This window comes from Papio anubis, chromosome 9 (genome assembly GCF_008728515.1).
Source record: "Papio anubis isolate 15944 chromosome 9, Panubis1.0, whole genome shotgun sequence".
In the NCBI taxonomy this organism is placed as follows: domain Eukaryota; kingdom Metazoa; phylum Chordata; class Mammalia; order Primates; family Cercopithecidae; genus Papio; species Papio anubis.
In genome coordinates this window covers 46,460,810-46,744,666 of record NC_044984.1, presented here as the reverse complement: position 1 = coordinate 46,744,666, position 283,857 = coordinate 46,460,810, and the positions used below count along the sequence as shown (strand labels likewise).

Genomic DNA, 283,857 nt, shown 5'->3' with positions numbered 1-283,857 from the left:
TTCTTGGAACAGGTCCAGGGATTTATTTATGAAATTCCCAGGGGGTGAGAGAGACAGAAGTCTGGACTTTGCAGACTGAGTGGTGTGCCGTCATCTTATCAACATAACCACCAGCTCTAGTGTGCACTTACTAAATGCCCACTGCGTGCCCAGGCCAGGTGGAGGGGGCTTGTGGGGAGCACAGGTGCTCAGTACTGCAGGCAGCAGGGATGTCTCCTCTCCCCAGGGTAAAAAATCCAGACATGGTATTGACATATTTTGGGCATGGTCCCCAACTCTGACCTCCCTGCTCTCTCTCCCAGCAGCCCCATCTCCTCACTTCCTTGCTCTCCTTCTCTCTGAGTCTGCAGCCTCTCTCTCTTACCCACCCCACGTTGGAGTCCATGCTGTCCTGTGGATGGATGTGTGGGTCTTCCAAAGAAGGGTTTCAAGGGTAACATCTACACCAGGGAGAAACTGTAGTGTGCTCAGTATGCTACTCCAATTCTTTGCAGTCTGGCATGGAGAAGAAATGGGGTTTATGTGCAGGCGTGGCAGGGTCTGCAGAGGCTGGAGAAAGCTGGGGTGTCCAAGCCTCTTAAGATAATTTCCATTTCCTCCCCCAAGGACTTTAGGTGGATGCTTCACTGGAAACTAGATGGTCCCCAGTCTGGTCAGACTGATGATGTTGGGGATAGAACCTTTGCTCTGCTTCCAGGAATCAAATGTGTAGAGCTTTCTGCAGCAAGACAGGTCAACAGGTCTCTTCCCCTTATCTAACCCACCATCTCCAGGAGAACCTGGCAGAACCTGAGGCTTCTGTTGCCTCTCTTTAATTCAGTAGGGGTGGGAAGGGGTGGGTCTGAATGTGTCTTTAGTTTCCCATGTACATCCTGCCTTTGAGGGGAAGCCATATGATCAATATCTGTGGAATGACTGATCTTATGCAAATGTGATTTTAGAGGTAAGCTCCCAGTGGAAAATATGGACTAGTCTATCAGAGATAAGATAGAAAGACATAGACAGAGGGCCACTGCACTTACCACAGGAAATGGGGAACTTTTAAAAATCAAAGGTGGCTGGGCACAGTGGCTCACATCTGTAATCCCAACACTTTGGGAGGCCGAGGTGGGCAGATCACTTGAGGTCAGGGGTTTGAGACCAGCCTGGCCAACATGGTGAAACCCCATCTGTACTAAAACAAAAATTAGCCGGGCATGGTGGCGGGCACCTGTAATCCCAGCTACTTGGGAGGCTGAGGCAGGAGAATCACTGGAACCTCAGGAGGCAGAGGTGGCAGTGGGCCGAGATCGCTCCACTGCACTCCAGCCTAGGCGACAGAGCAAGACTCCGTCTCAAAAAAAAAAAAACAAAAACAAAAACAAAGGCCACCGTCTAGAAAATAATCAAGTCAGGAGAAAGGTAATGCAATACATTAAGTAAAAAATTAACACTGGAGCCTGAGCAACATAGTGAGACCCTGACCCTACCAAAAAGCATTGAAAACTTAGCCGGGCATGGTGCTGTGTGCCTGTAGTCCCAGCTACTTGGGAGGCTGAGGCAGGAGAATCACTTGAGCCAAGGAATTTGAGGCTGCAGTGAGCTGTGATCACGTCACTGCACTCCAGCCTGGGTGACAGAGCGGGATTCTCTCAAAAAAAAAAAAAAAAAAAACACAACACTGGAAGAACAATAGGAAGAGTCCTCCAGGCTCTGAAGTTTAGGCTCCCACTTGGTTTAGAAATAAAAAACCCAAAACATCCCAGGGGTCTCACAGACTTCAGGAATTCTCTCACTTCCTTGGGAAGCCCCAGCCTGGTTACACAGAATGAGTTGAGGTGGGGAGATACGCCTTCCATGCCTTCTAGCAGCCTCTCCCAGGTGAGGCAATCAGGTGTGGGCAGGCTCACCAGCCTGGGAAGCCTGTTGTGAGTAGGCGGGCCCATTCCTGGCTGAGAGGAGGGCAGCGTCTGCCTGCCAGGGCCTGTGTTCACGCCCATGCGTGCGTGCATGTGTGTGTGCATGTGTGAGTGTGTATGTGTTGGGAGAGGGTTGGCACGGCACTGAGGACACAGAAATGTACCCCACTCATATCTCTAAAGCTAGCCTACGCTACGTGACCCTTTTCCCAGGCTTATGGGAGGATAGGAAGGCTCAGATCTATTTCCTGGCATCTTAGTAGCAACCATGGGCTTTGGGTTCAGACACATCTGAGTTCAAATCCCAGCTCTATTACTTGCTAGCTGTGTGATTTGGGACACATTGCTTAACCTCTCTGACAGATGGGTTCCTCATGGGAATAATAATCTTTAATCTTGGAAAAATGTTGTGAGGATAGAATGAAACTGTCATTTATCAATTGCTGGAGGCTGCAGAGATGAGAGTTGATTTCCAAGGGGTCCATATGCAGGCACTGATGTCAGACTGCCAGGTTTGAACCTCACCATACCTCTATCACCTCACCTGTAAAACAGGGATAACACCTATGGTGCCTACTTCATTGTCATGAGGATCAAATAAGTCAATACATACACAGCACATTTAATAGTATCTGGCTATTGTAAGTGCTCAAAAAGTGTCAGCTCCTAGCACAGAGCTGGTGCTCACTCCTCTCTCTGGTTCGTGTCCCAGGACCCAGCCCCACTGCAGAGCCCGTGTCCCAGCCTGCCCGGCCTGTGGCTTCTGGCCAGTTTTTTCTTACAGTAAAATCTGGTTTTTCCTCAAGCTGGTCCTTCCCAGGCATGCTGTTGTCATGGGAACCTACAGAGGCCGCCTGGGTTTAGGGGAGAAAGGGGTTGTGGATTAAAGCCAAAGAATCCTGCCACTGCTATTGCAGCCACTGCAATAGTGGGATAGCCACCATTCTAGCCCTCCAGAATAGAGCCAGATGGTGGGGGGCCAGAAGGGGATTTTATCTGGAGGCTCACTCCTGCCTTGGCCTCATCTGCTGTTGAGTGGGTCCCTAATCACTTAGCACCGGCTGAGTGGGTAAGACCCTATGATTCAACACTCTCCGCCACCATTCCTCTAGCTCCTTTGCAAAAATGGAGCCGGTACTGAGCACTATTGTTTCCTTATAGGGCTAAACAGAATCATGGCTTAGAATAGAGCTTTAGAATTGATTTACTGCTCCTCTTCACCTTCAAGACAAATGTGCATCTCCAGAGCAGAGACAATTCACTTCATTAACAGATGGGGACACTGAGGTCTCAGGTACCTAAGTAACCACCTGAGTCATTTAGCTGGTGAAATGTGGAACCAAGACCTGGAACCCAAGTGTTTGGATCTTTATCATTACCCCCAAATGCCTGGGATCTCCACCTCAAAAAAAAAAAAAAAAAGTGACCTATCCACAGAGATGTACATTGCAGCATGATTTATAATAGAAAAAACCAGAAATCACATCTATACAGGGGATGGCTTAATAAATTAGATAATACACTATTAAATATTATACAGTCATTAAAATGATTGCAAAGTCTGTGTAGAGATATTAAAATGTTTATACATTAAGTTAAAAAATACTAGACACAAAATGGAATGTGCACCATGATTATAAGTATGCAAAGTATGTATGCAATAAAAATATCTGCTTCAATTTGATGGGGTGAGATTATGTGTAATTTTTTCCTCTTTTCAAAGTTACCAAAATATAATAAAGTAAAACAAAACAAAACAAAAATCTCATGGGATGATATGGGATGATAAGCACTGGCCCCTGCCCCTGTTTCTGGAACTATTGTAAAGAAATGGGTGCAGAGAGTTCCAACATCCCTCCCTCAGTCCTTGCCTCATTCATGCATTGAGTACATATTAAGACTAATATTTTTATTGAAATCTACTATATGTGTATGTATCTCATTTCTAATTTTCACAATAATTGTTTCACAAAATAGGTAAATTAGGACTTTGTTGGTTTCATGTAATAAAAATCCATGCTAGTTATTTTAAGGGTTTTTTTTTTTGTTTTTTTGTTTTTGATACAGGGTCTTACTCTGTTACCCATGCTGGATGCAGAGTGCAGTGGTGCGATCTTGGCTCGCTGCAACCTCTGCCTCCTGGGCTCCCACTTCAGTTCCAGAGTATCTGGAACTATAGCCACGCTCCACCACACCCTCCTAATTATTTTTATTTTTATTTTAGTATTATTATTATTTGAGATGGAGTCTCACTCTGTCGCCCAGGCTGGAGTGCAGTGGCACCATCTGGGCTCACTGCAACCTCTGTCTCCTGGGTTCAAGAGATTCTCCTGTCTCAGCCTCCTGAGTAGCTGGGATTACAGGCGCCCACCACCACACCTGGCTAATTTTTGTATTTTTAGTAGATATGGGGTTTCACCATGTTGATCAGGCTGGTCTCGAACTCCTGACCTCGTGATCCACCCACCTGAACCTCCCAAAGTGCTGGGATTATAGGCATCAGCCACTGCGCCTGGCTACTTTTTTGTATTTTTTGTAGAGACAGGGTTTCCCATGTTGCCCAGGCTGGTCTTGAACTGCTGGGCTCAAGTGATTAGCCAGCCTCTGAACTCCCAAAGTGCTGGGATTACAGGAGTGAGCCACCACACCTGGCCTTAAGGAGATTTTTTTTTTTTGGTTTAAGGGTGCGAATTTCTTACAGGCTCAGGGCAGCTGGCCTCAATCGGTCAATGAAACCAGGACATTAAATGTACAAGACCCTTTCTCTGTTTCCACCCTCTCTTCCTCTCTGGGCCTTTGCTTCCTTTGTGCATTGGCTTCCATAGACTCTTATGCAGACCAGCTTTTTCTGCTTCCCAGCCACACGGGAACATATGGCTACTGATATAGAGCCATTGGGTCTACAGACAGTCTAGCCGTATGAGAAAAGAGTCCAGTGTGACTCTCTCTGGGTTCCAATTCCTAATTGGGAATGTAGCAGCTAATGGTGCCAACCTCTGGCCCAATCATCTGTGGGGAGTGGGCTGCGTCCTTTTGGACTAACATGGCAGCCAGGAACCACCATGGTCTCTGTGTGCATAGGGAAGAAGGGTCAGTTCCCAGAAAAAGCAGGTGAGAGTGGGTGGGTGGAGATGGGTCAGATAATTGAAAAGAGAAATCAACATATGGAGACGTGGTGAATATTATGATGCCTCTGTCTGCAGATGAGGACTCTGAGGCTCAGAGAGGTTGGTTGACATCCTTCAGTTTTTACAGCTTGAAAAGAACAGAGCTGGAATTCAAACCCATGCCTGCCTCTCTCCACAGTCCACTCCATCACACCGCCCACACGTGCTGATAAATGCAAGTTGGCCAGGCTAAGAATGTCCAGTAGGGGATAGTATGTGTAGAGGCCTGATAGCAAAAAGGAACTGTAGGTCTAAGGAACTGAAAGGGACATGAAGAGAGAGGAGGACTATGCAGGGAGATGTGGCCAGAGCTGTAGGCCAGGTCAGATCGAGCAATAAGGGCCTATTAATAAGGAGTTTGCACTTTAACCCGAAGGCAGTGACACTCAGCAGAGAGCATTATGGAATAACATTTTGCATTTTATTTTATTTTATTTTGGAGACAGAGTCTCACTCTGTTGTCCAGGCTGGAGTGCAGTGGCACGATCTTGTCTCACTTCAACCTCTGCCTCCCTGGTTCAAGCAATTCTCATGCCTCAGCCTCCTGAGTAGCTGGGACCTCAGGCATGCACCACCATGCCCATCTAATTTTTTGTATTTTAGTAGAGATGGGGTTTCACCATGTTGCTCAGGCTGGTCTCAAACTCCCGAGCTCAGGCAATCCACCTGCCTCAGGCTCCCAAAATTCTGGGATTGCAGGTGTGAGCCACCATGCCTGGCCAACAATGTGTATTTTAGAGGAACTTCTCCAGCTACAGTGTGAAAGATGGACTGGAGGGGTCAGGATGGATGCAGGAAACCAGAAGGAGGTCCCCCCACCCTAGGTGAGAATGATGGTAGCTAGGACCAGGATAAGGATGAAGAGAGGTGGACAGAGTTAAGATATAACAGAAGGTAGGATGGACAAGACTTTGTGTTCATTGATTGACTGGGGATGGGGCCTTTGGTGATAAGAGAGAAGGAAGCCCTAACAAATCTCATGTGTTTATTGGCTAGTTATACGAGTCTCGGAATATTGAGGACAGAGCAGGTTTGGGGAGTTCTGTTTCAGACATGATGAGTTTGAGAGGCCTGGGAGCCATCCAAGGAGCCATCCAGAAGGAGCTGGGCCTTGAGGTCTGGAGCTCAGGAGGGAGGCATGAGCTGCAGACACAGATCTCAAAGTGATCAATGAGCACTAAAGGTAAGGCATGATGTGCTCACCCAGGAGATGTAAGCAGAGGGAGCAGAGGACCTGGGCCCTAGGAACACCAGCATTTAAAGGAGAAGCAAAGAGAAACCTACAAAGAAATCTGAGGAATCCTGCAGAGAGGTAGGAGGGAGATGAGCTGAGTAGGGTAGGAAAACCAAGAGGCAGAGTGGTCACTGGAATAAGGAATGACTGGGAGGGTCCACTGGATTTAGCAACAAGACCAGTGGTGACCTCCAAATGATCCGTTTCCATGGCAAAGTCAGGGGGCGTGGGCTAAGGAGTGAGTGGGAGATGAGAAGCTGGCTTTTCCAATAAATGTGAGCAAGAAGGGGAGGAGGAGGGAGTCTAGAGTGGCTGGAGGGGTGTGGACTTGAGGGTTTCTCTTGGCAGCCAATTGATGCCGTGTGGGAAGGACCTGATGGAGAAGAGTAAGTTGAGAATTCATTCAGAAGAGTGAAAGGTCATTAAGAGTGAAGAAACTGAGGCTGGGCATGGTGGCTCACGCCTGTAATCCCAGCACTTTGGGAGGCCAACGTGGGTGGATCACCTGAGGTCAGGAGTTCAAGACCAGCCTGACCAACATGGAGAAACGCCAGCTCTACTAAAAAAATACAAAATTAGCCAGGTGTGGTGGCACATGCCTGTAATCCCAGCTACTCGGGAGGCTGAGGTAGGAGAATTGCTTGAACCCGGGGGGCGGAGGTTGCAGTGAGCTGAGATTGCACCATTGCACTCTAGCCTGGGCAATAAGAGCGAAACTCCATCTCAAAAAAAAAAAAAAAAAAAAAGGGTGAGGAACTTGAAAGGGAGGCTGGAAAGGTAGGGGGCTGGAAAGGTAGAAGGAGGAAGCAGTAGAGACGCAGATGAGTTCATAAGTTTGGTGTCTGCCATTGAGGGCATCTTAGGGCTTCTCTTCTCTTTTCTTTTTTTCTTTTCTGGTGGAGTCTTGCTCTGTCACCCAGGCTGGAGTGCAATGGCACAATCTCGGCTCACTGCAGCCTCCACCTCCCGGGTTCAAGCGATTCTCATGCCTCAGCCTCCCAAGTAGCTAGGATTATAGGCACCCGCCACCACACCTGGCTAATTTTTCTATTTTTAGTAGAGACAGGGTTTCACAATGTTGTCCAGGCTGGTCTCGAACTCCTGGCCTCAGGTGACCCGCCTGCCTCAGCCTCCCAAAGTGCTGGGATTACAGGTGTGAGCTACCGCGCCCAGCCTAGGGCTTCCATTTTCTTCATAAAGAAGCAAAGTCAGCATGGGGAGTTTCAGTTGTTGGAGAAGTATAGAATGTTTGAAAGAGACTTATTGGAGGATCTGAGAGCCACAAAGAGGGTTGAGACTCTCTGATTCTCCAATAAGTCTCTTTTTAGAGGAGTGATTGTGATAAATCTGTTTTTGTGGTTTTACCTCAATACTATGGGGATTAGATTCTCAAATTCACACCTGAAATACAATAAAAGTGCAAATCTGGAAGAATTGTGGAAATACCAGTTTGAATAATGAATATTGATCAAAAAAATAAAAGAACAAGAAAGAGAAGTAATATTATTCGTTTCAGGTACATACAGTAACACCAAATATTACCTAGTGGTTGGGAAAGAATCATTTGTAATTAGCATAGAAATTGTTTGCAATGTAAATGAGTGTTTCTGAAGTACTTGACTATGCTTAAAAACAGTACTTTAGTATTTTAAGAATTCCCCTTGTGGGGTGAAACCACTTTATATCTATTTTAAGACCTTGTTAAGTCTGCTTAAATGTAGTTAATTTTTTTTTTCTGGAAAAGATACTGGCTACATCAGAAAACAGTTTCTGGCAAAGGTAAGATTGTGCAACTGCACACTGCATAAGCGCTTTCCAAAGGCCATTTCCACCAGAGAGCAGATCTGATTGCCGGAGATTGTTACTAAGGGAACAGCGGGGCATGAATATAAATTTCATTTCTCTAAAGACCTAACTAAAGTATTGATCCAAAGGGAGCAGCCAGTGAATGCAGGATGAAGAGCCTTTTTCTAATTGAAATAAATAAATATAAACATAGAAATATACATATATGTAATCACAGGTTTTCACCTTTTCACCTTGCCTTGCAAATCTCTCCTATTTAGCTGCAGCCCAGATGAGGAGGCCAGGGAGATAAGAGAGCCAGGAGCTGGGGAGCAAACCAAGAGGTGTTGACACCAAGCTGGTCTGCAGCTCTGCAGAACTGAACCTGCGAACACTATCGGCAAGGATAGCGTACTATCATCAGCATTATTTTTATTATTGAACAACAATTCTGGCCAGGCCTCTTGCCCAACATGATCACAGTCCTCACAACCACCTTACATATTATCCCCATTCTGAATAGGAGGAAACTGAGTCCCTGGAGGTTCTGTTATGTTTCATGCCCAGGATCTCGGGCTCTGCAGTTGTTAATTCTTTTTTTTTTTCCTTCTCCCTCTATGGTCTTCAGGTTAATCGTGGGGTAACATGTTATCATCCTTATCCTGTGCAAGGTAGCAAGGCCTCTCTTAGATTTTATTTTCCAGCTCCTTCTCCAATCCCCCTTTCCATCTCCATCTACTTGCTCCCCTCATCCCCAGGCACTTTAGTGAGCTTGCTCCATGTCCTAAAATGTATGCATATCCTTGCTAAGGATATAATGTTGTTTTGAATATGTATGCATCCTAAACTTATATAAAAGGCATTGTGTTATAACCCTCATTCTCTTTATTTGCCAATCAGTTCCATGTTTTTAAGGTCTATCTATGTTGCTCATATATGTCTGGTTAATTGTTTCCAGTGGATGACATCGTATTCTGAACATTTTGCTTCTCTGTTCCCCTGGGGATGGACACCAAGGTTGATTCCAGTTCCCTGCTACCACAAGCAACAGTGTGTTGAACTTCCTCATGTGTCTCTACTTGTGGACTTGTATGAGAATTTCTAGAAGATATATGGTTGACCCTTGAAAAAGGTGAGGTTTGGGGTGCTGATCTCCCATGCGATCAAAAATCTGTGTATGACTTTTGACTCCCCCACAATTTAACTAATAATAGTCTATTGTTGGCTGGAAGTCTTACTGATAACGAACAGTCAATTAACACATATGTATGTTATATACATTATGTACTGTATTCTTAAACTGGAGAAAACAAAATGTTAAGAAAATCATAAGGAAGAGAATATATATATATATATATATTTTTTTTTGAGATGGAGTCTCGCTCTGTCACCCAGGCTGGAGTGCAGTGGCACAATCTCAGCTAATTGCAACCTCCACTTCCCTGGTTCAAGCAATTCCCCTGCCTCAGCTTCCCAAGTAGCCAGGATTACAGGCACATGCCACCACGCCTGGCTAATTTTTTTTGTATTTTTAGTAGAGACGGGTTTTCACCATGTTGGCCAGACTGGTCTCGAACTCCTGACCTCAAGCAATCCACCCGCCTCAGCCTCCCAAAGCACTGGGATTACAGTCATGAGCCACCACGCCTGGCCAGAAGAGAAAATATATTTACTATCCAGTAAGTGGAAGTGGATTATAATAATCTTCATCCTTGTCTTCATGTTGAGTAAGCTGAGAAGAAAGAAGAGGAGAAGGGGTTAGTCTTGCTGTCTCAGTAGTGGCAAAGGAGGATGGAAATCTGCATGTAAGTGGATGCATGTAGTTCAAACTTGTGTTGTTCAAGGGTCTACTGTATACCCAGGAATGGTATCATGAGGTCAAATGGCATAGGAATACCCATTTTTACTAAGTAATGCTAAAAAGTCTATGCCAGTTTATACTTCTACAAGAACTGCACAAGAGTTCTTATTTCCCGACACCCTTGACAACTCTTAGCGTTATCCACTTTTCTCATTTTGCCATTTTGATGGATGTTAGTTGGTATGTCATTTATATGTACATTTCTCTGATTACTAGCAAGTTTGAACATTCCTTTCTATACTAGTTAGCCATTTGGGCTTCCTCTTTTGTAAATTAACCCTGCATGTCTTTCGCCCGTTTTTCTCTTGGGTCTTACTGATTTGCAGGAGTTTTTTTATATATTGTAGATATTAATGCCTCAACAGTTTTAAGGACTGTAAATATCTCCTTCCAGTCTACCATCTATCTATGAGTTTTATTAATTTTTCAATGTTAAATATATCTATAGTGTATAATTGAAGAGTAAACTGATATAGTAATATTCATATTTTGTTTTACAGTTTGCACTTCAAGGGTCTTTTTTTTTTTTGAGACAGAGTCCCGCTGTGTCTCCCAGGCTGGAGTGCAGTGGCGCGATCTCAGCTCACTGCAACCTCTGCCTCCCGGGTTCAAGCCAATCTCCTGCCTCAGCCTCCCGAGTAGCTGGGACTACAGGCGCCCGCCACCACACCCAGTTAATTTTTTGTATTTTTAGTAGAGACGAGGTTTCACTGTGTTAGCCAGGATGGTCTCCATCTCCTGACCTCATGATCCACCCGCCTTGGCCTCCCAAAGTGTTGGGATTACAGGCGTGAGCCACCGCGCCCAGCCAAGGGTCTTCTTTAAGTCTTTCCCCAACCCTAGGTCACATGGGTGTTCTCTTACATTTTCTTTTACTAGCCTTACAGTATGGCCTTTTACACTTCGGTCCTTAATCCATGTGGAGTCCATCTTTGTAGACGATGTAAGGGAGAGTCCCAACTGCATTTTCTATGTGAACAGTGATCCAGTATTTCCAACACTATCTAAACAATCTAGCCTTTCTTCACTCATATTTTAACAGCTTTATTGAGATATAATGTACATACCATACAATTCATCCATTTAAAGCACATAATTCAATGATTTTCAGTATATTAACAGAACTGTAAAACCATTATCACAGTCCATTTTAGAACATTTTCATCACCCCTCACAAAACCCTGTATTTTTTAGCCATCATCTTCACTTTTTTTTTTTTGAGACAGGGTCTCACTCCATAGCCCAGGCTGGAGTACAATGGTGTGATCTCAGCTCTCTGCAACCTCTGTCTCCCAGGTTCAGGCAATTCTTGTGCCTGAGCCTCCTGAGTAGCTAGGATTACAGGTGTGTGCCACCACGCCTGGCTAATTTTTAAATTTTCAGTAGAGACGGGGTTTCACCATGTTGACCAGGCTGGTCTCAAACTCCTGACCTCAGGTGATCTGCCTGCCTTGGCCTCCCAAAGTGCTGGGATTACAGGTGTGAGCCACCGTGCCTCTTAAAGTGCTAGGATTACAGGCGTGAGCCACCGTGCCTGGCCTGTTCCTGGGTTCTTTATTATGTTCTACTTGTCTATTTGTCTACTTGTCTGGTACTATTCTATGTTTCTGTGACTTGTCTTATTGTCTTCTGGGGTAAGTCTCCCCCTTTGCACTTCTTTACAACTGACTTGGCCAAATTCACATATACTTTAACCCAGGAATTCCACTTTTTAGAATGTATCTTATAGAAATACTTGAATAAAGAAAAGTGATATATACACAAGTTTATTCACTGCAGCCTTGGTTGTAATGGCCCCAAACTGGAAAAAAACAAAACTTCCAAAAATAGGGGACTGGTACATTCAAAGAGTGGAATACTACACTGTTTTAATTTTCTTTTCTTTTTTTTTTTTTTTTTTTTTTTGAGACGGAGTCTTGCTCTGTCGCCCAGGCTGGAGTGCCGTGGCCGGATCTCAGCTCACTGCAAGCTCCGCCTCCCAGGTTCACGCCATTCTCCCGCCTCAGCCTCCCGAGTAGCTGGGACTACAGGCGCCGCCACTTCGCCCGGCTAGTTTTTTGTATTTTTTTAGTGGAGACAGGGTTTCACCGTGTTAGCCAGGATGGTCTCGATCTCCTGACCTCGTGATCCACCCGTCTCGGCCTCCCAAAGTGCTGGGATTACAGGCTTGAGCCACCGCGCCCGGCCTGTTTTAATTTTCTGTAGAGACTAATTCTTTCTTTGTTGCCCAGGTTGGACTCAAACACCTCGGCCTCCCAATCCCAAAGGGCTGGGATTATAGGCGTGAGCTACCACACCTGGCCTTTAGTTCTTTATTTTATTTTTTTTGTTCCCACACTACTCCAATGTAGATGCATTGGCTTTTGAATCATGTGAATGAATAACATAGTCAGAAAATAACTTAAAATAAAGAAAATTGACTTAGCTATTCATGAACTTATACTCTTCCATATAAATTTAGAATAAATTTGTTGAATTACTAAAACAACAGGTGGGCTAGGTGTGGTAGCTTGCACCTGTAATCCCAGCTACTCGGGAGGCCCAAGTGGGAGGATGAGTTGAGGCTGGGAGTTTGAGGCCAGTCTGAGCAACATCTGAGTAAGACTTCTATCTCTAAAAAAAATTAAAAGTAAAAATAATTAGCCAGGATGGTGACATGCACCTGTAGTCTCAGCTACCCAGGAGGCTGTCTGAGGAGGATTGCTTGAGCCTAGGAGTCTGTGACCAGCCTAGGTGATATAGCAGGACCCACCTCAAAATAAATAAGTAAGTAAAATCCAACAAAACAGCTGGAATTTTGTTTTTGTTTTGTTTTGTTTTTTTGAGACAGCATCTCACCCTGTCTCCCAGGCTAGAGTACAGTGGCATGATCTCAGCTCACTGCAACCTCCGCCTCCCGGGTTCAAGCGATTCTCCCGCCCCAGCCTCCAGAGTAGCTGGGATGACAAGTGCCCACCACCACACCCAGCTAATTTTTTATATCTTTAGTAGACATGAGGTTTCACCATGTTGGCCAGGCTGGTCTCAAACTCCTGGCCTCGAGTGACCTGCCCGCCTTAGCCTCCCAAAGTGCTGGGATTACAGGAGTGAGCCGCTGGGCCTGGCTACAACAGCTAGAATTTTGACTTGGATAAAACTCTTTGCTCTTTACTCCTCTGCTCCTTCCATCAAGTGTCAAAAATGAAATAGAGATATGAGGGCCTGAAGCCAGGATAAGGCCCTATTTGGGTGGCAACCAGGACTGGAAAACAGTTAAATCAAGAAAATCTCCAAGTTGTATATGCTGGCTGTTGGTTTTCTTTTAAACACTGGCCACTTAGAACCATCTATGCCACTTTTTTCTATGTTTGCCTTACTGTATTCTTAAGGAGTTGCATCTCTGGAGAAGAGGGGGAAAGAATCATTGAATATAAAATCTTTAAAACATCTGTCCGTGAGCAATGACTACTTAAAACACCAGTGGCAGGCAAAGTCTCATCACCCACCTGGTGGCAGGTTATCTCAACTGCAGGCCCAGTGCTTTAGGACAACTACCTTTGTCAAGCTGAACTTACAAATCAGAACCCAAGAAGGGTGGTAGGGCCTGCCTCAAAAACTTGTTTGCGTTCTTTATTTTTCTAAACATCAGTTCAGCCTCTTGGCCTGAAGGATCATAGATTCCAAATTAGTAGACTCAAAATTAATGAGATTTTCCAGTAACAAGCTTGAGACTAAAATTATGGAAAACACACTAATTATAGACTATCTAGCCACCTAACCACCACTTGGATCCAAGCCTCTGGGAGGAGAGGAGGAGGGAAGAGGACGGTCCTCGATGAGACCTGTGCTGGACTGTCCTTCCTCTAGGTGCTGCTGCCCATTTCCCTGGCCTGAGGCCTCCCAGCACCCAGTGCTTCCTGCCTCAGGGCTCCCATCCCGACCCAGGCCAAGCTGGGCCCCCCTTCTGAGACCTGTGTAAGCCTTCAGGCCAGATTCCCGGAGACTATAAAATAGGGCCCACGTGGAGGTAGGGGAATGCTTTCTCTTCAGTTCTGGGAAGCAGTATGAGGTGGGGGTGTGGAGTGGGCAGTGCTGGGAGAAGGAAGAGGGGTAGAAAAGGCAGACAAAATGCCCATTATACCCAAGCCTGTCGATTTCCTTTTTTCATGTCTTTATCAGTGTTTGTGACTAAGCTTCTTATCAACAGGAAACGCCTGCCTGAGGGGATGAGGCAGGTCCTGGGGGCTGGACATAGGACAGGGAATTCTGGGTAGTGCGTGGTGGCTAGGCAGCCAGACTGTGGTCTCTCCTTTCCCAGGACCCAATAAGGTTCTCAGGCTCCTTGCCTTGGCATCTGGTGGATCCTTTGATATACACAGGAAGACAGCACACCAGACATGCCCCAAAGCCAGAGGGTCTACAGGAGGGAGCCCTGGGTGGGGCTCCAGCCCCGACCCTCTGTGATCAAGGAAGGTCACCAAACAGCTCAAGCTATAATATGGGAATTGTCTTTGTCCCTCGTCTCCACCAATCACCAGTCCCCCTCCTTTCCAGATGAAGAGGCCAAGCAACTGGCCAAGGTCGCAGATAACTTAGTGACAGTTACATCAACTGGCTCTTGTAAGTCTGTTTCTGCATCTGAGCCTTCAGAGGCTGGTGTGTGTGTCGAGCATCCAGGTGTGGGACAATGAGGTACTTGGTACAGACCTCTAGATGAAGAAGAGGAGGGGACTGCAGCACTGACTGACCTCCTACTGTATGCCAGGTGCTCCAAAAATATTGATCATGAGACTAGGATCCTTACCTTTCAGATAAGGCTCCCAGGAGAGGAACAGACTGCAGGTCAGATTTCCCAAGAGGTGAAGATCTAATCTTAGCATTGAAAATAAATGCCCATGAGGGATGTCTGGGCCAAGCAAGGCTTTATGGGTGGCTGAAAGAAACAGGTTTATCTATCTAGACATCTTTCTTCAAACCAGCAGAAGACTGAATAGAGAAACAGGAACTGGCTGTTCTCCTGGTAGGAGAGGTGGGAAGGGTTTGTGCAGAACAGAAGATGGGTTACCTGGCTTCCTGTTCCTTACCCTCTGCCTATTAGTTGCCCTTGAGCAACCAGATTCTGTTTCTGGTGATGCTGGTAATAAGGAAATTCCCTTTATTTCCCTGCCCATGTGTCTCCCTGGACAACCCCACTCTCCCCCTGCCTCACCATTCGCTCCTGCAGCTGGGGATGTAGGTCAGTAAGAGTGGGTGGGTGAGAAAGAACAGAGAAGAGACTCATCCAGACATGACACCCTGCAGGGCAGCAGTGACAACACTTTAACCTGAAAACTGCCTGAAAATAGACTGTGTGTCTATGACATTATGCAAATCATATGCAAAGTCAAGAAGCCCTCTGTCTCTATTTCGAGCAAACTGAATGTGGCCCTGGTGGAAGCAGCTCATTCCAAGAGTCGCCCACCCAGAGTGACGATTGCACAGCTAGCATCAGTCCCAGCCCTGGGAGACTGGACACAGGACGTGCACCCCCCACTCCACCCCCAGGACAGGGACTTCTAGGTGTGAGGACTTTGCCATCTCTTGGGCTGTTGATCATAATGTTGGTGAGGATATGGAGGAAACAGCACCCTTCTTGGAGGCTGGTGCAAGGCAGGACTGAGGGAGGATGGTGCCTTGGAGGGTGGAGAGGAGAACTGTTGGTGAGGCCTTGGCAGGGGAAGGGGTGGCCCTCCACATCAAGGCTCATGCTCCAGGAGCTACCCTCAGCCCCACTGTGGCATGCTATGGCACCTATCACCCCTCAGGGTGATACCACACAGATGGTCCTCTCCCTCTTTGTCTAGATAGGGAAACTGGGGCCTGGGGTCCCCGAGGAAGTCAGGGCAAAGCTGCAGAGAAGCAAAGTGAGCAGTGGGTTTTTTTCCTCCAAAGGCAGGCAGGTTCCCTGAGGTCTACTTGTAGGCAGGGGCTTGGACGGGGTGACTTCCCAAGGGCTCTTCGCAAGAACCGGAGAGCAGTGAGCCAGTATTGCCACGGATCCTGCTCAGCGTTCACGTACCCCCTTCTCTGCAATTTCCCCACTGCCCTTTTCCCAACTCTCCAACCATAGTCTGGACAGCATGGGGAGGACATAAGGACAGAGTCTGGCAGGCACAGGGGGAGGGGAAAGGCTGCCTTTGCCGGATGCTAGCAACGCTCCTATTTCCTCAAAGCTGGTCTGAGGCCGGGTGCCCCAATCCTTGGGGAAGACACTGTGTTGTGTGGGTATCCATGAACCCAGGGTAGGAGGTTCCAGGCATGAGGCTGCCTTGGGGGTGCAAGGGGCCACAAAGTCATCTGTGGTGTCAGGTGTACCCTCCCCATGTTTCCCGAAGAGGGCATCCAGCACAAAGGCACAGATTTTCTAGGCTGGGCAGTCCCACAGGCCAGGACTTTCTCAGCTTCTTTTAGTACCTGCCTCCCCCATGGCATGTCCCCGCCCCGAATTTCCGGGGGTGAGAATGGGATGTGTGTGTGAAGTGCTTTCTGATTCCAGGACAAGGTAGGTCCCCAGGGAAGGGGATCTTCCCATGCTGAGAATGGGGACTGACTCCTGGCAAGATGGGAACCCCATTTGAGAAGGGAAGTGAGAACAAGGAATTGAGGGGGCGTCCAAATTGCCAGTTTGGAAGCAGAAAGCTCTTTGCTAGGTGTGGTGTTCGGGGGACAGTCCCTGCAGAACAGCAGGTCAGCGAGCACACGGACGCTGGCGCCCGGGGGCGGGGAAGGCTGTCCCACCTGGCCCGGAAAGGCCCGCGGTCCCTGTGTGGGGACGGGCGGCGGCCGCTGGGCAGCCCTCCGCCAGCAGAGGGCGACGTGGCAGGTGCGACGACCAGGCTGCTCCCAATCTGGGGTAGGAACTGAGATTTGGGCCCCCGCGGGGGTCTGAGCAGGGGCGTGAGGAAACTGTGACCTGTGTAAGGGCAAAGCTGGGCGTGTATCCTGGGCCCCTCTCCTCCCCCGATCCCTCTGGTTCTATCTGGACCTCTGGGACGGGCCACTGCAGAGGCGTCGGCCTGGGAAGACTCTGGAGCTCAGGATTTAACCATGGTTTATTGCAGACCTATTGTGTGCCAGGCACGAGCCCAGTGCTCCCACAAACAGTGTCTCCAGGTAGGAGAAGTGTAATTTCGACCCTGCCACACCTTCCTGCACTCAGACAGAAGCATGTGCAGACTGCTCTCAGCAAGGCCACCTCCTTCGCTCCCTGGCCATTGGGCCCCTTCTCTCTACCTGTCTCCTGTCACTCCACTTCCTGCCCCAGGCCTTCTCTTAGGGATTTTCCAGCCTTTGGGGAGCTACTGCTTTCAGGTTCTGGCTGTGGGGTCTCGGCAGGATTTTGTCCCAAAACCCAGTAGAAATAAAATCCTTCAAGAGGGAGATGATTCGTGGGCTGGGTGGATTCCAGTGACCAGAGGACATGCAAACTCTGCCCTAATGATCTGGGAACCTAGCCCATCCATTTAGCTTTCTGTTTTCACCCAGTTTCACTTCCTGGTTCTCCTCTGAGCCTTGCACAATGCTGGGAGACAGGCCTAGAAAAGTGCCACCGTGAGGATGGTGGAAGACATACATAAGATGCCAGACTGGGGAGGCTACTCTGGGTCATTACAGCAGGAGCGGGGAGAGCTTTCTTCACTTCCCTATCCCTGGTTTGAAGACTACTAGGCCAGATCTTCCCAATCTTAGGGCTGTCCTTGTCCGTAGCCTGAGTCCCCACCCCTGCTCCTTATATTCCTCAAGCTCCCCTCCAACCCACTTCCCTGCACCCAGGGGCCAGGGCAACCTGCTCCATACGTGAGCATACATACATCCTTGACATTTCCAAATGCCAGACTCTCTGTGTGATTCTCTAGAGCTATTGAATTCACCTGAGACACACTCTCTGGGCCTGGCCAGGGGTGTGGGCCTGAGCCAGGGGCCAGTAGGGGAGCTGGAGGCTTCTTGGATGGAGCCAAATTTCTTTTGACCTTGGAAGACTTAGAGGAAACCGCCCTGCAGTCCTAGGGCACAGTAGACTATGCCACAGAGAGGACCGAGGGGCTGGCTTGTGGTCAAAAGGCCCAGAGCTGTCTGAGCCCAAGGGTGGCCACTGGCATGGTTTTAGGTAAGAATTGGAGCTTGGAGACTTAGACTAGGAGGTGCTCCAGACACTCCTTGAGTCAGGTAAAGTGATTTTCAAACCCCCATCTTGAGGCAAATTGGCAGGGGCTGGAGCATAAGTAATAGATGAGACTGAGGAAGTTAGCTCTGATATAGGCTGAAACATCAGAGAACTAGAGCTAAAGAAGCCTCAAAGGACATCAGGACCAAATCTTCCAATATGTAGATAAGAAACAAAGGTCCTGGCCGGGCACGATGGCTCACACCTGTAACCCCAACACTTTGGGAGGCTGAACACCTGAGGTCAGGAGTTCACGACCAGCATGGCCAACATGGTGAAATCCCATCTCTACTAAATATACAAAATTAGCCAGGCGTGGTGGCACGTGCCTGTAATCCCAGCTACTTGGGAGTCTGAGGCAGGAGAATCATTTGAACCTGGGAGGTAGAGGTTGCAGTGAGCTGGGATCATGCCACTGCACTCTAGCCTGGGCAACAAGAGCGAAACTCTGTGTCAAAAAAAAAAAAAAAAAGAAAAGAAAAAGAAAAAAAAGAAACGAAAAGGTCCTGATACAGGCCTGCTTTTGTCACATGGAACAAATACCTGGGGTCAGACCTGGGTCTCCTGACACCCACTGACCTTCTCCCTGCCACGATTGGCCTCGACATCCTCTCAGTTAATCTGAAAGTCCTGGGCCTTACCCATCTGACCTGCCCCTTCTCCACTGGCCTGTGATCCTGCCACATCCTCAGTAGGACCTCTTAGGTTTTAATGCCCTAGTAACTCAGGCCCCAGCTCTCCCAGGCAGCTGACATTCAGCAAGCTGTGCTCTTGTTGAGGAGACAGAAAGCCCAAGGCATCATGGAACTGAGATACAAACCCACAGAGAGAAACTGATGGGCCCTGGCTCTCTGGAGCTTGTGCCAGAGGCTGAGGCCTGGCAGGGAAGTGTGTGCCGAGGGCTGGACAGGGCCCTGTGCCACCCTGGCAGCTCTGGTGGAGCAGTGGGGTTGATCAAGGGCAGGGGGCAAAGTGCAGGCCCAGGCTCTGAGTCTGGGACTGGGATTCCCTGGCTTGGCACTCTGACTCTGGAGCCTCTTTTGCATCCTGTCCTGGGAGTGGTAGGGGTGCACCCTGCTGGCCATAGCGGGTGGGGAGAGAGCCAGGCGTCAGGGAGCCTGCCGCTTTGAGCAGGCTAGACGGCAGGGGATCAGATTTCCGCCCAGCTGTATTTTTGGCTGGGTGGGCTGGGGGCCGAGCAGGCGGGTGCAGCTGCCCGTCCCCAGCACACACCACACTCACACTACCTCTACCCAGATAGGGCACCATCCACTACCCCCCACCCCCACCCCCCTGCAGGCAGAGAGGAGTCAGGTGCTCCTGGGCTACTGAATCACTTTGGGCTTCTCTGGACTGTTGCTAATTTTCTGTAGTGTCTTCTTGATCCGCAGCGCGGTGAGTCGGGCAGAGGGGTTTGGGTACCAGCACTCCCGCATCATCTGAGCTAGGCCTGAGAGGACCTGGGGGTTGGGAGAGAGGTGCAGAGGAGAGGAGGGGGTTGGGAGAGAGATGCAGAGGGAGGTGGGTCAGAGAAGATGGAAAGAAGGAGATGAGGAGGATAGCCAGTAATGGGGAGACATAAGCCAGAGAGAAAGGATGAGAGGAGGGAAATGAGAGCATTGGACAGGAGAGCGAGAGGAAAGACAAGCAGTGAAAGGGAGAACAGAGGATGACAAAAAATAAAAAATGGAAGAGGAAGAGAGTAGAGTGAGAAAGGGATGGAGAAAGACAGGCAGGACAGAAAGAGAGAACTCAGATCTTCAGGAGCACTCAAGCCCCCTTGTCTGTGAAACACCTTACCCCCATCCCCACCTTTGCCAAGATCCACAGGAAGGGGCAGATTCTTCAAGCCTGGGGGCTTCCACATCCCCATCCACAGGCTAAGACCCCGGTGCAGAGGGCAGTGTCTCCCAGCCCCTCCATCAGCCATGGCTGGGCCCAGGGGACTGTGGAAGTTTGAGAAGTGGGAACTACCCTAAAAATGCAAGTGTCCAGGGAGCAACCCATCCCAACAAGCTCACCAACCCATCCCAGGGAGCTCATCAACCCATCCCAGGGCGTGGAATGAGCTGGCCCCACTTCTGGCTCCTGAAAGTGAGAGTGTGTGTGTGTGTGTGTGTGTGTGTACAGGAATGCATACATGTGACTTTTTGTGGATATGTATGTATGTTGTACAGAAATGTATGTCTATGTATACATACATGTATACATGTATAGAATATATTCATTATTTCAATAAATATTTATTAGCACCTGTTGTGAGCCAAATATTATGATAGGTAACAGGGATATAAGGGTGAGCAAAAGACATGTTCTTTGTCCTCACGGGGCCAACAGTCTGGCATATATGTGCATGTATATATATCTGTGAGTGTATGTTCAGAAGGATATTCATGCTTGTATGTGTTGATATATGTGTGTGTGTCTTTGTATAAGTGAAGTGTTTTGAGAAAAAACAAGGACAAACAACAGCAGAACAGCAACAAACAAAGACAAACAGCAACAAAAATGCCACAGTGGTCAGGTGTGGAGGCTCACACCAGCACTTTGGGAGGCTGAGGCAGGAGGATCACTTGAGCCCAAGAGTTTGAGATAAGCCTGAGCAACATAAAAGACCTTGTATCTACAAAAAAATTTTTTAAATTAGCCGGGTGTGGTGGTGTGCACTACAGCTAGCTACTGGGGAGGCTGAGGCAGGAGGATCAGTTCAGCCCAGGAGTTTGAGGGTACAGTGAGCTATGATTGGGTCACTGTACCCCAGCCTGGGTGACAAGAGCAAACAAAACCCTGTCTCTCAAACACACACACACACACACACACACACAGAGCCACAGAGAGCCTCTGACTTTTCACAAGGAAGGTGAAGGTTCTTAAATTCTCAGAATGACCAGATGGCCCTGGGGGCAGGGAGCATGGGCCAGGGTTGAAAGAGGGAGTACCTAGAGAGGTGCCCTAACCAGGACACCCACTATCTACCTGAGATGAAGCAGAGGCCTCAGACACAAGTTCTTGGGCCCAGAAATCCCAGCCGTGAGCCACCACCCCATGCCATCCTAGTCCCAGTAGAAGCCTCACCGGGTCTGCAGCCAGCCGGTTAGGGATGGTGGGGGTCTGCTGATCCACACACACCACCTTCTTCATGTCCTCAAAGCTGGGGTCATTGGGCACCACATCATAGAAGGGTGGTCTATAGTCCTCCACGATGCCTGCAAATGGACAATGGAGGGGACAATCACTTGGGACCCCAAGGAGGCCCAATACCACCCAGAGGAGAGCCTTTCCTACCCTCCATCCCAACAGCCAGAAACCAGTGGCCTGGACATGTCCCTGAGAGGGACAGTATAATGCAATAAATGTGTTTCTAACTAATACTAATGACTGCCGTTTGTTTTGCACTTGGCATGTGCCAGGTATTCTGCTGTAAATACTTTACGTGTTTTATCCTATTTGTCCTCACAATAGCCCTATGGGGTGGCTACTAGTATTACATCCATTTTACAGATGAAGAAACTGATGCTCAGAAAAGTGGGGCCCAACGTTCCACAGCTAGTAATGGCAGAGGCAAGACTCAAATCCATCTCGGATTCCTAGGCCAGCCTTGTCCCCAGTCTTTCCTCAGTTGCCTTCCACCCAGTGCCTGGGACTGCTCGCAGGCCCCAACTATCACACATGCCTGATAATAATAACACCAAATGTTTACTGAGCACTGTGTGCCAGGTGCTATCCTAAGAGCTCTGCATGAAATCCTCACAGCGGCCCTATGAGGTAGGTAATACTATTAGCTCCACTTCATAAGCCAAGAAATGAAGGCCAGAGAGTTTAAGAAACTTGTCTAAGATCAACAGATAGTAAGTGACAGGGCTAGGATTTAAGCCCACAAAGTCTAACAGCAAAGCATGTGCTCTTGACCTCCGAGCTGCACTTATTTTTATCCAGGTCCACATAACATCACCCAGTGTCAGGGATGGCACAGGCCTCTGCTGACTCCTGCAGCCAGCACTGACCCCCTCCTCTTGGTATCCCAAGTTCACAGTTTTTAGTAGGAGCTTTCTGAAAACAATGCCTGTGGAGTTGCAGACAGCCCTGTGCCCCATCCTGTTTCCCAGCCTGAGGCTGGGGGCCATGGCCACACAGGCCGCAACCTCGATAGAGCCTTCGCCAGCTGTTCTCCCCATGGCCAGCTTCCAGGCCGGCCCCTGTGCCGCTCACGCCCTAATCAGCGCTGCACAGAGGCCTGAGTGTGTCTAATGGACCTTTAATCAGTGCCGGGGCTGACACCAGATTACAGTGTTTATAATGTGCCGCGAGTCCGTGTGGGGCTGATGGAGCTTCCCCCTCCACCCCAGGCAGCCTCTCCCAGCCTTTCCTTTCTGCCCTGCAGCTTGGTCCAAAGAGCCTTGACTTCTTCCAGGTTCCCCTTTCCCCCGATCCCAGTCTCCGTAGAGCCCACTCTGGCAGTTCATCCCCAGAGTCTTAAGGAATCTAAGCGCCTCGTGAGTCTCCCCAAGGGACTGGTGACACCACAGCCTCCGTTTTCAGTCGATGACCACTGAGGACAAATGAAGTCTGGCATGGGGCTGGCTCCTAGTAGATACTCAGGAAATGAAGACATCCTTGTCCCCAAGAGGCAGGGCTCCAGCCATATCCTGAGGATTGTCCCCAACCTGTCAAGATTCCTGGAAGTCCCTCACCATGGACAGCCTCCTCAAAGGTTGACAATGTTCCCACCAGTGTAGAAGACCCACCCATCCTCCGTCCACCCCAGGGCTGAGAGAGCATCACCCACAGGGCTGCCCGGGGCAGGTCCCTCTACCTGCCGCAGTCCCTCTAAATCAGAGTCCCCTGTGGCAACCCACAGTAACCACGAGGCAGCAATAAGCAGGCAGTGCAGGCACTCACATGCATTGTGTGCATGAAGAAATCAAAGGCCAGAGAGGTTTAAGTGCACACAGTGATGATGAGCACTGGCCCCGGAGCAGACTGGCCGGTTTCAGACCCTGATGCTGCCTCAAGCCCGCTGTCATTCTGTGCCCCCATCTCCTCAACTGTACAATGGGGACAATACGAGGTCAGGCACTCATTCTATCTACAGCAATAACGGCCACTAATATTTAGCTCTAGATATTGTTCTAAATACTTAGATTATCTCAACAACTGGAAGCTATTTCTATTCTTTATTTATTCATTTTTTTTTTTGAGAGAGGGTCTCACTCTGTCACCCAGACTGGAGTGCAGTGGTGCGATCTCGGCTCACCGCAACCTCTGCCTCCCAGGTTCAAGCAATTCTCCTGCTTCAGCCTCCCGAGTAGCTGGGATTACAGGCGTGTGCCACCAGAGCCGGCTAATTTTTGTATTTTTAGTAGAGACAGGGTTTCGCCATGTTGGCCAGGCTGGTCTTGAATTCCTGACCTCAGGTGATCTGCCCGCCTCGGCCTCCCAAAGTGCTGGGATTACAGGCATAAGCCACCGCCCCCATTTTACAAATGAGGAAACTGAGGCACAGAGAGGCCAAATAACCTACCCATGGTCATGGCAAAATCAGCAATAGAACCCAGGAAGTCTGATTCCAAGCCTATGGTCTTAGCCACTAAGCAATACCACTGCCTTGCCCATATCAAAGAATCAAATAAGATAATACATGTAAAGTATATAGCATGGCATCTGGCACATATTTAAGCTCAATCAATGTTAGCTGCTATTAATATTTCTGTTATTATCACGTACCCAAGATTTCACAGCCAGACTCACAGACCCCGTTATCTGTTTTTAAGGTTTATACCTTAAAAGGTCACTCAGCTGAATCAGCTGGTGGGCAGCATGGAAAGGGTGCCAGGAGGTCTGGCTGCAAACCTCCCAGGCCATGGGCACTGGCCATGGCAGGAAGCCCCTGGCTCCATGGGCCAATTGCCCTTTCCCTACCCTGTGTAGGGTGGACACTCACCGTTCACGATGGTCCGGCGGGCGATCTCCCACAGCACCAGGCCAAAGGCCCAGATGTCAGTCCACTTATAGGACTCAAAGCAGTCCGTGCGGATCTGCTCATCCAGCACCTCGGGTGCCATGTACCTCTTGGTGCCTACTCTCGGGTTGTTGCCGATGTCCAGGTAATCGCTGCCCTGTGAGTGCATCACAGCCAGGCCTGTGGGGGTGAGGCCTGTCACTCCTGTCCCTCTCCCTGACCTGGGGTCCAGGGGGCAGGCAAGGTGGGGACTGAGAGAAGCAGTGGGACAGAGAGGGGGAGGCAGATGGAGACCTGCATGGAGATGGGCTGGAAGACAGTGACCACAGAGAGAACCACCGCCCCAGGTACTCTTTGCTTATGTAGTGCTCTTTAGGTTCTCAAGAACCCAGCGAGATGTGAGTGGGCAAGGCAGGCATTATGATGCCCACTTCACGGAGCAGAGCCGGAGGCTGGTGCCAGGGAGGGATATAGTTAGCGAAGCCAGGAATGAGAATCCAGGTTTCTGGCTCCTGCCTCCTTTCTCCCAACTCCTGGAGCCAGGATGGTATGGTGGAAGGAGTCTGGTTTGAAAAGGGTGTTCAGACAACTCATGCGGTCTTGCAGAGAACTGAGACAACATGCACCTCTGTTTTCAAGTGCCAATCATGGTCACCGCCCATAGGCAAAGGAGAGGAGAGAGCACGGCAAAGGCCCACCTGTGAAGGGCCTGCCCCTGCCCTGCCCAGCTCACCCAGGTCAGCAATGCAACACTGCAGGTTGCTCTTGACCAGCACGTTGCGGCTCTTGAAGTCACGGTGGGCAATGGCCGGTTTGCCCTGTGTACCGAAGATCTCCACGTGCAGGTGTGCCAGGCCACAGGCTGCGGACACAGCTAGCCTCAGAGCCAAATGCGGCTCCAGCGTCTGTCTCTGCAGAAAGTCGTAGAGGGAGCCGTGCTCGTGGTAATGCGTGATGAGCCACAGCTGTGTGCTCGAGTTGCGGGAGGTCATGTCTGAGGCGATGAAGCCTGTGCACAGAAGGGTCGGGTGACTCAGCCAAGGGGCTGGGGCTAAGGGAGGCTGGAGTGGTCAGGGTCAGGGTGGGGTCGGGGGAGAGGGAATGGGCTGGGTCACTGCTAAGCAAGGTCTGGGGTGGGGGTTGATGTGGCTTAGGTCAGAGACAGAGCTGGAGTCAGAGGTTGGGTCTGGGCCTGGCTTAGTGGCTTGCACCTGTAATCCCAACACTTTGGGAGGCCAAGGCAGGAGGATTGCTTGAGCCCAGGAATTTGAGACCAGTCTGGGCAACATAGGGAGACCTCGTCTCTACAAAAAATAAAAAAGTTAGCTGGGCATGGTGGCACATGCCTGTGGTCCCAGCTACTCAAGAGGCTGAAGTGGGAGGATCGCTTGAGCTCAAGAGATTGAGGTTCCAGTGAGATTGCACAACTGCATCCCAGCCTGGGTGACAGAGCGAGGCCCTGTCTCAAAAAAAAAAAAAAAAAAAGAGGTTGGTGCTGCAGGTGGGCTGGGAGTCCTTCAGGGTTCTGTTAATGTCTGGAGGTCTGTGAATTCGAGCCCTGAGTGCAGGAGGGCAAAGCCCCAGGCCTGGCACAGCTGGCCCCTCCCCTTGCCTAGGATGTTGTCGTGTCTGAGCAACACTGTGTTGTAGATCTCAGTCTCCCGGAACCAGGACTGTTCGTCCCTCGAGGAGAAGATCTTGACGGCCACACTCTCACCGTGCCACAAGCCCCGCCACACTTCGCCATAGCGGCCTTTTCCTGATGGCCAGAGGGGAAGGTGAGGGTTACACACTGGGCACACAGAGCCCTGGAGGAGCCCCTCATCTTGATGCTGTGCTGCCTCCCTCGCCCACCCCACCCACAGAACCCCTGACCCTTAGGTTTAAGTTAATCCAGACCCAAACCCAGCGGCAGGCCACCCCCAGCTGCCTCTCGTTCCACCCCGGTCCTGCAGAAAGAACCTAGCCCTGGCCCGTCTCCAGCCCACTCCCTGCCCAGCAGAATTCCAGTTCTGACCCAGGCCTGGCACTGCCTGTGATTCCGGAAGCCAAGAACTCCCTCACCCCTCCAGGCTCATGAGAGCCCTTGGTCCTCATCCACTGGGCTCACCCACTGCTCACCCACACACTCCACCAAGGCAACCTGCCGTGCCACTGTCCTCTGCACCAGGAAGGGGAGCCCCGAGCCACTCCCTGTGGTGCAGTCACTGTCCAGGAGGTCCTGGGGGTATGGAGAGGCCACTCAAAAGCTGCCCTAACCAGCCGCAGCCCCATTCTCCATCCTCAACCTGGGACCTGCTGGGTCACTGCAAGCTCCTCACTCGCCCAGCTCCCCACCGGCTCTACTCTCTGGATGACCCCTCTGATTCCGCAGTTGCTATCTGCCCCACTCCACCCTGTGTCCCAGGTCCCCAGGCCCATACCCCCAACATGCTGTCGCCCTGCTCAGATGCTTTCAGGATGAGACTGGACTCTCCCAGCTGGCTGTGCAGGCCCCGCTGCTTCTCCTGCCTCCGTCGGACATGCCACAGGCCCACGACACCCAGGGCCACCAGGGCCAGCAAGGCCAGCACGGGGCCCAGGATCAGGGCCAGCTGGCTGTCTGTTCCCGGCTGCTCCGAAGGAGTTTGGGTGGCTGGGGGAGGGGACATTGAGGCTCAGCTTGCACTAGGTCAACTTCCCCCACCTCGGGCAGACCATTCTGCCAGTTAAATCCCAGAGTCTTGCCCGCCCCCCCCCCCCCCCGCCCCTTTATTGGCCAGAGCATGAGAGGAAAGGAGGGAAGGGAGGGCAGGGGCCGAGAAGATGGGGAGGGAGTGCTGGGGCAGCTGGACGTACCCTCCAGCACCAGGGACACGTTGCGGTTGCAGAGGTGGCTGTCACAGCAGTAGTGGTTGACGAACTCGGTGGGGCGCCCCCTGCAGAGCTCCCTGTGCAAGTTCCCGCAGCCCCGATGTTCCTGGGGGTGCCTCCCCTCCTCCCGCACCAGCACTACTGTGCACCAGGCCCCCTGGCAGGTAGGCCCCCTGCAATGTGGGCTCTCACATATGCAGGTCACCAGCGGGCCCCGAGAGGGCTTCACGGGGTCACCTGGGAGACACACCGGAAGCTCAGCCACTCTGGGCCCAGCTCCCCCAGGCTGAGCCTGACACCCATTTCTGTCCCATTGTCCCTCTCGTCTGACCCCCCAGACAAACACCTTGAAGCTTTGGTCCCTTACTTCCATCCTCAGTCATCCTTCCCTCAGAGCCCTCCCCTCAGGGCAGCTGACACTGAGAAGCAGGCTTCTGTCCCCTCCTGGCTCCTAGGTTCTCCCCTCCCAGTTCTAGGCTGGGCTGCGCCCCCAGCCCCAGTCCTGAGAGCGCTCCCAGGCTTGGCCTGCCAACACCTGCTCTCCCTCCGCCCCACATATAGGCTTCCAGCCTAGCCTGACAGAGCTCCAGCCTGCAGGTCTGGACCCAGAGGAGAGCAAAGGAGAGAGAGCTGGGGTAACTGGGGGCTGAGTTTAATGGAGCCTCACTCTCCTCTATTCTCCAGTCAAGCTCCTAAATTCTCCCCAGTTTCTCAAGTTCAGCCCCAGGCAGAGCTGATCTGGGCCCAAATAGCCCTTTCTCTATCCAGGTTCCTGTTTCCTAACTGCTCCCCCAGTACTCACCCTGGGTCACCAAGGCCATCAGCAGCATCAGAAGGCCTCTCCTTGGGGAGCCCAAGGTCATGGTCCCTGCAGAGAGGAGCAAGAGAGGTGGAGTAAGAGCTGCAAAATGTGACAGCCGCCAGCTGTGGCTCCCTCCCGCCCAGAGGAAATCACAGAGAGTTTTTTTTGGAGGGGAGGCAGGGAGGCCGCCTCCCTACTCCCTGCCGCCTGGCTTTGGGGCGGGGCCTGCAAGGGAAGTCCTGGTTCACTTCCCCATGGAAACCATCCTGTTAGAGGTGAAGGGTGGAGAGCCATGTTTAAGTGACCGAGAGCTTGGGGAAACCCTAGCTCTGCACCCCTGCTGCTGAGCTCAGACTGGAGGCAGGTTGGGAGAGCCGCAGGGAGCACCTAGTTGGGGTAGAAGGAGCATCTCTCCAGCAGCTCCCCTTCTGTTCTGTGTCTCTTTCCCACACCCTCACAGCCTTCACCCCTGCCTACCCTTTCCCAGTGCCCCCCCAGCCCTGGCTGCCTCAAACATAAACAGGCTCCTGTCTTCACTTCCTGCCATTCAGGGTCCTGCCAAGCCAGGAACAGGAATCAAGATTGTTTAGATTGGGGTCTGGATAGAACAGGCAGGAGTCACGCACAGCAGGGATCTAAGGGCATATTTTCAGGGTGGGCTGCAGCAGCCATAGGGTCTGGAGAGGCTATTTAAATATGCCCTTAGTTCCTTGCTACCCTTAGTTCCTTGTGCCTGGGACACCCACATGACAGAATTCTAGGTGGATCACAAAATCCAGCTCCTTGTTTTACAGAAGAAAGGATTAAGGCTTATACAGGGAAGAAGACTTGTCCCGGGTCAGACAGGACTCACTGGCACCAGCAGGAGTACAACCCAGGCTTCCAGACTCCTAGTCAAGTGCTCTCTCCACACCGTCCCTATCCAGTGGTGGCAGCCCATGTCTGAGCCCTCAGGCTGTAACAACCACGCAAAGCTTGGATGGCGCCGGGTCATGCCAGGTGTAGAGGAACCTCTCTGCAAGCTCACCAGAGTATAAGCTGCCCTCTCAGAGTCATTCCCTGGCCCCCTTCTCTCCCCTTGCCATCTAGGAAAGGGTGGGTGGAGGGCCAGTGATGTGGCAGGGGAAGTGAAACACACTTAGACACTGAACGTTTGACCTTCCATGGCTGACTAGGGTTGAACTTTTTCAGAAGTTTGTTGAAGAGTGTCAGGGGGAGTAATTCTGGTCTGTGATAGTCCCCAATCCAGGTCCCACACCAACTAGTGCTTCTGAAGCCACCCAGTCTTCATTTCTCAGAGGTTTAGAACCAGAAGATATGGGCTAAAGCTGCAGCTAGAAGGACTCTAGTCAGACAGCAACAGGACTTTCTGAATGGTGGAGTGTGTGCAGGTGTGTGTCTGGGGACTGGATCCTCAGGCAGCACACAAGGCAGGGAGACTGTCCTTTGGCATGACATGGTGATCCTCACAGGGCTGGGCATATGGCCACAGAGGCTTCAGAAGGCCCATAGTTTAAGAATGGTGCCAAATGAAGACCCGAGATCCTGAGGCTCTGAGGGCAGTATGGCCAGGGATGGGGTGGGGGGCTTCATAGGCCTCTCTGGCTGGTGGCACGCCTGGCCTTCCTGCCTGGGCTTCCTCTGCCCCAGAGGCCCAGGCTGGGGGAGGAAACAGAGCCCTGGGCTGCTGCAGCTGTGTCCCCAGCCTCTGCCTGACCTCCTGCCTCTTGCCCCTCCCGCAGCCAGTGAGGACTCTGGCCAGCACTGTGTGGCGGGGCCCGTGGTGGGATGGGATGGAGAGAGCACCCCAGAGGGGCTGAATCTGCCCACTGGGGTACTAGCAGGAAGCCATCCTTGGCGGCCTTTGCTAGCCCAGCAAGCTGCAAAAAAGAGGGTTTAAGGTGGGAAGAAAAAAGTGGCTAACACTAAGGCTAAAATTCGGCATTCCTCTAGGACCCTCTGTCCGTACCTCTAGTTCTCTGGCCGTGCCCCAGTCCACCCTCCTTCTACTTTATCACGCATCGGAATCACCTGAAGTGCTCAATTAGTAAAGCATATTCACTGGTTTCACCCTCACTCCAGACTCTGATTCAGTCCTGGAATCAGCAAGAAACATGCATTTTTTAAAAGTTTCCCGGCCGGGCGCAGTGGCTCAAGCCTGTAATCCCAGCACTTTGGGAGGCCGAGACGGGCGGATCACGAGGTCAGGAGATCAAGACCATCCTGGCTAACATGGTGAAACCCTGTCTCTACTAAAAAATACAAAAAACTAGCCGGGCGAGGTGGCGGGCGTCTGTGGTCCCAGCTACTCGGGAGGCTGAGGCAGGAGAATGGCGTAAACCCGGGAGGCGGAGCTTGCAGTGAGCTGAGATCCGGCCACTGCACTCCAGCCTGGGCGACAGAGCGAGACTCCGTCTCAAAAAAAAAAAAAAAAAAAAAAAAGTTTCCCAGGGAGTTCTGATCAGTTTGTGTGGGCACCACTCTTTGAGAAATGGGTCCTGCACAATGCTAAGTCTGGTTCCTCTGCTTTCATTTTGCTGTACAGGGCCCTGCTGGGTGAGTGGGAGTGGGACGCAGAGGGAGGGGACACTCACTCCCACCCAGGACCCTCCCCATCTACTAGAGAAGGCACATCCAAGGGTAAACACCAAAGCCGGGACTTGGTGACACTGTGGAGCGAGGCCTGTCTGCATCTGCAGAACCCATCTTTGGTCTAATCCTGGGAATGTGATGGAGTAAAATTGGGACTGTCCAATTTTTAACTGGACCCAGTGTGAGGTCAAGAACAGAAGGGTGCTGAGTCCTGACCAGTTCAAACTCAGAGCTGACTCTTTACGATTTGCCCTAAAATCTGACTGTAGCACAAACAGACTCCTGGGGCCTGGCAGGATCCTTTCACTTCTAAGCAAAACTTTGTGAAAGATCTCCTGCTGACAAAAGCATCACTATTGTTGGCCAGAAATTACAAACGTGAAACTAAATTCAAACGTTAGCTAGACACTATGAAATACTTAATAATACCAGTTAACCTTCTCTGAGTACTAATTATGTGCTAAGTACTGAACTTGAATGGTTTATCTGATTTAATCATCACAACAGTACAATGGGGGAAAGTGAGGTTCAGAGATGTTAGGTTTCCTGTCCATAGTCACTGAGTGTGTCTTAATAAACTTAAATTGCTGATAATAAATCCTTCCTTGGTCGTTGTTATTCCTCCAATTGTTTGGGGTTAGATGAGTTCCTCAAAGGAAGAAAAAGACATGGGTCTTGGTGGACATGAACAAATTGCCCACTGCTGTTGTTATTAACGGGTGCCCTACTCAGATTTGTTTAAATGCAGACAGCGTTTTTGTTTGTTTTTAATTTTTTTTGAGACAGGGTCTTGCTCAGTTGCCCAGGCTGGAGTGCGGTGGTGCAATCATAGCTCACTGTAACCTTGAACTCCTGAGCTCAAGTGATCCTCCCACCTCAGCCTCCCAAGTGGCTGGGACTACAGGGGGGTGCAGCACCATGCCCAGTTTTATTTTTAGTAGAGATAGGGTCTCACTATATTGCCCCAGGCAACAGTGTTGCTGCCCAGAAATCATCAGTTTGCCATAGGCGTAGTCAAAGTCTGAGCCTCCCATGGGGAGATCCAGAGTAGTGGTATGCCCCAAAGGTGCTTATCAATCTTTTTCTCCCCAGCACACCTGAAGGATTGATAAAACCCACTCCCATCAACGGCAGTGGCTCAGCACAGCCGTGATTGTCACAAGGCTGGAGAAGCACCATCTCAAGCACAACCTTCTGGACTCACTCTGCACTTCAGTAGGCCTTACCCCAACAGCAGAGGACCAGACCCAGCTGTTCATATTGGGTTGCCCCTACGATTCATCCACGTGATTTATTAGCCCCTCACAGCGGGGTGATGCAGCGGAACAAGCCTGGATTTTCAGGTCTCAGGCAGACCATGGAGGCAGCACAGAGTAGCACAGAGGTTAGGGTGTGGGCTCAGTAGCATGGAGACCTGGGTTCAAATCCTGCCTTTGCCTCTTAGAGGCATGAGATTTGAAACAAGTTACTTAAACTTTCTGAGGCTTAGGCTTCCCATCATATGTAAAGTGGGAATAATAGTGTTATCTCATAGGTAAAATGTAGCAAAATTATTTAGCAGAGTATAAGTAGTATACAGTAAGCACTTAAATGTTATCAAGACCCCAACCATGCCATTTACCCCACCATGCAAGGAGTTTTGGACAAGTTATTCATGTCTGTTTCCTTTTCTGTAGGATGGACATAGTAACCCCTCTTCCACTAGGTTGTGACCAGGATTACATGAGAAAAAAATGTATCTAAGTGTCTACATAGTTAGTACTCAATAAATGGTAGCAATTTCTAACAAACCAATGAAATAGGAGGACAGGTGAGAGAACAGGTATTAGGACCGACCCTGACTCAGCCAGAAGCTGGTAGAGAGGGTGAGAGCAACTGTCCATTATACCCCTGTCCTTGGAGAAGGAAAGAGGAGCTGGGGCAGCCAGCCCAGCCGTGGGTTTCACAGCACTGGCCTCCAGGGCAGATGGAAAATTTGGGGTCCCAGCCTGGAGGGAGACTGGGATCCCCTTTGGCCTGGGTCCTGAAGGAAGGTCGCGGAACGGAGATGACTGACCATGCGAGGCTGGGGGTGAGGCTCCTTGGTTGGAATGATAGTGTCAGATTCCTCAAGCAACAACTGGAAGGACTGGTGTGGGAAAGGTGAACTCTGCGGGGAGTCTCAACAGCTGTGGAAGTGGACATTCACTCCAGGTCCACACAGCGGCCTGGAGGACGTGTGATCCCTTCTATGTGAGTAGAGCAAGACAAGAATCCCACTGCCCATTTTATGAAGAGGGTAGAACAGAGAAGTGAAGTCACTGACTTAGAGCCAAGTTTCTGATTTCCAGTCGGGTCTCGTCCACTCCCCTCCAAGTCTCAGGTAGGGTCATGGGTAAGCTGTGCGGAGTCAGCCAGGGGCAGCTTGCGTTTCTAATGAGCTGGGATTGAGCCCACCGCGACCACTCTGCGGTGACTCTGGGGTCCGCCCGAAGGAACGGCCCACTGATGCGGGGGTCAGGCCGCCCGCCACCCGGTCCCGTCCGCGGACGTCGACTCACCTCTGGGCCCGCTCTGCGGGTGGCGGGGCGCAAGCCTTCGGTGGGCCGGGGCCACCTCCCCTCCACCGCGCGGCCGCGGTTGCACCGCGAGCGCTGGACGGCGGGCTGGGGTCCGGACGCGGCCTCGGACCGGGCTGGAGCCGGGGAGGGGCTCGCTCGGCGCGGTTGGCGCAGCGGCCTCCCGGGACTGGGATGGGGGCTGGAGCAAAAATGTTTCTTATTCCAGCGTCTTCCTGCCTGGCCCAGCTCCACCACTCCCTCCTAATAAACCGTTTCCTTATTGCCCAGCTCGCCGACTGGCCGCCGCTCGCCCCTCGCTGGGGCTGCAGGACCGGGACCCTCCCCCGCGCCGCTCCCAGCCCCTCAGGGCGCCTCCCCTACCAGCAGCCCGCAGCTCCCGGATCGCTGGCCCGCACCCGGGCCGGACCTCCCACATCCGCCTCCCCGAGGGGGCGGGCCTTTGACTCGGGCTGTGGGGGTCCTGTGGGGGTCCCATAGGGGTCCCGTGGGGTCTGGACCCATAGCCGTGGGAGACAGAGGCGAAACTGTAGGCAATGTCTGGCGGCCGGAGCAGTGGGTGGGGGTAGAGGGGGATGGCTGGCAGCATCGGAGGGGCCGCCTGGAATCTGGGCGCTGGGAAGGGGCCACCAAGGAAGGGACAGGCGGGGGTGAGACGGGGAGGGACACTACCTATCCTTACCCCACCCTCAGCCCGGGGTCCTCGGTCTAGGAGGCTCGGAGCAGTGAGGGCAGAGTTTGGGGCTAGCAAAAGTCCAGATGCGTTTTGGCTCCGCCCTCGGGAACTCCCGACTTGGCCCAAATCCTTCAGTCCCCTCCCTCGGGCCCCTTCATCCCTCATTTGTCCCCCCCTCTCTTCAGCAGCCTCTCCCCATCCGCACTCAGCACAGGGGTACACAGGCCCAGAGGGACAGCCTTGGGTTAGCCCTGAGGATGGTTTGAGCCCTTCCTGGCCGCTGTGCAGCTGGGTGACAAAGACACCCGCGCCCCTCCAGGGACGGTCAGAATGGAGGGACACGATGGGAGCTGCCTTGGACCTTCCCCTTCCAGGCAGGGCCCCCACCCCAGCAAATGGAACTTTAAATAGAGGTGGGGAAGGGAGCCTCCCTGGAACACTGCTGACACAAGGCAGCTGGGGAGGGAAGCAGAATGGCTTCACATAGGCAGCGGAGGGGGACACAGACTCTTCCTGGTGCGCCTGCACAGGCTGGGAGCACTGACCTCACTGCCCTGCTTTGCTCCAACCACCTGACTACCTGCAGGACTCTGGTCTTAGTCCTAGCCTCCTGGTTATCCACAGAGACTCTGAAGTCAAACTACCTACTAGGAAGGCAGGCTGGTTGTGTTACCGTAGGCTAGTGACACCTCTCCATGCTTCAGTCCCCCATCTGCTAAATAGGCATAGTAAACGGTGCCAGCCTCATAGGGTGGTTGTGAGAATAGAAGGAAATGATGCTTATCTCAGCTCATAGCAAAGATGCTGGCTGGCTGAGCCTGACTCAGAGGAGGCCCTCAATGAAGGCGTTTGTTAATTAAATGAATAAATGAAAAGGCTGGGGAGGGGGTGGCCTCAGAGACACTTGGAAAGACGTGGGTATTAGAAGCAGGAGTAGACCTGTAAGGTGTCTTACTCTAATATGGGGATTCTACAAGATGAGCCAGGGACCCCTCCCCCCGCCCCGCCCCGCCTTTTGACAGGAATAGAGGCTGGGGGAGATAATGGCTAAAAGCTCAGACAGGCATCAATTATTGACTGACCTCACTTCCTCTGCTGAAACCCTCCCCATCCCCCACCCTGCAGCTGCTTCACAAGTTGTGAGCGTCGTGAATTCCCAGAACCCTGACACACCCAAATTTCAGTGTCAGGACAGAACTGTGTCCTGCAGCCAATAGGAAGTACTATGGGATTACGATATCTGCTCTTTCAGATTATAGCGGCCACTTGGGCTCTCTATGAGCTGGAGAACTGGGAGCCTGGCCGCAGGTCTGTCTTTCACACAGTCTCTCCCTGCTCTGCTATGGCTTCTGGTCAACCTTTTCCTCCCCCAACCCCCAGATCTCTGTCTTGAGAAGTGAGAGTGGGGGCTTCCCAAGGGAAGCCTTCGGTCTGAGAGGCACACTGAGCACAGAGACTTCAAGATGGACGAGAGCTGAGAGTCACTTCTGACAGTCAGCGAGGGATGGAAGACTATGCAGAGTTTGTGAAACGGATAAAAATAGAGTACATTTTGGGAGTTGGAAGAGAAGACCCAGGGGGGCTGGGGTCTGTTCATCAGTGCTGGAGTCTTCCCCATGTCCCCGGAGCACTGAGCCCTCTGGCCCCTGACTAGTGCTCTTTGGGGCTCTTGTGAACCCCATGCCTTCCAAAGCACACAGAGAACCTGGGGGAGGTGTCAGAGTTGGAGATCCAGAGTTGGAGAAAGCCCTAGAGAGTCATCCCAATGAGAAAAGGGAAAAGGAATTACAGACTGTGTCCAAGTCTACAAGAATTAATTACTCAGAGGGACCAGCTGTTCCCCATATTCAGTGAGGACAGAACAAGAGGAAACAGGCCCAAAGGACAATTTAGATAGTCAGAAGGATTTCCCAACAGTGCAGGAAGCAGAGGCCTGAAGATTCTGTGTGGGGTGAAACCTCGAGGAGATTCTCATCTGTGAAGGCGGGTGACATGGAGTCTGTCAGGAAGGCAGGGCAATGGACACCTTCACCTTGCAGGACCTGCTATGAGTATTAAGTTCAAGCATCATTCTTTTTCTTTTCTTTTTTTTTGAGAGGGAGTCTCGCAGTGTCGCCCAGGCTGGAGTGCAGTGGCATGATCTCAGGTCTGCCTCCCAGGTTCAAGCGATTCTCCTGCCTCAGTCTCTCAAGTAGCTGGGATTATAGACGCACGCCTCCACGCCCGGCTAATTTTTGTATTTTTAGTAGAGACAGGGTTTCACCATGTTGTACAGGCTGGTCTCGAACTCCTTACCTCAGGTGATCCACCCACCTCGGCCTCCCAAAGTGCTGGAATTACAGGCATAAACCACCCCGCCCAGCCTCAAACATCACTCTTGATACTAGGGAGGGGCTGGCTTCATGGGAATGTGACCTGTGCAGATGCACAGGGACACATGCCTGGTTTAATGTGCTGTCGCCGCCATCTTAAAATTCTTAACGATATTCTTTTTTTCTTTTTTCCATTTATTTAGGTCTCTTTTATTTATCAGTGTTTTTGTAGTTTTCAGCATTTAAGTCCTGTATGTGTTTTATTACATTTACACTTTTTTAAAACAATTATAAACAGGATATGCTATTTTAAATTTTTGTATCCATTTGTTCATTAAATTATATAGAAATATAATCGATTTTTACATATTGATCTTGTATACTGTGACTTTGCTGAAACTCACTTATTTAAGGGGGTGGGGCATTTGGGTTTTCTCCCCCTCATGGATTCTTCGGGATTTTCTACATTGACAGTCATCTGCATCTGCAAATAGAGACAGTATTATTTCTTACTTTCCAATATGCCTATCTTTTATTTCCTTTTCTTACCTGACTGCACTGGCTAAAACTTCTAGCATTATGTTGAATAAGAGTGATCAGAACAGCCATCGTTGCTTTGTTTCTCTTAGGAGAACACACTCAGTCTATTAATCATAATGGCTACTACAAGCTGTAGATTTCTTGTAGTAGCCACTCTATATCAGATTGAGAAGGTACCCCCATTCTTCTTTTTTTTTTTTTTTTTGCGTTCTTATCATGGATGGCTATTGAATTTTGTCAAATGCCTTTTCTGTATCCATTGATACGAATTGTGTAATTTCTCTTTGTTAGTCTGTTAATATGGTAGATTATGTTGACTGATTTTCTTTTTTGCTTTCTTTTTTTTTTTTTTGAGACAGAGTCTTACTCTTGTTGCCCAGGCTGGAGTGCAATGGCGTGATCTTGGCTCACTGCAACCTCCACCTCCGGAGTTCAAGCAATTCTCCTGCCTCAGCCTCCCTAGTAGCTGGGATTACAGGTGCCTGCCACCACACTCAGCTAATTTTGTATTTTTAGTAGAGAAGGGGTTCTCCATGTTGGTCAGTCTGGTCTTGAACTCCTGACCTCAGGTGATCTGCCCACCTCGGCCTCCCAAAGTGCTGGGATTGCAGGTGTGAGCCACAGTACCCAGTCTATGTTGACTGATTTTCTAATAGTGAACCAGGCCTTGCATCCCTGGAATAAACCCACTTGGTTATGATGTGTACTTCTTCATTATATATAGCTCAATTTTATTTGCTAACATAGTAATTTGCTGCCTAATGAAGTTTCAGTCAAAAATAATCTGCACATACGATGATGGTCCCATAAGATTATAAATGGAGCCAAAAAATTCCTGTTGCCTACTGACGTCATAGTAATGGATCGCATTACTCATGTGTTTGTGGTGATGCTGGTATAAACAAACCCACTGCGCTGCCAGCCATAGAAACGTATATAGCACGTACAACTATGTTCAATAAACAATACTTGATGATAAATGACAATGCTACTGGTTTATCTACTTAATATCCTATACTTTTTATTATTATATTTTAGAGTGTGTATCTTCTATTAAAAAAAAAAGTGAACTGTGAAGCAGCCTCAAGCAAGTCCTTCAGGAAGTATTCCAGAAGAAGGCATTGTTATTACAGGAGATGGCAGTTCCACACGTTACTGCTCCTGAAGACCTACCAGTGGGACAGGATGTGGAGGTGGAAGACAGGGATAATGATGATTATGATCCTGTGTAAGCCTAGGCTAATGTGTGTGTTGAATTAAAAAAAATTTTTTAAGTACAAAAATGAATTAAAAGTTTTAAACATAGAAAAAAACTTATAGAGGCCTGGTGTGGTGGCTCGTGCCTGTAATCCCAGCACTTTGGGAGGCTGAGGTGAGCAGATCACCTAAGGTCAGGAGCCTGAGACCAGCCACGCCAACATGGTGGAACCCTGTCTCTACCAAAAACACAAAAAATAGCCAGGCATGGTAGCGGGCACCTGCAAGCCCAGCTACTAGGGAGGCTGAGACAGGAGAATCGCCCCAAACCGGGAGGCAGAGACCACAGTGAGCCAAGATCACGCCATTGCACTCTAGCCTGGGTGACAAGAGCAAAACTGCATCTCAAAACAAAACAACCAGTTGTTGTCCAGTTCAAGGATTCTTTTATCTATCTTTCCACCCTGCTGTTGTGCTCATCCAATGAGTTTTTATTTCAGTTAATGCAATTTCCAGTTCTAAAATGTCCATTTGGTTCTTTATATCTCCTAAATTTTTATTATTATTTTGCTGGGACATTCTATTTCTTCGTTGAGATTTTTTATTTTTTTCATTTGTTTCATGATTGTTCTTAATTGCTTACTGAAGCCTTCTTTTTTTTTTTTTTTTTTTTTTTTGAGATGGAGTCTCACTCTTCCTGCCCAGGCTGGAGCGCAATGGTGTGACCTTGGCCTACTACAACCTCTGCCTCCCGGGTTCAAGTGATTCTTCTGCCTCAGCCTCCCAAGCAGCCAGGATTACAGGCACCCACCACCATGCCCGGCTAATTTTTTGCATTTTTTACTAGAGATGGGGTTTCATCATGTCAGCCAGGTCGGTCTCAAACTCCTTTCCTCAGGTGATCCACCTGCCCCAGCCTCCCAAAGTGCTGGAATCACAAGCGTGAGCCACCACGCCCAGCTACTGAAACCTTTGTTTAATGACCACTTTAAAATTTTTGTCATATGATTCTAACATCTCTATCATCTCAGTGTTGGCATCAACTGTCTTTTTCATTCAGTTTGAGATCTTTCTGGTTCTTGGTATGACAAGTGATTTTTTTTTTGAAACTGGATATTTGGGGTATCATGTAATGAAACTCTGAGTCTTCTGTAAATGTTCTGGTATAGCTGGCGTTTTATGATACCATGCTGGTAGGGGAGGAGAGGGTACACATCTCGTTACAGTGGGGGAAGAAGCCTAGGTTCTCCTTTCAACCTCTACTGATGCTCATTACTGGCATGTGGGAGTGGGAGTTCTGCTGGAGGGAGTAGGAGTGCCTCATTACTGCTCCCCCATGGCCTCTACTGACACCTTCCCGGGGAGTGGCTTCCTTATTGCTAGGCTGTGGTCAAAGTCTAGGCTCGCCTTTCACCTTTGCGGGTGTAAGTGCGGGACTGCACAGTTTTTTCTGTGGTGTGGCGCTGGAGTAGAGCAGCGATTGTTTAAAAGTTTTCTGCCTCATTGGGCTGCTCTTTCCTGGTCTTCTGGCTGGAGAGGGCAGCTTTTGTTGGCACTTTCTATGTTTGTGCCCACTGGCATTTTCAGCTTGTCTGCTTCTTTGGCTCCAATTCTCTGCCATAGGCCCTGGCTTTCTTCGGGTTAAGTTTGGGTTTGAGAGGAGCCCCTGGCTTGAGCTTGGCTTTGGGGAACTGGGGCAGGTAAGTCATAACTGAGTGTTCGTCCACATCCGGGTGAATGATTTCTTCAGGAGTGGTGACCTGTGGGACACCCAGCCATCGTCTGCCTGCTGCATGGTTTCTCCTGATTTACCCACAGGCTTCTGTGGGTCTCAGGATTTCCATTCTGGGCACAGACCTGGAGCACAGCTGTCTACCAGGGCTCTCAGGACTTTGCTGTCTTGCCAGTTCTGGTTAAAGTTGGTGATGGGCAAGTAGGGGATCTTGTTCTGAATCCACCCCAGCAGCCTCTGCTTTGGCATCTGCTTCTTGGCATCATCATCCCTTTCATCCTTGCACACAGGCATGGAGATGGAGTAGTGGAGGATCAGTGTCCACACCGGACCCAAGATGAGCTTCAGGTTCCCATCCACAATGGCTTTGCTGTCGATGGACGCGAGCTTGATGCTCTCCTGGTCCAGGAACTCGAGCGCCATGGACAGGTTCTCCAGCTGCATCTGGCGAAAGGTGGACCACTGATGGTACTTGAGGTACATGTGCTTTGGCTGAGCACCTCAAGCAGCGCGATGGGCCACAGCCCGTCGCTCAGGTCAGTGCCAAAGCATTTGTTCACACATTTGAGGTGCTCCTTGCACCAGCGTGTGAAAGTGTTCTGCTGGATCTTCTTCCACGGCGCGTCCTCTGCCAGATCCTTCGCGGTCACCTGCATCCTGGTGGTAGGGAGAGCGCAATGCACAACAAACTGCCGGGGACTGGTATTTCGAGGCCCAAGGGCCGGAGGAGCGAGAACCAAAGTGGAGCAGGGGTGGGGTTCCAACTTGCTGCCACTGGAGCCTGCGTGCTGAGCCGCCTCTTAATGCTATTCTTAATGATGTTTGAATAAAGGATTCAGCATTTTCATTCAGCGTTGGGCCTCACAAATTATATAGCTGGTTCTGCACCAGGAAGGGTAAGGAGAAACAACAAGGGAGGAAAACTAGCAGGGCATGAGATGGGCTTTGTTCCACTGAAATTTCAGGGTGGGAGAATTCTATCAGACAAGCTAGGGATTTTTTCTTTTTTTTTCTTTTTTGGTTTTTGAGACAGAGTCTTGCTGTGTTGCCCAGGCTGGAGGCTGGAGTGCAGTGGCACGCTCACCGCTCAATGCAACCTCGGCCTCCCAGGTTCAAGCAATTTTCCTGCCTTAGCCTCCCAAATAGCTGGGATCACAGGCATGAGCCACCAGGCCTGGCTAATTTTTTGGTATTTTTAGTAGAGACGGGGTTTCACCATGTTGGCCAGACTGGTCTCAAACTCCTGACCTCAAGTGATCCACCCGCCTTGGCCTCCCACAGTGCTGCGATTAGAGGTGTAAGCCACCACACCCAGCCAACCTAGGGATTTTTTTTTTTTTTTTTTTTTTTTGAGACAGAGTCTCGCTCTCTAGCCCGGGCTGGAGTGCAGTGGCCGGATCTCAGCTCACTGCAAGCTCTGCCTCTCGGATTCATGCCATTCTCCTGCCTCAGCCTCCCGAGTAGCTGGGACTACAGGCGCCCGCCACCATGCCCGGCTAATTTTTTGTATTTTTAGTAGAGACGGGGTTTCACCGTGTTAGCCAGGATGGTCTCGATCTCCTGACCTCGTGATCTGCCCGTCTCGGCCTCCCAAAGTGCTGGGATTACAGGCTTGTGCCACCGCGCCCGGCCCAACCTAGGGATTTTTTAAACAAAAGAAACATGTAAACAGTAGAGCAGGGTACCCAAGGAGGAAGAACTGTGGGTCTCCTTTAGGGGAGAAGTGGGACAGATGTCTGTAAATTCCATTTATCCATCTGTTCAACACATAGGGGAGATGATCAATTTTGTGGGCAAATGGAGTCTGGGTTTTGCCTGGAGGAAAAGGGAGAAGAAATGACCTCTCTAGGTCTTCAGCTCAGGGCAGAAAGCATGATTGTGTCCTGAAAGAGCATAAACCGTGAGACATGGGGCCTGGGTTCCAAGCCTGAATCATTTATCTGGGCCTCAGTTTCCTCTTCTGTACACTGAGGGGTTTCGACCGGACAATCCTGAAGGTCCTTGCCTGCCTTACATGCTCTCTTTTGGCTCTAAGATTCGGGAATACTAGCTGGTCCCAGAACTGGTCACTAGAACTCAGGTAAAAAAGACAGTTTGGCTGGTGCCTAGGTTTGGGGAAGATGGGGGTAGCCAGAGCTCTGCCCGGCGACTCAGGAAGAGGCTGGCAGATTCCCAGACTTTGAGCCGCCAAGTCATCTTCCTCTTCCTCTCCAGCTCTTCCAGATCTCCCCATGGGCTTGTCCACTCCCCTCCCACCCCCGCCCTTACGATGACTCTTCTCAGGATGGAACCTCTTGAGGAAGGGATGCCACGTCATGGTAGGAGAGTCTTAAGGTTGGACGGTGCCCACACGATGGCATGGAGGTGGGTGGGCCTGAAGCCTGGTCTCTGTGGAGAAGCTGTTTCAGCGCTGCCTGCCCGGCAGTTCAGTGAGCTCCGTGTTGCCCTTCCCTGCAGGCTTCCTATAGGCTTTAACTGTCACCCTCCAAATTGGCCTCAGCACTGAGGAAGAGGAGAGTTAGTGGAAAGAGCTCAGACTTGGAGTTGGAACACCTGTGTGTGAGCCTGTTTTCATTCCTGTAGGAAAAGATTGATAATTCCTTCTCTACCACATTCTCAAACTAGGCAAACTATGAGCAAAAGCCCTCAACCAGCCGACTATAAAACCCACAGGGACACTGGTTTCTGTGGAGGGAGGGGGCAGAGGTGTGGGCTAGGAGGAAGGGCGCTGAACCAGGAGTCAAGAGACCTGAGGCTTGGCCGTACACAGTGGAGGAGCCTCTATTTCCTTGTCTGCTCAACGACGAATAATACATATTGCCCTTTCTACTACTGGCTACATGAGAGGTTATGACACAGATGAATATAGCCCCCGAAGAGGCTGCAAAGGAGGGGACAGACATTTTGAAAAAAATTGAAAGAATCCCAGATAAGTTTAGAGTAAAATAAATACAACTTTGCAGAAGACTTTATAATGAGAAGCAACCATACCCATTCCCAGACCGCGTTGCTAGGGCCAATCCTTGTCTCAAATTTCCAGATACTAGTTTTTTTGACATTTACCTGAACAAACCCTCAGTAATATGTGTACACTGCTGTCTCTAGATTTAAAAGGTTCAGGATTTAGGCCATTTAGGTTCTCTCTAATATATATATATATATATATTTTTTTTTGAGACGGGGTCTCACTGTGTACTCTGTCATCCAGGATGGAGTGCAGTGGCGAGGTCATGGCTCACTGCAGCCTCAAACTCCCCGGCTCAAGTGATCCTCCCACCTCAGCCTCCCAAGTAGCTGGGACTACGGGCATGCACCACCATGCCCAGCTAATTTTTTAATTATTTGTGGAGATGAGGTGTTGCTATGTTGCCCAGCTGGTCTTGAACTCCTGGGCTTAAGTGATCCTCCCACCTTGGTCTCCTCTCCCTCTAATTATTGATCATTATATTTTATTTATTTATTTATTTATTTATTTATTTATTTATTTTGAGACAGAGTCTCACTCTGTCGCCCAGGCTGGATTGCAGTGGCGCGATCTTGGCTCACTGCAAGCTGTGCCTCCCGGGTTCATGCCATTCTCCTGCCTCAGCCTCCCAAGTAGCTGGTACTATAGGTGCACGCCACCACGCCCAGCTAATTTTTTGTATTTTTAGTAGAGACGGGGTTTCACTGTGTTAGCCAGGATGGTCTCGATCTCCTGACCTCGTGATCCGCCCACCTCGGCCTCCCAAAGTGCAGGGATTACAGGTGTGAGCCACCATGCCCAGCCTATATTATAATTTTATAAATTTAAGTAATATACCCCAACCTCTAGTTCCTATTTACGGCATTAGAAAGTATCTCTTGACTGTACTGATTGAGGATAGTGGCACCTTGCGCTTCCCTGAGCTGCAATGAGGGAAGACATATCAATCACCTAAGATGAACCATCTTGTTATGGGGGGCGTTCAGCTGAAACTCCTGAAGGTAGAGATCCTCTGACAGCTGTGCTGAGCATTCCAGATGGCATAGGAGTTCCTGGAGGCATCAAGACTTCCCCACTCCAATGAACAGCAAGGCCTGAGTTTGCTTGGGTGAGGAAGGGCAGAGTTGACTGGCAAGGGGGTGGGAGCCTGGCAGGCTCTTGGATGGTGTTGAGAGAACCCTTACTGCCTGGGGAGAGAGTTTGAGGTATTAAGGTGACCATCCCCAGTGTGGACCAGAAAAGGTCCCCAGCATCTAAGAGTAGGTAATGGCCCCGGCTGGGAGAGAATGTTTGGAAGAGGGGCTGCACGTCTGGGAGAGGTCAGAGCCAGCGGGATTTCCTTCAACTCCAGCCACTCCGGCGGGTGGGACCGGATTGCTCATGCTGGACACAGGAATCTGCCTTTGTTTCCAGCTGGAGGGGAAATGCCATAAATCCTGCCCCGTTCCCACCCCTCCAGCATCCGTGCTCAGGCTCTGCCCTTCCCAGGACCAGAGGGCCTGGGACTGAGGGCCCTCAGGTGAGTGCTTATTTCCAGGACCCCCAAATCCACAGGCCTCTGCCCCTTTTCCCCCAAAAGCAGGGCACTGGCATGGATGTAGGAAATAGGGGTCAGGGGTATCCAAGGTGGGTCTGGAGTAAATAGGAACAAAGAAGGAGTGAGGTTTAGACCTGCTCACAGCTCTCCTTTCCTTTGGAGGCATCATGGCCCTTCACAGTTAAGGAGGACGCCAAATTCTGAAGGGAGGACTTAAGGGCAGGGCCTGGGCCCCCCTAGCACCCCAACTCCTGCTCCGATAGCTGGACCATGAAACTCCAACCCGTCACACAGGCAATTTTCGGTGCTGAATGGCTGGGGCAATGGATGCAGTGTTGTGGGGCAGACAGGGCAGAGCAGGGCATGGGCCAGGAATCTAGGGAAAAGGGGGCTGTTTTTATTTTTTCCTGGTCAATGAGGGTCTGTGCACCTGTGTGACCAAGTGTGTATATGTGTGCCTGCATGCGAGGCCCCGCTACGTGCAGCTGGGTGTTTGCGGACCAATGGTCTGTGCAGATGTCCGAGCCTGTAAGCCCCTCGCTGACGGCTTGTCTGCATGTGTCTGTCTAACCTTCTGGAGTAGACGTTGGCAGGAGCGGGGGTGTTGAGGAGGGCCTAAACCTTGTCCTCAAGCCCTCTCCTTCAGATCTGGGTATTTTCCTCAGCAATGAAAAGGTCTCCCTGAAGGAAAGGTGAGAGAAGAGCAGGTGTAAACTTCTGTGTGAGCTGTGGCCAGTTAGGTCTCTCTCAGTGTGACCAGCTGAGATCTGATACGGGGAAGGTCCAGACAGGCCAGGGTCCAGGGAAAGGGTGTGGCTGGCTTGGTAGTTGATGTGGTGGGAGATCCATGTGTGGCCCCAACCATTTGGAAAGTGTGACTGCTGGAGAGGGGGCATCCTGTCCAGGTTCCCCAGTATGGAGAAAAGAGGACACAGACCAGTGAGTCCCCACCTGTCCTCTGTCCTCCCTACATATATGTACTCCCTTGCCTTTTTCTGGCAAGGGGCTTCCTGGGGCATGCCCTGGAATGCCCACTGCCGGTCCATGGATAAGAGCGGCCCCTGAGAGAAGGAGGGAGATGATAAAGGCCCCTCTGAGGATCCAGAACCTTAGAGGAGCCTGAACAAGGTTCTTCCCTATGCACATGTTTTGAGCCTGGGATGGGTCCCATGCTGAGCCAGGGGCTAGGGACACAGACATGGTCCCTGCCCACACGGGAGTGGGTAGGGTTCCCCAGCAGTCTCCACAAGCCTGGCTGACATCCCAGTGTGTGTCGGGAAAGCCAACTCTGCAGTCCCACATATAGGAGCCCTCTGCCTGCCAGGTGGAGGGCGGACATGTACACACTCCGGGAGCAGCTCCTCCAGCCGCCAGCATGTGGTGACGAGGTGGGCTGGGAGTGGGCCTAGGGTGGGGGATGCAGAGACGTGTATTTTCATTTCCTGGGCCACCAGAATAGTATCCTAGAATCACAGGGCAGGCCATGAGGCCCCAAGGGCACATCCACCAGCCTCCTCCACGGAGCTGCACCCTGGGCTGTTCCCTCCCCACCTGCTGCTCAGGTACAATCCCAGGCTGCTGTTGACCCACCATGCCCTGACCATGTGCCAGGCGGTGCCTCTCATACCCCTCACTGCTTGGGCTACAGACAGCCCTGGGCGGCAGCGATTATGGTCTCATCATCTGATGCTACACACGAGGTGACTCAGGTTGGGAGAGGCAGAGCCAGGACTGAAACCCAGGTCTGTCTGACTCCAAAGGCTTTGCGGTGCCTGCATTCTGCATAGCCGGGGACCTCACCGTGGATTTCTTGGCCTCTGCTGACAGGAACTGAGTTCGAAAGCCTCAGGAGCTGTGACGAGGGACGGGGAGGCAGGGATGTTAGAGGAGAGGTTGACTTTGGGAGGCACAGGCCAGAGCAACTCCAGGCCTCGAGGCTTCTCTCCCTCTGATCAGCCTGAAGGGATGGAGGAGAGAAGGCTATTGTTAGGAGCTATTAGAGGATTAGAGAGGAATGGCTTGGCCTGAGAGGGGGAGTTGCTAGAGTGAAGTCTGGGGACTCTAACTGCCCTGGAGATGGCCAGGGATTGGAGGGGTGGGTCTTCTCCAAGGCAGAGAGGCTCCCTCTGCTGGAAAACATGCTCCAACCTGGAACCCAGGCATTACTGTGGGTTCCACCAGATGCACCCCGGCCAGAACAGAGGGGCCAAGAGAACCACAGAGGGCTAGTTCCCTGCCCTTGAAGGTAGAGTAGTCGCCCCTGAGCAGGTTGGAGGTGGAGGGAGAGGCTCAAAGAATCAGAGGGTCAAAGTTTAATCCTCCCTGGCTGTAAGCAGATGCCACCCGCTGCAGTGGAATGAGCGCAGGCTTTGGAATCTCACAGACTTGAGCTCCAAGCACAGCTTTGCCACTTACCAACTGGTGACATTGAGCAAGTTGCCTAACCTTTATAGCCTCAATTTCCTCCGCTGCAAAATAGGAAGGCTGTGCAGATTAAATAAGAACATGGAGGCCGGGCGTGGTGGCTCACGCCTGTAATCCCAGCACTTTGGGAGGTTGAGGCGGGTGGATCACCTGAGGTCAGGAGTTCAAGACCAGCCAGGCCAACATGGTGAAACCCTGTCTCTACTACAAATACAAAAATTAGCCAGGTGCGATGGCGCATGCCTATAATCCCAGCTACCCGGGAGGTGGAGGTTGCAGTGAGCTGAGATCAAGCCACTGTACTCCAGCCTGGGTGATAGAGATGAGACTCCATCTCAAAAACAAAAACAAAAACAAAAAAAGAAAGAAGGAAGGAAGGCAGGAAGGAAGGGAAAATGGGCTAGGCGTGGTGGCTCACAACTATAATCCCAGCACTTTGGAAGGCTGAGGTGGGAGGATCGCTTGAGCCCAGGAGTTCAAAACCAGCCTTGGCAACATAGTGAGACTTTATCTCTACAAAAAAAAAAATTAAAAAGCTATCCAGGTATGGTGGTACACGCTTATAGTCCCAGCTACTCGGGAGGCTGAGGCAGGCGGATCCTTTGAGCTCAGGAGTTCAAGGCTTCAGTGAGCCATGATCACAACTTTGCACTCCAGCCTGAGCAGCAGAACAAGACCCTGTCTCATAAAAAAAATAGATACAGATATAGATATAGATAAGGCCAGGTATATATATCTAGATATAGATATAGATAAGGCCAAGTGCTGCGTCATCTCATTCAATTCTTACAACAGCCCTATGATGAACATGTTACTCTTACCTCTATTCTGCACGTGACACCTGTGAGGCTCAGAAAGTGTAAGTAACTTGTCCAAGGTCACAGGCCAACTCCCAGGGAGGCATTTTGCCACGATGCTGTTCCACGACTATCGATGTAGCTTCTTTCTCTGTCTATGATGTCCAATGCCAAGGCTGGCTTCCTATGTCATGATTTCAGCAGTGGGTGGGGAGGAAAGAATTCTAGCTCCATCCTGGAGGCCCTGAAGCAGTTTAATCCAACTCACTTCCCTGGGGTTCTTCCTTAATACCTCACCTCTTAATAGTACTTTACAGTTTATGGACCTGTTTCACCCATACTAGCTAGTGGATCCTTCCCATAGTGGATCTTTCCATTTTCTCCATTTAACAAACGTGAAAGCCGAGTCAAGAGAAATTTAAGTGCCTTATTCAGGATCAAACAGGTGGCAGGTAGCAAAGTTACCCTTGAAACCCTTCCAGTCCACCAGAGTGGCCTTCAGAGCTCTTCTGGGAGAAATCATGTATCATCTGACCCTATTAGTCATTTTCATCTCAGTGTGTGTGTGTGTGTGTGTGTCGGGGGTGGGGGGGTTGTGTATTTTGCCTATTCAAAGAGTGGATTTATTTTTTAATGTTTCAAAATTTGGTAGACATAATTAGAAAGTCAAAACGCACTGTGCAGAATTCCACGTAATTTATCTAGATACTCTACCCTCAAGGAGATGGTGTATAACTCCCTACTCCGTTAGTGTGGACCTTGTATAAGACTTCCTTCCAAAGACGACAGTGCAGAGAGGGGGGAAAAAGGAACTTTACAGTGGAGAAAACCGACAAACTACATGAGCCAGGTGATTGAGGTCGATATCAAGTGGTAAGTCATGTTCACAGTATATGCCTCCCTTGACATCATGTGAGAAAAACATTACCTCTGTTTGGAATCTTCCCTTCTGAAAACCCAAAGACCCAGTCTTATGTTAATCATAGGAAAAACATGCGACAGGCCAGGCGTGGTGGCTTACACCTGTAATCCCAGCACTTTGAGAGGCCAAGGCAGGCGGATCACTTGAGCTCAGGAGATCGAGACTAGCCTGGGCAACGTGGTAAAACCCCATCTCCGCCGGGCGCGGTGACCCAAGCCTGTAATCCCAGCACTTTGGGAGGAGGCGAGACAGGCGGATCACAGAGGTCAGGAAGTCCGAGACCATCTGGCTAACGGTGAAACCCCGTCTCTACTAAAATACAAAAACTAGCGAGGCCGGTGGGCGCCATAGTCCCAGCTACTCGGGAGGCTGAGGCAGAAGAATGCGTAAACCGGGAGAAGCGGAGCTTGCAGTGGTATGAGATCGGCCACTGCACTCCAGTCCGGGCGACAGAGTGAGACTCTGTCTCAAAAAAAAAACAAAAAACAAAAAACAAAAAGCCCATCTCTATCAAACATACACAAACACACACACACACACCCCCCAACAAAAAATCAGACAAACCTCAATGGAGAGACATGCAGAAAATACATGACCAAAACGACTCAAAACTGTCAAGATCATGAGAAACAAGGGAAGTCTGAGAAACTGTCACAGTCAAGAGGATTCTGGAGAATGTGATGACGAAATGTAACAGGGGATCGTGGATAGAATCATGGGATAGAAAAGGGATATTAGGGCTAGGCGCGGTGGCTCACCCCTGTAATTCCAGCATTTTGGGAGGTCAAGGCAGGCAGATCGCTTGAGGTCAGGAGTTCGAGGCCAGCCTGATCAACATGGTGAAACCCTGTCTCTACTAAAAACACACAAATTAGCTGGGCATGGTGGTGCACGGCTGTAATCCCAGCTACACAAGAGGCTGAGGCAGGAGAATCGTTTGAATCCAGAAGGTGGAGGTTACAGTGAGCCGAGATCACACCACTGCACTCCAGCCTGGGCAACAAGAGTAAAACTCTGTCTCAAAAAAAAAAAAAAAAGTAAAGAAAGGTGAATAAATCTGTTTAGTCCTTTTCTGGAGAACACTACTGTGTTCTTTCCAGGGATGCTCCAGTACCGCATTGGGGGTTAGCGTTAAAAGCCTGGAGGCCACACTGGATGGCTAGATCTCAATCTTGAGTTCTGCCAGTGTCTAGCTGTGGGACTAGGCAGTTCCTTAGCTTCTCTGTGCCTCATGTCCTCAAAAATAAAATCCTCAGGATTACTGGGAGTGTTAAATGTGTTACTATAAATAGTAAGCACCTTCTAAGTAGTTGCTATCATTATTATAAACATATAAGCAAATATATTTACACAACAAAAGTGCTGAGAAAAATATCCAAAACCTGTAAATAAGGCCAAAAAAAAAAAAAAAAAAAAAAGCTAGTGCCCTTTCAAAGATATTTTAGATCATTGGCTAATAACCCCACCTATGGGTCAGCTAGGGGAAGTTAACTTTGTTTGACACGCTATTAATATTTACTATTGATAAGGACCCCGGCTCTCTAGAAGGACAGATTAACCTGTTAAAGATTGATAAGTGGCAAATTATTGTGGTCTAGTAGAAAAAAATAAAAATGGTTATGGCTTTATTGCCAGGTGTGAATTAACTTTTTGCAATCTTATTCCAGCATTCATTTTTTCACTGATTGTCAATAATGGCTTTTCATTTCTTTTTTTGATCCATCCTGCTGATTCACTCATTAAGTAGTTAAATAAATCTTGGTACTCACTATATATTTGTCTTAGTCATGTTTATCTTCGTGAAAATTTTACTTTGACAAATAATAATATGCCGTATACACTGTTCCACTCCTTAGTTATTTTTACTTTATATATCTTGATGGTAGTTTCGTATCAGAATATAAACAGCCTCCTTAGTCTTATTTTGGAAACACTGTAGCGTATGCACTGTAAGGGTAGACAGCAATTACATCCATAACCAATCTAGCCAGTCCCTTACTGATGGACACTTCGGGTGTTTCCACTCTTTCACTCTCGCAAACAATGCTGGAATGAATGACCTTGTATGTATATAGGCTGAGAGCAGATTTACTTAGGCAGAGGTGGATGGGGAGGCCGGAGGCACTCTGGAGGGGAAAGAAGCCTGGGGAGGGGCCTGATTACCTGTTCCCAGCCTGTCCTATCCCATCTTCCCCTACTTCTGTGCCATTCTGGCCTCTTCCTCCTGTTTCCTCTTCTCTATCCTGAGCTCCTGGTATCGCCAGAGAGGAAGGGCCAGACTTTGATGTCCCGCAGGACTGGGCTTTGGCCAGCACCGGTGGGGTGATGAGGATGCCTTGGAGAGGAGGATCTTGGGGACTTGGGGCCTGGGGCTGGTGCTATCCCTGGGCTGTAGCCACTGAAGGCACTTGCTCAATATGCCCTGAGGGCTCTGGTAGGGGACAAAGACCCACGGGGAACTCTGGGGACTCTCTGGTGGGGACTGGGGAACCAGAGGAGGGGGCGGGGCAGTGCCTAGCAACTCTGGCACGGACTTGCTTCGGGTGCCCAGGGAAGGTGGGTGGTCAGGGCACAGAGTGTGGCAGGCAGTGGTGACGAAGGGACTGGCCAGGCTGGTTGTGGCAGTCACAAAGTGGTCCAGAACACCTCCCTCCTGAGGAGACAGGGCAAAGGGGAGACTCAAGGTAGCCCGCAGCCGCTCTAGGAGTGAAGGGGCAACCTGGGCCTGGGCCTGGGCCTGAGCCACGAGCCCGGACAAGGCCGGCCACTCGGGCTGGTAGTGCTGGCTAAGCTGCTCCACTTGGGGCCTTCTCAGCAGCTGCCGAATCCTCCACACGGTGTCGAAACTGTCAGTCAGCACTGCCCATTCCAGGGCCGTCTTGCCCCGAACTGGGTCCACTGCTGTCAGGTCAGCACCTGGGAAGGGGCACAGGGGGTGACATGGGGCAGGATAGGGGTTGGTGATTTGCGGAAGGGCAGATTCTTTAGGAGCAAGACTGATGTGGGTTACGTTCAAAGCCATGGAGTCCCATCCCATTGAAGGTGGAATCGGGAGGCCAGTGTTGCAACCTGCTGTTTAAGATTAAGACACTTAGGTCCAGAGAGGGGAAAAGACTTCAGAGAGACCTATTGTGGGGCTCCACCTGGGGCAGAATAGGGATCTCCTCAGTCCAAGGAGCTGGGCAGAGCAGGAGTACAAGCTGCCCAGGACAGGCAGAGGCCTCAGCGGCACCCTCTGGGGCAGGTGGGTGGGGATGGTCAGCTGGTTCCCTCTCCTGGTTCTTCTTTTCTCACCATTTCCCTCTCCTATCTTGGGGTTGTGGGGGAGCAGTCACTCTGAGGTGAAGGAAAGGGTGTAGAGCGCCCTCCTTTTTCCTGTACTTCTTTTCCATTCCAAACCCATTGAGGTGGGTGGGGAAGGGAAAAGTGGAGGCAGGGATCCCCCAGAGTGACCAACAGAGGGAAGCCCCACTGCGGGGAAGAAGGGCTCCTAAACAACTCCATGGACAATGTGGACTTCACCACACCTCCCCCTGAACGACCCCACAGAGCCACAGGCCTCGACGACTCTTGCCTGGGTCCCCTGGAAGCCTGGCTTGTCAGAGTTGGAGGTCATCCCAGGGAAAGCTAACACCCTCACAATACTGGTGAGGCCCAGAGAGAGGGAAGCCACTCAGCTAGGAACAGGGGCTGGTTCCAGATGCCAGCCTTTTTTCATGTTAAGTTTTCCAGCTGAGCTAGTTTCCCCTCCCACACTTTCCTTCCTGGGACCTCCGCACGCAATGTCTGAGCTATCAATAACAGGACTTGGTTGATTGTATGAAGCCCAAAGCATGCTCCCCACCTCTAGGAAGATGAACTAGATTGATCCCCCATCTCCACCTCTCTCCTCTCTGCAAAGAATCACAGCTGACTTAGTGTCTGGTGGGCAGGCTTGGAGGAGGGACTGGAGGCCACACACCCCGGTCTGGGTCCCACACACCTGCCATGAGGAGGGTGGCCACGCACTCACAGCGGTTCCGCATGGCAGCCTTCATTAACGCCGTGAGCCCCCGCTGGTCCCGGCGTTCCAGGTCCAGGCCGGCGTAGTAGTTGAGCAGGAGACTCACCAGAGGCACGTGGCCTGCAGGGCAGCAAGGGTAAGCTTGGTCCCCAGGAAAGGGGGTGATGAAGCTGCCAACCCACCCTCCACCCAGCACGACAGAGCCTGGTGGAGAACACCGTGCAACAAGGGTGGGACTGAGGCCCTGTCTGCATCAAAAGGGGGGCTGTCGGAAGTGGGGTATAGCAGCCTCACACCTGCTTGGGCAGCCAACATGAGGGCCGTGTCTCCTCCTTTGTCCTGCTGGTTCACATCAAGGAAAGGACATTGACTGAGCAGGGCCACAATACTCTGGAAGCCGCGGTAGCACGCGACCATGAGGCCTGTCTGAGGGAGGGGCAGCTCAGATCCCCTGCTTTCCCCCTGAGCCTCCCCAGGGCCCCTTGTGCCCTCTAAACCCACATCTGTCCCAGAGTCTTCCCCAACCCCTGTAAAGACCCACCCTCAACCATTCCCTTCCTCCTAAGGACTGCGGGGGGTATTGCCCCTGAACCCCTCTCAGGGAGCCAGCCAGGACGGTGTGGTGGGGATGCAGAGATGCCCCCAGCTGTCCTGGAAAGCCAGGACATCTCACCCTCCCATTGTTGTCCACCTGGGTGGCCTCCTCTGGGGAGACCCCGCCATCCAGTATGGCTTGGAGTTGAGTAGGATCATTGTGGACACAGGCCCAATACAGGGCCCCCAGCCTGCAGCCTGGGGTGGAGGTGTCCTTGCCCGGGCAGGGCAGTGCCTCAGACATGTCCAGCCCTCTCTTGTGCAATGTCAGCTCTTTCTCTTCCAGGCAGGGGACAAGAAGGTGGGTCCCCCCTCTCACGCAGCTGGCATCTAAAACGCAGAATGGAGAGGAGTAGTGAGTGTCTCCCTGGATCCTAGGGAGGGGACTCAGCAGCTGTGAAGTGCACAGCCCTCTCCCAGGGAAAACATTCACCCCAGCAGGGATCTCGCCCCATCCACCCTGAAAAAGGACAAGCGCTGGGCCAGGAGCCCTAAGCAGGCAGGGTTTACTCTAGGTCAGCACCCCAGTGAGACTCACGGAAAGAGGGGTCGTCGTGTTTTCTTACTTGGGATTCGGAGGGTATCTATGAGGCAGTCAACGCGGGGCACAGCCCAGGCTCCGCGGAGCACAATCACCGGGTCTCCGAATGCCCCGAGGTGGACTATCCCTCCCCAGGAAGCAACGCAGGTAACAGATGGCTGGACTTTCAGAAAGAGCTGCTGTAAACACCACCTGGCTGAGCCGGATCAAGCAGTGGTAGGAAGGGATTGGAGGGCCTGGCGGGGTGGGTGGTCACATCTCAGGAGCTGACCCAGACCAGCCCCAAGATCCTCCGGGTGGGCGAGGCCTGAGCCAGGCAGCTCCTCCCCGCCGGGGCGGGCTCACAAAGACCACGCCTCCTGACCGACACACCCACCCTCAGCCTTGGGGACATCGGCGGAGATGTAACCTCGTGGGGTCTCGGCCCAGCTCTTCAGGCCCAGCCTAAAGCCCCTCCTCACTGGGTGAAGTGCGACTTGCTGAAGGGGTGGTTGTGGGAGAGGGTGTAAGTTGAATGCAGGTATCTCATTAAATAGAGTTGGTACTCTCAGAATGACTCTGGGGTGGGGTCTCCAGGGGTCACCTGAACTTATTTTTTGAGGTTCTGGGAAAATAAAAACATAATTGTCACATTATGAGTATAGAGCTGGGCCCAGTGGCCCACGCTTGTTATCCCAGCAACTAGGAGGCTGAGGTGGGAGGATTGCTTGAGCCTGGGAGGTCGAGGCTGCAGTGAACTGAGGTCGCGCCACTGCACTCCAGCCTGGGCAACAGAGCAAGACCCCCTTTAAAAAAAAAATTGTGGCCAGGCGGGGTGGCTCACACCTGTAATCCCAGCACTTTGAGATTACAAGACGGGTGGATCACCTGAGGTCAGGAGTTCAAGACCAGCCTGGCTAACATGGCCAAACCCAGTCTCTACTAAAAATACAAAAATTAGCTAGGTGTGGTGGCGGGCACTTGTAATCCCAGCTACTCGGGAGGCTAAGGCAGGAGAATCGCTTGAACCCGGGAGGCAGAGGTTGCAGTGAGCCGAGATTGCATCATTGCACTCCAGCCTGGGCAACAAGAGCGAAACTCTTTCTCAAAAAACGAAACAAACAAACAAAATTGTGAGTACAGACATTATGTGTCTAGTGCAGGTGGGCAGTCAGGGCACAAAGTGCGGCAGGCAGTAGTGAGGGAGGGATTGGCCAGAAATTATGATGTATTAAACTTAATAGTTTCAGTGTGATAAATTAAATATGAAATATTTAAATTAAATGATTTGTTAATACAATGATAAAGTGCTATCAAAATATTCTTTAATATTTATATCACATATTAAACTTGATGGATTGGTTTTGGTCCACAGATGTAGAAAATTGAGCCAATGATATTCCCCCATTGGTATCCCTCCTATCATCAGACTGTACAAGACCTCTCTCTTATTTTGTTTTACTTTCTTTCTCTTTCTCTCTTTCATCTCTTTCTCTCTTTCATCTCTTTCTCTCTTTCTCTCTTTACTAACTGGCACTTGTCTCTCTTTCAAAATCTACATTTCTTTCTAAAATATCAGTATTCATTTCTTTCCCTTTCTCTCTCTCTCTCTCTTTTGAGATGGAGTTTCACTCTTGTTGCCCAGGCTGGAATGCAATGGTGGGATCTCGGCTCACCACAACCTTCGCCTCCCAGGTTCAAGCAATTCTCCTGCCTCAGTCTCCCCAGTAGCTGCGAGCTTCTCGGATGCACACAGGTATGCACCACCACACCAGGCTAACTTTTGTATTTTTAGTAGAGACGGGGTTTCTCCATGTTGGTCAGGCTGGTCTTGAACTCCCGACCTCAGTTGATCTGCCCGTCTCGGCCTCCCAAAGTGCTGGGATTACAGGCGTGAGCCACCATGCCCGGCCCAGTATGTGTATTTAACTAACATTGTCTGCAAATTGAACTCTAGGACGTATTCATGTTAGTTTTTTCTTAAACAAAGAGGAGTTTGTTTTTTATATATGATGAAAAAGTTCAGGAATAGGAAACTGTTGATGTTGGTTAAGAAACTTGATGATGTCAGGGCCTTCTCTGGGATTCTCTTGACTTTTCCTCCTAGGCACAAGATGGCTGCTAAACCTCTAGCCATCACAGCAAAATGGGATAGATGTACACTATGGAATTCTATGCAGCAGTTAGGAAAAAATCTATCAGATGATAAACTGGACCTCTCTGATTACTCTAAGCAAAGACTCTCTGGTTCATAAGCTCCCCTCTCTCTGCTAGATATACCTTTCTGTTCAGGTGCTACATAGCATGTGACATGCAATTTTGCTGCCACATGAAATGGCAACAGCAGCAAGTCTGATGGGTAAGGATTCTAGGAAAAAAGTTCATGCTGTTGTAAATAAAATTTTCGATGCAATGCACAGGCAGAGATCATGCGACTCTCAAACATAAATTTAATTTTCTCAGCAAGGCAATTTTTACTTCTATAGAAGGGTGCGACTCATGAATGCAGCAATGGCAAGAGCACACCTGGACAGGGGAGGGGAAGGAGTTCTTATTCCTGACACAGGGCCCTACTGCTGTGGCGTTCCCCTATTGGCTAGGATTGGGCCACACAGTCTAAGCTAATTCGGACTGGCTATTTTAAATAGAGCAGGGGTATGAGCCAGAGTGGCAGGGTGGGTAGTTTGGTGGGAAGGATGGTTAGGAACAGGTAACTAAAGGTGACTCAGGTCAAAGCAGGTGACTGGGATGACTCAGGACAAAGCAGATAAACGGGATGAGTCAGGATAGAGCAGGTGACCAGAGAACAGATGTGAACTACTGATTAGGACTGGCAGGAAAGTTGTTTACTGAAACTAGGAGCAAGGAGACCAAAGAGAACCAGGAAGCTAAAATTTAAAATGGAGAATTAAAGAATAAGAGAGCTGAACATACTGACACACTGATGCTTTGAAGAGAAACTTGGGGTTCACTATATTTAACACTGTCTTGATGAAAGACATGGGGTGCACCACTTTCTTCTTTCTTTCTTCCCTTTTTCTTCCTGCTTATAGAATTCCATAGTGTGCATCTACCTCATTTAAACTATCACATCTTCCTGCGATAGATGCTTAGGTTGCCTCCAACTTCCTGTCACTATAAATAATGCTGAAGTGAACAACCTCATACGTATCTAGTTGTGAACCCATCGGGGTCTCTGAGATCACTAGATCACAGGGCACATACACACTTACTGAGTGGATACTGTCAGGTTGCGCTCTGTTTTGCCATATGTGCCTACCAGCAGTGCATAAGAGTCTCCCTACATCTTAGACAACACATGTCATTATTCAGTCTTCTAATGTTTGTCAATCTGATAGAACTATAAAGTGATATTGCCATTTTACATTGAATTTTTCTGATTATCAACAAGGTGAGCATCTCTCCACATGCCCTGCTGGCTACTCTTGTTTTCCCTCCTGTGAATTGACTGTTCATGGCCTTTGCTCAGTATTCTATTGAATTTTCCCATCCTTTCCTTATTGATTTTTCAGGAATTCTTTTAATATTCTACATAATAAACCCATTGTCAGATGGGTTATAGATGAGACAACTGTATTATGTAGATCTTTCTGTTAGCTTTATCTATGGTGACCTTCACTGAAATAACTCCTGAATTTTGATATGGTTAAATTCATCAGAATTTCTCCTTATACTTTGCGCTTTAGGGTCTTATTTAATAAGAGTTTTCTACTCCAAGATCACAAAGATCTTCATTTCTTTTGTTAATCTTGCAGTTTTATTTTTGATATTTAGTCTTTAATTCATCTGGAATTCACTTTTATAATATTGAAGAAATAATCTGTTATAGACTAAATTGTGTCTCCCTCAACCAACCTCAATTCATATATTGAAGCCCTGACACCAAAAATGACTGTGTTTGGAGATAGGGCCTTTAAGGAGGTAATTAAGGTTCAATGAGATTATTAGGGCAGGGTAGGGCCCTAACCCAACAGAACTGTTGTCCTTATAAGAAAAGGAAGAGACAACCAGAACTCTTTCTCTCTCTGTGCCTTCACAAGAAAAGGCCATGTGAGGACACAGTCAGAAGGTACCATCTACAAGCCAAAAAGAGAGGCCTCTCTGGATACCAACCCTGCTGACACATTGATTTTGGATTTCTAGCTTTCAGAACTGTGAGAAAATACATTTCTGTTGTGTAACCCATCCAGCCTGTGTATTTTGTTAAGGCAACCTGAGCAGACTAATAAAGAATCCAACCTTATTTTTTTTCTCCATTTAGCAAGATAACTCCATCTGTTAAAAATTCTCTCTCCCTTGATTTGTGGTGTCGTTTTTATCACATGTAAACGTTGAGTTCTCTTTTATGTTTTATGCCATGCTTCATTTATCTTATAGCATCTTATTAGGGCATTCGTGTGCCAATGCTATGCTGATTTTATTACTCTAACCTTGTAGTCTCTCTGACTACCTGATAGAGTGAGTTCTCCATACTTGATTTTCTTTTTTGAAATTGATTTTTATTCTCTCATATAAAATTGCAAATAAGATTATTGGGTTCTTTTAAAATTTTTGCTAGAGCTTCAATAGGAATTTATTTGAATTTATAGAGTAATTTGGAGAAAATTTATTGCCTCGTAATGTTAGATCGTCTCTCCTCCTTGAACATGGGATATGCTATGATCTGAGTGTTTGTCTCCCTCAGAATTCATATGTTGAAATCCTAACCCCCCAAGGTGATGGTATTACAAGGTGGGACTTTTTAGGGGGTAATTAGTGCCTTTATAAAAAAAGACCCCAGAGAGCTGCCTCACCCCTTCCACCATATGAGGACTGACATGGTTAGGCTGTGTCCCCACCCAAATCTCATCTTGAATTACAGTTCCCATAATTCCCACCTGTCATGGGAAGAACCCAGTGGGAGGTAATTGAATCATAGGGGTGGTTATTCTCATGCTGTTCTTGTGATAGTGAGTTCTTACAAGATCTGATGGGATTTTTGTTGTTGTTGTTGTTGTTTGCAATGTAGTTTCACTCCTATCGCCCAGGCAGGAGTGCAATGGCGCAATCTTGTCTCACTGCAACCTCCACCTCCTGGGTTCAAGTGATTCTCCTACCTCAGCCTCCCAAGTAGCTAGCTGGGATTACAAGTATGCGCCACCACGCCCGGCTAATTTTTTTGTATTACTAGTAGAGATGGGATTTCACCATGTTGGGCAGGCTGGTGCTGAATTCCTGACCTCAGGTGATCTGCCCACTTTGGCCTCCCAAAGTGCCAGGATTACAGGCATGAGCCACCACGCCCAGCGATTTTATAAGTTTTATAAGGGGCTTTTCCCCTTTTGAATGGCACTTCTCCTTCCTGCTGCCCTGTGGAAAAGGTTGTGATTGCTTCCCCTTCTGCCATGATTGTAAGTTTCCTGAGACCTCCCCAACCCTGCGGAACTGTGAGTCAGTCCCACCAAAGTCCTGGGAATACAGGCGTGAGCCACTGCACCTGGCCCCAATCTTGATAATACTTTACAGTTTAACATGATTTCCCTGATATAGCCCCGGCCTCTCCTCATCCAAGGCAGCTATAATCCTAGTCTCCTGTCCATTATTCTTTTGTTCTCCTTTATACATTGTTTTACTGCCTCTTCATGTATTTCTTCAGAGTATTTATATTATGTATATATGCATATACAATTTTAGCTAATTTATTTAGAAGCATATAATGCTTTATGTAGTCATTTGCTGTCTACTTTTATCCCTTAATATCATATTGCTAAGATTCATTCACATTGTTGTGTTACTATGGTCTATTCATTTTGATTGCTGTATAATACTGTATTATGTTGATGTACCACAATTATTAGGCACTGTCTTTTTTTTTTTTTTGAGACGGAGTTCTGCTCTTATTGTCCAGGCTGGAGTGCAATGAACCACAACCTCTGCCTCCCGCGTTCAAGCGATTCTCCTGCCTCAGCCTCCCGAGTAGCTGGGATTACAGACGCCCACCACCACGCCTGGCTAATTTTTTGTATTTTTAGTAGAGACGGAGTTTCACCATGTTGGCCAGGCTGGTGTCAAACTCCTGGCCTCAGGTGATCTGCCTGCCTCGGCCTCCCAAAGTGTTGGGATTACAGGCGTGGGCCACTGCTCCCAGCCTTCTTTTCTTAAGTCTTTAAGGTCTTCTTCTTGTCTTTGATGTTCTTAAGTTTTACTTCAATGCTTAGGTATGGATTTCTTATGATTTATCTTTTTTTTTTTTTGATACAGGGTCTCACTCTATCCTCGGGCTGGAGTGCAGTGAGTGGTGCAATCACGGCTCACTGCAGCCTCAACCACCTGGGCTCAGGTGATCCTTTCACCTCAGCCTCTCAAATAGCTGAGACTACCGGCACCTGCCACTATGCCCAGCTAATTTTTTTTTTCTGTTTTGTAGAGAGGTCTCACTATGTTGCCCAGGCTAGTCTTGAACTCCTGGGCTCCAGTGATCCTCTTGCCTTGGCCTCCCAAAGTGCTGGGATTACAGGTATGAGCCACCACGCCCAGTATAGAGATTTTTTTTTTCCCCTCTGAGCTATTTATTATTTTCCCTAGAAAATGATGTTGGAAATTTCTTGAGGCTGAGGACTAAGGTATCTTCCCTCAGAGAATATGAGCTTTTTTTTTTTTTTTTTTTTTTTCCTTCCAGGCATGTAGAGGTACTAACCAGTCCTGAACCACTTTAAACTAAACACCTAACTTGGATAGTTTTGGGTCATCCAGGGCTGCAAATAAGCGCAAAGATCTGTTGGTGGTTACAACTCAGAGATACAGCCTTGCTATCAGCTCAGCACTGAGGCAGCTTTCATTAAAGTCCTCTGGATGTGACAGTGGAATAGATTTATTTCAGGTTCAATCTTACATGAAGGATGAATCCTTTGGAGTCACAGCTTTTTAGAGAATTTTCTATTATATTCCTTACCTTGGTTCTATAAAAAATAGAGACTGTGAAAGTTGAAGTTCAAGTTTGCTTTATTCGACAAATATCCTCACACTAAAGAAGGATTCCTTTGTCTGTTTCCCTGAGTTCCTGCCTTCCTTAGACTTTAGCCTAATACTTTCTTGCTATCTGGCTAGCTCATCTACACTTTTAAAATAATTTGCATATTTCAACCAGCATTTTAACATGATTTATACTGAAAAATCAGTCCAGAATCCAGCAAGTCATATTATTGGAAATAGAATTTCCTCTATTCCTAATTAATTGCAAAAAAGCCCAATAGGAGACAGATGTGGTGGCTCACTGCTGTAATCCCAACACTCTGGGAGGCCGAGGCAGGCAGATCACCTGAGGCCAGGAATTAGAGACCAGCCTGGGAAACATGGCAAAACCCCGTCTCTATTAAAAACACACACACACACACACACAAATTAGCCAGGCATGGTGGCCTGTGCCTATAGTCCCAGCTACTCAGGAGGCTGAGAGGTTGGCTTGAGCCTGGAAGATGGAGGTTGTAGTGAGCTGAGATTACACCACTGCGCTCCAGACTGGGCAACACAGCAAGACCCCATCTCAAAAAAAAAAAAAAAAGCCCAATAGGAAATGGGCAAATAGCATGGTCAATTAATTCATAAAAGAAATACAAATGGCCAGGCCAGGCGCGGTGGCTCACACCTGTAATCCCAGCACTTTGGGAGGCCGAGGTGGGCGGCCACCTGAGGCCAGGAGTTTGAGACCAGCCTGACCAACATGGAGAAACCCTGTCCCTACTAAAAATACAAAATTAGCCGGGCGTGTTGGCACATGCCTCTAATCCCAGCTACTCAGGAAGCTGAGGCAGGAGAATCACTTGAACCCGGGAGGCGGAGGTTGCGGTGAGCTGAGATCGTGCCATTGCACTCCAGCCTGGGCAACAAGAGTGAAACTCTGTCTCAAAAAACGAAAAAAAAAAGAAAAGAAAAGAAATACAAATGTCCAATAAATATATGAAACGATGCTTAAACTCACAAATAGGCAGGAAAAGGCAAATTAAAATAACAATGAAATATTGCTTTTGGCCCATCGGTTTGGTAAAAATTAAACATTAATAATATTAAGTGCTTACACTGTGGGGGGAATGTAAATTAGTGAAGTATTTTTGGAAAACATTTTGACAGTATCTATCAAAATAACAAATGTACATACACATTGACCCAGAAATTCTGCTTTTAGAAATATTTTTCAAAACAGAGCTTGCATATGTGAGCAAAGATAGTCTGAGTAGGCCTGGCATAGTGGTTCATGCCTGTAATCCAAGCACTTTGGGAGGCTGAGGCAGGAGGATTGCTTGAGGCCAGGAGTTCAAGACCAGCCTGGGCAACACAGGGAGACCCTGTCTCTAAAAAATAAATAAATACAAATAAATAATGAAATAATATTTACAAAGATATACTGAAGATACCTTGAAGCATTGTTTGTAACAGTAAAAAAAAAATTAGAAACAATTTAAATGTTCATCAATAGAGGAAGGGTTAGAGGAAGTACCACACGTGTAGTTTATGCTACATTCAAGGAGAAGAAGATAAATCTCTACATGGGTTGCCCTGAAAATCTCTCTGAGCCACATTGTTCATGGTTGGAAAAAAAGCCAAATGTAATGACACATACACATACAAAACACACAGTCACACATATACTGTATACATATATATACACACACATACACACACACACTTGAGGCCAGGGGTTCAAGACCGACCAACCTGGGCAACATAGACTCCATCTCTACTATATATGTGTGTGTGTGTGTGTGTGTGTGTGTCTGTGTGTGTGAGAGTGAGTGAAAGACAGAAAGAGAGACTGGCTATTTACATGTTTTTGTAAATGCATAGAAAGAGCTGGAGTGGTTATTCTTTTCTCTTTTTTTGAGACAGGGTCTTGCTGTGTCATCCAGGCTGGAGTGCAGTGGTACAATCATGGCTCACTGCAGCCTTGACCTCCCCAGGATCAAGCAATCCTCTCACTTCAGCCTCCTGAGTAGCTGGGACTACAGGCATGTGCCAGCACGCCCAGCTAATTTTTGCATTTTTTTGTAGAGACAGAGTCTTACTATGTTGCCCAGGCTGGTAACTCCTGGGCTTAAGCAATCTACCCGCCTTGGCCTCCTAAAGTGCTGAGATTACAGGCATGAGCCTCTGCGCCCAGCCAGAATGGTCATTCTTAACATTGGCTGCACAATGTAACCACTTAAGGACTTTTTAGAAATAGTGATGCCTGGAACCCACTCTGGAGATGCTGAGGCAATTGGTCTGGGGCACAACCTGGGCAACAGGATTTTAAAAACATCTCCATGTGATTCTAGTGTACAGCCCAGATGGGTAATCACTAGACAAAATGATGCTCTTTATAACGTGGTTAACTTAAAGAGGAGGAATAAGAGAAGGGTGAAGAAAAGTTTTGCTTTGTTTTGTTTTTTTGGGATGGAGTCTCGTTCTGTCGCCCAGACTGGAGTGCAGTGGCGCGATCTAGGCTCACTGCAAGCTCTGCCTCCCTGGTTCACGCCATTCTCCTGCCTCAGCCTCCTGAGTAGCTGGGACTACAGGCGCCCGCCACCATGCCTGGCTAATTTTTGGTGGGTCTTTTTTTTTTTTGTATTTTTAGTAGAGATGGGGTTTCACCGTGTTAGCCAAGATGGTCTCGATCTCCTGACCTCGTGATTTGCCCGCCTTGGCCTCCCAAAGTGCTGGGATTACAGGCGTGAGCCACCGCGCCCAGCTGGGTTTGTTTTTTAAACTTGTATAATGTTTGAATCTTCCACCTAGATAATTACTACTTGGTAATGATGGAAAAAAAAAAAAAAGAATCAGAAATATTTCCCTGTCTGTTTCCTTCTTTTCCTCTGCACACAGAGTTCATCATCCTTTGGTGGTAGTTCTAATTCATTCATTCAATCGCTATTAATTGAAAACTACTCTGCGTCAGGCACACAGATCAACGCTTGTGTTTTTCATGCTAGTTATCATGAATCTCATTCTTGGCCAGGCGCCTTGGCTCACACCTGTAATCCCAGCACTTTGGTTATCTCTGTGTCTCCTGCATCTAGTACCTTGTCAGACATTCAGTAAATGTGAGTTTCCTGCCAGATTCTCCTCTGGCCTGAAGATCATCCCCAGCATCATGCAGGAGTGATGGTCAGGGACAAGGAGTCTTGTTTTTGTTTGTTTGTTTGTTTGTTTTGAGAGGGAGTCTCACTCTGTCGCCCAGGCTGGAATGCAGTGGCCCAATCTCGGTTCTCTGCAACCTCCACCTCCCGGTTCAAGTGAGTCTCCTGTCTCAGTCTCCTAAGTAGCTGGGACTACAGGCGCGCAAACATGCCCAGCTAATTTTTGTATTTTTAGTAGAGATGGAGTTTCACCAGCTGGCCAGGCTGGTCTTGAACTCCTGACCTCGTGATCCGCCTGCCTCGGACTCTCAAAGTGCTGGGATTACAAGGGTGAAGCTACCTCTAGCATCAATCACCCCAGCCTCAGCAAGGGTCTTGTTACTGCGAGGCCACTGTCAGCCAGCAGGTGGCAGGCCTGGGCAGGAATTGGAAGAGCATCCCCACCCCACAGGCTTGAGGCTATAGCTGAGGGTTCTAGGGTCAGGTGCAGTGTCTGGGTTTTGGCAGGGCAGATGCTCAGCAGGAGTGTGGTGGGGTTCTGTTTCTGGTCCAAAGGAAAGGGAGTTATTTCTGTAGTTATTTCTGTAGATCAGCTTTATCCAACCTGGATGGGCACCCCAAGTGTGAGGATTTTTTTTTTTCAGGAGTTGTGCTCTATTGCCCAGGCTGCAGTGCAGTGGTGCAATCTCGGCTCACTTCAACCTCTGCCTCCCAGGTTCAAGCGATTCTCCTGCCTCAGCCACCCGAGTACCCAGGATTACAGGCGTGAGCCACCACACCCGGCTTACTTTTGTATTTATTTATTTATTTTTTTTTTTTGAGACAGAGTTTCACTCTTGTAGCCGGGGCTGGAGTACAGTGACACCATCTTGGCTCACTGCAACCTCTGCCTCCAAGGTTCAAGCAATTCTTCTGTCTCAGCCTCCCGAGCAGCTGGGACTATAGGCATGTGCCACCAAACCTGGCTAATTTTTGTATTTTTAGTAGAGATGGGGTTTCACCATGTTGGCTAGGCTGGTCTTGAACTCCTGATCTCAGGTGATCTGCCCATCCAGCCTCCCAAAGTGCTGGGATTACAGGTGTGAGCCCCGGCGCCTGGCCAAGTGTGAGGATTCTTTTACCTTCTACCTGCACTGATGCCCTGTCTTGAAGTGCCCTGTCCAGGCCTCCCTCCTCAAGAGGACTCCATAGGGATCCCTTCCCAGCCCCTGCCAAGTTCCCCAGGCCTGGTCTTGATCCTCTCTGTGTATGCCTTTGTCGATAGAAAGGACTGTGGTAGTGGGGTGTGCAGTTGTTGGTTAATGTGTAAAATAATGGATAGCTCCTGGATGATACAGGCACACTTTAGCCAGGGCCTTCCGCAGTCTCAGGCTGCTGGTCTTAAGGATTAAAAGCAAAGGCACTTTATGGATTACCCTCCTTTGGGCCTCTCAGCCTCTGGGGTCTGACAGGAGTTCACAAGGATGTTCCTTTGCCTGCCGCTCCTATTTCTCAATAGCTGTCTTCAGTGTCTTCTGCTGGTACTCCTCTTTCTGTTTTCCTGTCCCCTTTTCTTCAGCTTGATCTTTCTCATCTCGCCGTCTGGCTCTTTCCATCTCTCTCTCCCTCTGATGCTCTCTCTTAAGCCCTGATAACATACACTGTTTGGAGCATGGCTTGGTTCTCCCTAACTTGCTCTTTGACTGCCATGCCTAATCTCCAGCCATCTAATCCTTTGGGCTGGATTTTTGCCCAGAGTCTTGACTTTTGGAATTCAATCAGAAGAGAAGGTTGTGGTGGGGTGGGGGAAGGGGAGGGTGCAGGGGCAAATTTACAGAGAAGGAACTCAGGAGACTTTTGAGGCTGGTTTGGAGCATGGACCAGCCACCTTTAGGGAACCAAATATTGTGTCATCTCATCCCTTTCCTTTCTTCTGGGATGTTTTTCCAGCAGAAGCCCCTCTCCTCCCAGCCTCCAGGCTTGGTGGCAGTTACAGCTGGAGCCGGCAGTCAGTGGGGAAATGGTCCAGCCCAGCTGAAGGACTAGATGCAGGATGGGACCCAGTAGAGCAGGACAGAGAATGAAGGAGGTGGCCTCTGACCCCAGCTCTGGCCCCTTCTAGGGGTCCTGTGTGACCTGCCATAGGTCATGCCCCCTACTCCCCAACCATGATCTACATCACAAAGCCCACAGCTCATAACTCAGAGCCGGCCGGGAAGGTCTGGGATTGATTTAGGGTCCACTCTGACCAACTCACCCTCACTGGACTATGACCCCTGGGGTGGGGGTGAGGACAAGGGTCATGGGTGAAGTTCAGGCAGGGGTGTCCTGACCACCACTACAGCATACCTGTTGCAGATCCTTCTGCACTCCTAGTAGATTGGAGGGAGATCTGGGCACATAAGTTCAAGGTTCTCACTGAATAACCCATTCTCTCTGGCACAGCTCAGGGCCATGGAGAGGGAGCCATGGTCATTGTGTAGTGGGAGTTCAGAGACAGCATTCTCAGGAATCACGCTTAAGGCATCTTACAAAGCAGAGAGAGCTTCATTACCCACCAAGAGGGCAGACAGTTAAGTCCTAAGTAAGCCCTTCCACCTATCACTACCAACCTCAGTTACACTGAGCTGCACAGTGTACATTTTTGTTTACAAAAGTTTTTGCATTTATGTTTAGCCTAGTATATATTTCATGTTGTCAGCTTCCATTCATCCACCATTCCCTTCTGGAGATCATCACTGAAAAATATTCTCTACTCTGAGTATTTCACTTTTTTGACCATCATCCACAGTAAATACATTTACTTCTGGATCCAGGACACATGAATGCACATGCAACTAAAAGCAGTGTTTCCTAAAACTCTGTAAGGCACTGTGATGTTTTCTACTCTATTCTATTTTGTTATAAGGAAAAAAAGAGTTTTTAAAAATGATTCCATCAACAACTACTAGGCTGGTACTTAGAGTTTCCAGTAAATAACCTCTTACATCTTTACAGCTTCACAAGTCTTTAAAGCCCATTTTTCAAGCACAGGATCCATATAATCTTCACAAAAGCCTGTGAAGAAGATAAGGCAGGGTTTTTCTTTTTTTTTTTTTTTTTTTTTTTTTGAGACGGAGTCTCGCTGTGTCTCCCAGGCTGGAGTGCAGTGGCGTGATCTTGGCTCACTGCAAGCTCCGCCTCCCGGGTTCACGCCATTCTCCCGCCTCAGCCTCCCAAGTAGCTGAGACTACAGGCGCCCACCACCACGCCCGGCTAGTTTTTTGTATTTTTAGTAGAGACGGGGTTTCACCATGTTAGCCAGGATAGTCTCGATCTCCTGACCTCGTGATCCACCCGCCTCGGCCTCCCCAAGTGCTGGGATTACAGGCTTGAGCCACCGCGCCCGGCCAAGGCAGGGTTTTTCATTGACCCATCTTACAGATGAGAAAACAGAGACTCTGTGAGATCTGCTCGAGATCACCTAGCTGGTGTGTGGCAGGGATGGGAGTCTGAGTCAGGTCTTTCGTACATCTATTCATGGTGCCCTAATGCCCCGTCGCTTCTCTCTTTCCCTGTCCTCTGACACCCTCCTGATTGAGGTCATTGTCTGTTTCCAGTCCAAAGGCCATCCCCTTCCATGGGGAAGACAGAGAGACATGGCAGCTGAGTAATTTTGTTTCCCGTCATCTGTTAACACCGCACCATCTGTCAATTGCACCCTCAGCCTCCCATCCACTACCCAGAGGCCATTTTCTTAGAGTCTGAGCCTCCAGACCCCTCCCACAAAGAGACTCAGAATACCCACAGAAATCTCCTTTTTCAGCTCAGAACCAACAGCAGTGGACTAGAATTACAGGGGGCAGCACAGGAATAAGATTAAGGACTTTCTGAGGTCAGGGGGATAAAGCAAGGTGAGTCGCCCCTCCCTGACCACTGGGTCTTGTCTTCATGCCCCCGCAGCTCCACCCCCATCTTGCTGAGGATCCAGGGCTGTGAAGAAGGTGAGCTGATCCCAGCAGCAGGAGCCCTGCAAGCCGCTTCAAGTGCGGCAAAGCCAGTCCATCCAACAGGGGCCTGGGCGGATTCATGGGCCTTGGGTGTGGCCGGCTGTCGCTCAGTTTCTGCCTTTCCAATTCTCCCGTCTCTTCACTCACCCCACCCCCTTCTCAAGAAGGCCTTTGTGCAGGACAATGAGGAATCTATAAATTCCGGGGGACAGGGACTGGGGGAGGGGAACACTGGTCAGTTCAGCTCCCCCGTCCACCCTGGAGGCCCTGCATAGATAGCAAGGAGGGGCTTCCATGGAGTGGCCCCATCTCATCTGATTCACACTGGAGCCCAGAGACAGAAGTGGGCCAAGCCCCACCACTGGCTTTCACAGATGAAGAAACTGAGGCTCAGAGGCAGAGGGCATCTCCAGTCCCTGTTTCATTCACTCTGCCTCTCGCTCATGTATTCATTCTCCTCCTCTTACCTATGCCCTGGTCACTCCCTCACTGAGACATTCACTCCACAAATACCTACGGAGTTCTAGCTGAGCACCAGGCCAGGTACAGAAGGGGTAATCATTGGTGAGACCCAGCCCCTCCACCAGCCCCCACCCTGGAGGGTCATACAGCAGTGAGCTGGGGTTCCAGAAGAGCCAAAGTGTAGCCCCAGCCCCAGTTTTCCCAGCTGGCAACCTGTACTTTTTCATCAGCAAGCCCTACACGGCTTTCATGAGCATGTTGGAGTTTGAGCCTGGTGAGGGCCCTGGGAGATAGGTATTATGTATGCCTGCCCCACCACTTTGCTCATGTGGTCTCAAGAGGGTAAATGGTTGCCCTCTGGTGGGCAAGATCACCCCTCCGGTGGGTGGCAGAACTGAACCAGAAACCAACCTCTGCACCACTCCAAGTGCTGTGGGGACCCAGAATATGGGCGTGGGCTGAGGTTCACCTTCCTCTTCTACCACTTGCCCAACTGGCTCTGTGCCTGACCCCCATGCTGAGCTTTCCCTGGTGTTCTTCCCATCTTCCCGCAGTAGTTATTAAATGTCCCAGGCTCACCCTGATTTCTTTACCCCACTCATCTATCTGTTGGATAGTGATAATGAATTCAATGCTTATGCTGCCTGTGTGTTGTGGTGTGGATCTGTGTGTGTGGTATATCTGCTTGTAAACTGAGGCTATCAGTGTCTACTTCACAAGAGGATGGAATGAATTAAACTATGTAAAGCACTTAGAATGATGTCTGGCACACAGTAAGCCCTCAAGTGTCAGCTGATTCGCTGTTAGCCAAGATTATTGTTGTAGCAAGCCATGGGTCTGCCCGTGTGTGCAAGGCATCTAGGTGTGTACCAGGTGAGTACAGGTATTTGTAGCTGGCCCCACCCAGAGAGAAGCCCTCTCAGAGGTGACCAGATGAACTAGTTTGGTCCCAGGGACTCCTTTCCTGAAATGTATGGAGCATGTATTGAGTGCTTCTTGGTTTGTACCTGGCATTGTGCTAGAGAACAAGAAAGACAAGGTCCCTGCATTCATGAAGCTGACATTCTGGTAAGTGAAACAGACCACAAACCAAGTGAATAAGACAGATGACTACAGAATGCGGTGAGTCCTGTGGAAGAAATAGATAAGGTTAAGTGACAGACTGGATCGGGCAGATGCGGCTGCTTTATTATTGTGGTCAGGGATGATGGGAAGGTGAGGTTCCTGGGAAGGATCTGGGTAGAGCGATCCAGGAAAAGCACCAGCAAAGCCAAGGCCAGAGGTGAGGGAAATCTTGTCAAGTTCAAGGAACAGAAAGGCAGCCAGTGTAAGCAGTGTCTGGGCAGTGGGGAGAAGGATAGGAAGAGAGGTCTGTGTAGGTAGGGGCTGGGGGAAAAGGTTGGGGCTTCCTTTGCAGGGAAGCCCTGGGTGGCTGTGAAGCGAGGAGTCGCACGCCCTGGTGTTTTCCTGATCTGTGTTTTTGAAGGTCTCTTTGCCTGCAGTGTGAACAGATTGTTGGAGAGCGGACAGGAGTCTTTTCGATTGTGCAGGGAAGTAACAGGAGCTTGGGCAGTTGAGTGGGGGCAGGGGCAGGGGCTGTTTTAAGAACTATGTTAGAGACAGAGGAACAAGATTCAGGGTGAGGGTGGGAGAGGAATTCAAGAAGAAAGAAAGGCCCAGGGAGCCCAGTTGATCCAGTTGTTTCTACCTTGGGCCAGGAGAGTCCCCCTGTCCTCTTTGGCCCTGGCCCTGACCCACAGGGGCCAACCCTAGCCATTTGCTCTCCCACTGTGTCTACCCTCAGCAGCCCTAAATCAAGGGCAGGCCAGGCTGGCTCATCTGAGACCTTTGTGAGAAATGGTGCCCCCTGCCCTCCTTCAGAACGAGTCAGCACCTGCCAAGGCCCAGCTTGGAATCCCATTCACCCACAACCACGCCTCCCACCTTGTATAGGTCACAACCTGCACAACCGTACAGCTCCCCTCTCCCTAGCCTGAGCCACTGGCTCGACCTGAAAATCTTCGGAACTTTGAGGACCTGCAGGCCCAGAGCTGGCTGCGGCCGGCCCTGACCTGAAACAACTCTAGGGGTGGGGGCGGCCGGAGACTCGGCCTTTCCAAAGGGAATCTCCTAGCTCCCGGGAGAAGGAGGTGACTCCACCCGGCCCTCACATCACTCTTCCATAGAAGCTGGGATGCCGGCTCCCCAGCGGCCAGTATCGCCTCTCCCGGACCCCAGCTCCGCCGGTTCCTGGCCGGGGAGGCCGCCGCCCCTCCTGCCTGAGCGAGCTGCCGAGCCGATCCTCCGGCCCCGGGCTACGGCGAGGGAGGGTCCCAGTCTTAATTGCTGCCATCTGCTCCCTCCTCCCTCCTCTTCCCCCACAGCCTGGGGGAGGCTCCGAGGCTCGTGCGCTGGCCCCGCGCCCTCGCGTCCGAACGTCCCCCTTTTACGCGCAGCCCTGGCCACCGAGGGGCGGGAGCTCCAGGTGGCCCGCGAGCCCCGCTGGGGCGAGTGCAGGGGTGAACCGAAAGCACCCACCAGCATCTCTTTGGTGGGGGGCGGGCCCTAGTCGGAGCCACACAGCATTGCGAGACAGAATCCCACCGTTAGGGTTCTGCTCCTCGTGGAGTCAGGCCTTGGGAAGCATGGGGGCTGTCCCTCGGCCACTCGCTCGGCCGACGTGCACACGGGTGGGTAGTTCACGCCCGCCTCGGGATACGGACGCGCGGATCTGGATCTCGGACCTGGACAGATGAGTCCGGGGTGTGTGTAGGAGGGACGCGCAGAGCCGAGGCCCGAGCCTGAAGCCGGTGGGGAGGGGGCAGGACTCAGCTCTTCAGGCCCGGCGGTCTGGAGTTATGGTAATCTTGGGCAGTGCTCAGAGCCGTGTCCTCATCTGTAAAATGGGGACCCAGTACCTACTTCTTGGGTGTGTCCAGAGGATTTGATTCCACAGTCTGGGAAGCAACACCCGCGCGTGGGAGAATGGTTAGGCCTGGGGAGACCAGGGGCATCAGGCCTGACCCTGGCCTTGGGAAGGTGCTGTGACAGAGCTGGGAACCTGGAGGTGGCAGGGACTGTGGGAGAAGAGGGAGTGTGGGCTGGGGATGGGAGGCTGGTATCAACGCCGTTTCCTGGGGTCTCCAGCAGCACGGGCTTCACCGGGTGAAGATGTCTGATGACAGTGCTGGGGGCACTGGAGGAGTTCGGGAGTGTTTGTGGATCATCCCCAGAGCTATCAGAGTCTCAAATAATCTGCCGCATTTTTCTCATGAGAACACTTTTGCCTAGCACCCTGAGTTCTGATGTTTTGCTCCACTTTTTTTCTTCTGGATTTCTGCTCACTAGAATACTCACAGGGTAGCGGAAAGCACCTGACTGCCCTGGTACAGAAAGCCACTCATCCCAGTCCCCCGGTGACACAGACAGCCATGCTGCCCAGGACCCAGAAAACCTCACCTTGTGGCACAGAAGGTGCCTGCTGCCTCCCTCTCCTGTAGCCTTGCTGACTCCAACAAACCTGTGTTTGTCCCAGAGGCCAGCTCCCGCAGGACTGAACTACACCTCCTTCCCCTAACCATTACTGCCACCAGTCTGATGGCCTGACTTCTCAGCACAGGGAACCTGGGGATGCCGGGAGCAGGCCTCCTCAAAACCCTGCAAGGGTTATCACTATAGGAAGGGGATACATGGTGAGAATTCTGAAATCACAGGGACCATTGGACAACCTGAGGGTAACTGACTTCTGCAGGGGTCAAGAGGAAGCCCCAGAGTCAGCGGCTTCTGGGCTGGGGTTGGAAGGAGGAATAAAAGTTCACCAGGGCTGGGAGGCTCTGCCCCAGGGAGGACTGTTTGAGGCCTGAAGTTCTGGACCAGCCCGGGCAACAGAGTGAGATACTATCTCTAAAAAAAAAAAAAAAAGAAAGAAAGAAAAAAAGAAAAAAAAATTAAAAAATTGGCCAGCTGTGGTGGCACCTGTCTGTAGTCCCACCTACTCTGGAGGCTGAGGCAGGAAGATTGCTTGAGCCCAGGAGTTGGAAGCTGCAGTGAGCTAGGATTGTGCCACTGCACTCCAGCCTGGGTGACAGATTGAGATGCCATCTCTATAAAAGTTTAAAAGTTCACCAGAGAAGGAAGAGAAGTGGTGCTCCAGGAAGAAGGAGCAGTGTGTGCAAAGATGGGAGTGTGAAAGTCCAGCTGCAGCCTGGGGAAGCATGGCAAGAGTGTTGGAGGGAAGGAGTTGACTGGGATAAGGAGGGGACCCGTATGTAAAGGGAGTTTGAAGGGACACATACCAGGTCAAGGAATTTCGACTTGAGTTTGTTATAACAAATTGAAGTATCTGTAGGAAGGGGCAGACAGGAACATAAATGGCCAAAGACATGAAGCTGACAAGAAGTAAAATAAAAAGGCAAGGGCCAGCCTAGTGATAAAGAGGCTATTCACTCATCTGGGCCTCAGACCTGGGAGACAATAGGGATTGGTGAGGTTTCCAGAATTCCCTCAATGGTGCATAGGAAAGCCCCAGGGATCCCTTCTAAAAGCCACAGTTGTTACTTAACCCCAGCCAGTTGTTGCCATCCAGGAATGCAAACAAGTTGCCAATGTTTTCAAGAAAATGTAAAAATAGAGCCATGTGCAGTGGCTAGAGCCTGTAACATCAGCTACTTAGGAGGCTGAAGCGGGAGGATCACTTGGGCCCAGGAATTAAGGCTGCAGTGAGCTATGATTGCACCACTGCACTCCAACCTGGGGGACAAAGCAAGACTCCGCCTTAAATTTTTTTTTTTGAAACAGGGTTTCACTCTGTCACCCAGGCTGGAGTACAATGGCACCACGCCACTAGGCTTACTGCAGCCTCTGCCTACTGGGCTCAAGCAATCCTCCCACCTCAGTCTCCTGTACTGGGACTACAAGCACACACCACCACACCTGGCTAATTTTTGTTTTTTTTTTTTTGATAGAGACGCGGTTTCACCACGTTGCCCAGGCTGGTCTCAAATTCCTGCGCTCAAGTGATCTGCCCACCTCGGCCTCCCAAAGTGCTCTGATTACAGGCGTGAGTCACTACGCCCAGCCAAAAAAATTGTTTTTTAATAAATGTAGATTTTTGTGCTGCCTCCTGGCTTTTAAATGTTTACAACTATTTAAAAAATTTAATTCTGTTAGAGCCCTAACTACACAGGACACAGACATAATGTGACCAGATTTGGCCCACTGGCCACCAGTCTTCAATGGCTTCGGAGTTGCTGAAAAGCTATTGGAAGTTTTGCGAGGAGAGAAATAATCTGAATAACAGGCCTGAGTTTTAGGACACTCGCTCAGGGACAGTGTGGAGGAATGGACTGGTAGCAGAAGGTCAATGGGGGCAGTTGCAGTTGTCCAGGCCAGAGGGGCTGAGGCCTGAACAAAAGTGACTGGCCAGGAGATGGGGAAGACTTCCCAGGCACACTGTAGGGATCTTCAGGGATTAGCCCACCCTGGGAAGTTAAAGGTTTAAAGTCTCCTATCCCTTTGTCCCCTCTGAGGGATTGCAAAACATCATCATCTAGTGGGTAGAGAGGCCTATTTAGGGTTGGATACCCCTGGAAATCCCCAAGGGTGGGTGCTGGCAGGTCACCCCATAGGGCTAGTAAGACATTCCAGACTGCCTGGAGAGGGAGGGGTTGTCCTGGGGGAGGGGCTCAGGAATCTGGCCTGGCCTTCAGGAAGACCCTAGCCAGCCCTAATGGGAACCACACGTGGGGTGAGTTTGGAATCCCAGATTGCCTGTGACGTTTGGCTTTGGAATCGGACACTTGACTGGGGTCACTCCTGACCTGCTGAAGTCTGAGGCCTCCCAGCCCCAGCTCCCCTCCTAATCGCTGCCAGACGCATTCAGCCCTGCACCCAGCCCTGGGGCCTGCCTGGTTTCTGAAGAGAGGGTGCTTCGTGGACCCCACTTGCTGTAAGAAGATCATCATCTAAGCCCTGGGGGAGTAGGGGTCCTCAGGCAGGAATTCCAGGCTTCCTGCAGGGCCAAGGGTTGATGCCCTCAGAGATAGCTGACCAAGAAGTTCTTTCTAGTGTCCATCAAAACAGTGTTCCCTGAATTTACAACCCTCTTGGAGTCCTGATGGCTTCTGGCCTTGTAGAGACCGGTACCCTCAGCCTCCACCCCTCCCCTGCAGCGACTGCGGGTGCTCTGTGGCTCTGGCAGTCGGAGCCTCCCCCCATGCCCCACAGGGTTAATTCCTTGCACCATCCTCAGGCGCTCGGAGCAGGGAGCAGTCCAAAGGGCAGGAGACAAGCCCTGTGAGCAGGTGGTTTGCTCCTGAGGAGTCCCTGAAAAACCAGAGGAGGGAAACGAGTCTCTCCTAGCACACTTCCCAAGACTTTCTCTTCCTCCTAACCCAAACACTTCCTTGTCTCAGGACTAGAGCTGCCGCGGGAAGAGATGTGTCAAAATATCATAGAGGGTCTAGAAAAACTCCTGGTCTTTGAGTGGCTCACCCAGTCCTTGGGCCATGGCTGTCATCACATCTGCTAAGCCCTCTTCATAACCCTCTAACTATTGTGTGTGTGGGTGGAGGACGCACTTTCTGCTTAAGTCTCTGACACTACCGAGGGCCCCCTCAGGCCCAGCCCCCTCCCCCTGGGTACCCTCTTTGAGAACTTCCAGGCAGCCTGCTCAGCATCAGGCCAGGGGCCCAGGAGCTTGGACAGGCTGCATTCCTGAGGGCAGGGAAGAGGAGGGGAGGACTGTACAAAGCCCACTCCTCCCTTCCAGCACAGACCCGGTGCTGCCCAGACTGATGCTCTCTCTAGCCACGCTGAGGATGGCCAGCGTAGCTCCATAAAGCCCCGGCAGCAGTGCCAGGGAAGTCGGGGCTTTCCTAAAGATTAAGCCTTCTGTGCCCTGGATGTCTTCCACTCCCGGTGGGACCTAAGGTTCCAGCATGAATAGGAGCTCATGGTGGGCACTGGGGAAAGGGCAGTGCGGCGAGGTGACCAGGCGTGGAGGAGACACAGCGTTCTTAGCATGACTTAACATTCCTTCTGCAGGGCAGCTCAGTCTCCCAAAAGTCTCTAGAGAGGGCGCAGGGACTTCCAGAGACAAATGAGGCCCAGCCGAATGGAAGCCCGGCAGCCGGGGCAGAAGCTGAGAGCGCACTGGGGAGGAGCGGCACCTCCTCTAGAGCTGGGGATTCGGGTAGTCCCTCTAACCCCGTCCGTCCCCATCCCCCAGCCCGATTTCGGGAAGCTCTCCCAATGAATATTTAATAGCTCAGCGCTAGGCCTGATTGAATTTTAATGCTGGCGACCCGAGCCCGGAGCCCAAGTCCAAGCAATTAGTCAGGAGCCATTAACGCTGACGGAGCTGATTTACGGGCGGGACCGGGCCCCGGACCGGGGGCGCCTTGGCTGGCGGGAGGCCCGGGATTGGGCGGACTGAGCCTCCGCGGCAGCCAATCCTCGCGGCTGCCTCGGCCTACTTTGCATCTCATTTGCATAGCGCTCCCAGAGGCAGCCCCGGGCGCGGCTTGGGGAGGCCTTGGGCCGGGGGTCGGGGAGGCGGGCGGGGGGCGGGGAGTGGGGCCCAGGCGTGGCCCTATTCCCGGGGCCGGACTAGAATTTATGGCAAAACCTCTCTCGGTTTGCAAGTGGAATTCCATCAGACAATCCCGCTGTTCCCTGGTAGGGTCCAGGTCTGAGGGCAAATTCCAAAGGCAAAGGAGAGTAGAGATCAGGGGCGATCTGGAAGCTGGGCAGCTCCGCTGGGTCTCGGGACCTAACAAAGGGCTTCGCGGTTAGCAGAGGGAGGAGCCTTTCCTGCCCTTGCTGTGTGCCAGGCGCTGTGCCTGCCTAGATGTCCACCTTCCTGCCCTGCTGCCCTCCCCTCTCCCCGCACCGCCCTCCTCCCTCGGCCTCTCCGAGGGGGCATCTACGCTGATGGGAATGGAACTGGTAGTTTTCAGGCTGGATTATGCCCCAGAAGGCTAGGGAGGAAGCCATCTCGGAGGAGATGGCCCTCCTCCCCGCCTTGCCCCTCATCCCTCTGACCTGTGTGAATGAGCTGGGACTCAGCCTGGAGTGCTCTATTGAACTGTGCCCGACCCCTTAAATCATAGGTCAAGGATTTAGCTGGCCTGTCTGCTGCCACTCTGGCAGGTGGCCTCCTCCTCGCCAGCCCCACCCCTTTCCCAGCGGGTCCACGCAGCTGTGGTGGAGCTGCGGTGGAAGGCGGCATCTTCCCTTTGCAGGCAGGCATCCCCATGGGTTCAGGCCTCCCTTAAGCTGGCACAGAGAAAGCCCACGGTTTGTACTGGGGGCCTGGGCAATGGAGTGGTGTGGATAGAGCTCTGGGCTGGGAGGCCAGAACCTACACGGAGGCAGTGGGGAGGTTGGCAGAAAATGGAGAGACAGTCAAAGAAAGCTTCCTGTTAGGGGCAGGACAGAGTAGAGACTGGAAGGAAGGGAGGAAAGAGGGGTTAAGGAAAAAGGAAAGGAGAAGAAATCTTCCGCAGGGGATCATCCTGTTTGAGGCAAGAGAGGGTAAGCTGAAAGCGGAAAAAGCCCCACGCTGAGTTTGGTATTCCAGTGCAGAGGCTCAGCAGGAGACTGTCCTCCTAGGCCGATGAGGACGCAAGCTGTGAAGGGATGAAGGGATGATGACCTTATTATCACCGTTTAAAGAATACCTGCTATGTGCCAGGCATTATGCCAAGCACTGCCAATATATTATATTGTTTCAGCTAATCTTGCTTTTTCTTTTCGTTTCATCTAAAGTTTTGTTTTGTTTTGTTTTTGAGATGGAATCTTGCTCTGTTGCCCAGGCTGGAGTGCAGTGGCCCGATCTTAGCTCACTGCAACCTCTGCCTCCCCAGTTCAAGCGATTCTCCTGCCTCAGCCTCCTGAGTAGCTGAGACTAAAGATGTGCACAACCACACCTGGCTAATTTTTGTATTTTTAGTAGAGACATGGTTTCACCATGTTGGTCAGGCTGGTCTCAGATTCCTGACCTTGTGATCCACCGGCCTCAGCCTCCCAAAGTGCTGGGATTACAGGCCTGAGCCACTGTGCCCGGCCTCATCTAATCTTTATAGCAACCCAATGAGCTAAGTATTTTTAGAATTCCCATTTTACAGATGAGGATACTGAGGCTCTGAGAAAGGTGGTAGCTTGACCCAGATCACATAGCTAGTGGGTGGCAGAACACTTGCTCTTGCCCACCACTCTGTACTGCTCACAGATACCTCAAACTTACACTTTTTTTCACCCCTCAAACCTGTTTCTCCTACTGCGTCTCTTCTCTCCTTTTACCGGCACCTACCTGGTGATCAAAACAGATACTGCATGTAATCTTTGCCAAAAGCCTGAGAAGTGATCCCATCCACATTGTCACCCATGCCCAAGTGCTTGGCATTATCAATCATTTACAGTCCTAAAGGTTTCTAAGTTCTGTGCCCTCCTCTCTGCCTGCCCCTGCTTGGTTCAGGCTCAGGTCATCCTTGCCAGGGCCAGGGGAGGTACACCACATTGAACCCTTCGTCTGTGCCAGGCTCTGTGCTAAGAGCTTTCAGGCATTGTCTCTGCATCAGTCCTCTCCAGAAGCCTGAGACTAGGTCCTCTGATTACCAGGATCTCCGTTTCACAGATGGGCTGGAGAAGGTTGGGGAACTGTGGGAAGAAATCCCCAGCTATACTGGGCCTGACGGTGGAGCAGTGAGCAGACCTCACCAGATCAAGCAGCGCTCCAGAGTCTCTTGCTTTCTCACCTGCTCCTCAAAACCCACTTCCCCAGGCTAGGTCTGGATGCCGCTCCTCCCTCTTGACATAAAGATGTTTTGGGCTTCCAACTATGACAGACCCAACTTAAAAATGGCTTATACAGTATTTATGATGTCACAAAACAAGAAGTCCCAAGGCTGTTGGTGAAGTCAGTGGCTCAACAGTGTTATCAAGGACTTAAGTTACTTCTGTACTTCTTTGTTTCTTGCTTTTTTTTTTTCTTTTTCTTTTCTTCTTTCGTCAACTTTATTGAAATACAATTTATATGCAGTAGGATGCACAGATTTTACTATATTTTATTATTGATTTATTTATTAAGACAGTGTCTCCCTCTGTCACCCAGGCTGGAGTGCAGTAGCATGATCACAACTTACAGCAGAATTGACCTCCTTGGGCTGAGGTGATCCTCCCACCTCAGCCTCCTGAGTAGCTGGGACTACAGGCATGCACCATCATGTCTAGCTAATTTTTGTGTTTTTTGTAGAGATGGGGTGTCACTGTGTTGTCCAGGTTGGTCTCGAACTCTTGGACTCAAGAGATCTGCCTGCCTCGGCCTCCCAAAGTGCTGGGATTATGGGGCATGAGCCACTGCACCTGGCCAGGATGCACAGATTTTAAAACTACAGTTCGATGAATTTGGACAAGTGTTTAACTGGTCACCACCATTCCAATCAAGATGTGGAATGGAATATTGACATCACGCAGCAAGTTCCCTCCTGTCCAGAGGCAGTCAGTCCCCCCACCCCCGGCCACCTCCTGCTACAGATAATCTGTTGTTTATCTTTAGATCAGTTTTGCATATTCTAGGCCTTCCTATGAATGGAATTATATTGTATGTACTCTTCTGGGTCTGGCCCTTTGGCTTCCCACGATGGTTTTGAGATTCACACATTTTGTTGTATCAATAGTTTCTTTCTTTCTCTTTTCTTTTCTTTTCTTTTCTTTTCTTTTCTTTTCTTTTCTTTTCTTTCTTTTAGATACAGAGTCACACTATGTTGCCCAGGCTAGTCTCAAACTCTTGGGCTCAAGCTATCCACCCACCTCAGCCTCTCAAAGCATTAGATTACAGGCGTGAGCTCATGCCCGGCTCATTTTTATTGCTGAATAGGTTTCCACTCTAAATATTCTACCACATTTCTTTCTCTTTTTTTCTGCCATCCTTATCCTCTGGATTTTTGTCTTTGTATCCTGACTTCCCTCAAAGTCACAAGATAGATGTTGCAGTTTCAGACACCACAGGCAGACAATGACATTCAGAGGCCAAGAAAAACTGTTTCTCTTTCAGCCTCTGTGAAATCTTTTTAGAAGCCCCTCACAAAACATCCCCTTATGTCTCACAGGGCAAATCATGCCACGTGTCCACTCTTTTTTTTTTTGAGACGGAGTCTCGCTCTGTCGCCCAAGTTGGAGTGCAGTGGCGCGATCTCGGCTCACTGCAAGCTCCGCCTCCCGGGTTCACGCCATTCCCTCTGCCTCAGCCTCCCGAGTAGCTGGGACTACAGGCGCCCGCCGCCACGCCCGGCTAATTTTTTGCATTTTTTAGTAGAGACGGGGTTTCACCGTGTTAGCCAGGATGGTTTCGATCTCCTGCGTGTCCACTCTTAAAAAGAATTTGAGACCAGCCTGGGCAACACAGGGAGACCTCATCTCTACAAAAAACAAAAAAAATTGACCGGCATGGTGGCACACACCTGTAGTCCCAGCTACTCAGGAATCTGAGGAAGGAGAATCACTAGAGCCCAGGAGGTCAAGCCTGCAGTGAGCCGAGATCGTGCCACTGCACTTCAGCCTGGGCAACAGAGTAAGACCCTGTCTGAAAAAAATAAATAAATAATTCTGTGATGTCACTTCTGCTATTAGGTTATAAAAAGACTATGGCTGCCGGGCACGGTGGCTCACGCTTGTAATCCCAGCACTTTGGGAGGCCAAGACAAGTGGATCTCCAGAGGTCAGGAGTTCAAGACCAGCCTAGCCAACATGGTGAAACCCTGTCTCTACTAAAAATACAAAATTAACCAGGCATGGTAGGGCATGCCTGTAATCCCAGCACTTTGGGAGGCCAAGGCAGACAGATCACCTGAGGTCAGGAGTTCAAGACCAGCCTGGCCAAATGGTGAAACCCCGTCTTTCCAAAGATACAAAATTTAGACAGATTACATGGGCATGATGGTGGGTGCCTGTAATCCCAGCTACTTGGGAGGCTGAGGTGGGAGAATCGCTTGAACCTGGGAGGCGGAGGTTGCAGTGAGCTGAGATTGAGCTGTTGCACTCTAGATTGGACGACAGAGCAAGACTCCATCCAAAAAATAAATAAATAAATAAAAATAAATAAATAAAAAAACTGTGGCTTCTATCTTGAATGCTTACTTGTGCTTTCTCTTGGATCATTTGCTGTGGGGGTGGGAAGCCAGGGCCATGTCATAAAGACAGTTAGGAGGCCTATAGGGAGGCCCATGTGGTGAGGCCCTGAGGTGGTCTCCAGCCAGTAGTCAGCTAGGAACTGAGGTCTGTGCACAGCCATGTGAGTGAACTTGGAAATAGGCTCTCCAGTCCCACATGCCTGCAGTCCCCAGAAGACAGCTTGAGTGCAGCCTCATAAGAGACCAGGAGCCAGAACCACCCAGTTAAGCCATATCCAGAGTCCTGACCCATAGAAAGTAGAATATAAAATGTTGATTGCTTAAAGCGCTAAGATTTGGGGTAATCTTTTATGCAGCAATAGATGATTTGGTAGAGCACTTTTTTTTTTTTTGAGACAAAGTCTTGCTCTGTCACCCAGGCTGGAGTGCAGTGGCACGATCTCGGCTCACTGCAGTCTCTGCCTCCTGAGTTCCAACGACTCTCCTGCCTCAGCCTCCTGAGAGGCGCCCACCACCACACCTGGCTAATTTTTGTACTTTTAGTAGAGACGGGGGTTTCACCATGTTGACCAGGCTGGTCTCGAACTCCTGACCTCAGATGATCGGCCCACCTCAGCATCCCAAAATGCTGGGATTATAGGTGTGAGCCACCACGCCCGGCCCATTTTTTTTTTTTTTTTTGAGACAGGATATCACTCTCTCAGGCTGGAGTGCAGTGGTGCAATCTCAGCTCACTGCAACCTCTGCGTCCTGGGTTCAAGCAACTCTTGTTCCTCAGCCTCCCGAGTAACTGGTATTGCAGGTGTGCGCCACTATGCCAGGCTAATTTTTTTGCTTTTTTTTTTTTTTTTTTGAGGCGGAATCTTGCTTTGTCACCCACATTGGAGTGCAGTGGCACAATCTTGGCTCACTGAGAGCTCCACCTCCCGGGTTCACGCCATTCTCCTGCCTCAGCCTCCCGAGTAGCTGGGACTACAGGCACCCGCCACCATGCCTGGCTAATTTTTTGTATTTTTAGTAGAGACGGGGGATTCACCGTGTTAGCCAGGATGGTCTCAATCTCCTGACCTCGGGATTCACCCGCCTCGGCCTCCCAAAGTGCTGGGATTACAGGCGTGAGCCACCACCCCCGGCTATTTTTTGTATTTTTAATAGAAACGGGGTTTCACCATGTTGGCCAGGTTGGTCTCGAACTCCTGACCTCAAGTGATCTGCCCACCTCGGTCTCCCAAAGTGCTGGAATTACAGTTGTGAGCCACCACGCCCAGCCTGGCAGAGCACTTTTAAGAAATGCTCTGTATCACCAGTACTTGTCAGATGGCCCAGATGCTGATTCTGTGTGGAAAAACAGATATTGACAGTTGGGAGTTGAAAAGTGATCCAAGAATCAGACTCTGAATGGGGTAAAGTTTTAGGAAAACCTTAACCAATTTATTTCACCCATGTTTTCCTTGTTATGTAAGTACAAAAGTAGTAAGTCTAAGAGAGCCTTTTCAGTAAGTGTAAAATTAAAATTCTAAGTGATAAGAAGTCATCATCACTTTAATCAGGAGTTTTAGTGTTTTTTCTTTCTAAAGTATATGAAGTGTGGTGGTTCATGCCTGTAATCCCAGCACTTTGGGAGGCCGAGGTGGGAGGATGGCTTGAGCCCAGGAGTTCAAGACCAGCTTGGGCAACATAGCAAGACCCTATCTCTGAAAATCAATCAATCAATCACATGAAGCAGCAGTGCTTCTTAATATCAATGGTGTCTAAATTGGATGAAATATGACCATGTATTTTCCTTATGGTAGAAGCCATTATGAGGGGAGTTTTTTGGCACCTGCAGCAGAGGATCTGAATTCAGGGGAGTATAGGAATAGGGCTGAGGAGGAGGTAAGTAAGGGGAAGCAGGGAACAAGTCTATGAGGGAGAGTGGGCAGGGATTTGTGGCAAAAAGCTCAGAAATATTTCCAGGGGTAGCTTTGGGAATGGATCCCTGTTGAAGTGTGTTTGTTCTAACCCTCCAATGGGTTAGTAAGATCCTGGAGTCTATGCCAACCATGATGCCTGGCAATTGCTAGTGGCATTGGAAATGCCTGCATTTCCCAAACAAAAATAAGGACATATGACCTAACATAAGAGTTTTCTGGCCAGTGCAGTGGTTCATGCCCATCATCCCAGCACTTCGGGAGGTGGATCACTTGAGGTCAGGAGTTCGAGACCAGCCTGGCCAATGTGGCGAAAATTCGTCTCTATTCAAACGAACAAGCAAACAAAACCCACAAAAATTAGTTGAGCAAGGTGGCACATGCCTGTAATCCCAGCTGTTCAGGAGGCTGAGGCAGGAGAATCACTTGAACCCGGGAGGCGGAGGTTGTAGTGGGCCAAGATCACGCCACTGCACTCCAGCCTGGGCGACAGGGTGAGATTCTGTCTCTAAATAAATAAATAAATAAGAGTTATCCTATATTTAAAGTTTTTTTGTGCCCCAGTAAGCCTTTACCATTTACAGCTTTATGGCCTTATGACTGATGCAAGGGAAGATGGAAACACGCTGGGGAGGGATGCTTCCTCAGGGGCATCAGGTGCCCATCGCAGCTCCCAGAAGTGTGGCCAATTGTTGGGCAAATGTCCAGGGGTCAAAATCCGCACAGGGCATGAGGGGGTCTGGGGTTGGAGATCTGGCTAGTATTTTGAGCAGAGTTACACATGGATCGGGATTCATAGACTTTGAGGAGTTTGCCTTCCCATTGGGAGGGAGTGGAGCTGTATCAACAAACATACTTTGCAGAGAGAGAAGCGGGCAACCCAGGGGCTTATGTTCCCAGGGTAAAGGGCAGCCCAGGATTTGAACTCGGGCAACCTGGCTCCAAAGCCTGTGCATGTCTTAGTCACTACATTTTGGTCTTTGAGATCTGTGGGGAGTTTTGCAACCACTGAATCCAAGCTCCTGATTTTACAGTTGAGGGAGCAGGACTCGCCCAAGGTCCATGGGGATGAGGTGGCGGGGCGTTGTGGATTAGTGTTGGTAAAAGGAGGGGCGGGGGCTGTAGACATGGATGCTAGCTGGCCTCCCCACCCTGCCACAATGTAAAGTGCCCCTGCTTTCCATCTGGGGAAAGGGCACAACCTGATGGGGGTGGAGGGCGCAGGTTCGGGGAAGCTGCCCGCCTCCTTCATTCCCGGGATTCCCAAGGCAGCCATTGTCCAGGAGGAATGTTGGGCCAGCAGCATGGAGGGCGGGGCCTCTTCCCATGCCCCAGACAAGCCTGCTTTGTGTTCTCCACCCTGGCCCCTCCTGGCTGTCACCAGCAAGACCTTCTCAGCATTTTTCAGGGGTCTCAGGGCAGGTCTTTAAGAGATGAAGCTACTTGGAGAGGAAAGGACCATGGGAGATGTACTCAACCCTGGAGGTCTGGGAGGGCTGCCTGGAGGAGAGGTGAGAACACTGCCCAGAGGCCTGGGCTCCTGGCTCCTCAGAGATAAAAATATGCATTCCTAACCTCTGGTTACTAGAACTTTATCCTAAGGCAATGATTAGACACGTGCACAAAGGTGGAAGTTACAAGTTTGTTCATGAAGCTTCTATTTCCAGAAAAAAATCAACAACAAAAGAAACTTTTTTTTTTTTGAGAGGAGTCTTTCTGTTGCCCAGGCTTGAGTGCAGTGGTGAGATCTTGGCTCACTGCTACCTCTGCCTCCCAGGTTCAAGCTATTCTCCTGCCTCAGCCTCCCTAGTAGCTGGGACTACAGGAGTGTGCCACCATGCCCAGCTAACTTTTGTATTTTGAGTAGAGACAGGGTTTCACCATGTTGGCCAGGCTGGTCTCAAACTCCTGACCTCATGGTCCGCCCACCTTGGCCTCCCAGGTGCTGGGATTACAGGCGAGGGCCACCCATGCCCGGCCAGGAAACTTCTTAAATTCGTTCAGACATGTCCACTTGATGGAATATTAAGCTGTCATTAACAATTGTGTGGTATAAACATATTATAGACAGGAAAAGATGTTCAAAATATATGTCCATTGGCCGGGTGCGGTGGCTCACTCCTGTAATCCCAGCACTTTGGGAGGTCGCGGCGGGTGGGTCACTTGAGGTCAGGAGTTTGAGACCAGCCTGGCCAACATGGTGAAACCCCATCTCGACTAAAAATGCCAAAATCAGCCAGCTGTGGTGGCACATGCCTGTAATCCCAGCTAGGAGGCTGAGGCAGGAGAATTGCTTGAACCTGGAAGGTGGAGGTTGCAGTGAGCCGTGATCACACCACTGCACTCCAGCCTGGGCAACAGAGCAAGGATCCCTCCCCCGCCAAAAAAAAATTGTCTATTAAGAAAACTATATTATAAAACACTGTGGAGATCTCTCTCTCTCTCTCCCTGTCTCTCTCTCTCTCTCTAGAGAGAGAGAGAGAGATAAAATAATATCTAACTGATTCCAAAATGGTTTTTGTTTGCTTGTTTGTTTGTTTGTTTTGAAATGGGCTCTTGCTCTGTTGCCCAGGCTGGAGTGCTTGGCGTGATCACGGCTCACTGCAGCCTCAATCTCCCCGGCTCAAGCAATCCTCCCACCTTAGTCTCCCAAGTAGCTGGGACCACAGGTCCCCCACCACTGTGTCTGGCTAATTGACTCCAAAATATTACTGGTGGTTATCTCTGGGTGGTGGGATTAAAGGTGTTGGATTTTTAATTTTTTTGTTTCCTGCTTATCTATGTTTTCTTTTTGGTGTTTTTCAAATAATAGAAATGGGTTTCGCTATGTTGCCCAGGACTCATGCAATCCTCTTGCCTCAGCCTCCTAAGTAACTGGGGTTGTAGGCACATGATGCCATTCGAATTTTTGTAAAAAGGTGTTCTGCTTGTGTAACCAAAGAGTGTGTGTGTGTGTTTGTGCGGGCAGCTTAACTGCCCACTGCTCTAGGGTGGGTGTCCTTCACCCTCAGAAGTTTCTTCAACGTGGCACCTGCCCTGGGAGGGTAAGAGAGACAGCTGTTGAGGCATTAGAAAAATGAGTGTCAGATAGGCAGCCCCTGAGCCTAATCATGATAGCAACAACTCACTTAGCACTTTGCAAGGTGTTTTCACACACATTATCTCATTTGAATCCCACCACGACCCTGTGAGGTCACATCATCATCCTTTTCCAGGTGAGGAGACAGGCTCCCCAAGGTTCAGTGGCTCCCCAGAGACAGTGCAGGAAAGTGACAAAGGTTGGATTCAGCCCAGGGTCTCTGACCTTCAACCTCGGCACCCAGGTACCTCCCTGACTCATGTCCATTACAGCATGCAGCATGTGTTCATCCACCTTTCCCTGTCCGCCACTGACCCTGGGATCTTACTTGAGTCACTATTCCTAGAACTTAGTACACTCAGGCATCAGTACATGCTATTGAATAAAAGAATGAATGAGCATTCAAACCTGGAGCCCTGGTGGAGCAGGTCATGGTAGGTTACAAACTTGTTCTTTAGAGTCTATGCATTCTTTTTTTTTTTTTTTTTTTGTGCGACAGAATCTTGCTCTGTCACCCAGGCTGGAGTGCAGTGGCGTCATCTTGGCTTACTGCAACCTCCACTTCCAGGGTTCAAGTGATTCTCCTGCCTTAGCCTCCCAAATAGCTGGGGCTACAAGTGCCTGCCACCACACCCGGCTAATTTTTGTATTTTTGGTAGAGAAGGAGTTTCACCATCTTGGCCAGGCTATTTTCAAATTCCTGACCTCCGGTGATCCACCCGCCTCAGCCTCTTAAAGTGCTAGGATTATAGGCGTGAGCCACCGTGCCCGGCCTAGACTGTGCATTCTTCTACTTGCTATATTCTCTGTATTTATTTCTCTTTTGGTCTTTAACATTTTGCAAAGCTCTTTGGAAGATGGCTGACAGCAAGAGTTGCCACAGGAATGGCTCTGCCTGGATCTGAACTTGTTCCTCCCCACTACACACACCCATAACTGGAGACAGCCACCCCTGAGGCCAAGGGAGCAGAGGGGAGGCTCTTGGCTGGCTCCCTTCCTTACTGAAGGGAGGGTTTCTATCTAGGACCAATGCTCGGGAAGGATGAGATTCTACACTGAGTCTTGCTATGCACACACCCTCCCTTCCACACCCTGGCAGACTGGCAGACTCCAGGCCCAAAGAGGTGGAGATTCAAGGGTGGGCTGCAGATACCAAGGATGGGCGAGTCAGGGAAGGCATCCTGGAGGAGAGACCTGGAAGGCTGGTTTAGGAAGGGGAGGAGGCCGGGGCTGAAGGGAGAGAAGCAGGGAACCTGCTCCAGTAGTGCTGGATGATTTAAGTACAACCAGATGTGCTGGGAATCTCCTGTCAGGCTCAGGCCCAGAGAGGGCAGAGTGGGGGTGGAGAGACCTCTGGGCCACTTGGATTTGCAGTTCCTTATTTTGCCCTGGGTCTGTAAGCTTTAGGGAGGGAAGAAGCCCAGTGGGATTCCGGAGGTTCCAGATGGGCTAGCATGTTAGAGGGTAGATCATGTAGGACTTAGGGGAGGCTTCTGCCTTTGGAGAGGGTGGAGTGGGCTCAACCCCTAGAAACTAGGGGGAAAAAAAGGATTGGAAGTGCTCTGGGAGTGAAGCTACTAGCTCTGCTAGGATGCGGGACAGATAGGGAAGACTTTACAGAGAAGGGCATACCTGAGTTGGGTTCTGAAGGATGAATAGGAGCTCACCAGGCAGAGTAGGGAAATGAGATTCCAGGCAGAAAGATTCTGAGGTATTAAAAAGGTATGAGTGTTTAGTGAGTTTCTGTGTTACTATAAGGTACATGGTGGGATTAATTTGGGGTGCTGGCTGAAAAGCTATGCTGCAGGATGGTGGGGGGTAGATGTGCTTCTGCTCACAGAACAAACAGCAGGGCCACGTGTGGGATAAGGATTTTGGAAGTAAGGTATGAGGATCCCCAAGTGTCAGGCCCCAGGGAGTGAGTGGAGACTGATAGCCACCCAGCTCCTCCTCCCAAGTCTGAGCTGCATCTGCCCAGAGGGAGGAACATGTTTTCTAGTTTGCCTAGAGGCTCTTGAGGGCTCCTAGGCTGGATGTGGGGTGGGGATAGGATCCAGACCAGACACAGCTTTTAGCACAGTGGGAAGGCAAAGCTGGTATATGTTCATGAAGAGTTTTGGGGGTGGTTTGATCAGGATTGGGGAGGCACTGGGAACTGGGCTTTGATGGGCAAACAGCAAGAATGAGAAGGGCTAGAGCTTCCATTTGTGGGGACAGCAGCCTGAGTCCCGGGCAAGTGTGATGGGGGGGGAGCCCAGCTGGGTGTGGTGCCCTCTGGGCACGCACCCCAATCCCCAAGCCAGGACACATTTCCTTCCTTTCCTGCTCGTAATGACTCCTGAGTGGCCAGTCCAGAGGACCACAAAGAGGCCTCCCCGCCCTTTCCTCTTCCTCTCTTCCGTTTCTTTCTCCCTTCCTCCCCCCACCCCATCCTTCCCCCCACCCAGGGCCCTTTTCTTTCCTTCCTCCTCACCCTACTTGCTCCTCCCACCCTCTCTCTCTAGCTTTTACTTCTCCCTCTAACTCTCCCCTCTCCCTCCAAAATCCTTAGTGCTGATTCTCCCCAGACCCACAGAGTTATTTTTCTTCTTAATGTTTTTAGAAAGCCCTTGTTGCAGGTCTCTGGACCAAGAAGGTCACACACTCCCACACTTCTGCTGCACACCCACAGGCATGCGCCCGCAGCAGGTGCCTGCACTCAGCCACACAGCCAAGCATAGCACCTGTCTCCCCTGGGGGCGGGATGGGGGTGGGATTCTCCACCTTGGATACCAGCAAAAGGGCTGGGAAAGAATGGAGGGCCCTCTGCAGAAGCCACACATTACCGCCATCATTACCACTATTATTATCCAATCCATTGCCAGGCACTTGACCTGCCTGCGGATGATCACAACCACCTCAGCAGGGGCTTTCAGGGCACAGATCCCTTGACTGGGGACAGCCAGGAGCAGGGTCAGCCCAGAGTCCTCAGAGATCAGTCTCTCAGAGCCCCACCCAAGAGGGCAGGAGGTAGAGATGTGATGAACAGCCTTCTGCCAGGACTGAGGATTTGTCAGCCCAGGAGGCTGGATGATATATTAACAGGACTTTAATGAGCTCTGGGAGGGGGAACCACACACCTCATCGCCTGAGCACTGGTGCGGGGTGGGAGGTGGAGGGGTGACGTGATCAGCCTCACCCCCACCTGCTAACTAAACCTCTTAATGTGACCCACAGCAGTCTGCCCATTGGAAAAAACTCAGTACTGCCAAGCTGCTGGCCTTGCCCCTGGAGTCCAGTGAAGGCCTTCTTCAGTGGGCCGATGTCTTTCACCATCTCACCAGCAAGGCCTTCATTAGCTTTAAGCTTGTCCTTCCTTTACTCCCAGACTCCTAGAAGATGAAGGAGAACTGGATCCCCACTCCAGGGGAGCGCATGATCAATTCCTTCCTTCAGGCTGAGCCCCTCAGTCCAACCCCACTCCTGTCATCCCCCCTTCCCTGGAGCATGGTAGAGCAGGATCCCCACTGGCAATGCCAGACTTGGCTTCCTGGCACTAATCCTGCTGGCTGAGGCACCCAGCTCATGAGGACGTTAGTCTTTCCCTTAGTTCCTGTCTCTGGCTCTTGGGGAACCTGACAGGTAGGGGTGGAAAAAGTGCAGTGGATTCTATATCCAGCTTTGCCGTGTGACCCCAAGTGTGTCACTGCTCTCTGGGCCTCCAATGCTCCAACAATAAGGAAATATTCAAGGAGTTCCTTCCAGCTGGTATCCTGGGATTATCCTTCCAGCAAGGGTTCCAGTCTCCTAGCATGGTGGCTGTGGCTCCCTTCATCCTGCCTGATTCTGAAGCCAGGGGCTACTCTAGCACTCTGAGCCTTGACACATCCCTCCTCCTGTGCCAGGGCAGGGCCCAGGTGTGTGGAGTGGAAAGGAAGAGAGAATTGTGGAGTTGGAAAAGACACTGACCTTGGCGAGTTCCAGAACCTGCGTGGGTGCTGGTTGCTTCCATATGTGGGCTGGGAAAGAAGTGGGAGCTACTGAGGCCCTCCCCTTCCCTTTCTCTGGGTGGCACCTAAAGGAGTGCCCCAGACCTGTCAGACCCCAGAGCCTGCAGGGGAATCCGCATTAGAAGAAGGAAGGGGGTAGTGTTTGGAGTTCTGCAGGCTAGGGGGTGAGGGCCAATCTTGCCCTACTGACACTCAGGCTAGGCAGCCACTCAAAAGGAAAAAAGCTCACAGGAGAGAGGATCCTTAAGCACTGCCCTTGGGTGGAAACACCGTAGCCTTGGATGTCTGGAAGCTCAACATCAGGAAGGTTCTCTGGACCCTCCATCATCAGCACAGCCCCCCTCCCACCTTCTCCTGGGGCAAAGAGGGTTCCTGGCCTTTATCCCTGATGAAGCCTTGAGTGTGTGTGTATTGGGCAGAATTCTGTCTACCCTTCCACTAGGAGCTCCAGGAAGACAGGGCCTCTTGGACTCTCTTGGGCCTCTTGGACTCTCTTGGGTATCCCTGGTGCCCAGTCCAATGTTTGGCACAAAGTTAACACTCAGTGTGTATCTGTTGAACAAATGTCTTTGGATACCTCTCAGTTGACTAGAGGTCTGGGACTCATCCCTCATCTTTGCTTCCTGCCAGTCATCCTGCTTGGCCCAGTGTGACTGCCGCCTTTTGGGGAAGCCCTCCAGTGGAGCCCTCTGTTTTGATTTTACACCCCACAGTCCGCTGCCCCCTCCAGTGCTCGCCCTCCTGCCCCGCACCCACCCGCGCCCAGAGTGGCATCAGCGCAGAGCCGGGGCCTTGCCTGGCGGTGCGTCCTGCCCTCTGCTGCCCGGGAGGGCAGGCGCAGCAGAGTCCCGCGCTCAGTGGGTGCTCAGCTCACCTGGGGGCGTAGAAAGTGAGCTAGAGTTCTCCAGGCTGTGGCCAGGGGGCCAAGGCAGTCCTGGGAAAGGGGGTCTCCGGCGGCCCGCGGACGGGGCGGGCCCAGGCCAGCTGCCTTCCCCTTTGCCCTTCGACCCAGGAAGCCGCCCACATCCAGCGGACACGCTCGACGGGCTGGGCTGCTCAGTCCCGGCCTCGGCCCCGTCTCCGGGCCGTCCCCCACCCCTACCCGCCGGCCCGACCCCCACCCCTACCCCAACTTCCCGCTCCGACGGCCGGGAGAGGCGGGGCGGACGGGTCTGAGAGTGGCGAAGGACACTCTCCACACCGAGGGTCATTTGCTCTTTTTTCCCCTCTGTGGCTAATTTATTTTAGAGCCAGGGGCGGGAGGGGGCGGGGCCAGCCGGGAGGGTGGCGAGGAGGGGCTGGGCGAGCCCAGGGGAGGGGGGGGCGGGGCGGGGCGGGGGCGAGGGGGGGGAGGGCGGGGAAGAAGCCGGGGGTGGAGGGGCCAGAGAAGGGGCGGGAGTTGGGGGAAGAGAGGGGCACTAGGAGAGGGAGGAGCAGGGAAAGGGGAGGGGAGCGAGGGCCTGCGAGGGAGGGCGCTGGGGGCGGGCGAGGGGAGGCGGGGGTGGGGGTGGGGGTCTTGCCTGCGGGGGGAGCCGGGGCCGCCCCTTGTCCGGCCACCCCCACTGCCCAGTCCGGCTCCCGCCCGCGGCGGCCGCAGCAGCCGCAGCGCAGCAGCTCCAGGATGGTGAGCGCCACTGCCCCCCAGCCCAGGCCTGTCGTCCCCGGCCCGCGCCCCCGCCCCGGTCCCCGGGCCGGACGCGCCCCCAGGCCGCGCACACTCACCTAGGACCCGGCCGTGATGCCGAGGTACGGGGCCGCGGGCGGGCCGGGATGGGGCGGGGGGAGGTGACCGTTTGGTCGGGGTGTCCGGAGCTTTGTCCGCCGGCGCGGGGCCGGAGAGGGCCGAGAGGGCGGGGGCTGCGGGTCGCGGGGTTCAACTCGGCAGGGGTCGGAGGGCAGGGCCGGCGAGAGACCCTAGCGGGTGCGTGGGAGCCGAGGGTCACTTCCCGGGGGGAAGGGGCAGGCAGAGCAGGGGATCGCCGCCCGGCCGCCGACGGGCACCCGTCTCACAGCCCCCTCTAGTGCGGAGGCTGCAGCGAAAGCGAGCAGCCGGCTTGGGGGCGTCTGCTGGCCTGGGGGTGGGGAGCCAGGGTTTGCGGGTTCGGGTCCCAGAAGGATCCAGCGTCCGGAGCCCGAGGGCCGGCCCGCAGGCCCCTCCCACTCCGTCAGGTCTTTGTCCAGCGGCCCCTGTGTGTGTGGGAGGGGTGGGGGCTGGGTTACTGGCCCGGAGATTCCCCAGCATGGTGACGGGGCAGTGACAGGAGACCGAGGCTACTTAGGGTCCCCGCGCCCCTAGCGCCCACCCTCCTCATGTCTTCTCCTCTGGCCTGGGAGAACAGAGCCCCCATCTCAGAGTCAGGGCGTTGTAGGAGGCTGTACTCACCTTCACCCTGGGGCTACAGGAAACAAGGGGTACCCCCGGAGCTCCCAGCCCTCCAGAGAGGGCCCCTCAAACTTCCCCACCGCAAGAGCCCTCTCCTGGTCTACACAGAGATTCGCATGCTAGCGACCCCCCTCCGCAGAGGGTCCTTCGCAGATTGTTGAGCACCCTGTAGGTGATCAACAAATGCTGGTCCCCTTCCCCAGCCCCTCTGGTCCCCCTGCCCCCGCCGGAGGAGGAGGTCTGGGAAGGGGTCTGCGCGGGGCAGAGAGCGCGCGGCCTGGACCCTGCGCCCAGCGGCAGCCCGGAACGCAGGGGTGGGTGGACGGGTGGGTGGGCTGTTAAAGGGACGGTCACTAAATCAGGATTAGGCCGTAGGGCTGTCAGGCTGCCGGCCCTGTCTCCATGGATACCTAATTTGGAGGAGAATAGAGGACGGAAGAATGTTTGTGTTGTCGTCCGCTGGGGCTGTGGCGGCGGAGCTGTCTCCTGCTCTCGGCCGGACAGCGAGGAGTGGGGACCCGGTTCCAGCCCAGTTCTGGGCTTACGGCGCAGGGGGGCTTCCCGGTTCCTGGGCCGTGGGGCCTCCCCTGTGGAGCCGCCTCGTCTCTGGAGTGGGCTGGGCCCGCAGATGGCACGGTGCGAAGCCCTCTGACCCTGCAGAGGGAGTCCCAGACCCTCCCGCAGCCTACCCCGAAATCCCGTAGCATCCTCCTAAAGCCTCCCCGAGTCTCTCAGTACGGAGCCGACGCCATTCCCCTCTGTGCCTTAGCCCCCAAGGATGGGTGCGCCGGGCAGCCTGGTGCTGTGGTGCCGCCGCCACCCAGCTGTGGGACGCGGGTACCGGGCGGCCGAGCGAGCCGCGGGCAGGGGGCGGGGCGGGACTTCCTGGGGTGGGCGAGGAAAGGGGCGGGGCTTGCTGGGGTGGCTGTGCTGGACGGGTGACAGGCCTCGTAAATCCCCTTTCCCATGTTTAACACCATTTCATTTCTTTCCACTTGATTCCATTGGCGTCCAAGGCAGACGGGAGCGACCCTCGTGTCCTCGCTGTAGTATCTTCTGGGCGAAGCCCTTTTGGGCCAAAGGGAATTAGGCTGTGTGGGGCAGAGGAGTTGCTTCTGGGGAGGCCTAGATGACCCGCACTCCTCGGGGGGGTTCCTCTTGTCCCCCACCCCCACCCCAGAAGAAGAAAAAGAAGGAGCCGAGAGACACAGAAATGAGTTTGGCTTCGGAGGCCCTGCCCGATTCTCTGGCCGTGGTGTGGCTGAGGGCTGGGTGAGGATCCCGTGACTGTCAATTCCAGTGCCAGCCTGGGGGAAAGCTGGGGAGAGCCACCCAGACTGAGTGTGGCGTCGGAGAGCCCTTTCCTGACTTTCTTCTGCTCACCCATGGCCACAGCTTTTTATGGATCAGGACTCGCCTCCCTGCCCTGCCGGGGCCGCAGCTTTATTGCTGAGATCTAGGGCTCTCTCCACGCAATTTCACGCCTCTCTGCCTTTGCTCCCGCTGTTCCTCCAGCCAAATGCCTTCCCCATTGTCCCTGTCTTTCCACAACCTCCTTATTCTTCAGGGCCCAACTCGGATGCGCGACTCCTCCGCATCACCTCCCCAGCCCGGAGCTTCTGTCACTTGCTCCTCCCTCCGTGGCCTGCACCTGTGCTCCCTTCCGCCTTTGTGGCGGGATCCACTCTGGGCTTTGACTGCAGTGGAGCATGTACTCCCTGGCCCTGCCCCCACTGGGCTTGCCGCAGGGCTTGACACCTTGTGGGTGCTCCATAAATACTGGTTGGCTGAATAAAAGGGGTTTTGTTAGGGCCTTTAGCCAGGCAGTCTGCATAGCATGGAATCTGGCCACTTTCAGGTGAACAGCTCTGTGCTCTTGGGTGGTGGAGACCCCTGGGTGGGGCTCCTCCTCTCCCTTTCCCTTCTTCGCCTCCTCCTCCTCCTCCCCATGACCCTACCCCATCCCCCCAAGTCCAGTGAGGACTTTGCCCCTTCCCTTCCCCACAGACCAGCATTCTTTCCCTGCCATTATCATCCTGTTAAACAGAGAGGCCAGTCAGGATCCATATGGATCACATTAACAATTGCTTATTATCTGGGCCAGGACTCCCCCGACTCTCCCCGCCAGCTCTGACTGCTGCCATTGCTGGACCCTTAGGAGCCCTGCTTTCCCCTCCCCCCGCCGTTGGTCAGCCAGGGAGGGCAAGGGACAGGCTGGTCTCCCTCACCTTCCCTGTGCCTTCTAGCAGAACTTTGCCTCTTCTGGACTTGGCAGTTAATGACTCCTTTACCCGATTTAATGAAAACCAGGTTCCTGGAAGGAGTACGGCTCCTCGAAGCTCCAGGGCTGCAGCAGGGAGATGTGGACTCCAGGCCCCGGGCCCCTGTGCTCTGCAGCCCTAAGACCCCCTGCTCTCCAGGGGACAGAGACTGTGTGTGTGTGGGGGGGGTGAGCCACAAAAGGCCAAGCATGGGGTGCTGGCATCTGCCATCTTAGCCTTGGGCTGGTCCTACCCCCTTTTGGGAGCTGGCTGTCTGGTGAGGGAGATCAGGGCAGAGGGACCCTGCCAGGCTCTGTGGCATTGGGCTTCCAGTCTTTCCCTTCAGTCAAAGAAGCAAGAAATGTGTTAGAGCTTCCCACAGCAGCCACTGAATTGGCCTTGAAGGATGGGGAGTGTACTTCACGTTTAAACCCATATGTAACCCAAGAATACTAGGGCATGGAAGGGCCTCCAAGATTAACCATTCTGGGGGTCCATAACTTTTTTTGATTTACAGAGCCCTTGGAGGCACTGATGAAAGGCATCCCCAGAAAAATGCACTTCCAGTAATCGACACCAGACTTTGCATTCTGCTTTAGAGGGTTCTTGGATCCCCTAAAGCCCATAGGGACCTTATGTCAAGAAACTCTTACCCCAGTCCAGCCCTCTCTGATGTGCTGAGGGCACAGTCATGCCTGCGGCCTGGGTTTCCTGACCTCCCCATCCAGTGCTCACTCCACAGTCTTATTACTGGCAGCGGGACCTCCAGAACCAAGGTGCCAAGGGTATGAGACCAAGGTGCTAGGCCAGGTTTTAAGTGGGAAGAGTTCACACTGGCTGGGTCAGGGTCTGGGCTGGTCATCTCATCTCTGACTATGTGGCTTGGAGAGAAGGCTGTCCAGGCACTTTTTTTTTAGGGTCCATTTGTCTCCAGGAACAAGTGGCAATTGCTCTTCTCCGAGCAGTTTCATAAGCATCTTGATGAATCATAGTTAACGCTTCCACACACTTGTTAAACACTCTGTATCTCATCTGTGAAGTGAGAAAATAGAGTGAAGAATGGTGTCCACCTCCTAAGCAGGATATTGTGAGGATGAAAGGAGTCAGGAGCTAGGAGACCTGAGTCCTAGTCTTGAATGACTCTAGGTGCAGGTGGTCAAGGCTGTGGTTACTGTTGAGGCCGGCATTTCCCCAGTTTGCTCAGCCAAGGAAAGGAGACTGCAGTGCAACCCCCCTGAGTGCCTTCTGTCTTTTCCTTTTCCATCGAGGTATGGACAGTGTCAGCCTTTGGAATATTCATCTTCAGGGCTGGAGGCAGAGTGGGGGTTCTCAGTGAGTGGGAGAGCTGGGCAGTGGCCATGGCCTGCCTCCGTAGCCCCAAGCCAGTTTTATGATGACCAGTCATGACCCCTACCCTAGAGACCAAGCCTTGGGCTTCAGCAACCCCCTTTTGCTAATCAGATGTAACTCCAGACAAGTGACTTCTTCTGTTTGGGTTTCAATTTCATCATTTCTAAAATGAGGATAAGAACCTCGTATGATGGTGATGTGGCCCTGGTTTCAAATAGTCTGCCCCTTTGATTTTGAAGCCTACCTTGGTGACCCGCTTAGTGGCTCAGGGCCCAGGGACTCCAGAGAACAACCTTCTGGTGTAGGAGTGAGGATGGGGAAAGGACATGTGTGTGTGTGAAAGTTCTGGCCCACAGCAGTGCTTGCCCAGGCCATCTTAAAAAAAAATTGTAGAGATGGTGGTCTCACTATGTTGCCCAAGCTGATCTTGAACTCCTGATTTCAAGCGATCCTCCCATCTTGGTCTCCCAAAGTACTGAGATTACAGGTGTGAGACATTGCAGCCAGGCTGCCAGACCATCTTTGAAGTCCCCTCCAACATGGAGTCAGCGCAGAGAGGGGGTGGGGAGGTGGGCGGGAGGAGAGGCAGCATGGTTGCCTACAGGAATCTGGAAGGTAGCAGCATACCTCCCTCTGTCCCCTCTCACTGCCAGGGCAGACTCAGGCCACATGGTCCACATGGTCCCCAGCCCAGTGTTGTGATTAATCAGGGATGGATGTGAAGATGTGACAAAGAGGCTGCATTGACTCTTTTTTTATTCTTTTTCTTTTTTTTTTTTTTTGAGACTGAGTCTCTTCTGTCACCCAGGCTGCAGTGCAGTGGCACGATCTTCACTCACTGCAACCTCCACCTCCTGGGTTCAAGCTATTCTCATGCCTTTGCCTCCTGAGTAGCTGGGACTACAGGTGCAGGCCACCATGCCCAGCTAATTTTTTTGTATTTTCAGTAGAGACGGGGTTTTGCCATGTTGGCCAGGCTGGTCTCAAACTCCTAACCTCAAGTGATCTGCCCACCTTGGCCTCCTAAAGTGTTGGGATTACAGACGTGAGCCGTGAGATTTCATTTACTATTAACAAACCTGTGTTGAGCACCTGTGCATTGTGTCCAGTACTGTGCAAGGCTCTGGGTGACCCTCAGCTGCTCCCGCGGGTGTCCAGCCAAGATTGGCCTTCCTGAGCCTCCCCACACATGCAGTGGACACCTATGGACCAGGCTCTGAGCTGGGGCTTTTATGCTTTGGCTTCCTTAACCACCTGCAGCCTCCCACATGGCCAGGGAGAGCCCAAAGGTGGCCCCAGCTTTGGTGTTGCTTTGCCATAAGCGCCTAGCATGTATCATGGCTGTGAGGCCTTGAATATTTTATCCAGGTAGCTATTCATCCAGCAACCATTATTTTCTGATGTGGTGCCACCTTCAAGGAGCTCACAAGATGTTGGGGACCAGCAAAGAGCCAAAGGGACAAGCTACGCTTTTAGGACCACTGTCCCTGTATTCTCTAAGCAGAAGGAAGCCACAGAGGGCATATGAGCTGGGGAATGGCAGGCTCTAGGCTATGGCGAGGGTACAGGACAGGTTTCAGAGGCTGTAATGGGGAGGACCAGCATCTGACAGTAGGGGCTTGCCTCAGAGGAGTCCTGAGCAGATTGCCTTTTCCTGCGGGAGGCTGTGTCGGTGGTCATTAGAAGCAAAGTGAGACAAGGGCCACTGCTTGGGGAGGGTCCACCTGCAGCCGATTGCCCTATTTGACCCTTGGATGCTTAAGAATCTGGAGGTGTTTGTTCTTTCCAGGCCAGTGGGGAAAGAAAACTAGTAGGATTTAGGTTATACCTGAAAAAGGATCCTGCTTCCCCAGCCCTCATATCATGCGGCTCCCTCCACACCCAGCCTGTCTGTTGGCTTCTGCTGGAGCAGAGGGACTCCCTGGGAACTCTCTGGACACCAGGAGAAACCGCGCCTTCCTCCCTGCTCTCTGGAGAGACAGCACTTCATCAGTGGCCGGGTCCTCACTCCTCTAGGAAGGGGCTTCCTTTCCAGGCACACTGTGTCCGGCATGGGCTGGCCATTCTTGTACCACTGTCTTCCACACTGTGGCCCTCTTCAGGCCTGAGTTTTGGGGACTGAGCCGCTTGTTGAGAAAAAAGGAGCTGCCTAAAATGGGGAAGGCAGCTGGGAGGTTGAGGTCGGAGGAGGTCAGGAGTCCATTCTGGGACTTGTTGAGTTTGTAGTGATCGTTAGCTATCAGAGAAGAACTGTGGAGAGGAGCGGGGAGCCCTTCCACCTGCCGGGGAGTGCCCCTCCCAGGAAAGGCATTCTCTGGTGCTAAGTGCCTCCACCGATGGGGACTCAGCGCCTCTAGAGATGGCTCACGTGTTCTCAGATGGAGCCAAGTCCTGTGAAGCCAAAAATCTTTCATGGAAGATATGCTTCTTTTGAGGAAAAGGGGAGGAGGGGCCGTGCAGAGCTGCAGGGGCCACCACAGTCGTGCAGAAATCTGGTCCTCGGGAGCCGTTCTCTTCCCCACGCCTCTGAGCACAGTCTCAGTCTTGCCGCCCTTTCTGATCACTCTGCAGAGTCTGGCTGAGACCCTAACCAGAGTCCCAGGTCCTGGCCTTGAGGCCAGCACCTCTCAGACCTGGGCAAGGATTTATTTAGTCCCATGAGAACAAGTTTGAGATATACTAAGCTGTGGGGTTGGTGGCTAAGTTGTGGGAGGGGGTTCAAGAGAGGAGGACTGGGTGGGGAGGGGAGACTGAGGAAGAGGGTGGGAATGAACTGCTCTCTCGGTTTTCTCAGCTGTTCAGTAGGAACACCACCCCTGGTGTGGCAGGCAGAGAAGTATCTGGAGCAAGACTGCTGGGGGTGCCATCTCTCCCAGCTTGGTGACTTAGACAAGTTAGCCGAGCCTCAGTTTCCTCATCTGCAACATGAGAATAATGTCCTCGCTCGGATTAAATGAACTCATGTGTGTGAAGCACTCAGGGCTGGACTTGGCTTGTGTTGAGAATCTCATATGGGAGCAGGCAGACAGGAGCTGCTGTGGTCGCTCAGTCTTTTTCCAGCACCCTCCCCCCAGTATCTTTTTCCCTCTGTGTCCCTGTGGCCCTGCAGGTGTGGGGGGGCCACCCCCTTGAGGACAGCCCTGCCCACTTACACCCAGGTGGACCGGCCGGGCTGCATAGCTGGAGTTACTCGGCTCAGCCCCCCCAGGGCTGGGAAGAGGGCAGGAGGGGCCGAGGCAGCTGCTGGGGACTTCTGGGTGGGCTGCCTGGGCCTGTTTCCTCGCTTTTGGTCAGGCCTGGCCCTGTGGGGGCATGTCTCCCTCCCACCCCCATGCACGGGAAGGGGCCATATTTGGGGCCAGGGCACACAGGATCACCCAGACTTAAGGCTTAAGCCTTTTGGAGGCCACATGCCACCCAAACAGACCTTGGATCCTAAAACTGGCTACGGGGAGGGGAAGTGTGGGGCCCTCCAGGAGACTCTAGGCTCTTGGGCTGAGCCCTGTGGTCCATGACCCTGAGGAGTTCTGCAGATAACTGTATTCCAATGTTTTTGTTTGAGATGGAGTTTTGCTCTGTTGCCCAGGCTGGAGTTCAATGGTGTGATCTCGGCTCACCGCAACCTCTTCCTCCTGGGTTCAAGCAATTCTCCTGCCTCAGCCTCCCAAGTAGCTGGGATTACAGGCAAGTGCCACCACACCCGACTAATTTTGTATTTTTAGTAGAGACAGGGTTTCGCCATGTTGGTCAGGCTGGTCTTGAACTGCCAACCTCAGATGATGCGCCTGCCTCAGCCTCCCAAGGTGCTGGGATTACAGGTGTGAACCACCATGCCCAGCCAATGTTATTAATTCCCTTTGTAGTCCCATGTATTTTTCTTTTATTCATTGAGAAAGTATTTTCGAGAACAGGTCACAAGTTTTGCAGACTGCGAAAGGGGCCTAAGTCTGAAAGTGGTAAAGAGCTCTGGCCTCATCCTCCATCTCACGCCCATGCAGGGCCAAGTCCCAAGCAAAGAGGAGCCCCAGATGCAGACCCAAGAGGAAACAGGCACTGGAAGGACCTTGCCAGCCCCAGATCACAGGGGCGCCCCAAGTGGACAGACGACAGCCCACAGTGGTCTCCACCGAGCACCTATGCCCTCTCCTGAGTGCACTGAGTGCACAGGTGCAAGGCTGCATTGTGTGCAAGAAACAGAGCCTCAGGGAGGGGAACTGACTCCAGACAGGACAAAGCGCAGAGATAACTGCAAATCCCTGTTCCTCAATGAAAAAGCAAGTCATCTTTTTAAAAAATAATTGCTGACAAAAAGTCGTGACGATCATTAAAAAGTCCAGGTCAGGCCGGGTGCGGTGGCTCAAGCCTGTAATTCCAGCACTTTGGGAGGCCGAGGCGGGTGGATCACGAGGTCAGGAGATCGAGACTATCCTGGCTAACATGGTGAAACCCCGTCTCTACTAAAAATACAAAAAACTAGCCGGGCGTGGTGGCGGGCGCCTGTAGTCTCAGCTACTTGGGAGGCTGAGGCGGGAGAATGGCGTGAACCCGGGAGGCGGAGCTTGCAGTGAGCCGAGATCACGCCACTGCACTCCAGCCTGGGAGACACAGCGAGACTCCGTCTCAAAAAAAAAAAAAAGGCCAGGTCATCCTCGTTCCCAGTGGCCCTGCTCTTTCTACCACTGTGTGTCAGGGAGTGTTTTCTGAGGGAGGGGACTTTGGGAAGGGGCAGGTCAGGGTAGAGAGAGAGCTGCAGAAAGGGCTGGAGAGCTGCTTGCACCAGGGCTCGCAGACGGGCTGACTGAGCAGCGGAGGGAATGGGAACCCAGTTAACAAGTGATGTCGGCCGGGCGCGGTGGCTCAAGCCTGTAATCCCAGCACTTTTGGAGGCCGAGACGGGCGGATCACGAGGTCAGGAGATCGAGACCATCCTGGCTGACACGGTGAAACCCCGTCTCTACTAAAAAAATACAAAAACTTAGCCGGGCGAGGTGGCGGGCGCCTGTAGTCCCAGCTACTCCGGAGGCTGAGGCAGGAGAATGGCGTAAACCCAGGAGGTGGAGCTTGCAGTGAGCTGAGATCCAGTCACTGCACTCCAGCCTGGGCGACAGAGCGAGACTCCGTCTCAAAAAAAAAAAAAAAAAAAACAAGTGATGTCACCTCTAAATTGGGCATTGGAGTGCAAGGGCAGAAATGCCCAGGACATGCTTTGGGGCACCAAAGAGGGAGACAGGAACAGCCTCAGAAAGAATGGGCTGTGTGACTGGAGGAGCTGGAAGGGGCCTGAAGCTGGAAGGAAGGACAGACGCATCCACCTCTGGTGCCAGGCTGAAGGGTTTAGCATCTCGTCTCTGTGCTTGGTAGGAGGCTGATTCTGTTTTAGACATAAAGACCATCCTAGCATCTATACAGAAGAAGGATTAGGAGAGCAGAGAACAGAGACAGAGTTCAGAGGTGGGGCCAGCTGTTGTGGGGAACATGAGAGCTGTGGGTTGTTTTAGAGAGAGAGTGTTAACCTGACTTCATGACCCGCTAGATGAGTGGAGGCTGGAGAGACAGACACGGGGGATCCTAGGTTTCCAGCCTAGCTGAAGAGATGGAATCTGGAGAGAGGAAGTGGAGATATTTTCCCTGGGCGTGTTGAGTCTGAGGTCTCTGTGGACCCTCCCAGAGAGTCCTAAGATTCTCACCTAGATTCCTATATCTCCTCTTAAGATTTCCGGGGACAATGAAGAATGTGGCTCAAGATGAAGTTACGTCTGGGCACAGTGGGCTGTCAAGAGGGACCTGAAGCAGGAACATGAGACCTGCCTGGCAGTTTCTAAGTGGCAGAGGGTGGGCTGGGAGGGTCATAGGAGGGTCCTGGTGCTCCTCCCTCTATGAGCAGAGGAGAGGCTGGTGACAGATGTCCCAGGACACAGCTCAGAGCAGCCAGGGGTCAGGCGAGGACATCCTGGGAAGCTGTGGCTAGGGACTGCATTTTCAGCGATGGTCAGCTGGTCAGGGCAGGACAGGGAACTCACTCCTGCAAGGCAGTGCTCTTCTGGGGCCCCGCAGGCAGCTCCAGGATTGTGTTCTCTCTTTGGAGTCCTCTGTCAAATCAGTGGGGTCCTTCTGGGCCTGGAGAGCAGCCCCTACCTCTTTCCCAGGCCACTGCACCTAGCCAGTCTCTAGGAGCGAGTTGGAGCCTGCCCCGGGTCCTGCACAGGCGGCCCCTCCAGCTAGTCAGGAAAGTTCCACCTCTCCTTCACTGCCCTCAGGCCAGCCTGTGAGGGGGATGCTGCCTCTCCACCTCCCATTTCACAATGGAGGAAACAGATCAAGACATTGTCCCACATCTCAGAGGCTGACTCTGAGGCCAGTGCTCATGCCCTGCAATGCCTGAGTCATGGGAGGGAGGAAGGGCTTGCTAGAGTGGGCTCAGAGACCCCTGCAAGCCGTGGGTCAGTCTTTCAGGGCGCCCTTCAGACATCTGCCTTAACCAGGTTACTAATGGGTCCAGACTCTATTGGGGTGGGGTACCTGGAGCAGCCAGTGAAGTGGAGAAAGGGGAGAAGGGAAGGGGTGTGTCTCACCATAGTACAGGCTCACACCACAATCCTCCCACCAGTCTGCTGAGGGGACTGAATGAGACAATTGAGATCCAGCCCCCAGCCCAGTGTGCAGTGGCCTCTGGGAAGCACAGACAGGGCAGCCCTTACTCCTTTCTTCCCCCAGGGCCCAGGAGCTGACATCCGTCTCTGACCTGTTCCAACATAGCTCACGTGTAGTGAGAAGTGGGGTGCGGTGTGGTGGGCAATTCCCAGCCCCAAAGACTCGCTTTCCCCGGCTTCCATGAACACTTCTAATGGCCCATGCAGCTCACCTTGAGCAGGAGGGAGGGAGAAGGAGAATCAGCCTTGCTAATCCTCCTGGAGGTGTGACTGGCTGACAGCCTGGAGCCTCCCAGAGGTTCCATTTGGTTTAAAAGAGAATCCTTGTTAACCAAAATGGTGTTCTCTTGGTGAAATTGCAGGCAGCCTAACCAAGGGGAGCAAACAACACCTAGGCAAGAGGGAGACGCATTGTGTTTTCTTTGGTGGCAGGGACTAGGGTAATAACAAGGCTATTTCTCTCTACCTGCTGTCTCCCAGAAGATGGGCTGGGGACACAGTACCAGCCTGGAGCCCCTTGTGTTCCTGGATATTGCCTAGCTTTGGGGTGAGATGAGACTGTGGAAGGAAGGCGCTCTGAGCATCCCAGGGCAGCTCCTGGTGGAGGGTCCAGAGAAAACGTGGAGGGACTATTGGGAAGAAGGGGGCGGGGAGGAGAGGAGAGCTGGAAAAGTGATTAGCAGCTCTGATGAGGTTGGAGTCAGGCCTGGCGGCCCCAGGGCAACACAAGAGAAAAAAGGAGCTGTTATTCATAGAGGGTGGACAAAGATGGCTGCCTGACTGAGGCAGCCCCCCAGCCCATCCCAAGGCAGCCAGCTCACTGGGGGTACCGGCAGGCCCCACACCCTTGGCATGGATGCCCCTCAGGGGGATTGGGAATGGGACTGAGTCTGCGGGGAAAACACTGGGAGCCTGTGTCCTGTGTCCAGTTCCCAGCTCCCCTGGACCTTCTTTGAGAGCAGGGGAGGCCCAGGAGCCACCCCCAACCTCCTGGGGTAGTAGATGGGCTGTTTGATCAGTGAGTGTGTAAATTGGGATTTTATGGATCGCTTATTCACGGCTGGAGCTGGGGCCCCCAAATTCCTCTGTGCCCCAGAATGCTTAATCTAGTCCTGAGCTTCCCCGTGAGAGGCAGAGGGGAGGAGAGCTCCCCACAGGCCCCCACCCCTCCTGCTGTGTCCCCTCCCAAGGCCCCAGGCTTTGTCAGTTGCAGGTTGAGCGGTTCAAATGTGCTAATACACTCCCTGGGGGCCACCGGACAGTGGGACTTACTCCTCAGTGCTGTGATTGGCCAGAGAGACCACAGGAGGGGGGTTTCTGGCAGCAGCTGGGAGCGTGTGTGTCTGCACACCCACCCACCCGCCTGTGTGCCTGAGGGGAGGGGGCTGGAGGTGTCCACCCTGCTCAGACCACTGGGCAGAGACAAAGGACCTTCATCTAGCCTGGGACAAGGATTAAGCCCACCAGTCATGTCCCTACCTGGTCAATCCAGTTAGGGAGTCCACTGCCCACCTCTACGTCCTCCTATTACATCATGACATGGTGGGGGCTTAATCAATGTGTGTTGAATGGATGGATGGATGAGCGACCACAAGAATGACTGCATTTCTAACTGGGGTGTGTCTGCTGGAATAATCTGGCACCAACAGATTCCTCCATCTCTCCTTAGGATTCCGAAGTATCCGCCCCCTACTAAGTGAGACTCACTTTAGCCCAGGTCTGGCCAGACATCAAGGCCGGACATGAGAGACTGACCAGGCCTCTGGGGACACAGCTGTGACCCCAGGACGGTGTTACCACTTGAGAGTGCTTTCACTGTGGTCATGTTTCTCCCTCTCTGCTGGCCCCATCTGTCCTTGGGATTGGATGAGGATGAGGATGGTGGGCGGGGTGGGGGAGGGGTGTTGAGCAACTGATGGGGGAGGGCAGTGAGGCCCAAAGGCCAGATGACAAAGTGCCCTGTCCTACCTTCCTCTCCTCTTCAGCCTGTCCTTCCTCTCCTGAGGCAGGGCAGACAGGCGTGGCTGGGGCGGAGGGAGTTGACTCAGCTAGCCCATCCTCCCTCCCCTGGTTCTACGGAAAGCCCAGGGTAGCTGTAAAACTGCCTGGGAATCCTAGGGAAAGAGGTCTGCAGGGCTCACTCCTGTAATCCCAGCACTTTGGGAGGCCGAGGTAGGTGGATCGCCAGGTCAGGAGTTCGAGACCAGCATGGCTAACATGGTGAAACCCTACTAAAAATACAAAATACAAAAACTGTTGTTCTGAGAGGCCAGGCCAGGCAGCACCCTTGAGGAATAAACTTTCCCTTTCACCCAGCCTGGAAATACAAAATTTAGATAAAATCTACTAAAAATACAAAAATTAGCCAGGTATGGTGGAGCACCCCTGTAATCCCAGCTACTCGGGAGGCTGAGGCAGGAGAATCAATCACTTGAATCCAGGAGGTGCAGGTTGCAATGAACGGAGATCACGCCACTGCACTCCAGCCTGGGTCACAAGAATGAAACTCTGTCTTAAAAAAAGAAAACAACAAAAAAAAGAATCTAAATCCGAAGGAAGTCTACCTGAAGACCTTAAGAAGCAGGACTCCATGGAAGCTCAAGATAGAGCAGCTCCATCTGACAGAACTTTCTGTGGTGATGGAAAGGTTCTGGGTGTGTGATGTCTACTATGGTGGCCACTTCCTCATGTGGCTGTTGAACATATGGAATGTGGCTAGTACCACTGAGGAAGTAAAATTTTTATTTTATAAATTTTAATGACTGCAAATTTAAATAGTTACATGGGGCTAGGGGCTGTCATTGGACAGTACAGGATTAGAGGCTGTGTTCAGGGCTGAAGCAAAGTCCTTGGGTGCAAGTGCCAATTCTGCCCCTTTTTGGCTGGTGGCCTTGGGCAGGACTCTTCTCACCACACTGTGTTCCTTCCCCAGGTTGCTGGGCTGCCTCGAAGGGAAATGCAGTGTGGGCCATCGGCAGTTAAGAGAATCATCTGTTCCTTTGGGTGACTGGGCTGCCCTCAAGAGGTCCTGGACCACAGAGGAGATAAACATTCAGGGACAGCATGGCAGCCACAGTGGGAAAGAAGTGGCTGTAGGGAGCTCTGGACTTTGAGGCATCTAAGGAACTTCCTTGGGGATGTCAGTCCAAGAAGGCTTCCTGGAAGAGGGGGTGGTGGGGGAGGGTTGGGCAGGAGCTGAGCCACGGGATGGGTGGGAGGCTGTGCCTGAGAGCCTGGCCCTGGAGATCTGCTTATTTTGAGCTTGAAATGAAGCCTGGCGCTTTGAGGCACCTTGGAGAGCCTCACCGCCTCTAGGCTGGGGTAGGCAGGTGCTGACACATGGGCTGAGTCCCACTTCCCCTCTTACAGCTTGTATGACCTTGGGAGAATCTCTTTCCACACTTGAGTCTCCATTTCCTCTTTTATAAAATGGGAAGAATAATGCCCATCTGGCAGGGACATTGTGAGGACAAAAACGATGGATAACTATGAAAGTTCTTTGCAAACACTAGAAGGCTGGGTGAAAGGGAAAGTTTATTCCTCAGGGGTGCTGGGCCCCTGGCTTGGCCTCTCAGAACAACAACAGATGGTCACAGCTTGGCTGTGGCCCTGACCGTGGACACAGGCAGGGATTTCTGTGCTGTCCCCTCCCGCCAGTGTGTGCACGCGCACACAGAACCCAGATGGGGGCCACTTGGCCAGCTTCTCCCAGGCCGACCTCCTGCTGTGTGGCATTTGACATACGAGGAGACCAGGGCCAGAGCATACCCCTCACCACACCTCCCACCCCAGGGAGGAGCCAGACTGGCGGGGCAGCATCCACACCTCCAGGAAGCAGGATCCCCAGGGCCCTGATCTCTTTCCCATGTGTCCAGAGGCCTTTGATGGGAATTGCAGCACCCCTTTTGTCCTCTCCCACAGAGGCCCAATGGGGTGGGGGTAACAGAAGGAGAGAGATTTAAAGAGAAGGAGGCCATGTGGAGTCTCTGTGGGGCTGCGCTGGGTGCCTTCAGGGACTGGACACTTTCCTCTGGTGTTCACAGATACAAACTCCCCTTCTGGACTCCCCTCCCCTATCCATTCCTGAGGTGATTCCCTGGCGTCACCCCTTGCCACCCTCACCATCACATGTGGACTTAAATTTAGTCACCCCGATTGCTTTCTTTATTTGGACACAGAGGCCATTTCAAGACTCTGGGCTCATCCATCCATCGATCCATCCATCCGTCTGTCTGTCCATTTGTCCATCCATCCATCCATCCATCCATCCATCCATCCATCCATCCATCTGTCCATTCATTCATCCATCCATCCGTCTGTCCATCTGTCTGTCCATCCATCCTGTAGTCTATTGAGAACTTACTCTGTGCCAGGCACTGTCCTAGGTGCTTGGGATATAACAGTGAACAAAACAAAGTCCCCACTCTCATGAACTTTCTAGTGGGTACACAAACAATAAAGCAACAAATAGGATTGGCCCCTTCAACCTGTTCTTCCATAATCTGATGGATGAGTGTTGCAGGGAACATCAGGTTGAAGGGGACAGTGTCTGCCAAGGCAACAGCTGAGCAGAGACCTGACGCTAGGAAGGGCGTGAGCCCAGGGAAGGTGTGTTCCAGGCAGGGCAGAGGCAGGGGTGCTGAGGTGGGAGGCAGCTTGGTGGGAGGAGCGGCGAGGAGGCCAGGGTGTGGAAGGGAGGGAGGAAGGGCAGTGGTAGCAGGTGAGGCCGAGAGGTAATGGAAGCTGACCATGAGGACCCTGTATACCAATGAGAGGACTTTGGCTTTTATTCTGAGTCAGATGGGAATCACCGGAAGTTTTTGGTGGAAGAACGACTTATGGAATATGCTTTCAAGAGTTACATTGGCAACTGTTTTAAGAAAAGAGAGGACAATGTAGAAAGGGGGAAGTGAGATGGAAGGGAGGCCGGGCATGGTGGCTCATGCCTGGAATCCCAGCCCTTTGGAGGCCAAGGAGGGAGGACTGCTTGAGCCCAGGAGTTCAAGACCAGCCTGGGCAACACAGTGAGACCCTCATCTCTACAAAAAAATTTAAAAATTTAGCCGGGTGTGGTGGCCCACCACACCTGTGGTCCCAGCTACTTGGGAGGCTGAGGTAGGAAGACTCTTGAGCCCCGGAGGTCGAGGCTGCAGTGAGCTACGATCATACCACTGCACTCCAGTCTGGGCAGCAAAGTGAGACCCTGTCTCGAAAAACAAAACCAAAAAAAAGAGAGAGAGGCAGCTGCTGTGGTCCAGGTAACAGCATCCCTGGAGGTGGTGAGAAGTGACTGAAGAATCTGATTTGCTGTTCTGAAGAGTGAAAGAGAAGTTAAGGATATCGCAGTTTCTGGCCTGAGCAACTAGAAAGGATGCAGCTGCCACCTCCTGCAATGGGGAAGACTGAGGAGGGCTAGGTTGTGGATGTGGGAGCCAGGAGTTTCATTTTTGGACATGTTAATTATGCCAATTAAATATTCCAGTGGAGGTGTCAGGAAGAAGGTTGAATAAAGTACAGAGTGCAGGGGAGAAATCTCAGCTGGAGAACTATGTTTAGGAAACATCAATACACAGGTGATGGTGAAAGCCAGGAGATGGGATGGGATCATGCAAGGAATTACCATAGAGAGGGAAGAGAAGGTCGCAGGACTGAGCCCTAGGTCTGCAGGGTTTAGAAGGGAGTGGGTGATGAGAGGGCAGCAAATAGGCTGTGGAGGGGAGGGCAGCAGGAGCCAGGAGAGCACAGGGCCCTGGTTTTGCAACAGGAGGGCAGAGCATCAGATTCAGCTGTGTGGTTATGAGGCTAAGGTAGTGGAGTGTTGGGGATAAATGCCTGCTTGGAAGGGGTTCAAGAGCGAATGGAAGGACAGGAATCGGAAACAGTAGCATAGAAAAGGTAAAAGCAAGCAGAGAGAGAATGTAGCTGAAGGGGGATTCAGAAATTATTTTGGGGCCAGGCACAGTGGCATATGCCTGTAATCACAGCACTCTGGGAGGCTAAGGCAGGTGGATCACCTGAGGTCAGGAGTTCAAGACCAGCCTGGCTAACATGGAGAAACCATGTCTCTACTAAAAATGCCAAAATTAGCTGGGTGTGGTGGTGGGCACCTGTAATCCCAGCTACTCAGGAGGCTGAGGCAGGAGAATCACTTAAATCCAGGAGGCAGAAGTTGCGGTGAGCCAAGATCGTGACACTGCATTCCAGTCTGGGCATCAGAGCAAAACTCTGTCTCAAAATAAATAAAATAAAATAAAATAAAAAATTAGCTAGGTGTGGTGGCATGTGCCTGTAGTCCCAGCTGCTCAAGAGACTGGGGTGGGAGGAATGCTTGAGCCTGGGAGGTGGAGGCTGCAGTAAGCTATGGGCACACTACTGCACTGTAGCCTGGGCAACAGAGCAAGACTTTGTCTCAAAAATGTATATATATTTTGGGCTTTTTTTCCTAAAACGGGAACTATAACAGCATATTTGCGAGCTGATGGGAATGACCCAGCAGAGATGGAAATGGATCAGGCAGGAGAAGGGGGAACTGAGGGAACAGTGTCTTTGTTGAAAGAGGGTGGGATCAGTGCACAAGAGGGAGGAGACTTCAGACAGCTCACCTATCCTCTGTTCATCCTCTGTTCTATCCCCTCTCCCACCAAGGAGTGAGCTTAGGGACAGGGAAGGAGAGTGTTCAGCTCTCATGCCCCGCTCAGGGGGGTGCTCCCTGCCTTGTATCCTTGCCTTTCCACAGCCTGTGGAAGTGGGAGGAGATCTGCTTTCAGGTTCCAGCTTCGCCTCCAGAGGATTGTGTGACCTGGGGCCAGCCACATCTGTCTGGCACTGTTTTATCTGCAAATAATACCTGCTTAACTGAGGTGCTGTGGGGAGTGGGTGCCAGCGCTCCCTGCTCAGCTCTGCACTTTCCTTGCTTTCTCCTGGAACCTCTTAGCTGGGACCTGCTGTCTCCTCCATGCCGTGGTGCTCTCCATGACTGCTGCAAAATGAATTCCTGACTCCCTAGCGAGAAGTACCTCAGCTGTCTCTGAACCTCCTGCATACCTTCTTTTCCTCTTTTTTCTTTTTTAGCTATATCACCTTATTTTTTTAAAAAAATCTGTCAACTATATTTATTCCTGTAATTCTTCATTTGCACAGAAAATCAACAGTTGTCTCTGTTTTAAGGGTAATACAGGCTGGGGTTGGTGCTCACGCCTGTAATCACCTTGGGAGGCTGAAGGGGGTAGGCTGCCTGATCCCCGGAGTTTGAGGCCAATCTGAACAACATGGTGAAACTCTGTCTCTACAAAAGCAAGCAAGCAAACAAACAAACAAACACAAATATTAGCCAGGCTCGGTGGCATGTACCTGGCACCTGTGGTCCCAACTACTAAGGAGGCTGAGGTGGGAGGATCGCTTGAGCCTGGGAAGTTGAGGCTGTGGTGAGCTGTGATCACGCCACTGCACTCCAGCCTGGGCAACAGAGTGAGACTCTGTCTCAAAAAAAAAAAAGGAGGGTAGGCTGGGCACGGTGGCTCACACCTGTAATCCCAGCACTTTGGGAGGCCAAGGCGGGCGAATCACGAGGTCAGGAGTTTGAGACCAGCCTGGCCAACATGGTGAAACCCCATCTCTACTAAAAATACAAAAAGTTAGCTGGGCGTGGTGGTGGGCGCCTGTAATCCCAGCTACTCAGGAGGCTGAGGCAGGAGAATCGCTTGAACCTGGGAGGGGGAGGCTGCAGTGAGCTGAGATTACACCACTGCACTCCAGCCCACATGACAGTGTGAGACTCTGTCTCAAAAAAAAAGGGTAATACAATATTTTTATTTTAAAATTTACTTTTTAAAATAATAATGGGTATATTTATGGTATACAAAATGATGTTTCGAAATATGTATCCATTGTGGAATGGCTACATTGAGCTAATTAACATATGCATTCCCTCCTATACTTATTTGTGGTGAGAACACCTAAAATCTACTCTCAGTAATTTTCTTTTTTTCTTTCTTTCTTTTTCTTTCTTTCTTTTTTTTTTTTTTTTGAGATGGAGTCTGGCTCTGTTGCCCAGGCTGGAGTGCAGTGGCACGATCTCAGCTTACTGCAACCTCCACCTTCCGGGTTCAAGCGATTCTCCTGCCTCAACCTCTCAGGTAGCTAGGATTACAGGCACCCGCTACTACACCCAGCTAATTTTTGTATTTTTAGTAGAGATGGAGTTTCACCATGTTGGCCAGGCTGGTCTCAAACTCCCGACCTCAGGTGATCCGCCTCCCTCGGCCTCCCAAAGTGCCAGGATTACAGGCATGAGCCACCGCACCAGGCCTACTCTCAGTAATCTTCAAGTATACAATACACTTTTATTAACTCTAGTCACCATATTGAACAATAGATCTCTTGAACCTATTCCTCCTGAAATTTTGTCTTTTGACCAATCCTCTTTTTTCTTCCTTCCTCCCTCCCATTCTCTTTCATTCCTTTTTTCCTCTCTTCTCTTCCCTCTCTCCCTCCCTCCCTCCCTCCGTTCCTTTTCTCCCTTCCCTCCTTCCTTTTTTCCTCTCTTTCCTTCCCTCCCTCCCTCCTTTCTGAGGAAACACTTTATTTTCTCTTCCCTGTTAGCTGATCAAGTCTGCAGGCATGGGTCCCAATGTGGTCCGGTTTGCCTCTCAAGCTGGGAGTCATAGCTGGCACACAGTGGCTGGCACACCAAAGGTATCATGGAAGGAAGAATCATGCAGCCACCCCATGGCATCCTCTGGCTCATCCCTAAACATGTGTTGAGTCCTACTCATGCTAGGCCCCTCGTGAGCTCTAGGGCAGCCCCCAGGCAGGTTTTGAAGGCTGTTCTCTGGCCCAGAACTGGGGGAAGAGGTTCCTGTATGGTAGGTGCCAGGGCTGTGACAGGTGACCAGTCTTCCAGAGTCTCCTCGTTACCCCTCCCTCTCCTCTCCCCTTGCAGTAACTGGGGGGTTGGCATGAGGAAGAGGGCCTAGAGGAGGGGCACAGTCCTGTTCAAGCTCTGCCAGGCAGCCAGAGACCCCCTGGGGCACCCGTTGTAAGCAGTAGACAAAAAGCCTGGGACAAAAGGCCTGTGGGAGCCTTGGTGAATAGATTAATGAGATTTCCATAAGGGAGGCCAACAATGGGATTCTCCCTTCCAGCCTCTTTGTTCCAGGCTGAGATAATGGAGCTCAGAGGAGGCTTGCCCAGAGGCATGGCCCCTTCTCCACACCAGCCTGGAGCTGACTCACAGCTGCCCCTCCTTGCCTACCCTGCCCCCAGCCCAGTTTGGTCCAATCCCTTCCCACCCCCATGGGTGACGGAATCCAGAATCAGAGAATTTCTGGAAGATCCCGAAGGAATCTTAGGGGTCTCCTTCGGGGGTTGGAGGAGGGTGTTGATGCTGTGGGGTTGGGGTTTCCTCCTACCTCACCCTGTACAAAATTTATTTCAGTGTTTCTAATGAGAAAGGAAGATTAGAGGTCTACCGATCTAAACCAATGGTCTCAATGGACAGATGAAGAAAGTGGAGCTTAGTGAGGTTAAGTGTCTTGGCCATGATCAGAGAGTGACAGCTCAGGGTGTTTGCTGCCCCAGGAAGCCAGGGTGGGCTGGGGGGATACCTACTGCCTGCATCGGGCCCTGTGCATGGAGAGCCTGTGGTCCTCAGGGATGGGAGAGGCACCCACAGGACCCGTGGGCAGCAGGACCACAGGGAAGATCGGTGCCTGAGTGTTCTGGCCGGCTGTGAAGGCTGAATCATCTCTCATGAACCTTGTAAGACTTCCTAAAAATGAGGGGAGGGGTTTTAGGAATGACTTTACTCTCCCATCCAGTAATTCTTTCCGTAACTATTGATTGCCTGTGAGTTTGAAGGACTGCGTCCTGTTGGTAGAGTCAAGCGGGGTTTCAGCTTCCTATGTGCACAGCAGCGCTTCACCTTCAAGGTCTGCAGAGAAACAGCTGCCTCAGGAACAAGACTGTGCTCCCCAAACCGGGCAGTTTCAGAGAGAGTGTTTTCTCTGTGCAGAGTTCCAGCTACCACCTGAGAAAGCCACAAAACCCAAATAAGGAACTTTGTGCCCAGCCCAGGGGTGTGTCTGGTTATCTGATGGCCTTTCACAGGGAAAGAGAGGCTCTACTTGGGCGTTTTACCGGGAGAGGACACAAATTCTCCTGTCTGGTCTGCAAGGTAAATACACAGCACTTGGGGGCGCAGCCACTGTTTCCACAGGCCCAGGAAGTGAGTGTTGGTGAGTGTAGGTGTGCAGTGTGGAATGGCCTCAGGCTCTTCTCTGGCTGTCAGAACAAAGGGCTGGGCCAGAAAGCCCTTGTAGGCAAGTGGTTCAGGGCCTGGGCTTTGAGTCCTATCTCCACTCTGTAACAGCCATGTGACCCTGAAGATGCGTTAATCTCTGTACCTCAGTCTCCTCATCTGTAGACTGGGGATGACAATAACAGTATTGATCTCAGAGCTGGTAGGAGGGCTGCATTAGAGATGTAAAACATAGAACAGGTTCTGTACCTATTGCCTGGGTTTTGGGGAAATGGCATGAGCTACTGGCCCATCATATTAGAACTGGAAGGAACCTCTTTTCACAGAACGTTCACCAAGTTTCCCCCAGCCCAAGGAGAAGTTACTTGTTTAGTTCACTCAGCAAGGTTGAAGCACTGCTTGGGTTCTGAATTTGTAATCTGTGCCCCACACTGGACTGTGTCCATTATATACATTATCTTTAAATCCTCACAGCCACTCAGAATGACATATGTTATGCCCTTTAACAAACGGAGAAATTGGCTGGGCACAGTGGCTCACCCTGTAATCCCAGCACTTTGGGAGGCTGAGGCAGACAGATCACTTGAGGAGTTTGAGATCAGCCTGGCCAACATGCCAAAACCCTGTCTCTACTTTAAAAAAAAAAACAAAAAAAACAAATACAAATGGGGAAATTGAGGTTCACTGAGGTCAGACAACTTGCCCAGGGTCACACAGTGTGTGTCTGGGACTGGATTCAAATTAGGTCTCTGGGACTCAAAGCCTATACTTTCCCCATGTCCTCAAGGCCTTTCCTCCCCTCCAGCAGCACTGATCACTGGAGTGTGACTTGTGAACCTGGACAGGAGACAGGGGGTCCCCGTCCTGGGGAGATCCTTCCTGAGGCTCCTGCGGGAGGCATACTGGTAGCCGGTCCAGGATCTCTGTGTCACAGCAAGAGGGCTGTAACTGGCCTGGGGGGCGAGGGCAGGGAGGCAGCATTTTCCACCTATAGTGGGCGAGGGGAGGAAGGCAAGGCCTGGCAGGCCTGGGTCTGTCAGGAAGCATCTAAGTGAGATCACACTTTAAACGTGTGTGTGCCAGGCACAGGCATGAACATATGCACATGTGCCTGCAGCTGCACACATCTGTACACATCCCTGGTGGTGTGCACATGCATGCTGGTGTGTATTCAGACTCACGTGAGACATCATTCTGAGCCTGTGTGCAGGTAAGGCAACCTTACCCACTGTTCTCAAACTTCTGCCCTCTTCCTGCCCTTAGGTTGGGGCTGGTCCTTGGGCAGCTGAGTTCTTTCTCTAGGAAGGGGTTAAAGGAAAATGTAGCACTACGGAACTAAGTTTAGCAGAAGTTGCTGACCTGGTGCCCTGCTTCCCCGATATATATATATATATATATTTTTTTTTTGAGATGGAGTTTCGCTCTTCTCACCCAGGCTGGAGTGCAATGGCACAATCTCAGCTTATTGCAACCTCTACCTCCCAGGTTCAAGTGATTCTCCTGTCTCAGCCTCCCAAGTAGCTGGGATTACAGGCGCCTGCCACCACGCCTGGCTAATTTTTTTTTTTTCTTTTTAGTAGAGATGTGGTGTCACTATGTTGGCTAGGCTGGTCTTGAACTCCTGACCTCAGGTGATCCACCCGCCTCAGCCTTGAAAAGTGCTGGGATTACAGGTGTAAGCCACCATACCTGGCCCCCTGTTAGATTATTGAAAGGATCTCTAGCAGATGCCATGTCACTGCATGTAGACAATGATGCCTTAAAGAAGGATGAAGAAGGGAAAAAGGGATGAGCTGGTAGCTAGTGGGGAACCCATGGTCAAGAGAGGTCATTTTGAAGATGAGAATGAATTAAGCTGACTGTGGGGAGGGACCCAGTACCTAGGAGGGATAATTGATGGGGCCAAGCACTGGGGCAGAGGGACCCTGAGGCCTTCTGGGTGCAAGATGGATACAGATGTAGATAAACATAAAAAGAGGGCTAGAGGTAAGGGAGATTTACCCAATGACTTCATTTTTTGCCCTGGCTAAAATGGGAGGAAATTTACCTGGAGTGGAAGGGCCAGTATCTGAAGATTGAGGATAGAGATCAGGTGGTCTAGGTAAGTGTCACGGACAAGGTCCCCTCTCTGGAAGGGCGAGAGGGGCTGAGCCGTGGAGTAGAGGAGACATCATGGGTATGCAGCTGGGAGGATGGGGTGGAAGATTGGAGGTGGCTTACTGGAGTCCAGTTTCCAAGGTGGAGCAGTTCTCAGTGACGGCCAGGGCCAGAGGATCTTCACTGGCGGGTGGAGGTTTCAGTGAGGATTGCTGAAGGCCAGGCCAGGGGCTGGTGAGAGGGAGCCTGGTCCAAAAGTCTAGGGAATGAGGGGCATCACTGATAGCTTTAGGAGCACAGAGGCTGGCAGTGGCAAAGGAGATGTGTGTGGACAAGTCCAGATCTGAGCCTTCTTCATGGTGTCTGTGCCTTTGGTGGGGAGGATGTCACTCTTTCCCCAGCTTGTCCAGTTTAATATGCTCAGGGTAAATGCTATCAAGGTCCAAATCTCTCTTTCCATATTAAGTAAGGAAACAAGGCACAGAAAATAGTAAATAGAAAAAAAAAAAAAAAAAAAAAACAAAACCAGATTTACACAATACTTGCATTTGTGTAACTTTTGTTCATTTTGAGGCAGAGTCTCGCCCTTGTCGCCCAAGCTGGAGTGCAGTGGTGCCATCTACTGCAACCTCCGCCTCCCGGGTTCAAGAGATTCTCCTGCCTCAGCATCTTGAGTAGCTGGGATTACAGGTGCCCACCATTACACCCGGCTAATTTTTGTATTTTTAGTACAGATGGGGTTTCACCATGTTGGCCAGGCTGGTCTTCAACTTCTGACCTCAGGGGATCCATCAGCCTCGGCCTCCCAAAGTGCTGGGATTACAGGCATGAGCCACTGAGCCCAGCCAATAACTTTGATGTTACCTCCTAAGACTCTGCAGCCAGAACAATTTGTGATTTTTGATGTTCCAGGAAATTACCCTCTTTCATACGAGGTAATGCCTCTGATCTTTGGAGATACTTCTCAGCAAGAGCTGGAGGGCTGCATATCTGCCCCCAAGGACCTCACACTCAGCTCTGTTAGTCTCTGCTCTCCCTTCTGCCCAGCGGCCAGCATCACCTCTCAAATGGGGGCAGGACAACCTCGAGAACTCACTTACCTTCTTTTTTAAGCTATACTTCTATGGCTCATGCCTTCCCTAGGGCAGTGGGGATGATAGTAAATAGCTTTATTTTCAAATGTCTTCTCCCATTGATGTCAGTCACAGCCACATTAAGTAAACAGCATCAACAGGGGTGGGGTGCTGTCAACAAGCTGCTGCTAGAAGGCCAGCTGTGGTTATCTTCACCTTCCTCTTCTACTATATACACCCACTTTCAAAGCTCTAGTGACCCAACATTTCTTGGTGTTCTCTACGGACTTGAAGTGTATGGTTATGTAGGTTGTGCACAACAGCCTTACTTCCAACAGGGCACAATTCACAATTCTAGTGCAGCAGACACTAAATTTATGAGCTTTCCAGAAGGTGGCAGTAAAGTGTCTTGAGGAAGGGAATATGGCACGTGAGCTAGCACAGCCCTGGCTTTCTGAAGGCACTGCACCCTGCACCTTTGAAGGTGCTGTTCTTGGGATCTGGGATGCCCTGCTCACTTTAGCCTGTCTGGTCGACTTGATCCCTCACTTTTCATGGTCCAGCAAAGGCACCACCTCCTTGGGAAGTTGCCCTGAGCCCCAGTGCCGTTGGCACATACCTCTATTTTCTCACTTCACAGAGGCCATTGTTTACCTACCTGTCTTCTCTACCTGGCTGAACCATCCTGTTCACCTTTCAATCTTCCCCCATGCCTAGCAAAACATTTGGGATTTGCTCCATAAAAATCCATTAAAGAAAGAATACTGAACCTATGAGAATATGTGAACCTGCTAAGAAACTTATCAGAAGCTTAGTTTTGAGAAATCATCATCGGCATCAGCTGTCACTGGGTGTGCCATGGGCCTCTTAGTCTTTGAGATATTTTATCAGGCTGGCCCACAGGAGCCCTGTGCCTGGGTAGAGCCATTCCGCAAGCCCCGGATCCCCTTTAACAGAGTGTTTGGCTCATGCTGGGAGGTGCTAAGGGACAGTGTCAGGAACAGCCATGGAACATCTCTGCTGTATTTACAGCATGGATGGCAAGAAGGACATTGTTTATTACATCTCACAGGTCTTCCTGAGGACTACGAAAAAAAGTTCTATGATCTCTAAGACAGGAACACTTTTGCTTTGAGTAATGGTGTTTTTTTTACTTTGCAGTGAGTCTGATTACCTCTCCCTATTTGGCTACTGGGAAGCTCAGAGACAAATTTATGGTTCACATCCTATGATGTGCATTGTTGTGTAATAACTTTCTCCCGTTTTCTCCAGCATATGACCTATTTGTTCTATATATTTTTGTACTGTGGTGAGACCTATTGGGAATAAAGCAGGTAGCAGCACCTGCCCCAGGCACACAGCCATTACATGCAGCTGGGTCTGGGATCCACGTGCTCTCACTTCATCAGGCAGAAGCCAAAACCAAGTGGGAAGGAAATGAATGCTCTGGGTCAGCCACTGAGGTTTCCCATGGATAAGGCAGTGCCACACACGACAGCATCTCTGACCTCAGGCCCAGAAGGGGCCTTGGAATCTCAGGAAAGGCTGAGGTGAACAGAGCACTTAGGAATAACAAACTTCTGGGTCACTAGGCCGCGGACTCTGGGCAGGCCTCATACATCTCTTTACGTAACCCTGGTGCCTCTGTAGTGGCCAGCACATGGTGGGTGACAAACATCTCTTACCGAGCGAGCTTCACTTGAATGTGACTATTCCGAGGGCTGGGGTGTCCCACCCATTGTCCGATCCTTCATTAGAAAGTAAGGATCACGTGTCCTACAGAGGACATGGCTGGAGTGGCCAGGACAAAGATAATGACCATTGCCTACAAGGTGAAGTGAGGGCGAGCCACATCGTTTCCAGACCCCTTTGGGCGCTGAGGAAAACATTTTCAGACAACTTTAATCCTGAGACATAAGGAGTTTATTTGGTGCCTGGAGGGAGGGCCCCAGGACAGTGGGGCGGTAGGTGGTGGATGCCGGAAGCCCAGCCTGTCCAAGCCGCAGTCTAGGAGGACTGTCTATGGCTAGCAGTGGCCCGCTGGGTCCTCGGTGGCTAGACCTCACCAGCCCTCCTATTTCTTGCCCGCAGCTCTGTTGAAGATGCACTGGACACCGGAACACGCCCAGCCCCTCAACCAGTGGCCAGAGCAGCACCTGGATGTCTCCTCCACTACCCCGTCGCCGGCCCACAAGTTGGAGTTGCCCCCTGGGGGTCGCCAACGCTGCCACTACGCTTGGGCACACGACGACATCTCCGCCCTCACTGCCTCCAACCTCCTAAAGCGCTATGCAGAGAAATACTCTGGGGTCTTGGACTCTCCCTACGAGCGTCCGGCCCTGGGCGGGTACAGCGACGCCTCATTCCTCAACGGCGCCAAAGGGGACCCCGAGCCCTGGCCAGGGCAGGAGCCACCCTACCCTTTGGCCTCACTCCACGAGGGCCTCCCAGGAACCAAGTCGGGCGGTGGGGGCAGTTCCGGGGCCCTAGGCGGCTCCCCGGTTTTAGCCGGGAACCTCCCTGAACCCCTCTACGCCGGCAATGCGTGCGGGGGCCCGTCGGCAGCGCCCGAGTACGCGGCGGGCTACGGCGGGGGGTACCTGGCGCCGGGTTACTGCGCGCAGACGGGTGCCGCGCTGCCCCCGCCGGCCCCGGCCGCGCTTCTGCAGCCCCCGCCGCCGCCCGGGTACGGGCCCTCAGCGCCGCTGTACAACTATCCCGCAGGGGGCTACGCGGCGCAACCCGGCTACGGCGCGCTCCCACCGCCCCCAGGCCCACCCCCGGCCCCCTACCTGACCCCGGGCTTGCCCGCGCCCACGCCCCTGCCAGCGCCGGCGCCGCCCACAGCCTATGGCTTCCCCACGGCCGCGCCGGGTGCCGAGTCCGGGCTGTCGCTGAAGCGCAAGGCCGCCGACGAGGGGCCCGAGGGCCGCTACCGCAAGTACGCTTACGAGCCCAAGGCCCCCGCGGCTGACGGGGCCTCCTACCCCGCCGCCGACAACGGCGAGTGTCGGGGCAACGGGTTCCGGGCCAAGCCGCCGGGAGCCGCGGTGGAGGCGTCAGGCAAGTACGGTGCCGGCGTCCCCCTCAAGGTCCTGGGCTCCCCCGTCTACGGCCCGCAACTGGAGCCCTTTGAAAAGTTCCCGGAGCGGGCCCCGGCTCCTCGTGGGGGATTCGCCGTGCCGTCGGGGGAGCCTCCCAAAGGCGTGGACCCTGGGGCCCTGGAGCTGGTGACGAGCAAGATGGTGGACTGCGGGCCCCCCGTACAGTGGGCGGATGTGGCGGGCCAGGGTGCGCTCAAGGCGGCGCTGGAGGAGGAGTTGGTGTGGCCCCTACTCAGGCCGCCCGCCTATCCCGGCAGCCTGCGCCCGCCGCGGACCGTTCTGCTCTTCGGGCCGAGGGGCTCGGGCAAAGCGCTGCTGGGCCGCTGCCTCGCCACGCAGCTGGGTGCTACGCTGTTGCGCCTGCGCGGCGCGACCCTAGCTGCGCCCGGCGCCGCCGAGGGCGCGCGCCTCCTCCAGGCTGCTTTCGCGGCCGCGCGCTGCCGCCCACCCTCCGTACTCCTCATCAGCGAGCTGGATGCGCTGCTTCCCTCCCGGGACGACAGCGCGGCGGCAGGGGGCGCGCTGCAGGTGCCGCTCCTAGCTTGCCTGGACGGGGGCTGCGGCGCGGGGGCTGACGGCGTGCTGGTTGTGGGCACCACCTCGCGGCCCGCGGCTCTAGACGAGGCGACCCGCCGGCGCTTCTCTCTCCGCTTCTACGTGGCGCTGCCAGACAGTCCGGCCCGCGGGCAGATCCTGCAGCGGGCGCTGGCCCAGCAGGGCTGCGCGCTCAGTGAGCGGGAACTGGCGGCGCTGGTGCAGGGCACGCAGGGCTTCTCTGGGGGCGAGCTAGGGCAGCTGTGCCAGCAGGCGGCGGCCGGGGCGGGCCTCCCGGGGCTGCAGCGCCCCCTCTCCTACAAGGACTTGGAGGCAGCGTTGTCCAAAATGGGCCCTAGGGCCTCCGCCAAGGAACTGGACTCGTTCGTGGAGTGGGACAAAATGTACGGCTCCGGACACTGACGGCGCGCGGTGGAGGCCGCGGGAGCCGCCGTCCCTCCGTCCCCGCCGCCTCCGCGTGGGAGGGATGTCGCTGACTAAACCCGGCTGGCAGGGGCCAGAGTGGTGAATGTGGGATGGAGGACAGGAGGGGGTCTGCTGGTGGATTTTTTTTTTTTTTCGTGGTAAGGAAAATGCTTCTGCCAGGCAGATAGATGCCATATGCGCCGTGTACTCAGGTTTTTCCTATTTATTGTGGACTGGAAGCTCGCCATCTCCGCCCGGCGGACCGGGCAGATCCGGCATGGGCTGGCACCCGGGGCCTTAGGAACTCCTGCTCTCTTGCCACAACGCTTTTGTCTCCTCGCTATCTGAATGGCACCCTCCTTCTCCCTCACTATCTCCATCCCATTCTCTGCATTCTCTTGGTTTTCTCTCCCTTTTGCTTTGTCGCTGACAGCCCTCCCCCCAATGCTGGCCCTGTTTCTCTCCTGCCCCTCCCTCCCCAGCTCTCCCTCCCTCACCCTCTGTGCTTCTGTCTCCATCCCTGGCTTTCCAGCGTCCCTCGCCTTTTGGTCCCTGAGCTTTAATGCCTCTCCATGCCTTCTGTTCTTACTTGGACTGCAGTGGCTCTTTGCAGGAGCTCTGGAGGCCCATGGGCTGAGGAGGAGGGGAGGAGGGTTACCCCTGTACCCATCTGAAACCTAGGGTCTAGGGGGATCAAGGAAAAAAACCCTAAAGAAGGGGAGTTTTTGTTTGTTTTTGAGGGGAGATCCCAGAAATGTAGCTTGTTTCATATTTTAGGCTTATTTTTGTAAAATGTGTAGAATTTGCTGTTTTTCTTTTTCTTTTGACAACTCAGGAAGAAACTGACCTCAGAAAGAATGTTAGACTTTGGCTGCTCTCCTGTGTGCCCCTCACACCTGTTCTCCCCCACCCCAACCCTCCCACTCCATCCAGGGGAGCACATTCTCCCAGACACTCAAAAAATGAGACTTATGGGGAAGGGGAGAGGAAGACCCAGAGGCCTCAGTGAAACCCCAGCTAATCCTGGTCAGAAGCAGAATGTATTCCTAAGGGCTTCCTCCCCAGGGTCTGAGGCCTAGGCATGAATGTGGGGTTTGAGAGAGGGGAGGCTTTATTTCTCTCCTGCCGCTCCCCACCCCCTGCCCCACCCAACCCCTCCGCTGAGTGTTTTCTGTGAAGGGCTATCCAGAGTTAGGCTGCGCTTGCCCAATTCGTTCCCAAGACCCAGAAAGTAGGCTGGGAGGGCCCAAATGGGAAGGTGACCTAAGCAGAAAGTCTCCAGAAAGGTCACGTCCCCTGGCCCTGCCTTGGCAGAAGTCCCCGGTGACTGGGGAGGATTCCATCTGGGTAGACAGTCTGGCCACAAAATCAGCTACTGGACCTCAGCCTCCTCTGTTGGAGGCTCTGAGAAGGAGTGAGCATCCCTTACTTGGGGGGCTCTGTGAGAAAATGTGTCTCCCCCCTTCCCCCGGAGTCCTAGGTCTGGAGCTCCAGGGCTGGGAGAGGGTGAGGGAGATGGGCAGGGATGTTTTCTCTGACCTTGGGGGCTTAGTCTTAGTCCTGCCCGAACTTTCCACTAGGTTTGGAACCCTACCGAGAACCATATTTCTCTCCTTCCCACCAATTTTACCTTGATGAGGCTTTAGCAGTTTGCTCCCACCACCCCCAGCCCATTTCATAACTCTGATCTTTGTCCAAAGCAGGGGGCACGCCCCGCCCCACCACTTTTTCTCTCTCCCACCTCAGTCTCCCTTCCAGTTCCCTGCCTGCCTGTGCATTTCCTAGAGTCTACTGCCTCCCCTCCTGGCTGGAAGGGTGTCTGTGGGGGACCTTTCAGGGGCCCTGGCACCCAGGGCCTGTGCTGGCCTAGGAGTGCTGACTGGAAGGCTGCTCTGCTTCCCCCCGACCCCCTGTCGCTTTCTGACCCCCTCTTTGGAGCCAGCCGCCCGCAGGGCTTTGGTGCCTCAGAAGCAGTGGGCTGCAGGGTCACAGCTGCAGGCTGCAAAAGACCCTCGGAGGGAGCATGGAGTGAGGGGTTCTCTCTCAGGTGTGTATGTATAGGGGGGTGGGGGGATGGAGGGTGTCAGGGAAGTTGGGGTGGGATCCCAGCCTTCCCTTCAAGAGGCAGGGAGTTCTGAGAGGTGGAGTCCCCACTGCTTCCTCTACTAGGCTTCTGTTCCCCAGGCTTGGGGAGCTTTGCACAAGGAGACTGCCCCCAGCCTAGTGGCATCTACCTCATGGGCTCTGGGGTGGGTAGGGGAAGGGCCGGTCCAGCTCTGGTAATGTTGAGGGGGAGGCATACCAAAGAATCCAGGGGCAGGGAGTGGGGAGGGTGACTTCCGAGCTGGCCTCTCCCCTTCCTCTACCCAGACTGGGGCTGGGATCCTCTCCTCCCACTGTAACCATTTCTACCTCATTTTGCTGCGTGTTGTACATGGACGTATTTAGCTCCTGTCTGACGATGCTCTGCAGTTGTGGTCTGTCTACCTCAGAAGAGACTGTATTTTAAAAGAAAGTATTACACAGTATTAAAGCGATGACATGTGGTTTGCAGAAGATTTCTTGGGAGCAGTGGGATGTGGGAGCCCTCTGGGAGATGTCTGGACACCCAGGTCTGCCGGTGCTCTGGGCGGGGTGTTCCTAGTCCCTTAGTAACAAGGAGCAAGGACTCCTGTGACTCACTGTGATACAGCGAGTACCTACAGGAATGGGCACTGAGGCTATGGGGGAGAAGCCATGGGTAAGGGGCCTTCCTGCCGTTCTGAGCTCTGACACACAACTGTGGGGCAGGCTCATCGTATCCCCAGAGCCACAAAATAGGGGGGCAAGGAAGGGCTCACATGTTTGTTGAATGAGTGAACGAATGAATGCATGGAGGAAGGGGGGTGCTGAAGAGAGGGAGGGGCCATCCAGAACCTGCAGCAGCCTTCATTGAATAGAGCTAGGGTTATACTTGTATTCCGTTCTCAGTGGAGATAAAGTGGGCGGAGGGCGGGGTGTGGAGACGGCCGAGTTCCAGTGTTTCAGGTCACGTGGTGTCCTTTGTCTACCATCCCCCCATCCATCAGTCCCCTAACTCTATCTGTGACAGCTCATCATAAACTGGGAGACTAAACAACCTAGGAAGAAACACTTGCTGAAAAAGCTCTGTAGAGATGCCCATGAGGGATTTGGACCCACAACTCCTAGGTCCTTGAATACTCTAGGCAAGACTGTTGAGCATGCGCAAGAGCACAGGGGAGTGGTGCACCCGGGCTCCCTGCTGTGGCTCACTGCGCACATACAGGAGGCAGAGTGAGCACCAGGGAGACCCTGCAAAGCAAAGAGGACACGAATGTGAGTGTGCCTGGAGGTGGGGGCTCTAAGGCACTGCCTCAGAGTCCATTACCACAAGCCTCTCAGCCCTTGGAGGTCCAGACCCACCTGGCCCCACTCCTCTATTTTGCACCTTACTGTGTGCAACATTGGGCCTGGCACTGAGGATACAGAGGGGTCAAGCACAGCTGCTATTCTTGGAGCCCATGTCTAGGTGGGAAAAGCTCAGATATCGATCATTTAAAAATGCAACTGGATAAAGCTACTGGGGGTGAGGGACTACATCAAATTAGCCTTTATATTCATACGCCTAGTGCAATTATCTGGTACACAGAAGACATTGAATAGATGTTTGTTGAATAAGTCCTCTAATTTCCAGATGAGTGCCCTGGTGGAGGATGCACAGGTTATCTTAAGAATGCCAAAAAATGGCTGGGGGTATGGTGGCTTATGTCTGTAATCACAGTACTTTGGGAGGCCAGGGTGGATGGATCACTTGAGGTCAGGAGTTCGAGACCAGCCTGGCCAACATGGTGAAACCCAGTCTCTACTAAAAATACAAAAATTAGCTGGGCGTGGTGGTGTGTGCCTGTAGTCCAAGCTACTTGGGAGGTTGAGGCACAAGAATTACTTGAACCTGGGAGGCAGAGGTTGCAGTGCGCCAAGATCATGCTGCTGCACTCCAGCTTGGGTGACAGAGGGAGACTCTGATTCAAAACAAAACAAAACACAAACAGAAAGAACGTCCAGAAAAGATCCTGACTTGTGGTGGTCTTGGTGGGGTATCAGGAAAACTTCCTACATGGGAGGGGAGGGGGATAGTTGGGCAAAGTATGGAGGCTGGAAACTGTATCTTACGTGCTGTGCCACGAGCCTTGATGTGTTACAAGATAGTGAGGGCAGGAATCGGAGGAGTGAGGCTGGAGGAGTCAGCAGGGACCTCACCATGGAGGGCCTTCCTTGCCCTGTTAGGAGCTGGGGCTCCATGATGAAGCCTTTGTGGGAGTTTAGGGGACTGAAGACAGCACTGATTTGCAAGTTAAGAATTCACACAGTGGCCCTGCATGGTGGCTCATGCCTGTAATCCTTGTACATTGGGAGGCTGAAGCAGGAGGATCCCTTGAGCCCAGGAGTTTGAGACCAGCCTGGGCAACAGAGGGAGAACCTGTCTCTTAAAAAAACAAAAAATACACACATTGACTCAACAAATCTTTACTGAACACTTTATTATGCTCTAGTTGCCATGGGGACAATGTATGGACCTTGCAGTCTAGTGGGGGAGACAGTACACAGGCCCAGCTGCAGTGTGCTGTGGGGCAGACAGGAGGAGTCCCTAATGGGGACACCACTAAGGGGTGTGACTCAGAGTCAGGGAGGGCTTCCCAAAGGCGCCTGACAGCAGGAGGAGTGCAGGCCGCGATCAGGAGAGCCAGAGCCAAGCTTCCTTGGGGGAAATGGAGTAAGTGCAGGTAGGCAGGGCCCCAGTGTGTGGGGGCAGTGATGGGGGCTGGAGGACTAGCAAGAGAGGAGGAGGGTTTGGACTCGCACTGGAGTGGCGGAATGGGATGATGGATTCATTTAATAAATACTAAACGTTAGTATTTGGTAGACAAAAAGAGAATTTAGGAATTGAGGCCAGGCACGGTGGCTCATTCCTGTAATCCCAGCACTTTGGGAGGTGGTGGCAGAGGCGGAGGCTGGAGTTGGAGACCATCCTGGGCAACATAGCAAGACCCCCATCTGCACAAAAAGAAAAGAAAAAAAGAGAATGTAGGAATTGATTGAATATCGAGGTTAATGGAGAGCAAGGGGTCTAGGGATTCTGGTAAAGAGGGGAGGGGTTAGGGAGTACATGAATTAGAAGAGATGTTGGTAACTTGTTCAGTTTGAGGTATTAGTGGGTACTAGGAGGCCTAGGGCAGGAGCTACAATGTAAAGGCCCAGAATCCTAGCCTCCTGGGGGGCTGAGAACTCCCTTCCTGGGTTGCAAGCCCTCTTATCCCAGTTCGTGAGACCCTCCAACAAGTGCCATGTCTGAGTCCCTGTCTCCGTCGCTGGGTGTTGGCAGCCCCCTCGTCCCCAATGCCCTCCTCCACTTGGCTTCCCGGGTGTTCGGAGCCTCCTCCCTCCCACAATCCGCAGGCGTTCGGAACCCCTCCCCCACCGCTCACTGGGGGCGCTCGGAGCCCGTCCCCGTCCCTACACAGTCCTCGGTCCCTGGTTCCCGCTAGGGATGGAGGCGCGGACTCCGGCGGGCGCCTTCGTCCTGGCGCTCTGGGTTTGGGCGTGGGCTCCGGCAGGGGCCGTGGACGCTATGGGCCCTCACGCAGCCGTCCGTCTGGCCGAACTGCTGACCCCGGAGGAGTGCGGCCATTTCCGGTCGCTCCTGGAGGCGCCCGAGCCCGACGTGGAGGGCGAGTTGTCCCGGCTTTCTGAGGACCGGCTGGCGCGGCCCGAGCCGCTCAACACCACGTCGGGGTCTCCGAGCCCGCGGCGGCGGCGGAGAGAGGCTGCCGAGGACCCGGCAGGCGGGGCAGCCGGGCCTGGAGAGGTGTCCGACGGCTGCCGGGAGGCCCTGGCGGCCTGGCTGGCCCCCCAGGCCGCGTCCCTGTCCTGGGACCGCCTGGCCCGGGCCCTGCGGCGCAGCGGCCGCCCTGACGTGGCGAGGGAGCTGGGCAAGAACCTCCACCAGCAGGCGACGCTGCAGCTGCGCAAGTTCGGGCAGCGCTTCCTGCAGCAGCCCAGCGGCGCCGCCCGCGCTGCCCTTGCCCCGGCCCTGCGCCCCCGGCGTGCCGCGGTTTCAGCGCGGGACTGGGACGCCCTGGAGCTGATTGTGGAGCGCCTGCCGCAGCCCCTGTATGAGCGGAGCCCCATGGGTTGGGCGGGGCCGCTGGCGCTCGGCCTCCTCACCGGTTTCGTGGGGGCGCTGGGCACCGGGGCGCTGCTCGTCCTGCTCACGCTGTGGATCACCGGAGGCGACGGCGACGAGGCGTGGCCCGGCAGCCCCAGCCCGCTCGTCACGGTGCAGGGCTGTTGGGAAACAAAGCCACTCCTTCCTAAAGAGCGGGGCGCACCCCCAGGAGCCTGGGCTGCAAATGGGCCAGATTCTCCCTCACCTCACAGTGCCCCTGCCCTCAGCTGTAAAATGGGAGCCCAGTCTTGGGAGAGTGGTGCTTTGGACGGTTTATAAACGTTATGAAATACCGAAAGGGCAGAGTTTGTTAATTCGATGGAAAGGAGCAGCAAAACTCGTGGGACTGCCGGTGGAAGAGGGGCTCAGGTACCAGGCCCCAGGGTGGCAGGTGCACCAACCAATTCTTGTCAGCTTAGTGTTTTTTTTTTTTTTTTTTTTAAAGATGGAGCCTCGCTCTGTCGCCCAGGCTGGAGGGCAGTGGTGTGATCTCTGCTCACTGCAACCTCCGCCTCCCGGGTTCAAGGATTCAAGCGATTCTCCTGTCTCAGCCTCCTGAGTAGCTGGGAATACAGGCGTGCGCAACCACGCCCCATTAATTTTTGTGTTTTTAGTAGAGACGGTGTTTCGCCTTGTTGGCCAAGCTGGTCTCCAACTCTTGGGCTCAAGTGATCCACCCGCCTGGGTCTCCCAGAGTGCTGGGATTACAGGAGTGAGCCACCGCGCCAGGCAGATTCCTTCTTATCTTGCAATTATTCTTCCACGAAGAGTTACCACTTATTGAGCACTGTGTGCCAAGGCCTCATGCTAACCAGTTACATACATTATTTGATGTACTTTTCAAAACCCAAGGGAGAAGGTATTGTCTCCATCACACATGCGGAAACTCTGCCACAGCTAGTTCGTGGCATAGTCATGTTCTCGAACCTACGGCCCTCTGACCTGAAAGTTTGAGCTCCAGAATGAAAGGTGTGTGCGCAATAAGGGGCTTGAAAAACATGATGGGGACCAGAACAAGATGGGCAGTTCCCCCTCGGGGCTGCTCTGGGGATCTGCTGGAGTGTGCAGAGGCAGCACCACTACAGAGGGGTGTGCCCACATGCAGGGCGCTGCCTCCAAAGTGCTGCCCACCTCAGGCAAGGCCTCCTGACACGCTGAGTGAAATCCCAAACCTTTCCCACACACCTGGGAGTGGCTCGGGCACTGCCTGCCCAGCCAAGGGGCTGAGCCAGGGTGAGCCCTCGCGCAGACTCTGTCCCTGCCACAGGGATCCTGCGAGGGGGTGGCGCCTGTCCACCTTGGGCTTCAGTGTGAGGGCAATGACAGAATGACAGGCCAGTCCAAGAGGAGAGTTGAAAACAAGATTGACGTAACCCTTTATTGCAAATTCTAAAGTAAAAAGATGTACAGTACAAAGTAAAATTGAAATTTCATACTATAAACTTCCAATCCACTTACACATTCTCATTTCTCAAGCATTTCTGCCATTTCCGCATAAACAGAACAGGGAACAAGTCGAGGAGGTGAGGGAAGGAGATACAGCAAGGGGAAAAATTGTCTTGAATAATCACAAACCCCAGAAGCAAGTGAAAGGAAAGTCATTTTCTCGACCTGCTGTCCTGGTGATGAGAAGCGGGGGTGGTTGGAGCAGTGCAGTTTAAAATGGCTCTCAGAATAGCAGCATTTATGGTACCATTTCAGCTTCCTTAAGTCCAATAATACTTTGCCCTTCCCTAGCGCCTTTGCCTCTGTATCTCAAAACGCTTTACAAAACATTTAGTTAAAGCCTCACAACACCCCTGTGAGGTAGGTCAGTATTATTATCCCCATTTTACAGATGGGGAAACTGAGGCACAGAGAGGTTAAGTGACTTGCCCAAGGCCACACAGCGAGCCAGCGGTCAAGCTAGGGATAGAACACAGGAGTTCTGTCCCTTTTCTGGAACCACTGGACCACACTCCCCTTTACCTATATACATTCTTCACACACACACACACATGTGCACACCCACCCACCCCACCCCACTTAGCCTCTATGTACAGCAAACAGCAGTGGAGGGCAGGGGCAGGGGGTGCCTCAGGAGTTTTAATGGAGGAAATGGTAATCTTGGAAAGGGAATCCAAGAAAGCACAGAGCTGAACAATGGAAACTCTGTTGCAAAACTTGGGCCCCTCCCAACCCAGACTTCCTCTTCTCTCCTGATGTCCCCCTGGCTGGCAAGTTGCAGCCAATTCTTTAGGGGGTGGGGGGGTACCTGAAAATGAACAAAGCTTTTTGCTAAACTGTGGGCAACATCTGAGAAAAGAAAGAGGCATCATTACAGAAGATGCCCAGGTCTCAAGTCACAAAGTCATGACCCATGGCGGTCTCACCTCCACAGCAGGCCTGGAGGCTCGGGGCCGAGGGGAGGAGGATGGGGACTGACCTACCAGCCATCTCGCTCCAGAGTGCAGCTACTGGAGCGGACTAGAGTGGGCACTTCGAGATCCTCCTGAGAGTGTGTTCCTGAACCAGGAGACATGGCCTAGGCCTAGAGAGGGATGTCCCCAGAGGAGGACAGGGAGAGAAGGAAGGGGAAGGGTGCCCCCACCCCCACAGAAATGTGAAGGAGACCGGCCCTTGTCTGTGGGCCTGTCTGGGGTGATGGAGGGCAGGGCCCAGTATGAGCTTGCAGAGTGGAGGCTGTTGGGCATCGCGCATGCCCTAGCTTTGGGGCATGGGGGTAGGTTTTTTTTTTTTAAACATACAGGTGAAAAAGGCAGAAGTAAGGCCAGTCCAGCTGGGTTGGCTGACATCATCTCTGAGGGCTCTGCCAGGTGGATTAGGTGAGGAGGGGTTTTATGGGCCTCTAAGCACCGGCCAGTAGTGGGGAATGCCACATGCAATGGGTGAGTGGGGATCTGGGGGGTCAGGACCTTGCTTTTCTTCCAATCTCTCCTTCTCAGCCAGAACTTTGCGACAGCCCCTTTGATTTGTCTTCCCTCCATGCCCCTCTTTTCCCCAAATGTGCTAAGGTCCCAATTCCCAGACCCCTCCCAGGACTCAAGAATTGGGATAGTCAAGCAACAAACACACCAAGACAGGCTTCCCTTGTACAGTAAAAAGGGTCATTTTTATTTTGTTTCCTTTAGGCTTAGAGGAGTGATGGACTTTTTATCACGTCTCATTAGGGCAGCATTGGCCTCCATGCATTCACTAATACACTAATCTTCACTGTTGGTCTTTTACAGGTTTACGTTGGTTGCAGCAAAAATAAAAGAACTCTGGGCACTGTCGCTTTAGGAGCTTTGACTGGGAGTTTGTTTTTTTCTCTCTCTCCAGTCAACTTCTGACGCCAAAAGTGGCTCGTTTAGAAAGGAGTGAGAGTAGGCCATGTTAACATGGAAGTTTCTTCCTCCTCTCATCCTCTGCTTTAAATTACACAGTCTCCTCATCCTAAGCAACAAGGAGGTTAAGGAAAGAAGAGGGGAAAAATGTTTTTCACACACAAACCAGCAACCATGTCAGCTGCTGCTCAGTGGCTTTGGCTCTGCGTTTTAAATTAACAGCATCACACATCTTTTTGCTTTTTGTCCTTTTTTTAAAAGGTGGATTGTGGAGTATAAATACTGCACCAAGGACCTGGCTACAAAAAATAAATATTTATATTATATTTATATATATCTATATATATGTGCAGTGATACTGTGGCTGCTGCTGCTTTTTGATTGGCTTCGTTAATATTTGGCAAAGCGTTGCCACTTACCCACTCAGCGAAGATGCACACAAACGTCATCGCTGATTCTTTCAGTTCAATGCCTGTTAACTGCGGGTGTAAACTGCTGGTGATGGTGTCATTTACTACCAAAGAAGTGTGGAGCAGGATGGGTGAGAGAGTGAGTGAGCAGGTGGAAGGACAGTGGGTGAAGGATAAAAAGGTGGGAAAAGTTTTTTTTTTTTTTTTTTTTTTTTTTTTAAGTGAAACTTCAAATACAGCGGAGGTGGCTTCTTTCCTATGAGGCTGGCTGATGGGTGCCAGATACCAAGGCCCATGTGTTACTGAGGAGACAGCCTATTGGGCTGGGGTCAGGAGCTAGCGGAGGGAAACGGTTACATCTCAGAAAAATCTCATCACTATGCTCTAGTAGCTTAATGACATCACTAGCATGAGCACATGGTGTACTTAGCGGGATCTTACAGCTCTGTCGCCCATCTCAAGACCTAAGAACAATTATTAAGTTTAGCCAAATCTTGCATAGACGTGGTTAGAATTTATTGCACATTGGAACAAAAATATATATTTTTTGTTGTTTTGGAAAAGACCATTAGCAATAAAAAATTTTTTGTCTGTCTGTCTGGTTTGGGGATGTACATTGGCTGACAGCATCTAAGTTCTAAGAAGAAAGAAAAGTATAAAAAATAAAAATAAACATGACAATGGCATAAGCCAGAAGCCATTTCCTATTTAATAAGTTAATAATTTATATTTACAAAAAGGCATGCCAATAAAATAAAATTATATTACAGTATTTATAATTCTCTTAAAAAGAATAACCACACATGTCAGCTTCTGTTTTGTGCTGTTTACAATGTAGCCTGTACATGTTACTATACATTCATCCTAGCAGTTAGCAGGGTCACTGAAAGAGATGCCTTCCCAGTCTGGTATTGGGTGTAGTACAAAAATTCTACGGGTGCTGCTGCAGAAGCACGCTTGAGAGAGCTGGACAGAGTTTCTAGTGGTCCAACAAGATAGAAAGCTCTGCTTACCGACTTACTGTGGTTTGTTCTATGCAAAACTAGTCAGGTGGACTGTGAAATTACCTTCAAAGTGCTTCTACTGCAAGGCAGATCGGTGTGTCTGATTATGGGTTGGTGGTTCTTCCCCCTCTAGTGTATGGTTCAGGAAGAAGTTATTTTGATTTGGTTCACATGCTAAAGTCTCTTTTCACTCTTTGTATAGACTTACTGACACATTCAACTGCAGCATCTTGGCTTTGAAATCCAGTCATTAGGTGAGAAACCCCTGGACTGAAAACTGTCTTTCCTAAAGCAGGAGATGGAATGGAAGAAATGATGCTCCCCCAGAAGCCACACTTCAATGACAATGGGCAGGTCGCTAAGCAGACTGCAAAACTGGCTGCAAGGGAATGTGCTGGGGGAAGCTGGAACATCCTAAAGAATTAATATTAAATTGCTTTCTCATGAAAACAAGTGCAGTAAAGAAACCAAGTGAGCTTGGTTCAGAGGCGGCTCCATCTCTACCTCAGGTCCCACCAGTGACTATTATTCTAATAATAAATGAAGGAAATCACAGCCGTAACCCCAGTGCTGCTACCCTCACCCACCTCTGTGGGCAAGGGAAGCCCTGCTCAGTGGAGAAATGTGATGGAGGCAGGGGGAGCCATGCAGTGTGTGAGTACGCGACGACCCCTCTGCAGAAGAGAGAGGCCAGTTCAGAATATCTGAACCCCTCGCGGTATCGACCCATGCCTGGAGAAAGCCACAATGCAGAGGACATGATACGAAATGAAATGAGCACCCCATAACTCCCAATGAAAGGTCGTTTTAAGTTCCCCAAATTACCCCTAGAGATAACTGGTGCTACTTTGAATAGCACTTTTATCTCTATCCCAAGTAAGTGTCAATTCTCCAGTATGAAGGCTAAACGATCATCGTAAATACTGCAAGATACAAATGAATTTTTTTTTAGCCCTAGGATTTGGTTTTACAGTGACATAAATAGTACAAGCCATTTGGGATCAAAGTCTCCCCCATGTACTGGACACAGAGCAGCATTAAATAGTTCATCTTGCAAAATGTGCAACAATGGCTGTATGTTAGAGATGTCTGTTAAACATACACACGCAACGGATCCATCTGCTTGTTGGATTGGGTTTGTTTTTTGTTGGTGGTGGTGGTAGTCAATTAGTTGGTTGTTTCCCTACCCAGAAGGTGTATGAAGGACTTTTAAGAACTCATAATAAAGAATTATAGCCGGTATAGAACTCTTACCATTTTCTCCAAATACAGTGAACGGTGCAGGGCTGGGTCCTGTCCAAAGGCTGACCCAATGCAAGGGACTAGATTAGTAGTGTCCTGTGGTGTATGGATCTCATGCATGACTTCTGATCACGGCATGCCATCATGCAAATCATTTCTACGCATTGAACGAGCACAATGTTTGGAATCGGCCTGAGCAAGTCCTCCTCAGCCTGAAGAAACCTGATTGTTTTCCCCCACCCATCTCCAAACCATGTGAAGCCCATGTGGAGAAGATGCGCTTTATGTCAAAGAAACTGACAATTAAATGACATGGGCTAAATGTGAGTGTGTGTGTGTGTTTTCTTTTTGCTGCTTAGCTTAACTAATGTAAGAATGCAAATATAGTTTGCATGAACAAACGAACTTTTAAAGTGATGCCTTCTGCTTCTGAGAATCAATAAAATGAAAAAATAAAATCCATTTGGCTGCAACGGAAATATGCTGGTCCCGGCAGCCTCTCTTCTGTTTCTGTATCTGGTTAGTTTTGTCCTAAGTTGCATTGACTGATGTGGAACATGCAGTAACCACCTGCCCAAGCATTAGAAAATCTGTGAGTCTAGGGAGCGGGGTCCTTTGCCCTTGGCAGGTCACTGCTCAAGATGCAGCTGTGTTACGTGGTAAGCGGACGACGTTTGGTATAGATCTTCAGGTTAGAGTCTCCACAGCTGTTCTGCATTGATAATATTCAGGAAGTTTGTAAACAATCTTTCACTTGCGAGTTTTAGATCTGTATAATACTGAATTTTTGTTCTCCTCTAACACTTGGATTCTCTGACCTCTTTTTGTCTTTTGGTTCTTTCCCTTCTTCCTTCCTCTGCCCGCTGCTGTTTCTCCTTTTCAGGTTTAGTTACACTGTCATAGGACGGGAGGGAGGCTGTAGATGGGGTGCTCTCTTTTTTCTCCCGGTGTGTGCCTCCATTCTCCAGCTTATTAGAAGTTGTCTTTTTGCAGATGAAGCCCCGCCTTGCCAAATGTCCCCGGTAGGCACGCTGCAGGACCACCGCAGATACCTCCTCCTGCTTGCGGCGCAGCGTGGTTGTGATTGGCTCGTAAGACACTTTGGAAGGATTGGATGCCACGAACCGCTCTTCCATCTGCTGCCGCAGGATGTCCAACTCCCCGCTATCTCCCAGGACCCGCTTGGTGAAGGCAAAAAGGATGTCCAAGCAGTGGATGCGATCCCCGCTCACCATTGGCAGATCCATAGCGATGAGCTCAATGGTATTGGGCTTGGGCACTCGGAGAGGATGCTCCAAGGCATCTGCAAAGTCTGCCAGCTTACAGTACTCAATGAACTGGGTAGCATCAGGGTCGAACTTCTCCCAGATCTCATAGAAGGTCTCAAAGTCATCCTCACTCAGAGGGTCTGCACTTTCCTCTGTGGCTACGCTGAAGTTCTCCAGGATGATGGCAATGTACATGTTCACGACAATTAGGAAGGAGATGATGATGTAGCTTACAAAGAAGAAGATGCCCACTGAGGGGTTCCCACAATCTCCCTTAAAGCCACTCCCTGGGTGTTCTTTATCTAGGCTGCAGTCAGGGGGGCGGTTTAGGATGGGCAGCAGCAGGCCATCCCAACCAGCTGAGGTTGTGATTTGAAACAGGCAGATCATGCTGTTGCCAAATGTCTCAAAGTTGAACATGTCATCAATACCAGCCTCATGCTTCACATATGCAAAATTGGACATCCCAAAAATGGAGAAGATGAACATGACCAGGAAGAGCAGAAGGCCGATGTTGAACAGGGCAGGCAAGGACATCATTAAGGCAAAGAGCAGGGTACGAATCCCTTTGGCACCTTTGATCAGACGCAAGATGCGCCCAATACGGGCCAATCGGATGACTCGGAATAGGGTTGGGGAAACAAAGTATTTCTCAATTATATCTGCCAGGAACATTCCTAAGAAGAGGAATAGAAGACGTTATGTTATTGAGATTGGAGACACCCTTTCTCTTTACTTTTTTTACCTGGCACTGTGGAACCCTTAGGTTCAAAGGGCTTTGCAGAATAAGTGCCTTACTATTCAGTCTGAACTCTCAAAAAGTGACATTCTGGCTGGGCATGGTGGCTCACGCCTGTAATCCCAGCACTTTGGGAGGCCAAGGCAGGTGGATTACTTGAGGCCAGGAGTTGGAGACCAGCCTGGCCAACATGGTGAAACCCTGTTTCTACTGGAAATAAAAAATTAGCTGGGCATGGTGGTGCACATCTGTAATTCCAGCTACTTGGGAGGCAGAGGCACAAGGATCACTTGAACCCGGCAGGTGGAGGTTGCAGTAAGCCGAGATCATGCCACTGCACTCCAGCCTTGGTGACAGAACAAGACTCCTGTCTCCAAAAAAAAAAAAAGTGACGTTTTAAACATACAGAAAAGTAGACAATAAAATAGACACCTATGTGCCAAACACTGCATAACTAACACACAAATTTGTTTTTTGATGCTGTTTTTTGTTTTGAGATGGGGTCTTGCTATGTTGCCCAGGCTGGTCTCAAACTTCTTGGCTCAAGTGATCCTCCTACCTCAGACCTCCCAAGTAACTGGGATGGAGCAAAGATTTAATACAGGCTAGCATTTTGCCAATTTTTCTTCCTCTTTCATCATTCCCAGATGAAGCATCCACAATCCTGAAGATGGTATGTATCACTCTAGTGTGTGTGTTTATAGATTTACTATGTAAGAATCCTATATATATATAATTTCCTACTATGGTTAGGAAATCATACTATATCTGTCTTATTTATTTAGTTTAAACATTTTGTAGAGATGGGGGTCTTGCTATGTTGCCCAGGCTGTTCTTGAATGCCTGGGTTCAAGCAGTCCGATCCTCCCTCCTCAACCTCCCAAAGTGCTGGGATTACAGGTGTGAAATGCCACATCCAGGCTGTATCTGTCTTCTGAGGTCCATCTATTTAGGTCTCTACCTTGTTTTTGAGATTTAACATTACAATTGTGAGACTGATCCCTCATGTTGAAATAATTTTAGATTCTTCATTCTAACAATTGAGTGGTATTCCCTTTTATGAATAGGTCCTCATTTACTTGTTTTTCTACTCAAGAATGATTAGTTTTTTTTTCCAGATTTGTGCACATATGATTTTCTAAGAGGTTACTAATATTATCCACAATGGAATCAAATTTCCATATCTACAAACAGTAAATGAGAGGTCCTGGCTCCATCTCATGACCTCATTATCCTTTAACTTTGATGTCTTAGTTATTCTGCTAGTGCTAGCAATTTTCAAAGTATCTTCTTCTTTGCTCTGAAAGAACATCTTTGGTTTCGCATAGCCCTACCTCCCTAGTCTACCAAACTAGCCTAGAAAACTAAAGGGACTCTCAGGAGTGACTTTCAACTCTGAGCTGATAGATTTTGTGCTGCAAGTCATGAATCAGAAACCAGTATCAGGCTGGGTGCAGTGGCTGATGCCTGTAATCCAGCACTTCGGGAAGCTGAGGTGGGCAGATCACTTGAGGCTAGGAGTTCAAGACCAGCCTGGCCAACATGGCAAAACCCAGTCTCTACTAAAAATTCAAAAAAATTAGCCAAGTGTGGTGGCACATGCCTGTAATTCCAGCTATTTGGCAGGCTGAGGCACAAGAATCGCTTGAACCCGGGAGGCAGAGGTTGCAGTGAGCCGAGATCACGCCACTGCACTCCGGCCTGGGCAACAGAGTAAGACTCCGTCTCAAAAAGAAAAAAGGTACAAAAGTTAGCTGGGTGCGGTGGCACATGCCTATAACCCCAGCTACTCAGGAGGCTGAGGCAGGAGAATTGCGTGAGCCTGGGAGGCAGAGGTTGCAGTGAGCCGAGATCACACTCCAGCCGGGGAGACAGGCAGAGACTCTGTCTTAAAAAAAAGAAAAAAAAAAAAAAAAAGGAGAAAAAGAAAAGAAACCAGTATCAGCAGGTAAAGATGCCAAGGCATTAGGATATAAAGGCAAAAGGTGAAAGTGTACAAATCAGAGCGCCTTTTTCTAGTTATATTCATCCTGGGATTCGCCTCAACCAGGCCACTTGTTCTTTAAAGCTACAGAGCAATGAGAGAACCCAAATGAGGGGCCACAGAAGGAAGGAAGAGGAGTCGAAAAGTCTGGGAAATGACAACCGAAGGGAAGGCACTGACATGTTCTCTTTGTTCAGTACCTTCTCTTGCTGTCCAGGCACTAACAAGACAATGGGAGCTTCAGCTGACATGAGGGAGTTAATTTAAGGAAACATTTCTCAATCATAAGAATGCATAAATACTGGGGCAGTTAACTGCACAAGGCTATAGAATCCCCTTTGAAGAATCTTAGCTTTTCAGGAAAAGACAAGATGCAGTAAGTTCAGAGAGTGGGTCAGGTAACCTCTTGGAGCCTCTTCAGGAGCTAGAATTCCATGGGGTATTTGAGCTTTCAAGGAAATCTCTACCTTAGCCAGGACCCACCCATGATGATTTCTCAGCTCTCTCAATTAAATCATAAGCTGACCAAATAAGTCAGGTTATATATTCAAGTATATGTGATACTTGCAGCCCATATATGGTAGGCAAGTAGGGCTTCAGAGAGAAGATGATGCCTGAGGTAGGTTTTGAAAGATGAATGTGTGTTTGTCCCCATAGAAAAAGGGAGAGAAATGGGGCAGACAGTAATGTAGGCAGTAGAAACACCATTTAAGGGGTACTGCAGGTGGTTTCAGAGCTAGTTTTACCCCAATTCCTTGTGATAGTTAATATTGTCATCCTGATTGGAATGAAGGATGCAAAGTATTGTTTCTGGGTGTTGCCAGAGGAGATTTAACATTTGAGTCAGTGGACTGGCAGAGGAAGACCCACCCTCAGTGTGGCTGGGCACCATCTAATTGGCTGCCAGCTTGGCTAGAAAAAAGCAAGCAGAAGGTGGAAGCAGCTGACTTGCTGAGTCTTCTAGCCTTCATCTCCTCCTGCGCTGGATGCTTCCTGCCCTCGAACATCAGACTCCAAGTTCTTTGGCTTTTGGACCTTGGACTTACACCAGTGGTTTTACAGGGGCTCTCGGGCCTTTGGCCACAGACCAAAGGCTGCACTGTCAGCTTCCCTACTTTTGAGGATTTGGGACTCGGACTGAGCCACTGCTGGTTTCCTTGCTCCTCAGCTTGCAGATGGCCTATTGTGGGACTTCACCTTGTGATCATGTGAGACCACATCTATCCTATTAGTTCTGTCCCTCTAGAAAACCCTGATGGATTTTGTTACCAGGAGTGGTTCTAGAGGAACAGAATTTTAAGGATAGATTTCTTTAGTTGCTTTTGGGGTTTCTGGAGTTGGCTGCTTAATCTGATTAGACCCCAAAATGCGAAGGATTCTACTTCTGATAGCATGGAGAACACTAATAGTCCCTGGTGTGAACTGTTTAGGGAGTTTTGCAAAATAGATGGTATTTGATATTCATGATTCATCGCTCTTGAAAGGCAAAGAGTTTAGTGACTATGTGGAGAACCAAGGACTATAATGAAGTTGGTTGGTTGCTCCTAAGTTTGCTGGAGAAAGTGATGAAAGAAAAGGATGAGCTCAGGGATGCTAACTCCCAGCTCCAGAAGCACATACTGAGCCTCAAGTCTTCTAAGATTGCCCTGAGTCTTATCTCCTATAGACAAAGGGCTGAAATGGCAGAAAATCAGACACAAGCTCTTATCATGCAAGTGGCTGAAAATACAGAAAATCAGACACAAGCTGTTATCATGCAAGTGGCTGGCCTGCAAGGAAAGGTGCGTGCACAGCTTCACTAGGTATCTATTTTTTTTTTTTTTTTCTTTTTTTGAGATAGAGTCTCGCTCTGTCACGCAGGCTGGACTGCAGTGGCACGATCTTGGCTCACTGCAAACTCCGCCTCCCGGTTCACGCCATTCACCTGCCTCAGCCTCCCAAGTAGCTGGGACTACGGGCACCCGCCACCAGGCCTGGCTAATTTTTTTGTATTTTTTAGTGGAGATGGGTTTTCACCGTGTTAGCCAGGATGGTCTCGATCTCCTGACCTCGTGATGCGCCCGCCTTGGCCTCCCAAAGTACTGGGATTACAGGCGTACACCACCACCCCCTGCCGGTATCTATTGTTAAAGTGAGGGCATTGATTGGAAAAGAACAGGACTCTGCAACTTGGAATAGGGATGTGTGGGAGGACCCTGATGAAGCTGGGGACACTGAGCTTGTAAACTCTGACAGCCTTTTTTGCCAGAGGAAACAGCCTCCCCATCCCCAGTGGTGGCAATATTCCTTCCCTCACCCAGGCTGCCACCAGCCTTTCCACATTTGTCTGAGATTAACCCTGCAATGCTTGAGGCAACAGTGGTCTCCCCAGAGGCAGTTGCCAGGCAAGACAATGCTGATTCTCCTCTGAACCCACCCCCAACACCCCTATTTGTTTCTAGACCTGTAACTAGACTCAAGTCATGGCAGGTCCCTAGAGGTGAGGTTCAGAGTGTGACCCACAAGATGAGCTACACTCCAAAAGAACTGCTTGATTTTTTTCTTCTTTCTCTTTTTTTTTTGAGATGGAGTCTTGCTCTGTCGCCCAGGCTGGAGTGCAGTGATGCAATCTCCACTCACTGCAACCTCCACCTCCCAGGTTCAAGTGATTCTTGTGCCTCAGCCTCCCGAGTAGCTGGGATTACAGGTGCATGCCACTATGCCCGGCTAATTTTTGTATTTTCAGTAGAGACGGGGTTTCACCATATTGACCAGGCTGGTCTTGAACTCCTGACCTCAAGTGATCTGCCCCCCTCAGCCTCCCAAAATGCTCAGATTACAAGCATGAGCCACGGTGCCTGGCCTGCTGGAGTTTTCTAATTTGTATAAGCAGAAATCTGGAGAACAGGGATGGGAATGGATATTAAGGTTGTAGGACAATGGTGGAAGGAACATAAAGTTGGATCAGGTTGAATTTATTGATATGGGCCCACTAAGCAGGGATTCTGTATTTAATATTGCAGCTTGGGGAGTTAAAAAAGGTTCTAATAGTTTATCTGCTTGGTTAGCTGAAACATGGATCGAAAGATGGCTCACCGTGAGTGAGCTGGATATGCCTGATCTCCCTTGGTTTAATGTAGAGGAAGGGATCCAAAGATATAGGGAGATTGGAATGCTAGAGTGGATAAGTCACCTTAAACCTACTCATCCCAACTGGTAGGGTCCAGAAGACATACCCTTCACTAATACCTTGCAAAATAGATTTGTGAGGGGAGCACCTGCATCCTTGAAGAGCTCTGTGATTGCTCTTCCCTGTATGCCAGATCTTACAGTGGGAACTACAGTCACTCAACTGGATAATTTAAATGCAATGGGAATAATTGGATCCCGAGGTGGCAAGGGCCAAGTGGGGGCACTTAACTGTAAAAGGCAAGGTGGGCGTAGCTACCATAACGGGTAGCAGAGGCAAAGCAGCAATCAGAATAGTCTGACTAGTGTAGAGCTCTGGCATTGGCTAATTAATCATGGTGTTCCTAGAAGTGAAATTGATAGGAAGCCTACTACATTCTTTCTTAATTTGTATAAGCAGAAAACTTTCAGGTCAAGTGGACAAAGGACTAATTTGAATTATAAAAATAGAGAATCATGCCCCCTCAATCCATTTCCAGACTTGAAGCAGTGTACAGACTCACAATAATTTTCCCCTTGAATAAAGGGGAGGCCAGGTCCCTTTGAGGAAGGACCTCACTACACTACTGATAATTTATACTGTTAATCTTTCTCCCAATTTTCCCCAAGGAGACCTCCAGCCTTTTACCAGGGTAACTGGTCCTTTTTTGGGGACTACTGGACACTGGACACTGGACACTGGCTCTGAGCTGACATTGATTCCAGGAGACCCAAAACATGATTGTGGTCCTCCACTTAGAGTAGGGGCTTATGGAGGTCAGGTAATTAATGAAGTTTTAGCTCAGGTCTGACTTACAGTGGGTCCCAGATTCATCCTGTGGTCATTTTCCCATGCCAGAATGTGTAATTGGCACATACTTAGCAGCTGGCAGAATCTCCACATTGGCTCCCTGACTGGTAGTGTGAGGCCTATTATGGTGGGAAAGGCCAAATGGAAGCCATTAGAGCTGCTTCTACCTAGAAAAACAGTAAATCAAAAACAATACTGCATCCCTGGAGGGATTGCAGAGATAAGTGCCACCATCAAGGACTTGAAAGATGCAGGAGTGGTGATTCCCACCACATCCCCGTTCAACTTTCCTATTTGGCCTGTGCAGAAGTCAGGTCTTGGAGAATTACAGTGGATTATCATAAGCTGAACCAAGTGGTGACTCCAATTGCAGTTGCTATACCAGATGTGGTTTCATTGCTTCAGCAAATTAACACATCTCCTGGTACCTGGTATGCAGCTACTGATTTGGCAAACGCCTTTTTATCCATTCCTGTCCATAAGGTCTACCAGAAGCAATTTGCCTTCAGCTGGCAAGGCCAGCAATGTATCTTTACTGTCCTACCTCAGGGGTATATAAACTCCCTGGCTTTGTGTCATTATCTTGCTCGCAGAGATCTTGATCGCTTTTCCTTCCACAAGATATCACAATGGTCCATTACATTGATGACATTATGCTGATTGGATCTGGTAAGCGAGAAGTAGCAAACATACTAGACTTATTGGTGAGACATTTGCGTGCCAGGGGATGGGAAATAAATCAGACTAAAATTCAGGGACCTTCTACCTCAGTGAAATTTCTAGGGGTCCAGTGGTGAGGGGCCTGTCAAGATATTCCATTTAAGGTGAAGGATAAGTTGCTGCGTTTGGCCCCTCCTACAACCAAGAAAGAGTCACAATGCCTAGTGGGCCTATTTGGATTTTGGAGGCACACATTCCTCATTTGGGTGTGTTACTCCAGCCCATTTATTGAGTGACCTGAAAGGCTGCCAGTTTTGAGTGGGGTTCAGAACAGGAGAAGGCTCTGCAATAGGTCCAGGCTGCCGTGCAAGCTGCTCTGCCACCACTTGGACCATATGACCCAGCAGATCCAATGGTGCTTGAGGTGTCCGTGACAGATAGGGATGCTGTTTAGAGCCTTTGGTAGGCCCCCATAGATGAATCACAGAGGAGGTCTTTAGGATTTTGGAGCAAGGCCCTGCCATCTTCTGCAGATAACTACTCTCCTTTTGAGGGACGGCTGTTGGCCTGTTAATGGGCTTTGGTGGAAACTGAACATTTGACCATGGGTCACCCAGTTACCATGAGACCTGAACCGCCTCTCATGAACTGGGTGCTCTCTGATCCATCTAGCCATAAAGTTGGGTGTGCACAGCAGCATTCCATCATCAAATGGAAATGGTATGCACCTGATGGGGCTCGAGCAGGTCCTAAAGGCACAAGTAGGTTACATGAGGAAGTAGCTCAAATGCCCATGGTCCCCACTGCTGCCACCCTGCCTTCTCTCCTGGAGCCTGCACTGATGGCCTCATGGGGAGTTCCCTATGATCAACTGACAGAAGAAGAGAAGACTAGGGCCTAGTTTACAGATGGTTCTGCACGAAATGCAGGCACCACCCGAAAGTGGACAGCTGCAGCACTATAGCCCCTTTCTAGGACATCCTGAAGGACAGCAGTGAAGGGAAATCTTCCCAGCAGGCAGAACTTCGAGCAGTGCACCTGGTTGTGCACTTTGCTTGGAAGGAGAAATGGCCAGATTTGCAATTATATACTGATTCATGGGCTGTAGCAAATTGTTTGGCTGGATGGTCAGGGACTTCAAAGAAGCATGATTGGTGACAAATTTGGGGAAGAGGTATGTGGATGGACCTCTCTGAGTGGTCACAAACTATGAAGATATTTGTGTCCCACATGAATGCTTACCAAAGGGTGACCTCAGCAGAGGAGGCTTTTAATAATCAGGCGGATAGGATGATTCATTCTGTGGATACCACTCAGCCTCTTTCCCCAGCCACCCCGTCATTGCCCAATGGGCCCATGAACAAAGTGGCCATAGTGGCAGGGCTGGAGGTTACGCATGGGCTCACCAACATGGACTCCCACTCATCAAGGCTGACCTGGTTATGGCCACTGCTGAGTGTCCAGTTTGCCAGTAGCAGAGGCCAACACTGAGCCCTCAATATGGCACCATTCCTCGGGGTGATCAGCCAGCTACTTGGTGGCAGGCTGATTATATCGGACTTCTTCCATCATGGACAAGGCAGCGGTTTGTCCTCACCAGAACAGACACTTACTCTGGATATGGGTTTGCTTATCCTGCAAGCAGTGCTTCTGCTAAGACTACCATCTGTGGACTCACAGAATACATTACCCACCGTCATGGTATTCCACACAGCATTGCTTCTGACCAAGGCACTCACTTTACAGCTAAGGAAGTGCGGCAGTGGGCTCATGCTCATGGAATTCACTGGTCTTACCATGTTCCCCATCACCCTGAAGCAGCTGGATTGATAAAATGGTGGAATGGCCTTTTGAAGTCATGATTACAATGCCAACTAGGTAACAATACTTTGCAGGGCTGGGGCAAAGTTCTCCAGAAGGCTGTGTATGCTCTGAATCAGTGTCCAATATATGGTACTATTTCTCCCACAGCCAGGATTCATGGGTCCAGGAATCAAGGGGTGGAAATGGAAGTGGCACCACTCACCATCACCCCTAGTGACCGGCTAGCAAAATTTTTGCTTCCTGGTCCTGCGACATTATGTTCTGCTGGCCTAGAAGTCTTAGTTCCAGAGGGAGGAATGCTGCCACTAGGAAACACAACAATGATTCCATGAAACCTGAAGTTAAGATTGCCACCTAGCCACTTTGGGCTACCTCTAAGTCAACAGTCTAAGAAGGGAGTTATAGTGTTGGCTGGGGTGACTGACCCAGAAAATCAAGATGAAATCAGTCTACTGCTCCAAAATGGAGGTATGGAAGAGTATGCATGGAATACAGGAGATCCTTTAGGGTGTCTCTTAGTATTAGCATGCCCTGTGATTAAGGTCAATGGGAAACTACAACAGCCCAATCCAGGCAGGACTACAAATGCCCCAGACCCTTTAGGAATGAAGATTTGGGTCACTCCACCAGGTTAAAAACCACAACCAGCCCTGGGCTTGCTGAAGGCAAAGTGAATATAGAATGAGTAGTAGAAGGTAGTCATCAATGCCAGCTACGACCACGTGACCAGATGCAGAAATGAGGACTGTTGTCGTAAGTATTTCCTCCTTATTTTGTTAAGAACATGTTTGTGCATGTATACACTTGTACTAGGAAAATATCTTCATTTTAGTTTTCTTTTTCCTTTATCATGTGACATAAGATTTGTTGACTTCATATCAGCATTAAGTGTTGTTAACTTTATGTAATAGCATTCAGGTTAAGGATTAGTGTGCTTCTTGTTGTATGAAGGATAGCTGTATTATGTTAGGCATAATTATGACCTTATTACTGTATTTATTTGGATATTAAGTATGATTTTAGGAGATGTGTAGGGATTCAAGTTGGCAAGGGGTGGACTTATAATGGTTAATATTAAGTGTGAACTTGATTGGACTGAAGGATGCAAAGTATTGTTTCTGGGTGTTGCCAGAGATTAGGCTGTTGCAAAAGCAACTGCAGTTTTTGCCATTACTTTTAATTTGAGTCAGTGGACTGGGAGAGGAAGACCCACCCTCAATGTGGCTGGGCACCATCTAATCGGCTGCCAGCTCGGCTAGAAAAAGCAGGCAGAAGAAGATGGAAGAAGCTGACTTGCTGAGTCTTCTGGCCTTCATCTCCTCCTGCGCTGGATGCTTCCTGCCCTCGAACATCAGACTCTGAGTTCCTCAGCTTTTGGACTCTTGGACTTTCACCAGTGGTTTGCCAGGGTCTCTCCAGCCTTTGGCCAGACCAAAGGCTGCACTGTCAGTTTCCCTACTTTTGAGGATTTGGGACTCAGACTGAGCCACTACTGGCTCCCTTCAGCTTGCAGATGGCCTATCATGGGACTTCACCTTGTGATCGTGTGAGTCAGTTCTCAATAAACTCCCTTTCATATATACATCTATCCTATTAGTTCTGTTCCTCTAGAAAACTCTAATACATTTCTTACTTTCAAAAGTTGATTTCTATACTTTTCTGAACAAATTAATGATTAATAAAAATCCTCATCATCAAAAACATCTTCCTCTTTTTAGAGTACCATTTGAAAATAGGGGGTATGATTTGGTCTGTGGATTTTCTGCGTCACCCAATAAGTGGCCAGGAAAGTTTCAAGAGCAGTGGACAAGGGTAGCATTGTCCAAAGTGTGTTTTGTGAGAAGTTAGGAGAATGGACTTGAGGCCAGCGGGCTGGGCTTGAACCCTCACTTGCTCACTTACCAGCCACATGTCTTGGGAACCTCCTCAGTTCCTCAGGATTCTTAGAGGTTTGTTGAGAGGATTATATGAATTAACATATTTAAAGCACTTATAATGGTACCTGGCACACAATGTGTTCCATTAAAATGTGAGCTATCATTATTATTACTGAAAAAAAGGAAACTGTGGTCTAATAAAGGTGGGATGCTATGTTACATTTAAACAGAATTCTTTATTTTTGAGACTAGGTCTCTCTGTGTCATCTAGGAAGTGCAATGGCGTGATCTCGGCTCACTGCAGCTTTGACCTCCCAAGCTTAAACAATCCTCCCACCTCAGCCTCCCAAGTAACTGGGACTATAGGTACATATCACCATGACTGGCTCATTTTTGTTTTTTGTTTTTTTTCAGAGATGGGGTTTTATCATGTTGCCCAGGCTGGTCTTGAACTCCTGGGCTCAAGCTATCTGCCCGCCTTGGCCTCCCAAACCAAAGTGCTGGGATTATATGAATGTGCCACTGAACCCGGCCCAGAATTCTTTTTTTTTTGAGACAGAGTCTTGCTCTGCCACCCAGGCTGGAGTGCAGTGGCGTGATCTTGGCTCACTGCAAGCTCCGCCTCCCGGGTTCATGCCATTCTCCTGCCTCAGCCTCCCGAGTAGCCGGGACTACAGGCGCCCGCCACCTCGCCCGGCTAGTTTTTTTGTATTTTTTAGTAGAGACGGGGTTTCACCGTGTCAGCCAGGATGGTCTCGATCTCCTGACCTCGTGATCCGCCCGTCTCGGCCTCCCAAAGTGCTGGGATTACAGGCTTGAGCCACCGCGCCCGGCCTAGAATTCTTTACTGTAGGACTTCCAAGAGAATTCAGTAATGTGTACTGTGAACCTCCAAAGGAAAATTAAAGGCAGTGTTACCTAAAGTAATTTCCTCACGAGATTCTTTTCTTGGGGAGAAATGTATAGGGTTAGTGTTCCACACATCAACACACTTTTGGACATGCTGCTCTGAAGGACAGAACTAGAGGGGGTGGCATGGGCCAAGGAGAGACCCCTGCCTTCTGTTACCTTACTCACCACTGCACTAGGCCCAGCATGGCCACTGGAGCTCTGGGGCTGGCCCCATGGGTCTTGAGCACTCTCCCTAGTGTAAATGAGTCAAACTTACCTGGACCCAAGGCTGAGTTTTATCACACAAGATGCCTTTCAGGAAGGCAAGGAAACATTTTGGGAGGGCAATCAACAGGGTGGCATTTCCTTCTGCCTGCCTGCCAGGACATCATGCCCCCCACACTTTTATGTTGAAGCAAAATGCACATAGTCACTGTTAAAAAACATGGACTTTGGGATCAACTTGAGTTATGCCTCTACCACCTCTTAGCGAGTGGTTGTGGACATTTATACAGTCAAGATAATAAAGAAGCTTGCTTCCTGGGATGTAATAAGAATCAAATGAGATAAAACAGGTGAAGAAACTCTCAAACTGTAGTTGGCCCATAGAAAAATCTCAGTAAACAAGCCCTGCCAGTAACAGCAGCACTACCATGGCCATCACCACCAGAACTTACCTAGACTATATCATTAACAGCCAAGTTAACAATCATTCCTTTTTTCATTTTATACTTCTACTGTGCTACATTTTTTAATGACAACTTTCTTTTACCTTCCCTGTTAGACTTTAAACTCCTTAAAAGCAAGAACCAATCTTTTTTTTTTCCTTTTTTCCCTGAGCCACAGAATTTATAATCCAAGACTACTAAGAACACTCAGTAGAAACTCACTGACCATGGAACCTGCTAGGCAGGCCCCCGAGATGACTCAGGGGCACACATGGGTTTAAGCTATGAGGGTGTCTTGCCTGCACTTCAGACCTGTGTCACTCATTCCTCTTCTGGGATATCTCATCCTCACAATCAGTCAGGTCCCCTTTCCCCTCGCCTACTTCCCCAACCCCACTCACCCACAATGGAGAGGATGACTACCACAAAGTCGAAGATGTTCCAGCCAATGGTGAAGTAGTAGTGCCTCAACGCAAACATTTTGAGCACACACTCACAGGTGAAGAAGATAACGAACACCAGGTTAATCCAGTAGAGGATGTTCTCCATCTGCTTGCTTTGAGTGTCTGTCTCCACCATCATTGTCACCATGTTAAGGCAGATGAGCATCATGATAACAATGTCAAAGGCTTGCTGAGTGACAAAATCAAAGACGATTCCTTGGATTTTGTTCTGGGGAGGAAGGGAAGGAAAAGATAAAAGATTCATGAAAACCTTTCCAAGCCAACCTATGGAAGCTGTCACCCTGCTAATCGAGGTACCCTCTCCCTTCTTTTCTGTAATACTGGTCAGCTCTGCTAACCAGTATTCAGGAGCATGGATGGAGACCAACATCAATATTACCTCACCAAGAGCTTTCCAAAGAAAGCTTCTCTTTCTGTTTTTTGTTTGTTTTTTTGAGACAGAGTCTCATTCTCTTGCCCAGGCTGGAGTGCAGTGGTGTAATCTTGACTCACTGCAGCCTCTGCCTCCTGGGTTCAAGCAATTCTCATGCCTCAGTCTCCCGAATAGTTGGGATTACAGGCACACAGCACCACGCCTGGCTAATTTTTTGTATTTTTAGTATAGACGGGGTTTCGCTATGTTGGCCGGACTGGTCTCGAACTCCTGGCCTCAAGTGATCTGTCTGCCTCGGCCTCCCAAAATGCTGGGATTACAGGTGTGAGCCATCACGCCCAGCCTTTCTCTCTGTTTTTAGAGACGGGTCTTACTGTGTTGCCCAGGCTGGAGTGCAGTGGCTATGCATAGATGCGATCATAGCACACAGCAATTCAAACTCCTAGCCTTAGATGATACTCCTGCCTGAGCCTCCCAATAAACTGGGCCTACAGGTGTGCACCACTATACCCAGCTGACCACTTCTCTTTTGTGTCTGTGACATCACACACTCTGGATGGCTTCCTACTTACCCAGCTGCTCCTTTTTTGGTCTCATCTGCAAGCAATTCTTCTCTTAATCCCTTCTTTCTCTAAATTTTTACCCTACGAGAGTTCATGTATTCCTGCTGCTTACGTGGTATCTATGTACTTATCCTTCTCAAGCTTTTCTTCTCCAGCCCACACCTTTCCTCTGAACCTGAGCAGCTTACTTGCCACTTCTTCTTGATGACTCATAAGCATCTCAAACTTATCATGTCCAAGCCTTTCACACTTAAGTCCAAAGCAGAGTCAAGTCTGTTCCCTGTCCCTCACCCAGCTTGTTCCTCTCATCTCAATTATTCATCCAGGCTCTCAAGCCAGAAATCTAAGGATCATCTTTGTCTTTTTCTTCTCCCTCATCTGATCCACTGAAGGGCCTATTGATTCTTCCTCCAAAAATAGAACAATAGAACTTGGGCTCATCCACTTCATTCCATCTTTATTGGCTCTACTCTAACCTGAGCCACCATCATCTCTCATCTGGACTTGTCTGGCCACTTAACTGGTCTACTTCTTCTCTTGCCATCATCCAATGCAGTCCTCATACAATAGCAAGTGTAATGATTTAAAACAAATGGATCATGGCCAGGTGTGGTGGCTCATGCCTGTAATCCAAGCACTTTGGGAGACCAAGGCAGAGGGATCACTTGAGGTCAGGAGTTCAAGACCAGCCTGGTCAACATGATGAAACCCTGTTTCTACTAAAAACACAAAATTAGCCGGGCGTGGTGGCAGACACCTGTGATCCCAGGTACTCGGGAGGCTGAGGCACAAGAATTGCTTGAACCACCAGGAGGCAGAGGTTGCAGTGGGCCGAGATCACGCCACTGCACTCCAGCCTGGTTGACAGAGAGAGACTCTGTCTCAAAACATAAAACAAAAAACAAATGGATCACATCATTCCCCTACTTAAAACCTTTCAAGAGCTTCCCATTGGGCTTGCAACACAATCCCTATTGTTAACCTGGCTTACAGGGAGACACCTGGCCCAGTCTGACTCTGCTCATGTCCCTCCTCTGGCTCACCACCCCCTGGCCACACTGTTTTCTGCTTCTGGGGTCATGTGTATTCTGCCAGGAATCTCTTTCCCCAACTCTTTGGTTCCATCTCTTTTTTTTGTTTTTGAGATAGGGTCTTGCTCTCTTCCCCAGACTGGAGTGCTCAAGCAATCTGCCTGCCTCTAGCTCCCAAGTTGGGATTACAGTATGAGCTACCATGCCCAGCCGGTTCCTTCTCACCCACTCAAGTAGACCCTCCTTAGTGAGGCTTTCTCTGACTACTATATTAAAGTAGATCCACCACTTATAGCCCTCCAGTTAATTTTTTCCCCACAATCTTCCACATTTTATTGTAGCTGTTTGCTTACTTATTTATTATCTATCTCCCCAACTATTATAAGCTCCATGACAGCAGTGTCTACCTTTTGTTCATCACATAATGCTTAGTGCCTGGTACGTGGTGGAGACTGATAAATATTTGCTAAATGAATGTTAATCACTCTTTCTTAATGTTTCCTACATTTAAAAAAATATTTTATTCTATTCTGTATTTTTTGAGACAGGGTCTCTCCCTATTGCCCAAGCTGGAGTACAGTGGCACAGTCATGGCTCACTGCAGTCCTGGCCTCCAAGTTCAAGCAATTCTCTTACCTCAGCCTCCTACGTAGTGAGGACGACAGGTACCCATAACCATGCCCAGCTAGTTTTTACAAATTTTTTTTTGTAGAGATGGGGTCTCATTATGTTGCCTAGGCTGAAAGTTATTATATTTTAATGTGGAAGAAAATACACTCAGGTTCCCATATGTGAAGTACTAAACAGAACTTTAGAAATGTTAACCCTTTTCTATTCCCTTTAGTCCCATTTCTATCACAAAATGAAGTCTTAACATCAAGGAAATAAAAAACCCCAACTGTTCTCTTTCTTAAGATTCCTTGCTTTTTTGTTTGTTTTAAGTACCTAGATACTTGGGCTGGTGCTTATTTTCAGGATTACTTTAACTTGGTGGTTTTTAATCTGCTCTGCAAAGCCCTAGAATTTCTTTTCCTTCAAAGGTTGATGCCGTAGATGTGCCAATGTGCAGCGTGTGTGGGGATGAGGGGAGAAAACGCTCTGGAACTATAACTCTTGATTCAAACATAGTCACTCTACTTCTATTTCTACAAATTAGATTGCCAGGGAAGCTTTTGTATTAAAGGTTCTGCTGAGTGTTTTTTCGTGGTGTTGTGTCTGTTTTTTGAAGTTGCTAAATGGAAGTTACAGAAGAAGGAACTCTGGGCCTGGCTTTTGGGGGTGATGTCCCCCGCAACCGGATATATAGAATCAGGAGGAGGGCATCTCCTTCTTCTCTGAAACAAGACAACCACCACCAGTGGAACAATGGAGCAGAATCTCAGCCCCCTAATCTGTTTTATAAAAGGCTCAGCTCAAGAGAGGGAATCAGGGCACCAGACTCACATAGTTTTACCCTCTTCTGCTCCCACAAATAGCCAGAAGCGTGACTTTAGCTTCTAGACACATCCTGCAAAGACATACTTAATGAGCAGAGAGAAGCTGAAAAAATTATGACCAAATCCTATCTTGAACTGGTAGGAAAGAGAGCAATTTTATTTCATCTTCTCTTGTTAATTTTTGGTTGTCTCTAAAAACATCTCTCTACCGGGGCCAAAGCCAATGTGGTTTACATGCTGATTCTTGGCGGTTGCCTAAGGAAAGTTCAGAGGATAGGTCGAGGATTGATGTAAAAGCCCCCATGCTTAATCCTTGTTCTGCTCTCCTATTCAGAGTTTTTGGATGGGTGGTGAGGAGAGGATTAGGCACAAAGCAGCCTAATCACTTACCTTTTTCCTTCCTTTGCAGTAACCCTAGCAGTACTTTTCCTATATGGGTTGTCACTAAGTCCTCAGCCTGCACAATGCACTTACCAAGGGGCGGGGAATAGGTTTCTGTGGCTTCTTTGAGCCCAGCTTTTTCATGGCATTGTAGTACTTCTTCTGTTCTTCGGTCATGAAGATGTCCTGACCTCCAAAGTAAAGGAAGGAAGAAAAAAACAGACAATTACAACTGGCTCTCAACATGCTATGGGTTTGGACCTAAGGATCAATACTGAGAACTGAGGGGAGATCTATCCCTTTCCTTTGTAGCTAATAGCTATCCCAGAGTGGGGTAGACCTGGGATAATCATTCAGCTCTAAAGAGATACTTGCCCTTGTTTTTAGCTCAGGATTTCTAAGATCTTCCAGTCCCGAGGTAGAAAGGAAATGGACTATCCAATTATAGACCCTCATGAAAGGGTAAACTTGAGAGCAGTGACTTTGAAGGCAGTCATATCTCACAGTCTCATTTTCTGGGGGCCAGTTTTCCTGATACATTCTAGACAAAACATTTTAGAATAAAAAGATCTTCATGTCCTGGTTGATACCCAATTTATTTTAGATGATACCCCAAATTTGGAAATTCTGGTGCAAGAAAGCAATTTAGAGGGTGTCTTGGAATATGCTGGGATAGACTTGACTTACAAAATGAGTAACAAGAGCAATTTTTTCAATTTGCTTTGTAAAACTTGTTAACCATCTAGAACAAGTAAGGAAGTGAACTTTCCAAGGGTGGTCTCTCAAATCCCAATTTGCTTGTGCTCAGAGATTGATTAGATAATCACAAGTCTAGAGAGTTTCTACTTCTTGCGATAGCTATTCATCTGTTTCTTTCCTTTTCATCTCTGTTGCTAGACTGCACTCTCTGACCTACCTGCTTCTGGTGGGAGACCAAGACCAGTAATAGGCCTCAAGAATAAAAGACTGCTAGTACGTGTGGTAAACTACGTGCTGCAAAATCTAGCCCTGAACAGAAAGAGTGTGTTGGGGCTAATGTATGGGGGCCAGGGTCACACTGAGCTGACAATATAGATTTTAGAGAAAGAAAGAGGGACATTTTCTTTCTAGAGATAGGGACAAAGATGCCTCTTATCTGGGCTGACTTCCAACCACTGGCAATGAGGGGAGGAGACCTATCTTTTTCTTTTGTTGATTGAAGTTATCAATGATGACACCAATGAACAGGTTCAGGGTGAAGAAGGAGCCGAAGATGATGAAGATGACAAAGTAGATGTACATGTAGATATTGTCCTCATACTTAGGCTGCTCATCAGGCTGTCAAAGGACAGGATAAAAGGAAGAGAATCAGCTCCTAGTTTGCAGTTGGACATGCCAAGACCATCAGTCATAACTGTGACCATCTGAGCTGCTGAACATCCTGGGATGGGAGAGCCCTAGATTCTTTCTGCCTGCCTCCTTCTCTACACTGGCATGTCCTGCCTTGAGAGGGCACTAGTCCTCCTCCGACTCATGTGGAGAACATGCAAATCATGAAGCCACAGGGAGGGAGGGCTGTCTGCTAGGAGCCATACTTTTGCTATGAAGCAGGACTGAAGCATAGACAGCTTCACTGGGGCCAAGTAAAAATTAACAGTCTAATCATCGGGGGCCAATGTAAGAGAGTGATGACTTACTGAGACAAGGAAAATGATCTATAATCAATAAAACAAGCAATAAATGTTCCAAAGAGAAACGTCAACTCCTCCATTCCTCCATCCCTTCCTCTTTCTTGGTGGGATCGGTATACCATGCTGCTTGCTTTCCACCCATCTGAGAAGGTGGTATTTTTGCCATGTACATCCTTACCTTCCGGGAATCTACAGCTGCATACATGATATCCATCCAGCCTTTGAAGGTTGCCTGGCAAACAGAGTCAGTCATTAGACGGTGCCTATTAAGGGATAGGAGTCTAGGCAGGGGTCCCAAAGGCCAGGCTTAGGTTCAGTGAGAACACAGAACAGGGGTTTGGGTGCAGCCTCCCTTGGACACAGAATTTTCTGTTTGTTACTACAGGTCCCAGGAGGGCTTTGTTCCTGAAAATAACAACAAAGTGTGGCAAATAAACATGCTGAAAATGGTAGTGGGATTAAGGCTTTACAAAAGGACTCAAAATCATGGGCCCGAGAAGCCTACCTAAAGTTAGGGAAAACTTTTATGAGTGAACGGCAGGAATCTACTGAAAATGCTTGGAACTTAGCACTCCATTCCACTGAGGAATCATTTGTTAAAAAGGTGTTAAGAAAAAAAAAAAAAAAAAGGTGTTAAGCGACAGGGGTCGGAAAAACCCATAGTTGCATTTAAAAGAAAAACAAGATCAGACTTACCCTTTACTGATATACACATGTGTAGCCTATGTAGTGGCAATACCAGCTTTATCCTTGACGGTCCCTTCCCAATTCTACTCCTTCAGTCTACTGTATCTAGACTGATTCTGGAAATATGGATAATCCATGTACTATTCTCCATGTTCTACGTACTCAACCAGATTCTAAGGTTTTTTCAGGGCACAGGAAGGTCTTTATTCATCTGAGGGCCCTAGTACTGTACTGTCACGCACAGCATCTTGCATATGGCAGGGACTCTGTGACTATCATGTTTGACTGGCTTGTTGATGTGCACTGGTTTTCTGGAGGTGTTTCAATTCAGATTCAATTTGTGGGTCCAATTTTTTGAACTGGGATACAACAGCAAAAAAGCTTTGGGGTAGGAAAAACTAGTTCATTCCGTGAACTTTGCCTTCTACTATGAGTTGACAGTGTTTACTATATGTTAGGTTAGGTTGAGAGCTTCATCTGTGTTATTGCAGTTAGTCTCCCAAGAACTGTATGATATAGGCATGGCAATACAGTAACAAAAACACTTAATAGCAATTTTCATTAATTAAGCATGGTTATATGCTGGGCACTGTGCTAAGAAATTTTTTAAAATCACAAAAATTTTTAACAACCATGCCAGGTTTCATTATCTATATTTAATAGATGAAGACACAGAGAGTCAGAGAGGTTGAATAATTTGTCCAAAGTTACATATCCAATAAGTATCAGAGTATGGTTCAAATCAGTATCAGTCTAATTTCAAAGCCTACGAGCTTTCACTGCATTATGTTGTCTTGTCACACATTCCAAAACACTGGTGAGAGAGGAAGTGAAAACTAAGCACGAAAGAATGAAATTAGGCAAAAGAGAATTATCTAGATAGCTAAATCCTTCCTTCCTGTGATACATTAATCTGATACCCTTCTCTGGGGTGGAGCTGAGGTGAGTGTGGCACCAAAGCACTGCCCTGGTTTTTTCCTAAGTTATCTGGAGTGTAGGGAGTATGTACTATTATTTTGCTCCATCACAATTGCCATTACTTTTTTGTCTATGCGCTTATCTTCTTGATTTTTTTTGCCCTTCTCTTTAACTACACTCTGACCAGGAAAGGAAGATGATCTCTCTGCCACTTTATTACATTGCAGGAATCTTTATTTGTTGCTGGGACAGCTCTGCTCCTGAGCACAATGAGAGATTTCCTTTGAGTGAGATCTTGTAGAAGTCAGAGAATACTCAGGAAAGGTCTCTCTCTGAAACTGGTTTGGGGAACAACACTGTTCTCTTGGACTTATTGAGAATAATCGTGATTCTAGAAGCAGGGTTGAGAAGAAGCCAAATGGGATTTGTGCTAGCTGCCTGAATTTCACAGAACTGAAAACAAAAAACATTACTTACTACTTGAAGAAGGGCCAGGTATCCTGCCCCAACATTGTCAAAGTTGATCTTCACGTTCTTCCATCTGATCTCTGTATTGTTCCCCTCCATGAGCTTTTCACATTCAGTTTTATTGTTGACATCTTCTATTTCAAATCGGATTTCAGAAGTCTCATTAAAGCAGTAGTGGTACTTTCCCGCAAACAGGTTAACTCCCATGATGCTGAAAATCAGCCAGAAGATGAGACACACCAGCAGCACATTCATGATGGAGGGGATGGCGCCCACCAAGGCATTCACCACCACCTGCATTGGAAGGGGAGGTTGCTGAGTGTTGGGTGGAAATGGGAGCAAGCACATTTTTTGATTTCCAGGAGGGGAATGACATTGTGTGGCTTGTTCTGTATGGAAACATTACATTCCCTTTGGAATCAGAGTAACTGGACAGACTGACAAGTAGAACCAAAAATTTCTAAGTCTAGGCCTATATTGAAGAATTTTAAAAAGTTACATCTTTATTTTGACTAACACAAATTCCCCAGGCAAGTTGACCTACGTCTTCTTTCCTATGCATCAGCCTGGGACTGAAAAATTATTTCTTAGTCCAGTCTCCCTCTTCCTCAATTCATAAAACATGCCCAGTGGGAAAATATGAGTAACTTTCAGCTTGCTAGTTGCCTTTCAACAGACATTCCCCCTCTGAAAAACAAGGTATAATTGTTCAGAATCACAGAGAACTACCCGTTGTGGTTAATAGAGAGCCAGTTAACAGTACATAATGTCTCTTTTACGACTACGCAAGGCCAGTTATTTTATTTCAGGCAATAGCTGAGCATGCATATTTTGCAGGCTCAAGAAAAAAAAAAAAAGCTATATTCCCTCTACCAAACAGTGTAAAATAAAATCTGAACAGATGTGCTTTCACTCAAGGTTCATTATACTTCTCCAGCCTTTTTATTCTGACTTTGTAGGCTTTTAAATCAGAGTCGCTCCCTGCTTGGCTAATGCTGTCGTCTCTCTGCTCATTCCAGGGCTTGACTCCACTCATCACAATGTATTAGAAATAGGATGACTTAAGGTTTTTAAGAGAGTTTTGGGTTAGATCATCACTGCTTTGGAAACTAAAAAATTGGCATATTGTTAAAAGTCACTGATTACAGTAAGCTCAGGAATTTAAAAAAAGCAAAGGAAAAAACCCCTTAGGAATCAAAGTTTCTGGGTTGTTTTCAACTTTGATTTTGCTTTACAGTGTCAGTCAGAGCAGCATACAGTTTAGGGTTTAGGTTTTGCTTATCTTCTGGTTTTGCCTTAAGACTGCATTGTCACTCATCAGGACATGTGGCTGATCAGAGCTACCTGTTCTATCTTGTGTAAAAAATGCAATGACATTCTTCTGCTAAGGAGTCACTCTTCTTTTTAGATTAAAATATTCATTTTGTGTTTCTCCAATTCATATATTAAGGCCTTTAGACTGAGAGGCAGTTATTTCTTAATTCTTAGACCAAGAAATCTCTTCTAGATCTGACAGCTCTGTCATTAGTATAAAGTGTTTATTACTTTGTTAATTGTTTATTACTTTGAGCAAGGAAAGCCAGGATATCTGAAATCTGGAAAATCTTCAATTTTTTTTGGAGAATGATATTCATATTGATTTATATTACCAAATTTGTCACGTACTCAGATTTGAATTTACCTCCTCATTCTACAGTTGCTCACCCTTTGGCGGGAGCACCAAAAAGCAATGAAATGTGCAAAAGAACAGGCAAAAGGAGGATGATCCACAAATGGAAAAATAATTTCTCAAACAATAAGGGAGTAGATTATGTAAAGATTCAAAAACTCCAGTCTATGTGACAGCATTTCGCAGCAGACCTTAGGTGGGAGACTGTGACCTTCTGTTAGACCATTACAAATGTGGCATAGGAAGTAGGTCCCAAAGACTTGAAACCGAGGCATGTTGCTTTTTAATCTCAATTCAGAACCTACTTCCTCCAAGAACTCTTCTGACTATGCAGAGAATGATCTTAAGCTTCTACTCAAACCCAGTCTAATCTGTCCTACATACTATGGGTTACAGTTAAATATGGGTTAATATTTACCACAGGGAAGAAAAATTAACGAAGTGATCTCTTAGAACTTTTATTCTCATAAAGTATATACAAAATTTTATATATTGATCCATTTGATCAAGTGAATCAATATACAAAAATATTCACTGAGCCTTATTCTCTGATATAAAATCCTAAAAATCCAAAGTTTTATAAGATGCAAATGTACTTTAATCATAACCAGAGAAAAACTTTTTACCTTAGTATTATGAATAAAACAGAAAACAGAGTTGATTAATTTTAAATTTTTATTTACTTTTTTTGAGAAAGGGTCTCACTCTGTTGACCAGGCTGGAGTGCAGTGATGCGATCTCGGCTCACTGCAACCTCCCCTTCCTGGGTTCAAGCGATTCTCCTGCCTCAGCCTCCCAAGTAACTGGGACTACAGATGTGTGCTACCGCGCCCAGCCAATTTTTGTATTTTTAGTAGAGATGGAGTTCTGCCATGTTGGCCAGGTTGGTCTCGAACTCCTGACCTCAAAGTGATCTGCCCAGCTTGGCCTCCAAAAGTTCTGGGATTACAGGCATGAAGACACCATGCCCAGCCCAGAGTTGATTAAATGTACTAATTATTCTTCCTTGCTTTGAACATTAGCTGATAAGCTGCAATATGTTAAGAAGAAACTATTTAACTGTGCTCCGTATGTAATGATCATTGTGCTGTTATTCTCAGCAACCACTGGGCAAGAGATCATATTTCTTATTTTGAAGTCTCACACTAAATATATATTATAAATGATAATTCAAATTTCCACTGATAGTCAATGAATTTGATCTTCTCTTCTCTATACAAGCTCTCTAGTTATTCTACATTGCCTTTAATTATCATGAAATCTATTATTGTTAAGAACTAGACATGGAAATATCACTCAAAGCTAGGTTTTAGTAATCCATAAAAAGTTACTTTTATCAATGGAAGTTTATACTTGGCAATTGATACAAATCTCATTTAATTGATGAGAAAATTCCAATGGATATTAATTCTTACAGTATTTTTGTCTTCTCTATAATGTCTTGGACATTATTGTTGCTCATTAAATACTATAAATCAGCAAGCTTTTAATATCTGGCAGAGGGAACATGGCTTTAATGGACAACTATGTACTGACAATCAACAAAAATGCATGCATGTTTCATGGCACTAATATTATATACCCTCAAAAATTTAACAGCACAGCGAAATCTTTAAATGAAGATTACTATGGAGGAGAGAAAAGCAAAGAACTACATTAAGTATTCCTTTGCCTATAGCACAAGTGCTTCAGTTTTCCTGGTCTTTGGTTTGAGGAAGGAGAGGAGACTGAAGTCAGTGTCCCAGGACAGGCTTGGGTCATATGCTCCCTTCTCAAGTGAAGCTCTGAGTCTGTAATTGGAGCAGCACAGTGACAGTTGAGCCCATCTGCATGGATGGTGTTCAGTTTATGAAGATTTCTTATTTAAAATTTTCTAAAGGTAATCTCTCAAGTGTTGGCATATGGAAGAACCAAAACCAAAGAATAAAAAAAAATGCCCCATAGAAAAACGACATTTAAATAAAACGTGTACCTAATTCTGTTTATTACTGGGAAACTTACTGTAAGCTTAGCCAGATCCAATCTTTTCTTCTTGCAGTTACTCTTCCACAGAAGGGCTAGGAAACCTGCAGGGCAGGAATGGATCCCTGATTCCTTTTCACCTGCCTAACCAGCCATGGTCAATACCGTCTGTTAGTTGGCTGGAGTCAACCAAATGAGGTGGCGCTCTTATTCCAAAGCTTCCCTCAATGTACATTTATTGTTTTAAATTCCAGCTTTGGGCTCAAACTTGTTCTCGCCCATTATCTTACCGAAAAAAATCTTGATGTAGATGCTTTTCAAATAAAACATCGTAATGCTTTTCAAATAAAACTATCTACTGTTCTGATTATTCATTTGGGACCTCCGGGCTCCTAAACTACTTTCAAGTTGACAAATAAAAGTTTTTAGGGGACTGGAAACTGAGGGTCCAGGAAAGGTAGAGAAAGAAGGGGCAGCTAAAGGGAAGACTATTCATGTAGACTATTTTGTGGCTCCCAAAACGGCTCCTGCATCCAGGTTATTCAAATAACTGCCTCATGAGCAAACTGGCCTCAGCAGCCATGAGGACTGCTTCTGTCTGCCTGGCCAGGACTGACAGTAATGAGCATCTAGATGGAAAGAGTTAGTAACAAGCATCAGATGCGTCAGATGGGCATTTTTTTGGTGGGGGGATGGGGGGATTTCTTCAGGTATCACCATTCTCCTTTTGGGAGATCAGGGATCACTGTAAGGGGATGCGGAGGAGCTCCAGTACAATGCTGCAAGTACTGTCTTCAGTGGACTTCTTTTGGTTGCATCTTGTCCTCAGTTTTTCAGTCACCAAAGTGGATTATCAACTTTATAAAAAAACCAGTGTGGTTTATTAAAACATTTAACTAGCTCTGGAAAAGGTGCAAAGGGGGAGGGAGCAGAGACAAGCATTTTAACCACATGTTCAATCCCACCGTGGCTGTCTAAACCACTGAATCTTGTGTAATAAACTCTCTTCCTAAATTTAGCCTAAGCATAGCAATGACCTTACTGCACACATGCTAAAACCTCTCTTATCTGTGGGACAAAGTCTTAAAATTCCAAGTTTTTAAAAAAATTAAAATAAATTTACACTACTGTGGAACTGCCCTTCCTGCAGATGGTTTCAGGAGAGTTGCAGAAAGCTTACATTTAGTAAACCAAACTGTGACTGTGCTACAGAAGAAACATGAATTTGTTACAAAAAGCATTTGTCTGGATAAATTAGCATAATAAAATTCCCAAGTCCCAATTAAGTTTTCATCTTCCTATATAACTGTGGGTGGCTTCATGGAAGAACAGCCAGGGGTCACAGATGAGGAATGAATGAAGCAGCACTGTCCTGGTATCTAGTTTTTCCAATCGGTCTTGCTTCATGTAGACTATTGCAACAGTTTAATTTTTATTCCTACATTCTGACGTTTGCACATTTAAAAATATATCCTCTGGTTTGCTCTCCTGCATGTATTCAACATCTGAATTGAAGCGAGTTTTCTTGGTCTCGTTAAGTATAACAGACCTCTCTCTGATCACCACAGGACAACTATTACCACCAAAGCCAGTTGCCCCTTTGATTTTAAGAAATTGACTTTTTAGTGTGTGTGTGTGTGTGTGTGCGCGCGCGCACGTGCACGCATGCACACGCACAACTATTTAAACCAAGAGACAAGGAAATGGCACCAAGAAGGTACCCTGTTTCTAAGTCGGCAGGGTGACAACACCTTGTATTGTTTTGGGTGGAGTATCACCAAAGCAGGAATAGGAGGTATCAAGAAATTTCAGGAGAACTAGCTGATATTCAATCATCTAGCATCATACCTGGTTGTCATTTTGACAGTGTTAGGGGACCATACAGCATGGGCAGAGGGGTTGGGGGTGAGGAAAAAAGCTTTGCTATCAGACAGAGGCTGCCAGTCCGTATGGGACTGGGCTGAGAACAACAAGGTGCAATAAGAGGAATCCAAATAGAAAGAAAAGCATTTCTTCTCCCAGGGCCATGCCAAATTCTGCTCCATTCCCAATTCCGGGCCTGCCATCATGTCTTCAAGCCCATTCTCAGCTGCTTTCTCAGTGACCTCAAGGCCACAGTCCCCACCTGGCTGATGCCCCTACACAGCACTCTCCCTGCCTAAAGCCTGTGCTTTTCAGTGGGTCTGTGGGTTACAATTCCCCTTCTTTGCACCTGGTGATTCTCCCTATTAAATCAACAGCCCAGAAAGCCGCCCCAAGTGCTACAGGTAAGCCAGGCCAAATGAGAATAGCCAATGTTAACATGTTCTGCGATGGCATGTTGTTGGGGGTGGGGCCAATATTAATGTGATGAGGCAGCTTAACGCAATTCCCCTTTGCACGGGGCAGGTGTGGGGGAGAGAGTGGAGGATCAAATCAGCAGCTGCATCACAGAATTTGTGTTTGAATGATCTTTCCACCATGTGATCAGTTCTAGCATGCTTAAACAGTTTCCATTGGCATGCAGAAGGATCAGCTGCTCTTAGTATCTTACCCTCATCCCTTCAAATCGTGATAAGGCTCTTAAGGGTCTCAAAGCTCTTAGGGTCCTAAGGGACTTTATGGCACCTAGTTCCGAGTAGCCCAGGGCATTAGCTATAAGGCTGACTAAAGAGACCTACACAGAAACAGAAGAGAAAAACAAAAACAAAAAAGGTAACAAAAAAATAAACAAATAAAAGAAAAAAAAAAAAGAAAAGAAAACAGAGGTTCCAGAGTGTTAGAATAAAGCCCCTAGCACTGAAGACACAGATTGGGCCCCCCAGGTAGAGGAAGTGGGTAACATCAGCTGCCTATTTCAACTTGACTCAAACGACCTGGAAGGAAAGGTGGTTGAGAGGCAGAAGAAAAAACAAGAGGGAAGAGAAAATTGAGAAGGCGGTAGAACATACACACAATTTGGAAAAGGGGAGAGGCTGACGGGAGAGGGAGAGAGTGAGGAAGTTCCACTGGAAGGAGAGGAGCCTGAACAGACAAGAGCCTTACCCTCGCCCTTTACAGTCTCTGCAGGTCCCAGAAGTCCCCATTAAATTAAGCCAGACAAATTTAATGGTACCTATGGAAAAGAATACAGATAAATACACATACTCCACACAAGCTGCCCCCTCCTCAGCTCATTCACCATTGGCTTTCCAACAGGGACAAGCTCTCTTACTCCTGGTTGACAAAAAACCATTTGTTTGAGAATCTTATGCATCATGACATTAAGAACAATGAAAACGTTCAATAAGTACCATGGCTGACTTTGCAGTTCCCAAGAAGAATTGTGCTCCATGAGAACTCACTTAAGTGAGTTGTATCTCTATCTTTTAAACATATCCTTCTATCTCTCACTTTTAACTATGATAATCCTTTTGACTTTTTTTAACTATAACCAGGACCCCTCCATGGCCACAAGAACTTGGGTGAGTCTGGACAAATGAACCCATACTTTTCCTTATAATTCTCATTCTTTCCTTCCAGAACAGTCCAAAATGAATTATCCTCAGGTCTGTCATTTCCATGTCAATCTTCTATAACTCTTATCATTAGAATAACAGCTGGAAGAATTCTTGGAAAAAAAATTAATTTGATAGATGAGGAAATTGAGACCTGTACACAAGAATTTGCCCAGGGTTACACTGGCAGTTGTGGAACCAAGATTAAAGACCTCCACTGCCTGACTCCCAGGCCAATGCTTTTTCTTCCACAGACAGGTCACGTCCCCAGTGGGCAGATTACATGACAACATTCCAACAGGCCTATCTGGACAATCCAGACTTGAATATGTTGCCGTACCAGGGGGAAGAAGCCTGCAGACCTCCAGGCCTAGACATGTGGTCACTTTCCTGCTCTGCCAGAGGCAAACTTACCTTATTCTACCAGAGCTCTCAGAGCAGTTACCACGATGCTTCCTCAACACCATGCTAACTGCATTTATGCCTGCCTGGGCCTGAGCTGAGAGTTACAGAATTCTTCAGGGGAGAACAGATCTAAAAATACCTTTAGTTAGTCAGACTCCAGAATGCTTGGGTTCTGGGTTTCTACTTTTTTTTTTTTTTTTTTTTTGAGACAAAGTCTCACTCTGTTGTCCAGGCTGGAGAACAAAGGCGCAATCTTGGCTCACCGCAACCTTCACTTCCTGGGTTCAAGCAATTCTCCCTGCCTCAGCCTCCTGGGTGAGTAGCTAGGATTACAGGCATGTGCCACCATGCCCAGCTAATTTTGTATTTTTAGTAGAGACGGGGTTTCACTGTGTTGGCCAGGCTGGTCTCAAACTCCTGACCTCAGGTGATTTGCCTGCCTTGGCCTCTCAAAGTGCTGGGATTACAGGCTTAAGCCACCATGCCTGGCTGGGTTCTGGGTTTCTTACAACACAAATTCTAGGATAGGTTAAGATATTTCCATCAACAGCTCTTAAATTCTTCCTACTGGGAAGTGGTGGTTGCAGATCAGCTTAGCTTACTTAAATTGATGATACTTTAAAGAAAATTTAGAGAGGAAAAAAGAAACAATCTACAACTTAGTTTCATTTGCTGCTTTTTATCTTTATCCTAGGGCTTTAATTATTTGATCCTGTGTCTGTGAATTGCACACACACAATTTTAAAAAAAATGAAGACATGTATAATTAAGCAGCATGACTGGCAGGGGATAGAAGTGGAAGGTGAATGACCTAGCAAGGGTCAGGATGAGCAGGTTTAAAGGTTTCCATTTAAAACAGGTATGGCCGGGCGTTGTGGCGGAGGTGGGTGGATCACGTGAGATCAGAAGTTCGAGACTAGCCTGGCCAACATGGTGAAACGCGGTCTCTGCTAAAAATACAAGAAGAAATTAGCTGGATGTGGTGGTGCATGCCTATAATCCCAGCTGCTTGGGAGGATGAGGCAGGAGAATTGCTTGAACCCGGGAGGCAGAGGTTGCAGTGAGCGGAGATGGTGCCATTGCACTCCAACCTGAGCGACAAGTGAGAAACTGCATCTCAATAAATAAATAAATAAATAAATAAATAAATAATAAAATAAAAAGGGGTATGAGGTTGCAGTGAGCGGAGATGGTGCCATTGCACTCCAACCTGAGCGACAAGTGAGAAACTCCATCTCAATAAATAAATAAATAAATAAATAATAAAATAAAAAGGGGTATGAACCTTGATCTATGCATGTGCTCATAATCCACCAGTGTAGGTATCTTCTCTGAAGCCCTAGGCAGTGTCCAAAGCAAATCTGGAAGTAAATATTGCCCTATTAGGCTACCCTAATTTTCTTGGAAAGGCAGATGGTCCAGAGTTCAACGTCTGCCTAAACTATGGGCCACAAAAGCCCTATCTAGAACATAGTAGCACCAACCAATCCCTTTCTCTCTATCCATCCATCATTATCAATAAGAATTTATACGGAGGTGTATACTTCCCTATTATTACCAAGTACAGCCAACTCTTAAATCCAAAAGAATTGAAAGTTGCCAGATTCTTCATGAAGTCTTAACAGGTATACCTGAAGAGAAGCTATTCTTTCTCAACCAAGTACCTGGGCTCAACAGTCCCCTGGGTCAGCTTCATCTTACGAAACTGTCAGGTAAAGATTGCAAGAAACTAAGCTTTGAGTGGCTATAGGCACCATATAATGTAAGAAGATCCCAGCTCTTCAGGGTGGGTGACTTATCTGCTAACAAATAGGCCCACAGTGTGGAGAATGAAGGAGGAGGTCTAAAGGCCAATTCAGTGGCTGGCTCTAAACGTTGCTGAGAGATAAGCTGTTACTCAGCTGATTAATTTGGCTCAGGACAGGATCAATAAGGGTCTTATCTGGGTTATTCTTTAGCAGTCGAGGGCTCTCTTATAATCCTTTGAGTCTCTGTTAAGCCCTTCCTGGAGATAATCCTAACATTGCTTAAAGTATTCTTTAAGGAAAGAATCAAACCTAAAAAACAAACAAACAAACAAACAAAGGAATTGAGGAGACATCAAATTCAGGGCATGAAGCTGGGCGCCATGGCATGTGTCTGCAGTCCTACCTACTCAGGAGGCTGAGGTGGGAAGGCTGCTTGAGCCCAGGACTTTGAGGCTGCAGTGAGCCATGACTGTGCCACTGTACTCCAGCCTGGGCAGCAGGGTGAGACCTACCTAAAAACATTAAAAAATAAAAAATAAATTCAGGGCATCTATGGTTGCAGACTGGAAAAAAAGGGGGAAAGACATTAGGTGACTTCCAAAATGATGTGAATATTTTCAAATGGAGAATGGTTTCAGCAGTCTGAATTCAGGATGAGGCAAGTGGTCTCCGCAAGTCCCCATCTCTGGAACTGACAGGCTTGCTGATCTCCATATACAGTGGGATAAACGTCCTGGGGAAAAGATGCCAAAATTCTTTTACAGGACACAATCTCCAATGCAGCCAAGGAGCTGAGCAAAACAGAATGTTTTCCTTGTTTGAGAACTTGTATGGCTTATAAATAAAACGAATTAACCTTGAAGTCATCTGGATAATCCCATGACTCTGAAAAGTACTTACAGCTTTAAGGGGCAACAAGGAAGAACAAAAATCAATTAGGGAAACAAGTGCGATGAGTAACAGACTCAGACATCAAGTCACCAGTGGATGGTGCTAAGTTAGAACCTAACCTGCTGAATGTTCTAAAATGCCAAAGAAACCAGACACTTTACTCAAATGGACACCAAAAAGTCCAGCAGTTCCAGCTGTTCAGGTGACAGGCCAAGACTAATTGCCCCTCCACAACTCAAAAGTGGCAGCGATTGAAGCCACTGTGATGGCCTGGGAATGTCCCCCCACCTAGCATAAGCCTGGAATTAGGCCATAGTTGCTGTGGAAGCTAGTGTAAGCTCCCCAGGGGCTGGGAACATGCTTGCAACAGGGATAACCTCTGCTTCTCCTTATTGCTTCTGGAGCAATTCTACACAGATAATGGCATTCGACTATATTATTTACTAATAACTGGCACAGAGGTCTTCACAGGAGCCAGTTGGATACCACAGTAATGTAATGATCAAGCAACCCCCAAAAGCTAGAGGGCTTATGAATTAGTATCAGTTGACTGCATGCCTGTCCTATGCTCTTTACCCCCTTCTACCTCATATAAAGTCATAAAAATGTTTGTGAAATAAATGCTGGCTGGGCACAGTGGCTCATGTCTGTAAACCCAACACTTTGGGAGGCCAAGGAGTTCGAGACCAGCCTGGGCAACATGGTGAAACTCCATCTCTACCCAAGACACAAAAATTAGCCAGGCATGGTGGTGTGTGCCTATAGCCCCAGCTACTCGAGAGGCTGAGGTGCGAGGATTGTGTGAGCCCAGGAGGCAGAGGCTGCAGTGAGCAGAGATGGTGCCACTGCACTCAAGGCTGGTGACAGAGTAAGACCTCATCTCAAAAAATAAATGCTAATGTGCAGGACTGTTAGTGCTTTAGCAGCTTATTTGTTTAGCAGGGGCATGTGGGATACCTGATCAATATCCTCAAATTCTAGGTAGCTCACCCTAGGGAAAAGAGGAAGAACGTGTTCTGGTGAGGGTGGGTCATGGTGGGGAAGCTCTGTTTCAAATCACAGCCTCCCCAGGCAGCTGGGAGTACCAGTTTGAGTTCAGGTGTCCCACCTGACGCTAGGTAGTCCTGAGGAGCTATTGTGAAATGAAGACTCTACGGCACTTCCTCTTTCTCTAGAAAGAGAACTGGCCCAGTCTCACTTTGGCTCTCTGGGTCTTATCTCAAGCCCATTCTTTAAGCCTTAGAGCTCCAGCTTTCTGTCTGTGGGAGGTACAGGTCCTTCCACCACAGGATGGTATCAACAGTTGCTGGAGGGAGTGCTAACATCTCTTGCTGCGAGGGTCTCACACTGGTACCTTCTAGGGTTGGGCTCCTCACCTCATTTAGGCATTTCCCAAAGGCAGGCTTTTTGAAATGGGGATGCAACTGAGGGCACAGTGACAGTTCTGGGAAGGGGGTCATCAACCATGGAAATTGCAAACAATGTATTGGAAAAGAAATGCATTTATAGAGCAGAAATCATTACTGGCTCAGTGCTGGGTGCCTGCCATTGGAGAGATTTCTATGCTGCTCTATCCTGGATCTCAGAGGTACTCTACAGGTAGTTCACCATGCAGCCAATGAAACCTGCATTCTACATGACCAGTCTAGCCTCCACCACTCTACTTTCTTGGCACTTAACAGCCCTCAGAGGGGACTAAATTTTCCACAGGCCTTGGTCCTACAAATCCCATTCATCCTTTCTTTAAAATGCTGATTTGGCGGAAAGAAAGAAGCTTTAGTTATTATACAGAATAAGAGAATAGTCATCATCCTTAGTAAAGCTGACAAGGGACAAGTGATGGTGGGGTGAGAAAGAATTAGAGAGGATGTCGCTTCCAACCTGGAAAAAACACAGGAGGTCATGGCCAGCAAACCTCGGAGATGGTCTTGGAACCTGGAGGAAAAAAGGATTTCTCAAGTTTCATGATCACTGTAGAATGGCAACGTGTGGGAAGAAGGGGGGACTTTATTTCAGTGTGAACTCCCCTCACCTAATAAACTGACTTGTTTGGATGAGTCTGGTATCAAGACTTGAGTTGGATGGATGTGTTCATGGGAATGGTCAGCAGGAGAGACCACAGAGATCCCACTACCACCTTTGTCCCAGCAGCCCCCATCTCATTCTCTCACCCCTTCTCCCAGCCACAAAAAGAGGATATCCTGTTGGCCTGGGGCAAGAACTTCCCGTCCCCAGTCTAATAACAAGGGCCTTTGAGATCTGTGATTCCACTTCTCACTCCTAATCTCTGAATCTAAGTTAAGCCAAACCCACCAGACTAAAGAGTTGGTTGGTTAGTCCTCCTGGAGCAAATGCAGGGACTTCAGAGTGCCCCTTCCTAAAACGAAGATCTGAGTGCAAGGGAACTTTACCCACACCTACATCTACACCTTGACCTATAACCTGGGCCCAGGGCAGCTACTGCCCTTAGAAAAAGAAAGACCCCTCTCTGTTTCTGTGTTCCTGCTGAAAGGGGTGGGAAACAGAAAGCAAGACACCTACAGCCACGATGAGGAAGTCCAGCCAACACCAGGCATTGGTGAAGAACTTGACGAAGCCATAGGCTGTCCACTTGAGCAACATCTCCAGGATGAAGATATAGGTGAAGACTTTGTCAGCGTATTCCAGGATGGTGCGGATAGTCTTTCTCTGCTCAATGTAGATGTCCTCGAAGGCCTAAAAGAGAGGCAGCAGCTGCCTATGATAGTGCCTAAAGGCAAGCAGGCCACAGGGAGCACTGCTGTCCTCAAGGAGCCCTCCTACATGGGCTGGCCTATCATCAGCTCCCTGTCTCCTTAGCTTTACTCCCCCACTACACAGGCTTTTTATTTTTTAACAGCTTTATTGAGATATAATCCACACATCATAAAATTCAGCCATTTAAAACGGCTTTTAGTATATTCAGGGTTGTGCATCTATCACCACAATCAATTTTAGAACATGTTCATTACCTCTAAAAGAATCCCCATACCCTTTAGCAATCACCCCCTAAACCCCCAACCCCCTAGCCCTAGGCAATGACTCACCTACTTTCTCTCTCTAGATTTTCCTTCTTATGGCTGAGTAATAGTCCAATATATGGATATACCACATTCTGTTTATCCTTCATCAGTTGATGGACGTGTGTGTTGTTTCTATTGTGAACAATGCTGCTGTGAACATCTGTGTATGGGTTTTTATGTAGACATGTTTTCATTCTCTAGGGCATATGCTCAGGAATGGAACTGCTGAGTCATATGGTAACTGTTTAATTTTTTGAGGAACTGCCAAACTGTTTTCCAAAGTTGGTTGCATCATTTCACATTCCTACCAGAAGCATATGAGTGTTTCAATTTCTCCCCATCCTCACCAACAGTATATATAAAAGACATGATAAAATCTTTCCTCCTTTTAGTCCCTTGACACCACAGTATGGGTGGAGGGTCATATGGGTGGGAGACACTTAGGTGAAGAAAATCTTAGCACTACTTTATTTGGCATTCATGAGTGGGATAATCCCTTATATGGTGGTGTGAGCATTCCCATCTGCAGAGTGATGGACTACACAGGTGAGGTGCCAAGAGGAGGGAATTCCTAAAGCATGGGAAAACCTGTGAAGGTGGGGAGGAAGTCCTCTGTGATACAACGGGAGGTGCCTGCTCTGAACAGCTCCAGAAGGAAGAACAGAATTGGGCTGTCTGCAGCCTCACCTTCCAAACTGGAGGCACATGGATATCAGGAGCTCCACTTTCATCAACGGGCAGTGGGACAGGGGTTATGGGTTCCACAGTCCTACTCAGGGTCTTGGTGCAAATAAATCCCCTTTGCTCAATCAAAAAGGCAACAGCTTCCATGTCAGGTTTCCCCTTAACCCCATCTGTTAGGAATCCCTTCTATAATCCAAGGTATGTGAGATGCCCAAGACAGATCTCATGTCACTGAGGGCCCTAATCCCCACCCTCTTTAGTCCCATCATAACCACGTTCTAGTTTCTTCTTGGATATTTTAGCAGTGGCTTCACTTTGTTATTCTTAAATATCATGCCTACTGTTACACAGGATCTGTACGTACTGAACCAAATATCCTTTGCCTAATCATTACGACAAATAAAAATTGTCAAAGGTGAGCAGTAAAGAACATTCAAAACCTTTGGTTCACTACTGCTTTATTCTTTTTTGTAGAGATGGGGAAGAGAAGAACCAAATGATGGGTCATACTGTTTAGATTTTTGTTTACTAGACTTGAAGAATAACAATACCAACAATAAAAAAACACATTTCTCCAATCACTTGGCTTAGTCTGATCCTCTCTTTTCTCAAGGGCAGAGACTATGCTGTCATCTTGGGTGCCTCTGCAGCACCTCAGGAAGTGTTGTGTGAATGCTCATTGATGCAACAAATGGCCCAGGCGCAGGCGGGGCGGTCTGGCTCCCCTTCTCTCAGATCTCAGATCAGTGGCTACCAAGCCATCTTTTTTGCCTCCTACTTTAATCCTGACACCTTCCTGTGTAAACCTTCCCCTCGCTTCCCATGATCCTTTTCATGAAAGCTGTCTTCTTCACCTTGGGCTTGTCTTTAATACACACTGCTGCCTCTCTCAGCTTTTATTCTCCTGCCTCACAAGTCAGTGAAACTTCCCAAGTCACTGTCAAAATCTTTAACACTGAATTTGGGGACTCTCCCTTGTTATGTTTTTTTTTTTTTTTCTTCCAGATTAAGCTTTGATTCCACACCTACATGAATGTGCCCATCTTCTTTAAATATACTTCAGCATTATGCATTCTTCACCTTTCCCTTAAGGAAAGGAAAGTGTGTACTGTCTCTAGTCCCTGCTGTCCTCAAGACTATTCAACCAGCAAGCAACTCCCTCACACCACACCCTGTCCAGGTGTCCTCAGTTATAACCCAGCTAAAAATAAAAGCAAATGCCAAGATAATTAGTCTCAGCAGTGGAGGAACCTGTGTGTTAAGGGCCTTGTATGTTTCACTGATTAATAAGCACTTAGGACAATGTGAATATAAATAACCTTTGTACCAGAGATCTGACTCTAAACATTTGCTAATGTCACGGGTTCTCTATATCCAGTAGGCTGTGAAGGGACAGTGAGCGGAGGAATACCACCTCCCTCCCATCCTGGGTAACTGAAAAGCAAAGAACAAGAGATTTGGGGTATTAGGTAAGAGAGGGAAGTTCATTTTAGGGGCTGCTAAAGATGGGTAAACCAGGCAGTGGGGACACATGAGAGGGATAGTGCTAAGTCTACAGAGGATCAGGACATGAACAGGTATGGATTCTAATCCCACAGGCTCAAAGTAGCAGCCCAAAGCACCTTAACAGATCATTATTCTTGGGACCACAGCCAATCTGTTTTCAGAGCCACTGGGCTTGGGCCTCAGCCTTTTCCCACTGGCTTCTCTACACCCTTCCCCAGCCAATCCCTCCTCACACTCTCCCCTGGACCTTACCAGGGCACCACTGCTCAGCAGAATCATGAAGATGATGAAGGTCTCAAACCAGTTGTGCTCCACGATGAGGAAGCAGGTTTTCCGCAGGATCCACCAAGACTTGCCCAGCCCTTCCTCAATGTTGACCTGGCAGCACTTGAACCGCTGGACACAACCTGGCACCAGCGGGAGAGGCAGGTCAGACCGTGGAAACGTGCCCCGCCCAGACCTGCCCTCTCCCCCATCTCCCAGGCCCTGCCAGGTGCTGCCCCACCACACAGCCAGGAGGACAGTGGCTGAATCAGAATGCCTGATTCAGAAATGGAGAGGGTGGCAGGGCTGAGGCTATGCTGCAAAGGCTAACAGGGCAAGGCCCTCTGGAGTCAAGAAGATGTCCTACAAAGAAGCAGTGAGAGGGAGGAGAAAAGGGTAGTCAGGAGGCAGGCACAGCCATGACAGAACAGGTCGTACGAAAGGAAGTTTTTGGGCTGATGCCAAGAGAAAATGGACAATGAAAAGTGAGAATAGAAACTTGTTATATACTTGTCAGATACAAATAGGGGAAATAATCTAAGTTTCCTTCAAAATGGTGGGGTGGAGAGCAAAGTTCTTGAAGATAGCCACTGAGCTGCCCCTCGCCCACCACTAGCCCCGGCAGAGCTGTGTCTGTGAGCAACACAAGTGTCCCAAGCTCATCCCCTTCTCGCCCCCTTTCACCTTCTGTGAAGCAGGCGTCTGGATCCAAGTATTCCTCAGGCTGTTCCACAGGGACCTCTTCTACTTCTGGTTTGATATCAATGGTGCTTCCTTCAGAGGAGCTGGTGTCATCTAGTTTCTAGACATGCAAGGAAAAGGGACATCAGGCAGCTCTGCGGCAACATGCCCGCTCCACACTGAGAACTCTGCCTCTGGTGGGGATGAGGCGCCAGTTCTGACTCTTCTCTAGAATTCTTACTACAACTTGCGATAAGCAAACCATATCCATGGGCCCTCAAAACTTCTTTCCAGATGGGATATAACATCAAAACCTAGTCACGGCAGACAATGACCCACCCAAAGCTAAACGCGGCTATAGGTTGGTTTCAGGGCTATAACTAAGATGAATGGCAGGGAAGTACTCAAGGGATTATTCCAGCCTCTGACCCGGATGATCCAGAAGTGACAGAGGTGGGTCCAGGATCATCTTAGGATTCCACTTCATCTAGGAAAGGCCTAGAATGATACTGGGAGGGTGGAATTAGTTTTCCACGTAAGTTGGTTATTCCAGAATCTCTCTACCAAGCCCATAGCTGAAACAATCCCCAAGGCTGACAGCACCCTGTTTGTTCTCACACAGGATGAAGGCTGTTTCTAGGCTGGGACCTTACATCTTTGCTGCCTTCAGGATCCGATTCGCTGCTAACATCCTCTGTGTTGAGGTTCTCAAAGTCAGACTCCCCCACAGCAATGGGTACCCGCACAGTCAAGTTGGGGTTGTTGATGAAGGACATATGGTCTTCATCAATGATGTACTTCTCCACGCTGCTGCCGATGCCACTGGTTGTGCCATTGCCATTCTTCTGGAAGTCGCCATTCCGGTGGATGTCTGCACCGGTGTGATTGGCGATGCAGTTGGCCTTCTTTTCATACAACTCATCCAGAGGCTTCACCTCATCGGCCTCACGCTGCTTAAAGTGGGCCTGCATGAAGGCATGCACCTTTAGTTTGGTCCAGGCCACACCCTTCTTGATACGGATCACTGAGATCTGGAGGTTGTTCATTTCCCCATCATCATCTGTGGCAGCCAGGTTGTCTGCACTGAAGGAGCTCAGGAGCAAGGCCAGAAACAGGTTCAGCACCTATGCCAGTAGCATTGGAAAAAAAGAACAAATGTAGAAAAGTTATCCACCAAACTCAGGGTTGCAAACTGGAAGCCAACGGACTTCACGTGACAGACTCAAAGAGGCTTTGTTGTGTTGTGTTTGGCCCACGTAGTATTTTAAATACTCATGTTACCGGGTGGGAATGTGTTTGGTTTTGGTTGTAATACAAGGAGTTTAGCACCTCTTTTCTTGGGTCTTTTATAGTTTTACATACATATATATGTACCCAAAACATACTACTTCTCTTATAATTAGAAAAAATGAAGACTGTATCCATTTTGGAAGGAAATTTCCCCAAAATAAAAAGGTGAATATACATTATTGGGGAGGGTCGCAAAGTGCGTAGATGCCACGTATTCATGAGCAGAGTTCTTAGAAGACCCACGTCAGAAAAAAAATATTAGGCTTGAAGTGCCATCCACAACAAAATCAAGAAGGTAGGACTGAAATACACTTCATGTCATTGTATTTTAAGAACAAATTTTGTTTTCCTAACATTTACAAAAATAAAATTGCTTTAGCAAGACAGTGATGGTGACTTTTATGTTCTTCTGCATAGCCAAAGGTCAAGCCATCAGATACAAGCTTTATTTATTTTTGTTTTCATCTCCTATTTTACTACATTGAACATTAAGATTAATTAATTTATTTTTATTAAGACTTACTTTTTAGGAGTGGGAGAGGTGCTCATTTCTTGATTTATACTTGGTCCTTACTTTGTCATACTTGGGAAGAAGAGTAAGGCATACATTTTAGGAGGAGATAACAGTCATGTGCAGAGTGGGAGGGTGGAAACAATAAATGAACTATAAGTATTCAGATTATCTGCACCATTTGTAGAGTTAAAAAGGAATATGGTTGGTAAAATGGGGGTGAGTTGGAGGGGCCTTTGAAAGCCAGGCTGAAGGATCTGAGTTTTATTTAATTAGATCCACTACTGGTTCTTGAGTAAAGGAGTCACAGATGATGACAGAGATTTGAAAAAGTCATTCAGACTAACTACATACAGAGGGGAAGGGCAGAAGTTAGGAGGCTGTTACATGCATGAATTGATAAGGGTCTGGATCAGGCTACAGAAATCCCAAATCTTAGCATGCATTAGAATCTCAGGGAGTGAGGGGTGTGGATGTTTGTTAAAAATATTTCCTTAGCCTACTCTCTAAAGAGATTTGGATTCAGTAGATTTGGTGTAGAGGCTGGGATTTGGCCTTTTTTTGTGAGTGAAACTTGTGTAATTATGATGCAGGGGGTCTTGAGACTACACTTTCATAAAGTACTGAATGAATTATAAAAATACAAAGGAAGGGGCAGATCTTAGATTCTATGAAGAAAGATACCCACAAAAATACTATGAAGAAAGATGCATTTAAGACACATAAGATATTTGCTTGGAATGGAGAGAAAAGAGACAGAAAATACTCCAACGTTATAGGTTCCTAGAAACTAGATGGGCAGAGGGACTACTAAGCAAAGGGGAACCTGAAAAGTGTCATCAGGGGGTAGTGGTAACAGCTTATTTTTGTCAAGTGCTCAGGTATCTGGAGACAGCCATGGGGGGATGTCTTTGAGACAACTAAGAACAGGAGAATGAAGAAAGGGTGACAAAGTCAGGGCTTGGAAATGTTGATCATGCTACATACCAGGAAGCCAGTGTTATAGTCACTGAAGTAGTGAGAAGACTAGAGGGATTAGGACTGAGGGAAAGGTGGCTGGGAATGGAGAACAGGAGGAATTAAACATTACAGTAGCTATTTTTTTGCAGGTCAAATGGAAGAACAGAATAGCTGTAGCTGGTTCGGAGGCTGGTGAGTAGGAGTCTTTTACTGTCATGCTTCTCTATGGCAGAAAAAGGAAGATAACTAATGTGGATGAGCGTGCAAGGGACAGATAAGCTTGTCTTCTTCCAGTCCTCTTTGCCCTACACTTGCAGGTGGGATTGGGGCCCTGATCTGTAAGATAGTTCTTTCTCAAACTTTAGTGTACATATGAGTCACACAAGGATCTTGTTAAAAATGCAGATTCTGATTCAGTAGTTCTGATTTGGGGCCTAGAATTCTGCATTTCTAACACACTCTCAAGTGATCTTGTTGCTTCTAGTCCCCAGATCACACTTTAAGAAACAAGGTGTTAAGATCTGTTGGTGACTCTTCTAAAGACAGAGGTAGAAGAGAGCAGGTGGACAAAACAAAGTAAAGCAATAAAGTGATTTGTCATTTATATAAATTAAACTCTAAGACAGTTTAGAGCGGTTCCTCTCAATGGAGGGCAATTTTGCCCCCTGGGGACATCTGGCAGTGTCTGAAGACATTTTTGGTTGTCACAGCTCTGAGGATGCTACTGGCATCTAGTGGGTAGATGCCAGGAGGGATGCTGCTAAATCCTACAATGCACAGGACAGTCCACAACAAAGAATCATCCAGTCCAAGATGTCAATAGCACCAAAGATGAGAAATTGTGGTTAAGAAACAAGAGGGCTTCTGTAGGTGAAAGGGCACAGACTTTGAAGTCTAGGTTCAAATACAAGCCCTATATTTATTTGGGAAAGTCACTTAATTTTGCTGAGTTTGCTTTCCTAACTCTATGAAAAGGGTTGACAAGTTGTGGGTGGGGGTCATGACTAAGTAGGCACTCTGTAAGTATCTGTCTCCTCTCCTTCATTGGTACCTTAGGGTTTCTGGGCCAAGAAAGAATAAAAATCAACAAACATGACAGGTAGTAGGAGGACTAAGCAGTAGAAGGACTTGGGCTTCTGGGCCAAGGGTAGAATATTCGAGGTGTAGAACAAAAATATCCACAAATTAGTACTAACCACCAAGTTGCCAATCACCATGACCATCATAAAGACAATGAGGCACATGGCCTGGCCTGCCACTTCCATGCAGTCCCACATGGTCTCAATCCACTCCCCGCACAACACTCGAAAGACAATGAGGAAGGAATGGAAAAAGTCATGCATGTGCCAGCGAGGGAGTTCACAGTCCTGGTTGATCTTGCAGACACACTCTTTGTAGCTTTTTCCAAAGAGCTGCATCCCCACCACGGCAAAGATGAAGACAATAATGGCCAGCACCAGTGTCAGGTTGCCCAGGGCGCCCACTGAATTTCCAATAATCTTGATTAGCATGTTCAGGGTGGGCCAGGATTTGGCCAATTTGAAGACTCGGAGCTAAGGAAAAAAAAAAACCCAAACAAAAAAATAAATGATACTCAATCAATTTTCTTACCACATGGCTAAAATAAAAACATAAAATTAGTAAGATCAGATTAAATATATTGAGCACCCCTGGAAAATTCCCAGGACTTTCTAAGAGTGTCTCAGACTAAATGGGGAGAAACTGAGACACAAATAAGGGAAAACTGATTAATTTCAGAGTAGTTGAAAAATTTGTAACTAGAAACCAGGAATACTGCCTTATTCCTTTACTTTAGATCTGAGTCAATCTGCTTTTGGAAAACCCTGAACATATGAAAACCCTGAAAACCATGAACATATCCCTTTCCTACTGATTTTCCCTTCACTTCTCACAGGACAAGTGAAAGAAAATGTGATTTGTAGGAAACCAAAAGACTAGTATGGGACAGACAGTTAAAAAAAAATCTGTCTCCTCAAAAAAGCAAACATTAAAAAATTCTAAATATCTATTTTCTTGCCAATAAATAATCAATGGTTGATTAAAAAAAAAAAACCATTGTGATATGCTTGGAATAACTTGGAGGAAAAGCACAACTCTCAAACAGGGGCAGTTCCACAAACATCAGTCATCTTATGAAAACAGCCTATACTGGCCGGCTGCAGTGGCTCATGCCTGTAATCCTAGCATTTGGGAGGCTGAGGTAGGTGGATCACTTGAGGCCAGGAGTTTGAGAACAGCCTGGCCAACATGGTGAAATGCCGTCTCTAATCAAAAATACAAAAATAGCCAGGTGTGGTGGTGCAGGCCTGTAATCCCAGCTATTCGGGAGGCTGAGGCATGAGAATCGCTTGAACCTGGGAGGTGGAGGTGGAGGTGAGGCGAGATCATGCCACTGCACTTCAACCTGGGCAGCAGAATGAGACTATGTCTAAAAAAAAAAAAAAAGAAAGAAGAGAGCCTATACTGTTATTCAAAGGACAGAAATTTTAGTACCTGTCAATCATGAAATATCTATATTCTGTAATAAATAATTACAAGATCTTGGCTAACAGCCTGTTAATTATTTTTTATTTATTTTTGAGACAGAGTCTCACTCTGTCGCCCAGGCTGGTGTGCAGTGGCGTGATCTCGGCTCACTACAACCTCCACCTCCTGGGTTCAAGTGATTCTCCTGCCTCAGCCTCCCAAGTAGCTGGGATTACAGGCATGCACCACCACGCCTGGCTAATTTTTGTATTTTTAGTAGAGATGGGGTTTTACCATGTTGGCCAGGTTGGTCTCAAACTCCTGACCTCAAGTGATGCACCTGCCTTGGCCTCCTAAAGTGCTGGGATTACAGGTGTGAGCCACCGCACCTGGCCCAGCCTGAGAATTAGAATGCATAAAGGCTATGGCAGTGTGGCCAATAAAATTATAATTATGAGATCATCATTAGATGTCATAAACTAACAAATAACTAACATAGAATGTAATAGGAATTTTGGTAGAAGGCAATATAGCACAATTTGAATTTTTTTTTTTTTAATTGAAAAGTTGTCTTATCAGAGAGTTCAAGATTTACCAGGTGTTACCCTACATGCATACATCTGGGCCACTCATATTGTTTTTACCGAGTGGCTTTTAATTTAAGAATGTAAGTTCTAAGTCTACTCTCAATCCTTTCTGTTGTCACCTAGATAATAACTATTCTCAAAAAAGTCCACTGTGGACTGGATCCTAAACAAAGAGTAGTAAACAGAGGTTTCAGAAATTTGGCAGTTATTTGTGACTTGGACTGAGTGAAATCTCTGTTTTACAAATAGTTTCACTTTTTCCAATTCTCTTTCTTAGAACTGCTGAATATTTCAGTGAAGAAACCTTAAATATTCTCAGTTGCAAGTGCTTATTTTCCCAACAGGGAGTGAAAAACCCAAGCCAATTCGAATGCCAAGGAAGCAGCAGTGGCCTCTGTCTGAGTGGGATGCCCCCATGGTAACTCAGTTTCTCAGAGGAGTTAATCAGGATATCACTTACGCTTATGTTTATGGGCAGCTGTCTTGAAGATACTATTAACTATTCTTTCAGAGTCATTGTAGTAACTTAAACACTAACTTCTTCAAATACATTAATACAAACTCCTTTTTAGCTAATGATAGGGAAAATAAAGCCAATGTTCAACAACCAATTTCAATATAATATAGATGTTCCTTGACTTATGATGGGGTTATGGCCCAATAAACCCATTGTAAGTTGAAACTGCTGTAAGTAAAAAATGCATTTAATATACGTAACCTACTGAACATCACATCTTAGCCTAGTCTGCCTTAAACATGTTCTGAACACTTACATTAGCCTACAGTTGGCCAAAATCATCTAACACAAAGCCCATTTTATAATAAATTATAGAATATCTCATGTCATTTATTGAATACTATACTGAAAGTGAAAAACGGGATGGTTGTATCGGTACTCAAAGTATGGATTCTACTGAACGTGTATTGCTTTTTTGCAGAATGTAAAGCTGAAAAATTTTAAGTTAAGCCATCACAAGTTGGGGACCATCTGTATTAAAAAACATTATTTTATTATCAGTTTTTGGAAGGGCCACCATGATAGAAGAAATGAAGAAAGTAATCTTTGAACAAGGAGAAATTCTTGCCATTTCAAGGAGATGTTCAGATTAAAAAAATAGATTCACTAGCAAACCCAAATTAGGCCTCACATTGGGCTTTGGGAGAGTTCATTTTCATCTAGTGTCTTGGGTCTTATTTTTCACTTATTATCTTAGACATCTCTTAGATTAAGCAGCATTTTCTAAAGAGCTTCTTAAAATTGATTTCTGTTTGCTTCTTGATTTTTAACAACTAACTTCTGTATCAGGTATTTTAGGAAAGTTTTCAGTATTTGAGTAGCTAAGCCAAATAACTGGAATTGGGAGTAAAATACAGCTAATATATTTTTTTAAATCATCAAATTAATTTACACAGAACTCTTTCTGGTAGCTGCAAGATAGGAAATGTTAAAAGAAATTGGAGAAATATGGAATACCAATCGGAAAGATCGCAGCACTGAAAGCCCCTCCACGTCTGCTAGACTCAGTTCCATTAAACTGAGGGAGACAATAAATCCGTCAAAAATGTTCCAACCTTCTTGGAAATAATAGTAGGGATCCATGGCTATGAGCTTTAGAAACATTTCCGCTGTGAAAATTCCAGTGAAAACCTAAATGGGGGATGTGGGGGTAAGAAAAAGAAACAGTAGAAAGAGAATGATTTTATCATTATTTTTAAATACAACATGTCCAAGAAACTCAAGAGTTAACCTTAAATTCTGCATCTGAAGATATCAATACCTGGATGTCTCATGAGCACCCCACCTGATGCAGGAAAATCTTATTTTCCTCTTGAATGAAGTCCGCAGCCCCAAAGTTCCCATCTTTGTTGCCAGAACCACTCAATTTACACTGTTCAAGAGTGCAGTTGAGAAAATATGCTAAGCAATGGCAATACTACACAAGGCGACTCCTTTCAAAGGGTTAGCAGTCATTTGAATGTATATAATACTTGTGATGTTTGCTTAAAAAAATCACTTGTGTTACAATTAGATTAGAAAACTAAAGTATTAATGCTAATTTGACATTATATGTCTTACCAAACCTAGACATTTGCTGCAAGGTGTAAAAGCATACAACATTGCCAAAATGTGCAAAATACAGGAAATAATATCTATAATCTCACCACCTTGCATACAACTATCATTTTTATGTATTCTCTTTCTGGTTTTTTTTTTTTTCAAATACACATGGATTTTGACAGAGTTGGAAAATCATAGAATACATAATATCTTGGGTCTGAGTTTTCACTGATCGTAAGTCTATCCATGTTGCTACACAGTTCTCCCAACTCTCACTCTTATTGCCTGTATAAAGTTCTACTGGCGGCTGGGCACGATGGCTCACTCCTGTATAATCCCAAAATTTCTGGTGGTCGAGGCAGGCAGGTAGCGTGAGTCCAGGAGTTTGAGACCAGCCTGGGCAATATGGTGAAAACCCGTCTCTACAAAAGATACAAAAATTAGTCGGGCGTGGTGGTGTGTGCCTGTGGTACCAGGGACTCAGGAGGCTGAGGTGAGAGAATCACTTGAGCTTGGGAGGCAGAGGTTGCAGTGAGCCAGCCTGGAGTGCAGTGGATCGTGCCACCACACTCCAGCCCAGGTGACAGAACAAGCCCTATCAAATAAATAAATAAATAATCAACAAATAATGAATAAAATTCTATTGGGTAAATACATCCTCAAAGAATGTTCCTATTGTTGGAGACGTTGGTGCTTCCTTTTGATTTTTTTCAATATGATAATCAATGATGTAATAAATGTTTTAGATTATAGCTTATTGTGTGCAAAAATGACATCTTCCCTATGTTACCTGTCTCCCATTTTTCTGCTGACAGAGTGCCTGCACTTTCTGATGCCTTCTGTATCCTGCAGGCCTCAGGAGGTGATATGCAGGATGAAAGTCAAATCCCATGAACGCCAGTTTTGACAAAACCAATTCCTTCATTCTAGGCTAACCATATAACATCAGACTCTTACTGAATATTATGTTTTTAGAGGACAGGACTTATTTTTACAAGAGATTTAAAACTGTCATAATATATTAGTACTTGTAACTACCTGTTTACCAAGTTTCCATATGAAACAGTCTAAGGAAAACTGAAGATACAGTCCGAGGACAAAATTAAAAATAGTAAAAAATACTTAGATTATAGATGCTGTTTGGAAATATACTGAATTAATGAACAGCAATAAAAAAACAGAATGATGACTGAAATACATCAAAATGGATAAGTGGACTATAGGTTTTTGGTATTCATATGCTTTTCTGTAGTTCCTCATGTTTCTAAATTGAAGATGCAACAGTCTCAAATTGAAACAAAAATTCCACAAAGAGATCCAGTTAAGTAAAATCAAAGTTCATAGTACAAGTTAAGCATCTATAGATGGAACATCCCTCTGAGTGAGTTCAGGGAAAGCAGAGACAGCTCATCAAATCCTGACATACATTTCACCCTTTGTGTAAACCCATTGGAGGTTTCTCCAAGTAGAAATGCTAGCCTGCCTAACACACACTAAGTAGAGACTTGATTTGTTATCCCACTGGTTCCTGGTAAACACACAGGAAGTACTCATGAACAAGCACTGGCTGATTGACCCTGGGATATCTATACTGTGGGAACTCTGGTTCCTAAGGGAAATCAACAATGAAACAGTCATGTGGTGTTGCCTATCACCAGGATGAATGACCCCAGGTATCAGGAATTGTCTGTGACAGAGGTCAGTCACCATGTTGCTTCAACACATGGCATGTTGCCATCAGTTGGGTGTGTGTCAAAATACATCTGTAACTATTAGCTATGTGAAGGAATTGCTTTTTTAAAATTGAGAAGAGCAGATTTAAGGTTATCCTATGATGCTCTTGTTTGCACTGTGATATGTTTCTCAAAGAGGAGAAAGGGAAGAATTACATGCAGTGTATCAGTAATTATATATAAGTGTCTGCTATGGCTTGAATGTGTCCCCCAAAGTTCATGTATTAAAACTTAATCCCCAATGCAATAGTGTTGTTCTCCCGAATGTCATCAAATATTCACTTTAGAATTTATGTTCCTATGCAGCAGTTCTCAAAGGGTAGTTGAGGATCCTTAGAGTCCCTAAGACCCTCTCAGGAGGCACATGGTCCTCTCTTTTCCAACTTCAGAAGTACCCCCCATCTGTGGTTTTGCTTTCTGCAGTTGCAGTTACCTACCATCAACTACAGTCCAAAAATATTAAATAAAAAATTCTAGAAAAACAATTCATAAATTTTAAATTGCATGCTGTTCTGTGTAGCATGATGAACTCTTGAGCTATCCTGCTCTATCCCTCCCAGGACGTGAATTATCCCTTTGTCCAGTGTATCCATGCTGTATAAACTACTTGCCCTTTAGCCACTTAGCAGCCATCTTGGTTATCAGATTCACAAAACACAGTATGGTCTTGCATTGCTTAATGACAGGGATATGTTCTGAGAAATGTGTTGTTGGCAATTTAGTCATTGTGTGAACATTACAGAATGTACTTACACAAATCTAGATCTTATATATATATTTTCATTTATATATGTATATTTTTAATATGGAAAACCAAATGTCCCAGCACCTTTACTTAACATCAATCATTTCCCCTACTTGACCTGCAAGGCCAATATCAAATGGCATATAACAAGTTTTTATATATGTTCCATTATAATCTTATGGCATCACTGTCAGACATGCAGTCTGTCATTGACCAAAATGTTGTTATGTGGTACGTGGCTATATATATACACACACACACACACACACATACACACACACATATACATACATACATACATATATGTGTGTGTGTGTGTGTGTGTGTGTATGGCTTGGTACTATCTGAGGTTTCAGGCATCCACTGGGGGCCTTGGAATATAACCCCCTTGGATAAGAGAGGACTACTGTACTTATTTGTGTGAGGCAAGCTTTTCTTCCTATACTTTAGCTAAAATAACATATCACAACAGACTGAATGTAGAAGCAGAAAAAGAGAATCTAACTATCTTCTATTAAACCAGACATGAGGCCGGGCACAGTGGCTCACGCCTACAATCCCAGCACTTTGGAATGCCCAGGTGGGTGGATCACTTGAGGTCAAGAGTTCGAGACCAGCCTGGCCAACATGGTGAAACACTGTCTCTACTAAAAACACAAAAATTAGCCAGGCATGGTGGCGGGCAACTATAATCCCAGCTATTCGGGAGGCTGAGGCAGAAGAATCGCTTGAACCCGGGAGGCGGAGGTTGCACTGAGCCGAGATTGTGCTACTGCACTCCAGCCTGGGCGACAGAGTGAGACTCTGCCTCAAAAAACAAACAAACAAGACAGACATGAAAGAGATTTACAAAATGTTGAACGATATCATTCTTCCAGTTTTTCTTAGAAAATATAGTTTCCCCCCACCAATATGTTATTTATGTTCATGTGTAATGGGTGTATTATTGTGATATTTATTTATTTATGTATTTATTTATTTTACATATGGGGTCTTGCTATGCTGTCCAGGATAGTCTTGAATTCTTGAGCTCAAGTGATCCTCCCATCTCAGCATCCTGAGTAGCTGGGATTACAGAGATGAGCTGCATGTCTGGTTAATTTTTTTATTTTTGTAGAGATGGGGTCTCACTACGTTGCCCAGGCTAGAGAGCAATGGCTATTCATAGCCTGTGTTCCTGGAGGACTTCGGCATCAAATTCCTGGCCTCAAGCTATGCTCCTGCCTCAGCCTCCCAAGTAGCTGGGACTTACCTAGCTATATCATTGTAATTCTTTAACTACAAAACGAATGTTTAGAAATGTTCTCAGGTTTAATTTCAAATATGATAAATATCAATAGACATAGCACTTTTATTTAAGAGTATAAAGGAGTCCTGATCTCCTCAGAATATTCTATAAAACAATGGTTCTCTATTCTCTACAAAATACTCTGAATTCACAGTCATCGTATCTTTCTAGTTGGGGTTTTGTTGTGTTTTGCTTTTTTGAGATAGAGTCTTGCTCTGTTGCCCAGGCTGGAGTGTAGTGACATGATCACAGCTCACTGCAGCTTTGAAATTCTAAGCTTGGCCAGGTGCAGCGGCTCACACCTGTAATCCCAGCACTTTGGGAGGCCGAGGAGGGCAGATCACGAGGTCAGGAGATTGAGACCATCCTGGCTAACACGGTGAAACCCCGTCTCCACTAAAAATACAAAAAAATTAGCTGGGCGTGGTGGCAGGCGCCTGTAGTCCCAGCTACTCGGGAGGCTGAGGCAGGAGAATGGCGTGAACCCGGGAGGCAGAGCTTGCAGTGAGCCGAGATCACGCCACTGCACTCCAGCCTGGGTGACAGAGCAAGACTCTGTCTCAAAAAAAAAAAAAAAAGAAAAGAAAATAAATTCTAGGCTCAAGTTATCCTCTCACCTTGGCCTCCCAAAGAGCTGGGATGACAGGCATGAGCCATGCCTAGTCTAGTTTGGACAAGCCTGTGGTCATAGGCCTGATAACTTGTAAAGCCAGGTCACCAAGTAAAGCCTGTATAGGGGTATAAGATTGGGGTATATTTCACTCGGGGGTCACTGTGGGGTTTGGGAAGGGTCTGGGGAGAAGTCACACACCTCCTTCAGCCCTAATTGCTTATGCAGATAAAATTTAGGCTTATTTGAAAGTGACGAGCCTCTGGCATGCTCCTCTCTTTATGCTCGGAAAAGCACTTGTCAGCTCCTGTTCTGTAGTAGATCCTTGCCCAAAGTGAGTCAAATTCAATTTGATTAAAAGTTCTATGTGTACCGCAATGGAGACATGAAAAAAAAACGTGACCATGAAAAATAATGGTTCCTTAGGAACTCAGTCACCAGAATGTAAGTAACTCATCCTGGTTTGCCACTTTTCACACTGAAAATCCTGCATCCTGCATCTCCAGTTAGGGTAATCAACTCGTACCTGTAGACAAGGACTGTCCAGTTTTAAAACTGCAAGAGCTTCCTCAGGCCTCTGCAAATTAAGGTGGTTGGTTACCCAACCAGGAGGGGACAGAACAATAACTAAAAATCATGTGATAAGTATTCAAAAAGAAGTATCCATATGGGGCTATAGAAGCACAGATGAAAGAAAAATTAAAATCTGAAAAGAATTCCTTTTAGCTGAAAATCTAGGTAACCTATAATTAAGAAATGATAACATTCATTTATGTTTGGTGAAGGAGGAAAATAACTTTTGCTTTTTTTCTTTTGCTTAGAATCTGAGAACTTAAACTTACATGTTAGATTAAGCCCTAGCTCTTCTTTCCATCCCCCTCCCTCTGAACCACTCAGTCCTGAAGGCTGTAGGTGGGTATGCAGGTAGAGGGAGGCTGACGCCTAGTGCTGGAGCCCCAGGAAGACCCCCGGCCCAGCAAAGAGAGTCAGACATGGAGGGGAGCGAGGAGGTCCATGCAGGGGAGCAGCCTGGCATGGACTGTCAGAGCCTGTGGGCCAAGGAGAGGCATCCGCTTTGGGCGACAGTCCAGGATGGGCAGTTGGAAGTGGTATGAGGAGTGGCTACCCCACATAGGTGTTGAGGCCCAAGTGGGATGGGGGACGTCCACACTTGAGGGGGAGGGGGACTTGGCAGAGAGAGTCAGAGCTTAAGCAAGGTAAAGACAGCATCTCCAGGACAAGATCCCGGAGTGGGCTGAGGAGGGACTCCCCGCAGGGGAAGACTCACAAGGGGTGCCAGAGCCAGGTGAATGGAGGAAGGACTCACGTAGGGGAAGGCCTGATGTAGGGTGTCAGATCCTGAGTGGGGTGAGGCAAGTGTCTAAACAGGGAGGTGGACAGTGAGGGTGTGGAGCTCATCAGGGTGAGGAGGGTGTTGCCTAGTTTGGGATAAAGCCACTGAACCAGGTGAGAACTTCCAAGAGTGTTCACATAGACAGGTGGCAGTCTGAGCAGGGTGAGGAGGGGTGGCCTGGTGAGGGGTGTTAAAGTCTGTGCAGGATAAACAGAGCTTCTACCTCAGGAGAAAGCCTGGTGTGGGGTGAGAAGGATGTCCATGCAGGCGAAGGCCTACTGTGAGGCAACAGGGGCCGAGCAGGGTGGGGCAAACCATGTGTGAGTTGGACTGGTGTGGGTTCCAAGCTGAGAAGTGTGAGGAGGTGTCCACACGGAGGACACGGCTCGGTGCTGAAGGGGTGGGGGTAACCCACAGTCTCTACAGGGTGAGGAGGGTACCCATGCTGTAAGAGGTAACAGTGGCTTTTTGATCAAGTAAGTACACCAAAGACAGTGGCAATGAGGTTTCTTATAGTTGGAGGAGTTACAAATACAGAAAGGGAGAAAACTACAAAGAATCTTGCAGTGCTGGATTAGAATTGGAAGTGACAGAATCAACTCATGGTTTTCAATATCCACGGCCAGCTCAATATAAACAGCTCGTCCTGTCCTAAGAGGGCGTGCATGCTGCTCCCATAGCAATATGCATACCTAGATCTCAGATCGTTACCTCTTCCTTATTTTTTTTTTTCTGTTTTGTTTTAGAGATGGGGTCTCACTGTGTTGCTAAGGCTGGTCTCAAACTTTAAGCAATCCTCCTGCCTCAGCTGATACTCAGCCTAGATCTCTACTTGTAAATGCCATTTTTTCACTAAAAGACTCAGGGCTTCTTGAGAAATGGCTGATTCCAGCCCCGGGGCAGGAAAAACACAAAAGTATCCTGGAATACCTTGTGGTACCAGAAAGCCAGGAAGTGATGAAGACATGTCAAAGGGATCAGAAGCCAGCTTGAAGGGACTCCCACTGGTCACATCAGAGTAAGTCTAAACATCAAATGGATTACAGCTCAGATAAAAGAGAAAACCATTAATCCATACTGATATAAATAAAGGAAGAAATCAAAATCTGAATGAACAGGATATTTAAATCACTTCAAACGATCTTCCTCACAAATACCTATTAAGTATACAGTAAGTCCTCACTTAATGTCCTCAATAGGTTCTTGAAAACAGCAACTTTAAGCCACATGATGTGCTACATGCCACAGGAACTTAACTCTTGTTTATATCAACTGGCCTATGGTAAAACTGGTTTTGTTATACAGTATATCATTTAGCTTAAAGTCACAGTTTCCAAGAATCTAGAACCTATAGAGGATGTTAAGTGGGGACTTACTGTAAATGGAAAAAGCATAACTTTACAGATGAAAAGCCTGGCAGACACCTCCTTAATCAAGTGATTAAATGAACACCACCAGTAGTGGGACAAATGGAAGCTGTGTGCCAACTGTAGATATAACGTGAAGAAGATAGCCTCACTTATCTGATACTCCTACCAAAATGCAGAACCTGCGTCTAATCATAAGGAAGCATACATTGAGGGAATTCAAGCCCACATTGAGGGAATTCTACATAACAAATGGCCTGTAGTCTTCAAAATGTCAAGACATGAAAGTCAAGGAAAGATGGAGGAACTCCTCCAGGCTGAAGAAAATTAGAGAGATAAGATAGCTACATGTAATGGGGTAATCCTAAAACTGCATCCTTTTGTTATAGAGGATGCCACTGGGATCACTGGCAAAACTTGAATAGGGCCTGAGAATTAGATGGTTGTAATGCATCAGTGTTAATTTCCTGGTTTTGACAAATTATACTATAGTTATGTAGAAGAATGTACTCGTGTATAAAAAATACATACTGTAAGTATTTGGGGGTGATAAGGCCACATGACAAGGCTTTCATTGTAAAAAAAAAAAAAAAAAAAGTTTTTTGTACTGTACTTGAAATTTCCCTGTAAGATTCAGAATGTTTAAAAAGTCACCTGATAAACTTACTATTGTATTCAGTTAGTTGCAAAAAAGGCAGGAAAAGAATCATTACATTTATCTACTGTATAACACAAAGGCTGTATAAGTCACACAGCTTCCCTGGGCTTCAACTTCCTCTATAAAACATGCGGATAGGATTGAATTATCTCTAAGGTTCTTCCTATTATTATTTTCTCTTTTGGGGACGGTAGAAGAGGCAGGGATCTTCAATTTGCAGAACACTGTTCTCATCTTTCTTTAAAAACATCTTTCTGTATGTCTACAGACAAAGACAACTTAACTCACAATCAGGGCTATAGGAAAAGCCTCACATTCCAACCACAGGACAAGGTCATACTTCATTTCACAAGTCAGTCTCATTTTTTTTTCCATCCTCTTACTCTCAGATTCAGTCAAAGGCTCTACCTAAATCTCCAAATCTCTGAAAATTCTCCTATTGAATTATACTAACACAGTTCCTAAGATTTATAAGTTCCTAAGATTTATAAGGTACTTTTAGCTATCCCAAAGACTTCTGTATAGGTTCTCATTTTATCTTCCCAACCAATGATGGCATGGTATTATCCTAACTTTACAGATGCACAACATTTCTGGACAGAAATCAAAGACTTATTTAAGGTTGTACAATATCTAATAGGAACCAAAACCCAAATCTTCTGATTTCTAATTCTGTATTCTTTCTGCCAATCTCAGCGCTCCTGTTGATTGGCAGCAAGGTATGTCTTTGAGTTTCTGGTATTGTCCAGAAAACACTCATGAGGTCCAGCACGTACCCAACTTCCTTATTTGGCATCTCCACTCAGTGAATAGACACTTAACATGTCCAAAACAGAACTCTTGATTTTACACGTCAAGCCAGTTCCTTTGCAGTCATTTCACTTTTCCCTCAGTTATTCAACCCCCACATCTAGGCACCATTCTTGGTTTCTTTCCTTTTACCCTCACATCTAGTACAAAGTATGCTAGACCATATACTACCCTCCCTCCCCTCTGCTAATTGTACATTTACTTGCCGTTTGAAAACTCTTGCCACCTAAGAGCTTTCTTATTTTAGAACTTGGTTCTGGGTTGGCTTGTCTCATGGAGTTCCTGAATATTAGCTGTCAACCTTCTCTTATTTCCTTTCTTTACTGATGGTTCTGAGCAAAGTCTTCTGAACACTTACAATTCTAATTTAGGGGTCATCCTAAATCTCTAAATTTTCATGAAAGGAAAAATAACATTATTTGCTACCCTGGTCTGACTGAAGTTCTAGTGGGGGTAGGTAAAAAAGCCTCTCAAAATCCCTTGAAAATCAAAGACTGGTTCTGTAAAAAGCAAGGAAAAGTAAAGATTTTGAGAAAAACAAAGCTCTACAGGGAAAAGAGAACCACCAACACCAAACAATAAAAATTATCAAGACATATTTCTCATTATTTAACTCTTGGCTACTAAAATAAAGCTTATATCTATATGATATTGTTGACAGGCTGAAAATTCTGCTTGATGGCCTAGGTACTATGTTAGCCAATCACAGCATGTGCCCACCGACAGGCACCTTTCAGAGCCAGTCAAGAGACTTCCTGGACAGTCTGTGGGAGTGTCCCATTTCAAGACTACAGGCATTCCATTGGACTGCACACAAGGGTTTACATCATAGCAGAGAGGCTGGAGCATGTCACCAACCACAGACATGGAGACTGGAAAGACCACAGAATCATCTTGGATGTATACCAGGGAATACAATGGGCTACAAAGGATCTCTTTGCCATATGTTTTCAGAATAAGAAATGAAAATGATATTGTAGTGCTCTAATAGTACAGTAATAGGACTTAAGGTCAAAAGTGTGTGGTGTGTGTGTGTGAGAGAGGGAGACAGAGAGAGAACGCACAAGAAAAACTGGGCAGAAATCACGCTCAAATTATTAATAAACAGTAACAGCCAGATTTAGACACGCCTGTGGTTAACACCTAAGGAATTAGGGGGCCCAGGTGACCTAGGGGATTCTTTCGCACTACTTCTTTACTGTCTATCAAAATTCAATTAACTCCTGATTTTTGTAATAAAGAAAACACATAATTCTCAAATCACAACTACTTGATTTCAGAATATACACTTTGTAATATAGTTTTTAAAAAAGACATACTTATCTTTATATAATAAATTAAATACATAATTTAAGCTAATATTAAAATAAATTTGGCAAAGATCAACTAATGGCAGAAACTGGATAATGGCCTAGAAGTTGGATTGGAGGGGGAAACCATCCTTGAGTGAAAACTTTCCCATAAATAGTACCCATTTACATAATTAAGGCCTGACAGAGCAGGCAAATCCACAGTTATATGTACTGTACTACAAGAGCTCCCCTATTTTGTGGTAGTTGGTACTTAAGGTGAAAGGGGAACTGATTTGCTGGAGCAATGCAGGAATCAGTGTGAGAAACAGAATGAGGAAAAAATCCAGAAGTACTTGGCTCAGGCTGCTGAAACCAACCCACTATACCAGGCCTCCCATTCTGTCACCAACATTGGTTTTCTGCCAATAGCTCCTAAATGACGTCTTCAAAGTTCTGCAGAAAGAGGAAAGGGATCACAACAGTGAGCAGAAAAGCAGCTAGTGTCCCGGCATATGTGGAAGCATTTGTCTTCCAATTAACTATTACTTTCTCTTCAAAGAAACTCCAGCTTTCAGTACCAGAAAAAGAAGTCCTATAGGCAAAACACATTCCTAGTATCAGGAGACAGTGTTCCATCTTACCAGATTTCCTACAGCCAAGACATGTTCAAATTGTGGCGTCATAGGATGGTGCTCCATTGCCATAAACAGTGTATTCAGGACGATGCAGATGGTGATGGCTAAATCCACAAAAGGGTCCATAACTATCAAGTTCACAATCTCTTTCAGTTTTATCCAGTAGGGGTGGCACTCCCAGATCAGGAAAGTGTTGGCAAATTTATACCAGCATGGCGGGCACTTTCTCTGAGACTCTTCCAGTTCTACAGTAAGTAAGAACAAAGATGGCCCCTCAATCACAGCGAGAAAACCAGGGGGACACACTAGTCACTCTCAGCCATTATCACTGTTATTAATATGGAATCAAGGTGGTCTGAGTGCTGACATTCCTAAGGATTTTCCTTCTCTCTAAGGTAGAGAGGAGGCATGATCCATACAAGTCACCTCTCTGTTAATAAAGATCTAGTTATAAATGAAACTCAACCCATCAGTTATGGGAGTAGAGCACAGAGGTCAAGAGCTTGGCCTCTCAGGTCTGACTCCCTGGCCTCAACTGGCTTGAATGCTTACAAGTTGTGTGATACCAGGCAAGGTAACTGACTTCTCTGCTCAGCTGCTTCAGCTGTAAAACAAGGCATCTACTTTACAGGTTACAGGAGTGAATGAGTCCTGTAACCTCATTTTTATGTGAGTTTGACTAAAGATTAAATGAGATGTTAGTGTAAAGCAGTCACCACAGTATCTGGCACAGGGTAAGTCCTCAATAAATGGTAGGTATTCTATTATACACTGTATTATTCAATTATTGTCAGAGAAGCCATCAAAAGTATGAACTTAAGCCAGACATATTTGAGCTCAAATACTAGCTCAGACACTTGCTAACTGTGGGACCTTGAACAAGTTACTTTGATTTGCTGTGAGAATTAAAGAGCTAAAATATATACAAAGTGCCCCAGAATACCCTGGCAGATAGAAAGTGCCATGAAAATGTTTGCTATTATTATTATCTTCATCAGCAGAACCAGCATCAGCAACCAAGCCACCATGTAAAACACATCTGTTACGTTCTCATAAGAAGTACAAGTTACTGTCTCCACCCTCAACAAGTTTACAGCTCATAGTCAAGTTAGAAATACAAGTCACATTCCTCTCCCCTTTTCACCCTTCCTTCCTCGTTCTGTCTCCTCCTGTCTCCTTTCTTGCCCCTTTGCCCTTTCCTGCTCTCATCCTTTGCTTTTCTCTTTCTACAGCTTCTTCCTCCTTCCCTCCCTGGGTCCTCATCTTTTTCCCTTTTTCTTTCTCTCCTTTGTCTTATCTTCTCTGTCTCTTTTAGAAACAGAACGTGTTATTTTCAAACAAGATCTCACATAATTCCCAATACATAAAATAAACCAGGAATTGCCTTAGATGAAGCAGGAGCCCACTCAGATAGACTTCTTCCTCTCCTGAGGCACTCCCCTAGAATCCCAGGACTCTGATACACACAGACTGAAAAATCACTGGACTAGATGATCTCAAAGGTCATTTCCAAAGCAAAGATTCAAAAGAATGATCAGATATCAAAGACAGACACTCAACTGGCAGTTACAACAATCTAGGTATGAAGCCCTACATAAGAAAGCTCTCCTCAAATTAAGCATGAAATACAACTGTCAGGATTACAAAATTCCAAGGACCCTGAGCTAAGAGGATGCTTTTTAAGAGGTGAACTTTGAAAACCTGTCAGAATGTGAGGTTCTACAGGGTTGGCTGTAACAGCTACTCTCTCCCTGCCCAATTCTGCTGACACTATCAAATCATTTAAGAAAAAAAAAAAAAATTCCCTAACATTTCACCAAAACCAAGATGGCTGCCTTAAATTAGCCTACGTTCCCTTTTCCAACCAGCTGGATGGCGATGCTTTATTTTAGACAAGGTGGTTTTGGCTGAGTTTCTGATTGGCTCCCTGGTTGCTAAGAAAATGGTTGCCTTGGTTTTTCAGATTTAAGGACCCCTGTAAGCGCCACGTGGGAGGCTGCGTGGGAAAGGAAGTCTGTGAGGAAAATCTGCTGCGGCTTCTTCCTCAGAGAACTCCCTCCCTTCCTAAGGTAAATATAGTTTTCACCCCCAAAAAAGAAAATGACAAGGTTCTCTTATTTCCATAAATTCTTACAGTACATATTTGGAAATTTAGTTCCGTTCCCTTTTTTATCTCCTCCCTTCTCCAAATGACTGCTGCTCATTGGCACGTGGAGGTTGAAGCTGCGACTGTTCACATTTATGACAGTTGACACAATTGTAATGTTTTAAAATGAACTAGGTCTTGAGTCTTGCCACACAGAAAAAGGGGTTTTCCTGCCCTACAGGGCACCAGGAAAATTCCTCGAGGGATACCAGACATCTCTTAGCCACATTTACTGAGAAGGGAAGATCCTCAGGATAATCTTTCACTCCGACAAAAAGTAAGACAATGTGGAACTTCAGGAGCTGGAAAAGATCATTTGGGGAATAAGAAGGCTTATCAAGTGACTTATGACTTTGCAAACTGTTACGGGTTCCACATGCCTGGAATGGCCCAGTATTTGGCTTGGGGGAATGGGTTAACATTTAGGAGTGAGATGTCCAAATGTTTGTGGGGTTTCTCTTACTTTGCTTTTGGACATTTTCAGTGAGGTTACTCTAGGTCTCAACCTCAGGGGTACTGGGAATTGTTTTCAGAGAGGACCTCACAATTTCACTAAGATAATGGCTTTGGTAGACCATGAAGTTTCTGAAGGCAGGAGCTTCTTTCAACTCAATTCAACAACTTTTAAGCACCTGCAATGTGCTAGGCACTGAGGATACACTGATGAAGAGCTCCCACCCTCGCTAAGGTTACTGCCACACAGGAAAGACTGATATCAGCCAAGTAACTATACTGACATTTGATGCTTGTCAGATGAATAAAGGAATACACAAATAGTGGCAGAAATAGCTATGGCCAGTTACCTCTAGGGGAGTTTTTGGAATTGTTTTACCTGAGAATCAATAATGTCAAGTATTTCCTTGATATTGCAAATCAATGTCAAGTACATCACTACCTCTTTCTTACTTCACCACGATCTCCCCTTCTCCCACAGCTTTACTGCTTTGAGGAGTGAGACTACACTACTCTACCTACACCCCACACCCAGTCCTCTGAAATATCCCCAAAGCTTATAGCTCTGCTAGTGGTGAACTCTACTAAATGTACTGGATCCTGGTAAGCATGTTTGCAGTAGGATGGGGTGGGGCAGAACAGGCAGGGTTTTCTAATTATTGACAGGATTCTGGAATTCTCCACTGTGGTTTCTAAACTATTAGGTACGTCGTAGCCTGCCTCTTGGGTTTTAAATAATAATTATTTTAATCCTTGGATTAAAATAATGTCAAAGTTTCCTCACTGAAAGTCTGAGAGCAAGAACTACAATTCATTCAATGCTGGCTTTTAATGCTGTAGCAAGCATTAAATACAGAGGGACCAATGGTTAAACAGGCATGGATGCTTCATTCCCTCTTACGTTATTCTGGTCAGCCATTCATCGATCTTTGCTTACAGCAGTTCTGTCCCATCAGCTTCAGCAAAAGGGTCAAATACAAGGGGAGAGGACAGGAGGAATGCCTGAGCAAGAAATGGCAGGACAGGTACAACTATGTGAACATCAGGGCTTAGGAAAGAGGACAAAGAACTGGAATAACATCTTCCTACTCAGGAACACAGCTACATGTGTCTCTGTCTCCTGAGCTATCCTTACACCTTTTTTTTTTTTTTTTAATGTGTGTGATGGTGGGTAGAGGGTGGAGAATAAGCACAGCAGGACAGAAAGAGAAACAGGGAGAAGAGGGAGAAAAGAGAACTTTAAAATCCCCGTATGGTTTATAGCCAACCCAGTAAAGGGATAAAAGCTCTAAGGCCTCCGAAAGGAGCCCTGCAGCACCAGCACTCCTACCATTCTAAGCATAGCCAACGTCTGCTTGACAAATGTTGTTTGAGCATCTCCTTTTGCTGGGACCTGGGCTAAGCCACTGCAGTAATAAATAACTAACTAACTGTTGCATTGTATTGATAGTTCTGCTGTTGTGATGTCTCTGCCAATAATAAAGTGTAGCTGTTGGAGGCTGTTAGTTTTTCTCAGTTGCCACAGATACCCAGAGAAATCCTGTCTTGGTTTCTATGTGAATAATAAAATTAGCCAAAGTTCTTAAGCTAGGATTTCTTAGCTTGGAATTCTTAGAACCTGTAGTTATTTGCCCACAATCTTAAAGTATAAGCTAGAAAGCTTGAAGATGTTCTATCAGACAATAACCTCGATGGTAATCAAAGAAAACAGGAATAAATAGAGGTTGTTAAGGCAGCTGAAAGCAGTTAATTCATTTTTTTTACTTGATATATTCTCAAGGTCAGTCTAGTTATAGTCTCATTCTTTGCACATATGTGGGGAAGTAAGCACCCTTGGATAATTCTTTTCTAGGGACTCTTCCTCCACGGCAAACCCCTCCCCAACACACGATACACACACACATATATACATACACACACAGTAGAAGTGGCACTGGGTTTAAATGACTGAAAAAACGCTTGTCTCAAGGATACCAGGACCATTTTGAGTTTTCCTGTCTCAGGGACTTTGGTTATTCTGGGCATCTGCATTCTGAAGAACAGCAATTGGAGGCCTCAAGAATAGTCTAGATCTACCATGAGACAACTCAGCTAAATCAATATAAATCCAATGAAGAAGACAGGTGCAGAATCCACCAGAATCTTGGGAGAGGAAATCTGTCTCTGAATTTACCGCGAATGAAAGCATGCAGATCCTGGACTACACACCACAACTAGAGAGGAGCTGATTCTTGCTAGGGGGACTGTGGCCTAATGGAAAATCTTCAGGTATTCCTCAGCACACCAGGTTGTGTCATAGAGAACCCACCTAATACAGAGAACTCAGGCACTGACAGCAACATTACTGCAGACGTGCTATGATTCAACAGTGGTTGCTCTTTCCCTGTGGCATGGAGCACTCAAAGAAAGAAGGGTTTCAACTTACCTAGTCACATATCAAATTTATTTATGGATATGTGGGGGTGTTTGAAGAGAGACAGAACTAGGTGCAATCAAAACGCACAGTACATTCTTCCTTAAGGGAAAACCAAAAGGGCTGTAAGTAGTTAAAAAGGAAAAAAGGAAGGTATGTTTAGGAGTACAGGCCATGAGAGAAATTCTATCATTTTATATCTTTGCAGTTCTTCAATCTACATTCCTTTATGCCTTACGGCACCCCACCGGCTCCTCATGATGACAATGACAGGGGTCTTGAGTTCCTCTAGGTCACTCATGCAGCTCCTTTCATATCTCTTACCTACCTGTGTACAATGCTGACAGCGTATCTGAAGCCCATATATTTGATTCTCTGCATGTAAATTTAGGAAGAGAATTTGTGATTCTAGTTTCTATATAGGAATAGGCTCCATTCCTAAAGCTCAGAGACAGCCTTTGCAAAACTCAGACCAAGGGACCGGGATTATATTTACCATGCACATTACATATTTATATCTCAGCAGGTTGGACTGACATCATAGGGCACATACCTTCTACTAGTGTATTTGTAACAACACTCATTATGCTGTTGATTCTGTCCTTCCGCCCATAGGAGGCTAATTGGTCCATGGAAACTAAGAGAGATCCAGGGCCTTTCTTCTTAATTTCCACCTCAGTTGTAGCCTACAAAAAGAAAGAAAAAAAAAAAAAGCAAATAGAGTGAGTTAAGTCTATAACAGTAAATCTGGGCCTTACTTGATAGACAGTCCAGTGTGTGATCTTCATTACAGTCTTTAACTTTGATCCTGCAGTCCTATTCACTTCAAGAAATAGAATGAAATGAACTGGCCATGGTTCATCCTTATTTGGATGATAAGACCAAGTCATTTAAGTCTGTGTGAATCTACAATGACCCCAAGAATCTGGCTGGGACCCAAACATCTCACCTGGTTCATTCCAAGCATAGAGTAAAAGACCAGATCCTCCTGGGGTACTGCCATCAGAAGCAGACCCTGAGTTTTCTGGTCCTAATCTCAAATCCACAATATTTGGCTAGAATTGGTCCACATGATAAAGTCAGTCAAATTTACTTCTATTTGAAATCTCATTAAGGTCAAGTCCCTGATCACACTGAGTATTATAGATGCTGTTTCCTCCTTGAGTAGGAGCACCATTATTCTAATAAACTGCCTCTTCCAAATACCAAATCTGGGCCTAACTGAACATTAGCAAGTTGAAGATCTGCTCCGGATCTCCTACAAACCATTTTAAGAAAGTACAGAAAGGTTTTGCTATCTTAATTAAATATATTGTATCCTATGTTTATCTTGCCCTTTCAGTTTTATGAGCTAACCTGCAACGTTCAAATTCCCAATAAAAAATGGCAGAAAATATAATCAGATTGTTATAAAAAATATTATTACATGCTCCACCCTGGGCAATAACTGGTATGGTAGATTACAGCAAAGGGCTTCTTAATGTCCCTGACTTATGTTCTTGTGACTATTCCACATCAGTTCAACCTTAATGGGGTGGCTTAAAACCTAGCTCTTTAGTAACCATGTTGTTCACAGTACCGTATCACCCATGTAGACTTGGCTCTTCCTTCTAAGATGGTGAAGGTAAGAGGACAGAGACAATCACCAGCCCTCAGAGGACAGGGGAGATTGTATGCGACTGGAGAAGCACATGTCTGGTCAATAAGAGAATGATCCTAGCTGTTTTAAAAAGAAAATAATTACCTCTGGAGAGCTACATCAGAAAGCCCATCTGTTCTAAACATCTTCAGATTTTAAGGACTGAACAGAAGAAAGTTCCTGGCAGATTATGATTTATCTTATTAAAGTGTTTCATTAGCCTGCGGTCCCAGCTACTCAGGTGGTGGAGGCAGCAGGATTACATAAGCCCAGGAGTTAGGGACCATCCTGGGCAACACAGAGAGACCTCATCTTAAAAAAAAAAAAAAAAAAAAAAGCGTGTTTCATCAGACCATTTCACTGATTCAGATTTGGATCAGTGATCTCGGGGTCTTGTTTGTTTTGTTTGTTTGGCAAAGCTACAGAAGTGGTGCAAGGAAAAAATAACCAATTTCCCTGGGAATTCCTTGCTGCATTACTATACTAACATTTGTGTATGTAAGAATGACTTGTGGTGGTTGCCACAGGAAGGGGCTTCCTGCCTGTGGAAAAAGGAGGGAAGAGAAGGAAGGACTTTGTAATGTGGTTTGAGTGCCAGCATAGCTGCAGAACAGAACATCAGGCAAATCTCTAAGGTTTTTTGTTTTTGTTTTTTGAGAGAGTCTGCTATGTCACTTAGGCTGGAGTGCAGTGGCATGATCTCGGCTTACCGCACCTCTGTCTCTGAGGTTCAAGCAATTCTTCCACCTCAGCCTCCTGAATAGCTGGGATTACAGGCATACACAAGCACACATGGCTAATTTTTGTATTTTTTAGTAAAGACAGGGTTTTGCCATGTTGTCCAGGCTGGTCTGGAACTCCTGGCCTCAAGTGATCCTCCCACCTCAGCCTTCCAAAGTGCTGGGATTATAGACGTGAGCCACCACGCCCAGCTAAAATTTAATTTTATTTAAACAAATACTTATTGTGTGCTAAGTGGTGTGGATAGAGTGGTGAACAAGATATACAACATGGTCCCTGTCCTCTTGACAGGTTTAGCCATGTTGGCCAGGCTGGTATCAAACTCCTGGCCTCAGGTGATACACCCACGTTGGCTTCTCAAATTGCTAAGAAATCTCTAAGGCTTTTAGCTCCAATCCCTGGCTTCCAGACAACATGTCTGGACCCACCTGGGACCTGGGGGAACTTGCTGCCCTGAAGGGGAGGACACAAATCTGGCTGGCTTCACCACCTGCTGACTGTAGAGCCCTAGGGCCTTGAGTGAACATAGGTGGCAGCCATGTAGTGGTTACAGCGGGCCTTGGGCAAGACCTTGTGCTGTGCTGGCAGCAGTCCCAGTAGTAATGGCCACAGGGGTGCTTACATCAACACACTCCAGTTCAAGGTGGCTCAGCACAGAGAAAGAGACTTCATTTGTTTGGGAGAAAGTAAGGGAAAAGAACAAATCTTTGCCTCGTAATCCAGAGAATTCTTCCAGATCTTTATTATCCCAGACCACCAAGGTGGCACTTCTATTAATCTGCAAAAACCACAGCATTATTGGACTTGGGGCTCAAATTCCTTCGAATACCTACCTGGAAAGCCTTCCTAAGAAGGACATGCACAAGTAAGCCCAGATTGCAAAGACTATAATAAATACCTAGCTTGTGAATGCCCAAACACCAACAAACATCTACAAGCATCAAGATCATACAGGAAAACATGGCCTCACCAAAAGAACTAAATAAGGTACCAGGGACCAATCCTGGAGAAACAGAGATATGTGATCTTTCAGACAGGGAATTCAAAAGAGCTATGTTGAGGAAACTCAAGGAAATTCAAGATAACACAGAGAAGGAATTCAGCATTCTATCAGATAAATTTAACAAAGAGACTGAAATAATTAAAAACAAGCAGAAATTCTACAGTTGGAAAATGCAACTGAATACTAAAGAATGCATCAGAGTCTCTTAATAACAGAATTGATCAGACAGAAGAAAGAATTAATGAGCTTGAAGACAGGCTATTTGAAAATACTCAGAGGAGACAAAAGAAAAAAAAAAAAAAACAAAAAAGAATGAAGCACACCTGCAAGATCTAGCAAATAGCCTCAAAGGGAAAAATCTAAGAGTTACTGGTCTTAAAGAGGATGTAGAGAAAGAGATAAGGATAGAAAGTTTATTCAAAGGAATAATAACAGAAAACTTGCCAAACCTAGAGAAAGATATAAACATTCAAGTACAAGAAGATTATAGAACACTAAGCAGATTTAACCAAAAGAAGACTACCTCAAGGCATCTAACAACAAAACTCCCAAAGGTCAAGGATAAAGAAAGGATCCTAAAAGCAGCAAGAGAAAAGAAAAAAAAAACAAAAAAAAACCCATACAATGGAGCTCCAATAAATATAGCAGCAGGCCTTTCAGTGAAAACCTTACAGGCTAGGAGAAAGTGGTAATGATGTATTTAAAGTGCTGAGGGAAAGAAACTTTTATCCTAGAACACTATATCCGGTAAAAATATCCTTCAAGCCTGAAGGAGAAATAAAGACCTTCCCAGACAAACAAAAGCCGAGAGATTTCATCAACACCAGACCTGTCCTACAGGAATTGCTAAAAGGAGTTCTTCCATCTGAAAGAAGAGAGGATGTTAATGGCAAGAAGAAATCATCTGAAGATACAAAACTCACTGGTAATAGTAGGCATAGAGAAAAACACAGAATATTGTAAAACTATAATTGTGGCATGTAAACTCCCAATTACACTGTTATGATAAGTCAATATAAATAATAACTACAGCAACTTTTAAAGACAGACAGTACAATAAGACAAAGAGAAACAACAAAAAGTTAAAAAGCAGAGGGATGAAGTTAAAGTGTACAGTTTTTATTAGTTTTCTTTTTGCATGTTTGTTTATGCAATCAGTGTTTTGTCGTCATCAGTTTAAAACAATGGGTTATGCCAGGCGCAGTGGCTCACGCCTGTAATCCCAGCACTCTGGGAGGCCGAGGTGGGCAGATCACCTGAAGTCAGAAGTTCGAGACCAGTCTGACCAACATGGAGAAAGCCCATCTCTACTAAAAATACAAAATTAGACAGGCGTGGTGGCACACGCCTGTAATCCCAGCTACTTGGGAGGCTGAGGCAGGAGAATCACTTAGGAAGCAGAGGTTGCAGTAAGCCAAGATCACACCATTGCACTCCAGCCTGGGCAACAAGAATGAAACTCCGTCTCAAAAAATAAATAAAATAAAATAAAATAAAATAAAATAATGTGTTATAAGACATTAATAATATTTGCAAGCCTCATGGTAGCCTCAAATTGAAAAACACACAACAGATACACAAAAAATAAAAAGGAAGAAACTAAGTCATACCACCAGAGAAAATAACCTTCACTAAAGGGAAGACAAGGAAGGAAGGGAAGAAGTAAAAGAAGACCACAAAACAACCAGAAAACAAATGACAAAATGGCAGGAGTAAGTCCCAACTTATCAATAATAACATTGAATGTAAATAAACTAAACTCTCGAATAAAAAGACACAGAGTGGCTAAATGCATGGAAAAAAAGAGCCAATGATCTGTTACCTACAAGAAACACACTTCACCTATAAAGATACACAGACTGAGAATAAACGGATGGAAAAAGATATTCCATGCCAATGGAAACCAAAAAAGAGCAGAAGTAGTAGCTACACTTACATTAGAAAAAATAGATTTTAAGACAAAAATTATAAGAAGAGTTAGAGATCGCTATTACATAATGATAAAGGGGTCAGTCTAGCAAAAGGATACAATGATTATAAATATACATGCACCCAACACTGGAACACCCAAATATGTAAAGCAAATATTATTATAGCTAAAGAGACAGACCTCAGGCTAGGCACAATAGCTCATGCCTAGAATCCCAGCACTTTGGGAGGTCCAGGTAGGTGGGTTTCTGGAACCCAGGAGTTTGAGACCACCCTGGGAAACATGGCAAAACCCTGTCTCTACAAAAAAATACAAAAATTAGCCAGGCATGGTGGTGTATGCCTGTAGTCCCAGCTAATCAGAGGGCTGAGGCAGGAGGATCACTTGAACCTGTAAGGTCGAGGCTGCAGTGGGCTGAGATCACACCACTGCACTCCAGCCTGGATAACAGAGCAAGATCTTGTCTCAAAGAGAGAGAGACCTCAATACAATAACAGCTGGAGATTTCAACATCCCACTTTCAGCACTGGACAGGTCTCCCAGACAGAAACTCAACCAAGAAACATTGGACTTAACCTACACTAAGGATGACCTAATAGAACAAATACACCTAAAAGATACTCACAGAACATTTCATCCAAAGGCTACAGAATACACCTTATTACATGGATTATTCTCAAGGATAGGCCATATGTTAGGTCACAAATAAGTCTTAAAATACTCAAAAAATTTGAAACATCAAGCATTTTTGACCACAATGTCAAACATCTTTGAGTAAAACTAGAAAGCAACAAGAGGAATTTTGGAAATGATACAAACACATTGAGATTCAATATGCTCCTGAATGACCAGTGGGACAAAGTCAATGAAGAACTTCAGAAGGAAACTGAAAAGTTTCTTGAAACAAATAGCAGAAACACAACATAACAAAACCTATGGGATACAGCACAAGCGCTACTAAGAGGGAAGTTTAAAGCTATCAGTACCTACAACAAAAAAGAAGAACTTCAAATTAATAACCTAATGGTGCATCTTGACTAGAAAAGGGCAAACAAAACCCCAAATTAGTAGAAGAAATAAGATCAGAGCAGAAATAAATGAATGTGAAATGAAGAAAATACAAAAGATCAATGAAACAAGAGGTTGTTTATCTTTTGGAAAGATAAACAAAATTGACAAACCTTTAGCCAGACTAATGAAGAAAAAAAGGGAGAAGACCAAAATAAATAAAATCAGAAATGAAAAAGGAAACATTACAACTGATACCACAGAAATTCAAAGTAGCATTAGTGGTTACTATGAGCAACTACATGCCAATAAATTGGAAAATCTAGAGAAAGTGAATAAATTCCTAGACACATTCAACCTACCAAAACTGAACCATGAAGAAATCCAAAACCTGAACAGACCAGTAACAAGTAACAAGATCGAAGCTGTAATAAAAAGCCACTTAGTAAAGAAAAACTCAGGACCTGATGGCTTCACTGCTGAGTTCTAACCAACATTTAAAGAACTAATGCCAATCCTATTTAAAATATTCTGAAAAATAAAAGAGGAGAGAAACTTCCAAACTCTTTCTACGAGGCCAGTATTACTCTGATACTAAAACTAGACATAGAAATATCGAAAAAAGAAAACAACAGGCTAATATCTCTGATGAATATTGATGCAAAAATATATTTCCCAAAAAAACCAACAAAATACTAGCAAACCAAGCTCAACAACACATTAAAAAGATCATTCATCATTACCAACTGGGATTTATCTCTGGGATGCATGAATGGTTCAACATATGCAAATCAATCAGTGTGATACATCATATCAACAGAATAAAGAATAAAAACCATATGATTATTTCCATTGATGTAGAAAAAGCATTTTATAAAATTCAACATCCTTCGTGGTTAAAAACCCTCAAAAAACGAGGTATGTTGAAGTATGGAAGGAACATACTTCAACATAATAAAAGCTATATGTGACAGACCCTCAGCTAATATACTGAATGGGGAAAAACTGAAAGTCTTTCCTCTAAGATCTGAAACACAACAAGGATGCTCACTTTCACCACTATTACTCAACATAGTACTGGAAGTCCTACTTAGAGCAATTGGACAAGAAAAAGAAATAAAGGGCATCCAAATTAGAAAGGAAGAAGTCAAATTATCCTTGTTTACAGGTGATATGATTTCATACTTAGAAAAATTCAAAGACTCCACCAGAAAACTCTTAGAACTGATAGATTCAGTAAAGTTGCAGGACATAAAATCAACATACAAAAACCAGCAGCATTTCTATATGCCAAAGGTGATCAATCTGAAAAAGAAATAAAAAAAGTAATCCCATTTATAAGAGCCACAAATAAAATTAAATACCTAGGAATTAACAAAAGAAATAAAACATCTCTACAATGAAAACTATAAAACACTGATGAAAGAAATTGAAGAGGACGCAAAAAACTGGAAAGATATTCCATGTTCATGGATTGTTCAATATTGTTAAACTGTCCATATTAGTCAAAGCAATCTACAGATTCAATGTAATCCCTATCAAAATACCAATGGTGTTCTTCACAGAAACAGAACAAACAATCCTAAAATTTATATAAAATCACAAAAGACCCAGAACAGCCAAAGCAATCCTAAGCAACAAGAACAAAACTGGAGGAATCACATTACTTGATTTTAAATTATACAATGGAGCTATAGCAACCAAAACAGCATGGTACTGGCATAAAACAGACACAAAGACCAATGGAACAGAATAGAGAACCCAGAAACAAACCCACACACCTACAGTGAACTCGTTGCCAACAAAAGTGCCAAGAATAAACACTGGGGAAAAGACAGTCTCATCAATAAATGGTTTTGGGAAAACTGGATATCCATAGGCAGAAGAATGAAACTAGTCCCCTTTCGCCATGTACAAAAGTCAAATCAAAATGAATTAAAGATGTAAGTCTAAGACCTCAAAAACTACTATAAGAAAACATTGAGGAAATTCTCCAGGAGTGAAGAGTTTGGTCTGGGTAAAAATTTCTTGAGTAATACCCCACAAGCACAGCCAACCAAAGCAAAAATGGACAGATGGGATCACATCAAGTTAAAAAGCTTCTGCACAGCAAGGAAACAATCAACAAAGTGAGCAGACAACCCAAAAAATAGGAGAAAATATCTGAAAACTATCCATCTGACAAGAGATTAGTGACCAGAATATATAAGGAGCTCAAAGAACTCTATAGGAAAAAACAAAATAATCCAATTTTGAAACTGGCAAACTATTTGAATAGACATTTCTCCAAAGAAGACATACAAACGGCAAACAAGTATATGAAAAGGTGTCTAACACCATGGTCATCAGAGAAATGCAAATCAAAACTACAATGAGAGATAATCTCACGCCAGTTAAAACGGCTTTTATCCAAAAGATAGGCAATAATAAATGCTGGAGAGGATGTGGAGAAAAGGGAATCCTTGTACACTGTTGGTGGGAAAGTAAATTAGTACAACCACTATGGAGAACAGTTTGGAAGTTCCTCAAAAAACTAAAAATAGAGCTACCTTACGATCTGGAATCCCACTACTGGGTATATACCCAAAAGAAAAGAAATCAGTATATCCGGTCAGGAGCAGTGGCTCATGCCTGTAATCCCAGCTACTTGGGAGGCTAAGGCAGGAGAATCGCTTGAACATAGGACCCAGGAGGCGGAGGTTACAGTGCAGTGAGCTGAGGATTGTGCCATTGCACTCCAGCCTGGGCGAAAGAGTGAGACTGTCTCAAAGAAAAAAAAAAAAAAAAAGAAGAAGAAGAAAAAAAAGGAAAAAAAGAAATCAGTATATCGAAGAGATATTTGCACTATCTGCATTCCCAAGTTTGTTGCAGCACTGTTCACAACAGCCAAGATTTGGAAGTAACCTAAGTGTCCATCAACAGATGAATGGAGAAAGAAAATGTGGTACTTATACACAACAGAGTACTATTCAGACATGAAAAAAGACTGAGATCCTGTCATTTACAACAACATGGATAGAACTGAAAGTCATTATATTAAGCGAAATAAGCCAGGCACAGAAAGACAAATATCACATGTTCTCACTTATCTGTGGGATCTAAAAATCAATCCAATTGAACTCCTGGGGATAGAAAGTAGAAGGATGGTTACCAAAGCCTGGGAAGGGTAGTGGGGCAGGGTAGCGGGGAGGTGGAGGTAGTTAATGGGTTCAAAAAAAAAATAATTAGAAAGAAAGAATAAGACCTACTATTTGATAGTACAACAGGGTGACTATAGTGAAAATAATTTAATTCTACATTTGAAAATAACTAAAAGAATATAACTGGATTGTCTGTAATACAAAGAAGAAATGCTTGAGGGGATGGATACCCCATTTTTCATAATGTGATCATTAAGCACTGCATGCCTGTATCAAAGTATCTCATATACCTCATACATATATATACCTACTATGTACCCACAAAACTTAAAAATTAAATAAAATTTTATAAGGACATGCAAAGGTTCTAGAATAGGAAAATAATCTCTTGAGACGCTACGTAATAATCTTAAAAATATTATTTTTTGTTCTTAGGGCTTATACTACCTCATTTCAAGAATTAAAGTTACAATACTCAAGACAAATGTATACTGGCATAAGCATAGACAAACAGATCAAGGGAACAGAACAGAGTCCAGAAATAGACCCACACATATACATCAATTGATTTTTGTCCAAGGTGCCAAGTCACTTCAACGGAGAAAGGAAAGTCTCTTGAACAAATGGTGCTAACAGACTGGATATCTATACAGGTTGACTTCTATCTCATTTCACACACAAAAATTAATTTGAGATAAATTGGAGACCTAAAAGTAAAACTCAGAACCATAAAACTTACAGAAGTAAAATATCTTCACGTTCTTGGGGGTAGGCATCCTTGAACAGGATGCAAAAAGTCATATCATAAAAGAAAAAATTGATATACTGAACTTCATTAACATTAAACATTTTTATATCTGACTTGTATTTGGAACATAAAAAACTAACAAATCAATAATAAAAAGTCAAAAAATTAATCAAAATGGCAAAAGATTTGAATAAACAATTCATTAAAGGTGTATGAGAAACCAAAAAACATAGGAAAAGATAATTAGTCATCAGGAAATGCAAATTAATGGCACAATAAAACAACACTTTATTTGCATTAAAATGCTAAAATCAAAGACTAACAACAGTAAGTTTGGCTAGGATGTGGAGCAAGTGTAACCCTAATACATTGTTGGTGGGATAAAAAAATGGTGTAACTATTCTGAGGAACTGTTTGGCAATTTCTTATAAATCAGACATACATTTACCATATGACCCAGGAATTTCACTTTGACATATCTACCCAATATAAATGAAAACATTTATGTTCTAAAAGAGTTTTATAAGAATGCTCATAGCAAGCTTATTCACACTAGTTGCAAACTGGAAGCAACCTGAATGTCTATCAACAGGAGAATGAATAAACAAATTGGGGTATGTTTATACGATGAAATATCACTCAGCAATAACAAAGAATAAACTACTGGTATATAAAACATGAATATGTCTCAAAAACAAAAATATCTTGTTGAGTGAAAACAGTCAAATACAAATACATATCGTATGAGTCTACACATACAAAAGAAAACAAATCTATCTATAGTGACACGAGTCAGAAGTTGTTGCCTGAAGTGGAAGGAACTGATTAGAAAGGGGTAGGAGAGTACTTTTTAGGAGAGTCTTGTGGTAATGATGGGTTTAGGGGATGCTCCTCAATTGCTCAGATAACTCCTTCTCCACCTCCTTTTTACCCACAACTTTGGTTAACTTTGGATGAGGCTTACCCAATGTCCTACCGCAATTTGATTATGCAGTAGAATTCCTTTGAGAAGAAATATGGAATGCAAAAATATGGAGTATAAAATATGTATAAAATATTATCTGTATTGTGGAAATAAAGATCAACCAAATGAGAAAAGCAAAGGCTATTGATTTAGACCTTGCTATACTGAGTAAGTCAGCCACCATAACTGCCATTTGTGTTCTGGCAGAAACTCAAAGGCAGGCAGAGGAGTGGCAAAGATTTATAGGTGAGAAAAGGGAAGGCTTCAAATGTGGCTTGACTGGAGGCTGTTGGCATGAGGAAGCTGGAGGCAAGGTAATAAAAAGTGGGACATCTCATATGAGGGTTGGGGGATGCATGTTTCGCTCTCTCTGGTTGAACCTAAGTTGAAAATGGGAACAAAAATTAAGGAAAGCTGTCAGTTATTAAGTCCTGGCCATTTGGGAATTTTTTTTTTTTTTTTTTTTTTTTTGGGAGACAGGATCTTCCTCTGTTGCCCAGGCTGGAGTATAGTGATTTGATCACTGCTCACGGCAGCCTTGACCTCCCAGGCTCAAGTGATCCTCCTATCTTAGCCTCCCAAGTAGCTGGGACTACAGGTACGTATCACCACACCCAGCTAATTTCTTAATTTTTTTGTAGAGATGAGGTCTCACTATGTTACCCAGGCTAGTCTCAAACTCCTGAGTTCAAGCAATTTTCCTGCCTCAGCCTCCCAAAGTGTTGGGATTACAGGTATGGGCCACCATGCCTAGCTCCCATTAGGGGACTATTGCTACAGAAATTATTATTTAGCTTCCTGGATTGTCATCAGAGACAGCAACCTGGCTTCCTGCAAGTTTGACTTACAACAGGCTGGCTTCTTGGACTGTTTATTGTAGATAAGGGGGTTGGTTTCTTGGGCAGGTCATAGGTCAACGTTCTATTTTTATATATGTCTAGTCATTGTCCATTTGTAGATGTCTCATAGTATTCATCAAAATAGGCTGATTCATGGAGAGAGAGAGGGCAACATATATTCGCCAGTGTTAACTAACATGACACAAACTAAAATTGTCTATGAAGGACATCACTAAAAGTGCTAAGAGGGGGCTAAGATGGTGTCCAGAGAATAACATATCTGTACTACCAGGAAAATCTAATCTGTTAAAGTTAGGGTACACCAAGAGGGGTGGGCAGGCCCTCTTCCCTAAGTAAGGTTTTGAAAGCTGGGATTGAAAGGCTAGGTTCTTGGCTATTCTTTCTTTTTTTTTTTTTTTTTGAGACAGAGTCTCACCCTGTCACCCAGACTGGAGTACAGTGGCGCAATCTTCGCTCACTGCAACCACTCTCTCCTAGGTTCAAGTGATTCTCCTGCCTCAGCCTCTCGAATAGCTGAGATTACAGGGACCTGCCACCATGCCTGGTTAATTTTTGTATTTTAGTAGAGACAGGGTTTCACCATGTTGGTCAGGTTGGTCTCAAACTCCTGACCTGAAATGATCCGCCCCCCTCGGCCTCCCAAAGTGCTGGGATTATAGGCATGAGCTACTGTTTCTTATGTTAAATCACAGACAACTGAAGGGAAGAAAATCTGGAGGAGCCTCTCTCCCAGGTAAAGCAGCTTCACTGTCAGCTTCTCATAGTCAGCTTCCACCTAGAATTCTGCTTGGGCTTCTGTGAGATGTACCTTCGTTACAGGCTCAGTTGCTCAATTCTCATCACCTGGCAGTGGGAAGTGGGCTTCTTCCTTCAACTATGTTGAGATCCAAGGGCCACAGGAAAGATCACATACCCTTTCCCTCCCCTTCTCTATCTCTTCAGTGTTTTTCGTTTTTGTTTTTGTACATGGAGGTGTATGTTTTTTTGTTTTATGTTGTGTTGTTGGTGATTGGGGAGGAGAATTAACATTTTAAAGTTAGGAGCCTTGTGTTTTTTTTTTTTTTTTTTTTTTAATTCAATCTGTAAGAAGCCTTGGAGGAAAACCCTCAGTAACTGAGGAAGCAACTGAGAACCTCAAGTAAGTTCTTTGAAAGTTAAACCCAGTACAAGTTTGTTCCATTTCTCTTAACCCAAATGCTGTTTATTTGGGCATTTAGCCACTGACTTCCAACCTCCTAAATTACAGCAATCCTTCTCAAAGAAATATCCTACAATAGCTGTAGATGGCAGATTCTGCCCACATTTCTAGAGAACTGCCCAAGGAAGCTTGACTTCTTATTGATTCTAAATTGTTTTCACATGGAAATACATAATTGGAAGTTTATTAGCCAGTCACCTTTCTTGGAATTAAAATTTATAGCATTTTATAAGTGTCCTTAGAACCTAGCCATAATCCCCTTCCCAAGCCTTTCTCAAATTTGCATAGTGTTTTGCTTTAAAATAATTGTATAATAATTTCTCTTTCTCAAACAAAGGATTTTTAGAAGGGGGCCCCACCTTCTCCAAGTCAAGCAATTCAGTACTGTTTACTTCTCACAGCTATCAGGGCCAAAAACGTGTAAGAAAAGGAATGAAAATTGGCTTTCCGAACAGCAAGAATGGGCCACACAATATGGTTCACATTTTATATATGAAGCATATTACATTGAATAACATATATATATTTTATCTTCACAACAGCCCTATAACAGAGGTCCTTTTATTTCTTTTTTACAGAGAAGAAAATGGCTTAGAGAAGTTTAATTTCCCAGGATCACATGCATAAATACAGAACTTGGGCTTCAGAGTTAGTATATTGTAATGGTTAATGGTAAAAGCTTAGGAGTTAGATTGCTTGGATTCAGTCCTAACTCTACTGCTTACTGTGCAATCTTGGACAAGTTACTTTAGTCCTCTAAGCCTTGGCTTCTCTTCAGTCAGACGCAGCCAATAGCAGTATCTGTTTCATAAGGTTGGGGCTGTGAGCATTCAATGAGATAACGCTTATACATTTGCAAGGTACCTCAACATGATTTCTCAATTGCATGTGATTTCTGGATTGCCAGTAGCAACGAGTGAAGAGCAATGATTCTCATCTACTTTTCCAGCTCAGAGATGGAGATGCAGGAAAAAGTTCCTTTATCCTCTGCTTCAGCAAAAAGCAAAGGTGAAATTCCAAAATGATCAAAAAATCTCAACACTCAATCACAACTGAATAACTAATGAAGATATAAAATAATTTTTGATGAGGCTATCTAATGAAGTGATGTCTGAACGTCTTTTTTTTCTTACAGCCTATTTTTTAACTTAAGCCTGAAGGAAAAATAGAGATTTGGCATAGCCTAAGCAGGAATATTGTGTGAGACCAGTGCGTGCACTATCAGGGGCTCCTGTGCCACTCTATGAAGCATGAGTATACACGACTGGAAGCATTCTAATTGCTCAGGCTAATCTCTGGCTGCGGATGCATCCAAAGTGTTTGCTGGTAACAATCACTACATCCTAGCCCAAAGAGGTATTAATTTTCATCTGGCTTGGGCTTCCAGTTAATTTAAGAAATATTAAACAATTAGAATCTCATTAAATTTATAATACTGAGTAACATAAAATTATTAATATACTGTGTCCTTCTAAAATAAGTGACTGTTTTTCCCACTTTCTAAAGGAGCTAATATTTAAGGTGTCAGGAAGTTCCTTTTGGTACCAGAAAGACCTTGGTTTAAGGTCCAATTCCCCAAGTCACTAGAGCGCTCTCTGAGTCTCATCTGCTAATAGGATAAAACCACCTACTGAATGAAGTGATTATAAGAATAAAATGAGATAATGTATATAAAGTACTCAGCATAGTATAAGAAGAACTCAATATATGATGGCTACAATCATTATGCCCACTACAGAAAACCAGAAAGGACAGAAAAGTATAAGGAAGAAAAAGTCAATAATTTCTTCTCTCAAAGGCAACCATTGTTAACTTTCGGCTGGTCATCTTTTTTCTCTATGTAGTTTGTCTTTATATAATTTGGTGTCACACCACACAAACTATATGCATCGCGTTTTGCTGTTTTCTTCCTTTGGGCCTATTAATGTAACTTAGGCATTTTCCCACACCATTAACAACCAGACATAACAGTTTCTTTATGACTTCTAATAACATAAATAAACACATAAATAAAAGTAGTTTTTCCTAGTTATGAGGCCCTTGGGAATGATATGGTCTTGCTTACCTCATATGCCTGCCACTGTGACCTCCTGGCCTTGGGAATTCTCAAGTCTGTCACCATCATCACTTGAGGTCACTACAGAGAACCTCCTAAGTATTTATAGGGTACTGGGTATGTAGGTCCCCCAGCCCAAAGGCAGACCTTTACAGACCACAGTGTAAAGCAGTACAGAAAGCCTTACATTCCACAGCCATCTGCTTCACTGACTCTCAATTTTTTCTCCCACACAGTGTAACAGAAGGTGCTAAAAAAATAAAAACAAAACCCCCAAACCTGATCATCTCTCTTCAGCTGAAGTTTAAGCTCCTTCTTCCTGAATACCTTCTCTAATACCTCTCTGGTCAGAGAAAAGGCAAGCTGCATTATTTGGCTTAAACATTTTTAAAAACTGCCAGTATATCAAAATTCAGTTTGGTTCTAAACATTTGAATTGCCCCAACTCTACTGCCCATGTTGATCCATCCTTCCTTTGTCATTGATATTATCTCTTGTTTTTTTCTGAGAACATAATTATCTAATTGTGGAGACCAAAATTTATCCCTGTTCACAGAATTAGTGAAAATCAAATAAAAATTAAATGTAAAGATAAGTATCTCTAACATTTATTTTGGCCAACTATCTGGAGCTACTGTTTTTTTTTTTTTTTTTCTTTTTTGAGACAGAGTCTTGCTCTTCTTGCCTAGGCTGGAGTGCAATGGCGCAATCTTGGCTCATTACAGCCTCCGCCTCCCAGGTTCAAGCGATTCTCATGCCTTGGGTTCCAGATTAGCTGGGATTACAGGCACACACCACCATGCCTGGCTAATTTTTGTATTTTTAGTAGAGATGGAGATTTTGCCATGTGGGCCAGGCTGGTCTCAAACCCCGCACCTCAGGTGATCTGCCCACCTCAGCCTCCTAAAGTGCTGGGATTACAGGCGTGAGCCACCATGCCCAGGCCACTGTTTATTATTGTTATAAAAAGTGAAAGATTTATACGATCTGAAGAGAAACCAGAGGATTATTATTGTTCTTACTGTTGCTGATCTTAAATAAATAGGTCTCCAGAAGAGCAACGGCCAAGTGTCTAGGCAGAGAACAAATTAAAATTAACTGGCACACAGAAGATTAGGGTCTCTGAGGGGTCTGAGATTCTGGTTCTATCAGTGATGAGCTGTAAGACCCAAAGGAACACAAATTCTCTGAACCTTCTCCCTGTCTGAAAAACAGAAATATTAATCTTCACTTAGTCACCCTTACAGATTTTTTTTTTTTTTTAAGATGGAGTCTCACTCTGTTGCCCAGGCTGGAGTGCAGCGGTGCAATCTTGGCTCACTGCAACCTCCCCGTCCCAGGTTCAAGCGATTCTCCTGCCTCAGCCTCCTACATCCAGCTAATTTTTTGTATTTTTAGTAGAGATGGGGTTTCATCCATGTTGGCCAGGCTTGTCTCGAGTTCCTGGCCTCAAGCAATCTACCCGCCTTGACCTCCCAAGGCGCTGGGATTACAGGCGTGAGCCATCACGCCCAGCCCAGAATTTTTATTTAGGACAAATTAAATAATGCATGTAAGAGTAATTTGTAGCTTATAAAAAGCTATACAAATGTAAGGGGGAGAGTATTTTTGCTTTATTTTATTTAATTTTTGATACAGTCTCACTCTGTCACTCAGGCTGAAGTGTAGCGGTCATAGCTCATTGTAACCTCAAACTCTTGGGCTCGTGTGATCCTCCTGCCTCAGCATCCCAAGTAGCTGGGACTATAGGCACATGCCACCATGCCTGGCCAATGTTTTTTATTTTTATTTTTTGTACAAACAGGGTCTCACTGTGTTGCCAAGCTTGTCTCCAACTCCTGGTTTCAAGTGATCCTCTTTCCTTAGCCTCCCAAAGTGCTGGGATTACAGGTGTGAGCCACTGTGCCTGGCTGTATTTTGCTTTTAAATAAAAGGGAAGGGTGAGACTAGACAATCCCAAACACATACAAATTGCCTTTTGATATTTTATCTATACATTCAATAATTACCCTAAAATGCTTAAAAATAGATAATTCTGAAAAACTTTATCCATGATTGTCCAGTTTTCCTCCATACATGCATCATGCTAATTAAAGGATTGGCTATCTTCATGCTGTGTTAGAAGAAACTGAAGTATTAGAACGAAATAGACTAACATGCTATCTCAAGGAGCTTATACCAGCTGAAGAGGGACTGAGGAAAGTTAGAAATTAGAGGTATGAAGGATTAGGATCACTGAGGTTATAAGAATTTAAAAATAAAAAAAGGTATAAACAGCTTAGAATTTAAAGAAATGTTAGGAGATGGCTCTTCCCAAAGAGGGGCACCATTATCCAAACCTCTAGATAACTGATTTTGTGAAGCTATTATATGCAACTCCTCCAGAGCCTGACATTTGATTACATTTAAAATTCATCTTTTGCTTCCCTTTTCCTTCCTCCCCCATATACAATGTGTTCTTGCCCCAACCTCCCACTTTTTCCTCCTTTATTTCAATTTCAATCCCTTTTAAAAGTCCAGGTCCAGTTTCATATTGGCCTCTTTAACCTCTCCTTGCCTGGCTCTGCTGGTACACATCTCCCACCCTGACATCACGTGAGCATTCCTCTTTAGAAAAAGCACATCTCATTCTTGCAGAAGAGACTTAGAACATTTTTCAAAACTCAATTACTTTTTTGAAGTTTAAAGGATAAGATCTCTAAATTCCAAGCTGTTTCTCTAGGAGGGTAGAAGACGTGGGGGAAGAGAAGCAATGGTAGTTCCAAACCGGCTCAGACTTGGTCATTGGTGGTGGCTCGATGGCATTCTCATTCCATCCGGGCAGGCTCCGGGGCCAGAGGCATTCAGTCAAAGCAGGTCGGAGGAGGGAAACATAGGCACACAGACTTGCAAAGATAAAGATGGACAGAAAGAAAACGGTAAAATAAAGGAAGGAGTTGATAGGAGAGAAGGAATGTCAAACAAGGAGGGAAGATGGGGAAAATAGAGCAAAGAATAAAGGAAAGGAGAAGACAGGGCGAGTAATAGGGGGAGGGAGGACTGAAGAGAGAAATAGAAGTAGACCAGGAAGAACACAGAAAAGGCTGGGGTCTTAACAGTAGTGGGGTCCAGACGGACCAAGTGGGATGGGCAGAGCAGGGAAAGAGGAGGGGTAAGGGCTGGGGAGACTGCCATGCCTAGCCTCGATCTATTTTTGTTCTTCCTTACACTGTCATCGGTAGCTGCCTTATCAATTTTCACCTCTGGCAGGAGACGCCCGCCGATGTGGGAGCCAGGGCCGCCGATGAGAGACACCACGCCGTTGCAGTCCACCGTGCTGTTGCGTTTCACGCTGCGCCGCAGGCTGGGGAAGATGCGCGAGGAGCGGCTGCCCTGGCTGTAGCCGCTGTAGCCGCTGTAGCTGCTCCGGCGCTCGCGGGCCCGGATGGGGATGAAGAGGGAGTCCCGGCGGCCCTCGCTCTCCTCCACTGTGCTGTGCTCGTCATCCGCGAACTCATTCTCGGAGCCCGGGTCTCGGAACCGCCCAGGTCCCCTGAAACTGAAGATGCTGCTCTTGCTGTTGTGGCGAGAGAGGAAGGGCGAGCCTGGGATGCTGAGCAGTGACTGCAGGCGCAGAAAGGGAAAGAGAGAGGGAGGGGGAAATGAGACGGGAGTGGACCTTTATACCCAGCAAAGTGGTTAGGTTCCCAGCCGGCCCCACCCTCGCAGTCCTGTGATCAGAACACAAGTGTGTCCAGAAAGCACTTGTGCATGTTGACTGCTACAGTTCATCACCCATTGTTACTTACCTGTGCTTGACCAGTTACGGATGTAAAACGTCTACCCACTGTTCTTGCACGCCTCCCTAAGACGCTTTTATCTCATGTTAGACGCAACTTATCCAGGGAGAAGCACATGGCTGTTTCTTTCTTTTTACCATGGGCTCAGAGGAGGTGTCTTTAACTTAAGTTAGTCTATGCCACACTGGGCAAAAAGACGGAATTTATTATTTTATATATATAACAATAAATAAATATTTCATATATATATATATATATATGGCTGGAGTTTTGCTTTTGTGGCCCAGGCTGGAGTGCAATGGCGCTATCTTGGCTCACTGCAACCTCCAACTCCCGGGTTCAAGCGATTCTCCTGCCTCAGCCTCCCAAGTAGCTGGGATTACAGACGTCCACCACCACACCCCAGCTAATTTCTGTATTTTTAGTACAGACAGGGTTTTGCCATGTTGGCCAGGCTGGTCTCGAACTCCTGACCTCAGGTGATCCACCCGCCTCGGCCTCCCAAAGTGCTGGGATTACAGGCATGAGCCACCGCTCCTGGCCAAAAAGACATAATTTAAAACGTGCTTGTATCATTTGCCATTCTCTCCAAGTACATGTCTTGGTCAAATACTACAAGAGTGGCCTTCAAGCCTTTTAGTTCAGTTGAAAATTATGTATGCCCCCCCCCACTGCATTTTATTTATCTATTTATTTATTTTTCCTTTTTTTTATTTTTTAAGTTAAAATATTTTTAAATTATTTTTTATATTTATATACTCATTATTTTTATTATTATTACTTTAATAATTAAACTATTTTATTATTATACTTTAAGTTCTAGGGTACATGTGCACAATGTGCAGGTTTGTTACATATGTATACATGTGCCATGGTGCTGCACCCACTAACTCCTCATTTACATTAGGTATTTCTCCTAATGCTATCCCTCCCCCCAGTCCCCAACCTACCTCAGGCCCCGGTGTGTGCTGTTCCCCACCCTATGTCCAAGTGTTCTCATTGTTCAATTCCCACCTATGAGTGAGAACATGCAGTGTTTGGTTTTCTGTCCTTGTGATAGTTTGCTCAGAATGATGGTTTCCAACTTCATCCATGTCCCTACAAAGGACATTAACTCATCCTTTTTTATGGTTGCATAGTTTTCTATCCACCCCATTTTAAATATATTTTGTTCATCAAAAGTTTACATAGTTGTAAACTATATAATTCTCAAACAGCTGTAAGTTATATAATGTCCAGCACTGACATTTTTAAATAAAACTCTTCTTTACCATAAAGTTTATGGTAAATAAATGTATTTAAAGAATTCTTTAGCACAAATTTTTTCTTATTTATTCTTCTCCTTCAATTTCATACTTCCTTTCCATATTCCCTAGGGAATTTTATTCCAATGTACACTTTTATGTTTTAATGTATTTTACTGCTCACCCTTGAATTTACTTCTCTATGTTGTCCAGGCTGATCTCAGATTCCTGGGTTCAAGTGATCCTCTTGCCTTGGCCTCCCAAAGTGCTGGGATTATAGGAGTGAGGCACCACGCCCAGCCTGTTAATACTTTTGATGTTAACACTGGAAGGGCCATGGGGCTCCTCTTTTAACATCCCTGCCCTTATCTTTTTGTTGGCTACAATTCCAACAAATTATACAAAAATTATAAATAAACTGTACTTAATATTTAAAAATTTTCTATGACCATGAGTCTTTAAGACATTTAAAAAATTCTCCTGGATTGAGTTTTTATTAATATTCTTATGAATACAGCTGATCAAGCTATACAAATATAGTACACATTTTATAGGTAATAGGCTTAAGAAAGAAAATTGTATTAAAATGCATTTCTTAATAAGATGGATGAGATTTTCTTTTCAACTGGTGTTTAAATATTTGTTGGTAGTATTACTTATTATTAGAATGAGACATGGCTCAACATCAATCCTCCCCACCTTTCTAATAATCGATTTTATGTGCTAAAACCTTATTCACATAAATATTATCTTGGAATGGAAAAACTTTGTTATAGTAATGTCACTCAATTCTTTAGACTCCTTCCAAGTTATATACCAAAAGTATATAGCAAACTGTCAGCAAAATTTATTGTAATAATCTATCGGCTGGCAATTAAGTCTTTTTTCAATTTTACTGAAAGCAAAGACCTGAAAACTCAATTTGCCAAAAGATTTGTTACCTATACACATTCCCTTTCTTGATTCCTGAGGACATCAAAAAAGCTTTATTATTTACTAATAATTGTGTGGGTTATTCTCATATGAGTTACTCTTGTACTTAAAAGAAGCGCGTTTAACCCAACAGATGGTTGAAATAATCAAAATATTATTAATGTCTTTCCATCATTGCCAACATTTATTTTTTAATATGATTTTATCTTATCACATGATTTAAATATTTTTTATCAAAATCTACCTTAAAGTCACAGATTTAGCTCATTTCTGAGAATGTTCAACCACATGATCTAATGAGCAGTCAGTCCTCAATGTCAAAGCAATTGGCTAAATTGCTTTAGATTTATTTTCATTTGAAAAAGTATGATCCCATTTTTCACTATTAATAAATGTATTAGTATGTATTGCAAGGGCAACAATCTCCTGAAATTAAAACATCTCAACATCCCCAGTTATAATTCTGTTTCACTCTTAACAGAAATATGTACAATAGATAAATTCAGAAAAACCTTACAATAGATTTAAGGTTCCTGGACTAAAGAAAACTTTGTAGACATTAATATTTTCAGTTGTCTTTCTGTTTGGCATTCCAAAGATTTACATACCTTAGGGCAATGCACCACGTAAGATTTGGGATGATAGAGGTATGCCTTCCTTTTGTAAAGTGGGAGGGAGAAGGGTATGAAGAGGGAAAAGGGAAAGGCAGATGGTGTGATTTTGGACCACAGGACTGATCTGAGGCACAGGTATATATAAATTAAAGATCTAGAAACTGGATTCCTTAAAACTGTGCTAGGCAAGTCTTCAGGTGCCCCAAGGGGATGCAACCCCAATTTGAGGAACACTGTTTTGAGAGAAACAAACTTGACAAATGATTGCCCTTAGACAATCTTCCTTAATTTTTTTTTTTTTTTTTTTTTTTAAGACAGTGTCTCACTCTTTCACTCAGGTTGGAGTGCAGTGGTGCGATCTTGGCTCACTGCAACCTCCACCCCCGTGGGCTCAAGCAATTCTCCTCCTCAGCCTCCTGAGAAGCTGGGATTACAGGCGCCCACCAACACGCCCAGCTAATTTTTGTATTTTTAGTAGAGACGGGGTTTCACCATGTTGGCCAGGCTGGTCTCTAACGCCTGACCTCAGGTGATCCACCTGCCTTGGCCTCCCAAAGTGCTGGGGTTACAGGCGTGAGCCACTGCGCCTGACCATAATCTTTAATTATAAGAGATTTTTGTCTTAGAGGTTAGGACTTAACCCTCTTATAAAATGATTGGGCTGTTAAGGTTCTTTGTGGGCTGAGACTATGACAATGCAGTGCATATATTACGGGTGCTAAAGAAACCTTTCTTGATATTTCTTTTTTTCTTCTTTGGAGACAGGGTCTCACTCTTTCCCCAGGCTAGAATACAGTGGTATGATCATAGCTCACTGCATCCTCCTGCCTCAGCCTTCCAAGTAGCTAGGACTACAGGCATGTGCCACCATGCCTGGCTAATTAAAAAAATTTTTTTTTTAATAGAGATGGGGTCTCTATGTTGTCCAGGCTGATCTTGAACTCCTGGGTTCAAGTGATCCTCCTGCCTTGGCCTCCTAAAGTGCTGGGATTACAGGAGTGAGGCACCGTGCCCAGCCTGTTAATACTTTTGATATTAACACTGGAAGGGCCTTGGGACTCTTCTTTAACAACTCTGCCCTTATCTTTTTGTTGGCTACAATTCCATTTCTGGTTCTATACTTCAGTTCCTGTCTCTTCCTGTAATGTACAAAGCCCCTGTCCCCAGGTTGGTATATTTTCTTTGGATAATTCTAGTTGCATACTCCATTCTCTCACCTGTGTCTTTCACTTGTTATGTAGGCTTTTCCTGCTTTGGCTTTAAGCAACCCACGAACTTCTAAGGCAATAAATGAATTTGATCACTGGGGACCACATCAAGAAAAGCACTAATCGTAGACAATTTTATATAAATGTCATTGTTAGATACACGCCATATGCTATATATAGGTCTCTAGAAAACAGGATTATCCTGACTTATTTTGTTCTTTTGCCTCATCCTTGTACCAGAGAGGAGGAGCTACATTGGTTAGATTCCAGAATGTTGACTGAGGCTCATTTATGAGTAGATGTTGTCACTGTGTTAAAAGGACACATACACTGTATGGTAAAGGAGCACATAACAGAGGAAGCCCTTGCCTGTTCTTCTTCCATGTTGCCGGATTGGTAAGCTTACTATTCTTCTTACATACATGTTTGGGCACCCCCACTGAATCACTGATTCATTCCCCTGAACCAGCTCTACTCGGTGTGATTCACAGGCAGCTAGTACATGACTTGTTATTGGTCTGCAATGAGACAAGTAAGGAAACTGAGAGGGGCATTTAGAAACTTTTATGACAATTAGACATAGTCATAACATCTAAGAATGTGATGATTTTTCTAGAAATTGATTGTTATTATATTTTACAATAGTATCAGTTCATGAAGAATTGGGAAAAGCAGAAATGAGTCCTTTACCACGGGCAGCTTGAGAAACACTGCTCTAAACAATGTGGCTGGCCAGAAGATGGTGTCTTAAAATGTACTTGGGATTTTGTTTTAATCAGATCACAGTAAGGTGACAGACACAGAGGCAACTGCCTTTGAAAGAGGGGTTCGTTACTTCGGTTCCCAAAAAGAGTGGGCTTGCCATGCCATGGAGGGCCATATGGGGAAATGTAAGTGTTGGTCAGGAGGCAGAAGGAGTGAGGGGGGGAAGTTTAGCCTGAGCCCGTGGTTTCCCAAGGAAGGAAGCGATGAGGCAGGATAGGTAAGTCTGAGCAAATTTAGGATTGGGGAGTTTGAATAATTTTGGAAGTCTCTGGCCTACAGAGGTGGTAACTACTTGTCTGGTATCTGGCTCTGGGGTGATTTAGGGCAGGGAAATATTGGCTTAGTGAGTGAGTTAGATAAAGGAGGTAGCTGGGAATGTGGGCTTTGGACTGGTTGATCTGCATATGAAAAACATGTTTGAAGGCAAGCGTAACATAGAACACTGAGGTTCAGGGTACAAGCCCAGGTGTTAATAACCTGTGCCTTGGGCACATATATCTCTCTTGAGGGCATCACTGGGGAGAAATATGGCCGGGACAACCAGGACTCAGGTACTCATGGCCCTTTTGCTAAATGCCACTATCACCTTTAACACTATCACACCGTCCTAAAAATGGCATTCAAGACCCTCCCAGCTTTGACTCTAATCTACTTATTCTACTTTATTTTTCACTGTTTTCTCATACACCTTACCATGCAGCCACCCTGCCACAGGTCTTTATTTCCTCTGCTTCCAGTGCACACTGCATTTTCAGCTGGGGAAATCCTCTCAGTTCTCCATGATCCAGTCCTTCTGCTTCTTCCTCTACTAACTTCCTTAATCTTTCCATAGCACCAAACCCCCTTTCAGAATATTTATGCTCTACTTTAGTTTTTATTTTTTTCTTCAAGACAGGGTCTCACTCTGTTGCCTGGGCTGGAGTGCAATAGTGCAATCACTCACTGCAGCCTCATTCTCCTGGGCTCAAGTGATCCTCTCACCTCAGCCTCCCAAGCAGCTGGAACCATAGCTATGTGCCACACCATGTGGTATGTGCCACACCACGCCTGGCTAATTTTTATATTTTTTGTAGATACAGGGTTTTGCCGCGTTGCCCAGGCTGGTCTCAAATTCCTGGGCTAAAGCAGTCCTCCTGCCCTGGCCTCCCAAAGTGCTGAGATTATAGGCGTGAGCCACTGTCCCTAGCCTACGCCCTACTTTTTACAACAGTTCATTATACACATGTTCTATCTCTCATTTTTAACCAACTACAAATTCCTTAAGGGCATATTGACTGATTCATCCTTATATCTCCTAGAGTGCTTTGTACACAGTAACTACAATGTTTAACTTAATTAACATGCATTTAGATTAGGTACTGCAGCTTAGCCACCCATTTTAGGGTTGTTCCACACCTGCACTGGGTCACTGCTTCACTTCTCACAGCAAGCTAAACTACACTGATTTCATAATTCTGCCTTAGGTCAATGCTGGGTGCTGATACTATCTGGTACATTAGGTCTTCACATTAGGAAAGAGGTTTTGTGTATTTTACAATAAAATTTAATTTTATATAATTTTTTTTTTTTTTTTTTTTGGAGACAGAGACTCGCTCTGTCACCCAGGCTGAAGTGCAGTGGTGCAATCTTGGCTCGCTGAAACCTCTGCCTCCCAGGTTCAAGCCTCCCAGGTTCTCATGCCTCAGCCTCAAGTAATCTGGCCTCAAGTGATCTGCCCACCTCAGCCTCCCAAAGTGCCAGGATTACAGGTGTGAGCCACTGTGCCTGGCCAAAATTTAATTTTATTTAACCAAATACCTATTATGGGCTAAGTGTTGTGGATACAGTGGTGAACAAGATATATGACATGGTCCCTGCCCTCTTGAAACTTGGAGGCCAGGAAGAAATATCATATACTACATGAGATCTAATACGTCAGACTATTCTTAACCTTGAGGATAGTGATAAGGATGAGACAGTGATGAAGGTCATGACCAATTCGGTGAACCTATGAACACTTAAAAATCAGGATCCTAAGATCCATAATACAAGGAAAAACTGTTCTATTATTTTCTAATTCCTTGTTTCACTCTTTGCAAAAGAATAGTTCTGCAATGAACAAATGTGAAAGGGGTAAACGTGACTTGCCCCATTTCTCCTTGTACCCAGGATCCAATCCTGATTTAGGGCATTCCCTAAGGAGCTACATCCTGAGGGCTGAAACCCCAATCCCTCCCCAGTCTCAATTTTCCCAGACTAGAGGTTTTCAGTGATGACTCAGGATCCATGGCTCTATTAAATCCTGGGATCCTGTGTAGTTTATGAGATGAGTAGGCCTTACTTCCTCTTTTCAAAATCTTCCTGTCAACCAACCAGGAGCTTTTAGTCCTCTTCAGGCAGTCACAGTTAAACTATAAATTCCAACTTAGGTTTAGATGTTTGCTTGGGAGAACGGCTCTGGGATGTTCTGGATTTGAGGGTGTAACTTTCGCATTCCACAGAAAAATTATCTCTAGGGATCATAGGGGATACTCGTAAATTGTCTGTCAAGATGAGGCTTACAATGACTGAGATGTCTAGAATGTGATGAAGGAGTGACTTTACATATTCTATTTCCATGCCATATTTCACTTTTCCTTTCTAGTATAACAGTGGTTCTTAAAGTGTGGTCTGGAGACCCCTGGAGGTCCCTGAGACCTTTTAAGGAAGGCTCCCGAGGTCAAAATTCTTTCCTAATAATACTGAGATGATATGTGCTTTTATCACTCATCTTCTCATAAGCACACAGTGATACTGGGAGCCTGACAGCTTCATAATATTTAAATCGTTTTCTGATGAGATTGGTGGTAATAATAAACATAGTTTTAAAATCTCATGTGTATTTGGAAGACTTGCATAAACTCAGGAAATGAAAATTTCTCAAATGATCAATGCATGACGCTAGAAATCATTCATGGGTTAAAGATCTATGACACAAAATGGAGCAAGGGATTTTACTATAACAGAGTACAAAGTTACTAATACAATTTCCATGTCACAACTAACTGTTTAAAAAATTGTCACTGTTAAGTTTTGGAACAGCATTAAGGAGGACCATTCACAATTATCTGAAAAGGTTATTAAAATATTCCTCCCTTTTCCAACTATATATCTGTATGAAACTTGATTTTCTTCAAATACTTTAACCAAAGAAAATCACATTGCAACAAACTGAATGCATGCATAAGCCAGTATGATATTTCAACTGTTTTCTATTATACCACAGATTAAAGAGATTTGCAGAAATGTAATACAAAAAAAAAAGAACCTTTTTTTTGTTTTGGAAAACAGTTCATTTTTCTTAAAAATATATAATTTGTGTTAATCATGTAATGGGTTTATCATTACTATATTTTTAAAATTAGTAAATAAATATTTTTTAATTTTCTTAATTATAATTTCTAATATGAGAAATTAAAAGCACATTTTAAAAAGGTTTTTAGGTACATATGTACCTAAAATTTTTAAGAAGATAAAGGGGTCCTAAGACCAGAAAGTTTGAAAACTGCTGCAATAGAGCAATTAAAATACTTTGAAAAAATAGGCTCAACTTAATACTTATAAACTGCCCTGAGCCTTAAAAATATAGAGAAATAGGTAGGAGATGGGTGAGCAGGAGATGTCTCAAGAACTCAGGCTCAAAATGGAGGTAAAACCGCCGCCTGGTTGCCCCAGCCCGACTCCGGCCATCGCCATCGCCGCAGGTGGCAAGAGGGCCATGATCCAAAGGAACCAGAGCGGTTGAGAGAACTGTTTATTGGTGGTCTGAACTTTGAAACTACAGATGATAGTTTAAGAGAACATTTTGAGAAATGGGGCATACTTACAGATTGTGTGGTAATGAGAGACCCCCAAACAAAACATTCCAGGGGCTTTGGTTTTGTGATTTATTCTTGTGTTGAAGAGGTGGATGCAGCAATGTGTGCTTGACCACACAAGGTTGATGGGCATGTAGTGGAACCAAAGAGCTGTTTCCGGAGAGGTTTTTTTTTTTTTTTTTTTTAATGTGCTTTATTTTATTTTTTATTATACTTTAAGTTCTAGGGTACATGTGCACAACATGCAGGTTTGTTACATATGTACACATGTGCCATGTTAGTGTGCTGCACCCATTAACTCGTCATTTACATTAGGTACATCTCCTAATGCTATCCCTCCCCGCTCTCCCGACCCCACAGTAGGCCCCTGTGTGTGATGTTCCCTTTCCTGGGTCCAAGTGTTCTCACTGTTCACTTCCCACCTATGAGTGAGAACATGTGGTGTTTGGTTTTTTGTCCTTGTGATAGTTTGCTGAGAATGATGGTTTCCAGCTTCATCCATGTCCCAAAAAAGGACATGAACTCATCCTTTTTTATGGCTGCATAGTATTCCATGGTGTATACGTGCCACATTTTCTTAATCCAGTCTATCACTGATGGACATCTGGGTTGGTTCCGAGTCTTTGCTATTGTGAATAGTGCCGCAATAAACATACGTGTGCATGTGTCTTTATAGCAGCATGATTTATAATTCTTTGGGTATAGACCCAGTAATGGGATGGCTGGGTCAAATGGTATTTCTAGTTCTAGATCCTTGAGGAATTGCCACACTGTCTTCCACAATAGTTGAACTAGTTTACAGTCCCACCAACAGTGTAAAAGTGTTCCTATTTCTAGAGAGGATTATTTAAAGTCTGATGCCCATCTAACAGTGAAGAAAATTTTTGTTGGTGGTGTTACAGAAGATACAGAAGAATATAATTTGAGAGACTACTTTGAAAAGTATGGCAAGATTGAAACCATAGAAATTATGGAAGACAGGCAGAGTGGAAAAAAGAGAGGATTTGCTTTTGTAATTTTTGATGATCATGATACAGTTGATAAAATTGTTGTTCAGAAATACCACACTATTAATGGGCATAACTGTGAAGTGAAAAAGGTCCTTTCTAAACAAGAGATGCAGTCTGCTGGATCACAGAGAGGTCGTGGAGGTGGATCTGGCAATTTTATGGGTCACGGAGTAAACTTTGGAGGTGGTGGAGGTAATTTTGGCGGTGGTGGAAACTTTGGTGGAAGAGGAGGCTATGGTGGTGGAGGTGGTGGCAGCAGAGGTAGTTATGGAGGAGGTGATGGTGGATATAATGGATTTGGAAGTGACAGTGGCAACTATGGAGGTGGTCCTGGTTATAGTAGTAGAGGGGGCTATGGTGGTGGTAGACCAGGATATGGAAACCAAGGTGGTGAATATGGTAGCGGTGGTGGAGGTTATGATGGTTACAATGAAGGAGGAAATTTTGGCAGTCGTAACCATGGTGGCGGTGGGAACTATAATGATTTTGAAAATTATAGTGGACAACAGCAATCAAATTATGGACCCATGAAAGGGGGAAGTTTTGGTGGAAGAAGCTCGGGCAGTCCCTGTGGTAGTGGTTATGGATCTGGTGGTGGAAGGGGTGGATATGGTAGCAGAAGGTTCTAAAAACAGCAGAAAAGGGCTACAGTTCTTAGTAGGAGAGACAGTGAGGGGTTGTCAGGAAAGCTGCAGGTTACTTTGAGACAGTCGTCCCAAATGCATTAGAGGAACTGTAAAAATCTGCCACAGAAGGAAGGATGATCCATAGTCAGAAAAGTTACTGCAGCTTAAACAGGAAACCCTTCTTGTTCAGGACTGTCATAGCTCACAGTTTGCACAAAGTGCAGCTATTGATTAATGCCATGTAGTGTCAATTAGAGGTACATTCCTGAGGTCTTTCATCTGTTGTAGCTTTGTCTTTCTCTTTTTCTTTTTCTTTTCATTACATCAGGTATATTGCCCTGTAAATTGTTGTAGTGGTACCAGGAATAAAAAAATAAGGAATTTTTAACTTTTCAATATTGTGTAGTTCAGTTTTTTTACATTTTAGTACAGAAACTTAAACAAAATGCAGTTTTGAAGGTGTTTCCTTGTGACTTAACAAGATCATTGTTAATTACTATTTTGTATGAATTTTGCTAAAGTTAACTGTAAAGAAACACCTGCTGACTTGCAGTTTAAGGGGAATCTTATTCGTCCAATTTCCAAACCGTGATATGAATGGGTACTGACATGTGGAGAGAATAAATAATTTGTGTGTTTGCAATGTGTGTTTTAGATAAATAGGATTGAGTATTTAAATTAGCATTTGTGAATTTAATAGCATTACGATTACCTTCAAATGAAAATAATCTCAAAATTTCAAAAAAAAAAAAAAAAAAGAAGAAGAACTCAGAAGCTATGGAAATAAAAGAAACTGACACATAACTGAACTATGTGGTGAGAAAACTGAAGCCACACTCACTATTAAGCTAACAGAAGAAATGATCATGCACGTGTGTAGGAGTAAAGAAGGGGTGGTTAGGAGCACAGGCGCTGGAGTTGGATGAACCTGGGTTCAAATCTTGGCTTGAACACTTACTAGTTATATAACCTTCTATAACTAGTTATAGTTATAAGTTAATCTTTCTAGGCCTCGATTTCTTCAGTCACTCTTCCAGAGAAACTTCAGGAAAGTCCTGGGACAAAGAATACTACTATCCCTTGGAGCATCTAAGCTAGTCTTGGCAGTCAGCCTTGGCCTCTGGGAATTTACTATTTTTTTTGAATGGAGAAATTAGACCAAGTGAATATTTTCATGCAAAGCAGGACATCTCAAAAGCCTGGTTTTATTTTTTGCTGTAAGGAGCAATCAGTGCACCTTTGTACTAAAGCCTATAGAATAATCAGAGACCATTCAATAGGAAAGTGTTAACAGCACTAAGGTATTCATAGCTCAGTGAGTCTCTGAAGACAAGGGTAAAATGACAACAAAGCTACTATCATTCTTTCCCCAAAAGAGGCTGAACTAGAAGAAAGGAGAGGTGAAGGTGAGATAGAGATGGCTTCAGGCTATAAAGAAGTCTCAGAAAGGGTTAAATCAAATTTCTGAAAGTCTTGCATTCATTTGTCTAACAGTATCTAGCCATGTGCTAAGAAGCAGACCTTGACTTTAACACTTTATTTAAGAGAGAAGAGGATATGAACATAAATAAATATGTACACAGAGTATATGTAGAGTACTTTCTATATGTAGAGTAAAAAGCAACAAATAAAGAGGTATATATAAAACATAACAGAAAGATAAAATGAATACTTCCAACTAGAAAACAGGAGAGACAGGGAAGGTTTCTTGAAAGGAAGATATCAAGAATAACTATGATGTGGACATTCAAAGACAGAAAAATAGGGCATTTAATTTTGATTGTTTTGTTTGTTTTTGTTTTTCTGGAGGCAGGGTCTTGTTCTGTTGCCCAAGCTGGAGTGTAGTGGTAAGATCACAGCTCACTGCAGCTTCAACCTCCTGTGCTCAAGCGATCTTCCCGCCTCAGACTCCTGAGTAGCTGGGGCTATAGGCATGTGCCACCACGCCCGGCCAATATTTTAATTTTTGGTAGAGACAGGGGTCTCTCTATGTTGCCCAGGGTGGTCTTGAACTCTTGGTCTCAAACGATTCTTTCACCTTGGCCTCCCAAAGTGCTGGGATTACAGGTGTGAGCCACTGTGCTGGCCAACAGGACATTTTAGAGAGGGTGTTTCTTGAGCAAACCACAGAGGGTAGAAAACAAACATCATATATGAGAAATATCTAGTAGCTCATTCTGGTTTAGGTATAGGGTGCCTGATAGGGCACAGAGACTGGAGAATGAACACATAGGTTGTGTCCGTACTAAGGGGATGGGGAAATGCTATGAATTCCAGGCTAAGGAGTTGGGACTTAATTAGTAAATAGAATGAATCTAATTAGGGGAATTCCCTCTCCCATTCTTCTTAAAAACTATTCTAAACTGTCAGTATTTTCTTTAAACCTCCAAACACAACCTCTCATTCCCTTCAATAAGATGTTTAATTCCTACATTATCAAAAAACTAATTCATTTTTTGCAGAGACAGAGGTCTCACTATGTTGCCCAGGCTGGTCTCAAACTCCTCGATTTTTAATTCCCGACATTATCGAAAAACTAAACTGTCAGGGGTTATCTTCCTCAACTTCCTACTCCTTTTCTACACATTTATCCACCTCATCCTTCCCTGTTTTCTTAAGGTTTCAGGGAATCAGGGTCCTTTTCTGTTAAAAACCACACCTATTTCGGTATCTTCCAAGATTGTGCTCTACTTCTATCTATTCTGTTTCATTTTCTAACGCATCTCCCTTTTCTGTTTGTTTGTTTGTTTGTTTGTTTTTTTCTTCCACAGATTATAAACATGCTTATTTCCACCCACACTCTTTAAAGAAGCAGGGATGAGAAGTCTATACTCATTGTCTCCACTCCCCACTCAACATGGCATCCTTCCTTAATCTGGACTAAAACATGTCTTTAAAGTCCTCAATGACTTTATATTGCCAAATCCAATGGACACTTTCAGTTCTGACCTCACTAAGCATCTCCGTTAAATTTCAATCCATTGATCACTGCCCTGCCTTCTCCAACATCGCTACTGTCCTGACTTCACTGAACTCTTGGCCTTCTCAGTTTCTCTAACACTGTTTATCTGTTTTCTTTCCTGAATTCCATCTCCTATGCCGGTGAACAGCAATGGTCATGTCTTTGGCTCACTGTTCTTCCAACTGACACATTCTCTTTGAGTAATCTCCGCAAGTCTCACGGTTTCAATCACCACCTCTCAGCTCAGGACCTCTTGCCTGAGCTATCATTTGCCTATCCTTGTCTAAAAAGATCTCTACTTGGTTATCCAACAAATAATTCAAACTTTGGATATCTAAACTGGAATATGCTTCCCTTCTAAATCTAGATCGTCCTTTTTTTCTTATTGCTCCCTCACCAACACACACATACACTACCTAATTCCTGTCTATCCTTTAAGCTTCAGTTCAGAAATTTACCTTTCCCAGAAACTTTACTGAATCTCCATGTTGGGATAGATCTGTGCTTTTCTAACACCCCCAGCGTATCTCAATTATGGAATAATACATGCTACTACATATTTTTTTAGTGTATTTGGCTGTCTTACTGTACTGTAAGCTCTCTAGGGTAGAGATGATGTTTTAATCACCTTTTAAGCCCTAGGACCTAGCACAATCCTTGATATGTAGTAGGTACTCCATAAATGCCTACTACATGAATGATGAGAAGTGCATTTTAGGATGTGATCTGTTGACAGTATATAAAATAAAGGAGAAGGAGAAAGACTAGAGAAAACAAAACTGCAGTGGACAAACGCAGTAGAACAAAATAATGCAATCGTAAAGCCAAAACTAAGATAAGGCTAAGGAATGAAAAGAAAGGGATGGACATGAGGGATTTTGCTCATCCCCTGAAATGAGTAAGACTGGCAAAAGACTGAACTGGAAAGTAGGAGATGCAAGTGGGAAAATGAATCATCTTTGGGAAAAAAGAAAAGACACTGGATATACTGCCATAAACAGTAACTATAATCTATTCTATACCTACCAACTTTCCAGCATTTCTTTAAAATGGGAAATTAAATGGCCTAAGAATTGGATTTTGGTAGTGTTCTCTGAAATCCAAAAATGCCTATCTATGTGATGACATCTATAGTAATAGAATGCTCAACAATTACCCTAAGTCTTCTCTTCTCTTTTTTGCTTAGTTTCCTTATTTATCAAAGTTGGGAAAAACTGGAGGCTTTCAATCTACCATAGGCTAACTTATCAGTGTGATACTATATATCCAGAATAATTAATCAGTAGAACTTGCCATGCTCAAATAAGATGTCCTGTTTCATGACTCCTATTATTATTGTCCCCTATAATTAAATGCAATTCTTAAACAGAGATGTTTGAGCTAAATTCTGATGCTTAGAGGAGAAACGCTCTCCCTGATGTTTTAGAACATGAAGATTGCTGGTGTGACATATACTTTACTGCCAAGCAAGTCTGCCAAAGGTGATCACATAGTCTAGGGTTGGCTTCTACATCAGAGAAGGGAGGGCAGGTTTAGAATGAAGAATGTTCCAAATGTGCTGGTAACACTTCCTCCCAGAGGAGAACAATATGGAGCTTAGTGAGGTAGAAACGAGGATGCAGGGATGGGCCTGGAAAATATAGGGCCAAAGGGGAAAATAAAAATCAAGTGGGATTAGAAAAACCAGATTTTTTTAGGTTTATTGAACCAATGTAAAGAGTTTACCTGTTGTGGGAATGCACGTTAGTACAACCAGTTTGGAGAAGAGTATGGAGGCTCCTCAAAAAACTAAAAATAGAATTACCATATAATCCAGTTGTGATAGTTAATACTGAGTGTCAACTTGATTGCATTGAAGGATGCAAAATATTGATCTGTGTCCGTGAGGTGTGTTGCCAAAGGAGATTAACAGTCGAGTCAGTGGGCTGGGAAAGGCAGACCCACCCTTAATGTGGTGGGCACCATCTAATTGGTTGCCAGTGAAAATTAAGCGGGCAGAAAAACATAAAAAGGTGAGACTGGCCTAGCCTCCCAGCCTACATCTTTCCTCCATGCTGGATGCTTCCTGCCCTTGAACATCCGACTCCAAGCTCTTCAGTTTTGGGACTCAGACTGGCTCTCCTTGCTCCTCAAGTTTGCAGACAGCCTACTGTGGGACCTTGTGATTGTGTAAGTTAATACTTAATAAACTCCCCTTTATATATATATATACATGTATATATATACACACACACACTAATAAGATATATAAATATATCCTGTTAGTTCTATCTTTCTAGAGAACCCAGACTAATACACCAGCAATTTCATTATGGGGTATATAACCAAAAGAAAGTAAGTCAATATATTAAAGAGATATTTGCTCTCCCATGTTTATTGTAGTACTATTTACAATAGAGAAAATATGAAATCAACCTAAGTGCCCATCAACAGATAAATGGATAAAGAAAATGTGGTATATTTACATTATGGAATACTATTCAGCCATAAAAAGAATGAAATCCTATCATTTGCAGCAACATAGATGGAACCAAAGGTTATGATGTTCAGTGAAATAAGCCAAGCACAGAAAGACAAATATAGCATGTTCTCACTCATATGTGGGAGCTAAAAAAGTGGATCTCTTGAAGGTAGAGAGTAGACTGGTGATTACTAGAGGCCAGGAAGAGGAGGGGATAGAGGGGAGGAAAGAGGAAAAAGAAGAATATAATTGTACTTAACACTGAACTGTACACTTAAAATGGTAAAGATGGTATAATACATATATACACAGTTTACCTTAATAAAAAATACATTTTTGGAAAAGGTATAGGAAAAAGAAGAGTTTACCTGATTCATGATGGAAAATTTCCTCCCTATTCTGTTGTCTGGCAACCGAAAGGCCTTCCTTCTCATGCCATCTTCTGACTCTGACTTAAACACCTTCTCAGGATCCCCTTTCTCCTCTCCTTCAGAGAGTTCCTTTTGCTTCCTCTTCTTTCTCCTGTTACGTCTTTCCTTTGCACTCTTTGAGCTGAGTTTAGAGATTTCAGAAGAGCTCCGAGGGGAGCCCCCTCCTTCTTCACCTTCTTCCTCTATGGCATCTTCTGAGACAGTTCCTGCTGAAGTAGCCATCGCAGCAGCCTAGGAAAGAAGCCACAGCAGGGAAGCCAGATCAGAGCAATTAGCTGGAGCTACCCAAGGCCAACCAGTTAGTACAGAACATTTCCCTACCTAGGGGAAAGGAGGAAAAAAGGAGGTGGGAAACCTAGACTGTTAGAGGGTTTCTGTGTATTCCGGCACACAGTCCTAAGTGAACAGAGCAGAACCCAGTGGTGAGAACTTTGGGAGTTATTCTCTTGAGCATTTCAGACAAGGACTTGGCTGCTGCCTTGGTACCAGAGGATCCCTTCTGAGCAAGTCTGGAAATGAATGCTAAGTAACATTATATATTATGGGTCTTAAAAATGTATAAATACATGTATATTTAGATAAGGATTAGAAAGTTAAGTGTTAAGGTGATGAGATCACAAATGTCTTTCAAGTTTTACTTTAATATTTTGCCTGTATCTTCTTCTAAATTAGAAATAATACTTTTTATGACCACAGGAATCTTAACATTTTTCCCAAGAAAAAGAATATGCTTATGTGAAACACTATATAAACCACCCTGGTCACTTTTTTCTTCCCAGTCATCATGGCAGTTGCACATTGAACAGTTGAGAAATTCAACAAAAGATGATATGAACAAACAATTTGGCCGTTAAGACAAACTGAGTAATTGGATCAACCATCTGCAGTTGTTACTTGGGTTATTTTCATCAGACCAATGACCTCTATTTGAAAATATGCCTAGAAAAGATCAACTGCAGTGAAAATCAGATGGGGCCTTAGTCACCATGATCTGGCAGGAAGGTCTGTTGCAAAGAATTAATCACCAACCTGTGCCTCTTCCTGTTGCTTCTTAAGTTGCTCCAACATTGCTTTAAATTCAGCCTCTTTTTGTTCTGCCTCTTCCAGTGTTGCCTGATTCTGTTCTTCATAAGCCATGGCCACCACAGCCAAGATCAAGTTCACCAGATAGAAAGAACCCACAAAGATGACCAAGACGAAGAAGATCATGTATGTTTTCCCCGCTGCTCGTAAGGTCTGCAAAGACAAAGGCCATTTTCTGAGTCACTTGTACCAAATGAACCAGGCTGAAAACAGCTAATGGGCCGAGTTCCTCTGTAAGGGCACTATTTGCATTTTGAACAGGACTGTGTTTCCTTGTGCAGTACTCCTTCCTATTGTGGGCACTCAGTATTCTCAATGGTTGAATGGTTTCACTTATCCTCAACTCACATTAAATGGCAGTAGTTATCTCCCAATCATTGTGAGAAAAAAATCCTCTCTCATTTTTCTAAATATTCCCTATATACTCCTTTCATAAAAAAAAAAAAAGTTTGATTTTGGGCTAAGACAAGTATAAAGAAAAGAATATAAGACTGCAGCTTATTTATCTACTGGTCCTCAAATAGCATTAACAGACATATTGTCCTGCAGTCAGTCAAGTTACGAAATCCCATCAACAGATGGAGTGTCACACTATCACCTGGGCTGAGGTGAAATGGTGCAATCTTGTCACTACAACCTCTGCCTCCCGAGGGTTCCAGCCCGATTCTCCTGCCTCCAGCCTCCCGGTAGCTGGGATTACAGGTGCCCACCACCATGCCCAGCTAATTTTTTGTATTTTTAGTAGAGATGGGGTTTCACTATGTTGGCCAGGCTGGTCTTGAACTCCTGACCTCGTGATCCACCTGCCTCGGCCTCCCAAAGTGCTGGGATTACAGGTGTGAGCTACCGCACCCAGCCCCATCTTTTTTTTTTTTTTTTTAGACGGAGTCTTGCTCTGTCACGCAGGCTGGAGTGCAGTGGCATGATCTCGGCTCACTGCAACCTCTACCTCCCAGGTTCAAGCAATTCTCCCATCTCAGCCTCCCGAGTAGCTGGGATTACAGGCATGCGCCACCATACCCGGCTAATTTTTGTGTTTTTAGTAGAGGTGCGGTTTCACCATGTTTGCCAGGTTGGTCTCGAACTCCTGGCCTCAAGTGATCCACCCGCCTTGGCCTCCCAAAGTGCTGGGATTACAGGCATGAGCCACTGCGTCTGGCCAGGAAATCCCCATCTTGAGTGACGCCCTTCCTTATTCTTTTGCAATAGGATGAGTTTTAAAAGGATATGACAATATGACATAAAGGATAGTAGGGAAGAAAAAAAAGGCAGAAGGAAACTAGGTTTTAGATTATGTACATGCAACCCACTATTACAGAGTTTTCATCTTTATTCTGTTAACTGCAAAATGGGCCAGGTGTGGTGGCTTGCACCTGTAATCCCAGCATTTTGGGAAGCCAAGACAGGCAGATCACCTGAGGTCAAGAGTTCGAGACCAGCCTGGCCAACCAACATGGTGAAACCCTGTATCTATTAAAAATACAAAAATTAGCTGGGCGTGGTGGCTCATGCCTGTAATCCCAGGTACTCGAGAGGCTGAGTCAGGAGAATTGTTTGAAGCCACGAGGCGGAGGTTGCAGTGAGCTGAGATTGCGCCACTGCACTCCAGCCTGGGCGACACAGCAAAACTCTGTATCAAAAAAAAAAAAAAAAAAAGAAACAGCATGAATCACAAATATTTCATGAGAAACATTCAACCTGGGGGAACTCTAGGCTGTCCAACAGAAAGGTAAGAATTAACTCAGAGATTTGAAATAGAAACTTCCCTTAAAAGAGGTTTCTTCATGCCTGAGGGGACATGTTTTTCATTTTCAAAGTAACTGGTATCACCAAATGACAAACAGAAAACAATGGACTGTCATAAAATTTCTAAGCTGTAAGACCCTTAGCAATCACTTACACTAACTTCATTACAACCAGCAAAGTTAAATGACTTGTCCAGAGTCACCAGTGTAGCCCAACAGAACGTTACTGACCCTATTTTTATCTGTACAACCTGCTTGAACAAGTCCAAATGTGTTACAAATCTCAAAAATGTTGATATATTTATACTCCAAGGTCCTTATGGAAATTCCATCTACATAGTGCCTTACACAAAGAGGTGTTTAATATTTCTTAAACAGAAGCCCTAACGGTGGCTCACGCCTGTAATCCCAGCACTTTGGGAGGCCACAGTGGGAGGATCACTTGAGGCCAGAAGTTGCAAGACCAGCCTGGGAAACAGAGTGAAACCCCAAATTTCCAAAAAGTAGAAATATTAGCCAGGTGTGGTAGTACATGCCTGTAGTACCTACCTCAAAAACAAAACAAAAGAAAACAAGCAAAAAAAACACAAACCCTAAGCCCAAATTTCCAAAAGGAGATATGCTGCAGAGGATAAACAGTAGGAAGTAGATAGAGATAGCAGATTCTCAGGTCAGACAAGAGGCCGTCAAGGTTGTAAGAATCTACAGCTATACATGACTGAGCATTCAAGAAACAGGGATGAGAACTGAGAGAATTCACTTAACATCAAAAACCAGCTGACTGTGGGAAACACAACAGTTAGATCTTGTATAATGTCTTTACTAAATGTCTCTCACACAGAATGTCTCCCACACAGAATGTTCCTAACCCTGTATATGTTCATGCAAACTCTATGGCCAAAGGAAAAGAGGTATTACTCACCAACTGATACAAGTTTTCCCAATAGTCCTGGGTCATAAGGCGAAATAATGCCAAGAAGGCCCAGCTAAAAGTGTCAAAGCTTGTGTAACCATAGTTGGGGTTCCTTCCTGCTTTCATACACTGGTATCCCTCTGGGCATTGCCTAAAGAAAGAAAGGGAAGTTCAGGACTTTTAACATAATTCCACCAGCCATGACCTTGGAGATAACAAATAACATAATTCTATTTAATCCACGACCTTGGAGATAATAAATAACCATTGATAGAGCCAGGACAACAAATTGGAAGAAAAAGAAGAAGGAAATAAGCAGCTAGCCAACTTCTGGGGACAGCCTAGGATCAGAATCACCTGGCATGTTCTTTAAAAATGCAGATTCCTGTGTCCTTACCCAAATCTAGGAATTAAAAGTTCTGGATATGGGATCTATGAATCTGCATTTTTAAGAGGTATGCCAGGTGATTCTTATGCATGCCAAAGTGTGAGAAGTACTGTTCTAGATTCATATCAATGTGCAATTCAATCAAATTTAACTTCGCTACTATCCCAAATGACAAACGGCTAGAAGTTCCTTTTTTTTTTTTTTAGACAGAGTCTAGCTCTGTCGTCCAGGCTAGAGTGTCATGGCATGATCTCGGGTCACCACAACCTCTGCCTCCTGGGTTCAAGCAATTCTCCTGCCTCAGCCTCCCGAGTAGCTGGGATTACAGGCGCCTGCCACCACGTCTGGCTAATTTTTGTATTTTTAGTAGAGAAAGGGTTTCACTGTGTTGGCCTGGCTGGTCTCGAACTCCTGACCTCGTGATCCGCCTGCACTGGCCTCCCAAAGTGCTGGGATTACAAGCGTGAGCCACCGCGCCCGGCCAGAAGTTCCTCTTAATCGTTTCTGTTTTCTTTACACTCACTGTGACAACCTAAGTCATAATGGGGATTTCAGTTACCTCAGTTACACCATTTCTCCTGCTTTTAGATTCACCTCATATTTATTTCAATGTAATCTCTAGTAGTCTATGTTAATATAGAAATTAAATGGATTTCTAGACATTGTAGTCATGTTAAAACACCAGTTCTTAGAGAACCAATATACTCTGAAAAATGACACTACCACCCTACATTTATAAAGCCCTCTGTTTACAAAGCACTTTCATGTAATGTAAGTGGATTCTTACAGTAACCCTGTGAGAAAGAGAGAGCATGGCTTATTAAATAAATCCATTTTATGGATGAAAAAACCAAGGCTCAGATAAGTTAAATGGCTTGCCAAAGGTCTTAGAGCAGGAATTACCAGGATCAGGACTCAAATACTATGTTGCTACTCTTTTTCCTCCTCTATGCTGTCAAGTCAAGCATATTTTGGGTCATCCTTGGATCCATAACTATCACTAAGATGGTATCTTTACTCTCTATTGTAATATAGGATGAGAGGAATCCCCAAGAGGCAGGTAAGCTATCTGGTGTTATTGATTCTATCCTTGGATTCTTTCATTTTGCATTGAGACTACAAGCACAGTCACTTACTAGTGAAATGTCAACTTTAGGTGGACAAATGTGAAACAGAAAATCTATGCCAACCGATAGGTCAGATGCAATTGTAAGGTCTACTACTTGAGCACAGAGAAAAGTAAACATTTTGCCTATTTTGACCCAACTAATAATACGTACATTTTTAAAGAAAGAGAATCAAACTAGGTGAGCTACTTACCCAGCATCAGAACTGTTCCCACAGAGTAAAGGTTCCAGCATGCCAGGAACTGTGTAGAAATTTGCTAGAAAAGTTTGAAGAGGCAGGAAATGAACAGGCAGATTTAAATGAATGAGAGAATAAGGTTACACTGTCCTTTTTTTTTTTTTTTTTTTTTTTTTTTTGAGACTGAGTCTCGCTCTGTTGCCCAGGCTGGAGTGCAGTGGTGCGATCTCGGCTCACTGCAAGCTCCGCCTCCCGGGTTCACGCCATTCTCCTGCCTCAGTCTCCCGAGTAGCTGGGACTATAGGCGCCCGCCACCAAGCCCGGCTGGTTTTTTTTTATTTTCTAAAATCAATAACTGTTTCTGCTAGAGCTGGTTAAGAACAGTGTAGGCTGGGCGCGGTGGCTCATGCCTGTAATCCCAGCACTTTGGGAGGTCGAGGTGGGCGGATCACGAGGTCAGGAGATCGAGACCATCCTGGCTAACACGGTGAACCTGTATCTCTACTAAAAATACAAAAAATCAGCTGGGCTTAGTGGCGGGCGCCTATAGTCCCAGCTACTCGGGAGACTGAGGCAGGAGAATGGCGTGAACCCGGGAGGCGGAGCTTGCAGTGAGCTGAGATCCGGCCACTGCACTCAGGCCTGGGCGGCAGAAAAAGACTTTGTCTCAAAAAAAAAAAAAAAAAAAAATCTTTTCCAACAGCTGTGGCCAGCTGATAAGAATTCTTTCCCATTAATGATTTTCTTATATATATTTACAAATTAAAAGTGCTATCCCAAAGTTCTTGATGCAATATAGTTTTCACAGATACCCAACTTCCACTCATACTTCTAATCTATATGCCAGATTCTGGTACTTGAATCAAAGAGGCCTAAAAGTAAGTTTTCTGAGTCCTACACCCCTTTATACCACTCTATTCTTCCATCCTTACAACTTGTCTTTATAAAAGATATTTTAGAGCTCATTGGTCACTAGATACTAGGTCCTATTTTAAATTACAAGGCATGTTTTCCTTTCCAGCATATGTCCCTGAAATCTCCTTTGCAACATTTTCTTATGGATACTAAACTGACTTTATTTTCTCAGGAATGACTAATAGTGACATAGCTAACTTTTTTCATGAGTCTAAAGTATCACTACATCAAATTTTCCTTTGGTTCCTCAAATAAAATGATTAAAAACTCCTCAACTGCAATAGGATTGAATAGTGCCTTGGAGATCACCTGATTCCCTAGACTAGATGGACTGCGATAGTCTTAGTAGTATTAAGAAAAGTTGAGTTCCATAGATACATTCTGGACTAAATATGTAAATACCCCAAGTAACTCAGCTAGGGAAAAAAATAACTTTTGTCAAGCTTCTAAGCCTGAATTTCAAAGTAAAAGTTTAGGGGTACATGCGAAGACGGGAGAGAGGGCTGATGTTTGAGAGCTTCTGAATACAATCCTACCTCGAGGAAAGGAATAATTTCACAAGGCTAGTTCTAGTAGCATTGCCATTCCTTTCCAGCTCCAACTACTTTCTTTTTTTTTTTTTTTTTTTGAGATGGAGCTTTGCTCTCGTTGCCAACCCAGGCTGGACTACAATGGCGCGATCTTGGCTCACTGTAACTTCCACCTCCCAGGTTCAAGTGATTCTCCTGCCTCAGCCTCCCGAGTAGCTGGGATTACAGGCATGTACCACCATGCCTCGCTAACTTTGTATTTTTAGTAGAGAGAGGGTTTCTCCATGTTGGTTAGGCTGGTCTCAAACTCCCAATCTCAGGTGATCCGCCTGCCTCAGCCTCCTAAAGTGCTGGGATTACAGGTGTGAGCCACCGTGCCTGGCCTCCAACTACTTTTTTAAGCCCTGTGTTGCTTCTGACCACATGAACTAGGAACAGACTTTTCCTATTCCTCTTGCAGAGAAAAGGCCACCTACTTTTATTGTTGATATACTCTTCCCAATCAAAGCCTTTGGTGCCATTTTCAAGATAGCTCTCGTTGAAGTTTATGGGCCACACAACACACTTGTTTCGAAGGTTCCCCATGAACAGCTGCAGTCCGATCAAGGCAAACACACTCAGACAGAACACTGTCAGGATCATCACATCTGACAGTTTCTTCACAGACTGAATCAGGGCACCCACAATTGTCTTCAGGCCTGAGGAGACAGAATCCGCGGAATTAGAGGCACCTCAAAGCCCTCCCCACCTCCCCCAGCCTCCCTCTTAGCCACTGGCTGCTACTCCTCCCCACAGCACCACTCTTGAAATATGGCCACTCTATATTTATACCATGAGAATAATAATAGGTCAGCAAAATTATCAGTATTCCGAAGTATCGATTTTTAAGTGAATACATCTGAAAAAGCAAAAGAAAGGTCCTTCTACCAGCATGTGGCTCCTTTCTTCCTGGGAACACTTTCCCATCTCTGACTACTTTTTAGTTCCCCATATGAGCCCAGCTCTTACTTGCCTTAGGGCCTTCATACCTGCTGCTCCCTCTGCCTGGAATGCTCCCTGCTATATTATCTTGTCCTCTGTGCCTAAATCCTACTCATCCTTCAAGGCCCAGTTTAAATGTCAATTCTTCCAGAAAGCCTTCTCTGACTTTGCAACTCTTCTCCTTCCCCATTGTTACCAGTGTTTCAGTAGCATCTTATAATTTCTTCTGTAGCATTTGTCATGGTTATAATTGATTTTTTTACATCTATCTTGTTCATAGCTGTATCTATAGTGCCTAGCCCACAGTAGGTATTTAGTAAATATGTGTCAAAGAAACAAATGGAAAAATCAGGAATTGAGGAGGCCTCCAGGTTAGAAACAAAACCACTAGGGGGAAGTTTAAAAGCCAATAATAAGTGAGAAGGTACAATAGTATTTTCTCAAGGATTCTGGAAATGCCAAGGTATTGAAAAGGTTATTATTAATCCAGTATTTATACTTTGTCTTTCTCCATTAAAAAATATACTTTTTCTGTATCATATATATTCCCTGCTTTCTATAATGATCTTTTTTCTGTCCTAAATTAAAAATAAAAACATAAAAAAATTAACTTGAAGTTTAAACGTAAGACACTGGCTCAAATGTAGACTGAAGGTGTATTTCTTAATTGGACAGGGAGAGATCAGTGATAGGAGAGACAGAAAAATATGATTGTAGGTTCATGTTTTTTGGGTCCAAATGAGTCTTTATGTGCCCAGATATCAGGCTATCCATAGGATACAGTCAACAAAGCACTGAGCACTCTTGGTAGCCAATGCACCAGGATGAGCAAGAGGCAGGTGCTAAGCCTTGACACACAGGCCTCAGGAGGAATCTCATCCCTGCTCACTTCTGAAGGCAAGACTACTGAACTGAAATTCAAGGGAATCCTACTCCTGGCTTTGAAGGGTGTGGCTGGGTAGATAATCACTAATCTTAACTAAGTTATGCCACTTACTTGTCTAACCTACGCAATACGCCTTCTAACCTCTTAGAATCTCAGTTTTTTCATCTTTAAAGTAGGGAAAATTATAGTTGAGTATCATAGGGCTGCTGTGAGGATTAAGTGTGGTTCATATAAAACACTTGACAGAGCAGCTGGGCACAGTGGCTCACACCTGTAATCCCAGCACTTTGGGAGGCCAAGGTAGGCCGGATCACCTGAGGTCAGGAGTTCAAGACCAGCCTGGCCAACATGGTGAAACCCCGTCTCTACTAAAAATATATAAAAAGAAAAAATTAGCCGGGCATGGTGGCATATGCCTGTAATCCCAGTTACTGTGGGAGGCTAAGGCAGGAGAATCACTTGAACCCGGTGGGGGGGCGGAGGTTACAGTGAGCCAAGATCGCGCCACTGCACTCCAGCCTGGTCAACACAGCGAGACTCCATCTCAAAAACAACAAAAAACTTGACAAAGCATTTAGTACGTAGCAAATGAGTCAAATGTTGACCATTATTGCCTGAACCTCAGTCTACTCATCTGTAAAAATGGATTTACAATACTAACCTCATTGGGTTGTTGTTAGATTTAAATAGGTAATTTTTATAAAGTATCTAGTAAAGTGCCTGGCACATAGCTGGCACTCAATACTCGTTATCACTATTCTACTCCTCATGAGGACATGTCCCTCCTCAAAGGGACATGATTGGGAAAATGGCACTGCTCAGGGCTAACCTCATATAATGGTGATCTAGTGGGTGGTACGGACATGATTCTTCTTTTGCTGTATTTTGCAAGTAATCACCTAGACTTTTCAAAGTCGAGCCCAATAGAATTTTCTGAGTCCAACAACAGAAATGAATGCTCTGCCTAGCACAGGACCTGTCACAAAGGCAGGCACTTAATAAATTTTTATTGGGAGAGTAAATGAATGAGAAAGTTCTCTCCTCTTACACAAATATCTTGAAAGCGATCTAAGAGGAATTAAAGAAAAAAGAGCCAAGAGGTAGACTGTAGAGATGAAGTATGCAGAGTCTTGTGCTTTATTAGAGTGAGCCTTCCATGGAGACTGTGGCCACAAAGGGATTATGAAGAGCTTGCTTGGGCTCCAGAAAACAAAGCATTTATAATCTGATTATTTTTCTCCTCACAGGGCTGTGCAGAAAGAACATCAGACAGGGAATCCGAAAGCAGGTATTCTGGCCCTGGCTCAGTCACTACTTATGACCTATTGTGTTTCAAACAAATTTAAGGTTACTTCTCAGAGTCTCATTTTCTCATGTACAGAACATGGATAAATACCCCACTACAGAGCAGTGGGCAGTGGTGGAGAAGCTGAAGAATCTTCTCTAAAAGTCTTTCAAAATAAGGCAGAAATGTTTATTTGTTTGAGATTAAGTAACTGAAATTTCAAACTATCTTTTAAACCTAAAGCCCTGGGAAATCATATCATAATCGCACAGCTAGGTAAGAAGGTACTGGTGGAAAAAAGTAGAAGGCAGCCATCAAGAAGTATGGAATTTATTTCCATTTAGTTGCTAAGGAACAGAGAAGTCCTCATTATATTTTGACTGGGTTGGAGCAGGTCTATATTGAGTCAATAATTCAATCCTAGGATTCTAAAATTATGCAAGTTTACTGTTTTCAAATTCAAAGACTGATTTAAAAAAGAATACTTGAATGGGTCACTAAAAATGGTTGTAGAGTTTCTTTTCCTGGACTTTTTTATGAAGCGTATACAGCCATCTCTCCAGACAATTCAGACAATCAATAACCTTTCCAAACACTAGATGACTGTTAAAGGACTTTACCATTGCTATTTTACTGAATTGAGAAATGAGCTGTAAGCTGTCCTTTGTATTAGTAACAAGAGTATAATATCATAAAATAGCCAAACCACTGAGTTTGTAAGTACATCATTTGGAAAGCATACAATTTTAGCATTAGTAGAATCTGATTTTCCTGGGCTGGGAAGTCTTTGACAGTTCCAGGCCCATATAAGTGGAAATTCTAGGCCATGAGCTCCAACTATCCCCTGTTCCTTAATAATGAGCTGTCAGCAGCCATGTCTGTACAAGGTCACCTTCTCTCAGTAGTTGCAGATGTCTGGATGGACATCTGACCTAAATCCAGTTCCTTTCCTACAGGAATTTGGAACAGGATAAGAGACAGTTGAGTAATCTTTTCATGTGGTGGGAATGGTAATAAATAAATGTGGAAGCTAAGTGGTAGCCATATTCTGTCATTATATTAAGATGTGACTGAGAAGTAAAGGAAGTTAGTATGCTGAGAGACAGAAATGGACACATGGAGAGAAGACAGATGTAGTCAAAGTACTTCCACATACCCATGGCTTTCTGGCTCTGCATTCTGGTTTCTACCGGCTTCCCAGAAGCGCAAGTGCATTCCAGCCCTTGGGTTCCCTGAATTATTCCTGTGTCCTGTTACTTGCAACCAGAGATGACCCCAACTAATCTGATATGCCAAGCCTGCATGGAATTTACTTTCCTGGAGATGGACCTAAATGCTCACAATCAGCTGGTTTAACATCTCTTCTCCATAAACCAGATGTTATTGCTGAAGAAATGTGTAAACATGAGTCAAGGAAGCTAAAAAGACACTTTTTCAAGCCTCAGCTTTGAAGTCTGGGGCTTAGATCATCTCATTGGTGAGTTAGCTTTCAAGATGTCTAAAGCAGAAGCTTAATTGGAAACAGTATTCAGCTGCTTATACTTCACAGAGTGTCAGATAAACAAATCTTAATTATGCAAGGATAATCACTAAATAACACTACAGCCATCTAAAAAGTTTACTTTCCAAGATTCCCATCCGGATCACCACGAGAAAATGAGAAGGCAAAGGAAAAAGAAGAAGAAAAGTGAATGTGGCTTCATGTTTTCAGATAAAGGAAGGCACATGATCACACAGCAGTATTAAATATAAACAGTCACTGAACTATACATTGGTCTCAGCCAAGACTCTTCCTCCTTCCATTAGGATAAATTGCAAATGGCCACATTTGCAGACATCAAGGCCAATTTATGGAGATGATACCATCAATTCATTTCCTAAGCTCAAGCTCTATAGTCTTGCCAGCTGTGACTGCCTGAAAGTGCTCCCTCATACCATCAACGCCTGTCAATAAAGGCAAAAAGCTGTTAGTAGAATTCCTGACCCAACACAAGCCGAAATGTAGAATGCCACCGTTCTGGCTGTACACAGACACTGTCTTTTCATTCTATTGGCTCACAACATCACATGCCAGAACAAGCAAGATACTGACTAGAAACCGATTATCCAAAACAGCAGAATACTTCTTCAGAAGACTCCTACACAACAGAGTGTGCAACAGAAGCCACGTGGGGCCAAATTGGACAGTGAGAACTCTTGGAAAAGGCTAACATTAGCTTGCTTTGGTAAATGTGTCTAAGTAGAAACAGTTAATACATTTACTATAGGCCAAGAAAAGACAGCTGGATTCAATGTAGAGAATGGTCAGTGACAAGAGGGAAAGCTGGATAATTAAGGAATTTTGAGAAGCTGGTGAAGAATTCTACTCTATGTTCAAAGGTACCTCTGAACCTCCTGTCACCTTTCACAATGCCCAGGAATCCTCTGAACAAATGAACAATGCCTGCCTATGTGCTATGTCCAGAAAAATCAGTCAAGCATATTGGGGTCAAAATCTTCCACCACTGGATGGCCAGATTATAAATAAAGTTAATTTGTTGGGCATGGTGGCTCACGCTTGTAATCTCAGCACTTTGGGAGGCCGAGGTGGGTGGATCATCTGAGGTCAGGAGTTCAAGACCAGCCTAGCCAACGTGGTGAAACCCCATATCTACTAAAAATACAAAAATTAGCTGGGCGTGGTGGCGCATGCTTGTAATCCTAGCTACTCAGGAGGCTGAAGCAGGAGAATCGCTTGAGCCCAGGAGGTGGAGGTTGTAGTGAGCTGAGATCTGGCCATTGCACTCCAGGCTAGGCGACAACAGTGAAACTCCGTCTCAAAAAATATATATGTATAAATAAAATAAATAAATAAAGTTAATTCATATTCCCTAGTTTGTAGCTCAGGTTGAGAAATTTAAGTGGTTTGAAGCAATGTGAGCTAATTCCCCTACAAAATTAATATTGGAACAGGCCTCGCTAGCAGTAACAAGCAGTTCTCAATCCAGGGAAAGAACAACTGCCCTGTTCCCAGCGTCAGGCTTGGGTTCAGACAAAGTGTAGGAATAAAGTGGTGCTGTGTTGACTTTTCCTACTGCAACTGCAATCCTCACGATAATATCTATCTATTTATTTATTTATTAAGAGACAAGATCTCACTATACTGCCCAGGTTGGAATACAGTGGCTACTCACAGGTGTGGCCATAGCTCAATGCGGCCTCGAACTCCTGGGCTCAAGTGATCCTCTGCCTCAGCCTCCTGATTAGCTGGGACTATAGGTGTGTACCACTGCACCCAGCCTACAGTGATAGTTCTTGAAGATTCTTTAGAGCAACAGTAATCTGAGAGAGATTGGGGGATGCTAAGATTTATTTACTTGAGACCTGACTCACATCACAAAGTGCGACCAAAACTAAACTAGCTCTCAAAGATGGGTCAGTGGGACCCTGCGAGTATTTAGTGTTTTTTCACTTATGACCACTGTTAAACTTTATCTTTCCTAAGAAGCAATGTGGGAATAGAAGAAATACAAAGGCAATAGAATTAATAACCAGAACAGTTTAAAAGAGACAATGAGTCAGGATATAGTCTTAAAACACTTTCTATCTCCCATCATTATGCAGCAGAAATTGCCACATTCACAAAGTACACGTTTAAAGAAAATGCTTTCACTGGAATGGGAAAAGGAAAGGCCTATCATTTTCCCTGCTTCCTGTCTGATCCCACTGGTTAGGAGTGAAAGTAACAGAAATGAAAGCTGAGAAATAAAATTGCCAAGAGAAAAATAACCAAGAAAGTACAATTCTAAAGAAGGTGGAATGAAATTAAATAAGTGCTAATGAGCAGCAGATAAGCAGTGCTTTGGGGGAGCCATTTAAATGACAGAAAAGAAAAGGAACTGACAAGTGAGTTTCCCCCAACCAGTTCTATTAATACTCATACTATTAAACGCTGCTGTCTAAGAAAAACCTGAGAAACTCTTTCAAGATTCCCACCCTTTCTTTGGGCATGTCAGCCCTGTGGCACATGATCAAAGCATGCAGAGGACGAAACTTCTGACAGAGTCACTTAGAAGTTCACTTAATGCGGGACTCAGGCAAATACAAAGTGAAAACAAGGTTTTAAGACATATAAACTTTTAGGCAGGATATTTCAATGTCAAGGTGAACCTGACAAATTCCAGACTAAAGAAAATTTAGAAAAGGTCTCCTCTGTAACTGACCCTTTTAGCACAGAGCTTGTGTACACTGTTCTCCAAGTTGATGCCTCTGAAGCAAAACGCAAAGCATAAATAGCAATGTAGCCAAGTCAAGTTAGCAAGAAAAAAGGGTCAGAAGGTGGGTTTCATCTTTTCTGAGCTACAAGAAAGCTCTAAAGCAAAGCATTTCTTACAAAAAAGGGCAGAGCTAACTGATGCACTTCACTGTCCAATCTTCAGGAGTCCTAGCAGCCCTGACATACTCAGAATATCTACCGAAGACACAAAGAGAAAGGACTGTATCAGCCCAGGTTGGGGGTGGGTGAGTGCTCTAGGAAAGGAAAAGCTCTCATAAAGGAAGTTGATACATGGGGAGCTTTGTGAGACCTTGCAGGCTCCAGGTCAGTGGTCACTCTCACTTCCATTCTATTTTTGGCACCCTTGGCAATAGCCTATAACCAAACTGGGAAGAGGAGAAGACAAAGAGAACAACAATTCCACTGAAGTGATCCACAAGAAAACTTGGTATACAAAACAATGGTTTTTAATAAGGAGGAATCATGGGCCAGCTCTACCACACAAGAATCAAAATGACTTAGACTTCCAAGCAAGAGATGGCCCAGATCCACTGACTCATACACTGGTGCTCCTGCCTTGGAAGGAGACTGCATAGCAGGCAGGTAGGAATAGCACCAACAGCCCTCTATGGGAGAAAGCATAATCAGCAATTTCAGAATTTCCCATGGGATGAGAGAAAACTCCCCATGAGGGAAACTGCATTACCAGATTTCTCTTGCTAACTCTAAAAGGTAGAATCGGGAGCAAAAAGATTGAGATTGAGAGCCACACTTTTAATTCAAGAACCAAATATACCAGCTACTGACAGTGATCTATTATTGGCTTTACTATCCCTTAATGTTATTTTCCACCCCAGTTAGCCTCCCAAAGCCAGCTCAATTGGGGGTGCTTCTAGAAATAGGAATCTGGGACTCTATTTCAAACTGTGAAGCTGATGTCTAAATCTTGATACAAACCCTTTCTATTGGCTTAGGTTTCTTCTTTATAATAATAACTGCTGCTACTACAATCATTTATGGAGCACTACTATGGGCCCAGCATGGTGTTAGATACTGCATATATTCCAGATATATATAAAGGATAAATAACGTAACATATTGAGGATATATATAAAGAATAAATAATGTGACACCAATCAAGAGTTATCTTGCAGAAATGCCATGGTCAAAAGTTAACAATATAGCAAAGACAGAGACAGAAGCTATGAGCTAGACTAGAGATAGCATCTGCTGCCCCAGTTAGTGAACAGAATACAGCTTTCCAATTTAATTCTGGGAGAGAAGTTTTGAGATCACAAGAACATAAAGAGACAGATGCCTTGCAGAGTACGCTGGGGGAAGTGAGCAGAAAACACAAGATCATATTTAAAAGGGGCCAGAGGAGGAGAGAGACCATAGGAAAAATGAAAGTAAAGATTTGGCACTCCAGTGCCTCAAAAAATAAGACAGGGCTTGCCTAAGGATTAGGCCACCATCAATGAGCTATCTGAGGCTGTCTGGAGAATGAGCTGGGCTTTCCGTTAAGCAGATTTAAAATGGCTAGGAACTAAATCTTGGTAGATTAGGGTTGTAGTTTTTTTGCCAACAAGTATATACTCCAACTGACACCCAGCCTTTGGTTGATAGGGAGTCAGCTACCATCGCTAAAAATAAAGGAATTCATCTTTGGTAGGGCACTAATTTACTGGCCAACTCCATGGCACAAATTTGTAAGTGGTGAAGATGAATTTACCTTCTTTGAGGTTCTCAGTAAACCACATTCCAAGTCTGCCCTCTCCAGGCTTTGTGCCTCCCTCTCTATCTGCTATTGAGATAAATGTTACAAAGGGGAAAAAGAAGTATTTCTGGGCCAGATACGGTGGCTCATGCCTGTAATCCCAGCACTGTGGGAGGCTGACGCAGGAAGACTGCTTGAGTCCAGGAGTTGGCAGCCAACCTGGGCAACACATAGGGCGACCCTGTCGCTACAAAAAAAATTTTTTTTTAAATGAGCTGGGTGTGGTGGCATGCACCTGTGGTCCCAACTACTTGGAAGGCTGAGAAGGAAGGATCACTTGGGCCCTGGAAGTGGAGGCTGCAGTGAGCCATCATCATACCACTCCAGCCTGGGCAACAGAGTGAGACCCTGTCTCTAGAAAATAAATTTTAAAAAAGAGATATTTCTGAGTCAGCCACAAGGGGAAGAGTCATGTGATAGGATAGGATAAGAATAGGATGCCTCTGTTCTTTCTCCACATTCCTATTTCTACAAAACTGCTGTGGAAAGCCTGGTCTCTACGGAGTCTTCCTTGAAAACCCATAAACATAACTAAAGTCCAAAGAGCAACAACACAGTCTTCACCTCTGCCAAGTTACTGCCAGTATATCTTAGGCTCACAATACTAACTAAAATATCTTTCCTTTAAGATTTCAAGGCTGGTCTCTAGAAAGATAAGTATTATCCAGTACCAATGATTTAAAGTAAATTAAGGAATCTTAACCTGGGGTCCATGGATGGGCTTCGCGGGGGGAGGGTCTGTGAACTTTCATCTGATTCTCAAAGGGATCTAACACCTTCAAAAGGTTAAGAACCACTGGGCTAGCTCAACCAGAACCAAAAAGAAAAAGGCAAAAATTTTAAAGAGACTGTCAATCCACTCTCAACCCACCCACTGATTCTGTTTTTTCCCCTTAAACTTCTGTACTTTTCGTTGCCCATACCTTTAGTTGTATCTTATCTTACCTTTGATTTTTTTTAACAGTGCCTGCATAAGCTTTCATTGGGATTTATGTTTGAGAATGAGCCCTGAATATGTACAGAAGATGTCTACTGGTTCTTATTCTAGTGAGACAGATAGCAGTAGAACATGATAGACAGTGATTATTTAAGTGCGGTTCACTAACTCCAAGTCTCTTAAATTTGTCTCTCATACTGGATTAGTTAATTGGGGCGATCTCTTCTGTGATTAAAAAATTTCATTAATACAGTAATAGTAAATGTATAATTCTTTGAATAACGTCCCATCAGCAAACCATGCGATAGGAAGCCTAGAAATCACAAGCAATGAAATGACAGCAAATGTCAAAATTACTGTAATTCCATGGAGCCAGGAAGCAAATGATTTATATACAAAGAGACAGCTAGCTCTGTGACAGGTTTTTCAAATATGGTGAGATCCAAGTGATTCTTAAGCACGTGCTTTTTCAATAGCATGGATGGAATGGGGGTTGCATGCCTGGCAAGCACTCAGAGAAAACTGCCTGAGGACCCAACGGCCATTCCAGAGAATGTCTCCCAGGAAAAACATGCAGAATGCAAGGCCATTATCAACTGTACTGATGCTGCTTTACAATGGTGGACAAAATGAATGGAGGAGAAAGAGGAGATGTGGTAAAGTCAGTCTTATGTACAAATTTTCTCACCTGGAATTACAGAGATAGTTTTCAAAGCTCGGAGAACCCTGAATGTTCTCAGCGCTGAGACATTGCCCAGGTCCACAAACTCTGTCACATATCTGTAGTAAGGGAGGTCACACACAGACACAAGTGACAAACACAGACACAAACACAAACACCAAAGGAAAAAACAAAACCACAACAAAACAAAAAGTACAATACGTCACGTCAGGGCCCTATCCCAACACCTAACACCAACCCCGGACCATCTTACCTGGGATTACCGAAATAGTTTTCAAAGCCCTCAGTACCCTGAAAGTGCGTAGAGCTGAAACATTGCCTAGGTTTACAAACTCTGTTATATACCTGCAGAATCAAACCAAAGTTAACTTGTAATGGTACCACTGGGCGAGGGTTTGAGAATTGGGGGAAGAAAGGGTCTTATACACAAGCTATGATTTCATTTTTTTCCTTGAAAAAGAAAAGTTTCAAAATACAAATATTTAAGGAACATTTGTTTTTAATTGGGCAAGAAGAATTCGAAAGTATATTGGAAAGAATTGATAGAACCAGGAGGTTCTTGGGATTTACTCCTTTAATCAGCATAGTAATGTGCTGATCCCAATCAGAACAGCTTTACTGTCAGCCCATTCACATTTTTTAGTAAAAAGGAAGGCCAGGAGGTATCAAAGACTTATGTCCCCAGGTTTTGTGAACAATTTCTTAGGAGAGAGAGACAAATTTCTGCAGCACCCACAAAAACAAATCTATATTAAAGCAACTCCCTAGTTGACAATGGCAACATTGACTAAATGTCTGTATATATGACTTATTCAAGAGTTGTAATCATATGATGGTAGTCATGTCTATAAATGAAGTTTTGGCCTGTGACATACAAAAGCAGGGCTCAGGAAAATCCAAATCATGGGATCAGAGCAAATACTGTGTTAAGTGCTCATTTTAATTACAAGCTCTATGCCTAGCAAGGACACCTAAAAATTTTAAATGAATACCAATATGTATCCATAATGCTAGAAAGTTAAGACATTGCCTTTATATAACAGAAAGTCAGTTTCAGTGTCAAGTATTCAATGCATATCATTTATTCACATTTTACAGTTGAAATACATCTTTCCACCAGATGCTCAGATCAATACATATTCAAATGCACTCTTTCTTACACATCATGCATACACGCAAAACCTATACACCACCCCTGCTATACTCTCAAACCACAAAATGCTTTCCCAACCTGGAAATAAGAATAATAAATAGCCTGCTATAACTCATCTATCATCAGCTAAGTTTCCCAAAGATACATTTTTATTGCTAAAACAACACAAATGAGCAAGAGCAGTAACATACCAATGTGGAGTTACACTGATCTTGAGCAATAGTTCGAAATTCTGGTTAGTAACTCTTCAGGAAGTGCCAGTTTGGATACCTTGGCTCATGTTTTGACTCTAAAATGTGCTCTGAAGTCTGCAACACCTGGCCAGCCTCATTAAATTACATACAGTAAGACATACCCAGGAAACTCATTTTCAGCTGAAAGTCTACAACTAAAAAATTTCAAGTCTTCACAGAGGCCTTGTAATGATAGGTGTGCAAACCTTGATCAACGTTACAAGGAGGAATAAAATATGAGACAGTATCAATGGGAAATCACCTCCTCCTTTCTCTCCCAGCTGTAAAGCCTCTGCTTGCCTTCTCCCACATAAACACATTATCATCGCCTGAACCACAAGAGGCCCTCACAGGCAAGAAGCATAAACATAAGCCCATAGGGCCTTACATTGTTATCCATTAATTCCTCATACAGCTGTGTCCACAAATGCACACTTACAAACAGACCCAGGAGTACAACTCTACACACAGAATCACACCCAGAACACCAATAAAGTAAGGGGAGAACTTACGCCATCATGATGACACTGAAATCTAACCAGTTCCATGGATCCCGTAAAAAGGTAAAGCCATCTATGCAGAAACCTCTTGCAATGATTTTCACTAGTGATTCAAATGTATAAATCCCTGTGAACGTGTACCTGTCAAAGAAATGAATAGCTTGAGGTAATTTCTGGACAGAAACTTTAAATGAACCTTTTAAGTTAGGACTTGTCTGAAGTGTCGCTTCAACTAAGAGAGACAAAACAGAAAGGGCACAGCCAATGCAGCAGGAAGGAAGCGACGAGGAGAAAGAAATGCTTTGAATGAAACTTATTGAAATGCACAAACCAAGACTTTTGGAATGTTGTATTGGGTCCTGAATTGTATTCCAAGGAAGTAACTGTGCTGCTATCTAGTACATGATCATTTTGAAGCAAGTAAGGAGGCCCCCAGAGCTGTTTTTAACTTTAGAGAAGTCAAAAAACAGGGAAACCTAAAATTGGAGAAAACAGCATCACCAGGAACTGAGGATACAAGATGGAGATGGGGCTGCAGGGCAGTGGCACTGCCTGGCACAGGGAAGGGTGAAGGGCAGTAAATTCCAGAGCATACTCTGTCTTCCTAGAGTCGACTTTTAGGGAGGGCTATTTCCTAAATTCCACACGTACTTTCAGCCTTCTCTGTGAAATAAAGAGAGGCAATAACTAATTTTTTTTTCTCCTTTATGGGTAAACTGTGGCAAAGCAAGATTCAGTGACTAAAAATCTTTAAAACAAACAAGCACTCAAATAAATGAGTTACTTACTCCACATTCTTCGACCAGTCAGGAGGGTTACTAAAAGTCATGAATACACAGTTGGTCAAAATAGTGCACATAATGATCATGCTAAATACTGTAGAGAAGAGTCAAGGGCCAATATCAAAATCTGGCCTGCCTTTTATTTTCTCAAAAAACACACACATTTCCATTGGGTATCAGATCTAAATCAATAACCTGAAAGGAGATGAAGCACAGAAGAGAAAAACACAAGGTGACAATGAAAACTGTGGTCACCACCATAAACACAGAATGCCACTGTGAACTGTGGATGGATGGGGCAGGAGGGATATTCTCCTTCTTTCAAAACGGCTGTCATTGTTCTATTCCCTTTGGATGAAACACGCTCCCCTCTAACCACTTTTCAGCTCAACTATGAACTAAGCCTCTAAATACTTTTTGCACTTAGTACAATACCTTTGCATTTTCTCAACCAAAGTTGTCAGATAAGAAAATCAATTAAATCTATATAACCAGATATTCATTTATTGGTCAGTTAATTACCTTACATAGCTAGTTATTTGAAAATCTACTTGCAATGGTTCACTTTTTTTCCATAGTTGTTCTTCTTTTTTAAGAGACAAGGTCTCTCTATGTTGTCCAGGCTGGTCTTGCACCCCTGGGCTCAAGTGATCACTTGAGGATCCTACGTCCTCAGCCTTCTACAGTGCTAGGATTACAGGCCTGAGCCACCACACCCAGCATTCCCTAGTCCTTCTAAAGGGCTGAATTGTCTTTGGGGGCAAGGTATCAGCCCATACAGCCCATATGTGATGAATATGTCCAATGTGGGAAACCAACTGCAACATGTTAGGTAAAGATTTCAAGGACATCTGCACCACCACACTTCTGAAGATTAGGTAGTAGAGCAAAATCCATTCTGAAAGTGTCCAGGAATGTTTATGGATAGCAAACCATACTGCCATTTCAGTTCCATCCAGAATTTTTCTCAGGCCTTTCTGTTCTTGTCTCTGAGAAAAATTAAACCATTTTAGGTCAGCACAAGTTACTCAAACTCTAATTGTCACTTAACAGGCCTGGGAGCCATATCCCACTTGCCACTAATTCACTCTCTCTTGTTAATGGCATTCACTATCTTTATTCTACCAGTGGAGTTTTAAAAAGAGAAAACATTTCTTACAGCTGGATTTCTTTTTCTTCATTACAGCTGGATTTGTCTTCATGGTTTTTGGAACCAGAAGAGAAAAAACACTCCATCTTCTGATCCGACAGAAAGGAAGAAGTCCATTGTGAATTATTTATTTCCTTATAAACCTTTGGGTTTCAGAAGTGTGTTGCTTATAAACTACAGATTTCACAATCATGTTGCTAAATTCTTAAGAGTTAATAAAATGTGGCAAAAGCTTACTAAACCAATTCACCAAGGTGCCACGGCTGGTTCCTTCATCCTACTTGGAGGGCACAATAATCTTTGAAGCATGGGACTACATGCTGTTAAATACCAACCAGCCACGGAAGTTTCAAGTCACCATGCAACATCACTAAATCCATCAAATATTTTTTCATTTGCCACATGCACTCTCCTATGTTAATAAGGTGCAACTCAGGCCACTTGAATATACTGGCATTTTTTTATTTAAGGCGAGTAAAAATACCAGAAAAAAATTCTATTTATCCTACAATCTGCATCTAAACCTCTATAACAAAGAGGTTATTTCATCTGAGAACTATCTCACTTTCTAAGCTCACTGCTCAAAAATTTTTTTAAAAATTCAAAGCTGGACAGCCGCGGTGGCTCACGCCTGTAATCCCAGCACTTTGGGAGGCTGAGGCGGGCAGATCACGAGGTCAGGAGATTGAGACCATCCTAGCCAACACAGTGAAACCCCGTCTCTACTAAAAATACAAAAAAAGTAGCGGGGTGTGGTGGCGGGCACTGGTAGCCCCAGCTACTCGGGAGGCTAAGGCAGGAGAATGGCGTGAACCCAGGAGGCGGAGCCTGCAGTGAGCAGAGATCGTGCCACTGCACTCCAGCCTGGGCAATAGAGTGAGACTCCGTCTCAAAAAAAAAAAAAAAAAAAAAAATTCAAAGCTGATTTCTAAAGCATTCATCCAACTATTTGTAACTCAAGAAGTACTTTTAAAACTCTCTAATATATTAAGCTGAATAGTTGGCCACAGAATGAAATCACTGAAGTCTGAGCACTAAATAAAGTTAAGACTTCAACAAAGGTAATTTTAATTTGTCCGTACAATGATACTGACAAAATTTCAGACTCCCACAATATCATCCTAAGGAAAAAAAATAATAATTTTCTGAAGCTCAGCTTGGGATGTGGCAGGAGTTCACTCTTAAACCTCTGACTGATGGGCTAGTTAACTACATTATCAGTAAAAAACTTAACATATACTCCAGTTGTCAAATATTAGAAAGGTAAACAAGCAACCATGCAATTGCAGTCACTCCACATTTGCAGAAAAGGATATGAATGTATCAAAATTTTAATAGCTATTCTTCTTATCAGGTTAAAAGGACTTAAAATGTACAAGGCAGGCGTGGCACTAAATCTGAAGAGAGTTTTCCCTCTGTTTAATACTACAAAGGTCTGTGGAGAAAGAAAAAGAGAGAAATTATTAAATCATGGGTATGAGTCACCACATGAAACAACGATTTCTAGGTAAGGAATACATAAACTCAAAAGTCTTTAATAATTTTTACTTCCCAACTTGGTTTTTAAACAAGCAACCTTAACATAATATATCTCCCTTTGCCCCACCTCCCTCCCTCTGCCCTGCCCAGATTATAATACAAATAGCTGGCACAATCTTGGCAGTTTTACAGAATAAACTTGTTTCTTTCAGAAACAGGCCATTTGAATCATACCTAAGCTTCTATGCCAGCTCTGTACACGATACTGAAGTTCATTAATTTAGGATTCATTCACTCAACAAATATTGATTGGATACCTACTATGTGCCAGACAATGTTCTAGGTGCTTGGGAACAGCCAGTGAACAAGATAGTCGTGGCCCAAAGAGTCTATATTCTAGTGGGAAAGACACACAATAAATAGAAACTGTAATGAATGAGTAAATCATATAGGCTGTGCTACACAGAAGATGATGAGTGCTATGGGAAAAGGAGAAAGAACAGGGAGAGGAAGATCAAGAATGCTGGAGTCAGGGGATGGGTGAATGAAGAGGCAACAGTTTTAAAGGAGGTGGTCAGATTAAGCCTATTGAAAAGAGAGATTTCAGCAAAGACTGGAAGGAAGTGAGAAATGTTCTTCATTCAATCAATATTTACTTACCACTATTCAATCTGCTTTATCTGACTTTCAAGAGCCCCCAATATCAGCCTTGCCAAAATAATTAAATCATATTTCCCAGCATGAATTTTCCTATCTAGCCAAACTAGCTCAAGTCCTCCGAACAGGTTCTTGTAATTCATAACGTTGGCCTTTGTTTATATGGCTCATTCTACCCAGAATGCCCCGTCTTCTGAACTCAATTGAATTAAAATATTTTTGAGCATCTATTCTGCGCCAAGCATTGTGCTAATTACCAGGACACAACACTGAATAAAACTGTACTTTTAGGGAAGACACATATGTGAGCTAGTAATTATGATGCAGGGTAAGTACAAAGTTCAATAACAAAAATATGCATAATGTATGAGAGGCAGCAGGAGGGCAAGATTTTTTTCCCCCTTGGCTGGGAAATAAAAAAGAGAGTGCGCTGCGAAGTGCACAAAGGAAGGTAACTAATATTTGGAAGGGACTTTAAAGGATAAACAAGAATTAAGAAAAATTGGGCAGATTTAGGGGGAAGGGATGGAAAGGTAAGGGAACAAAAATCACATGTCTGAAAGCATAGTAGCATGTAGCTGCGGTTTTCTTCAGAGAATTGACCAGTAATTCCATGTCGATGGAGAATAAAATAGGGAAGAGGGAGAGCAGGCCGTGGAGAGAGATGCAAGGGCCTACGAGACTGCAAGTTCCTAAGGAGACAGGCCAGTGGCAGACACACAGTCCTAACATCTCACCCTGTGAGTGAAAGAGCAAATGGCCAAATGCTAGTCATTTTAAGTAGTTTTTTATTTTTAAATTTTGGAGCAATGCATGATCATGATTTTTTTTTAAAAGAAAAAAGGAACATAAGACCAAGTTCCATCTCATTACCCAATGATAACCTTTGATACCAGTTTTTTTGTATATCCTTCTAGAAATTTTCTGTGTAAATAAAAGCATATATCTATGTCCTTAAAAAGTCTCTCTCTCACATGGGATTGTTCCATAAATACTCTTCTGTACCTTGCATTAAAAAATGAACCCCCACAAAGAAGAGCCCAGGACCAGATGGTTTTGCTGATGAATTCTACCAAATGTTTAAAGAATTAAACAAACTCTCCCATAAAATAGAAGAGAATAGAACATTTCTAAACTCATTCTAAAGGCCAGTATTACCTTGATACAAAATCAAAGACGTCATAAGAAAACTCTATAGTAACATCCTTTATGAATATAGACACAGAGAGCCTTAACAAAAATGCCAGCAAACCAAATTCAATAGCATATAAAAAGTGGGATTTATCCCAGAAATGCGAAGATAGTTTAGCATTTGAAAATCAACCAATGCAATGCAACATATTAATAAAGGAGAAAAATCACATGATCATCTTGATAGATGCAGAAAAAATCATTTGACAAAATTCAACACCTTTCATAATAAAAGCACTCAACGAACTAGCAACAGAGGTCTTTCTTAACCTGATTTATGAAAAGTCATTTATGAAAAGCTCCCATCATTTTCTTTTTTAAACCTTCATCCCCTACAATTAGGCTTTTGTTCTTTGAGGGCAGGAACCAATCTTATGCTTCCCTCCACAGTTCCAATACAATGATCGGCCTATATACTCCCAATACACAGTTATTAGGGGATGCTTTTTTAAAGTTCTTTTCTTATCTTCTATTCTTTCCTTTCCTAATCTACCACAGTCATGTCATTCTCTTCCCAGTGGAAAAGTATTGAGCTAGATTCATTCTACAAATGCCCACTATACCAGCCCTAATGTTTGACATTGTACTGCAGTGAAATTCTTCCTGTACTGTAGCCTACTGGTTCTGGTGGGATATGCTGCAGAAAAAGCCTAATCCTAAAAGTAAGGGGAAGTAGGAGACATAGGGTTCACCTGAAACAAACACATCAAGGACTGAGCTATGGCTCTTCCATATCTTGACTTCTCAAAGAAACAAACAGCCCAGGGCTTCCCCCAAACCCCTTCTCTGAAGTACTTGTACCCCTCTGTGTTTCTATAGCAACTCCCTCCATGAAAATGGCCTTTTAAATAACCTCCTCATTCAACCTCATGAGGTTCCCATGAGGTATGGGTGAAGGAGGAATTATTATCCTCTATACATTTTACAAAAGCTCAGGAGAAGAACACCACCCATCAAAGGTCATGCAACAAAGAGCAGCATGTTATGCCAAGCTTCGAGGCTCTCAACAGCTTCTACTGTGCCAGATTGGGAGGCAATTTAGTGACAACATGGCAGAGAATGAAGCTGGTGTGGGGGATGAATTCTCTGGTGAATGAGAAATTTGAGTGCCCAGGGTGGATAGGGCAGCTAAGCAACAATGAAAGAAGCATTGGCCCATGCCCCAAGACCTAAAAACCACCAGGCCAGGCCTTTACAAAATCACCTACAAAACCTCTCATTAGGAGACAGGCAACAGGATTTTTATTTTTTTATTATTATTTTTTGAGACAGAGTTTTGCTTTCGTTGCCCAGGTTGGAGTGTAATGGCGCAATCTCAGCCCACTACAACCTCCGCCTCCCGGGTTCAAGCAATTTTCCTGCTTCAGCCTCCTCAGTATTTGGGATTACAGGTGCCTGCCACCGTGCCCGGCTAATTTTTTTGTAATTTTAGTAGAGACAGTGTTTCACCATGTTGTCCAGGTTTGTCTTGAACTCCTGACCTTGGATGATCTGCCTGCCTCAGCCTCCCAAAGTGCTGGGATTACAGGCGTGAGCCACCGTGCCCGGTAGGATTTTTTAAAGTAATATACTCTATACTTTCCATTTCTCTTGTCTCTTGGTTTGGTCATGATGGAAATATAGGTCTAGAGGTAGCATGGAGGATATTTCCTATCACTAAATCAGTGCCGGCAGTGCTTGGCATACAGCAGGTGCTTAATAAATGTCTGTTGACTGGTTCATGAACAAATGCTTATGTTGTTTTAGGTGAGGGAAAGGAGAAGAAGAAAAACAAAAGGAAGCCATTAGGAAATGGAAACTGTTATACCTTGAAGAAAAACTAGGAGGTAGTAGGATTCTGAATTAGAACCAGTCATGAGCTGTCAAGTGGGAGACTGATGATTCCGTGAGAAACTAAGCATCTTTAGTGAATTCAAAAACTATGATTTTGTAAGCAGAAGGCTTTACTAAGGACATTTGATGTGTGAAATAGAAATTTCCTAATTAATTTGGGTACTGAATGTTGCACTTAAAATGAAATTCATTCACCATCACCCCTTTCTAAATATTTACACCTTATATCTTCATCAAGTATAAAAACAGTTCTTCTATTAACAAAAATAAACATCTAGCACACTAAACTGAAATGAAGATAAATCTCCCATACTTTAGTAGGAAATTGTATTACAATAAAACATGTTTTATTATTGAAGTAATTAGATTTACAGATATTTTGCATGCAGTTTTTCACAAATGGATCTTATCTGAAAAGTAAGATAGTCCGCCTGTAATCCCAGAACTTTGGGAGGTCGAGGTGAGTGGATCATGAGGTCAGGAGTTCAAGACCAGCCTGACCAATATGGTGAAACCCCATCTCTACTAAAAATACAAAAATTAGCCGAATGTGGTGGCGTGCGCCTGTAGTCCCGGCTACCCTGAAAGCTGAGGCAGGAGAATTGCTTGAACCCAGGAGGCGGACGTTGCGGTGAGCCAAGATCGCACTCCTGCCCCCCAGCCTGGGCAAAAGAGCGAGACTCCATCTCAAAAAAAAAAAAAAAAAAAAAGACAAGCAAGATAGTCTTTGGACAAACACAAGTACTCAAAGCTTAGGAATTTCCCTTTTAATACTGGGGCTTGTAGTGGTTACACGAGAAAGAGATAAGTAATATACCTGGCACCAGCAAGCTTTTTCTGAAAGGGGGCAGGCAGTCAACGCTGCAGGCTTTGTAGGCCGTACAGTATCTGTTGAAACAACTTACCCGTGTAACTGTGGTGTAAAAGTAGCTATAGACGACATGCAACCCAACAAGAGTGGCTGTGTTTCAGTAAAACTTTATGGGCACAGATATTTAAATTTCATATCATTTTCACACATCCAACCATTTAAGAATGTAAACTACTCTTAGCTTGTGGGCCATACAAAAACAGACGGCAAAGCTGATCTGCCCCAGGGGATACACTAATACTAGTTCCTAACTAAGGCCAGACTGACTGCATAAGAATCATCTGACTAGCTTTCTATTTTGTCTTATTTTTTATTTTTATTTTTTGTAGAGACAGGGTCTTGTTATGTTGTCCAGGCTGGTCTCAAACTCCTGGCCTCATGCAATCCTCCTGCATTGACCCCCCAAAGTGCTGGGATTATGATTACAGCTGTGAGTCACTGTACCTGAGCTGAGCAGCTGTTTTTTGTTTGTTTGTTTGTTTTTTGAGATGGAGTCTGCTCTGCCGCCTAGGCTGGATAGGCTGGGGTGCACTGGCGTGATCTCTGCTCACTGCAAACTCTGCCTCCCGAGTTCATGCCATTGTCCTGCCTCAGCCTCCCAGGTAGCTGGGACTACAGACGGCCGCCACCACGACTGGCTAATTTTTGTATTTTTAGTAGAGACAGGGTTTCACCGTGTTACCCAGGATGGTCTCAATCTCCTGACCTCGTGATCCACCTGCCTCAGCCTCCCAAAGTGCTGGGATTACAGGTGTAAGCCACTGTGCTCGGCCTGGGCTGAGTAGCTTTTTAAAAAACAGAGAGTCATAAATCCCTGTTCCAGGGGTTCTATTAAATAAGTGTGCAGAGGAATCCAGGAATCTGTGCTCACCAGATTTGTGGAACCCCTAGATCATCTCTCAGGTCATGTGCTAAAACATTTGTGTTCTCCTTCTTCACCTGCCTCTACCTAACTATATGGCCTGGGTGGGCCACTGCATGTCTCTAGATCTCACTTTCCTCATCTATAAAATAAGTGAGAGGGCTGCCTGATGGGCACGCGCAGGTCCTTTCCAGCACCGATATCTGTAATTCTATGATTTAGAAAATTCACAGAGCATCCAGGATTAAGTGCAACAAAGCAGCAAACCATAAATTTGAGGGGAGAGCCTATTATTAATTATTTCACATTTTATCCTTGTAGAACTCTCTTGAATTAGTTATTCTGCTTCCTTATGTTGAAGTCTGTCAAGTCCAGGGTCAACAGTGCTTGATAGTACCATACTTATGTCAGCAGGGGGGAGCATAGAGCAGCCCCAAGGCAGAACTGCATCACACAATGCTTTTCCCTGCACTATCTCCCCTACTTTTATCCCCTGTTCTCAGGAGAACAGTGAACATGGGAGAATGGGAAGGAATGACTGGTGATGGGTTGACTTTGAAATATATATACACACACATACACATATATACACACATATATACACACACACACACATATATACACATATATACATATACACGTGTATATATGTATGTTTCACATGGCTGATTAAACCTTTGTAATCATTGTTAAACTGCCGGTGGGAATCCAGAAAAGGACATTTGTCATCTCTTGTTCAACACTATGCTCCAACGCTAGATCCTTCAAAGCCCAGATGTAGTGGAAAGGACAGCAAGCTTTGGATTTTTACAATGCTTCTTAAACAACAACCACTTGGTGCCCATGAAGTCCAATAATATTTTACCTAATCTGTCTTAAATTAGATCTTTGTGAAGTAAATGAGTTAAAAGGGAAATTGAAATTGGATTGCGGTTACTGCCCAAGGGGAAATATCGGTTTACAACAACAGCCACTGAATGTGTTTCAGCACAAGGCCCATTAAAAGCGGTAGAACAGTTCTTAACAAGTTATGGCATGGAGTATTAATAAATGTGTCATGCTGGCATAAAATGAGCCTTCTGAAAAGCACAGGCTTTTCATTTCTAATTAGCAATGTGGGGCTTGGAGCACACAATGTAGGAGCATTGCCATTGTTAACTCAGGGTAAGATATCTTCTCTTTGGGGCCTGCTATTAGGGGAAGGAACATTGCGCATGGCCAGGTAGAGCACATTTATATACATACCAAACAAATCCTAGCATACTGCACATGCAAAACAATAAACACACACAGTCATCACAGTACTGCAGTACAGCTAGTTTATTAGCATGTCTCCACCCCTACCCACTGAAATAATTTTTTTAGCCACACAAGAAGTATAAATTAAAAAAAAAAAAAAGGATGGGCTCACATCTGTAATCCTGTAATCCCAGCACTCTTGGAAGCCAAGATGGGAAGATTGCTTGAGCCCAGGAGTTCAAGATCAGCCTGGGCAACATGGCAAAACTGTATCCCTACAAAAAAATTAAAAAATTTTGCTGGGAGTGGTGGCATGTGCCTGTAGACCCAGCTTACTCAGGAAGCTGAAGTGGGAAGGTCGTTTGAGCCTAGGAGGTTGAGGCTGCAGTGAGCTGTGATCACGCCTCTGCTCTCCAGCCTGGAAAACAGAGCAGGACCCTGTTTCAATAAAATAAAATAAAACAATAAAGGATGTATACATATGAAAAGACTTTATATAGAAGAGTACTCAATGCAGGGGTGGAGCATATCATAGAAGAGAACGCTTCTTCAAGAAATATTTATTATCCAGCTCCTGGTTTGCTGGGAAACACATGGCCCAGGAGAGCAGCTCTTCACTCAACCAATTCTCCCCATCCTGAGAGGTCAACATCTCCATTAGGGCAAAGGTAACCTGCAGGCCATCTGATGAGCTTCATAATGAACACCTAGGGGCTCAGAGATTGAGCTAAATCAACAAGAGGGCAGCTGGGAACCTTTGAGTCTATCTGACTATAACTATTATTGGCAATGACTATGACTGTCCCTAGATCTTAACTGTTTTGATCTCTGGAACTAACTGGTCCTCTCATTTTTAGCCAACTTCTCTGGCCTTAAATTCTTGTCTGCCTAAACAAAATATATGTACTTAATTCCCCCAGACCTATGCACCTCTTCTGAACTAGGCAACTGGCCAGTTGTTCATTAATCAACAGCAATTTGGCATTCATTTATGAGTATGCATACAGCCAATATAGCAAGCAACAAATAAGTGTCTTTTCAAAATTTCCCTGTTTTAATATGGGAAAATATAATGCAGAATCTAAACAGATTCTATATCAGGCTAGGAAGCTGTTCAGAAACAAATGACCTGTTATGTAAAAATGACTACGCCATGCTGAAAAGAATCCTGATTTATGCTAATCTGCCTAGTGAATTCCTCCAGTAAAATTACAATATAGGTTATATTATATGGCCCTAGTGTGTCCCAGGAAAGGCTCCAGCAAAGGCATAACTGGAATGCATTTCCAGAGTACCCGTGTCGTGGTGCTATCCAGCTCCCCTTAGAAATGCTAAACCAAACCAGGACAGAAGGACACCAGCAAAATTTTTCCCTAGGCATGTACTCCTGTTTGAGCTGCATGACTATTTAGAATCATCATTTTCCATGCCTCTATTCCACTATACTGAGAACTGAGCAAAAGAGACCTCTAAATCCCATATTTAAAAAATTCCTTCTTAGTGACTGATAATTTTACCTATGAGTCTATTTGAAGAAATAATAACATTCAACATTTATTAAGCATTTACTGAGTGGCAGGCAGTCACCCTACTAAGATACTTTATATAATAATTGTCTCACAACTACTCTATGAGGTAAGTAGTATTTTACAGATGATAAAATTGAGGCAGGAGGTTAAGTAACTTGCCCACAACACAGCTATTACGTGGTGAAATTTAGCATTAAACCGAGGCAATCTAACTACAAAGCCTATATTCTTAATTATCATGGCATACTACAATTTTAAAAAGCTTCAAAACTATTACTCAAATCTAACTATTCGTTTCACAAATAAAAAACCAAGCACAGAATGCTCTGCCTAAAGTCACAGCACTAGTGAGCAGGAGGAGGGCGGGGGAGTTGCCAGGGCTAGACCTCCTGGCTTGCTTCTAGTTCTAAACTCTTCACCGCACCAGGTCATCTGGTCCAACCCTCAGATCAATGAACGAATCTCCTCTACTTAATAGCTTTAACTGTTGCAAAAAGGAAACCCCTGCACGTGCTTCAGAGGTCACAGCAGCTGTTTATGGTCTTTTCTCCAAGTTCAGTTTGATGAAGATAATGCTAGCACCATATCTGCCTGTGGCTTTACAGTTTTCCAGGTGCTTCTGCATACACTTCTTTATTTGCTTTGACCTTGTAACCCCATGCTCTCCAACCCACATTTGGAGTAGCTGCCACCCTTCCTGCTCATGTCACAGGAATCTGGTCACAGGAAGCCATACCTGGCAGAACAGCAGCACTGTGCACCTGCTTCAGTGCTGAGCCAGCACAAGGCTGCTCCCCAGGGCAGGGCAGGTCTGATCCTCCTCCATGGCCATTCTTCCTTGTTGTCCTTCAATATAAATTTGACTTTGATCGCCTTCTCCTTGAACCTCTTAAGGTGCACAGACTACAGTTGCTCTAAGCAAGAGCAAAATGCAGGCTTATTATGTAAAGCATGTTAACCCCTCTATTTACTGAATTCATATTCTAGAATCTATTCTCACTCTCCTCTCTCTTAGAAAGCAAGAAAGCAGAGTGGTTTACAGGCTTTGAGGCCAGAAAGACCTGGATTCAATACCCAGCTCTGTTGCTCATTAGCTGTCATGATCTTAACGCAACTCATGTTAAGGTTGCTAAGGCTCAGTTTTCTTATTGATAAAGTGGGTGCCATCAATCACTATTCCAATTTTATCAGGTTGTTATCAAGATTAAATGAAGGGTCATAAGGAGTCCTCAACACAGTGGCTGGTACAGAACAGGCTCTCGTTAAATGTGGTTATGATGCTGCCGCTGCTATCACACAATACTGCCACTCCTTCAGCTCTTTGGCTCCAAACACGGGGTGGCCTTTAGAAGACAAGAAGGGGCTGGCCAGGCGCAGTGGCTCACACCTGTAATCCCATCATTTTGGGAGACTGAGGCGGGTGGATCACCTGAGGTCAGGAGTTCCAGACCAGCCTGGCCAACATGGCAAAACCCTGTCTCTACTAAAAATACAAAAAAATTAGCCAGGCGTAGTGGTGTGTGCCTGTAATCCCAGCTACTAGGGAGGCTGAGGCAGGAGAAGTGCTTGAACCTGGGAGGTGGAGGTTGCAGTGAGCCAAGATTGTGCCACTGCACTCCAGCTTGGGCGACAGAGCAAGACTCTCTCAAAAAAAAAAAAAAAAAAAAAAGAAGAGGAAGAAGACAAGAAGGGGCTAATATTTCTGTTAATTTGGACCCACACACTTGGCACAAGCCAGTAGGACACTTGTGCACAAGAATCCAGACCAAGGCTGCACTAGCTCCAAATGGGTCCCAAAGGTTATTTCCAACCTGGGAACTCTGGAAGTGAGAGAAAACAAAACCCCTCAGGATGCACTCATTGGCTCCAACTGCCTCTAGGCTTTATCTCCTGTCTTACCAAACCACACTCTATGCTTCAGTCACAACTACACTCACTATTTTAAACAAACCTGTGTCGTGTCTCTCAGCCTTTATATGCACTGTTCCTCATACCTGAACTACTCTCTCATCTCTTCTCTGACAGGTAAATTTTTTTTTTAACCATACTTTAATACTTAAAGGTCCAGGTCAAAGATCACATCCTCTATGAAGACAGCCCCATTCAACTCTCTTCAATAGAATTGTCCTTCCCCCCTGTGTGTCCCTATAACACTTGTACTTACTTCTATTAGAGCAGTTAACACAGAATATTGTTATTGAGGTTTACATACCAGTATCTCTCACTGGACCCTGAGATCCGTGAAGGGGAGGGGTTTTCTTCCATCTACTATGATTTTCTCAGCTTAGCAAGCAGAGTACATAATGTGATGCCTATCTGGCACAAGGTAGATAGCTTATACATGTTTGTTGAATGTATGAATCTCTTCATAAAGAAATACTACAGCTAAAATCACCTAACCTTTAACTATATCCAACTTTCTTCTGGGTGCCCAGCTGAAACTATATGGTTATTTTTCTACCCCTTAGCTCATCTACCCATAAAAATTCACTAATTTTAGTTTGAAAAGTCTTCTCTCCTTTTCTATGTCTCAGATACCATGCTGAAGATACGGTATGAAACAAATGAACTAAACACAACAACATAGAGTTGTTCCTCAGTATCCATGGGGGATTGGCTCCAGGACTCCCACGGATACCAAAATCCACAGATACTCAATCCCGGATATAAGATGATGATGTATTTGCACATAATCTATGCACATCCTCCAGTAAATTTTAAATCATCTCTAGATTACTTATAATACTTAATACAATGTAAATGCTTTATAAATAGTTAAACTATATTGTTTGGGGAATAATTACAAGAAAAAAAAGTCTGTATATGTTCTGTACAGATGTGTTTTTCCCCATATATTTTCAGTTGGTTGAATTCTTAAATGTGGAACCCATGGGTATGGAGGGCTGACTATACTGACTTCATATTGAGGCAATGCAAAATGATAGAAAATTCTCTAAAAATGATAGCAAACAAAACCAAAAAATCATTCTGCAATATGCTCTATATAGACAGCAGGGCATGGAAGACAGACCACGAAGGTGAAATTCACAGATCCCTGGAACAGAAACCTGACTCTACCACATACTAGTTGAGGGAACTTGAGGAAGCAAGTTAATGTTTCTGGAGCCACAATTGTTTCACACTTGTGAAAACGTGCATCATTATACTGAGATATCCCTAGTATTGACAATCCTCAGGGACTGAAGAAAATTGGGGAGTCAAAAATGGTATCTAGAATTTTGATGGTGCCATCAACTAGGAAAGTAGATAAAAGAAGATAAGCAGGTTTGAGGGGAAGAAAATGAGTTCAATTCTGAATATACTAAGTAACCTGTGGCAAATCCAGACACAGATGACTGGCAAGGTGTTGAATGTTTAAGGAACATTCTGGGCTAGGCTAGAGTCAGGAGTCCTCGAACTGAGGCTGGATGAGATCAACTGAGAGGAACATGGGCCAAGAACTGAATCTGGGGGAATATAAACATTTTAGGAAAAGGTTGATAAAATGAAAGAGAAGGAAACATTTGAGATAAAAGGAAAATTAGGCCAAGGAAGTAAAAAGATATGAGTCAGGGAATAACAAATGGTGTCAAACACTGCAGAGAGGTTTAGTGAGTTAAGAACTTAAAAAAAAAAAAACTTAAACTTGGCAATTTGAGATGTTATTGGGAAGATCTTATAATATCAGGAAGGGGTGAGGATGCAGTCAGGCTTCAAGGATGGAGGAGTGGGTAGGATATGTGTATGTGGTGAGTAAAGGCTCCTCTTTACGGTTTTCAGTGGCATGGGAAGCGAGTAGACTAGTTGGGGACAGGAGGTCAAGTGAGGATTCATTAGGATGGGAAAGGCTTTGAGTGTGTTTACAGATGATGGGAAAGGAACCTACATGAGAGGAAAGATGGAAAATATAGAAAAGAGAGAGGATAACCAAAGGAGTGAAATTCCAGAGGAGGTAGAAAGGCACAGGGTCAAAGACAGGGGTGAGGGATTGGTCTTGAACAGTAGATGGGACACCCTATCCTCTGAAATCAGAGGAATCTTTTATTCAAACTTGGTTCCATAGGCCAAACTTTGCAGGCTCAACAGTATCTGGAATAGAAATGTATCTTCAAAGCTTGTATCAAAAATTCTTCTGGTAAAATCAGAGTTAGCAGAAATTGTCATATGATGGGACAATCCTGATCTTAAGTTGTGTCAAATAGGGTTATATGTAAAGAAACATTTACTACTCATTTGTCAATTTGGAAACAATTCATAAGAGAAGCATCCCTCTGTAAAATAATGACACAGTCTTCTCTCCTTGACTAAGAAAGCACTTAAAATACGCGTAATTATTGTCAGAGGTGATCGATATCATTATAATCTTGAAACATTCTTTAACATTTAAATGGCCAATATTAAATAGTCCCATTCCACAGGTAAATTTTTATTACGATATGAAGATTTCACAAATCACACCCTGGAGAAACCAACAGAAACTAACTCCTAAAATGACCAGTCAGTGGAATTTTATGGCTGAGATGACTGACTAATAACACACATCCTAGAATTCAGGTAAAAGCTGTCTATGTCTATACCCTATGTGGCTCAGAACTTTGGAATCACAGCTTAGTACTTGCATGAGAACTTAGGACTGGAGAAAATTGCAAACGTTATTTGGAACACAGGTACCCTCCACATCTAACCTGAGTTAAACCTGGAGAAAATGCTGGGTTTCTCTGTAAGTACCCCCATAGCTCACATTGATGCTGAAGTATATTTGATTCCTACCTATGTAAAAATCCAAGAGGGGCAAATGCTTTCAAAATCGGCTCTTTTAAAGATTATAATTTAGTACTTGCTGAAGGCCTATTTAAGATACTGAATATTTGAGAGACCATATAATCTTTGATTCTTCTGGATTCTCCAAGATGAGTCTCTGTACCAAATTAGAGCACCACAAGCCTCTAAAGTAGCTGAAACATATTATCTTCATTAATGCACATATCATTATCAGTAATAATTTTATTTCCATATTTGTTTGTTATGTGTTTCCCCAACAAAAACTAACTTCCAAGAATGTATATGGCTTGTCTGTTTTGTTCCCAAGGGCACGGAACAGAGCCCAGGCATATAGAAAACACTCAGTAACAATTTATCAAATTGTCAAATGAATAATTGCATGCTCGATTCCTTCCTTAACCCTCCATAATCTATCATAAATCATATCAATTCACCTCTATAATAACCATTAAATCAATCAATTCCCCTTAATTTCCACTCCCACCACTGTAACTCAGACCCTTATTACTTCATAGCTAATCTGCCTGTTTCAGTTCTTTCCCTCTGGCCCAGCTTACATTATTGTAGTCCCATTCACCTTCCTAAGCACAGCTATCAACATGTATCTTTACTCCCATTCAGGAACCTTCAGTAGTTCTCTACTGCTTCTCAAACAAACACCATACCTCTGAGTCTAACATTCTAAGCCCTCCAGGATTTGCTCCAGCTCACCCTCCCCAGCCTCATCTTCCACTGCTCCTCCGTCACTTCCCCACATTCCAATCAAATTAGATGACCTGGATTTTTCTTAGAGAAATGGTCTATACTGCAACCTGTAAAATAAGTGACATGTTAGCTGTTAGCATAATCTTAATTTTCTAGATTGGAGGAATTGAGACCTTAAATTAAATGGTATGCCCAAGATCACCTGGAACTAGACAGGGATGGGATCAGAAATAAGATTTCCCAACTTTGGTCTATTGCCAAGGCTACAAAAGAGAAATCTGATTTAGGAATGCTTAATTAAATTCCTTCTCCTCTAGGTAACCATACTTAGAGGGGGGAAGACCATACATGCACGTCAATGACCCATCCCCTTGAGAAGGGCCCACCTCCCAATGTCTCAAAGGCATTTATCTCAATTTGATTTGGTGAATAAAATAACTGAAACATCATTTTGTTTCCTTACATTGTTGGGAAAAAATTTTTAACAAGAAAATAAACCAAAGTTTTAAAATATGTAGTTTTTATTTAAAACAGAAAGCAGCATTTAGGCTTATTGTGCAAAAGCAGGAAATACAACTCATTAGCAATACTTCAAATCACATCTACTGAACATAAATCCTTCTGTAATGGTCTCTGTGCTGCACACTGTTGAAAGTGTGTCAGCATAGTTTTGGTAAGGATTTTCTGCCAGGAGCTCATATAGGACTGCATGTGTGTGTATCACTTAAGCTGATGGCACTAATATTAGTGAAGTAAGGAGAAAATTGCAAACATTATTGGGAACACAGGTACCCTCCACATCTAACCTGAGTTAAACCTGAAACCAACTTCTTATCCAATGTAGGGCTGAAGATCCTAATGTGTTTTAAGAATTTAAAAGGAGGAATCAGTTCTCCAAGTGTAGGATAATTAAGTTAGGCTACAAGGAAGAAGAGGCCTCTGGGCTGGGCCTGTGTGGGTAGAATATCAAAAGGTAAAACTAAAAGACAGAGTACATTCCAACAGGAAGAGAGGGAGACCAGAAGAAGGTGGGTGGGTGGAGCGGTCTTCCACACTAAGGAAACGGGAAGTAGTTTGCCACAGCTAAAATACAACATGTGATAGGCAAAAGTGTGAAACACAATTAGAAAGATAAAGATACGGGTCTAACTCTATTTTGCAAATATTGTAGGTAAGGAAATTAAAGTGATTTAGCCAAGTACAAACATGAAGCAAAGCCGGAACTAAAACAAGGTTTTATATTCCCAGTTAGGCACTCTTTCCACTATAGTCAGACACCACATAACAATGTTTTGGTCAACAATGTTTGGAATGGTAGTTCCATAAAATGATTATGAGGCTGAAAAGTTCTTATTGCCCAGTGACCTTGTATCTGTCATAAAGTTGTAGCTGTAGCACAATGCATTACCTTTTCTATGTTTATCTATGTTTAGATACAGAAATACCATGGTGTTACAAATGTCTACAGCATTCAATATGGTAACATGCTGTACAGGTGTGTAGCCTGGGAGCAACAGGCTAGACAATTTAGCCTACGGGTGCAGTAGGCTACATCATCTAGATTTGTGTAAGTACACTCTACGACGTCCAAACAAGGATGAAATGGGCTAATGACTCATTTCTCAGAACGTATCCCCATCGTTAAGTGACACATGATTGTATACTATCCTACCATAGGTTGGGGATGGACTATGGCAGATAGGATATACTCTTCCTTTAAAAAGTAACAAGGGGTAGAAAGGTTAAATAAATTGCCTCAAGATCACATGTCCAGTTGAAAAACTGGCGGTACTGATAATAAGCCCAAGTCCCTGGAATAGCACAACTCGGAGCTCCTTCACTTGAGAAGATACAATACAGGGGGCTGACATGAATCCTTTGCCCCAGAAGCACTGCTCTTACCACTGCACAGTTTAGGACCTGACCTATAAATCACAGGGATTATTAGGGAAAAATGAAAACAGAGCTTATTTTTCTTCTCCCTATTTGCCTGCCCAGCTTCAGCAGAACTGAGCCAATTGAGGCTGAGAATCAATTAATAAAAAATTAGAAAAGTGAGGAACTAGAAATGTGATGTAATACATGGAGAGTCAGGAGGCATGAGCTCTAGTCCTGGTTATATTACCAACAGTGGTGTGGGCTTTTGACAAAGTACTTCACCTCAAAAAATTTATAAAATGTGGAGGATCAACTAGATGATGTCTAAGGCTACAAAATTATAATTTTCTATTACTCTAATAAGTAGATATCTCTTTGCAGAAAAACGTAAACCTGAAAAGTTCAAGGTAAACTGAACTTTAGAAAGTTATATATAATTTTTTTTTTGAGATGGAGTTTCACTCTTGTTGCTCAGGCTGGAGTGCAATCGCGTGATCTCGGCTCACCACAACCTCCGCCTCCCAGGTTCAAGCAATTCTCCTGCCTCAGCCTCCCGAGTAGCTGGGACTACAGGCATCTGTCACCACACCTGGCTAATTTTGTATTTTTAGTAGAGACAGGGTTTCTCCATGTTGGTCAGGCTGGTTTCGAACTCCCGACCTCAGGTGATCCGCCAGACTCAGTCTCCCAAAGTGCTGGGATTACAGGTGTGAGCCACCACACCCGGCCATATATAATTTTTTTAATGCAATAGGAGTGTGCCCTATTGAAAAACACGTCGATCAATCTTGTAATTTAAATTTTTGTTTATATGACTTTCTTTTAACACGGTATACCCATTAAACAAAAAAGACACATGTATCAATTGTTAGTTCTAAGAAATTGAAAAGGGATTGGAGTCAATTCTGAAGGCCTTGTTTCAGCTTAACCTACAGATTTCCTGGCTGCCTACTTCAGATAGTCATTACGAATATATACGGCCATTTCGTATTCAACAAGTTATTATTAAGCATCGGAGAGCATATGTTTAGCGAAGACAGGCACTTTGAGCAATAGAGAAAAAGTTCTTAATTTTTCACTAAACAAGAAAATCTTTTAAAACTGGGGGAAATACAAAAATTAGCCAGATGTGGTGGCGCATGCATATGATCCCAGCTACTTGGGAGACAGAGATGGAGATTGCCCAGGAGGTTGAGGCTGCAGCGACCTATGATTGCATCACTGCACTCCAACCTGGAGTTAGACTCTGTCTCCAAAAAAATAATAATAATTAAAAAGTAAAAACAAAAAACAAAATTAAGACTTCAATAGGTTTAAGAAAACAACAGGAAAAAACCAATAACAAAGGCTTTTAATGGAGTTCAAGTTCCATAAAACACATATTTGTTTTTGCTTGCATACACATAAAGAAACTCTGGAAGATACTACTATCAGTGGTTGCCTGTGCAGGGAGATAGGAAATAGGCAGATGAGAGACAGGTGTAAAAAGGAAACTTATTTACCAAGTACCTTGAATTTTTAACCACCTAAATATATCACCTATTTTAAAAATTGAATTTAAAAATATAAATGTTCCTTGAACAATTATTTGTAGCAAACAGCTGAAAAACAAGAAAGCCAAAGAAAGGAGGTGTTAGAACCCAAGTACCAAGAGACAAAGAAAATGTAAAGTAGCACTGAGAAGTCTGAGGCAATTCAAAGAGAGAATGATTCAGATTGTTTGCAGGAACCAGCTGAAAAAGTCAGTGTGAAACCCAACAAGGCCCTCAGACGCCTATGATAGCCAAACCAGTACCAGCTGGAATAAATAACAGTATCTCGAAAATGTGGTGCAAAACTTTTAGGGCCCTGTGTCCCTTGGAAGTGTGAAATCCGAGATAAAACCAGAACTTTACTAATAGAAAACGAGTTCTCTCTTACCCACTAGGAGAAAGAGGGAAGGAAATGAGAAACAAGTTTTTGTGAGAGTCACAAAGATAATTAATCAGTTAGAAAATGAGACCAACGAGGAAAACATAAAGGATTCCACTGGTATCATTTAGCAAAGAAAAGAGATTCTATTTTGCCAAGAATTATTTAAGGCAGCCCTTGAAGAGCAAACGTAAAGGAATGTCCTCTTAAAGTCATTTCTACCCTTACGACTTTTTTATTTGTGGGTTAATTCCCAGTGTGCTTCCTTGTAAAAGAGATTTTGCTAATTTAGTACAAGTCCTAGTTAGCAAGAAGTGAAGGGGTTAATATATACTCTTCTGGCATATTGACTAAGTTAAAGATATTTGTAAAACAGCAGGTGCAAAAAGATCACTCTGACCTTCTTGCTGTTTCCTAAGAGCGGAAGATGAAATTCCTGTGTGGAAGACACTCCCTGAACCTGAAGGAATGGCAACATCCTTACCTTCAAGGGCGAGAAGGTGAGACCAAGAGAATACTGTACTGACCTTGTTATAATAAAAAGTCTTATATTTTAAGCCTGCCCACATAATTTAGTTGCTTCTTCACAATTTACTATTTTTTGTCCAATCCAGTATATAAATAACCGACTCTAACTCCTTCTTTAGGTCTTCATTTCTTTCTTTCTTTTTTTTTTTTTTTGAGACAGACTCTCACTCTGTCACCCAGGCTGGAGTGCAGTGGCGCGATCTCGGCTCACTGCAACCTCCACCTCCTGGGTTCAGGTGATTCTCTTGCTTCAGCCTCCTGAGTAGCTGAGATTACAGGCCAGTGCCACTATGCCAAGCTAATTTTTGTATTTTTAATAGAGATGGAGTGTCACTATGTTGGTCAGGCTGGTCTCAACCTCCTGACCTTGTGATCTGCCTGCCTCGGCCTCCCAAAGTGCTGGGATTACAGGTGCAAGCCATTGCGCCCAGCCCACGGTCTTCATTTCTTCATGAGGGTTCCTGTGCTACATAAAGCATGTATTATGCTTTTCTCCTGTTAATCTATGTTATGTCAATTTAATTCTAAGATCCAGCTGCGACCCTAGGAGAATAGAGGTGGAGTTTTTCCACCCCTATAGAAGTATCAGCACTGCTGGTAATGATTGGCAAGTAAACTTGAGCAAGAATATTATTTTTAATCAAGTAAAATATCCTTCATTTAAAAGTACAATGATATCTAAAGTGCTAGCAATGTTCTTTCCTGACATGCTGTTAGTTTGTAATCATTATGCTACGCATTTGTATTTTGTGAGCTTTTCTGTATGGTGGTATATATTTTTTCAAGATTACCAAAAATATATTATTAAAGTTATCCTTTCCAGGAACAATTTAGCCTTGTGGTGAAGCCGAAGGCTGAAGTCAGAATTTCTACCATGAAGAACCAGTCTTCTAGTGGAGCACCATCAAGAACAATTTGGCCTATCCAGTGAATGACACCCATCAGGTCCAGAGACCCACTCTCTTTGGTAAAGTCCTCACTCTCAAGCCAGGCCACTGAAATCTGAGGCACTGGGAATGAAAAGAGGCTGTCTACAGGGCAGAAACCAGGGAAAAAGAGTATGCAAAGGAAAATTGGGCTCTAACAATGATTGGCTCTATATATTTTTTCATATCTCCTGTCAGATTTAAGAAAATGCGAAATTAGAAATGAGATCGTGTCCTTTGCAGGGACATGGATGGAGTTGGAAGCCATTATCCTCAGCAAACTAACACAGGAACAGAAAACACATGGAAGGGATCAACACACACCCGGGCCTGTCAGAGGCAGGGAATGGGGGTAGGGAGAGCATCAGGAAGAATCGTTAATGGATGCTGGGCTTAATACCTAGGAAATGGGATGATCTGTGCAGCAAATCACCATGGCCCACGTTCATCTATGTAACAAACCTGCACATCCTGCCCATGTACCCCTGAACTTAAAATACAAGTTAAAGGAAAAAAAGAAAAAGAAAAACTACAAAACAAAAAGAAAAGAAAATGAGAAATTAATTTGCATTTGAGTTGGAAAAATAGTTTAGGTCCAGAGACATGAAGTGTCTTGCTGAAAGTCACAAACTAGTTTTGAGAAGGTTTTTTCTTCATTTATTTCCCCATAAATTATCTGTGGTATCTTGGACAATACATTTACTGAAAAATAAAACGTAAATAAAAGGTCAGGCGCGGTGGCTCACGCCTGTAATCTCAGCATTTTGGAAGGCTGAGGCGGGTGAATCACTTGAGGTCAGGAGTTTGAGACCAGCCTGGCCAACATAGTGAAACCCCATCTCTACTAAAAATACAAAAATTAGCCGGGTGTGGTGGTGCATGCACCTGTAGTCCCAGCTACTCAGGAGGCTGAGGCAGCAGAATCGTTTGAACCCAAGAGGCAGAGGTTGCAGAGAGCTGAGATCGCGCCACTGCACTCCTGTCTGGGCAACAGTGCGAGACTCTGCCTCAAAAAAAAAAAAAAAAAGTAAATAATAAACACGGTAAATTATGGTAGAATCAGGATTTCTTACCTCCAATCTACTGTTCTTTACATCGTATCATTTTGTTCATCAAACTTTCTAGATTTCTCAGTGAAAGAATAGACTAATGGTTCCACTTTTCTCTATTATATAGCTGTTCTAAGCATGTGGTCCCAGCTGCGCAGGAGGCTGAACCAGGAGAATTGCTTGAACCCAGGAGGCGGAGGTTGCAATGAGCTGAGATCGCGCCACTGCACTCCAGCCTGGGCGACACAGCAAGACTCCATCTCAAAAAAAAAAAAAAAAAATCTGTCAAATGAGGGGTCCCCTAAAACGGTGTCTGATGCCAGTCCTCAAGATTCAATTATTTAGCTGGTGGATCAACGAGGAAGCTTTGTTTTTCTGCTTGTTGCCTTGTTTCAGAAGATAATCATGAGAAAGAAGCTGAAGATTTAATCAAATATTTGTTCAGGAAGTTTGAAACTCTTGGCCAAATGAAGATTGGTAGTTCTTTCACCTGAGTTCCCTACTTGCAGGAATAACAGAATTGACTCTACTGCAAGATCGGTGCTGCAAGAATCAATCCAGACAACGGTGTAACAGGACCAGTGACCCGGGTCTGTCCTCACTGGCTTTTTGCTTTACTCAGTTTTATTCCCGTCCCCAGCAGCTCTAGTGTCACAGAGGGGGGCTAGACAAGAGAGCAAATACACCATCTCCACCATACTACTCTACTGATGTCACAACAGTAACATCGTCTTTATACTAAAGACAGAATTTTGAATGTGTGTTTGAGAGAGGGAGGTTGTCCTATCTTTTAAAAACTCTTTTAAGTAGTCCCATTTCATTTACCTCCCCTTTTTCTGATCTGGCCTGGAGCCAAAACCAGAAGTCTTATTAATAGAGTTGACAAGTGCCAAGACCACAAATGACCCTTAGTAGCAATTAAAATGAAAAATAATCCCCATAAGCCAGAACTGAAACAAAAGGTTAACTACTTATCCAAACTTTGGCAAAGAGACACAGTTCTTTCTCCCCCATCTCCCTAAGCCTGTTAGGAAACGGGTATCTGCAGCTGCTCCTCCTCCTCCAACTCACTTTCTGCGTCAAATAGTATGGGTCAAAGTCCTCCAGGGGAACTGCAACCAGGCCTTGGGGGATGTCCCCGTAGATGAAAGGCAAACTCTTCCCTGCTTCCAGGTCACTGTTTGGCTTGGGCTTGCTGTCCTCATCGTCCTCCCGATGACTGCCATCGGCCTTTGGTGGTTTCTTGAGCTTGCTCTCAGCAATGCGCCTCTCAATGTTTGCCAGCGACTCAGGGGTGAAAGGCTTGAAACTATCAGGGCCTGGTGGTGCGAGCAGCCGCGCTGCCATCTTCTCATCCTGCAGCAGCTTCGTTAGTTATGCTGCGTCCAGGACAGGTCAGCTCTGGAAGAAACAGCAACACAGACAGCATTAATCAATCACTGCTCTAAAAAGAGGCCAGACTAAACCATCTCATTCTCAACCTTAATTCACAACCTTTGCAAAAAAAACACATAGTTTCTTCCATGACATGGTTATTTTTCTTTTCAGGAAATCTGTGGCATGGACTGATCTGCCAAGGGAGATCAAAGATCAGGAGTCTACTGAATTGCTAGTGTTTATTATATTCACTTAGATGCAACTCACTATTAGGAACCACTTACAACAAAAAGGATATAGTCTATTCCCTCAAGGAACTTCTATTCTAAACAAATAAGGGATATGTAACGTTACCCAGGGGCATATGTTAGCTGTGAAGTCCTTATAGTTCAAGTCACCTTCCTTTCCTAAAGCTCCACTCCCCAAAGAAAAACTCTTCCTTTCGAGGGCAAGACGAGGATAAATTATCATTCTTCTCAAATTTCAGTTTCTGAAAACAAAATAAACCCTTCAAACTTTGGAGACACAAAATGTAGATAAAACCCCTTCCATCTGCTTTAGTTCTTCCATTTCAAGTTATTTTTCAATCATCAAGTTGTGTAAAATCCATCCAGTATAAAAGTCCAAAAGTATCTTCTTTAATGATAAAGCTCAGAGGGCAGATACTGCTCTAAGTGCCGCCTGCTTAGCAACTAGAAAAAGCAAATGGGAGTGGAATCCTAGAGAACTTCCTCTGATGCAACAGCACTGCAGCACTGCAGGCTGAGCAGCAGCAGAAGGGCCTGCGTGCGACTCCCAAGAGGGGCTCAAACCAGGAAGGACGGAGACGTGAGAACAGAGTCGCAAACAAAAATTCCCTTCTAAAAAGAAAACTGAAGTAATGTCTTATGAGAGTCAGTGATTTCTAAGCATGGTATTTAAAAAGCCCATTTTCCATTTATGTTTATAAGAGTCCTGGATTATTTAAACACATGCAGTAAAATGGAGGAATCAATCCCTGGTTTCAAAAGCAGCACTATTCTGTTTCAGGCACAAAAATGACCTGAGCAGGTAAGTTTACTGTGAAAGGCTTAGGGCTTTGCTGGCAGTTCACTGGGTGCTCATGGTACTGCTTTTTTCTCTTTAGTTTTGTGAACACCGCAAAGACAATCCGGGAATTTTTTTAAGGCTACAGATTGTTCTTTCCTCTCCTACTTAGCCCTCAAGGTCCACTTCAAGGAAACTAAACCTTGAGGCTCCTCAAGAGAACAGTAGTAGAGTTAACTCTAAATAATTTGGGAATGAGATACCCAAGAGCTCCTTCCACAAATCCACCTGCTGAGATTCCAGATCTCTGGAGCAGTAGTGATTGCTAAGTGTTGCAAGACAGTGTGTAGTGTCTGTACGAGGGCTGGTCAGCTCACTCACTCACAGCAGGGGGCTAAAGTAGGCCATAACCACAAATTTGCCCCACATAGACCAGTTGGCTTCATGTTGCGCAAAAACACCACCATCCTATAGACAGAGGGGTCAAAGAAATCATTTCCATGTGGGAATTATGTAAGGATTTCAGAGCTATAAGGGATTTTACAAATTTAGTCCATTTGATTTTAGATGAGGAAAGGCAGGGTCCTAAGAGATCAGACAACTTGCCCTGAGTCACAGGTCCAGGATAAAAATCACAACCAAAATGCTCTGGTGCCCCATCTCAGAACTTCTTTCATTATAATAAATATCAGTTATCTATCCTCCTTTCCTATCTCCCACTACTCCCCAACAGGAATAGTTTCGTTTAGTCAGTAAATCGCATAGATGCTATGGCTTTACTGATCTAAGACCAGTCCCAATGCTTTCCCCAACCTAAAATTCCCTTTCCTTCATTCTTCTCCTACCCATCCTTGCATTGCCCCTCAATAAATCCCTACTCCTCCAAGTCTTCCCACCAACTCAGCCTTGACTAATTATTTCCCCTTCTACACTCCTACAGCACTCCACCATGACCTTAGCTAACATTTATCACATACTATGTTTCAAGCATTATTCCAAGCACCTTGCTTGTATTAACTCGTTCAATCTCCAGAGCAGCATATGAGGCAGATATTATTATCACCACTTAACAGATAAAGAAACAGAGTCAGAGAAAACTAATGTAGCTTGCCCAAAGTTATACAGCCAGAAGAAGATTTGAAACACACTAAATAAACTTGTTTTGGCACTTAATCATTGCTGAATTGTACCTTTTAGAGAATAAATTCCCAGAGGTCTTAAACTTCTTTTGTATCCCTTTCACAGTGAATAGGATTATGCCTGAAACCCATAATGAGACCAAATACATGAAGATTCCTTGGCTCCTACATCCACACTCATTCTGAGTCCTAGGTCACTCTCTGTTTCTACGCAGAGGACAAAGAACACTGCAAGAGTAAGTCACTGAAGATGCTGACAAATTCTTGTGATCTAATTGCAGGCACCTGGGTTCTTCACAGCAGCCCAGGGCTAAGTTCTCTGTCTTTGCTTTCAGATCCTGTTTCTTCCTGTCTTCTCCAAGACTGTGTCCTCTCAATTACCCCTGCTCTTCATCCCATTTTCAATTGCTCCTTTTCCTATATCTTCTCCCTTTACATCTCCACCCCCACTCTCTTTATTTGGCTTAAGTGACACTATGTTTTCCTGGTTGAACTACAGCTGCAGTCTCCTCTTCCTCATCAACTCTTCCTTCTCCAAGGGCTGGCCTTCTGAAATTTCTCCGTTACAGTCTTTTAGGGATCTCATTTATTCAAAATAAATTTGTACACTGGTAATTTTCAGATTTCTTTCACTGGCCCTGATTGTCCTCCTGAGTCCCACAGTTGCTTCTAGGGGCCTGCTATGACTTCCAAACTAAAGCATTTAAAAACTACTCATCTTACTCCAAAACTGATTCCTCTTCCTGGCTTTCTTATTTCTGGACCAGCCATCCGGCATGGAATCTCAGTCATCTCTGCCCTGTCCCCTTTTGCTATCCGTACCCAACCAGTCATCAGCCTTTCCAATTGCTCTTCCTTCAGAGCTTCCATTTTCAAAGTATTGCCCTAATTCAGGTCCTACTGCAATAATCTCCCCACTAGTGGACCAGCCCTCAGTCCACCAGGCATATTTCCAAGGATCCATTTCCCTAAGAATCTGCTTTCATTAAGTCATTTCCCTTTGTCAAACTTACCAGAGTTATAGGACAGATTCCAAATTTCTGCCATTTCACTGCCACTCAAGGCATTCTACAACCTTATGCATCACAGACATTCTCTTCTAGGGCTTCTCTGCAAGAATGCCTGCGCTGGTAACTGTATTCTGAAATTTTTCTGAAGGTATAATACAATAAAGTTCACAAACCTTAAGTGCACAGCTTATTTTATACATATGTATATGCCTATGTAACCACCACTGAAATCAAGATGTAGAAAATTTATTCCAGCATCCCAGACAGCTCTCATGAACCATCAATAATCACCCCCAGCAAAAGCTATTCTGACAGTTATCACCATATATTAGTTTTGCTTCTACCTGAACCTCATATAAGTAGAATATAAACATACTCTTTGGGTTCTGGCTTCTTTCACCCAAGACTATTTCTGTGAAATTCATCTTCTTATATGTGTAGCAGTAGTTCATTCTGCATAGTATTCCATGTATGAATGTAGTACAATTGATCCATTCTACCTTGATGAGCATTTAAGTTGTTTATAGTTTTAAGCTATTACGAATAAAAGCTGCCAAGAGCCTTCTTGTAGGTCTCTTTTGGTAGTCATACATTTATTTTGTTTTGGCATATAGCTAGCAGTGGAATGCTGGGTCAGAGAATGGCAGATACTTAGCTTTAGTAATATTCCTACCAGAAGTATAAGAGGGTTCCAGTTGTTCCAAATACTCATCAACACTTGGAATGACAGTCTTCTGAATTTTACCGACTCTGATGGGTATAGTAGCATCTCATATTTTTTTTAAAAAAGTAATTTATTGGGACGAAATTTACGTAACATAAAATTAACCATTTTAAGGTGAACAATTCAGTGGCAATTAGTACATTCACACTACCACTGTTATCTAGTTCCAAAACATAAGCAGTTTCTCTCCATTCCCAACCTTCAGCCCCCACCCTTTACCACCAGTTCCTAGGAACTATCAGTCTTCATTCTGTCTCTACTGATTTATCTATTCTAGACATATCATATAAATGGACTCACACAATGTGAGCTTTTGTGTCTGACTTCTTTCACTTAGCCTAGTGTCCTCAAGGCTCATCCATAATGTAGCATGTATCAGTACTTCATTTCTTTCTATGGTATTTCATGCAGTGTACAGAATCAACATACAAAAGTCAGTAGCATTTCTATACATCCACAACAAACTAGCAAAAAAGATACCAAGAAAGCAATCCCAATTATAATAGCCACCAAAAAATAACAATAATAAGACCTAGGAACAAATTTAACCAGGAAGGTGAAAAATCTCCCAGGAAAACTATAAAACACTGGTGAAAAATCAAAGATGACACAAAAAACTGGAAAGACATCCCATGTTCATGAACTGGAATAATTAATATTGTGAAAATAACCATACCACCAAAAGCCATTTATAGGTTCAATACAATCCTTATCAAAATACCAATGAAATTCTTCACAGAAATAGAGAAAACAATCCTAAAATTTGTATGGAACCACAAAAGACCTTGAAAAGCCAAAGTAATCCTGAGCAAAAGGAACAAAGCTGGAGTTATCACACTATCGGACTTCAAAATATATAACAAAGAGAAGACACATAGATCAATGGAAAAGAATAGAGAACACAGAATTAAATCCACATATTAATAGCCAACTAAGTTTTGACAAAGGTACCAAGAACATTCATTGGGGAGGGATAATTTATTCAATAAATGGTGCTGGGAAAACTGGATAACCATATGTAGAAGAATGAAACTGGAACCCTATCTCTCACCACATACAAAAATCAACTCAAAATGAAGTAAAGGCTTACATGTAAGTATGAAACTACTAGAAGAAAACATAGGAGAAACACTTCAGGACATTGGTCTGGGCAAATATTTCATGAAGAAGACCTCAAAAGCACAGGAAACAGAAGCAAAAATAGACAAATGGGATTATATCAAACTAAAAAGCTTCTGACATCAAAGGAAACAATAAGCAGAGTGAAGAGACAACTAGTCTCTTTGCGAACTATTCCTCTGACAAGGGATTAATATCCAGAATATATAAGGAACTCAACAGCAAAAGACTAAATAATTCAATTAAAACATGGGCAAATGAACTGAATAGGCATCTCTCAAAATAAGACACACAAATAGCCAAAAAGTATATGTAAAAATGCTCATCACTTATCATCAGGGAAATGCAAAACAAAACCACCATGAGATATCATCTCTCCCAGTTAAAATAGCTATTATCAAAAAAACAAAATATAATGAATGTTGACAAGGGTGCAGAGAAAGGGGAACTCTTATACACTGTTGGTGGGAATGTGGATTCATACAGCCATCATGGAAAGCAGTATAGACGTGCGTCGGAAAAATAAAAATAGAACTACCATATGATCCAACAATCCCATTACTGGGTATATATCTAAAGGAAAAAAAGTCAGTATGTCAAAGAGATATCCACACTCCCATGTTTATTGCAGCACTATTCATAGTAAATAAGATATGGAATCAATTAAGTGTCCATCAACAAAGGAATGGATAACAAAAATGTGGTGTATATACACAATGGAATACTATTTAGCCATTAAAAATGAACAAAATTCTGTCACTCATGGCATGAATGAGATTGGAGGAGATAATGTTAAATGTAATAAGCCAGGGACAGCAAGAAAAATACAGTATTCCCACTCATATGTGGAAGCCTAAAACGCTGATCTCATAAAAGTAGAGAGTACAATTAGTGATTTACTAGAGTCAGGGAAGGATAGCAGAGAGGGAGGGATAGCCAAAAGTTGGTTAATGGATACAAAAGTATAGCTAGCTAGAAGGAATAAGTTCCAGTGTTCTATAGTACTAAAGGGTGACTATAATTAACAACAACTTATTGTATATTTTTAAATTGCTAGAAAAGTAGATTTTGAATGTTCTTAATACAAAGATAAACATTTGAGATGGATATGCCATTAACCTAATTTGATCACTACACACTGTATACATGTATCAAAATATCACACCATATCACATATTATGTGCCAATTAAAAATAACAATAAAAGCAAAAAAACCCCAAAATATATATCCCAAAAATGTATATACCACAATTTGTTTACTCATTCATCTGTTGACGGACATTGAATTCTTTCTACCTTTTGACTACTATGAACAATGCACACATGTACTTGTTTTAGTACTTGTTCTCAACTCCTTTGAGTCTATACCTAGAAGTGGAATTGGTAATTCTACATTTAACTTTTTTGAGGAACTGCCAAACTGTTTTCCTGAACTATTTTGCATTTTGTGGCTGAACCATTTTGTATTCACAACAGCAATATAAGGAGGTTACAATTTCTCCATATCCTTGCCGACACTTGTTATTTTCCCTTTTCTTTTTTTTTTCTTTTTTAATTGCTGCCATCCTAGTGGGTGTAAAGTGGTACCTCACTGTGGTTTTGATTTGCACTTCCCTAATGATACTGATGCATTTTCTCATGTGTTTGTTGGCTCACTCTTGTCTAAATTTGTATTTGTCTGATGATACTGATCACTGTCTCGTAGGTTGATTGGCCATTTAGACAACCTCCTTTGTGAAGTGCCGATTTAAGTCTTTGCTCACTTTTTCCTATTGGGTTAAACTGCGTTTTTCTTACTAGTTTGTGAGAGTTCTTTGTATATTCTCCATTGAAGTCATTTGTCAGATACAATATTTCAAATATTTCCTCTCAACTGTCTTAATGGTGTCATTTGATAAACTGTAGTTCTTAATTTTATTGAAAACCAATCTATCAGTCTTTTCCTTCATGTTAGTACTTTTTTGTTCTAAGAAATCTGTTCCTATTCCAAGGCCATGTAGGTATTCTCCTTTGTTTTAGAGTCTTTATTATCTTACATTTCTCATTTAGTTTTGAAAACCATATGAACTGATATTTACGTATGGTGTACAGTGGAGGACAAGGTTCATTTTTTCCCCATGGTTATATAATTGACCCAGCATCACTTAATAAAATGTCTGGTCACTGTTACTTTCACTGACTCCTAAAAATATTTTCATTTCCTTATTTTAAACCTCCTGACATCTTTCTTTCTTCTATTCATCCATTAAAACAAGCTTAAATGTCTTCTGTTTCTGAGGAAGTCATCTTGCACAGTAACAAACTTGTTAGATTTAGAAGGAACTTAGAGACCACCTAGTTCAATTTGCCTCATCCACAAGTTATGTGAGAGAGGCTGAATTGTCTAACTGCCAATTAGTGACAGATGCAAAGCTATGACCCAGGTTTCTTGGCTTCCAATATAATGCTCTTTTCACTAAAACACCCAATCTCTAAGTCAATGACCTTGTCCATCATACCACTACTGTATCATTGTGCATCTTTCTGCAGTGCTAAAGATGACACAGGCATCCCAGATGATAAAGGAACAACAAAAGCAACTTTTGGCTCTGGCAGTTCTAAAAGAGATTGAACTAGACTCAAAGATAGGGACAAACAAATAGGTAGGGCTCTCTTCTTTTGGTTGTCCAGGAGGATTAAGACCTTAAAATTCAACCAGCCACAGTGACTCATGCCTGTAATCCTAGTGCTTTGGTAGGCTTAGATGGGAAGATCCCTTGAGGCCAGAAGTTTGATACCAGCCTAGGCAACATAGGAAGACACCACCTCTACAAAAAGTAAAAAAAAAAACGTATCTGGGTCCCCCTGGTGGTCCCAGCTGCTGGGGAGGTTGAGACGGGAGGATTACTGGAGCCCAGGAGTTAGAAGCTATAGTGAACCATGATGGTGCCACTGCACTACAGCCTGAGTGACACAACTCTTGTGTCTAAACCTGTCTCTAAAAAAGGCAAAAAAAAAAAAAAAAAGACCTTAAAATGCCAACTGTGGCCTGAACACAAAGAAGAATCCAAATTAAGGGATATGGCATGAAAGAGGAAAAGAAAACCAGTATTGAAAGGCAGTTATAACAGGAACAAAAGGAAGAGAAGTCATCTAGGAGGGGCTGTTAAAGCAAACACTCCAGGGCCAGGTGCGGTAGCTCACACCTTACAAAGTGCTGTAATTCCAGCACTTTGGGAGGCCGAGTCAGGCAGATCACTTGAGGCCAGGAGTTCAAAACCAGCCTGGCCAACATGGCAAAATCCCATATGTACTAAAAATACAAAAATTAGCTGGGCATGGTGTACATGCCTGTAATCCAAACTACTTGGGTAGCTGAAGCACCAAAATCACTTGAACCCAGGAGGTGGAAGTTGCAGTGAGCCGAGATCATGCTACTGCACTCCAGCCTGGGTGACAGAGTGAGTCACTGTCTCAATAAATAAATAAAGCAAACAAGCAAACAGGGCACACAAAAAAATATGTTAGAAGGAAGATCGAATAAAAGGTAGCAAGTAGCATTAAAGTCTTGTCTCAGGCTGGGTGCAGTGGCTCACACTTGTAATCTCAGCACTTTGGGAGGCCAAAGCAGGAAGATTGCTTGAGGCCAGGAGTTCAAGACCAGCCTGGTCAACATAGTGAGACCCCATATCTACAAAAGATTTAAGGGAAAAATAAAAAAGATCTTGTCTCATACTTGAAAAAAAAACAAAGTTGGAGGACTCACATTTCCTGACATCAAAACTTACTGCAAATCTATGGTAATCAAAACAATGTGATACTGGCATAAAGACAGACATATAGACTAATGGAATAGATTAAAGAGCCCAGAAATAAACCCTCACATATATGGTCAAATGATTTTCGACAAGGGTACCAAGACCATTCAATGGGGAAAACAATCTTTTTAACAAATGGTGCTGGCAAAACTGGATATTCACTTGCAAAAGAATGAAGTTGGATCCTTACCTTATACCATACACAAAAATTAACTCAAAATGGATCAAAGAACTAAATGTAAGAGCTAAAACTATAAAACTCTTAGAAGAAAATATAGAGGAAAAGCTTCATAACACTGGATCTGTCAATGACTTCTTAGACATAACACCAAAAGCATAGGCAATAAAAGAAAAAATAGATAAATGGAACTTTATCAAAATGAAAAACTTCTGTTGCTTAAAGGATACTATCAAGAGAGTGAAAGGGCAACTCAGAGAATGAGAGAAAATATCTGCAAATTACATATGTGATAGAATTAATATCCAGAATATATAAAGAACTCCTAAAACTCAACAACAACAAAACCCAATTAAAAATAGACAAAAGACTTGAATAGACTTTTCTCCAAAAACAGATATAAATATGACCAATAAGTACATGGAAAGATGTTCAGCATCATTAATCATTAGGCAAATGTGAATCAAAATCACAATCAGATACCACTTCATACCCATTAGGATGGCTAGTATTAAAACACAAAATTTCTTACCTAAGAACACATACACACAGAAAATAACAAGTAAGGGTGAGGATCTTTTTTTTCTTTTATTTATTTATTTATTTAAATTTATTTATTATTATTATACTTTGAGTTGTAGGGTACATGTGCATAACGCAGGTTTGTTACATATGTATACTTCCTTGTGCTACAGGTGCTGCACCCATCAACTCGCCATTTACATCAGGTATAACTCCCAGTGCAATCCCTCCCTCCCCTCCCCATGATAGGCCCCTGGTATGTGATGTTCCTCCTGAGTCCGCGATTCATTGTTCAGTTCCCACTCCATGAGTGAGAACATGGTGGTTTGTCAGTTCTTGTGATAGTTTGCTGCAACGATGGTTTCCAGCTGCATCCATGTCCCTACAAAGGACACAACTCATCCCTTTTTTATGGCTGCATAGTATTCCATGGTGTATAAAGCATTTTCTTGATCCAATCTGTCACTGATGGACATTTGGGTTGATTCCAAGTTCCTATTAGAATAGTGCTGCAATAAACATATGTGCATGTGTCTTTATAGCAGCATAATTTATATCCTTGGGTATATACCCAGTAATGGGATGGCTGGGTCATATATACATCTAGTTCCTAGATCCTGAGGAATCGGCCCATACTGTTTTCCCATAATGGCTGAACTAGTTTACAATCCCACCAACAGTGTGTGCCGTCCTATTTCTCCACACATCCTCTCCAGCACCTGTTGCTTCGGACTTTAACATCGCCATTCTAAACTGGTGTGAGATGGTATCTCATTGTGGTTTTGATTTGCATTTTGATGGCCAGTGATGATGGTGCATTTTTTCATGTGTCTGTTGGCTGTATGAATGTCTTCTTTTGAGAAAGGTCTGTTCATATCCTTTGCCCACTTTTTGATGGAGTTGTTTGTTTTTTTCTTGTAAATTTGTTTGAGCTCTTTGTAGGTTCTGGAGGAGCTTAAGAAATTCATACTCCAGTGCACTGCTGGTGGTAAACGAAAATGGTGCAACTGCTATGGAAAACATTATTGCAGTTCCTCAAAAAAACTAAGCATAGGATTACCATAAGATCCAGCAATTCCAAAAGAACTGAAAGCAGGAACTCAAAAAGATATTTGTACACACATGTTCTTAGCAGCATTAGTCACAACTGCCAAAAGATGGAAACAACCCAAATGTCTATGAATGGATAAACAAATGGATGAATGAATAAACAATATGAAATATACATATAATGAAATATTTATGTAGCCTTAAAAAGGCAAGAAATCCTGACACATGCTACAACATGGAGGAATCTTGAAAAAATGCTAAGTGAAATAAACAAGATACAAAAGGACAAATATTGTATGATTCCACTCATATGAGGTACCAAAAATCGTCAAATGCATAAGGATAGAAAGCAGAATGGGGTAATCAGTGGCTGTGTGGGAACGAGAAGTTACTATTTAGTTGGTACAGAGTTTCAGTTTGGGATAATGAAAAAGTTTATAAATGATCTCGGCTCACTGCAACCTCCGCCTCCTGGGTTCAAGCAATTCTCCTGTCTCAGCCTCCCGAGTAACTGGGACTACAGGTGCCTGCCACCATGGCCAGCTAAGTTTTGTATTTTTAGTAGAGATGAAGTTTCACCTTGTTGGTCAGGTTGGTCTCCAACTCCTGACCTCAGATGATCCACTCGCCTCAGCCTCCCAAAGTGCTGGGATTAAAGGTGTGAGCCACCTCGTCCGGCCCAGTTTATATATTTAAAAATGGTTAAGATGCTAAATGTTATGGATATTTTACTACAAGTTTTTTAAAAGAGAGAAAAAAAATTTACTATGTCCCCCACCATATGCCATAAATGATACTCTGATGAATAATAGCTCACTCCTGCCTTCAAAGGACTTTATAGTCTTCTGAGGTAGTAGACATGTAAACAGGCAAAGTACAGTATGCTAAATCTTCCAATAAAGTAAAATAGGCTTTTACAGAATATACAAGCAAGACATCTAACCAAGTTTGGAGAGATCAAGGAAAGCTTCCTGGAGAAAGTAACATCTTAGCTAAAGCCTACGGATGGGCTGATAGGGTGGGTTATGGGAAGAAAATGGGTAGAGCTTTGCAGGAAGAAGAAATAGCATATTCAAGAGACTACAGACAAGAGAGATCAAGCCACTTGGGTACTGCAAGCAGTTCAGTG

At 45.9% G+C, this 283,857-nt stretch overlaps 4 protein-coding genes, 1 long non-coding RNA gene and 1 pseudogene across 14 annotated transcripts; 3 read left to right on the top strand and 3 right to left on the bottom strand.

Moving 5' to 3' along the window:
- Nucleotides 1-16,997: 16,997 nt before the first annotated feature.
- Nucleotides 16,998-33,210, bottom strand: ACVRL1 (activin A receptor like type 1). Of its 4 annotated transcripts, XM_021922375.2 has the most exons (10): nt 32,874-33,151; nt 27,742-27,807; nt 26,925-27,176; nt 26,510-26,721; nt 26,208-26,307; nt 25,699-25,845; nt 24,820-25,095; nt 24,069-24,266; nt 21,203-21,333; nt 19,278-19,587 (listed from the first exon to the last, which is right to left on the bottom strand). In XM_021922375.2, exons 2-10 carry the CDS (start codon nt 27,800-27,802, stop codon nt 19,453-19,455), a joined length of 1,512 nt encoding a protein of 503 aa, XP_021778067.2. In that variant the 5' UTR covers nt 27,803-27,807; nt 32,874-33,151; the 3' UTR covers nt 19,278-19,452. The 4 variants fall into 4 exon arrangements, with proteins under 4 accessions (XP_031506353.1, XP_021778066.2, XP_021778067.2 ...); XM_031650493.1 differs by having other exon boundaries at nt 16,998-19,587; nt 26,925-27,807; nt 32,874-33,210; XM_021922376.2 differs by lacking the exon at nt 32,874-33,151 and having other exon boundaries at nt 27,742-29,904.
- A 16,942-nt stretch (nt 33,211-50,152) lies between these two features.
- Nucleotides 50,153-52,413, bottom strand: ANKRD33 (ankyrin repeat domain 33). Its single transcript, XM_021922373.1, has 4 exons — nt 52,293-52,413; nt 51,976-52,116; nt 50,510-50,909; nt 50,153-50,309 (listed from the first exon to the last, which is right to left on the bottom strand). The coding sequence occupies exons 1-4, from the start codon at nt 52,411-52,413 to the stop codon at nt 50,153-50,155; spliced, it is 819 nt and encodes a 272-aa protein (XP_021778065.1).
- Nucleotides 52,414-90,326: 37,913 nt separating this feature from the next.
- Nucleotides 90,327-119,604, top strand: FIGNL2 (fidgetin like 2). The gene is made up of 2 exons (XM_009180762.3): nt 90,327-90,507; nt 116,925-119,604. Exon 2 carries the CDS (start codon nt 116,936-116,938, stop codon nt 118,892-118,894), a length of 1,959 nt encoding a protein of 652 aa, XP_009179026.2. The 5' UTR covers nt 90,327-90,507; nt 116,925-116,935; the 3' UTR covers nt 118,895-119,604.
- Nucleotides 119,605-126,470: 6,866 nt separating this feature from the next.
- On the bottom strand, nt 126,471-272,187 carry SCN8A (sodium voltage-gated channel alpha subunit 8). Of its 7 annotated transcripts, none has more exons than XM_031650487.1 (26): nt 271,858-272,133; nt 250,663-250,781; nt 248,203-248,292; nt 247,427-247,555; nt 245,782-245,873; nt 235,202-235,423; nt 233,296-233,359; nt 231,597-231,738; nt 228,876-229,082; nt 227,784-228,077; nt 211,185-211,580; nt 193,244-193,376; nt 187,685-187,923; nt 176,602-176,775; nt 173,250-173,606; nt 169,946-170,416; nt 169,296-169,413; nt 168,600-168,754; nt 165,658-165,831; nt 159,130-159,252; nt 152,975-153,259; nt 151,071-151,124; nt 150,402-150,539; nt 149,316-149,420; nt 145,376-145,646; nt 126,471-133,050 (listed from the first exon to the last, which is right to left on the bottom strand). In XM_031650487.1, the coding sequence occupies exons 1-26, from the start codon at nt 272,131-272,133 to the stop codon at nt 131,903-131,905; spliced, it is 5,976 nt and encodes a 1,991-aa protein (XP_031506347.1). In that variant the 3' UTR covers nt 126,471-131,902. The 7 variants fall into 7 exon arrangements, with proteins under 7 accessions (XP_031506347.1, XP_031506346.1, XP_031506352.1 ...); XM_031650486.1 differs by lacking the exon at nt 245,782-245,873 and adding an exon at nt 245,535-245,626; XM_031650489.1 differs by having other exon boundaries at nt 126,488-133,050; nt 211,218-211,580; nt 271,858-272,187.
- On the top strand, nt 183,305-192,368 carry LOC103875757. The gene is made up of 4 exons (XR_634689.3): nt 183,305-183,392; nt 189,642-189,747; nt 190,759-190,880; nt 192,281-192,368. It is a non-coding gene; the product is annotated as an uncharacterized LOC103875757 (long non-coding RNA).
- LOC101018722 lies at nt 220,182-222,024 on the top strand (annotated as a pseudogene).
- Nucleotides 272,188-283,857: the final 11,670 nt, after the last annotated feature.

Coding starts and splice junctions, on each gene's coding strand:
- ACVRL1 (XM_031650493.1), bottom strand. CDS start 27,312: ATGGAAGTAAGGGACCAAAGCTTCAAGGTGTTTGTCTGGGGGGTCAGA. Junction 24,267..24,819: donor GTGTTGCATTGCTGACCTGG/GTGAGCTGGGCA, acceptor TCACCCCCACAG/GCCTGGCTGTGATGCACTCA. Junction 21,334..24,068: donor CCGCCGGACCATCGTGAACG/GTGAGTGTCCAC, acceptor GTCCATTTGCAG/GCATCGTGGAGGACTATAGA.
- ANKRD33 (XM_021922373.1), bottom strand. CDS start 52,413: ATGGTCGCGTGCTACCGCGGCTTCCAGAGTATTGTGGCCCTGCTCAGT. Junction 52,117..52,292: donor CATGTTGGCTGCCCAAGCAG/GTGTGAGGCTGC, acceptor GCTGCCCTGCAG/GCCACGTGCCTCTGGTGAGT. Junction 50,310..50,509: donor AAGTCCGTGCCAGAGTTGCT/AGGCACTGCCCC, acceptor CATCACCCCACC/GGTGCTGGCCAAAGCCCAGT.
- FIGNL2 (XM_009180762.3), top strand. CDS start 116,936: ATGCACTGGACACCGGAACACGCCCAGCCCCTCAACCAGTGGCCAGAG.
- SCN8A (XM_031650487.1), bottom strand. CDS start 272,133: ATGGCAGCGCGGCTGCTCGCACCACCAGGCCCTGATAGTTTCAAGCCT. Junction 231,739..233,295: donor GGGAACAGTTCTGATGCTGG/GTAAGTAGCTCA, acceptor TTCTTTCTTTAG/GCAATGCCCAGAGGGATACC. Junction 187,924..193,243: donor TACAAATACACTAGTAGAAG/GTATGTGCCCTA, acceptor TACTTACTGTAG/AACTGGAAGAGTCTCAGAGA.